This window comes from Phacochoerus africanus, chromosome 7, assembly GCF_016906955.1.
Source record: "Phacochoerus africanus isolate WHEZ1 chromosome 7, ROS_Pafr_v1, whole genome shotgun sequence".
Taxonomy (NCBI): Eukaryota; Metazoa; Chordata; class Mammalia; order Artiodactyla; family Suidae; genus Phacochoerus; species Phacochoerus africanus.
In genome coordinates, this window is record NC_062550.1 from 33,863,125 (window position 1) to 34,151,482 (window position 288,358).

The window sequence follows — 288,358 nt, forward strand, 5'->3', positions numbered from 1 at the left end:
GCAAGAGGCAGAAGAGATACCTCTCCCTCTGAAGAGCTAGCTTAAAAATTATCTGCAAATAATTCCATTTATGTCTCACTGGCCAAAGCTTCTGGGTGGGGGGAAGCTGGAAAATATAGTCTTAGCTAGGCACTTTGCTGCTCCAAGTAAAATCCAAGTTTTATTATAAAGGACGAAGGGAAAACCAAAATGGATAAGCAGCACACAGTCTCTGATACTCACATTGTTGCTAACTCATGTGTCTGTCCTATGTCTCCTCATTCGATATTTGTACCTAAGCAGAGGACCTTATAATTTATCATATTAGAAAAGGCTCATTTCTGCCTATGAAAAGGTTTTTACATCCAATATATTCATTATTCTTCAGAACTAAATCATCTATAAATGAAAGCTGAATGAGCCAGCTGCTGAAATGCACTTTCTGAGTTTTTACCAGTTGGTGAAATGATGAAGCGATGGTAATAATCTGTCTCTGAATATTTTTCTCTTATGCGTTCAGCTTCAAAGATTTCCATCTCTTATTCCATAACTTTGAGATCTTTTTGAACAATCTTTGCCTTTTCTTTTTGCAAAGACTTTTTTACTAGGGAGATGTAGTTTCTATTTCAAAGAAAACATTCTTAGTTCATCTCCCCCTCTTTCATTCTACCAAGTGGAAATGGCTATGTTATTAAAGTGTTACCAGCATCCACCTCAATACTCTTATGTTCTTAGGCCCCCTTTTCAGAAAATATTTAAACTAAAGCAAGAATTATGTTTGCAGCATGCACTTTGCTTTGTCAATTATCAAGTCTGCTCCATTTGGAGCGCTTTGGAGTAACCTTTCTAAATGAGTGTATCTTTTTTTTTTAATTGGAAATTTTAGCTCAGTATATAATCCTCTGAGTAGGAAGTTGTTTGTTCTATTTAATGGTTCATAATTATGTCATTGATTTTATTCCACAGTTTGAATATAGAAACAATTGAATATAGAAATAATGACATTGCAACAACAAAAAAAGAAAGGATTATTTTGAACCTTAAAAATAGTGCTAAATAGGGGGAGAGAGAGATTGCAATCCCTAATTCCAGACCCTTTCTCTTGAGTCCTTATTTACAAAATATTCTTTCAGCTCCTTTTCTCTCACAATAGGAATTGATGGCCCTTTTGCAACATTTTAAAATCTGTGTACTCTCTGTTGAGGGTAAAGGGGCCCAGCCTTCTCCCTGAGGGGAGGGGAAATTCTTTGCATTCCTTCCTGATGAATCAGACACACACACACACACACACACACACACACACACACACACACTCACACGCGGCTTGGTTTCTCAGTGGCTCTTTGGTGGGATAGCCTGTTACAGGCTGAGATCTCTAGCCGTGAGCTCTGCCTTTTATTCACTGTGGGCTTTTGGGCACACAGAAGAATATTCTGAGCCTCAGTCTCCTTGCTTGGTAAATGGGGATGGTGATACCTGCTGTGCAGAGTTTACAGGGTTAAGGCGATAACACAGGAAGCCTCTGAAATACAGGAGATCCTCATTATGGATGAGATAAGTAAGATGACCCAGTCATCTTTTTTTTACTTTCCATGTTCCACTGCCAATACACCAGGTTGACTGTCATAGTCTGCAACGTGCTGTTCTGTAATTATTATAACACAAGAAATACTGAGTTAACCTGGTGTACCCGCATGCAATGGTGTATGCATTAGGTTGCAGCAGCAGGGGCAGGAGAAAGCATTCGCTGAATGAATTGCATGTGCCAAACACTGCCCAGATGGTAGCACTTTTATTTCTCGCAACAATATCTGAGTAGTAGTGCCCTCATTTTGAGGAACAAGAGGCTCCAAGAAGTTAAGTCACAAAGCGAGTGACTTTGAGTCGACAGTGGATGTCCTCTTTGTGTGTCAGAGGCATATGCCCTGTGGTAGGCAGACTTCTGAGATGGCTCTCAAGATCTCCACTCCGCTGATGTCCACATTCTGTGTAATCTCCTCCTCGTGAATGTGAGTGGGACTGTGACTACGAGGAGATCGTCATGCCTGTGATTACATCATAGTGTTGAAGACTCCCTCTTGGCAGAAGTCAGAGAGATTCTCCTGCTGGCTTTGAAGGACTAAGCTACTATGTCATGAAGGGGCCACTTGGCTAGAGCCTGAGGTCAGTCTCTAGGGCACTCTCAGCTGGCCCCCCCAACGCCTGGCCAACACCTGCCATGAAAAGAGACCTCAGTCCTACAACCTCAAGTTACTGAGCTTTGCCAACAATCAGAATGAGCTTGGGAGAGGATCCAGATGAGAACCACAGCATGGCCAATATTCTGACTTCAGCCTTGTGAGACACTAAGCAGAGAATCCAGATTTGCCATGTCAAGACTTCTGACCTCCAGAAACTGAGATAACAAATGGGTATTGTTTTAAGCCATCAAGTTTGTGGGAATCTGTTATCCAACAACAGAGCATGAATGCACATTCTTTCTACTAGGCTCCGTTGGACCCAGAGTCAGGATATAGGACCTTCAGATTCTATCTGCACCTTCACTGGCCATTAGTCTAGAGAGCTAGGTCAATTCATTTTTTTAAGGAGGAGCCAATAACACTTGTCTGTCCTACTTGGTAGAGTGGCTGTGAAGCTTATCTGAAATGGGAGACTTTAATGTTCTTGTTGGGATATAAAAGGCTATCCAAAGTGATAGGTGAAACATTTAACAACCAGTCCAGTTCAGGGGGCAACCAGTCAGAAAGAAAGGCTGGCCATAAGCAATAGGCTCACACTGGTGCATGCTGGGAAACACACCTCCTAGGGCAGATGGAAAAGGTATATCCAAGTTCAAATATTGATGTATGGGCACCCTAGACAGTGTCAGGCAAGGGGGAGGTCGAGCTCACAAAGGAGGCACCTCCATTCAGCAACTCTCCATTTCTGTATGTCTCATAGTTTGGCTTTCACATTATTCTCTTTAAAGTTTCTCATATTTTCAACAACCATCATGTCAGCCTATTCCTTCTAAAATAGACTCCCCTTCTCTCTCCCCAGTTCGGAGAAACAATGGTGTCATTAGCTCTTCTCTGAGTCTGCTAGAGCAGGAAGAGGCTATTTAATGCTCAAATGTATACTGTTGAATAAGAAATGAGAGGTTGTTTCTTTTACAGTGTCATTCACATTTATTCAGTTTGACTGTGTAGATGCAAATTTTGACCTTCAGGTTCCACCTTTCCCTGTAGACATTTTGCTTTTTTCCTGCAGGTATTTTTGTCTTATTTCCTAGGTTCAAGCTTCCCAATGTATCTCAGTTCCTTTAGTGGCCTAATTGTGCAGTGGCATATTTAAAAGTCATTATTTTCACCGTCTATTAAATGCAGCCCAGAACAGTTTAAAAAATTGGGTGAGGCATTTTTGCAAAAGCATTTATGATGTGGGCTGCCAAGGAATGTGCAGCTGCAGGAGCTTCTTTCTCTAATCTCAGACTTTTACTTGAAAATGTATTAAGGGTGGATACCTGTGAAGAGGAACCAATTTGATCTCCCAAGAGCGAAAGGCATTGGAGAGAGAGACACACTTTGTTTGAACATGCTGAATCTACTGATCCTGGGAAATGTTAGCACTTACAAAGTAACCCTTTTATACTGAAATGAGCTGCCTTAACTTGGACTGCACCTGCTATCCTACTAGTTCTTAACAGCTTTAGAGAGTGTATCCTGAGCAGTGGGGTATTGGTAAATGTTTAACAACAAGGCGAAGGCACCTGATTTGTTACATTGGCCAATTCCCTTGGTGCAAATACTCTCACCAGAGCTGATTTTGAGCTAACAAAGTGAGATTGCTGAATGCAGCCTTGAGAAGAAATGTACAGTGGCACACCATAGTATAATATAGTACCATACAGATGCCATAGACAAAAAACTTCAAGAGCAGAGGTAATAGTAAAATAAAGTGAAATAATCAGGGAGTGATGATCTCTGAGTATTTGCGACCTTTTAAAAATATACAATTTATTTAATTGTAAGTTTATATCATTTGCATTTTAATAATGGCCGTGGTTAACAACCAGCTCCAGCATACCACTGAGTCAGAGTCAAGAGGATTGACTCTGCAGCTGGATGATAAAACTGAGGTCATTCTGCTCAATGTTGGTAGAAGTACCAAAGTCCAAGAATAAAACAATGGGTTCCAAGTACCCCCTGTTAACATATGAGATGCTCGACAACCTATTTGGGACTTGCAAAGAGGCTGATCCCAAGTTGGGTCTGCCAGCATCACCTCCTTCTGGTTGAGCTGGAAGAGATAAGGAGAGAATTTCTTCAGAAAAAGTTACTGTGTACATTAGCACAAATAACAAGGACTTCCTGAGGATGTCTTGGAGAACTTACAAGCACCCCTGGAGTTTGGAAACATAAGGACTGGTTCTGACAGCCACTAAGAATGGTAGGTGTAAAGACTGTGGTGGTGGATACACCACTGGGTTCTGGTTGCAGAGTAAGGAGGGCTGCAAGGGGACAAACTTCACTTCAAGTGATGGTAGCACAAGTTGAGTAATTCCTGGAGCTCAGATGTGGACCATGTGAAAAGGAGCCAGCCTGGCGCTGCCTTAGAAGGGGTCTGTCCAAAGAGCTTAGTGACTCCCTGGAGGGATGACATGACCCTAACAGAGGAGTAGGTGCCCAAATGCCCTCCAAGGGGCAGTGTTTGTCAGACCACGGAGTGTCAAGGTGGTGGTGGTTAGAGGTCCTGGCCGAGAATGGCTGTGGAGCCAGCAACAGCCTAGCCTGAGAGAAAGAATCAGCTTTGAGCACCTGTCTTGCCCAGGCCACCAATGCCATGTCTCAGCTCTTCCCTTCATTCACTCTATCCTCTGATCCAGCCCTATAAGGGTCAGAAATAGCAGCTAGAGGGAAGACAAGGGGAGAAAGTTGGAAGGAAGGGGGATAAAAACAGTGATGCCCCCGCTCAAATACATCTGCATGAAAAGCTTTAAACTGGATAGAAATGATTATGACAGTGGACTGGAATATAGGCATCTAATTATAGATGGGATTATTTTAAGGCCAGAATGAAGGCACTATTCATTATTGAAAAACAATGGAAAAAGCTAGACAATATTTCATCTAGTGGAGGGGGGAAGGGATCCAGAAGTCCAGTTTGAAGAATAGTAGAAGAACAAAGCTAGAAGTCTAGTTTCTCCTTTCAACCTACTCATGTGACACTAGTCTGTCAGCCAATTACTACGGTATCTTTCTGAAGATGTTTTGAATATGTTAAGGTGTTTGATAGCGTAACCAATTGCTACTTAAAAGGATGATAAGTTGAGTCACATGTGATGGTATGGAGTCTTTTTGAGGACAAATGAAAATAAAAGCTTAGAGTAACTTTTAGAATTAAATGAAGTACTCCTCAAAGACAGGTGCCAAACTTGTCATCCTCAATTCTGATTGGTAAACCATAGTCCCAAAAACATAATAGGAAAAGGTAAACCAAATTATAAACCTTAGAGTGACTATAACTCTCCATAGACTGTCTACATACTACAGAGCAAAGAGTTAAAAAGTGAGGATAAAAATACGTAATTATTTTCAGTGACAGAACACTACATAACTACTTCTTTCTGAATTGCCTAAATTGTAATTTGTTTGGAACTGTACAAAATACACAGCCATACAATTCTTGCTAAAAGGAATTTCAATGCTTAGGTACTCAATTTCATGAACGCAAATGTAATTTTAGGATGGAAGGGTTATTTGGGGGGAATGCCCAGGTTCCATGAAGCAGGCTTATGTCTATTCCACTCACTAGTAGAAATTACATTTGCAGCAATGATTAAACCCAGAAACTTCTATGAGGTTATTGGGCCCATTGGCCACACACGCTCTTCCCAGGAGAGGTATGCTACCAGGCGCAAGGCTTCACTCAGACCATGTTGTCTAAAGAAAGAGGCAGGTTAGTAGTAACAACTGTGTCAAAAGTGAACAGAAGTCAAAAGTGGAAGGAGAAACAATGATATAACAACAGGCAAGGTCCCTTTCAATTTGCAAATTGATGAGCAGGCAAACTGAAATGCCCACAGGTCCTAGGAGCATTAAGAGAAAAAAAAGCAGGCAATCCTGAGAAAAGACAACAGCACAAATGCTGCAAAAAAAAATATATTAGCAATTGACCCTCTGCTTCAGGCAGTAGGCAGGCGCAGGCGAGTAGGGAGTGGGGGGTAGTGTTGGAGAGTGGGGACACGTTGTTGACTGCGCTGGAGGAGGAAGTGGATCCAGCAGCCAAAACACCCAGGATTTGTAGTGCCTTGGGTTTTCCTTTTTTCCTTTTAATTTTTTATTGTAGTTGATTTACATTGTTCTGCTGATTTCTGCTGGACAGCAAAGTGACCCAGTCATACACCCGTACACACTCTCTTTCTCATATTATCTTTCATCATGTTCCATCACAAGTGATTGGACATAGTTCCCTGTGCTATACAGCAGGCTCTCACTGTCAACTAACTTTAAAGGTTGAAAACACTATGTTGACCAAATTAAAAAATGGATGTTCTACAACCCATGGTACGTGATCAAAATATTTTTTAGATAATAATAATTTGAAATTGTTCAGATTCTTTTATAGTGCTTACTGGTGCCTAGAACTAAGTGTTTCACCAACATCGATCATGAGAATTCAAATTAATGCCATAGCATCCACTAACAACGAAGGTGTAAATTTCAAGGCTTTCTGTTTTTTGTTTAAAAGCAAAAATAGTTGGCATGTAAATAATTCGAGGAGTTCCCATTGTGGCGCAGCGGAAATGAATCCTATTAGGAACCAAGAGACTGCAGGTTCAACCCCTGGCCTCCCTCAGTGGGTTAAGGATCTGGCATTGCCGTGAGCTGTAGTTCTGATTGGACCCCTAGCTTGGGAACCTCCATATGCCATGGGCGCGGCCCTAAAAAGCAAAAAAGTAAATAAAAATAAAAAAATAAATAATTCTAAATAACTGCCATCGATTCCTCGTAATTATATCCTTAACCATTTTAGGAGGCCCCTGTATTGGAGAATAGGTCAGTCAGAGGCTTGTCTATCCTGATAAGATGAACGTGGAGAACTGAGGAGTATTTATGGAAATACTTCGGAAATCAGACCTATTTATTGGCTGTCAGAGCCCTGTGCCTTTCATCGCCTTCTGCCAAACACTGCACTACTTGTAGGAAGTACATAGGATATAAAAACAACCTGCAATTTCTGAGAATCCTTTGAAATGCACTATTGCCATCTTGGTGTTTGAAGCAAAACCTCTAAGGTACCAAGTCAACTCTTGTAGAAAAGATCTACGGAGGTTACATCACTGAACTATCAAAAAAACTTCAGTCACCAAGTGGTGACTTAAATGTCCCGTTAGGTCATCTTTTCCCTAAATTTTGCCCACTTACAGCTCCTTTTAAATAATAACAATACCAAAGAGTAAATTCTCTTTGAAAAAGATATATCAAATGCTGCATATTAATAATATGATCTCATTTGTCTGGATTCTCTGACATATTCTTTAAAATAGTCACATAAAGTTACTGGAGGCACATTAGGCTGAGAAAAGAAAAGGTTGAGGAGGTGAAGAGGATAAAGAGAAGGACAAAGATTGAATGTATGTATTTTATTATTTTCTCTAAAATCACCCTTAGATTTCATATTTTAGGAACTGAGGTCATTATGGATCAGAAAATTAATAAAACCACTGTATCATCTACACACACACGCACACAATGAAAATAGGGGGTTTTTTTGGTTTTTTTTTTTTTCTTTTTGGCTGTGCCTATCATAGGTGGAAGTTCCCCAGCCAGAGAGTGAACCCATAGCAGTAACAACAGCAGATCCTTAACCTGCTGAGCTACCAGGGGACCTTCCAGGTTTCTTCTCTCTCTCTCTCTTTTTTTTTTTATTGTTGTAGTTGTTGTTCTTTTTTTTTTTTTTTTTCTTTTAAGGAAAAGTTTTGCTTCACAGCAAACAATTTTAGAACTCTTTTTATTTTCATTTTTTAAAGTATAAATGATTTACAGTGTTGTGCCAATTTCTGCTGTAAAGCAGTGACTCAGTCATAGATATAGTGTATATATGTATATACAATCTTTTTAAAAAATTAAATAGAACTCTTTAATTGAATGTGTTTTTCAAGAGTACCCAGAGAGATAGCGTACAGAGGCCAAATTCTGTTTTAAAAGCTTTTGTGGATTTTCCAAATCATTTCATCATGATGGAACTGGGTTATAATGGTTAGAGCGAAATCATCACTAGAAATAATTGTTCAGTTTGGAGCCTTGGAAAGAAACTGACGTCCAGTTCCTAAAGTGACCTCACTGGGAAGTGTATTGATCCCAGTAGGAAATATACAGAGAATTCAAACATCCTTGCCCTCCCTAACTTCTGCCATTTCCCCAGGATGCAATATTGCTTTCGATTTACTACTTGGGCTGGTGGAGGGGCAGTTTCGGAGACTTCTCCTTGGCCTTTCCCTGGACTTTTCAATAGCTCTGACCACATGGGCCAATGCAGAAGTCATCCAGATATCAAGTATATCTATTTCAGTTGCATTTTGGAACTGGGGCAATTACCACTAAATGGGTTCACGGTCCAGTGGGCCCACCAGTGGTCAGAAACGGGCCAGGACTCCACTCATTACCTGGCCCCCAGGTGGCTACCTGCTAACGGGGAGCTAAGGCAAAGCTTTGGGTCTCTGGGTAGCAGTCTTTCTTCTCCCTTGTATTTGGCTACAGATTTCTTTAGGGAATGAAGGACAGGGGTATCATGACTGTGTTCCCTTGCTGCAGTCATGTAGGCTTCTCTTTCTGGGAAGCTAGCCTCTTCTTTAACCACTGGGTTCCAGATTCAAAATCTAGCTCAGGTTTAGAAACATTTTTATTGAGATGATTAGCTTAGCTTCCCGATCATCCATCTTTTTCTTTTTTTCCCCTGCCACCGTGGCATATGGAAGTTCCCAGGCTAGGGGTCAAATCAGGGCAGTAGCTGCTGGCCTGTGCCACAGCCACAGCCACAGCAGATCTGTGAGCCCTGTCTGCACCCTACACCACAGCTCACGGCAATGCCGGATCCTTAACCCACTGAGCAAGGCCAGGGATCGGATCCCCATCCTCATGGATACTAGTCGGATTTGTTTCCACTGCGCCACAGAGAAAACTCCCTGATCATCCATCTTTGATTTCTTTTGACCTTGCGGACTGAGGAGAATCTTCCCCGGCTGCCCATCAATTTTGCCCTTAGAGATATTATATTTGAACAGTGTCCGTAATATGCTGTGATGGACCCCTCTGTCCACCTTTGTGACTTTGCCTCTCATTATGATAACTGTGTCTACCTGGGGGTCCTATCACCCCCACTGCTCCTGGGGATGGCCTCTCGAGTGTCAGGTCCTGTCTGCAGGGGACAGCTACCACTGAAATGAGGGATGCTGGTGCCCTTCTCAGCCTCATATCCCTGTCGCTTGGCAAATGATGCTCCATCCTCGTTCCTGCAGAAGAAAGGCCTCTGGTGGTTTCCTGGCTTTAGGCAGCATACCCACTGAACCATGCCCATTTCCCCTGAGCTTTGAAATGCCTTCCCCCCATCATGGCAGCTCTGGTACATCTCTCTCACTTAGTGTGCTTCATTGCTTTTTCTAGGAGGGATCTTAGTAGTGTGTTTGTACCATCTCCCGATGGCCTTGCCAGAGTGTTAATCCTATATCCTGAATAAACTCTCTTTTATCCAATTTTACATTCCACAACCCTTCCTCAAGCCTTCACAGAATCCAGACAGCTATACCTCCATCGGGCCCTGCCCAATCACCTGCTCTTTGGGGTCTAGTCCTTTTCCTCCCCTATTAGGCCCCATATGTCCTTGGCTGGGTTATATTTTGACTGAATCCTAGCTATTGACCTTGTAGCAAGAGGAAGGGCTACCCTTAAATAAGAAGAGTGGGCCCCGTGTGTAAGCTCAGAGGGTTCAGGGGAATCTGAGAATTCATGATTCTCATGCACATCAATCCAGATGTTCTGTCCATGTGCCAAGGTCACAGCCCTCCTTCCCCCTCTATCCAGGGCCTTAACCTTGGCATAACAGATCTGCGTTGTTTAGGAGCTTAACCTTCTTTTGAGCTCCACTACTGTCATGATTAAGTCCTCTGGTCCTCAGCTTTCTCTGCCCTCCCTCCAAAAGATGAGAGCCTCTTTATGCTGCCAAAGAGGCTGTCTCTGGTTTTCATTCTTAGCTTTTATATGTCAATCACTCAATCACTCTTGGCTCTTTTGTCCTGTTTTTTCCAGAGTGTCAGCTGAGTTCAGGTATAGCCAACCAATTCCACCAACCTCATAGTTACACTTTCTCACCCATTTCTTAAACTCCTACTATACCACACCAATTAGTGATTTCTATTCCACTGGCCACCAGGATAACATCTTAGTTCAATACTGGCAAACAATAGCACAGCTACCTTGTACCAGAGGATACCTGGGCACTACCTACCCCAGTGATGGAATTGCCAGCCAAGGGCTCTGCAATTCCATCCCAGCATCTGCTTTCTCAAAGATTCCCAGTCCTAGCTGTCACTGGTTGGGTTCCCCAGGAGGCAGCCTCTGAGATGGAGATGAGAGCCCAAGAGTTTTACTCTGAGGCCTCTTGAGATCATTTCCTACAGAAGAGGAGAGATGAAAGAAGGGTTGAGCAGAGAGAGAAGTCAAGCTGTGTTTGCAGTCTCAACCAAGTCAGCAGCTAACTCTAAACGTACCTCTAAAGCATGATCCTTCTATGTTGTCCTGAATTGGGGTGAGAAGCCAGCCTTTATAACCCAGCATTGACCTGTCATTGCATGCAGGCATCTGGGAAAAAGATCGTGACCTTGGGTGAGGCAGCTTTCTTCGGCTGATGCAATCCCCATAGAGAGCTGACTGCAGAGGGCTGTCTGCTGGAAGCACTCCCAGCATCTGAGAGAGTTAAGTCCTTCACCCCTGAAAAGGGTTCTTGGTGGCGCATCAAAGAGTCCATTGCACCCTATATTTGAGACTACCTTAGGCATTCCTGGCTCAAACAACCACTCTTTGGAAAGATGGACATGAATATTACACATTTGCAGGTAGGAGCTAAATAACACGGTGGTTTTGAATTTTACTTCCCAGGTAATTGCCATGAACTTTTCAGCTTTATCTCCCAGCCCTTTATCATCCGTGGTGCTCTCTATTCACACCAGGATTCTCTGAAACCACAATTCAGGGTCAAGACTCTGTGCCTTTGGGGACACTAGGTCCTGAGGCTGAAAATGCCTTTCTTCTTTCTCCATCTGACTAATTCCCAGTTACTCCTTAAGACCTAGCTCAAATGTCACATCCACAGTGACATCTTCCTCTAGTCCCCTAGGCCAGAGCTATTTGAAACTTTCTTTTCTACAATTATGTGGTAGTATAGTATTTGGCAAGTCAGAGTCATAATACTAAGAGCTAAACTTGGAAGCCAGACCCCTTCCGTTTGAATTCCCAGCTCTGACATTTAGTAGCTGTGTAACCTTGAGTAAGTTATTTAACCTCTCCCTGTCTCACTTTTCTCATCTGTAAAAACGGGATCTGCCTCATAAGGTTATTGTGAAGTTTAAAGAAGTATATGAACAAAGCACTTAGGACTGTGTGAGACACCTAATTTATGCTCTGTGTCTCTGCTATTGCCTCACTGTAACTATTCTAGATTATGCCTCATTTGTTGGTTTATCAGGGGTCAGGACATTTCTTATTTGCCCTTTAATAGCACACAAAAGATAGTGATAAACATTTGTGGATTAAAGTGGACTATTTATCTAAGGCTTACAAATCTGTATCTAGCACCAAGATGAAGATGAGTTGCCGTGACTAAAAGCTAACAATATCATACACTGGAACCTTGAAGAAATACCTACATTTTCCCTTGTGATGGCAGTGTTAAAACAGTGCTTCCCCCTGGACAGCTGCATGTAAATCAATGAAACTAGAACACACCCTCACACCATGCACGAAAATAAACTCAAAATGGATTAAAGACTTAAATATAAGACAAGACACCATCAAACTCCTAGAAGAAAACATAGGCAAAACACTCTCTGACATCAACCTTATGGATATTTTCTCAGGTCAGTCTCTCAAAGCAACAGAAATAAAAGCAAAAATAAACCAACGGGACCTAATCAAACTGAAAAGCTTTTGCACAGCAAAGGAAACCAAAAAGAAAACAAAAAGACAGCTTACAGAATGGGAGAAAATAATTTCAAGTGATGCAACTGACAAGGGCTTAATCTCTAGAATATACAACTTATACAACTCAACAGCAAAAAAAGCCAACAACCCAATGGAAAAATGGGCAAAAGACCTGAATGGACATTTTTCCAAGGAAAATGTACAGCTGGCCAATGAGCACATGAAAAAACGCTCAACATCACTGATTATTAGAGAAATGCAAATCAAAACTACCATGAGATACCACCTCACACCAGTCAGAATGGCCATCATTAATAAGTCCACAAATGACAAATGCTGGAGGGATGTGGAGAAAAAAGGAACCCCCCTGCACTGTTGGTGGGAATGTAAGCTGGTACAACCACTATGGAGAACAGTATGGAGGTACCTTAGAAATCTATACATAGAACCATCATATGACCCAGCAATCCCACTCTTGGGCATATATCTGGACAAAACTTTCCTTAAAAAAGACACATGCACCCGCATGTTCGTTGCAGCACTATTCACAATAGCCAAAACATGGAAACAACCTAAATGTCCATCGACAGATGATTGGATTAGGAAGAAGTGGCATATATACACAATGGAATACTACTCAGCCATAAAAAGGAATGAAATAATACCATTTGCAGCAACATGGATGGAACTAGAGTCTCTCATACTGAGTGAAGTAAGCCAGAAAGAGAAAGACAAATACCATATGATATCACTTATATCTGGAATCTAATATACAGCACAAAGGAACCTTTCCACAGAAAAGAAAATCATGGACTTGGAGAATAGACTTGTGGTTGCTAAGGCGGAGGGGGAGGGAGTGGGATGGTTGAGGAGCTTGGGGTTAATAGATTCAAACTATTGCTATTAGAATGGATTAGCAAGGAGATCCTGCTGTGTAGCACTGGGAACTATGTCTAGTCACTTATGATGGAGCATGATAATGTGAGAAGATAGAACGTGTACATGTATGTGTAACTGGGTCACCATGCTGTACAGTAGAAAAAAAATTGTATTGGGGAAATAACAATTAAAAAAACCCAAAAACCCCCAAACAGTGTTTTTCTATGTGTCTAATGGAACACCAGTTCTGCAAAATAATCCACTGAAATGAGTTAAGCTGGGGAAATGATCCATATACTATTAGAGTCACATGAAAGTATTAAAGGCTCTGAGAAGTTCTATACAGATGTGTAGTGTTTTAATATAAAGGCGCAGGTTCTTTGATATTTCTCCTTTTAAGAATTAGAGCTTAGTTCTCCTTCGTTTGCATAGAGGTTGAACTTAGTGACCAAATCCTGATGAAAAGATTATGGCAGAAGTGACAACGTGTCACTCCTTAGACTTAAGATTAGGTCATAAAAGGTTTTGCAGTCTCCTCATTTTCTCTCTTGGATCACTCACTCCTAGAGAAGCCAGTTGTTGTGTCAAGGAAAAGCCCAAGGTGCAAAGATGAATGCCACCCTACAATAGCTACATGTGCAAGCATTGTTGGAAGTGGATCCCCCAGCCCCGGTCAAGCCTTCAGATGACTGCAGCCCTGGACTGCATCTTGACTGCAACCTATGAGATACTAAGAGCCAGAAGCTCAGAGTATCCCAGTGAAGCTGCTAAATTTGGGGAAATTTTGTTATGTAACATTAGGTAACTAATACAGAATGACACATGTTTATATAACCCAGTGGTTGACCCTGGGCTCTATTCTATGCAGTACTCACTAACACTGCAGGCCACACTCTTGTTAGAATGCTTAAAAATCACTGTACAATTACACACTATCAAGTTTCTCTGAAGCTTGTTTTAAATCTTTTAGCAATAAACATTTTTTTTCTTCTAAAATTGTTCTACAATTGATACTTTAAAAAAACACCCACTGTCATACTCTTCTCTCTAGGTCTTTTAAAGATCAGATTTAACAGTTTTGATTTGCTAAAATGCCACCTTCTCCTTGTAAGAAGAGTTTATTTTACTTTCATTAGCCATATATTATTATGTGGCTTTAAAATACATTGCAGGTTTTATTGTTGAAGTGCATTTTAATGTGCCTTATTTATTTTCTATCAGATTCAAATTAAGCATTAGATATTTGACCTACAATAAAATAATTTGAGAATTTCCTAAAAGTGATTCTTTCTCAAAAAAAAACTTTCCAATTAATGTTATTACTCTATCAGCTCTTTTGACAATCACTTAAAGAGAAATTAATAACTCTAAATAAACAATAAAATTGATGGTGCAGGCTTTGTTTTAGTTGTTCAGATCTATGCCTCATAAATATTACAATTCCCTCCACTTACTTTGCATGAAGAGAAGCCCTTTGAAGCTCAAAAACGTAGTCACCTCCATACTTTATAAGGAAGTTTTAAGAGCACACAGATTTTCATCAGTTAAAGGAAAGCAGACACTTTCTGCCATTGCATTAATGGATAGAGAAGCTGAGCAGGGAGAGTGGGCATTTTTCTCTGTGCCTGAACCAGGCCTCCTCAATTTGTCTTCATTATTTTCTTTGAAGTGAATACCGAGACCACCAGACACACCCATTTTCAAATGTAAGAACCAAACACATTCCAAAGCCAAATGTAAAGAATTTTTCACTTTATTGCCTCATCTCTGATCTTCTGTTTTACATTAACTTAATCTCTGATCTTCTCAAATAGTTTGAATAATTGAGAAGATCTAAATGGCAGTTAAAGGGTACAATTTCTTCATAGTTGGTTAACCTTATTGAGCTACTTCTCTTCAGTTTCACAATGAAACTAATGCCAATCATTATAATATAAGATGCATTTCTATTATTTATGGTTGTGGGCTTTAGGATTGTACACATTCTTCTTGGCTGGGGATAAATTGGGAATTTGGGATTAACGAATACACAATACTATATATAAAAAGAGATAAACAACAAGGACCTACTGAATAGCACAGGGAATTATATTCAATATCTTGTAATGACCTATAATGAAAAAGAATCTGAAAAAGAATACATGTTTTTTATATATATATATGTATCTGCATACGTATATATATGTATATTTATGTATCTGAATCACTTTGCTGTATACCTGAAACATTGTAAAGCAACTATACTTCAATTAAAAAATAGATAAAATAGGTGTTCTCTTTGTGGCTCAGTAGGTTAAGAACCCAACTAGTATGCATGAGGGCTAGGCTTCAATCCTTGGCCTCGCTCGTTGGGTTAAGGATCCAGCACTGCAGCAAGCTGCAGTGCAGGACACAGATGCGGCTTGAATCTGGTATTGCCAGGACTGTGGCATGAGGCCGGCAGCTGCAGCTCTGACTAAACCACTAGCCCAAAAACTTCCATATGCCACAGGTGCAGCCCTAAAATAAATAAATAAATAAATAAATAAATAAATAAATAAATAAATAAATAAAAGGATTTAAAAATGAAAAAGGAACTGGAGTTCCTGTTGTGGCTCAGCAGGTTAAGAACCCAACTAGTATTTGTGAGGATGTGGTTCGATCCCTGGCTTCACTCAGTGGCTTAAGGATCTCATATCATCATGAGCTGTAGCATAGGGAGCAGATGTGGCTTGGATCTGGCATTGCTGTGGCTATGGCATAGGCCTACAGCTGCAGCTGCAGCTCCAATTTGACCCCTAGCCTGGGATCTTCCATATGCTGCAGGTGCAGCCCTAAAAAGAAAAACTAAATAAATAAATAAATAAGGAAAATTAAAGAAAAATAAAAAAGAATCATACAGATTCTAAGATAGCACGATTAATAGAGGGCAATGAATTAAGCCCTGTGTTAGACCATCTACATAGATCATCTGGATTTGTCCCCAGCACAGTCCTAGAAGACAAGAGATACTTCTAGCTCTATTTTACAGGAAGGGAATGGAGGCCCAGAGAAGTAGGTTGGATCAGAGCTTATAGTTGAAAATAGACTTGTCTTGACATCAAAATCACAAATGATTATAGGAATTATTGTTTTCACCTTGTTACAATAATTTTTGTTCCTTAAACTTAACAAAATCTGTTTATAGGATATCTTTTAATTCAATCGTTATATATAACCACAGACTCCAATACAAATACAGAAGGTGCAGTTCACATAAAAGATTGTATCTGCTTTCCTGTTATACCTTTAAGCACGTCAGGTATATCAGCTCTACAATCTACTGTGATAACTAGAGAAACAACAAATGCCCCAGGGGGAGCATTTTCTAGTGATTATATCATAGATACATAATAATATCTTTATAAGTTAAGCAGGAAAACATTCTCAGAAGCATATTGTTCAGGTCAGTGATTTTAAAAGAATTCCATAGGATGAATAGCCCTTCTGTCAGAATAAAAGTTGTGGAGCAAATTCCATTATAATTCTCTTTTCTCAGTCACTTGGAACTTGCTCAAAAAGACTCTTTCCAAGTGAAACTGTCCCTGGTGGCTGCCTCCCAAATGTGATTTTTTTTTTTTTTAAGTTAAAGGAAAATTTGTTCTTCCATCCAAGAAGGAAATAGTTATTCTACCACTTTTTTCAAAAGTTTTTAAGAATAAGTACCTCAAACCTCAAACTTTTAAATACTTAAGATTTTATGTAAGATTAGCTATCACTCAGTTATTCTCTTCATTATATCACACAAGAAATGAGAAACAAAACTCATCCAAAATTTTACAAAATTCCATCTATTGTTTGCTATATTCAAATGCGGAGTAAAAGCAGGACAGGCTTCACAGAGTTCTAGTTGGATTGAACTTGACTAAACATTTGACTAAAGTTTCATTCACAATGGGTTATCTAGGTAACCAGTCAGAGTCAAGATAAAGCTTCACAAAGCTTCAGCTCTGTTCAAATGCCACTCAGGCCTATGACAAAGCTGGCAACGCTATCCCTTAAGTATTTGCCTCTGTGCCTTTGGTGATTTGCCTCTATGAAGAGGGGTCTCTTTGAAGGTGAGCTTAGCAGCTGCCTAGAAACTCAGATGCCAAGGACTCCTTTGGCCTTCAAACTGACCAACTAAATATCCCCACCCTATCTACCTAATCTAAGAACACAGGACCCTAGGCCTCTGCATGTGAATTAATTCCCAGTTGTTTACATGAGTATCATTTCAGAAAACCTGGTAAGGCAAGTAGTCACATGTCATATTTCTAATAGCCTTTCACCTGCAAAATCTGTTGAACCGGACATGGTCAGATATTATCCAGAACAAGGGGGAAAAAAAATCACTTTGTAGCATGTAAGATATAAATGTAAACCAGCTAGCAAGTTCATAAACAGTCAAAACTAAGCAATGTACTGATTACCTGAGCTGTTTGTGCCTGCTGCCACAACTGTAAAACTTTTTTTTTTTTCCACTGTACAGCATGGGGACCAAGTTACACCTACATGTATACATTTTGTTCCCTCCCTTTGCACAACTGTAAAACTAAACTCTGCTGCCATTGCTGGGGCACTTTATAAGCAAGAAAGATCAAATGGGATCATAAATTCTATGTCGTTATAGGTAAATTGGTTTGGCTGCAAGTTACCCCTCCCCCCCCAAAAAAAAGTGGATTAAAGAAACTATAAGTATTTCTCTTGTATTTAAAAAGTCTGAAGATGGAGATCCCGTTGTGGTGCAGTGGCTAACGAATCCGACTAGGAACCATGAGGTTGCAGGTTCGATCCCTGGCCTTGCTCGCCACTGATCCGGTGTTGCTGTGAGCTGTGGTGTAGGTCGCAGACACCGCTAGGAGCTGGTGTTGCTGTGGCTGTAGCGTAGGCCGGCAGCTACAGCTCCGATTGGACCCCTAGCCTGGGAACCTCCATGTGCCATGGGTGCAGCCCTAGAAAAGACAGAAAGACCAGAAAAAAATAAATTAAAAAATAAAAATAAATAAAAAGTCTGAAGACAATTGATCTTGGTTGGAATGGCATTCTCCAGTGGCAAGGTTGCCTTGGCTGTGTGAAGCTTCCATTCCAAGATCACATCATGGTCAAAGACGGCGGCTGAGGACGTTATATCTCCGTTTCAGTCTGTGGGAAGATAACATGAAGGAGCAAGGCATTGGCTCCTTTCTCCCACTTATATCATTTAGGCTAAAACTTACTCATGGTCTCAAGCTTAAGAAACATAGCCTTTTTCTTTTTCTTCTTTTTTTCTTTTTAGGGCCGAACCTGTGGCATATGGAGGTTCTCAGACTAGGGGTCAAATCAGAGCTGCAGCTACCAGCCTACACTACAGCCACAGCAATGTGGGGTCCAAGCTGCATTTGCAACCTACACCACAGCTCAAGGCCCCGCTGGATCCTCAACCCACTGAGTGAGGCTGGGGATTGAACCCACATCCTCATGGATACTAGTTGGATTCGTTTCTGCTGTGCCACAACAGGAACTCCCAAACTTTATTCTTGAAAGCCACGTGTTCAGATAAGACTCAGGACTTCTCTTTTTTGAAAAAGGAAGAATGGATATTTGAGGTAGAACTCTGATGAATGAACACAATGAAATAGTAAAGTTAGAGCGATTACGAAAAATGAGGACGAGGATTAGATTAAGATAGCAAATTGAATTAAGCAAGAACATAAAAATCTATGATTGTAGCCCATTTCTTTTTATCCATAACTTTCACAAGGTTTTCTCAAGGTCTTGGAAGTCGAACATCTTGAGAATGAAGATCAAGCTTGAAGATCTGCACTTTCCGAAGCAGAGTGAATATTGGTCAATTAATGAGAAATTCCGATTGTGTGGTTACCTATCTCAAGGTGGAGAAAATTCCGCATTAAGTCAAGAATTGTCCTTGTTGCCACTCTATGGAATGTTTAGGCTTAAATATTTATGATCTCTCAGAAAGATCTTATTCCTAAGAAAATATGTGTAATGTCATCTTTGCTATTTAGTTGGCTTTAGTGTACATTGTTCACATATTTTAAAAACCTACAATTCTCACTTTCCCTTACATTTTTATGTTTAAATGAGAGAGAAGATTATTTTGTTCAATTAAATATTTTTAAAATAGAGTACATACTATTTAAGAATGCAAACGATTCCCTTAGGAAATACGCAATGGGTAATTTGAATCATCTAGAGGGCTGTGGTTGAGAGTACGGATTCTTCCATTTACCAAAGACATGATGTTGGGTGATCTAATTTCTCTGAGTTTCAGGGATGTTTGTTTGAAATCTGCAAGATAACCTATTTCAAAAGATTTTCATGAGGATTAGTGAGCTTATGTACGTATACTTGGCATACAACAATGTCAGTAAAATTTAAGGATATATTACATACCAGAGTTGTCTATTTCAATGCAGCCACTTCTAATTTTATGCTTATGCTCAATCATGCTCGTGCCCCTCATCTCCACATAATGCCAAATTGCTGCCAGTTTTTCCAGTCCAAAAAATCTAAACACTGCCTCCTCTTAAGAGTCACCTTTACATGATAATTAACATTACTCCACTTTCACCACTCCTATTCAACATAGTTTTGGAAGTCCTAGCAATGACAATCAGACAAGAAAAGGAAATAAAAGGAATTCAAATTGGAAAAGAAGTAAAACTATCACTGTTTGCAGATGACGTGATGCTGTATTTGGAAAACTCTAAAGACACTACCAGAAAACTGTTAGAGCTCATCAATGAATTTGCCAAAGTTGCAGGGTACACAATTAATTCACAGAAATAGATTGCATTTCTATATAATAACAATGAAAGATCAGAAAGAGAAATCAGAGACACCACCCCACTTAACCATCATATCAAAAGGAATAAAATACCTAGAAGTAAACCTACCTAAAGAGATAAAAGACCTATACTCTGAGAACTATAAGATGCTGATGAAAGAAATCAAAGATGACACAAAGAGATGGAACGATATGCCATACTCTTGGACTAGAAGAATCAATACCATCAAAATGACTACACTACCCAAGGCAGTCTACAGATTCAGTGCAATTCCTATCAAACTACCAAAGCCATTCTTTTCAGAACTAGATCAGAATATTTTAAAATTTGTATGGAAACACAAAAGACCCTGAATAGCTAAAACAATATTGAAGAAGAAACGCAGAAATGGAGGAATCAGGCTCCCTGACCTCAGACAATATTACAAAGCTCAGTCATTAAAATAATATGGTGTGGCACAAAAACAGAAACAGATCAATGGAACAGAATAGAAAGCCCCAAAATAAACCCTAGTACCTATGGTCAACTAATCTATGACAAAGGAGGCAAGAACATACAGTGGAAGAAAGATAGTGTTTTCAATAACTGGTGCTGGGAAAACTGGAAAGCTAGATATAAAATAATGAAATTAAAACACTCCAACACCATACACAAAAATAAATTCAAAATTGGTTAAAGACCTAAATATAAAACTCCTAGAGGAAAACATAGGCAGAATGCTCTTTGACCTAAATCACAGCAACATCTTGTTTGATCCACCTCCTAGAATAATGACAATAAAAAAAATAAATAAATAAACCCATGGGACCTAATTAAAGTCAAAAGCTTTTGCATAGAAAAGGAAACCATTTAAAAAAAGGAAAAGACAACCCAAAGAATATGAGAAAATCTTTGCAAACTATGCAACAAAGGCCTAATCTCCAAAATATATAAATAATTCATACAAGTCAACAACAATAAAAAACAAACAACCCAACTGAAAAATGGGCAGAAGACCTAAATAGACATTTCTCCAAAGAATACATATGAATGGCCAACAAGCATATGAAAAAATGCTTAACATCACTAATTATTAGAGAAATGCAAGCCAAAACCACTATGAGGTACCACCTCACAGCAGTTGGAATGGCCATCAACAAGTCAGCAAATAACAAAGGCTGGAGAGGGTGTAGAGAAAAGGGTACCTCCTTCACTGTTGGTGGGAATGTAAATTGGTATGACCACTATGGAAAACAGTATGGAGGTACCTTGGAAAACTAAATATAGAACTACCATATGATCCAGCAATCCCACTCCTGAGCATATATCCAGACAAAACACTCATTTGAAAAGATATATGTACACATGTTCATAGAAGCACTATTCACAATAGCCAAGACATGGAAAAACCTAAATGTCCATCGACAGATGAATGGATTAAGAAATTGTGGTACATACATACAATGGAATACTACTCAGCCATAAAAAGAACAAAGTAATGTCATTTATGGCAACATGATGGAAATAGAAATTCTTATACTAAGTGAAGTAAGTCAGAAAGAGAAAGACAAATACCATATGATATCACTTATATGTGGAATCTAAAATATAGCACAGACGATCCCATCTACAAAACAGAAACAGATCACTGACATGGAGAGCAGACTTGTAGTTGCTGGGGGAGGTGGTGAGGGGGGGAAGGAGTGGGATGGATGGGGAGTTTGGGGTTGGTGGATACAAACTGTACCATTTGGAATGGATGGGCAATGGGGTCCTGCTGTACAGCACTGGGAACTGTATGTGATTGGGAAACTTTGCTGTACAACAGAAATTGAAGAAACATTGTAAATCTCCTTTTTTTGGGGGGGGGCTGTACCCCAGACACAAGGAAGTTCCCAGGCTAGGGATGGAATCAGAACTACAGTTGTCGGCCTACACCACAGCCACAGCAGCACCAGATCCGAGGCACGTCTGGGACCCACACTGCAGCTCACGGTAACGCTGGATCCCTAACCCACGGAGCAAGGCCAGGGATTGAACCTGTGTCCTCATGGATACTAATCAGATTCATTTGCACTGCACCACAACCAGAACTCCCCACAAATCAACCACACTTTAATTAAAAAAAAAAAAAAGAATTAACATTACAAATGCCATTTCTGGTCATATATCCAGAGAAAATTATAATTTGAAAAAATACATTCACTCCAGTGTTTATAGTAGCAGTATTTACAATAGCCAAGACATAGAAGCAACCTAAATGTCCATCGACCGAGGAGTGGGTAAAGAAGATGTAGCATGTGTGTAATAGTAACCATAAAAAATAATGTAATATTAGGCATTAAAAAGAATGTAATATGCCATTTCCAACAACATGGATGGACATAGAGATTATCACACTAAGTGAAGTCAGACAAAGACAAATATCATATGGATCACTTATATGTGGAATCTGAAATATGATACAAATGAACTTATTTTACAGACTCACAGACATAGAAAACAAACTTACCAAAAGGGAAAAGGAGTGGAGGAGGAATAAATCGGGAATTTGGGATTAATAAATACACATTACTGTATATAAAATACACAACAAGGGCCTGCTCTCTAGCACAGGGTACATACTCAGTACTTTTTTTTTTTTTTTTTGTCGTTTTAGGGCTGCACCCGTGGCATATGGAAGTTCCCAAGCTAGGGGTCAAATCAGAGCTGTAGCTGCTGGCCTACACTACATCCACAGCAATGCCAGATCTGAGCTACATCTGCAACCTACACCACAGCTCATGGCCACGCCAGATCCTTAACCCACTGAGCGAGACCAGGGATTGAACCTGCATCCTCACGGATACTAGTCAGATTCATTTCCACTGAGCCACGTCGGGAACTCCCCATATTCAATATCTTGTAATAACCTATTGTTAAAAAGAATATGAAAAAGTAAATATGTATATATATTTACATGCATATATATGTAACTGAGTCACTTTGCTGTATGCCAGAAACTAACAACATTGTAAATCAACTAGACTTCAACAACAACAACAAAGAAATAGAATGAACATTACAAGCATCAATTTTAACCATTTTCTGGCTGACAGCTGCAGACTGAAATGCCCCCTGAGATAAATGCAGAGGTAAAGTGAGCTCTTGGTGACCCACACTATTAGAGGGACGCAGAGGCATGGGTCATCCCAAAGGACAGGCAGTGGGAAAACGACGTCGATGGCATGCACTGTTGTGGTCATATTTGAGTATCAACTCTAAGAATTAAATCCCAAGTTGAGGTTCTATTCATATGACTTGCCCAGGAACTTGCCGTCGTTAGCCAGCGTCTCCAAGTTTTTGGCTAAAGCACTCTCTCAATCATCTTCTTTAAGTATTTGCTTTTCAGAGGACTTCTCTGCATTCAGAGTTAAGAGTTGAGATGCTGAAAAATACATTAGGAAGTAGATGGAGGTTTTCACGTGAAAGGAGCAAATGTGCTCCACTGGGTGAGTGAATGGAAATGTCAACCAAACAGAAGAGTCTGCAAAGACAGAGTCATCCACAGTCATAAGAGTGTGCTGGCTGGTCTGTCCACAGAAAAGGCTAATCTATTAGAGCTACGCCCTCTGCTCCACACTCCCCCCACCAGAGGCATGGGTGTAGCATGACTATAATAGTTGAAGCATGAATAAGTTATGGTCTAGCAAAGGCTTTCTGGTGAGTAAATGAAACCTAGCAGTTCAGGATTAAAACAAGGAAGTTGACAGATTTCTTTTTTTCCAAACCGACCATTTGACTTTAGTGTATTAAAATTGCTAACTTGTTTTAATCAATGCAACTCTTGACTTTCCTCTGAGTGGTGTCTCGTGAGAGATCAAGCCTCAGCTAAGAGAGCATTGTTCTTAACCCCAAGATAATCTTTAGTGAAGCCACCCACATGGTTTTTCTCCTTGCAATCATTTTTTATTTTTTATTTTCTTTTTTTTTTTAGTAAAACTTTTGGAAGCAACACGGCAATGTTATTTTCTCATATTTGGTTTCTGAAATGACTGTGAAGATGACGTCAGTGTTTAAGGAGAGCACCCTTTACAAAACTCAACGAAAATCCTTCTAGACAAAAAGATTGTGGGCACTAGAAGTGCATTTTCTTTTTGGTTCAATAACAAGTCTCAGATTAATCCTGGAGTTAAAGTTCCTCTCCCACTGGCTTAAATATTGATTTGGTTTGCAGTCGCTTTAGAGATTTTCATCTTTGATAGTTTTTGTTTCAAGATAGCAGTATGGGAGTTCCCATAGTGACTCAGCGGGTTAGGAGCCCGACATAGCGTGAGTGAGGATTTTGGTTCAATCCCTGGCCTCGCTCCCGTGGGTTAAGGATCCAACGTTGCTGCAAGCTGTGGCATAGGTCACAGAGGCAGGTCTGATTCGACTCCTAGCCAAGGAACTTCCATGTGCTGCAGATGTGGCCCTAAAAAGAAAAAAAAAAAAAGGTAGCAGTGTGTAGTGGGTTGAATATCCCCTAAAAAGATATGTCTGAGTCCTAGCCCCTAATACCCGTAAATGTGACTTGCTCTGGAAATAGGTCATTGCCCACAGAATTAATTTAAGAATCTCAGGATCATCCTGGATTTGGGGTGGGCCCTAAATCCAGTGATCGCTGTCTTTATAAGAGAAAGGAGAGGGAGATGTGACACAGATCACAGAGGGGAGAGGGGAAAACCACGTGAAGTTGGAGGCAAAGATCGACAGGATGAGTCTACAAGCCAAGGATGGACTGTCGTCACCGGACACGAGGAGAGATTCTCCGAGAACCTCCAGAAGAAGCATTCTCTGCCAACAGCTTGATTTCAGACGTCTGGTCTCCCGCACTGTGAGATAACTAACTTCTGTTGTGTTAAGCCACCCAGTTTGTGACAATTTTTTACAGCAGCCCCAGGAGCCTAACACCCCCATGTGTGTCTATATGGCTCTTGGTACAGGTCTTTCCTCCTGGATGTTGTCTGAATGTGTTACAGTTACAGCCACAGAAGGCAGAACAACTGATGCTTCACTACCAGCTGCTTTCATCATGGAGGTGGGTACCCATAGGACCATTTGTTGGCCTCAGTTGGTAAAAACACATAGCCAGGAAAAAAGCCTATGGTTTGTTGGCAAATATTGCTGTTCAGGACAAATAGCATGATTCCTCCCATGCCTTCAAAGTACAGATCTCCTTGACCAAGAATGCCAATACGAACTACCAAGAGTTACAAAGCTGACTGAAGACAAACCCAAGTTTTCTGTGACAGTGTAAGTCAGATGACAACATTCACCATGTCCTAAAGGCAGCATGTTGTTTCCTGAGCATAGTATAATTCTTCCTCTAATTTCTCTTAACTTGAAGAATATGAACTGACTTACTACTGCCCTTTGAAAAGAAGAATAAGGTTGAAAGGAAGGAAAGACAGAAAGGAAGAAAGGGGAGTTCCTTTGTGGCTCAGCGGCAAAAAACCCAACTCGTATTTGTGAGGACATGGGTTCAATCCCTGGCCTCGCTCAGTGGGTTATGGATCCGGCATTGCCGTGAGCTGTGCTGTGGGTTGCAGATGTGGCTCGGATCCTGTGTTGCTGTGGCTGTGGTGTAGGCTGGTAACTGCAGCTCCAGTTAGACCTGGGTACTTCCATGTGCCCTGAAAAGCAAAAAAAAAAAAAAAAAAAAGGAGGGGGGGAGGAAGGGAGATGAGGGAGGGAGGAAGGGAAGAATGCATCAGGTGATGGAGGAAAAAGAAGAAAATCAGAGAGAGGGAAGAAGGGAGAAGAAGAGCCCTACATGGATACATGGAATGAGGAATAATATACCGCGTTAGGTATCTAAATCACATCACGTTGAATATGTTGTTACATGAAACTTTCGCTATTTTCTTAGTTGGCTATGGAAATGAAGAGCTATAGTTGGCCAACGCAAGATAACAGGAGCCCCAAAGACAGCAGAGGAGTGGAAGGCCAGCGGCCCAGCCTCTGAAGAGCAGCAGCAAGTCATCACAGGCTTTAACTCAGATCCAGCCCTGGGCAGCAAGGCAGGTGGGCTCCTGCCATCAGCACATAAGACTGAGATTCAGGGCCTTCCCAGAGCACTTCAACGTGCTGTTGCAATTCATGCAGTCTCTATTTCTCCTCCTAGAGAAGCGATCCAAGTGCCAGCTACCACACTGACAGCTTCTGGCTAATCAGAAATTGACTTTGAAGTAGTATTTACCCGAACATAGTTTTCTGTTATTTATGCATGAGATCTTTAGTAAAATAGAACTTCCTCTGCCTTTTTCCTCTTCTCCCTCCCTCTTCCCTCTTAATCGCATGGATGGGGGAGGGGAAACCACAGGACAGGATATCTGGCTTGATGCCACTATGTCCTGCCATTGAACAGTCAGCAGATGAGTAGAATGATGGTATTTAAGAACAAACAAAAGGAAAATATAAATCCTTTAGGCAGCAGATACGAGTAATTTACTCCAGTTTTCTGTTTCAACTTTTGAAAGAATGCAAGATCTTAGACAATGGCAAGTCAGAAATAGGCCAGTTTCAGCACTAAATCTCCCTCAATTAGGGTCATAACAAAAACACTATTTATAAACACATGGTGCAAAATGATAACTTTGCCATCTCCATCCCCAGTGTCCCAGGAGTGGTGAAAACCCTGGTCCCTGTAGAGAGAACCATCTGAAGCAGTTTCAGAAAATTATTTAGAATCCCTGAGTTCCACAGAGTGACGAAATTTGTGGCTATTAACTTGGGCTTCAGAAGGCTCCCTCTCTTCATTTTCTGTCAGCCCTCACGTTTATGCCAGCAAAAATGCCATTTAGCGTCACACCAACAGTGGTGAAAACCGTAGCTATCTAAGGAATATTAAATATCTGACCCAACATCATCAATTACAGCACCTCTGGAGCTCCCGTGGTGGTGCAGAGGAAACAAATCCAACTAGTATCTGTGAGGAAGCAGGTTTGATCCCTGGCCTCACTCAGTGGGTTAAGGATGCAGCATTGCTGTGAACTGTGGTGTAGGTTGCAAATGCGGCTCAGATCTAGCATTGCTGTGGCTCTGGCGTAGGCTGGTATCTGTAGCTCTAATTGGACCCCTAGCCTGGGAACCTCCATATGCCTCGGGTGCGACCCTAAAAAAGAAAAAAAAAACAACAAAACGATAGCGCCTCTGCTTTGTAAGCATGTTGATTCCATTCTGAACAAATCTGAAGGATTAAAACCCCTCACAAACTCAGATTTAATTCTTTGAGTCTTCATAAAAAAACCTTTGGCTTTTGTCAACTTTGAAATGTTTAGGTGTGGCCCCGCCTCGCTCTCAGCCCTCCTCTGCCACTGCTCCTTTTCATGCAGCCTTCTAGGGCGAAGACATCAAGTCACCCACAGGCACCACGACTTCCTACTTCTCTCTTTGATTAAGCAGTCCTTGTTTGGCCTGGGCTGCTTCTCTCTCCCTGCCCCCTATTTAGTCTCTTTCCATTATTTTTGAGAGTTATTTGTATGTTGGGTCTGCTCCTAATCAACTGTAAGCTCTTTAGGGGAAATGACTTACTTTTGTTCTCTCTTCTCCCCCTTATCAGCACCGAGCACACTGCTTTGCACAGAGTAGACCCTCAGCAGTTATTTTTTGACCGTGTGTGTGAGCAAACAAATCATGAGGATATGAAAAGTCAGAAGATGACCATCAAGTGATTTGAATAATGATTTGGGAAGACACAAGCAGGGAAAAATAAATTTGAATCCTAAGTAGTACTTCGTGAGAAAAATACTTGTCCTGTGAATCACTCTATATCTTTATCCTGCATGAAAATTTAAGCTGGAATGTTCCCACTTAAAACGTCTGTGTACATTACGTGTTCCAGGGGAAGTCAAATTCATAATCAGGACTGCATTGTATTCATAAAATGGTATTTTATCACATCAGTATTAATGCCATTTTTATGCTATCTCTTGGTAATGAGAGTTGGGAGAAATGTACATTTTAAGGCTAGGATTACACCATGAAAGAAATTCTTTCCTAAAGTTCTGATGCCCAGCCACTAAAACTTCAGTTGCCTATATTGTGAGGCCACTCAATGAATTTTTCTCTTGTACTACGTGATTGCTCATCTGAACAAAGAGGAGTACTCTCACATTATAAATATTTAATGGGAAGATTCATCTGGAAAGGCAAATGTAAAAGAATATAAAACAGTATAGCGTCCTTGGTAAATGAATGAATTAAAAGGAAAAGCCATCTGCCTTTCTCTTCGATGTCTATTCAGGGTGTTTGGGAACCCTCACATGCTTCCCCAGGCAGTATGGTGAAACATGACATTAACTTTTATTCTTCTGTGTTTATTGACAACAAAGGCTTTGGAGTCTCGTGACTCTAAGTTCCAAGAAAGAAGAGAGATAGATTAACTTGAATACAAGATAGAAAGAGATCTGGCCGAAAAGTCCTTGAAAGCATTCTTGTCACCTTCCAGAGTTTCTCTCCCTGATTCCAAACTCTGTATCTCTTCACCACTTCAAGTTTGGGGAAGAGAGAGAAGGTGAGAAAGATGAAATGATGCAGGAGAGCATCAGAAAATGGGAAGAAAGGGGGGTGAGGATGTAGTGGGGGTACTCAAGAGTGGTTAGAATCACACAGAAGGAGTTCCTGCTGTGGCTCAGCGGGTTAAGGACCTGGTGTTGTCTCCGTGAGGATGTGGGTTTGATTCCCTGGTCTCGTTCGGTGGGTTAAGGATCTGGTCATGCTGTGAGCTGCAGCATAGGTCGCAGATGTGGCCTGGCTCTGGCATTGCCATGGCTGTGGCGTAGGCCAGCAGCTGCAGCTCTTATTCATCCCCTAGCCCAAGAACTTCCATGTGCTGTAGGTTTGGCCGTAAAAAGAGGAAAGAAAAAAAAAAAAGAAAAAAAATCACATAGAAAATGGGGAATGGAATAAGAGCTGGCGTGAGCACCAGAGTCAAACAAGATAAACTGAAGATTTCAGTGTCCTGTATGACGGATGATGCCTAATACTTCTGCCACCATAATCTTGTGGATGCCACATAGAGGCATGACTCTAAGCATTTTGCATATATTAGGTCATTTAACCTCATAACAGACCTGCAGAGTAGAAACACAGAAAGCCTGACCTAAACCACCTCAAACAAAGCAGGAAATCTGTTGGGTTGTACAAAGGAACAATTCTTCAAGCAAGGCTTTATCCAGGTCTCCAAAAATGCATCCCTCTCTCCATTTCTTTGCTCTATTGCCACTCTATTGACTCCAGGCCCTAGCAGACTACCCCTTCCAAATCCCCAAAAGGCTGCCTACAGCTGGAATTTAGGAACCTATTTCTGGTTCAATCCAGGGTGGGGGAAATACAGTTCAAACAAAAGGCCCAGAATGTGTTGCCCTCATTTGCCAGATTTGGTCTTGTGATTATCCCATGAACCAAACCCAGTTCTGAGGAATGTGCTGATTGTTTTTGGCCAAATATAGATTATCCCTGAAGCTGCATGGGCCCAATTCCATTTCTCCATTTCTCTAGATTGATGAGAAATTCAAGGAACCACCAGAAAGGGGGGGTAAGAAGGGAATCTGTTTTTGTTTTTTGTGGGTTTTTTTTTTTTTTTGCTTTTTTTAGAGCCATACCCTTGGCATAGGGAAGTTCCCAGGGTAGGGGTCAGATTGGAGCTGTAGCTGCTGGCCTACACCACAGCCACAGCAACACAGGATCCAAGCCACGTCTCTGACCTACACCACAGCTCATGGCAATGCCAGATCCTTAACCCACTGAGCAAGGCCAGGGATCAAACCCGTGTCCTCATGGATATCAGTCGGGTTCATTACCACTGAGCCACAACAGGAACTCCCTGAATGGGGGAGTTTTTGAAAAGAGTTTTGACTGGTTCAGAATCTCCAGAAAGTTGGCTGTTTTAGGTCAGACTGTTGAGAAGCAGACTCCGGAAGATTTGTATGCTAGTGATTTATTAAATGATGCCAGGAGACACCTGTGAGGGAGAGCAGGAAGCAGGACAGGGAAGGGAAGAAAGCCTAGCAAAGGAGTCTCAAGCCAAAGTCCCCAGGTAGTTACAGCCTGATCCCACAAAAAAACACTTAAGCGGAAGTTACACCTCCGTGTGGCCCCAACCCAAGGGGCAGGGGCTGAGCGTTCCATCTCTGCACCTCTGAGTCACTGCAGAAAAGCTGTTGCAGGAAGGCAAATTCCCAGGGCTTCTGGCTTTCCCTGCATTCTGGCAAAAGCTGGCTCCAGAAGCTGTAGGACAGCCCTTAAGCAAAAGATGTAGATACTAGTTTGGGGAAGTAAAAAGCACAAGATGCTGGCTGGGAAAGGTGCACAACACAATAAAAAGGGATCCAGTGAGATCTGGGCCAAGTGCAAACAGAACACACTCTTTTGGGAGTACACAGCCAGGAACCATGCTGCAGACCACACCAGGGAGCTGCCCTGGGAAATCCTGGATGCTGCTGGTGCCCTGCCATCAACCCAATGCTGCTTCCAACTGCTGACGCTATGCAGCCACTGCCCCATCCTTGCCTGCATGGATTCCTTGTGGTTCTTGCTCTTGAGTCCTATCTTCTAAAGTCTAGAGGGCTAAGTGATGGAGGCTGTGTGTTTCTCCCTCTGCTGTAAGCGAGGCCAAGAAAGGGAATATCTGGCATTTTCACTACTAAAAATTTTCACTACTGAGGCAAGATGTGCCCCATTAAATATGTAGGAATTCCCAAAACATACAGAGAGGATGCTGATCCTATGTGGCCAAAAGAGTAAGAGGTATTCTCTATAGTAGATTCACAAATGCATAAAACATTTAGAATTAACAAGAAACAAACAGATATGACCTCTGGAGAGTGGAATTAGATTATTTTATATCTTTCCATAGTATATGAGAGTTTTATAAGGGGCTTTTTTTTATTTTAAATAACTGGTTTGCTTCTTTAAAAGATCTTTCCCTTATTAATAACTGCTTTTAGGTGGCCAGAATATTTAAATTATGTACTTTCTCCTTTCAGATTTGGTGGTGATCAGCTATTTTTTTGTTCCTTTATCAAAGATTTACTGACTCTTATGCAAGACCCACAGGGTGTAGAGGTAGAAGACACAACCTCTGTTCTCAATGAGGGAATAAATAGTTGTGATAAGGAGTGAAAATGAGATGTCTTTGAATGTCTGGGGTTTTATTTTGTCTTATTTTGTTAAATATTAGCCAGACTTTAGCTTCAGATAATAGGTGCCTCAACTAAGTAGCTTTAGCCAACTTTACTTATTTTTTTTTTCCTATAAGATGGAGTTGGGGACTGTACATTCATGATGATTTCCAAGCTAAATGATGCGTATTGGTATATTTGAACGGAGTAGCTTGGAAGTATTGTGTGCTCTTGAACTTCATTTTTTAAAGATTTCATTAGCGTTAGCTAACATTGCCTTATGTTTTGTGTTGGCTTGCAAAAGACTTATTGCTATCCAGATGTATTCCTGTAGCTGATAGTTATGTAAGCATTCTCAAAACTCATATTTCAAAGCCTGGAATTTAACATAGAACCATAGGTAATAAAGATGTGCAAAATCTAGCCTCTGAATTATTCTGTTTTCCTGACAGCTCGTTTTGATCTATGAAACATTTATGATATGGTCACACCAAGTGGTAGCTTGGAGGGAGATGCTTTATTCTGTCACTCACTCTCAGCTCTTCAAAGCCAGTGCAGGCAGGCAGCTTACTATGTCTTTGCAGTAGCAGAATCTAGCCCCTTCTTGCAATCAACTTATCTCCCTGAAGTCTCTTCTCTCTAGAAACTCTGAAATTCCACTTCTTTCAAAAGTCATCCTGATCGACAATGGTCCTGTTGGTGGACATAAAATAATACACCACAGGAGTTCCCGTCATGGCTCAGCAGTTAACGAACCTGACTGGCATCCATGAGAACGCAGGTTTGATCCCTTGCCTCCCTCAGTGGGTTAAGGATCCGGCGTTGTCAGGAGCTGTGGTGTAGGTCGCAGACACGGCTTGGATCCTTCGTTGCTGTGGCTCTGGCATGGGCTGGCGGCTACAGCTCTGACTGGACCCCTAGCCTGGGAACTTCCATGTGCCGCAGGAGGACCCTAAAAAAAAGACAGAAAGACAATAATAATAATAATAATACATTACAGTTCTAGGTAGCTAAAACTCTTTGATTTGGAATTAATTTGTTATAAAAAAAACCAAGTGTGAAATCCACCCTTATATTCTGAACTATTATATGTCAGCTCGGCTCATTACATCAATGGCTTCCAGTCTTAATCTATGGAATTCTAGGGTTCCATGAAGGTGCCTTGGGGCAGTGAAAGCCAGAGGCTGAGGGGTTAGCACTTCAGAGTTCTGCTTCCCTGCTCAAGATCAATGCATTCTCTCTTAACTTTCTATATATTGGGCTTCCATGTAAAGGTTTATTTGGAAAAAAAGTTTCTACTGATTTTTAAAAAGTGACTTTAAATTTAAGATGTGCATTCTCAACTCAGAATTGTAGCTTTAAAAAACTATCCTGCAGAAAAAATCACACACATGGTCAAAGATGTGTATATCAACAACACCTTTACCGATGTTTTGTAATAGCACTAAACGGGGAACAATCTGATCTTTTTCCATAGGGAATAGCTAATCAAGCTATGATGCAACCATACTCTGGAAAAGTACTATACAGGTGAAAAAAAAAAAAATGCATGGAGGAGTTCCCGTCATGGCGCAGTGGTTAACGAATCCAACTAGGAACCATGAGGTTGCGGGTTTGATCCCTGCCCCTTGCTCAGCGGGTTAAGGATCCGGCGTTGCCGTGAGCTGTAGTGTAGGTCACAGACGCGGCTCTGATCCCGCATTGCTGTGGCTCTGGCGTAGGCCGACAGCTACAGCTCCGATTTGACCCCTAGCCTGGGAACCTCCATATGCCTCAGGAGCCGCCCAAGAAATGGCAAAAAGACAAAAAAAAAAAAAAAAATGCATGGAAAGAGCTTCAAAACATGTTAAGTTTTTTAAAAAGCAAGTTTCGGTACAATGGGCTTAGTATAGTCCAATTTGCATAAAAGTAAGGCTGTGTACTTGCCTATATATTTATGCAAATTCTTAGAACAAAGGACTAGAAGGCAATAGTACATCAATTGTTTCCAGTGATTACCTCTAGGAGGAGAGTATATGGAGTCGGTAGGCTGGGGTAAAGAAGGATGACCATGCTTTCTGTATTTTCCTCCAAAAATTTCTGAATTGTTTGTTCTACAATTAGATTTTCTTCAAGAATACCTTGGGCACATTATTAAAGGAAATATTTTTTACAGGGTTTGAAACCTACTAGGTAAGGTCACATAGGGTGCTAAAGAAACCATTAATACCTGCCTTTTTCCTAGACAGGCAAGTTAGTGCCACGTGTGGAATATTTCCTTTTGTCTGGCAAAGACCCACCTACCCAGACCCACTTTTGCAACCACATATGCCGTTGTCAGACTCAGATCAGGTGAGAGTGACTGGTGTATGGCCCACAGCTCACAGCCTGTGTCTTATTGGCAGGTTTGCAGCTTTGTCCTTTGTTCTTTGTTTTAAACCGTACCACAGAACTCATCCACTTACAGTACACAGTTCACTGGTTTTTAGTGTATTCTCAGAGTTGTGAAACCATCACTACAACAGATTTTAGAATATTGCTATTACCCCAAAGACATCCCTTCCCCATTGGCAGTCATTTCTCATCCTTCTCCCCATACTCTGCAATCCACAGATCTCTTCTCTCTCTCTCAATTTACCTTTCCTGGAAGTTTCATATACATGAAATCATACAATTTGTGACTTTTGGGGTCTGGCTTCTTTCAATTAACGTAGTATTTTCAAGGGTCATCCATACATCATCCATACTGCAGCATGTGTCAGTATGCCACTCCTTTTTATTGCTGAGTAATACTCCTTTATATGAATGTACCACATTTTGTTTATCCATTCATCAGTTGACAGACACTTGTGCTGTCTCCACTTTTTGGCTATTGTGAATAATGCTACTCTTCACAGTCACCCATACATTTTTGTATGGATCTATGTTTTCTTTTCTCTTGGTGATATATCTAGGAGTGGAATTCTGGCTCATACGATATTTCTACTTTTGACATTTTGAGGAAGTCCCAGACCATTGTCCCAAGAGGCTGTACCTATTCACATTCCCACCAGCAATGTATGAGTGTCCATGTCCTTGCCAAAACTAGTTTTATCTATCTTTTTGATCATGGTCTTCCTAATAAGGGAGAAGTAGTTCTCATATATTCTTGAGTACTTGAGAATGACCACACATATTAATTAGGCTTCCACCGCACAGCACTGCATAATAAAAACAACCTCAAACTTTAGTGGCTTCAACCACAAGCATCTACTTCTCCTTCATGCGTTTGCACGTTGACTGTGGCTCTATGGGGCTTGGCTGCGCATTAGTTTTGACTTATCTCATGAGTCCCTATCCTAGGACCAGGGAGCTTAGACTCCCAAGCAGCCAACAGAAATACTCTGTGGCCTCAAACTGGCACATGTCACTTCTGCACTTAAACCACTGTCCAAAAGATTCATGTCACCAAACACAACTTCAGTGGAGCTGGTAAGAAAACGTGGCTTGCAAATGGCAAAGGGTATGAGGGTATCATTTTAATAAGTATAGAAGCAAGAAGTTGGGAACAATAATCCATTCTCCTTACCACTCGATTCTCTATTTCCAGTTTTATCCTCTTAGCCATTAGGAGTTATGTGTTGATGTCACTCAAAATTTAGTATGTCTCAAATCTCTGAAACCCTCTTCATTCCCCAAATAACTTCTCCCAAACCCTCCATCTAGGTAATAACACCCAAATTTGGAATTACGGGAAACTCAGATAATTAAGAATTAAGGTCCCCTTCTCCTATCAAACTTTTTTCTCCTTTTATATCAAATGCTGTTAGTTTCTACCCAGTATTTCATTTCCTCTTCTTTCTTTAAACAAAAAGCAAAAAACCTTTCTTATTCAGAGCAACAATGTGCTTTTTTCTCAGCCTCTTTCACTTTATAGCTGAGGTTGACTCTGATGAAAATCTGCTGTGGATTTCTGGCAGACTTCTCTTTGTCACTTCTTATTGCTATTGTCGAGGACATGGGCCTGAGACTAGAAGTGGAGTGGCTACCTTTTAATCCTGAGGTGACCAGAGATGAAATGCCCATGTTAAGAACTGGGGTAGAGAATGGAAGAAGTAACATGGAGCACTGGTAACGACACAGCGTTCTGCCTCACCTGGCCATGCCCTCTTCTGGAATTTTTGTTGTGTCACTCTCTTGATGGTCAGGCATCAGTGTCTCCACATTGACTATCAAAAAAATTAGAAACTTTCTAACGATTAATTAGAAATCTTAATGTAATTAAGATTTTCAAAGTTTCTCCCTAAACATCTAATCTTTCCTCCCATGGTTGTTCTTTGTTCCCTCCACCAACCACCCAAGATCCATTTTTTTGGTCCATCTCAGCTCTGTCTGTGCCCCCCCTACCTGGAGGCCGATGCTAGTGGCTTACATCAGCCAGGTTCCCTTGCTTGTTGGCTTCTTGTTGAGTTTGGCCATGGCATGCACTGGCATAAGAAAGCAGAGCAGAAGGAGAAAGAGGTCAGGGTATTTCTTCCCCTGTACTCCTTTCTTCGGTGCCTCTTCTCTGGTAGTTGTCACATGCCTCCCCAATTTCTCTCTCTCTCTCTCTCTCTTTTTTTAGGGCCACACCTGCGGCATATGGAAATTCCCAGGCTAGGGATCCAATCGGAGCTACAGCTACCGGCCTGAGCCACAGCCACAGCAATGTGGGATCCGAGCCACGTCTGTGACATACACCACAGCTCACGGCAATGCCGGATCCTTAACCCGCTGAGCAAGGCGAGGGACAGAATCCGCATCCTCATGGATGCTAGACAGATTCGGTTCCGCTGTGCCACCATGAGAACTCCTTTTTTTTTTTCTTCCTCCCAATCTCGGCTCCCACTAAATAGTTTCTCCTCCATGGCCCCAACCCTCAGTGGGATCCTCAATGCTAGTTCCTCTGTGTAACCCTTCAATCCTAGAGTGGTCATGGCTCCCTTGTATTGCTAGGGCCTCAACATTCCTTATTCGTTCCTGTAAATCTGCCCGGTTTCTATATGTGGTCCTTGCAGTCCAGGGCCTTCACAAGAACCATCTGTAGTGAATTGTTTCCAGCTGGCATCTAACCAATGCCCTAACACCTTTCTCTGTATACTCACTGCAGGTTTGCATCTCAGAAGTACTTCTCATAGTCCTCCCTTTCCTTGAAATCCCTTTCCTCCTATCTCTGTGTCCAGGAGTCCTTCGAGGCCCTCCCCTCTCACACACCATGGCTCCCAAGGAGCTTCCCTTAATTCCCCTACCATGGAAAGTTCCTCTTTCTTTGCACTCACTCAGCACATCCTTGAGACGATCTTTTCTGCTTTAAATTAAAATGGCTTATGAACATGTAATTCTGGCCAGCTTTGAAGTCCGAACCTACACCCAGGTCTGACTCGTTTTTCTCTCCATCTTTAGTGTTCCTCCTTGAATTCTGCCTCCTTCCCCAAAGCACCTGAAACAAAGCTTGGTACCAAATGGTGTTCTAGCATTCACTTGTATTACTATTTATTACTATAATTATAGCTGCCAGTTACTAATTTATTCCAATTAGACTTTGCAAAAAATTACACAAATGATGATACATACTAAAATTTCCCTTGGTGATAATGTAGTTGTTACATTTAAAACATGCAATAATTATTCAGCTATGATACACATACGATAGAGGACTTTACTTAAAAAAGTTTTCTGATGATAAATCTAGTTTTCTCCTGATACTTTCCTTGAGTATCCAAGACAAAGTCATGTTCATATGTTACTGAGGTTTTTTAACATTATGAGTTTGAATCAGAGTTACAAAGTTATCTTCTAATCCAGTCTTTTTAAGCTGTGTTCTGGGAAGCGCTAGAGAGTCTTTCCAGGAATAGGCATAGATTGAAAAGCCTTCAGTAGGCTTTCACTTGAAGAAGGGTTCTGGTCTTCAAAAGGAGTGAAAACTATTTTTCTTATCTCACCTCCTACTCCAAACATCCCCACAATGTCTCTCCATTTAGTTGCTAAGTCTCTGCCTAAACTGCTCCATAAATGGGAATTCACTCACTATGCAATAAGATTATACAGTGCATTTTCAAACAACCCTAAGTTTAGAAAGTTCTAGCTTATATTTTGGCTGAAATCTGATGACCCATCCTTCTTCTGCCTGAAGCAATAAAGAATATATCTAAAGTTACTTCCTCAAAACAGCTGTACTTTAAGATGGTGATCATATTGACACAAGCCTTACTTCAGGCTAAAAATCTCATTTCCTTCACATGGTCTTTGTACGGCATGTTTGGAAAACCCACTTGGGTCACATGCTATTTGTCAAAATCTCTCTTAAAACACAATGCCTGGAACTAAATATAATTTTCCTGATATATACTGACAAGGGCAAAATATAGTGATATCATTTCTTTCTCTGCTCTGAGTATTTAAAAGCCAGTTTTAGAAACTTTCAGTTTCTGATCCGGCATGTAAGGAGCTTATTAGATGCTATTCTGTCCTAACAAGTAAAAAGCTAAACAAACTAAAAAGAATTCTTCTTAGGTGTGTAAGAGAAGCAAATCACTACCTCACAAAATGGAGACAGAGGTGAAGATAGGGAATTACAAATTCCCAGAGCAGAAACCACTGCAGAACCAATGCTGTAAGAAAACCCAAACTGTAATTGATGAATTGGTAAAGCAATAAGACAAGAAAAGGAAATTAAAAGTATACAGATTGGAGGAGTTCCCGTCACGGCGCAGTGGTTAACGAATCCGACTAGGAACCATGAGGTTGCGGGTTCGATCCCTGCCCTTGCTCAGTGGGTTAACAATCCGGCATTGCTGTGGCTCTGGTGTAGGCCGGCAGCTACAGCTCTGATTCGACCCCTAGCCTGGGAACCTCCATATGCCGAGGGAGCAGCCCAAGAAACGGCAAAAAGACAAAAAAAAGTATACAGATTGGGAAGGAAAGAATAAAATTGCTTTTGTTCACAGATGATGTGATTATGCAGAAAATCCAAAACAAATGACAAAAAACAAAACAAAACAAAAAAACTCCAGGAACTAATAAGTGACTACAATAAGGTTAGAGAAATAAGCTTAATATAGAAAAGTGAATCACTTTCTTATATGCCAGTAGTGAACAAGTAGAATTTGAAATTAAAATCATCTTATCAATCATATTAGCACCCCCTAAGATGAAATACTTAGGTATAAATCTAACAAAATATGTACAAGATTTACATGAGAAAAGCCACAAAACTAATATCTGATGAAAGATATTAAAGAACTAAATAAATGGAGAGATTCTCCATGTTCATGAATAGGAAGACTCAATATAGTCAAGATGCCAGTTCTTTTTAAACTGATCTACAGATTCAACACAATCCCTATCAAAATTACAGAAAGTTATTTTATGTATTTCAAAAAGCTGATTTTGAAGTTTATATCAAGAGTCAAAAGATCTAGAGTGGCCAACTCAGTATTGAGGGAGGAGCCAAAGTCAAAGTACTGACACTACTTCAAGAATTACCGTGAAGTTGCAGTAATCAAAACAGTGCGGTATTCACAAAAGAACAGACCAATAGATCAACAGAACAGAACAGAGAGCACAGAAATAGATCCACACAAATATAATCAACTTATCTTTGACAAAGGGGTAAATGAAATACAGTGGATCTAAAACACAAAACAAATAAACAAAACAAAGCAAAAACAGACTTACAGAGAACAAACAGGTGGTTGACAGACAACAGGAGGTTGGGGGACAAAAAAGCCGAAGGGGATTAAGAGGTATGAATCTTCGCTTATAAAATAAATAAGCCATAAGGATATAATATACAGCATAAGGAATATGGTCAGTAATAGTATAATACCTTTATATGAGGATGGATAATTACTAGAGATATTGTGGTGATCATTTTATAATACATGTAAATTTCAAATGACTATGTAGTACACCTGAAACTAACATAATATTGTACATAAACTATATTTCATTTAAAAAAGAAACAAATTCCCTTCTAGCTTTAGGATATCTGAAAATTTAAAAATTATGCCAGGATGCTGATAGAAGAGACCACCTTTGAAACTGATGTCAGCACAGAGGAATGCATAGCATCTAAGTCATATTTCTTTATCTTTTCTCAAGGACATCATAGAAATTTTATCAAATGTCTGCTTAATTCCAGGTGTTCTGTTTTAATATATATACTGTAGAATATAATGGAGCCATTAGAAGTGGTCTTGTAGAAGAACATTCATTGACATGAAAAAAAATTCATGATATACGATTTACATAAAATAGTTCATGAAACAGAATGTGCAGCATGAACCTATAGTAGGGTGTTTGAAATCTAGAAAGATTAAAATGTTATAGGGTTATCAATGAGTGGTGGGTTAACTGGTGAATTTTTTTTTCTTTGCTTTTGTCACCTGCATTTTCTACAATGCATTTTCTAATAAAATAAATATAACTCATCTAAAAAAGAAGTAGATTTTTCTAGAAGCATTGTAAGAATGGATCTTTAAAATATTAAGACTGAGGATTAGGAGACCAGACAGAAAGACACTGGAGTCATCCAAATGAGAAATGGAGAGTTTTAAGGCAGCAACAGAGGAGGTGGAGGTAGACAGATTCAAGGGATATTTAGAAGGCAGAACCGGAGGGACTTGGTGATCATTTAATGTGGAAAGAGGACAAGATGGAGTGATTTCTAGCTATGAAAACCACCACTTTGAAGTTATTAGTTGGTAAATAGAAAATAAATCAGTTTTAGGGAAAAAAATGATGGGCCAGTTTCTATGGCTGCTGTAACAAACCACCTCAACATTTAGTGGCTTAAGAATAAAAACAACATTTATTTTACTCATGAATGTGTAGTTGCAGCAGTGCTTGGCAGGGGTCTTCTCTCTGATCTACTTTACATTAGCTTAGGGTGGTTTAAAGCAGAGGTTGGAGTGATCTGGAATTATCTGATTGTGTGACCTCTCCCCATGTCTCTCCAGTATGGTGGCTTCAGAAATTCCAAGGTACTGAGATAGAGATTGAGATGGTGGTAGAGATAGAGGAAGACACAGAGATGAACAAAAGAGAGAGAGAGAAGAAAAGAGGGAGAGAGAGGGAGAGTGGGAAAGAAGAAAAAATGGAAATCGACACAGATGATGTGTTTCCATGCCAGCCATTGCTTTACTACAACCCCAAAGAGATACAGCAGGTAGGTGGCTTGGCAGGTGTGGTACAACCACTTAGAACATATCCAGACAAACCATATGAGTAATTTATGTTTCTGAAGCAATCCATGGAATGGAGAAAGGAAGGGAAGTTTATGTGACCTGATTCTTCCTGCATCAGTTTTCTATGGCTGCACAATTAATTACTCTAAATGTAATGACTTAACATACCACTAAAATACCCACTCATTAGCTCACAGTTTTGTAGGGCAGAAGGCAGGTATGACCGGGTTATCTGGTGGGGGGTATCACAAAGATGAAATCAAGGTGTTGGCCTGGCTGACTTCTCTGGAGACTCTGGGGAAGATTTGCTTCTGAGTTCATTCTTGGCAGAATTCAATTCCTTGTGGTTTTACAAAGGAGGTCCCTGTTTCCTGATGGGCTGTTAGCCTGAGGCTGCCCTCAGCTCCCAGAAGCTGCCCATATTCCTTGCCGTGTGTCCTCTCCATCTTTGAACTGACAATGGACAGTCAAGCCTTTCTTGAGCTTCAAATCTCCAAGTTCCTCTCCTAAAATTAGTTCGCTGTGCTTTAAAAGCACACATATGATGAGAGCAGGTCAACAAGGATAATTTCCTTACCTTAAGGTCAACCATACCATCTAAAAGAATAATCTCAGGAATAAAATCTATCATATTACACTCCCAAGGATTATGCACAGTATATACAACAGGGGGGCAACCGTTCCTAGATATCATTTAAAAGCTGCTTGGTAGTATATTTAGACCAAGATTGTTTGGGGCTGACAGTATAATGTCAATAGGTGGGACATGAAAATGAAACAATGCCACGTCTGCTTTCATGACTTTTGTCAAAGAGAATGTTTTGTGAATCCTAGCACATACTGGCTACTCAATAAGTATTTTGTTGAATGCACTATGTATGGGATGGAAGAGAATAAATATTTATAAGGGTAAAGGAAAGGCTTAACGTAACAGGAAAATAGATTTTACATGAGCACCTAGCTGTTTCCAAAGAGATTCTCTGACGTTCTGAACAGATTATATTCCTGAGTCCAGAGAGAATAACAGGTGAGACTGATGCAAAACCAACTCAGCGTATGTTTGTTGAGTGAATGAGTGCACAAATTAACTTGGGTGGTGATCTTCTGCCTAGGGGTCTGGAAAGCCTTTCCAAAACCACCGCTCTGCCCTCCCCCACCATATACTCTTTTTTGATGATACTGTAGGGAAACTCTTAGAGGTTCTCGCTCCTACATTTCATGAAATACTAAACATAGTTAAAAAGACACAATCAGTAAAACTGCACACTTGAGCAGTGCGAATGAGTTCATGCAGATCACAGGAAATATTTTTCTTTTTTTAAAATTATTTTTTGGCATTTTTGTCTTTTTAGGGCTGCACCCACGGCATATGGAGGTCCCCAGGCTACGAGTCGAATCGGAGCCGCAGTGACTGGCCTATGCCACAGCCACAGTAACCCAGGATCCAAGCCACATCTGCGACCTACACCACAGCTCCCCACAGCTCCCATCAACGCCAGATCCTTAACCCACTGAGCAAGGCCAGGGATCAAACCTGCATGCTCATGGATACCAGGTTCATTAACCACTGAGTCAGGACGGGAACTCCTGGAAATATTTTTCAGAAATATGTGTTTATCTTGTGCTTTATTTAACTTCTATATACACATAAATAATATATGGATGTGTGTTATGCTATGTATTCTGCTCAATAAACGTCAGTTAAAAACAGTATCTGGTTTTAATTAATCTGTTTATGTATAAAATACATCTTACAACGTCTATCTTCATCACATTTTCTTTTAATCAAAATAATTTTGAAGATATTTTAATATATCTAATGCTTTTCTCACCCTGTGGCACATTTGTAAAATATTAACTTACTAAAAGTAACAGTCACAGCAGTAAATTAGTAAGTACCAAAAAAAGTCTATTGTGATATGAACACTACCCACAACTGGTGCAAAAAAGAGGTGTTAGAAATACTACCTGTCTCCATGGAATTTACGTATAAACAGGACACAATTAGAGAACAAGATATTATACATGTTTTAAAGTCTACTAGAACTGGAAGAACCCTTGGAGATTACAGTGAATTTGCAGTTGAAAAATGAGGACAGAAACATAGCAACTGGAAAAAATATAGCTTCCAGGATTGAAAATATATAAAACTGATTTACATAAAACCTGATGTAGTATTTGTTTCATATCCTTCAGGTTATAAACTGAAAAAATTCAAATAAAATTGGAATTGATAGCAAAGTGGCGGTGGTCTGAAAAAAAGTGGCAGGACATTCTCCCACCCCCTCTTTTTTCCACTGTGCTTTTCTCAGATGCAAGGGTTAATACAAAAGTAAGTTCTGGAATCCTTTCCTTGCTGGCTACTGTGCATATTTAAAAAAATAATAATAATCCAAGCATATAATGAACCTAGTTTAAAATGAGCTGGGTGAAATCTTAGGTGATTTCTCCTATATTCATCCTCACAATTTTATCTTTAGTCCATGCAAAACGCAGGCAAACAAAAACACACCCATTTTGTATGTGTGTGTAAAATGTGCACACCACTGTGCGAATGTGATCATATTAAAATATGTGCAAACTTGGCAGTTAGGAAGTATCACTGCAATCATTAGCACATGAAACTTCAGGCTCTTTGATGAAGATACCATCTTTCAGCCAAGCCCTAGCAGAAAACCTTGGGTTCCTGTTAGACCCCTCCCTCCCCAGTCAGCTGCTAGGCTCCATCCGGAGGGATGGGGGCTCTCCCTTTCCATCATAACTAAGCGTTCCCAGACCCATGAAAAACCCTGGGTTTCTGCAGGGCACTCAACGTGCAGCTAAATGTCCCAGCTCTGCAAAGGGCAGCTAGAAGTGGATTTAAAATGGCAACGCGGACCAATCAGCGCCACCGCGCCCGATGCAGGCATTTACACGCACCTCCTTCACAGGCACAGCGGAACCTGGCGGTGCCTAACTCCCTGCTCAGGGCTGTAAAGCAGGCGTTTTTTATTCCACGGTGGTCTGTATTTGGGGGAAAGAAAAAAAAATTCTTCCTTGGGTGAAAGTTTTTACTTTGGAAATGGTCCAAAATAATTTTGGGTGTGATGTGTGAAAATCTGAACCTAATTTTTTCAGAGTTTTTTGTTATTCAAGGATGAAAAGAGGTACATTTTAAAATGTACTCCACCTTTTTAAAACGGACTGTGGTCATTATGGTGTTCACATAACTCAGAAACAGTCCAGGCTATAAAATTAGGACTTGGCAGAAAGGGAGTTCCTAGGGAGAAGGTTAAATCGAGGTAAATTGAAGGGAGAGTGGGACATTTGGTGCAATTGTGGAGTTAGGAAGCTGCGAGATCCCCGCGTGGGGCAACCTCTCTACCCTGCGAGCGTTGGAGCCCGAGTGCACAGCGCCAGCCGAGGGAAGACTTCACGTCGCTTCTAGTCCTGCCGGGTGAAAAAAGCTCAGTAAAGAGGCTGGCGCGCGCCGTGTGCCCGTATGCACATTGTTTGCATGTGTGCACGTGTCTGCGAGTGTGCATGTGTATCTGCGTGCCTATGTGCTTGTAAGTGCGCGCCTGTTTGTTTACATGTGTTTATGTCTGCATGTGAGAGGGTGCACGTGTATCTGCATACACGTGTGCGTGTGGATCTGCGTGTGTCTGTGTGCTCGATCGCGCGCGCCGGGTCGTGCAATCTGCGAGGAGGGCATTGCGACCCAGAGCAGAGCTGCCGGGGGCCGCTGCTGCTCCTCTTCAGTGGCTCCCCACTCTCAGGGAACTAGAACTCTGCCGCCGTGCAGCTAGACGCTTCCTGCAGAGCATTGGCTACGCATCTTGGAGGTGCAGGTAAAGGCCAAGCCCCTAAACGCGGCTCCTGGGCAAGCCACATTCCCGCGCCTTCTTAGGACAGCTGCCCAGGAGCGACCTCGGGGTGGCGGGCGGGGCGAGGCCGGCGGCGAGCGGGCCCGGGATCCCCGGCCTGTCCCTTTAACCCCGCCGCCGGGCGGGAGCACGTGAGCGGGGCTCCGGGTGGCACCCGGGCGCCGCAGCCGCGGAGGCAGTTGTATTTAGAACGCTGCCTCTGGCTCGCGGCCAGGCGCCTTGGCTCGGCGGTCCGCCTGGCCTCCCTCCTCCTCATACTTTTCCTCCTGCGCAGCCCCCTCCCCTTTATCCGCCCACGACTAGAGGTGGGCACTCCCCCCCCCCAAACCAACCCGGCCGCCCCCTTCCCAAGCACACACGCACACTCATCCCGCTTGAATCCTGGGGCAGGGACTCAGAAAACTTCCAGCCCGGGCAGCGCGCGCTTGGTGCAGAACGCAGGAGCAACCGGTCCGTCCCCCTCCAACTCTCCGGTGCCGCTGCCGCCTGCTCCCGCCATCCGAGGAGGCGCGGTGCCACCCACCGCTCCGTCCCCTGCCTGCGCTCAGTGCGCGACCCGATCCCCGCAGAATCTCCCCATCCTCCCTTTGCTTTCTGACTGCCCAAGGCGCTATTTGTTTTCTCTCTTTCTCTTTCTTGCTCTGCGAGAGGGGAGGGGGGGGAAGAGGAGGAGGAATTCTTTCCCCGCCTAACGTTTCAAGGGACACAATCCACTCCAAGTTTCTTCCCTTTCCAAGCCGCTTCCGAAGTGCTCCCGGTGATCGCAACTTTTGATCCCAAACCGAGAGGGGAGTCTCCCAACTTCAAATCCTCTTTTCCTTCTCCTTCGCTTTCCTCCTCTCACTACCTCCACCGCCACCGCCACCTCCACCTCCGGCACCCACCCACCGCTGCCGCCGCCACCAGCAGCGCCTCCTTCTCTCCTCCTCCTCCTCCCCTCTTCTCTTTTTGGCAGCCGCTGGACGTCCGGTGTTGATGGTGGCAGCGGCGGCAGCCTAAGCAGCAGCAGCCCTCGCCGCACGCCAGCTCTAGCCCACCCTGCCTTATTCTCTAGTCCTACCTCCCAATCTCCCGAAAGGTGCTGGGCAGATTCGGGGCGGCTGAGGCGAAGCGGCAGCGGTAGGAGCGGCGGCGGCAGCGGTAGCGGCGGCGGCGGCGGCGGCGGCGGGAGGCAGGATGAGCGCACGCGGTGAAGGCGCCGGGCAGCCGTCCACTTCAGCCCAGGGACAACCTGCCGCCCCGGTGCCTCAGAAGAGAGGACGCGGCCGACCCAGGAAGCAGCAGCAAGTCAGTACGCAGGCGGGGTGGGGGCACAGCCCACCTCCGAGCCCTCTGCAAGGGCCCCGCGACGCGTGGCCATCCGAGCGCGGGAGCCCAGTCGCCGCGGCCGCCGCACGCTGTCGCGGGGGCGGGCTGCGGAGTCCCCCGCGCGAGTGCGCGGCTGAGCCCCAGGCGCCCGCGCCCTCCCGGCCGGGAGGTGGGGAGCCGTCTTCGGCGGCTGGGTGCGGGCGGGAGGTGGGGTCGGGCGAATTGCGTCCTCCGACTTTCGCTATTGTGCCGGCCCGAGTGGCGCGGTGTCTCCTGGTAACGGGAAGCGGCCGGGTCCGACAAACCGGGGCTCGCCAGGCACTTTCCGAGCCGGTTTACAGTGGCCGGGGAGCAGGAGTGTTCTGGCGGATCAGGGTTGGAGGAGCCGAAGTCCTGGGGGCCGGAGGCTCTTTCTCCCGCCAACCGGGGCTGCTCTCTAGTCGGGAACTGGCGCGCCGCAGCCGCCCCCTTGGCGCCCTCTCCAAGTTCTCGGTGGCCTGAGACTCGCGCCCTCCCGACAAAGAACTCGTGGGCCCGCCCGGATCTCTTAAGGTTCTTTAAATGTGGCGCGGCGGCTGGTCTGCGGGCCGCTGCTGCTGCTGCTGAAGTGTCCCGGGAAAGGGGCTGCGGGAGAGCCCGGGTCCCCAAGGGATGGGATTAACTGGTTTGGCCAAGGGCACGGTGTAAAGTAGTGTCCGAGAGGGTGCACGGTAGCTAGGGTCACTTCCTCGCCAGGCGCCCAGTCCCCCTTTTGCCCCTGTATCCCGGGCCTCAGAGCTGCAGACATTAAATGTGCTTCTCCCGGGCGAGTGGCTGGGGGCTGGGAGGGGACAATTGAGGGGCGCCCGGGACCCCGCGGAGTGGAGGGTTTTGTCTGCGGATGCAACCAATTAAGCGTGCAGCCGGCGCTTGCAGAGCTGCGCGCAGCGCCCAGGGCGGAGGGGTTTTGTTCGCGGCAATTTCCAAGCCTCCGCCGGCAGGGCTGGAGCGGGACTTGTCTATTGAGAACATTTAAACTCCGCTTCCGCGGGCTTTAAAACTTCTTCTTCGTTTTTTAGCCTGAAAGCGCTTCCCTCATGGCAAATAGGCCGATTAGCAAATAATCCTAGAGTCCCAAAGCTGCCCGAGAGCAAGGTGGGGAAAGCGAACAATGTTTGCTTGCCAGCGCGTTTTATTAAAACTGTTGTACCTTTTTGAAATCATCAAAGGAAACAAGCCCATCTAGAGGCCGCGGAGTTTTCCCGCTCAGCCCGAGCGACACTTTATACCGCATTAGGATCCTGTTTTACACCTCCCAGGAAGTCACTGCATTCCCCCCCCCCCCGTTTCCCACCCGCCACCCTGCTCTCTATAATTCTACTAATTGCCCCCCACCTCCAAAAAATAATCCAAAAGAAATTGCAGTGGGGTCTGGAGGTGATTGGAGGTTTTACCTTTGAGTTAAGGCGGAGTTCACAAAGAAAGAAAAATGTGTCCCCGATGTGTTTGCGCCGGATGTGCCCACTGGCGCTAGTGGTCCCACAGAAGCTTGCAGGAAACCTTCCCCATGTTCGCTAAATAAGATGCAAATTTTCAGCGAAGACTTTCATGCATTTTAAGCTAATTAGTCTCATTTAATCACCGAATCTGAATGAATTGTAAATTGATGATTCACTGGATAAATATTTAGGATCTGGAATATTAATCATTGCATTCTCTTAACCACTTGAGTATTTGCTGCTTGACATACAAGCCATTTAAAGTTTTGCTGAACCCGTTGATAGTTTTAATTTCTCCTTCCCAGACACTTTCATTCCTCCTCACTCCTCCCTACCCCATTTAATTTTCTTCAGCCCATCCCCATAAGAGTTTTCTCAAAAGAAATTTTTGGAGAAATGTTTGTTTTTATCAAAAGGTACTTAAATCTAGAGTGGAGACCATTCCTTCATCTCCAAAAGGAAGTGGAGAATTGAAGCAATTATCTAGATAATTCAAGCAAAACCTCCCTCAACAGATTTACCATAATTATTTGGAAATTTTAGGGGGGAATGGAGTTATTTTAAGTTGAAGAACTTGGATAATTGCTCCAATATTTCACTCAATGTGTTGATTGAGTCATAATTGACCTACAAGGCAGATACAGAATGATCAAAAACCACCTTTTCAATATGGAAGGTTGTTGAAATATTTATGATATAGCTTTATATTTCTGTCGTTTGAAATGCCTGTACAATGGAGAATAGCGTTTATATAAAATGCGTATTATTACCAAATGCATCACCTGTAAGTTTTACATCTTAAAAAATGTATAACTAGAATATGCAAAGTCGTCAGCCTTTGTTACCTTTTGAGGGTTGAAATAGAAATCTAGCTTTCACATTGAAAATAGAAAATCCTCTTTGAATCCTTGGATTCAGAGTAGAGTTATTGCCCCTTTCTGTAAACTCCGTACCATCCTCATCCATTTATGCTTGAACTGAATGTGTTCCAGCAGTTCTGTTGAGTAGTACAGCAGAAAATATAACTCCAGAGTCAGGGTCAATTTCTTTCAGACGCTCTTGCCACAACAGCATTTTTTTCCCCTGAAACTAGGAGCCAACTGGTGAGCCCTCTCCTAAGAGACCAAGGGGAAGACCCAAAGGCAGCAAAAACAAGAGTCCCTCCAAAGCAGCTCAAAAGGTGAGATTTCTTAAGTCTTCCCAACTTTCTCAGTGCCCACAGGAACCTTCCTGTAATTTTCCCATTCTAGTTCCACACCTAAAGATTTGTCCCAGGTGGGTAACCCAAGGCTGATTCCCTACCTTTAATATTGGTGAGATTTCCAACCGACGGTGAACCCACAAAGTTCACAAAGATGCTCACAATGTTGTTTTTAAAGGAACAATTCCAAATGTATGAAACAAAACAGAGACGGGAGGGGGAGGGGAGGGGGAGAATGAACAGTTCAGATTTGCACCAGTTGTGAAATAGTTAAAAACGAGTCAAAGCTATACATTTTGTCTGTGGTGAAGTTTTGTAATTTCCTTCAAAAATAATAAAGATTAATTTACTTTGTGCTTATTTACATGATTATTGGAAAACCAAATCCCGCTGTTAAAGTTAAGTACTTTGCCAAGTAGATGATAATTAGAAGAAAATCCAATTGTGGAATACTAGAAAAAATTTCATGAATTTTACAGCCTTAAATGTGCTCATAAAGTATACTGTCTACAATAAACCTGCAACATAATACATCACAGTCTCTCAAAAGCCTTTCCACCCTCAGATGATGTAGAAATGCTCTGAATAGGACAATGAGAAATTTTTTAAACAAACATTTGACTCATTTATTGTGTAGTTTGGGGCAGGATAGAACCCAACCAAGGGTAACTTCCAGTGTTTTTCTTTATGCATTTTAAATTGCAGTTTAAAAAAAATCTTCATGTTTGGTTGTACTTGAGCTAGCAAAGAGGAAATATCTCAGGATTAGGGCATGTGCAGAGAAGTGAAGGTGAAGATAAAAAAAGTCGCCTTTTTTTTTCGCTTTACACATAAATCAGAAAAAAATTTCTGTACGTTGTTTGTACATTTGTACACTAGCTAAAAACAAAGGCTCAAAATTCAGAAGTAAATTTTGATATATCTTTTCAGTAGCTTTGAGTACACCATGTACACTATTTATTAAAAATGACTCTATGCTCATCTTTTGGGGATTAATGTTTTGTGTGGTTTTCTCTGTGACTGTGGCCACTAACCAGATTATATTTGATAGTTTTCAGTGTTGTAAACTGCCATAGCAACCAGTGATACATATAAAGTGATTTAGGGAGCAGCTATGAGTTCTTGTCTGTTTTAACAGTCTTGAACAGAGTTGAAAGAGCAGATTTCTAGTATATTTATATTCAAAGATAGCTGCTTCTCAGAGTGAAGATTCAATTGTACTCAACATTTAATCAATAAACTTTGAAGTAGTTCCAAATTATCTTGTCATTTAAAACTGACAATACATAGTCTGATATTATTGATACAGATGCTTTCTACGTGTTACATTTTACCTGCTTTATTAAATTAAATAAAAAAGGGCTCATTTAACAAAGACGTTTTTGCTGTTGCGTAAGTTATCTTAATTTTACCTTAATAGCATGGCAAAGAAATATCTTGGTAGGTAAGCTGACATTTAAACTATGATGTAATTGCTCTGAAGAAAAAAAAAAAAAAGCATCATCTTAACACCTCCCAGGAAGAAAACCATAAATCTCATCATAGATAAGTAATTTAAAATTTAATGCAAAAAAAGGAAAATGAATTCTCTCTCAGATTTTACTGTATGACATTTTCTTGAATGAGTGAATAGATGCTTCCATCACCTTTCTCTTCATTTTGAAAAGTTTGCCAGACTAGCAAAATCTTTATTGACAAAAGGAAAGCTGAGATTTGTGCCTAATTTACCACCTAAAGCAAAATAACAAAAAGGTAATCTCTTCCCAAGTAAAGTTTTGACTCATTTTTAGTTACTTTAGGGATAGGCATTTATAAATGATCCTTAGGCTACTTATCTTTCTGATAATTCTTCATATGTATGCACACGTTATTACAACTTTCAAAACAGAAGTAGGTGTTCTTTTTCCCAGATGAGTTTTTCTCTGAAATCTTTGATTTTTCTAGACAAAATTATCTCACACAATTCTGTTCTAAAAGTCCCCTTTCTAATAAAAATGGATAAATACTTTTGCTCAGAACATGACTGTTATACTTCTTTAGTTTTATAAATTCCGCTTCATTTGGAGAAGATAATACTTTGCAAAATAATGAATGACATTGATGAATTGTTCATGGCATGTGTAAACTTAAGGTATTTTCACTTTCAAATCAGCATTTATGGGGTTTGCTACTACCCTATGTAAACATGATTATCAAACATATTTATTTATCAAATATATATTGTATTCTAACAAAACATATTTTTGTTAGGACTTGAAACACTAACCTTTCCTACAAGAATTGTATTGTTCATAACATACTAGATAAACATACCCTGCTAGATTGACCAGGGTAGCTATGAAAAGTGTTTTATGATTAATAAATTGGGAATTCTCCTGCAAACCGAGACGCATCAAAATGGAAACTATAGAAGAAAAACCGGTAAGTATATAAGAGAACAGAACTCTAAAATGAGAGGAAATGCCATGTACACTGGGATCCTGATGATGTGTGTTTAAAATTTTTTGCTGCTTGGAGTTTCTTTTCTTAACAAAGTTTGTGTTTGGACTTAGTAACTGGCCTTGGGGCATTTGAAAACAAAACTGCTTGTTGGAAAATTAGCAATGTGAAACTTGACAATGCAGCGGAATGTTGTAAAACCAAGTGGAAGACTACTAAATGAGCAATCACTTTAATTTCAGGCCATAGTCAATATAAAATTGATTTGTGTAATATATAAAACAAACATTTATGAAAACACAATTTGTGATGCTTGGAACTTTTGGAAGAGAAGGTAATTCTCCTTCACTTTGCTTCTATGCCATTATGACAAATTCCCATGGATAACCACTGTGTAGCAATTCCAGTGCTTCCTAAGAACACCAAGCTGATGCTCAGAATTCATCCCCGAATCAGTTCCATGTTGTTATCTTAATAAAGGAGATCAGAAGTTAATGTTTTCCTGAATAAATCATTCATTCATGTGAGTGTGTGTGTGTGTGTGTCTCTGTGTGTGTGTGTCTTGACCCTTTTATTTATGTTGTAGTTTGCCATATACCTGTGACCAGTTGCCTCTTAATGTCCTTTTCATTTTCTTTTGTTTTCCTCTTCTGTTTGTGCTGGATGGAAATACTTTGTATTTTCACATTTCTCATGTTTGGAAAGAAGAAAGATACAATCTCCCTCATGTTTCGTTGAGGGGTTTTGTTGTGGCTTTTTAATCACGAGAGAACACTGGAGGGTTTTCTTTCACTAATTCTCCAGTGTTTAAGGTCAAAAGTCAAATTCATCTATAAGTTTCAAGCCTGTTCGCTTTCAGGTACTTTTAGGGGAAAAAAAAAAGAATGTGTGCGATTGAATTAAATTTTCATAGAAAGAATTACGTGTAAAAAAGATCTCGGGTATGAGATAGACCCACTTCATGAAATCATAGATGTGCTTGAACTTCCTTCTGACTTAAAGTGTAATGAAGAGAACAAGAGAACACAGTACAAAATGAAAATATCCTCTAAGTAAAGTAGATATACTTCAAATAATGTGTTCCGGCAAATGATTTATAACCTCCATTTGCCTGTGCAAAGAAGGCCTGGCATGAGTTGGATATTCTAAAGGTAGATTGGTGTTCCTTCTCCTAGAAGGTGGTTGATTTTTCGCAAATGATTTTGGTACTAACACCAAGCACAAAGCGTTGGTGGGTTGGTTTGCTTGCTTGCTTTCTAGGGCCGCAGGTGCAGCATATGGAAGTTTCCAGGCTAGGGATTGAATCAGAGCTGCAGCTGCCAGCTTACATCACAGCCACAGCCACACAAGATCCCAGCCGCATCTGCGACCCACCCCACTGCTCCCAGCAAGGCCAGATCCTTAAGCCACTGAGCGAGGCCAGGGAGTGAACCTGTATCCCCATGGATACCCGTCAGGTTCGTTACTGTTGAGCTACAATGGGAACTCCGAGCACAGATACTTGAAGACAAGAGAAGGTGGGTTTTCCTCACCATTTCAGATAAAAGATAGAGCACAGATGCTGAGTGAGGCCAAGATTTTTTGCAGGACATAGTAGGCTCACCTGAAGAGAGGAACCAAAGGCCTCCTTATAGGTAAGTCAGAGAAAGATGGTACTAGAAGTTGTCATGCAATTCCAGCCCATGGCTTCTCTGTTACTAACATGATTTCGTTTGAATTCCTCTGTATTTGAATGGGCAGATCATTTCCCCTGGGACTTAGGGCTCTGCGTATGCAGATGAAGCCCATCAAGTGAAACTAAGTAAAGCCCAACTGTTGTGTCCATTATCTTGGTATTTTAGGCCGCCTTACCTAAACAGTTGACTCCTTTTTTTCACTTCCCTTTGCCAGAGAGCACGGAGCCAGAACGTAGGAGCAAGTCCTCTCTCACAATGCCTTCGAGTCCTTGTAGATGAGGCTCCACATACAGAGGACTCAAATACATCTGAGTTATTTTATGAAGTAACGTTACTTCAAGGGACCCAGAGATCTCATTCTCCGGCAGTTAACATTCTTCTGAACTTTTTCATCAAAAGCCCCTCATTACTTTGACTGACCTACAAGTCTGGCTCGTGTTTATCTCAGCGTCTCAACAGATCATTTTGCTCCAGAGACAGAACATACCAGATTGGTGTTCTCTTGCCTTTCAGTTCTGTTTTGAGATGAGATGGGTGCTGAAGAGAATTTTACGTCAGTTAAATCATCCAGACCTAGCTTATCTTGTTAGCTGACTTTGTGCAGTTTCCAGAACTCACTTTGGAACCATAGCACTTGGCACGAGGGTGGAACCATGGATTTTACTATCCTAGAGTCTGACAGTTTTAGCTCTGAGTTTTTGTTCCACTGACCAGGAGAAAAAGGTGACTAGAGACCTGATTTCATTTTAGGCTACATTGCTTTAATCCACTGAACAACACTGAGGGGCAGCTTCTACTTGATTTAGTGAGGAGGGATCCCTTCCGTTTTTATCTCCGAGGCAGCGTAGGGAGCAGTTTGCCCAGAGGTAACCCCTGTAAACTCTCATGTCATTGCTATTGATTTTTCTGATTACAAAAGAGGTAGTGGGATGGTTTAAAGAGAAGATCCCTCAACTTTGAGAAGAGCGTGTCCTGTCCTTGTGGCCTTGGCTGTAATTGAGTGTTCTTTATAGGTGAAGGCACGTATGTGTAAATAATGGCATGGGAGTTGACAGCAAGGCTTCCTTGGGAAACATGAGCATGTGCTACGCCAGGTGCCAGAACTTACTTTCCTTTGCTGTGGGGAAATGTGTAGAGATGGCAAACTTGTAACATCGTTTAAAGATTGAAAATGGTTGCGTGTACAATTTGGAAAACCGTGGGCCTAGATGAGCAAACAGGTGAAGTGAGAACTTCCTGATGGTTCACGTGGCTGACGAGTCCCGTGGATTCCGATGCCAGTACACACTGATGCACGCAGTGTGTGTTTGAAGAGAATAATGGAAAGCCCTAGAATGTGACTCTCTATCCTTTTTTACATGGCTCCATATGCTCTTAGTTCTGCAGGTCTTAGTCCTAAATGTATTCTGTGTGTATAGAGATACATAAAAACAGAGCAAAGTGCTACAAAGCCCAAATCCTTTTCTTTCTCTTTTGTGAGTGTGTGTGCCGATACAGTGATTGCTTTGGAGTGGGGGTGTTCTGGCTTTCACATGCTATTACACTCCATATAAAATATGATATGAGCATTGAGAATAGCAAAAAATTAATAGCTATCTAAATGTGACCCAGAGGTCAGAATGGGCTAATGCTCCCGGTGCCCAGTCTCAGTTCTTGTCTGTGTCTTTATAGGAAACTTGGAAATATCTTACTTTGGACTACTCAATTTTCACCCTAGGAGGTTTTGTTGTTGTTGTTGTTGTTGTTTTTAGTGTCCCCATGGCTACTATATTTTATATGGGTCTGTCTTGCAGAACAGACCCTTTATGGACTTGAAATCAGATGGGGTCTCAGTGCCACTACGTAAGAACATGGGCACATTATTTAATCGCCCATTTAAACAGGGGACGTCATCCATGCCCTGCTTAGTTAAGATAGTGCTCAGAAAATCACTTATTACTTTAACTGGAAACTTGCCGACTTGGGAGGTATTCTTTTTAAGGGTAACATTTAACAATAGGGAGGCAGTTAAAGAAATTACATTTGACTACCTCCTAAATGCCGTAGCTTCTGTCAGGCTTACCTTACCTACTTGTGAGCTCTTCTAATCCTCTGATGTAGGTACCTGGTCTTAATGTCACAGATATGACAATTGTGACGTCAACTATGACGTGTCTGATGTTCACTCCTATTCAATGGGGGCACCTGGATTTGAATTCAGATCTAATCTAGGGAGTTGCCATCATGGCTCAGTGGAAACGACTCTGACTACTGTCCTTGAGGATTCGGGTTAGATCCCTAGCCTTGCGGAGTAGGTCGGAGATCTGGCGTGGCCCTGAGCTGTGGTGTAGGTTGCAAACAGGGCTCGGATCCCGCGTTGCTGTGGCTGTGGTGCAGGCCAGCAGCTGCACCTCCAGTTCATCCCCTAGCCTGGGAACTTCCATATGCCACAGGTGTGGCCCTAGAAAATTTTAAAAAAAGCAAAAACCAACCAAAAAAACCCCAAATCTAATTTTAAAGTTTATGATCTTTCCTACTCTTACTGTGTGCTCTCAAATACCTTGTAAAATATTTGCTACCAGGTAGATTAGTTCTCTCCAACCTACAGAAATGTAGGCTGGAAGTTAGGTTTTAAGAAATCTTTGGAGTGTAGTGCTCTGCAAGCTTATAAAGGGATTGGAAATAGGTGTCTCTTGTAACCTGTGCCCACATACCCTGTGTATGCCTTTGGAGAACATAACGCATCCAGAATTTTTTTTGTTTGTTAAATGAAGGGGCTGAACAAAGTGGTGTCTAAAGCCCTACCAAGCTGTAAAATCCTGGTGGGGAGAGGGTTACAGGATATCCACGTGATGCAAACACCAGAGTTTCTTTGCTTCCTTCCTTCATGCAATGAATGTGTCGGGAGCACATGGTAGTCACCAAGACACTGATGCTAAGCACTGTTTCCAAGTTCAAGAGTCGTCGTTGCTAGATTGATTTCCTTCCCTCATTAATTTTTTCAGCGTGGAATACATGTAAGAGCCTGGAGTACCAGGACTTCTTCGAGAAAGAAATAATTGCACTTCCCATTTCCCATTCTTCCCCACTCTCATGAACTCACTTCTAAAACATATTGTAAAATTAAATATACGGCTCTGAATCGAAACTTTTTGTAAAAAGGCAAAACTGTGAATGAAGACAGGCCAAGGAGAGATCACACCTTTAACATGTGATAGTTGCGAATATTCGTATAACAGGGCTGGGGATGGTCTGAAATTTCAGTTCTTGCAAATGCAGAATTCCCACCCTCTCTCCCTACACCTATACTCCCCCCCTGAGATAAGCAGTTAAGTACTTACAATCAGTTATTGTCTCAATTATACATGGGTTTTATAGCATGGAACCAAATTCCACTCTGGCGAAGAAAAACCAAATATACACTTCCACAGTATTGCATATGCTGACATATTAAAAACAAAACAAGCCCCCCAAATGTTTTGTTTGTTTTCTATTGAAAACTAATATCCTGAAGAGCGTTAAACACAGGGGGAAAAAAAAAGTTAAACCCAGTGTTTTCCAATATGTAAAATTCCTGGATCTATGCTGGTTTACAAACTAAAATCCTAACTGGTTTTGCAGCCTTTGTGAAGTTTGATCACAATGATTAAATAATGTGGGTTTTAAGGAACAATGAAAACCTCCCAGATCGACGCCACACAGCACAGCTAATGTGTTTCTTCTAGACGTCGTCTCAGAAGAGGGTTTCGGTTTACATGTAATACTGGCCCCAAGACCAAGGGGCAAGTTTGCTTTTAACAAGTCCAAGTGATAATCGTGATATTTTGCCCTTTAGTTAATGGCGTGAATTTTATTTTTGAATAGACTTTTTGTAAGTGGGATGCTCGGTTTAAAGTCCTCTCCTTTGCAGGGCTTTCCTCTCTCTTTGCAAGATGTGCTTTCTCTAACTTCGAGATGCAGTGAAACCCTTTTAGAAAACAACCCCTCTCTTCAACAGATTTCAGATACACCCAGATCCCATCATGGCCTCTGGAACATACAAAAGAGCCTGGTGGGGCGGGTGTTGGCCTTCGAGATCAGTAGTCTCCTGCTCTCAACCCCACCTACCAACCCCAAGCCCATTAAAAAGAATCTCTCTCTTCCATGTTTGTGTAATTTACTACTGAGTCAACTGTACAATCTTAAAGTTGCTCCCCCAAATTAAATCAGACACTGCTACTGTATTAGGGAACTTGTACTCACATAACTCAAGATGTACTAGCCGTAGGGTTTCTTAAAAGCTTCATTCTCAAGGTGACAGGTGGGTGTAATGGAATATTTGCATTGACTGAAACTTCTATGAGGTTGGACTAACTTGAAGGAAGACTTGCCCTTCAAGAGTTCTGTCTCGTTAGGAGTGGAAGAACATTTATTGAGCACCTCATTTAAGATGAGGTCACCTCACTCCTTGGAGGAGGTGTTATCTCCATTTCATACCTGAAGCCGAATGAAGATTTTCAGGGACCTGCCCGAAGCCATAAAGCTAACACAGCAGAGCAGGGATTGGAAACTTGGCTTTCCAAATTAGAGTCTGTGTGTCTCTCTACATACCACCCTCTCTCCCTGAGACAACACTCAGAAAGAGTGTGATTCACAGGCACTCCTGGCTTTCACTTAATTCATGCCCTTATGACTGAACATAAGACAGGACCACCAACCTCTGACAATAAATGATTCCTTTGTGGAGCCATTCAAAGTAGTAAACAATGATTCAGAGTGCCTAAATCTGAGGCTTAGGTGGAGCTGAATCATTGACAATTTGAATTAAGTAAGTATTTAAGAGTAGCAAATGCATCTACGCTGAAGGGCCAAAACATTGGAGGGTAAGGAGCCCAGGCTTCAAAGTCCAACAGAACTGGGTTCAAATCCTGGGCCTTGCCCTTCACCAGTGACCAGGGTCCTTGGCCTCACCTAAGACTTAGTTGCTCATCTGCAAAATAAGAGAAGTAATACCTACCTTATGAGGCTGTTGTAAAGATTGAAATAACATGTACAAATGACTTCCTCCGGTGCCTAGGGTATTTTAAGTGCTCAGTAAATGTGAACTAACGCTGTAATCTTCCAAAGTTTGGGTTCGTTCACGGCACCTGTTAAATTGTAATGCCAGGTTGGGAAACTACTCTTTGGCAAGAAATCCTGTGGCTTATTTTGTCTGTCTAAGTATCTATGTATCTATGTATGTATGAATGTATGTATGTATTTATCTGTCTATCTGTCTGTCTATCTATCTATCATCTATCTATGTATCATTTCTTTCCATCTGTTTTTACCAGGTAGACTGAAGAGAGAAAGGAGTCATTTGGCAAAGTAGACAGTTATAACAGGTAATTTAAGTACCATTGTACCAGCTACTTACTGGCTGCTAACCCAGGTAATAAAACCGAAAATCTGGCAGAGGTTACCTATATTTTTGTGTTTATATGGCCTTGAGATGATGCTCATATACAGCAGACTGTGCACTAGGTTTTCTTTATCCTGAAAATTATTAATATGTATTTTTATAGAAAGTGTATATGATGTGTGTGTGTTAGTGTGTTTAGGAATTGGAGTAGGGGTGATAAACACAGGGAAATTGCTTTAAAATACGAAAATTTGACTCAAAAGCAAAAAAACAACTGCAATACCAGAAGAATCTTCTGTGAAGTGAAACAGTGAAACACACTTTCAAGCTAGTTGGAAATATATTCATGTCAGGTCTGTGTTGAGTGTGGAATTGTTGATAATATATATTTTTGTTATTATTTTTAGCTTCCCTAGTTTCCATCTCAGGGACAAACAGTGATGATTTCTGCCAGCTTTTTTTTTTTTTTTTTCTCTCTGCTTTGAGTGGACTGATTGACAGATGACTGTTTGGGGCAAGGAATAGGAAATTAACTATGTAGAAGTATGCAAATATTTGTTTTTTTGAGCTAGAAGCCTGTGTGTTCTTACTCACATTTAGATGTGCTTTTGACTAGCAATGTAGGTGTAAACTGCTTTGTAAATTGTGAAGCAATTTATCAGTGCTAATTTTTGTAATTTTAGTTGTGATATGGAAGGACAATTATCATTTAAGAAACATTACTTTTCTAAATACTGGGAGTTCTCCCTGTGGCGCATCGGGTTAAGGATCAGGTGTTGGCACAGCTGTGGCCTAAGTCACAGCCTCTGTTCAGATTCAGTCCCTGGCCTGGAAATGTCCATATGCCACGGGTGCAGGTGAAAAGAGGTGGGGGAGAAACATTAATTTTCGAAATACTACTTTATGTAATTATGGATATGTGGGAATAATTTCTTACTGTGGATGGAGATAAGGGCAAAATGGCTTTTTAGAAGCATTTTCATGCATTTCAAAGATCACTCCAGGGGAGTCTTTTAGGGTGCGTGTTGCATACATATCTGTTTACGTCATGCAATGAAAAATGGAGAAGATGGACCTTCAAGGAGAAGGAGATTGTTAAAGCAGTGTAATACCTCATCTGCAAACCAGAACTTTCTTCCCTGAAATCTGTCCCTTGGTGCAGCACTTCTAAATAATGTCAGGTAGGAAATGATACGACTTCCTCTTGCATTTTGCAGAAAGCAGAAGCCACTGGAGAAAAACGGCCAAGAGGCAGACCTAGGAAATGGGTGAGTAATAAGATAAAATTTTTGTTCTTTTTTTTTGGTAATGAAAACTTTGTCTCTCTTTTTCTTTTTTTTAAATGAAATGACTTCTATTTTATGAATTACATGAATTTCTTTAACTTCCGGTTTGATGAATCTTTGAAAGGGTTAATACAAGCTCCACATTATCACAGCTCCTTAGCCTCAGGCTCCAGGAGTTTACTCTTAAAACACTTTTCTTTCCTGGGAGTGTCTCCTTTTTCTGTCTCTTATCAACATGAAAAGAGTCTCCACTCTTCCTTCACGTGGGGGTAACAATGAGATGACTTGTTCCCTGGGTTGGGTAACTAAGGTTAAAGGGTATTATGAAACCTTGGAAGTTGATTACAAATGGTGATAAAATTCAGATGAAATGTGCATGAGATAACTTTTTAACTCTTTCTTTTCATTTCTTTGTGTTGTTTCCTGGGTGGCTTTGCTTTGGGTTCATCTCATTTTCTAGATGGTTTGTGTTTTCCTTTTCGCGTTGCCTTTGTTAAGAATCCAGGTTTTAATTTCCAGTTGTTCTTGCTCTGCCTTATAGTCACTCCTACATACGGATGTTGTCCAGACGGTGGCTTGCATTGCAGGTGCACTTGACCTCATAGGCACACAAATCCTGTATCTTTTTGTTTTTGGTTTTTTGTTTTGGCTGCACCCACAGCCTGTGAAAGTTCCCAGGCCAGGGATTGAACCCACAAGCGTAGCAGCGACCTGAGGCTCTGCAATGACAGCATCAGATCTTTAACCAGCTGCACCACAAGGAAACTCCGATCCTGTTTCTTTCTGAGGCCAGAAGTTCACTGATTGCTGAAGAGCTTTGCTAATTTTACCACATTAACTTTGTTCTCAATGCTGCTACAGCATCATGTTGTCCTTCTGATTTATCTTTCCCACTGACTTAGGAGAAAGGTCCTACAAATGAATAAAACTGATTCTCAGGAAAGATAAAGGCATCGTCTGTATCCAGGATTATCTTTGATGGGATCTTTGGCCTTCCTTCCAAAGGCCTTCATGCTTTGTCTTTCTCTAAAGTTCCTTTGCTGCAATGCTGGATTACAGTTTCCTATTAGTGTTCCATTCCTCTCTCCTCTAGAATTCTGCATCCCTTTCTATTTATACTTTCATTCAGTTTATTCATTTTGTATTTCCCCCCCCTCTGCTCAACTTGTATTGGGGTTAGATTTCTTAGCGTAAGAAAATGGGGATGATCTTTTGATTAAGAACATCTCAGGAGTTCCCATCGTGGCGCAGCGGAAATGAATCCGACTAGGAACCATGAGGTTGCCGGTTCGATCCCTGGCCTTGCTCAGTGGGTTAAGGATCTGGCGTTGCTGTGAGCTGTGGTGTAGGTTGCAGATGCGGCTAGGATCTGGCATTGCTGTGGCTGTGGCAGAGGCCAGCAGCAACAGCTCCCATTAGACCCCTAGCCTGGGAACCTCCATATGTGGTGGGTGTGGCCCTAAAAAGACAAAAAAACAAACAAACAAAAAGGACATCTCAGTGTTACAGTGTAACCCTAAAGTAAAAGCATTTCATTCCATCTTCTGGGCCTGTGTTCCCCCCGTGGTGCAGTGGGTTAAGAATCCGAATACAGTGGCACAGTGGTGAGGGTCTGATCCCCAGCCTGGCACAGTGGGTTAAAGATCTGCCATTGTCTCAGCTGCAGCTCAGATTCCACCCCTGGCCTAAGAACTTCCATATGCCACAGGTGCCGCCATAAAAAGCCAACCAAACAACAACAAAAAATCTCAAACAACCTTCTGTCAATAAATGAATTCTCTCCAAACCAACCCACTAGGTGGTGATCCTCCAGACCCTGCTTGATTACCTCCAATGTTGGGAAAATCATGACCTCTTAAGTCTGCTTCTTCTTTCCTGGAAAGCTCTGAACATTAGAAAATTCTTCCACCTGAATGCCTATTATTTCCAATCTCTGTCTCCACGCCTCCCTCCTGGGAGGATGCAGAGTAATTGTATTACTTTTACTTGTGATAGCTCTTTAAATATGTGAAGTTATCATACTCTTTGTTCTCTTATCTGGTTTGAATATCTCTAATCCTTTCAACTTTTTCCCATAAAGGAACATTCTTCTTATTCTCCTCTGAGTATGCTTGTCTTTTTGTCTTTTGAAATATGTTATCCAGAGCTAAGTATCATATTCCAGGTGTGGGCTCCATAACCAGTGGGTTTAATACCTCTCTTGTTGGACATATGGTTTCAGTTACCTGTTACTGCTCTTCAACCACCCCCAAACTTAATAATGTAAAAAAAAAAAAAAAAAGCTCATGGATTCTTGAGGTCAGGAATGCAACAGACATGGACAGGGTGCGAGAAAGGTTTGTTTCTGCTTCAAGATATCTGGGGCCTTAGCTGGGAGGACTCAAGGGACTGGGGGTACCTCTCGTGCTTGGCGTGGAATCTGGAGGCATCTTCATTCACAGGTCTGGTGTTTTTGCAGAATTAGCTTAAGGTCTGGGTGCATCTGGGCATTTCCTCTGGAGCACCCACCTCTGTGGCCTTTCCAACTTGGTGGTATCGGGTAGGCAGCCTTCTGACCTGCACTCAGAGCTCCCAAAGAGAGGTTGGGAGCTCTCACATGAAAAAGCTGCAAGCCAGGCCTTTTTTGACTTAATCTCAGAAGTCAGAAAGTGCCACTTCCATTACATGCCAGTGAGCACACTGTTGACTAAGTTGGCTCTGGCATATATATCAAATGTGAGTCTGCCGTTTTCTAAGTGTCAGACCTTTACAAGGACATCTTATCTCATTGACCTTATCAATTAAAAAAAAACAAACCTGTATAAACTTTCTTATGGACCACGAAATGAGCAAGAGTTTTCTTCGAAGTCATGAGATTAATGTTGCCGAAATGAAATGAAATAAGTGGTAAGCAAATACAATGAAAGTTAACCAGCATGACAGCTTCCATCAGGTGTGGCCTCCCTCCTCCCAACTTTTTTGAGATTTCATTGCCATATAACATTGTAAAAGTTTAAGGAATACAACCTGTTGATTTGATGCTTATCTATTACAAAACAATTACCACAGCAATATTAGTTACCACCTCCGCCATCTCACGTAATTACCGTTTATTTTTTTATGATGAGAATATCTAAGATCTACTCTCATAGCAACTTTCAAGTATATAATACAGTATTGTTAGCCACAATCACCATGCCAGATCCCCAGAACTTAGCACTAGAAGTTTGCACACTTTGACCAATGCTTCCTCACTGCCCTCCAGCCCCTGGCAACCACCATTCTACTGTCTGGTTTTATAAGTTTAGCAATTTTAGATTCCACAAATACATATCACATTTGTCTTCCTCTGTGTGACCTAGTTCTCTGAGCATGATGTTCTCAATGTCCATCCATGCAACTGGCAGGACTTCCTTTTTTCTCTGGCGAGTAATATTCCTTTGTATAGGTATACCACCTCTCCTTCATGAACTCACCATAGGTGGACCCTTAAGTTCCATGTCTTGCCTCTGAATTGGTCTTTCTACCTTTCATCTTTTCTACGTTTGGCTCCTATCTAATGTTTGCCAGTTAACCTGTGTAGGGTTTAGTCACGTCACTACTCTTGCTAGAAACTTTGTATGGATCCACGGCTGGCCGCTGACTCGATGACAGCATTCCCTAGCTCTTTGAGGTGCCTGTAGTTTAGACAAACTTCTTTTTATGCCTTTCTTTCCCACCACCCATCCTCACACAGCTGATGTTTCAGCCAAGCTGGAATAACATATGTAGTAATTAAAGGATCTCTCTCTATATATTTTTTCCTGAATGGATTCTTGCTTATTTGGGGAAGACCTTCATGCTGGATAAGCAGCCCATAGGTAGCACCCACAACAAAAACCCTTGCCTTTCTGGGTATAAGTGGGCCATCCTCATTGACTCTTTGGTGGTTTCTAATTTTTACTGGAGGTGAGAATGGAAACTAGTGTGTAGCAAACTGTTACAAGACCCTGATTTGTTCCCCAAAAAGAGTTGTGCTCCTTCGAAAAGGAAATAAAAGGAAATTGTGTATTTTTTTTCTAGACAGCGTGTTTCCTCTCTGCTTGTGTATATTCTGCTGGTGAAGTGCGCAGCCAGTCACAGCAAGGCACTCGGTTCAATGGCATGCTTTCCTGGAAAGCTTGTACTAAAGAAATAAATTATTGCATTTTCCATAGGAAATGAGCCTTATACTTTACAGCAAGTTCAATTCTTTCCAACGGTGTCATTCCCTGATTTCCTTGTATTAGAAATAGAGTTTGGCACTGACAGGATTTACTAGGTGCAGGGCCTAAAAGCCAAATGACTCCCCTTTTATTCTTCTGGGTTGTTTTGTTTTCAAGTTCTTTTGCTTCGGGAAAGACGTCTTGTACATTTCATAGTGTCAGGTAACAGTGACAGGCCTGGAAGAAGAAGATGCCGATGGGCTAAACCCGTCACCCGATGGGGTTGGGATCAGCCCTGGGTAAATTACTCCCAGGTTGATGAGTCAAAAGTATGTGGATGTAGGAGAGAAGTTTGTGCCCATCTTGCTCCTGCAGGGAATGGCATGTTGACCCGTCCAGGGAGGACCTGAACTAGATTTTGGTTAAGAGCTCTTCTGTAGTAACTAAAGGATCTCTCTCTCTCTATTTATTCCTGAGTTTGAATCCTATTGCAGAGCTATTCTGATGAGCTGCTTTGGCCTTCACTTTTTTTTTTTTTGGTATGGAGCAGGTGAGAGGTAAATGAAGGAGAGAGAAGTGAGACCTAACTTTTCTCCTGGTCTTAGAGTCAGGAGCTCAGGCTCTGGATTCAGGTGGCTTGGGTTCAAATTCTGCTCCATCACTTGACTAACTGGCATCTTGAACTGGCATTTTATTTTTTTTAATTTTTTTAATTTTTTTTTTTTTTGGTCTTTTTGCTATTTCTTGGGCCGCTTCTGCGGCATATGGAGATTCCCAGGCTAGGGGTCCAATCGGAGCTGTAGCCACCGGCCTACACCAGAGCCACAGCAACGCAGGATCCGAGCCACGTCTGCAACCTACACCACAGCTCACGGCAACGCCGGATCGTTAACCCACTGAGCAAGGGCAGGGACCGAACCCGCAATCTCATGGTTCCTAGTCGGATTTGTTAACCACTGCGCCACGACGGGAACTCCTTGAACTGACATTTTAAAACATAGTTTTAACATTGAGAGATATTTTTCACTGAGATAGAGTTGATGTACAATAGTATATGTTTCAGGTGTATAGCATAAGGGTTCACAATTTTTAAAGGTTACATTCCATTTATAGTTATTATAAAATCTTAGCTATATCCCCTATGTCACGTGTAGAGCTTATTTTATTCACAGTTGTTTTTACTTTAATCCTTGATCCCTGTCTTACCCCTCTCTCTTTACCTGTCCCTACTGGTAGCTATTCTTTTGTTCTATCAGTGAGACTTTGTGTGTGTGTGTCTTTCATCTTTTTAAGGCTGCACCTGCAGCATATGGAGGTTCCCAGGCTAGGGGTCTAATTGGAGCTGTAGCTGCCAGCCTACACCACAGCCACAGCAACGCAGGATCAAAGCCGCATCTGCAACCTACACCACCACTCACGGCAATGCTGGATCCTTAGCCCACTGAGTGAGGACAGGGATCGAACCCACAACCTCATGGTTCCTCATGGGATTCGTTTCCGCTGCACCATGATGGGAACTCCAGTGAGACTTTTTTTTTTTTTAATATTCATTAGTTAGTTTTATTTTTTAGATTCCACATATAAGTGATATCCTATAGTATTTATCTTTCTCTATTTCACTTAGCATAATACCCTCCAAAATTTCATTCTTTTTATGGCCATATAATAGTCCTGTGTGTGTGTGTGTGTGTACACAGTATCTTCTTTACCTGTTTGTCTGTCAATGGACTAGACATTTAGGTTGTTTCCATGTCTTGGCACTTGTAAATAGTTCTGCTATAAACATGGTAGTGCATGTATCTTTTTGAATTAATGTTTTCATTTTTTTGGATAAATACTCAGGAGTGAAATTGCTGGGTCATAGGATAGTTCTGCTTTCCATTTTAAAGGTCCAGTTTCCTTACTTTTAAAAAAGTGGGCTATTTCTCATATTGTTATATGAGGATTAAATAAGGTAATGATGCAAAGGGCTTAATAAAAGGCCTAGAACATAGTAAGTGCTCAATAAATGTTAAACATTGTTATCGATTACACTGTACACTTTCCTGTAGACATCAGCTACAGCCTAAACCCTGATTACCTATAACTACCTGTAGTTACACATGGAGAGGGGTGTCACTTATGCATCAAACCACCAAGTACCCTTGGTGGTACATACCATTATATCTTCAATGTATCTATCCTGAATATCATCAAATTTAAGAATCACTTATAAATAATACTAAAGAACATTTTAAATCTATTTGCAGGTAAGGAAAAAAACTTAAATTACAGCCTATAAGCCTTTCATCTCATGGTAGAGGTTTGATGTCGTGTTGTGTTCATCAGTTTGAAAAGTAGCATTTCTGCTGTTTGCCTCAATGAGGCACGTGAGAGGTGTTCTTGGTGTCTCAGAACCTGTGTAGAATTCCACCAGTCAGACCTTCCTCCAATTGAAACTAGGCACTTCATATTTATTTGCATATCTCGATTTTTTACCTTAGAAAGGAGCTCATCGCCTAACTGATTTGGTGATGGAAAATACTTGGAAAAAGTTTTAGAGGGAGGCTAAGACTTAAGAATGCAGTGAAATAATGAAGATGTTAACCTTGCCTGTGAAAAGCTCCATCCAGATGTTGTTTGGTGAAGCAGCTAGTGCTTCTGGAGGAAAAGAAGCAAGGACAAAACAATAAAGAATAAATCAGTGGGAACCAGAGATGTTTGTAGGTGTTTTGTTTTCAGAATATCTTTATGAGAACGGAAATTAACAACAGAAGGGAAATACTCCCCAATATGAATTAATGGTTTGTAAAGAAAGAAAATCATTCTGGAGATACTGAAATTGACCTAGAAATTGACCCAAGGACCAGATGCTGAAGCATAACTTCAACTGGTCACTAGAACGTTACTAACAAACCCCAGCTGTTTTCTCACGTTGCTGATTCTTTTTATTTGGTAACTGAGTGTATGCAGTGTGTTAATTTTAAAACATTCATTTCCATTCCATCTCTTTTGGGGGACAGTTGTCTTTCTTTTATTAAAGAGCTCCTGCTACACAGTGATGTAATTTCATTTGTTAGTTAAACAGTCTAGATAGGCAAAGAGAGATTTTTGTTTTGCTAAGTTTGTAGAAATCTAGAAACTTAAGTGATGATTTAAAGATCAAGTAGGAGGCACTAAATCAGAATGAAACCTATTACAACTAGACTGGTGGAAACTCTGGATTTCTTCTAAAAAAATCCCAAGCATTAATGTATTGAGGAACCTGGAAATCTAATGTTGAAGTTAAAACATTAGATTTCCATTACTTTTCCCCTCCAGATGTTTGTTACTTTTTTTTCTTTATTAGCTTTTAGCCATTTGTAATTTAACACTTGCTTTGTTTACACTGAAAATATTTCTTCAATGTTTAGAAAGGAATATCCAGTAATATGTATTGCAGATAATTGTAAATTTTTACTGGAGTCAGAGGGAAAGAAATGACTTTGATAGAACATCAAAAACTGTCTACTAATGGCGTGTGTAAAGACAAAACCATTTTCCCTCAGAAACTTGTAAAAACAACATGCTTTAAAAACTGGGAGATGCTTCCCCTAAAGCCCATATGAGTTTTTGACATGTGCTCAGTAATTAAAATATTGATTTTCTGATGCTTGCAGTGTGTTCAATATCAGTAAGCTGTATTTTCTGAAACTATCTCCTTTGCAACATTTTGCGGTAAAAATGGACTTTTATGCAAACCCTAGCAGAACTCTGTCAAGAAGAGTGACTTAAGTTAATTTTCTTTTTTAATAGCTTACTGCAAAATTCACTAAAATGATTGTTTAACATTGCAAGATTAGGAGCTTCCTTGTGGTACAGTGGGTTACGTGCCCTGTCACTGCAGCGGCTCAGGTCACTGCTGTGGTGCGTGTTCCATCCCTGGCCAGGGAGCTTCTGCATGCCAGGGGTGCAGCCAAAAAAAAAAAAAAAGCAACATTCAATATGAAAACAGTAATACATAAGTCATACTCAGAAGGCAAGAATTGGGTTTAGTATTTTGATCCAGTCTCTTTTTTGTGTCAGTATCGAAGTGCGTTCTTAATTATTGAATTCATGATCATGATATCTTTAACAAAGAGACTGATATCCAGCTCTCTTTGGTCATCCAGCTTGGCCTGACCAGCTTCTACCACATCCTGACTGTTCAAGATTATATAGACATTGGCCCTGGGGCCCACTACTCAAATGACGCTACCACATACCACAATGGCCATGGGGTCTTATTAAACTGTAATCAAGGAAGATTATGTTTTTCGCCCACTTGTGGTTGAGTGGCAGATTATAGACAAGAGGCCGTTCAAATAAATGTCCCGTTTCTCAGCCCAAAATAATCAGATCAGTAAAATCCTGGCCAAGACAGTTATCTTAATTTCACTCGAATTAAATGACATGTACTATGAAATTCAAGGACCATTTTTTATGTCAGGAAATATATTTGAGATGTTATCCATACTGCCATACACATATTTACCTATATTTCCCCAAACCTGGGTATCTATGGATGGCAGTAAATATTTCTAAAACGCCGGAAACCCTCACATCATATATAAATAAAACTAATATGCCATGTATTCTGTTTTAACTAGGTAAGATAGGTCAGACTATTCCTCCACATTTCAAGAAACACGTTTGTTTTGTTTTTAAGAGAGGAATCTGTTTTTATTTTAAGATTTTTTTTTTTTTTAAACCAAGGAATTCTTGATTCTAAACTCTTCTATGTTGGACACAAATAGTTCACTCTTTTTGGCAAAATTTCAATCCAGCGGGATTTAATCAAGCCTCCCATTTCTTCTCTGGACTGAGATGAGCTGGGTACTTTGGGCAGGTCGCTTTATGTACCTAGGCTGCTTCTCCCATTTAAAGGCTTGATAGGAACATGCTTTGCAGAACTAATGGCTGTCAAGCATTTGGAGCTGGAAAACACAAAAGCCTACAACCAGCTCTGTTTATGGCTGCAGACAGCTCTATTATCCAGAGACTGATTGTCGAGTTTGTAGAGGATCCTGTCTCCTGTCCCCTTTTTGCCTTTGTTTTCCCTGCTCCCCCCTGCTGCCTGCCCTTTGGCCATTTCACTGCTCATTAGCGCCTCCACCAGATGGGGGGCAGGGCCAGGAACAGGGGTCAAGTCTGGTAAAAAGCTTGGTGGGAAGGAGGCTGGGAGCCCATGACAGACATAAGGTTTTCAGATTATCTGTCAGTTTGATACAACCGAGCTACCCCCAAATCCTGTCCTCAGGGGTAAATTCAGTGTGGGCCATGATACTGGAATTTTTTTTTTCATTCATTATTTGTTCATTCTTACAATAAGTGTGATTTTTAGACGTAAAAGAACATTTTCAGGATGCTATAGGAAGCAAAGTCTCTTCTTTCTAGTTCCTTAGTATGGATGAGTGGCTGCAGATCAGGCTTGGTTTAGCAAGCTTTTGCCCCTGTTCGAAGCTGGAAGAATTGCACTGTCTCCTCTTCCATTAGACTCAGGTTGGGGAATAACATGACTTTAAATTCAGGCAAATGCAGATTGCCTTACGAAGCCAAAGTGTCCAGTCGGGGCATTAAAAGATGGTAGATAGCTCACCCTAGCTGTATGACCTTGTCATCACTCTGTGGTGTGGTTTCAGTGCATTAACCCAGAAAATGCGCTTCGAGTGTCTCTTCAAACATAGTATAGTGGAGAAGACTCAGCATGTAGGATGGACAACATGGATATAGAAGAAACTTATTTTTCATTTTTAGTTTTTGTCTTTTTAGGGCCGCACCCGCAGCACATGTAGGTTCCCAGGCTAGGGGTCTAATCGGAGCTACAGCTGCCGGCCTATACCACAGCTCAGGGCAATGCCAGATCCTTAACCCACTGAGCAAGGCCAGGGATCAAACCCACAACCTCATGGTTCCTAGTCAGATTTGTTTCTGCTGTACCACAACGGGAACTCCTAGAAGAAACTTAAACTCTTTGGTTCACATGTTTGTTTGCTTGTCTCTTGCTTGGCTGGACCCTTTAAACTCTAGGGGCTCCAATTCCGAGACCCTTTGATTTTGTGATTGTCCATTTGTCTAAACATTTCGCAAAAGTCCTCTGGCAATATTATGGATCCAGCCCTGTGCCAAGTCCCAGGAACGCAGAGGCCAGCAAAACAGGTGGGGGCTGCATTTGGGGTGCTTACCACCAAACAGGAAACCAGTGCCAGCCTGTTAGATCACTACTCTGTACTTGAGAGGTTGTGAGGGCGAATTCGATTCCAGGCTTGAAGTATTTTGAGCTCTTTAGAATTTTAGTCCTTCCCCAGAACTGATTATGTTGCTTTCCCCATCCTAATAACACTCTGTTATTGTTTGAATTTAGCTACATATATCATTTATGAGTCAGTTGCACTAGTGGGCCTAGGGTTATAGTCTGCTGTTATCACTACAGCAAATAATCAGGCCAATATCAGAATATATATGCACATCTGATATTGGCCTGGTTATGTATATTGGATTATATATAATATAATATATGATTATATATGCATAATATATATAATATACATTATAGACATATATAATTATATATATAATATAATATATGATTATATATGTCAAAGATATATGATTATATATTTATAATATATGTGATTATGTATTTTATTTTATATAGAGCATATATAAAATCTATGTGGTATAGATTATATATGATCTATATCATATAGCTTGTAGATTGTATAACCTATAATAGAGATTATTATAGATTGTGTACGATAAATCATGCGTATATATGCATATGAGTTATCAAAAGAGTTCAATTTTATCTTAAAAAGACTTAAAAAGATAGGGATTAAAGCATCAGATGCAAGCTCCAAAAAGGAGGGGAAAGGGAATCAGAAAGATGGGGATAATTCTCTCAAGCCACCGTATCAGTGTATGTCGATGTCGTTTTTTCTCTTGGTTCATACTGACTATAATGTATGTTCATCAAATAAGTTAAAAATCACTAGGCAATTAATTATATACTTTAATGTTTCTGAGTTGTGAGCCCATTTGTATCAAAAAACCAGCTCTTTGAGCATAGAGAGCAGATCACGCTTACCCTTAGCACGCAGGACATAGAAAGGAATTCAGCAAAACGCTTAAGAGCTCAGACTGCCTGGTGGGTTCTCTTATCGGCCTAGCAAGGCAAGTTGCTCAGTGTCACCAGCCTGGTCTCCCTGTGCATAAAACCAAGGGCAACAGGCCTTCTCATGGTGTAGGATGATTTGGGGAGAAATAAATGAGAAGCCATCAACAATTTTTATTCATCTGGAGGCAGGCACTCAAGATCATAGTCATTGATATTAGTACAGTTTCAGGCCCGTAGCAGGACTTCCTACATGCCTGGTGACCAGAATGACTGTATTTCATTAGCGTATGAAATACGTGGCCTTTCAGTCTTTATGTCTTGGGGTGAAGGTGGATTTGAATGGCACTCTCTGGCTTTTTTTTTTTTTTTTTTAATCGAAAGATTTGTATTTTCAAAGCGGCCACACAAGGGTTAAAAGTACAACCTGTAGGCATCAAAGCAGTGTTGATAATAATTTTGAATTCCAGCGTACGGCTTTCCACTTACAAAGTGCGCTGGGAGCCACTATCACCCAGGCCCGATGCAGACTTCGAATGCCTTGCCCTATATTAATGTTTCCATTCCCTCACTCCTGGAAATAGCATTCTGCTTTCCAAAATAGACTCCAGTGCTGTACGTTAAAAGAGGTTTTTTTGGTCACGGCTTCGGATCATCAGGAAAACAGAAGAAAGCTTTGTTGGCCAAAACATCACAAGACAATTTTCCAAGGTAGTTTTTAATTTTTGTGCTACCAAAAACTCACTTTAATTGCCCGTCTCCCATTTCCTCGGCTCCTAATTTTTAGTGTCAAGATGAAAATAACGAGAAGAGAAAAATCAGTGAAGAGCGATTTGCTTCCCTGACGTCTTTCAAGGATATTTTGAAGCACTGAAAGTGACACATAAAGCAGTGGGATTTGTAGCTAGGGATCCATTGGGGGAGAATCTAATACCCTAGGTTTACGTCACTGTAGGAATAAGGACTTCGCGGTTGGAATAACATAGGTAGCAATGGCACATAACTTAGACGGTTAAGCATTAACATTACCAATAAAGGAAGTGCGGGTCGGCCAACGTTCCAGACAATCCAAATATTTTCAGTCTTGAGGGAGCACCCTATTACAGGAAGCACCAAAGCCCAGGGAGGTGTGGAGGATCAGGTCCGCATGAGATTGTAGCTGATGACGTCTTACAAAATACCATTTGTTTTGCGGTCTTTGTATGCTTCCCGATTCCAAATGATCGTGATATCAGAGACGGTGTGTATCACCCAGTGTGTGTCAGAAACTAATCCCAGAGTCTAATTTTCCTTATTCCAGCATCTCAGTTCCTACATTTGCTTTCCTGCCCCTCTTCTCTCAGATGGCCCAACTTTAATGTTCTGTAAATTTCCTCATGGGTTTTGATGAAGCATTGGCAGGCCTGGGCCCACGCACAGGGGGTAGATCTGAGATGGAGCTGGAAGGTAGGAACGTGACCGCCTCTGTGGTCCCGCAGTCCCTTTAGAGGCTTGATGTTCAGCGCATGGTCCGTGCCACTGGGCTGTCCTTGCTACAATGTTTGCATTCTCCTGCGCTCTTAATTTTCCCTTTCCTTAGAGGGATGTTTAATTTTTATGTCTTCCATGCGCCTGTCTTATCTTTGGACCATATGTCTCCCACACATATTGGATGGAAATGAACGCATTCCCAATGCTAATTCTCCTCCTTGTAATTCCCTTCCGAGCAATGGTACAGAGTGTACTGATGCTCCATTTAGATTTGCCATTTAGAGGAGTTCCCGTCGTGGCACAGTGGTTAACGAATCTGACTAAGAACCATGAGGCTGTGGGTTCGATCCCTGGCCTTGCTCAGTGGGTTAAGGATCCGGCGTTGCCGTGAGCTGTGGTGTAGGTTGCAAACGAGGCTCGGATCCCACGTCGCTGTAGCTGTGGCGTAGGCCGGCGGCTACAGCTCCGATTGGACCCCTAGCCTGGGAACCTCCATATGCCATGGGAGCAGCCCAAGAAATGGCAAAAAGACAAAAAAAAAAAAAAAGATTTGCCATTTAGAGTGCTCATTTCCAGGCTATCAAACCAAAACCATGGTTTGCTAAACCCTACTCTTCTTCCAGGGGTAACCTACTTCTTTTGTGGACGTTAAAATCGATCAGTGAATCATCCGGGACTTAGGATTTCGTGCGTTGCTCTGCATGCTATGTAGACAGTTGATGAACTACACAAAATCACTCAAACTCCATAATTTCATAAAGAATAAAATGGTGGCTTTTGTCTAATAGACAGTTGTAATCTGCTTTGCTGTGAAATCACTGATCTCAGGTGGAGATCACTTGGGACCCTTTTTAGTAGTTATAGGCACACAGTTTCTCTATTATGTCACTTGCATGGTTGAAACCTCTTTGGGGTTCCTTTGTTTTCACAGGGAACTAGTTCAGGTCACACTCATCGGTACCACGTGGTTTTCTGCCGCGTTTATGTACGTCAGGGGATTAATGGGATGTTCCGTGTACATAAATTGTGTAGTGTGAAGGGCTTGCCCGTACATGGCCACAGTATGAAGAATTCCCTGAAAAAAAATTTCCAGAAAAAAGTTTTCTGCTCGAGATTCCTAAAACGTGGTATGTATTCAGCGCTACGATTTGCTCTTGTTTTAAGTACTGTGTTGCAGTCAGATTTTAGATCCCTGTCTGACAAGCCGACAGTTTCTATCCAGAAGGCAAACACAATGTTTCTGCATCTGTGTGAAAATGGAGGTGTCTTATTTTGTGGTTTGATCGGTATGCATTTTTTTGAGTCCGAGGAAAATGTCTAGATTGATTTACTTACAGTCTTGAAAGTATCTTCGGTGGAAAATTTTTATATACACGAACAAGCCGTCTAGAAAGGCGATTTCATGAGTACCCTGGTAATGGTGCGCCGGTTTAATCACCCCGCCTGTGACAGGAGGGTCTTAAGACATTCAACCTAAATTTCTCCTTATACGGTTTTCAGCTCATTTCCTCTTGTCTTGTTCTTAATGGTGACGGAGAACATCTGGTTTGTCCGTTTGCAAAATAAACCTTCCTACTTGGGGCAGCGGAGCGTATACACACATTGGGTCCTAACAGATCTGGGTTTGAGTCTGGGCCTTATCACTCACTACCCTTAGGCCATTGTTCCTTCTCGGGGCCTGCGTTTCTTCTTTGATAAAATGAGCCTGATAATTCTTCCCTTGTAGTTTTTGCCTCAGGTGTCCAGTTCCTGGTAAAGGCTCACAGTGTGGTGTATCATTCTTGTTAAAACGTGTGAGAATTTATTAAGTCAGGATTTCCTTTTTGCACAATGACATTCCCAGATCTTGCTAATGATGTCCTTTTGTTCCAACTCACTAATCATGGTTCTAAATGAGACTTCAGATGTTATGGCAGACGGAGCACTGGGTTTGCAATGAAAGGCCTCTGACTTGTGTTCTGACTTAATGAATTTCTAGTTAGATGACCTTGGAAAAGTCCCTTACCATCCTTGAGCCTGCTTTCTCATATATAAGATGGGGATGAGAACGATCATATTATCTGTACCTTCCTCTCTGAGTTAGAGTGAGAATAGCAGAGAAAAGTAATTGATAAGTCGCAAAGCATCACACAATCCTAAGATGATACCGGTAAATAGAATCCGCAGTTACTATTTATTAGTTTACAGTAGGGTGAATCAAATTGGTCTTGTGGCATTCCTGTTGTGGCTCAGTGGTAACAAACCGCCTAGTACCCATGAGGTTGCAGGTTCAATCCCTGCCCCTGCTCAGCGGGTTAAGGATCCAGCATTGCCATGAGCTGTGGGGTAGATCACAGACGCAGCTCGGAGCTGGTGTTACTGTGGCTGTGATGTAGGCCGGGAGCTGTAGCTTCGATTTGACCCCTAGCCTGGGAACTTCCATAGGCTGCAGGGGGTGGCCCTGAAAACAAAAGAAAAAAAAAAAAAAAAAGAAATTGGCCTGCTATATATATATAACTTTAAAAATACAGGTTCATCGTCCCCAGCCTCACCTATATCCTACTTAGCAGCTATGAGACATTTACTCTTTTTTCCATTTCCATGTTCATCAGCTCTTATGGCCGGAAGTTTAAAACTGACAACTTTCAGATGTATGACGGACACATATTAAAAACAGTTCCAGAGTTCCCGTCTTGGCTCAGCGGAAACGAATCCGACTAGGAACCATGAGGTTGCGGGTTCGATCCCTGACCTCGCTCAGTGGGTTAAGGTTCCAGCGTTGCTGTGGCTCTGGCGAAAGCCAGCAGCAATGGCTCTGATTTGACCCCTAGCCTGGGAATCTCCATGCCGCAGGTGTGGCCCTAAAAGACAAAAGAAAAAAAAGCAGTTCCAACATTGCAGGGATTGAATTTGAATCTATGTGCAGAGAGGCTAAATCGATAAGTAGTGTTAGGTGAGTGAAGGGAGGGCAAGGTGATCTAAGTGGGAATAAAGAAGGGGGTAAATAAGCAGCAGAGATCTCTCCAGTGTTGGACATTAAAGGATAGGATTGGTAGACTTAAGATAGACACTGCTAAGTTCCATAGAGAAGAATGGCATGGTCCAACGTCTGAATTCAAGAAGGAAACTTTGGGACTTTGGGGATTGCTTAGCATGGATGTGACCTTGGAGGTTACAGTGATCCTAGGCAGAAGGGGACATAGCAACGTGCAAATGAGTATGTGCCAGTTCCGTTGGTTTCATTTTTAAAATCTATTGAATATATAGTTAGTATTTGTAGGTGCAAGAAGCTTCTCCCTGCATTTGTATTGTATCACTCTGTTTGTTCCGTTGACATGATTCAGTCTGGTTTCAAGTTTTCACTATGGGGTTGACAGTACTTAAGTTTGGATAACAGAGAGTGGGCTTTGGTGACATATCCCTGTTGATTGCTTTACCCTATTCTGTATTCTAATAACAGTAGCCACAGGGATCGGCTGTCCATTTTAGCTTTGTCGATGCTGCTTTCCTGGAGCCCTTTCCTCTATGGCTGTCTGTGACCTTAGCCATTGAATCATGTAATCGTTTTTGGCCTCCCAAGCCAGTGACTCTGAGTAGGCAGAGTGGTGGTGTGATGTCATGTCTGGGGCATGAGCCTGTACCCTCACCACACATGGGTCCCACCCTTCCTGGTCTCGGCAGCTCAATACACAGTGCTTGGCACATAGTGAGCGCTCAATAAATTTAGTCACTTTTCCTGTCTCTCTCTGGATCTCAAATAGGAATATCCAAGTTGGAGAACACCCCATCACATTAGGCTCCCCAATTAAAATCCATGGTGAAAGCCGAGGCGGATGTGTGGGAACGTAGTTCCAGATGCTTTAGTTAGTCTAGGAAAGATGACTGCACTGCTTTACAGCGAGGCCTCCCCTGCTCATGCATCATAAAAAGATCTCTTATGGGATTACTGAGTTTTAACTTAATGCAAAATTGATAAACGGTGGATACTGTTGTGACATTTGAAAGTACTAGGTGTGAAAAATAGCTAATGGGGGTACATAGTTTCAGAGACTTTGTGTTCTACCAACACGGTTGAGAGTATATTGACCTCCTCTCTTCCCCCCAAAGAAAAGGTCCGAAGGAAGGCCCTCCCCGTTGTTTCCAAGTTTCTAAATAGGAAAAATAGCAAACTAGAAAGAAAGATTTGAGAGCCGTACGCATTTGTGTTTTTTTAAGGAAAAACTTTCTTTCCTGCCCTTTCTCTGGTAGAAAGATTAAACTCCCTTTCTTTCTCCTTTCACCCCAATTCCAGCAGATATATCCTTATTTTTCCTTTTAATTCAGACAATTGCAGATTCACGTGCAATTGTAAGAAAGTAAACAGAAAAATCCCCTCAGTGGTGGCATTTTGTGAACCATAGTACAAGTTACCTCAATCAGGATATTCTGTGAGTACAGTCCACCCATCATATTCAGATATCCACAATGTGTGTGTGTGTGTGTGTGTGTGTGTTTTAAGCTCTGAACAATTTTACCACCTGTAGAGATTCATGTATCCACCGCCAGAGGTATTCGTTCTTAAGATTGTAAGTTGCTTGGAAGTTTCCAGCACATCCCATGAGGACAGACATTAAGATGTGCCTTCTCTTCTAAAAACACAAGAACTTTGTGTGGGTGTAGGGAGGTGGAGAGTGGAAATCTGGCCCCTGGTTCCCGTCTGTGGCTGTGCAGTCACTCTTTCACATTCCGTCATTAGAAAGGGCTGGCTGGCCCTGGCAAAGTCAAAGGTGGGCTTGGCACACAACTAACTACTTGCCTGGAGTTAACTTAGGCTGTTGTACTGTGTTAAGAGGTCTGCCAATTTCAGAGGCCAGAAAGCAAAGACTTGGCCTAGGAGTGTAACACACCTGCTTTTCCTGAGGCCACATGCAACAGGCTGATTTGAGTACCTGTTTGCCCTCTTGGGATATATTGAAACATGTCTCCAGAGACTGAGGTTGTAGAGAAATGCTTTCTTTTCCTCCTAGAAATTTGTTTCACACAGATTTTAAAGGTCCATAAGGACAAATATCATTGGGGGAAATGTCCTGTTAATTGTACTTTGGCTAGCTGGCCCGTCTCTAGAATGAACTATGGTAGGATCCTGTTATTTTGAGACCTTTAGGAATATCCACATTTGATGCCCCGACAGCGTTACATTCCCTAATTAAAAACAAAAAAATGCAGTATCAGTCACACACACAGAGCAAAGCTGCACTGTGGTGCAGACCCTCCTCAAATGGCCGGGCTGCCTCACTGGCTGAGCATCTCTTTGAAAACACTGGATTTGCAAGTAGCTCAAATTGTGAATATTAAAATTTGAGAACGATAAAGGTCTGTTGTGTTCTACTAGTCACTTCTAGAATCTGAGTGTTTGAGTAGATGACCAAAATGTATGATTATGATGATGGTGATGATATTTGGGCTGGATACCCAATGAGCAAAAGCTATAAATTGGATCACTATGGCAACCACGTAGAGAATAAGTTTACTATACGTATTGCTCCGGTCCTATTGGACCCTAAGCTGCAATTATGCCATGGCGTATAAAGTGCTTCTTTTCCTCCTTGGATGAATACTTGTTGGCAAAATAAAATTTGAAAATCATGGTTTACAAGTGACATTCTTTATTTTTGATGCTAACCATGATCTTATCTAAACAAAAGCTTCCTTTTGAATCAGCTGGAAACATTTTAAAAATCTTGGAAAGGCAGAAAAAAGTATATATTAAAAGAAAGCATTCGTGGATGGACCTAGAGATTATCATACTAAGTGAAGTAAGCCAGACAGAGAAAGACAAACACCATATGCTGTCTCTTATAGGTGGAATCTAAAACTATTAATACAAAAGAACGTATATACAAAACAGAAATAGACCCACAGATATAGAAAACAAACTTCTGGTTACCAAAGAGGAAAGGAGGGAGGGAAGGATAAATTAGGAGTTTAGGATTAACACATATATGTTACTGTATATAAAATAGGTAACCAATAAGGACCTACTGTAGAACACAAGAGACTACATTCAATATCTTGTAATAATCTGTAAGAGAAAAGAATCTGAAAAGAAATAGATGTAGCTGTATAACTGAATCACTTTGCTGTACACCTGAAGCTAACACAACATCGTAAATGAACTATATGTCAACTTAAAAAAAAATCAAAAATAAAAATAATAAAAAAAATAGCAGGACAGACTGCTGTTACTTCCGTGACAAACTTCTTTGGTCCTAACGTGATCCACAGAAATGTGGTCAAAGCCACCAGTGTGACCACGGAAGTGGCAAATTGGAGCCTGTGGTTCTGCTTCCTGTATGCTGTTGTCTCTCACTAAAGCCTTGTGGAAGCAATGCCAGATGAGTGATTTTTATAAATATAAAAATGTGGGTCTCTTTGGTGCTTGACCTGCCTGATGGTAACCCTACACTCAGTTGAGAGATTAAGTAGTTGAATTCCCTCATATTCCTTAGGTGACACAATGAAAGCTGAGAACAAGTAAGTGTCCAACTCAAGGTCATACAACCTCCTGAGCTGGGATGAGAACCAGGTTTCCTGACTCCTAGTCCATTGCTCTTTCCCGGTAGGGAGCAGCTTCCTGTCAACCCACCAATCTTTTCTTGGTTTTCCATTTGTAATGTTGACAGTTCTTCCTCCTTCAGGTCCCATATTAGTTTCCTAGAGCTGCTGTAACAAAAGAGCTGCTGTAACAAGACACCATGAACTTGGGTGCCTTAACGTAGCACAAACTAACTCTCCTAACAGTTCTGGAAACTAGAAGCCTGAAATCAAGGTGTCAGCAGAGCCAGGCTCTCAATGAAGGCTCTAGGGCAGAATCTGTTCCATGCCTTTTCCTTGACTTCTGGTGTCGCTGGTAATCTTGACGTTCCTTGACTTTTAGATGCATTGTTCCAGTCTTTCCCTGTCTTGTCAGATGACATTCTTGCTGTGTGTCTCTTCTCCCCTTACAAGGACACCAGTCCTCTTTGATTAGGGCCTACTCTAATGACCTCCCTCAGCTTTACTTGATCACATTCGCAAAAACCCGATTTCTAAATAAGATCACATGCATAGATGAAACAAGGGGTTAGGACCTCAGCATCTTTGGCGGAACGCAGTTCAACCCATAAACAGTTCTCCTTAGCTTCAGAACCGTATTTAGAACCAGGCAGGCACATGTAACACACAGTGAGAACCTGCAGTGAGTTTCATTAAGTGTAAAGCATCATATCCAACATTTGTAGTTTGTTACAGTAACACGTGGAAAAGATTTATAGACTGTTTGGGGTGTGATTTTTGGATTAATTCCCTGCTTTGAAACCATTTGTGGGTCCTGTTTATTTAAAGGAAGGAATGAATAGACTTGAAAACACCTAATTTTCATTTTCCCTTTAGCTAGAAGCCAGTGAAAAATATTTTAGGCGATTGAAAACTATGTTGCAGAACATTAGCGCTGAATTTGCTTATTATTTTGCTCTTAGGTTTCAGTTACTAGATGCCTGTTTGCATGTGCTAAAACCTCTAGCTGAGATTTAAAAAAAACAAAATTTTGAGGAGTTCTGCCGTGGCTCAGCGGGTTAAAGATCTGGCATTATCACTCTTGTGACCTGGGTTCCATCCCTAGCCCAGGAGCTTCCGCATGCTGGGAGCATGGCCAAAAAACAAACAAAGAAAGAAAAAAACCAGTTTTTACAATTGTTCTGTGATCATAAGATCTAGAACAAAATATTTGCTGTGTCATATATGGTGGTGTGTGTACAGTTCTTAAGTAAAAATTAAAAAGAAAGAACTCCTACAGGCAGTCAGCACTCTCAACCAAATGCATTCTCCTCAACTCCCCTCACTGAATACAGTTGTCTGCGTTCATAAACATTCTTCCCGACCTCATTTTCTTTGGCATTATTTGATCAGTTTGGGAGGAAATGTCCATATAACCTTACTTTGTACCTTTTTTAAAAACATACATTTTTTTAAACCAAGTAGTGAGAATGGATGCCATATCTTTTATTAACTTTTATGTATGCGATTCCAAATCTCCCTTTAAATGAATGTCTTTTAGCTTCAAATGCACTTCTTCCCATAAGACTAGTCCCCATTTCCTATAATTGCGTCCTCTGTGCTCAGTGGTGGCCTATTAACTAACATGAATACCATGGGCTTGCAAAATAGCCTCAAATTTCCATATATTAGAACTGTGAGAATTTCCTATAATGGTGCTTTAGCAATAATGATGGCGGTGCAGGCATTTCCTGAGGATTAATGACCAGCTGGGAGGAACCAGTGGCCCTTGGCCCTGCCTCCCAGCCAGCCATTAAGTCCAAGGAAATGTCTTTTGCTGAGGTCGTTATTGCTATTACAAGCTTAAAATGGAAAAACATAATAGGCGTATGAGTTATTTTTATGGGTTGATGCAGTTTCCAATGGTATGTACTAATTCGAGAAAATGAATGTGTATACATGCAATAGTAAGTCAGATTGTTTGAGTCATCCCTCCGTATTCCATATGTTTTATAACTGACTTGACAGCTCTCTACCTTTCCCGCTCAGAAAAAAAAAAAAAATAGACTCAGTAGTTTCTACATTGATTCAAGGCTTAGAAGTATTGTCTTCACTGATATATTTGGAAAATCATGAGTTTCTGTTATCAACTTAATATTCAGGTTTCATGTATGGGCTGAAGGGAAAAGTTGTTTATTTTCCATTTCTGTGATAATACATTTTCTCTTAATGAAATGCTGCAAGAATTTTTTTTTAACCCTGTAATAATTTGCCATGCTTCTTTGATTTTTCTCTGTTGTTTGTAAAAGACGCAGCCTTGTATTTATAATTTTGCACAGTGACTCCACAGGAGAGCAATGGACACCTTAGTTTTGCAGCATTCCAGGGTTTTTTACGTATATTAAACATTATAGTTATGGAGAACCCTTTAACACACACACCAACTCCTAAAAAATGAAGCTAAAGTGTCAAAATGTTGCTCATCATGCTTCTTTCTGATTCTTTTAACAAGCTAGCATTTGGTGGAAGTTCTTGTGGTACAGCAGATTCAGGATCTGGTGTTGCCCCTGCAGCAGCTCGGATCACTGCTGTGGCACTGGTTCGATCCCTGGCCCAAGAACTTCCACATGCTGCTGGCACGGCCAAAAATAAAAATTAAAAAAAAGAGAGAAAGAATTATCTCTTTAAAAAAAAAAAAAAAAAGCTAGCATTTTTCTGTGTTTTTCTTAATCAACTAGCCAGGGGCATTCTTTTTATCTCAATTATTAACAAAACTCAAATAAAAACATTCTTACAAGTCCTGAAAGGGAAAACCTTAACAATTCTGGACTATGGCCATCCTTGCCCTGGTGGGGAAATGTGGACAGCATCACCCAGACATGGTACCTGTGGACCATTTATATCTGTCCCACCAGTTAGTGACTCTCCATGTTTATTGAGTTTCAGATATAGGCCAGGCTCGGTGGGGACCTTGAAAAATGGCAGCACACAGATCTGCCTGAAAAGCCATAGGCATCAAGCTCAGAAGTCTTGTCCCGTTTGGCCCTGCAGTTCCTGTCCCACCTCTTTTCTTCATCATCACATTTGCTTCCAGCTTCCGAGTGGTTGTTCATGTTGGTGAACTCAGGTGCAGTCACAGTTTCTTGAACCTGCTTTGTCAAAGGTCTTCAGGTGTCCCCACTTGCTTCTCCTCTCCATCTCCTCAGCTTTTGACGTCCACAAAAGCTTCGAGACCACTCTGCCTCTCAGGCCTACCCCTCTGCTCTCTTTCACAAAAGAGAAGGTGCTAGGATTCTCCCAGTTCTTTTGGAATAGCACTGGCCAATAGAACTTTCTGCAGTGAGGGAAATGGTCCCTAGCTGGGCCATCCAGGATGGTAGCCACTAGTCACATGTGGCTCCTGGAATACCTGAAATGTGGCTAGTGCATTTGATGGACTGAATGTTTGGTTTTATTTCATTTTAATTAATTCAAGTTTAAATAGCTTCACATGGCTAGTGGCTACTGTGAACGAGGTCACCTTGGATGCATTATGTCTTTGCCTTGCTTCCATATCTGTCCTTTTTACCCTCATAGTACCTTGTAGCAATTCTGTTCTGACTGCCTCTTGCCCCTGAAAGAGACTTTAATGCCCTTCGACTCAGATTTTGCCATATGCTTTCTTTAGTCTCTTGCCTAGCTCCATATGACAGAAATCAAGTAGCAATTATATGCAAGCCCCCGTGCTTGGACCTGGAAAAAGTACAGAGATCAAGAGAACATTCCAAGAGGTCTCTTGTGGCTCAAAGACCTTGTGGGTTAAGGATCGGGTGTTGTCACTGCAGCGGCTCAGGTTGCTGCTGGGGTGCAGATTTGATCCCTGGCCCGAGAATTTCAACATGCCACAGGCATGGCCAAAAAAAAAAAAACCCCAAAACACCCATCAAATATTTTCCAATATTGAATGGCTAAACAACAAGATCCTACTTCTAGCCCAGGGAGCTATATTCAACATCCTATAATAAAACTTCACGGAAAAGAAGAGAAAAAGAATGTGTGTGTATATGTACACGTACATTACATATATTTAATATGTGTGTGTATATATATAAAAAGGATGTACTTGTGTAACTGCACCACTTTACTGTACAGTTGAACTTAACATTGTAAATTCACTCTACTTCAGTAAAATAAATATTAAAAAAAAAGAAAGTACGTGCTCCATCCTCAAAGAACTCACAGAGAAGAAAGAACCAAGGTTTTCTGGGTGACACTGCACAGACAATTCATGATTCAGCATTAGTTCTAAGTAAGCCGTCTGTGGACTTGCCCTGTATGGCTTTGAGAGGGGAGGTACTGCAAAAAAAGTGTTATTATTTCTAAAAAGATTAACTTTCAAACCATTTTTAAATGAGGTGCTTTATAAAGTAAACAACTATTATTTCTTAAAATGCCACACTGGTGCCTCATTATTAAGATGATTCTATGTCATTTGTTTTTTTAGTGCAGTCCCAGTTTAGGCCTATTGTTAGTGTAACTACCAAGAGTACCCGAGGCCCATCCCCACCGTGTCCAGCCTGGGAGGGTCCATCCTCTCACCCCTCTCCTTGCAGTCTGCCTCAATTTTACGCAAACACACATACACTCCTTGTACCCCCCCAACCTTGTCACATCTTGGTATTCTTAGGTTACGTTCAGTTTATTCTTTCAGGTCATTCCTCTGTTTGGAAACTGCCAGTTGCTCCTAATAACAATTATAATCGAATCAATTACACATTTTTCGAGTCTCACCCATAGAACTTTTTAGCTCTCTGTTTACCATTTTTCTCACATACGTGTAGCCAAGTGAGGAAGTTTCCTATTCCATGCAAAAACAGTCACGTTCTCACCTTCACTTTGACTGGCATCTCTGTCTTCCACATCCAGCTGTTGAAAAGCTTCCCGAATCTTCCACCTCCAGTCTGGACACCACTCCTTAATGAACTAGCTCCTGACTTTCCTGGTCAGAGACGGGCCGTCTCCCCCCTGAAACGTGATCACACACCGTTAGTGCCTTGCTTGGAGCGTGGTCCTTTTCGAACAGGTCTCGTCTTTATTGACCTGTTTCTTAAACTCCTTGAGAAGAGGTACCACCTGCTTTGCATTTTCTTCAAGACCCAGGACAGTGGGTATACAGTAGTTGCTCAACACACATTTGTTGATGACATTTTAAGAAAAGCACATGGCTAGGCTACTTAGGTCATTCCCACAAGACGATTTCTTAAAACTGTGTAATTGGAGGGGTTTTTTTTGAAGAAAAAATATATTTTCATAGTATTATGTCATTAATTACTGTACCCTGAGGAGTGACTGCTGCTGTTAATCTTTTGGATTCAATACTTAGAGACATAAAATAAGTGACATTAACTCTACCACTGCGCTCAGTGAGGTTACAAAATAGAAAGTAGACGTAGAAGTAGATGCTAGAAAAATACCTGCAAAGAAAACAAAATGTAGAAAATCTTCCTAAGTTAAGATCAGGGACACGATCTAAGATAAAGCTGCCAAACTAGCATGGAAAACATGGTTGCAGACATTGCTGCACTATTGCAAAGAGTTGTGTCTATTTGAGGGAAGTTTCCTCCCCCCAAAAGTTGTCTATGATTGATTTTTTGAAAAGGTCATTTTTAAAGAAACAACACTTGTTGATTGGGATGGACACAACAGAATCCCAGGTGGCAAAACTTGTATGTGAGTGATTGCTTTAAATTATCTTTCTAAATATATGGTATGTATAGTGCATTCAGGAAATAAATTAGTTTCCTTTTTCTCTCTAAAATTGTTTTTAATCTTTAAGTATAGTTGATGTACACCATTATATTAGTTTCAGGTGTATGGCTAATGATGCAGTATCTCTATATATTGCAAAATGATCACCATAACATATCTAGTTAATATCTATCACCCAACTGTTAGAGAGTTTTTTTTCTTGTCAGGAGAACTTTTAAGGCTTACTTTCTTAAGGACTTTCAAGTATGCAATACAGTAGCATTCTATGCAGTACAGCCTCATGACTTATTTTTCTTATAACTGGAGGTCTGTGCCTTTTGACTCCCTTCTAGACACTCTCTATATTTAATTTAAGCACCTTATACGTCCTTGGTAAACAAAATGATAAAATTGTAAGAGTAAATTAAGAAACATTGCGATTATTTTCTGAATAGACTGTACTTAAAAAATTAACAAATCTATATAATATTTTTAAAGTCAATTTATGCATGAGCATATTCCTAATTCCATGGTGAGACTAGATTTTAAAGGGTGATAACAAAAGATAAGGATTGGATAGGTTTACTTTTCCTGAGACTTTTACAGCAAACCTAGCAAAACACACAGACAACACAGCTTCAAACAACAGAAAATGGCCCTCTCTCTCCTGTCCTCTCCCTGCTTCTCACAGTCAGTACCTCCATCACGACTACCACAAGCTTAAATACTTTAAATATTTTTACATTTTTATGTTACACAAGAATTGACGAAAAACTTGGAGTTCCTGTCGTGGCTCAGTGATTAACGAATCCGACTAGGAACCATGAGGTTGTGGGTTCGATCCCTGGCCTCTCTCAGTGGGTTAAGGATCCGGCGTTGCTGGGAGCTGTGGTGTGAGTCGCAGATGCGGCTCGGATCCTGTGTTGCTGTGGCTGTGGTGTAGGCCGGCGGCTATAGCTCTGAGGAGACCCTTAGCTTGGGAACCTCCATATGCCGCAGGAGCGGCCCTAGGAAAAGACAAAAAAAAAAAAAGAATTGAGGAAAAACTATCCCTCAAAATGCCTTAAAAAATACTGTTTGGGGACAGTTAATCTGCTTGGTAGTACGAAATGGAAGCCAGTCGTTAGAAATCTCCCTTCAAACACTTGTAAAGTGGTGTCAAGGACTAGAAGCGGGGGTCCCTTGGAGGACGGCTGTGCCCCCAACTAAGAAAAAAATCAGGAAGGAGACGAATGGGCTTAGAGTTCACAGTAGAGATGAAATATATCCTTTCCTTATGTGGGGGTGAAGTTTGGGAGAGGAAGCGGAGCTGCAGGGAAAGACACAAGAGCCATTCGTGGTAGTAGCTGAAGCCATGGCTGTGGCTAGAGATCTGCAGAAAATGTGGACAAAGGAAAGTGATGCAGAAAGTGGTGAAGAAAGGAAATATGGGACCATTGCACGCAAAGGAGATAAAAAAATGCCGTCAGCTACCAGTGATGGTGTGTGGACCGTGGTCCCTCCATTCGCAGAACCTGTGTGTGCTTCCCTGGCCCCTTCCTCACGCACGCTCAGCTCATTGACCTCTGCTGGCTCACCGGAGTCAGCACATGACAGACAGCAGTGAACCCCACACCTTGGAGATGCGATCAACACTCGAGGACGGGGGGCAGAGGGGTGAATAAAGAACCAGGGAGAATCCTTTTTGGAGCCAGATCGGTTCACTCCTATCTGCGATATCCCGTTTAACATCTGGAAAAGTTAAAATTTTCCTGTGCAATTAGCCTTGCCGAATGGAGTGTTTCTGTTGGTTTACTGAAACTGTCTAGCACAGTGGGCTGCAAGTATAAGTCCTGGTCCTAGCAGTTGTCTGCACCTTCCTTTTTGAAGTATGAAGTGAACATCTGTAAAGAAGAGTGAAATGTCCCAGGGGGGTTGATTAAACCGACAGTCATGGCTTTCAGAATCACTAGATTTCAAAAGATGATACGCTTCCCCTGGATCAGATGATGAGGAACTGAGCTGTAATTTGGGACTCACTCTCGAGAAAAGGTCTGAAAGATTTTCACATGAATAGAATCGTAAGGGTCAGAGACACCAGAGTCTGTGCCCACCACCAGTCTCTCTGACCTTCTAGGGGACTTTGTGTTCAGGTGACAGTAGTCACGACCCCCACACCGAGCAGACAATATGAGATTTTCAAAGCTCTCGAAAGGTGTATGGTGTTTCTAGGTAAGCTGGTGTTGCACAGGATTTGCGCTTGCACCCAGGTTTGGCTGAGCAGGTTCAGTAATCCAGCAAAAATGCTGTATTCTGTAAAGCTAATTGCAGAAGAAAATTTTAACTTCTCCAGATGGAAAATGGGATACACATATTCACTGAAGAAACAGAACTGTTTCCCGCACCGCGGCTCTGCAGTCTTAGTTCCATGAACCTTATGTATTCGCAGTAAACATTTATGACCATATTTAGGTCCAAGCAGCATGTGGGATTTTGTGCTAGTAGTTGCTGATGAATCTCTGGAATAGGAATCCTTTCTATCTGAGGTATCCATGGTAACTAAGTAGAGCCCATTTCCATTGTGCTTATTAGCTTCCAACCTGCTGGCCAGGCTTTGACTCTGTGGGCTCCAGGATTCCTAATTCATATAACACCCCAGAGAGGTGGGTAAGTGCTTTTCAGAAAAGCAAACTTAAGCAAGGGATTTGAAGAGATTTGAAGAATGCCACATGGCAGCCAAGATGATAATTTTTGACTCACGAGTTCATTTAATTGAGGAGTGCTCTAAAGTCAAAAACGCCATAGCTAGCAACAGAATTATGATTATTAGGAAAATAATAGCATTTTCTTGCACCTCTTTGAAATCTTCTGTGATGTTACAGACTCCATCATTGGCTATTTTGCAGGTAGTTCACTGTGCACTTTGCACTTGGCAGAGAGATTACTAGATTTGCTCTATTAAGAGCAGCATTCATTTTTTTTTAATAGTAGGGAAATATTTAACATACTAGAAAAAAATGCTTAAAATTAATGACATTACCATTAATGCGGTAATGTTCATGTATCTTCTTTTTTCCCTAGGACATCCTACTATGGTGTTTACACTTGCCACACAGTAGATTTCCTTTCATTTGCATGTTGCAATGTCTGCTTGAGCCCCAGCATAAAAGTGTCTGTGGCCCTTATGTCTTAGCTCATTTAATTGCAATTAGAAATAGTGGGATGTCTTTCATTCACTTTGGCTCTTTTAGACATTTGTGTATTTTTGTTTGATTTCATGAGGGTGAACTTTTTATACTAAACCTTTATAGGTAGAAATGGAAGCACTCTATATTAATGAAATGTAAATGCGCTGACAATATTATAGCTGTTTTAAAATAATTATGTTACATCTACATTAATCTTCAGACGTTCTGAAGTTTTCCGGTTTGCGTGGACATACAGCGTGCCATGTACCAGAGTGACGTTTTTCCATTATCAAGACGAGCAGATACTCGTTCTGAGCATCTGTGTCCACCTTTTCACTACCATTCAGACTGTTGTTACTGGCTAAAATGATGGAGAATCAAATGTGTGAAGTCTAGGGAGTCACATCAAATATATAATTCCTTGTGTCCAGGGAGGGTGTGCCTCTACGTCAGAGAGAAAAATAGTTCACACACATAGGAGAAAGAATAGAAACAAGAATGATCCCTAAGGTGATCGGCTCACTCACTTAGCTAACATTTATCACGTCAGTGCTAATCCTGGGCACTGGGCCAGATAGCAGAGAGACGTTGGTGAGCATTTCAGGGCCCCTGCTCTCATGGATCTTACATTCTAAAGACAGTGGTCTAATTACTCAAGAACAAAGATCATCTCCAGGAGTTCCCGTCATGGCGCAACAGAAATGAATCCGACTGGGAACACTGAGGTTGCGGGTTCGATCCCTGGCCTCGCTCAGTGGGTTAAGGATCCGGCGTTGCCAAGAGCTGTGGTGTAGGTCACAGATGGGGCTCGGATCGGCTGTGGTGTAGGCTGGCAGCTACAGCTCTGATTTGACCCCTAGCCTGGGAACCTCCATATGCCATGGGTGCAGACCTCAAAACACACACTCACACACACACACACACACACAAGAAAGAAAAGGAAAAAAAAAGATCATTTCCAACAGTAATAAGAGTTGTGGATAAAAGTGGCCCATCTTCAGGTAGTGGAGTGTACTGAAGTGGGGGAGGCTGCTTTAGATTGGGCTGTCTGGGTGGGCATCACCGAGGAAGTGCTATGTGAACTTGGAGCCCCGAATGCCAGGATGCCAGCCTGGAAGCTGGTAGATGTGCTGGCCGGCCTTAACCAAGATGGCAGGGGGGAATTAACAGGGGGCTAACCGAACATTCGACTTTATTTTTCGCATTCCCTGGGCTATGAAGAAGGTGCTAAGCAGAACACTCAAGGATCTGTTGGTACCATAAGAGGCAGGTAAAAGGTGAGAAGATTCATGTGTCTTCTTCTTGTGATACCTATGTGACTATTTGTAAATTTCAAGCAAGATAAATCTTACCTCTCCCACCTTCGCCCACCTTTCATTCTTCGGCACAGATTTAAGAAAGCAAGCAATCAAAGCCGTCATTAATAAAAATAGTTGTTCTTTTTAGCAGTGCTAACTCGGAAGAAAGAAAATCAAATTGCCGGCACTTAGCTGGGATGTAGCCGACGTGTATCAGCTCTGCTTGGCCTTGTGTCCCCTTAAACCATCTAAGTCAGGTTGTTCTTTTGCTGCTGCTTTCTCTGTGGACATGACAGACAGAGACAGAGAGAGCGTGTGTGTAGGCACAGGGGAGGAGAAATCAGTGCTGGTTTTCTGGTTTCCAAACACTGCAGAAGAACACAGTGGAGGAGGAAACAGAATTTGTGAGGAAAGAGGGAGAAAGAGGGGCAGGAGACTCCTCGCTGTGGGTTCAATGACTAGTTCCTATAACAACATAAAAAATGTTGACATCGGGAGTGGAGGACCTGCCGTTGTGCTCAGCTGGCGCTCCTGAATGTGGTTAATGGCACAGACCGTGTAGAAGTGGCCCCTTGTCCCGTTTGAACGATGAGCAGAGGTCTAGCCCACTGAGGCACTAACCCTCTTTTCTGACTTCTTCCTCTGCTGAGCACCTCATTACCTTTCTGTACAAAGGCAGCATGAAAACCTGGAGACCGTCCCTGGAAGGGGAACCTCTAGGAACTTAATCTGTTATGGGGAGAGCCAGGATCCAGCACACTCAGAGTGGTGTCTGAGCAGGAGGCGTCGGAATTGGCCGGCCAGTCCTCCCTGAGTGAGTGTTTATTATGTTTAAGCTACAGAACTAATTACTGTGAACGGACACAAAGGAAAGAGAAGACCAAAGCCCTATCCTCATGATACTGACAAATCAGTTGGGCTGAGCCCACAGGAATCAACCAGAGAACACGTCTGCCAAGTTCCAGTTGTGTAAACGGGGAGGATATGAGTCTTGTGGGGAACACAGAGTCGAGGCGAGAGCGATTAGTCAGAAGGCTGCCTGCAGGAGAAGAATTTGGGGTGGAGTTTTGAAGGATGTTTTGAATTGGGGAGGAAATGATGTGAATTAACATACGCAGAGCTAGTGGCCTGAGCAAGACTGGCATCACCTGGAGGGCAAGGACGTGGTGTCAGTTTATTACACGCTCCCCGAAGTCCCCAGTTACGCCCCAGCAGTGAATGAGGGACTTGGGCGCCATGTTGCTAAATGGATGAAAGGTTGGCCCTCCACTCTGCCACCGACCACGGCGCTGAATGGAAACAGATGTCACCGGCACCTGGAGACCTGTCCCTTTTGTCTGCCTATGTCCACTCCCTTTTGAGTTCTTTCTTCCTCCAACAAGGCTCACAAAAGAATCTCTGCGTCTGGGAAGGAACACATATCCAGTGACCTTCTGCTGCTGCCCTCACTGAAAGGGGAGAATCCTGTTGAATGCCCCTGGAAATGTAAGGATCTCTGTGACATAAAAGTCTCAGGAGAAAACTAGTAGTTAAATTGCTAAGTTCTTTGAGTCTGCAGCTTTTTTCACTTGCAGTGGAGATAAGTGCCTGATCTTACAGGATCACGTTTCTGACTTCTTTGTTCTGGCTTCAATTTTTTTTTTTTTTTTTTCCAAAATGCCATTTTCATTTGTTCTTAGAGTTTAGAGCATGTCAAAGAGCTTCTCTAGCAGTAGGAGGTTTTACAGAGCACATGAAGAATGAAAACTAAATTATCATCCTGGAAGCAGTCCACGAGGATCAGGGAGGTGTCTGATTACTTTCCAGGCTTGGCTGTTTCTGAACTCGAAGCAGGAAAGGGAGAACTGAGGCAATGTCACATCATTTGGGCCCCAAGCACTGATTACCCTGAATATGAAGAAAAATTGAAGCAAGAGTTTCTTTGTTGTTTTCTCCATGGTTCTTGTCTAATTCAGTACATCTTAAACAATGGTTTATGGACTGGTGAAATGGCTGAAAAACCCACGTAGTACCAGTCTTACATGTTCTCACCTAACTCTTTTACCTAAATCCTCATTAGAATATGGGAATGCTGGCAGCATTTTTTATTTTTTTATTTATTTTTTGCTTTTTAGGGCCACACCCGCGGCATATGGAGATTGCCAGGCTAGGGGTCTCACTGGAGCTCCAGCTGCCAGCCTACACCACAGCCACAGCAACCCCCGATCTGAGTTGCATCTGTGACCTACACCACAGCTTATGGCAACGCCAGATCCTTAACCCACTGAGCGAGGCCAGGGATCAAACCCACAACCTCAAGGTTCCTAGTTGGATTTGTTTCTGCTGCGCCACAATGATGACAACTCTGCTAGCAGCATTTTTAATGTTATCAGCTACATTGGCTTATATTGGTTTTTCTTGAAAGATTAATGGAATCATGGTACTTGAATATTAAAAAGTAGGAGTTCCCATTGTGGCGCAACAGAAACCAATCCAAATAGGAACTATGAGCGCAAAAAAAAAAAAAGTAAATCAACAATTTGCATCAAAACTCAAATTGTAGACAATGTTATATTTTAAAATGCTAATGCTGCCCCAAACCACCAACTCAGATGCACAGGTGAGTTTCATAGATTATCACTGACTTCCTGTACCACATACTTTAAGATATTGGCGTTAGCAAGCTGCTACACTTCCTTGATCAAAGAGGGAGAAACCTCTGCAAAACATTCAGCTGATGGAATGCTTCGCTGGAATGAATCTAGGAACTGTTTTCTAATGCTCCTATTCAACAGCAAATAGACTTTGATTCATTTTGGTGTAGGGTTCCCTGGGTCAATTTAGTTTGAATATACATCATTTGAAATAGGGTACTGCTGCTACCCTCCTCACTTATCTACATAAATTGAAGCAAGACTGGAGAAGAAGCATAGTGGATACAGAGCAACTTGGAAAGATGACAGCAGTGACTAAAAATGAAACACAATGGTTGTATTTCAGGGACCCTACCAAGCAGAAGGTAATTACCATATAGCTCTTAAAGTTCCACCCGATAGGTTGATGGAGCCTCAAGTCTAATCTGATATCATGTCCCATACCCCTGTCTTGCTATCGGCTAAAGTCATCAGGGAAGAGGCAAAGAATGTCCTGTCAATGAGGTAACTCCTCATGGATCACAGTAATCTACCCTCCATGGCACTGTTCCTCCCCACAAAATGGGCTAGAGATTGCTGCTCTATTTATGTATTTAAGAAAGAAAGGTCAAACTCAAGTTTGAAAAGATACGTGCACCCCCAATGTTCATTTACAATAGCCAAGACATGGAAGCAACCTAAGTATCCATCAACAGAGGAGTGATAAAGAATATGTGATATATATATAACATACATGATGGAGTATTACTCAGCCATAAAAAAGAATGAAATAATGACACTTGCAGCAACATGGATAGACCTAGAGATTATCATACTAAGTGAAGTAAGCCAGACAAAGACAGTTACCATATAATGTCACTTATATGTAGAAGCTAACATATGATACAAAGAACTTATTTACAAAACAGAAATAGACTCACAGACAAAGAAAACAAAGCTATGGTTCCCAGTGGGAAAAGGGGTGGGGAGGATAAATTAGGAGTTTGGGGTTAGCAGGTACATACTATTATTTATAAAATAAACAACAAGATCCTATTGTATAACACAGGGAACTATATTCAATATCTTGTGATCAATATGAAAAATAATATATATGTATATATAAAGAATATATGTAAGGAATATGTATAAATAAAGCACAACATTGTAAATACTTCAATTTTAAAAAAGAAAGAATGATCAGGAAATACAGTTCACATTTCATTCTGATATATATTGTTTTGAGCATCTTTTCTTAATATAGGTAATATAAATGTGGCATCTAAACATTGTCCTGCTTACTAGTTATAATCAGTATTTATTTATTTATTTATTACTTTTGTCTTTTGTCTTTTTAGGGCCTCACCTGTGGCATATGGAGATTCCTAGGCTAGGGGTCTTATCAGAGCTACAGCTTCTGGCCTATGCCACAGCCACAGCAATGCCAGATCCGAGCTGCACCTGTGACCAACCCAGAGCTCATGGCAACACCAGATCCTTAACCCACTGAGTGAGGCCAGGGATTGAACCTGCAACCTCGGTGTTCCCAGTCGGATTCGTTTCCACTGCGCCAAGACGGGACCTCCTATAATCAGTATTTATTAATGCCTACTAAATACCAGGCCTCAAAGTAAACCTTCAAAGGACATCTGATTGACATGTTATACATGAAGACACTGAGTTTCAGAAAATTTAAGTAATTTGCAGGGATACACAGTTAGGGAGTAATAAAACTTGAGTCTGGAACTCCAGTCTATCATACTCCCAAATTCATGATTTTTCTGGACCATGTGGCCAACCCAAATAGAAAGATACGGAAATCTTACAGTTTGCAGTCCTTCTCACATTTTAGCTTTGGGATTAAAAGCTTTGGTTATGCTTTGCAAAAATGTAGTGCTCAATATTCCAATTATATTTAATAAACATTTATTAAACACTTAATGGGTTGTGGGTAAGTTCTTAAAATATGGTTCTTAGCCTTAATAACTTACAGCCTAAGGGTAGATACACAGACACTTGAAACTTCTGTTTATTTTGAACTCCAACTTTGGGTCAGGAGCTACGCTTGGTGCTATAAACATTATCTTACTTTATTATTATATTTTTAAGAGCCTTATAAAGCAGACATTTTATAATTATTTTTGCCAAGATAGGAATCATAAAGATCTTTGAGGCCTTTATTCCAACTAGGTAAAATTAGGAAGATTTTATGAAGAAGATGAGTGACACTTCAGACTGAGCCTTAATAAATGGGAGGAGTGCCTGTTGTGGTGCAGCGGAAAGGAATCCAACTAGGAACCATGAGGTTGCGGGTTCCATCCCTGGCCTTGCTCCGTGGGTTAAGGATCCGGCATTGCCGTGAACTGTGGTGTAGGTTGCAGACATGGCTTGGATCCCAAGTTGCTGTGGCTGTGGCATAGGCCGGCAGCTGTAGCTCGGATTCGACCCCTAGCCTGGGAACCTCCATATGCTGTGGGTGTGGCCCTAAAAAGGCAAAAAAAAGGGGGGGGGGTGTGAATAAATGAGAGTTTATGAAGACAACTAGAAGATGAAGTTCCTGAAGAGAGTCTTCCATGCTGTGGGAACAGTAGGGACAAATCAGTGGAGGTGGGCAAGTGCAGGGCATGTTCAATGAGAGCAGAGAGTTTGGGTTGGACAGTGCATATTAGGGCCATTGCGCGGTCGGAGGTGGATGTGGACAGAAAGCCTAAACAGTAAGTGGTAATGTAGGCCATGAAGTTCATGCACAGCAGGCTCAGAGGGATCGGGCATCATAGGAAATGGGAAACTCTTAAAGACTTCTGAGCGAGACAGTGAGTGATCTGATCTGATTTGGTTCAGAAAAGAACTTAGCCTTAATCAGAAGCTAACATCATGAGCCATAGATACGTGACCTCCTATGACCAATATATTAGAATTATTTTCTGCAGTCACTTTCTTCTTTAAAACACTTTCTTCTTTTTAAATTTTATTAAAGTCCAGTTGATTTAAAATGTTGTGTTAGTTTCGGGTGTACAGCAAATTGATTCAATCATACATATATCCATTGTTTTTTTAGATTCTTTTCCCATAATAGGTTCTTACAGAATATTGAGTAGATTTCTCTGTGTATACAGTAGGTCCTTGTTGGTTATCTGTTTTATGTATAGTAGCGTGTATATGTTGATCCCAGACTTCTAATTTATCCCTACCCCTGTAAAATACTGCTTTTTTGAAGAGCAGTTTGTAATACAGGTAATTAGCATTTTATAAGATGGTTTTTATAGTTTCTGAATGCCAGAAGCTGGTAATCAAGCGCTTTGGTTAACTTGAAAGTGAAAAGATTTACCTCCTTCTAACAGTTTGGTCTCAGTATTAGCAATCTGAGAACTCTCCCTTTAATTCTGTGGACTTGCATTGAAATCATATCATTATCTCAGTGCATGACTCTGTCATCTCCACTAGCTGTAGACTTTGGCAGATTGGGAGCCCGTTTTTACTTTCCTTCATATCTCCCACTGCACTGGAGAAGCCATCATTACTCCGTGGACTTGTTGAATGAATGAAGAATTAAGTGGCTAGACATTTAATTGGCCAGTTAACCTAGAGGTTAACTGTCATTCGCGCTCTTACCATTGTAGTGAATGACTCACCCAGGGCCACAGTGAGAGAAACTTGGGGGCCTCTGAAGAACCAGATTTCTATAAATGGACAAATATATGAGTTCCATGGTCTCTACAAGTTCAGGTCTCTACCCAGACTTCTAATTCACTAAACCTAGGTTGATGGAAGGATTGACCTGGATGAGAGTTTTCTAGCATAGGAGTCAGCAAACTGTGGACCACAGTCCAAGTCCTGCCCATTGTCTGTTTTTACGTGACCTGCCATCCAAGAATTTTACATATTTTTTTAAGTGGTAGAAAAAATCCAAGCAATAGTAATATGTTGTGATACGTGAAAATCAGGTGAGATGCAAATTTCAATATCCAGAAATAAAGTCTTACTGGGGCACAGCCTCTCTTATTTGTTCATGCCCTGTCTGGGGCTGCCTTCCCACCGTAGTGACAGAGTTGAGTAGTTGCCACAGAGACCACATGGACCGCAAAGCCTAAAATATTTACTTTCTGGCCCTTCACAGAAAACATTTGCTGACCTCATGGCTCGATCATATCTTCCTGGCCCTCTTAATCCATTTATATGGGCTTCTTCCTTTTGTGGGCAAATGGAAAATGAGTTTACATTCATTAGTTGAAGCAAGAAACCTTTAGTTTTGCTTTCAGATCTTTTTTTCCTCTCTCTCTTGAGAATCTGGAATCTGTATATTTAGATTCTCAGAACTAAGGAATAATGAGGTAGAATGTGTTTTCTCCATTAGGAAATCCCTTTCCTATAGGGATCCTGAAAGCGTTTTTTTTCTTTTTTTTTTTTTCTTTAGGTTGGAGAGCTACATTCCTTTTCTAGTCATACCCCATTTTTAGTTCACACTCGGGCTGTCAGCCCCGCAGAACAATGCCAAGTGAGCTTCTTAGGATCTCTTAGAAATCTCTTGCAGTTTGGTTTTGGCCCGTGTCTTATCCAGGTAGTTTTCCTCAGAAAGATTCAGAAACAGTGGACCAACCTTGGATTATTAACAATCCATTTAACCTCCCCATTTGGTGTGTTCATGTCACAGGACCAGTTGCCGTCTGTGCATCTTTGTTTGTACTTCTCGGCATCACAGCTTTGTGGGGTCTCGGGCCCCTTGGGCATAGCGGAAGGAGGTGGGCCAGCCTGCCTTTCGAAGGTCAAGGCCATTCTGAAATGTCAGGGAGGCAGCAGGCTGCAAAGTGAAAACTATCGTCACCTCTTCCCGTCTGTCATTCACTCTCGAGGCAAACGGGGTCTGGCTTCCACCCCTGGCATCCCAGGGAAAGCACGTCAAGGTCACCAATACAGCCTCTTGGCTACCAGACCCGAGGGATGCTTCTCAGTCTTAATCCTGGAGTTTCTCCTGAAGGATCTGATCGGGACCACCTTTCCCTGTTTCACACGCCCCCTCCTTGGATCCCAGAGCAAAAACCTGGTCCTGACGTTTCTTCTCACCTCTGAAAGCTCCTCAGACGTGGTGGGCGCTTTCTTCCTCCCTGCCCTACCCCCGTCGTGCGCCTCCGGGATTACACGTAAAGCCCTCTCGGTTTCATTCCGTGTGTCCATTCTGAGTGCTCAGTGACATCTGTGTGTCGGTTGTTAGCTGCATGTCAGTGACTGTGTTCTTAGCTTGCGTGAGATCCGCTCACCCCGAACTCCCTTCTTTCTCCGTTTTCAGCACTCACAGAGTCCTGTCATTTATTTACTGCGCCATATGCTTCGAGTTTTTCTCTTCCTCCTTTCCCACTACTGCTTCCCTGGTGCGGGCCCTTGTCATCCTTCGCTTGCACCAATGGCACTGGTCTCCTGCTCGTTTCCCGCCTGTCTCTAGTCTTCTATCCCCCACCCGCCCCCGGTACTCTCACAAGCGCCATCTCCAAGGCAAAAACCTCGACCCTGTCCTACCAGAAGCCTTCCGTGGCTTCCATTCACCCAAGAGAGAAAGTTTAAATTTCTTATGTGGACTCTAGCATTAGACCTAGTTTCTAATCTTGCCTCTTCCATCACCTGCCCATTGGAGTTTTTACTCCATGAGTACAGGAAAGACTAGTTTGTCTGAAACCTCTGTTGGTTATTTCTTGCCTCTGCTCTGAGGGGTGTATTCTTTACCTTTATCTCCATCGGGACAAATCGCAGTACATCTCCCGAGCCCCATTTCAGATATGGTTCTCCCCCCCTCCCGAAATTAGCACTCCCTCCTCTTTGCCATCCAAGGCGTTTGTACACGCCCTGAGGAGAGCACAGGTCATGGTGTACTGTGAGTATTTGTTTACATTTTTTTTTCACACAGCAAACTCTGTCTCCTTCCTCTTTGCATTTTTGGTCCATAGTACACTGTCTTGTCTTATAAAGAGCATCCCAGAAATGAATGTGTCCCAGCTATCATCTGGACCTACACCAGGAGCCCTCGAGATGCTATTACCAGATGTTTTAGAAATGAATGGTGCTGTAAAAACCCAATAGAGTAATTATCAGCAGAAAAGGTTTATTTCCTTTTCTCAGTATTTTATTTGTGTTGAATCTAGGCTGAGTGTGTGAGGCTCTGTATACTCACTCAAGAAGTCAGGTGTGGGAAGAGTAGCGTTTATTTTAATAGAACAGAGTAGAAGAGAAGAGGAGAGACTTCCGATGTCATTATTAGTGAGTCATATACATTAGAGATCAAATTGAATTTTCCTACTAATATGGAGAGCTCTTGATAGAAAGCTAGTGCCGATCTAGTCATATAAAGCATGTAAATATGTGTAATGTGAAAGGCATATACTCGCACATGTATATATATTTAAAAGCCACCATTATAACATTACTAAATTATATCTTATTATCTTCATCCTCAGAAAAGTATCATTGTTGAGTCCAATAATAAAGACGAGGGGACTTTATGGAGTTAACATGGCGTTAAACATGTGGTCCCCGTCTTATGGAACTCAAAAATCGCAAAAATAAAAAGACGGGTAATAATATAAGGCAGATTGAGCTTTGCCAATTACTGGCAAATAGTAAGTGAGAGTCCATTTCGTATCTCTCTCTTACTACAGCTCTTTGCGCACAGTGGGCATTTAATAAGCATTTGCTGAATGAATGAAGCGACAATGGGACAGAGACACATTTGCAGTAATTTTCAATTGTTTTCTCTTCACTGTATGCATTTAACTGAAGTTGAGTCTTTTCTATTTTATTACACTAACCACTATGAATAAGAGCAAGAATTTATCCTTAATACTTTTCCTAGATCTCGGTGATTACCTGTGAAGATAAAATTTATTTTTATTTTGCAAACTGAAGAAAATTAATAAATGTATCCTGTAAATAATAAAGATAAATACCATATATAAGTAATAAATATATAAAAATGTATATAATTTAAAGCTATGTCGAGTTTGGTGCTTAGTGGAAAGCTTTGCCAGTCTTGTTTAGACACGTTGGGTCAAAGTGTAGTTAAGTCTTTAATGACGTGAGGCAAACATTCAGGAAATTTTAACTCTCTTCTTTTTAATGGGAGCAAATTGCTTTCAGACAACAAAGCCTAGTTTCCAGTAGGAAGGAAACCAACTGAAGGTGTGGTTCCTTCTAGAAGTTTGTACCATCTTTTCCAGAAGGTGGTGAAGGGTGATCCTGGTACTTCACCAGCTTCTTTGGATTGGAGTACAGGTGACCCGTGCACACCTGATCTTTGTTGATTGGAAGTATTCACCAGGCTTCCCAGATTCACCCACAGAAGCTCCTTAAGGCTTAGCCTGATGTTGTTTCTTTTACCAAAGAAGAGATGATTGTGTTCTTTTTTTTTTTTTTGTCTTTTTGCCTTTTTGCCTTTTCTAGGGCCACTCCCATAGCCGCCGGCCTACGCCAGAGCCACGGCAACGCGGGATCCCAGCCGCGTCTGCAACCTACACCACAGCTCACGGCAACGCCGGATCCTTAACCCACTGAGCGAGGCCAGAGCCTGCAACCTCATGGTTCCTAGTCGGATTCGTTAACCACTGCGCCACAACGGGAACTCCGATATGATTATGTTCTAACTCATCTTTTCTTCTGTATCTATAAACAGAGGTTAATATTTTCACAGGTATGCTTAAAAATATTAGAAGCTTTGGAGTTCCTGTCATGGCTCAGTGGTTAACAAACCCACCTAGTATCCATGAGGATGCGGGTTTGATCCCTGGCCTCGCTCAGGGGGTTAAGGATCCAGGGCTGCTGTAGCTGTGGTGTAGGCTGGCAGCTAGAGCTCTGATTGGACCTCCAGCATGGGAACCTCCATATGCTGCAGGTGTGGCCCTAAAAAAAAAGACCACCCCCCCCCAAAGACATTAGAAGCTTTCCAGTGGTCATCCCTGAGTCTCTCTTTGCCTTTTCTAGTTTGGAGATCCATCTGCAAGTTTTTCTAGTCCAAGAAAATGGGAAAAATGGGAATCTCACAGCTCTACACGTACTCATTCTGTCTTCTCTTCTCCCTTTGTTCAACTAGAAAAAGTTTTTTTTCTCCAACAGTACTCTTGTAGAAGTACCATGGAGCTTGATGCTAAATGCCATAGTGATTTTGTTTTGCTTTGTTTTTTCAAAATCACATGTGTAAAAGTCAAAAGAAATATTTGTATTTGAATAGAGTGAATGCAACAGGTAATTCTTCCAAAGTAGCCCCCAGTTGAATTTTCACTTCTCCATTCTCATTTTAGAAGACACAGTAACAGTGGCTCAGCCCATACTTTCTTTGGTTGCCTTGTTGGCAGTCATACCAGATGGATGTCTTTTAATTGAGTAGCTGCATTCTTGAATGCGTGACTGATATTGTTCCAAGTTGACCTATTCACATGCACTAGAAGAACATGTGATTTATAACAACCTCAGTTTATTATTTCAAAGATCATACTGTACTGCAGAAAATTCTTTACTTAAATTTTCATGTATTTGGGTTTTTTCTTAATATCAAAGCTTATATCAATCAGAAGTCAACTCTATGAGTGTATTACCAATGTGATGGAGGTTACTTTCTTAAAATTTGCTTTTCTTTTGAATTTTTTTTACTGTCATTTAGAAGATGAGGTTGGTCAGTAGAGAATGAGCTCATCCTTGCCATTCTGGTTAGTTTGAAACTCTTTGACTTTTAAAAAGTGGTTGGATGGAAGCAGTAGAACTACATTCAACTTGGCTTACCCTGGCCTCTGTTAGCATGGGCTTCGGTGGGTTTTATTCTCTTTTATTGTTCTTTCTTGTTTGTCATTAACACTGTTTCTTTGGACAGTTTTTCTTTTCCCCCTAAACTACTACTTATATAAGAATGCAGCAGCTACAGATTGGTCTACATTTTAATACATGTTTATAAGTGATTTCCTTTAGCTGATCTGGTCTGTTAGTTAAATATATATTTAAGACATTTTTTACAAAAATAGAAGTTCCGTATTATGCTTTTCTTAGAATGGATTCTAATTTCTGCAAAATTTGTATTTAAATATTTTCAGGGGAGTTTACACAGGGAGTTTACATCGTCCACTTACCCCCAAATCATGATGTCAAGTATAAAACAGTTTGAAATGTTAAAACAGTGATGGAAAAATCTTATGTGGTAATTCTGTATTTGCCAGTAAGTTACTTTGTATAAGGCGATGTTAAATAGTCTCATCTCGCTCCTAATTGTGGTATGTGCACAACTATTCAATCCAGTTTTTCTTTCAAGAAAGCCACATCCTAGGAACCCAGAAAGCGATGCTGAGTTGGTCATTCTCTATTCCTCTTTTGCATCATTTATAAAGCAGGCAAAACCATTTCTGGCATCCAGTTTTTGAAAACCAAAAAATCCTTTCACCACCGAAGCCCAAACTTTCTAAATCAAATTTGGACCAAAGAGCAAATACTTCTGCCGTTTTCAAACCTTTGAAATGAGGGTTTCTCGTAGAATTTTTCAGACAGCCTTCAACAAAGCCATGTCAACACGTGTCTCTACAGCACAATAAATGATACAGTGCTCCCCCATGTATGAGCAGTATTTGCCTCGGGAGGAAAGGCCCTTAGCCTTGAAGCAAGCCGGTTTGTTGGTGCAGGGTGACAGGTGTGCCCCAGAGAGGGCTCTGGGAGAGGCTGGGTGTGGGGTGCTTGTTGGAGGATGCAGGGAGCTGGCCCTTTGCACTCTGCTCACAAAGTTCATTCTTTGCCAGCTCTGGTTTGTGATTTATGGGAGCAGCAGCCCATGGGCCATACATCATCTTCCTGGTCGGCTTTGTTGACACCTTGTCACATTTTTGTGGGCTTGAGGAATTCATTGTTCTTGTTTGAACTGATAAGAACCAAAAAAAAAAAAAAAAAAAAAAAAAGGCAAAAGGAAAAAAATACGTTTTCTCAACTGAGACCTTGGGAAAGGCTGAGGGGGTGGAATGTTGTCATGGAGCCACCCCCGGGCTGCACTTTCCCAAGCAGGGCAACACACGGCCACAGGCTCCTGTCCCAGGGAAGCCTCTCCCTTAGGTGTGCAGCTCCATTTGCCCCTCGTCTTCTGGTTGTGAGGTGTTTCTTTTCACTGGGATGGGACTGGAGAGGGGCTTTGGGAGGGGTAAAGAAGGAGGGAGTTTTCCTTCAAGACCTGGGAGTTAGCTTGACTGAGAGGAGCTGCCAGTGGAAGGTAAAATGACCCTGGGCACTGGGGGAATGTAAAACACGCGGTGACTTTTGATGTGAGCCGGTCTCTTCCAAGTTCATCCTTTGTACAGGGCGCTTTGCAGGCAAGCTGCCATGCCGACCTCTCCCCTTTGATGGTAGCGCCCGTGCCTCACTCAGGATTTTGGCAGCCTGTGCACACAGACTGGCATCCCAGCCCAGCCCTTGAAGACAGCAAAACGTTTCAGAATAGAAACTCATGGGGCCACGGATGGATTCATAGTATTACCTCCTGCCTGTGCAGAGCAAACGAGTGCTCTGCCTATGGTTTTCATTTTTTTTTTTTACCGTCTTTTCAGAGTAACATCTCTGACATCTCTGCTTCCAAAAAATGTAACGGGTTAAACTTTTTTCCATCCCAGTAAAATAACAGGTCAGATCATCTGGACCAGCTAGCGGGATCGTTAATGCTCCTACTTCCTTTGTGAAAGTAGATGTTTTCTTTGCGAGCAGCTTAGGGCAAACATAGTCCATTCACTCATATCCTCTGTCATCAGCTTCTGCTGATTGGAAGGAGAAGAACCCATTCACACCCCAGCGAAGGGCTGGGTGTCCAGGGAGTTTTGCATTTTTGCGTTAGACTGTTAACAAGTTCACGTGTCATGTCATAAATCACTTCACCTGGAAGCATCATTCACACATCCCCACTAGGAACCTCATTTTGAACTGGAGCCACAGCTTCTTAAAATGGCTCTCAGCAATCACGTTTCCTGTAGAATGCATATGTACAAACTCCTCCTGGCCCTTGATTTACCAAGCAGTTAATGTCTCGCCTAGAGAATGGGATTCAAGAGTTGACCTTGTGATAATGCTGAAGGCAAATCAAAGTGACCTCATAAATGTACAATAGTAGAGTAATCGCACGTTTAAAGTAAGAGACTAGTTTGGGAGAGCATATGCTTTTTTTCTTTTGTGTCCTCTGTCTCGCTCTAAAGTGCTATTTTGACGAACACTTAATTGTCTAAATACAGGCAATGCTGTCAGCCTCGGCCTCAACCCTCTAACACACATCCAGCTTTGAAAATCTACAAGCCCAGTTTCCCCAGTTTCTCGCAACTGCCAGTTCTGCCTTTGCCTTTTTCTTAACTTGGAAGCGACCTTGGTTTCCAGAATTAAGTTTATTGACAGTGTTTCACTGCTCTCTGCTGGAGAAGCCCAAAGTTTAGGTCAGACTTCTAGGGCTCCAATCATTTGCAAGGAATGCAGGTGAGATGCTTAGCTGATAAACTCCCAGCCTCTGAAATTGAACTCAACCCCAGATTTATTCATGCTTGTCATAGATCGCCGTCGAAGCACCATGGCGTGCAGACTAGGAACGGGTTTCTCCGAGAGGAGGATGGGTAATATGAAAATGGACCACTGCCCACATTCCAATTTCTTACTTCCAGTATTGTCCTCTATAAAGATATCCCACGTACTGAGACACAGAAACTGCACTATTCTCAAGCCAACTCCCATCCTTCCGTTTTGACGCATAGATAGATACCTTATTCTGTTACATCCATCTGAGACGATTATCCCGCAGCCCCCAACGGAAAGAAAATAAAGCTCTTTTGGCCAAACTATATATGTCTTCTAAATACCTTCTTTAATATGTGCATGACAGGAGAAAAGGGATCAAGAGGGTTTAACCAAAAAGTTGAGCAGGTGTTAGGACATTTCTTTCTAAAACTTTTCTAGGCAGGAATAAATATTAATTTCCATCTTCGTTTGCATGAACACAAAACCTTACCTTGATTTAGATGTTGTATTTCTCAAACGTGAAACCAAAATACAGGTTAAAAAAACAAAGCCAGCGGACGCTTTAGGTGAATATTGTTTTTCCTGTACATATCAAATATGCATCTACACATCAGTTTATGCACATGTGCATGGGCGGTTATGCATATATTGTATGTGTGTGTGTGTATATATATATATACATATATATATATATATATGTCTGTGTGTGTGTATATATATATATATACACACACTTTTTTTTGAAGAGACCAGGAAAGAAGATATAAGACATCTCCAGAATGTTTTATGTTCTCTTCAGTCTGGCATCTTTTAACTTAAAAACAACTTGATGAATAGAAATCATAAAAAGCCAGCCTCACAACAGCATTAAAGTGCTATTCTGTTCTACAGCATTCCAAGTGAATTATTGCTGTGCTGTCAAAGAAAACAAAAACATTTGGGAAGGACTGTTTATTTTACAGTGGTTGACCAAAAGTATGCAAGTGGTTATAAAAAAATGTAGACAGCTAACGATGGGAGGTGCCCCTTGCACATTCTGAAATCCATTCACAAACCTTTGACACTAACTCCCGATCATGAGAGATGATATTAGAGGCAACACACATTTTCCATGGGGAAAATCCTAGCACTTCCAAAAGCATTGCTGTTCAAAGCAAATAAATAAAACCTCTATCCTCCATCCTCCATCACTGGTCTCTGCTCACTCACAGAGCCTGAGAGCATGATTTTTTTTTTTCCAAAGAGAGCAAGGACATTTGTGCAAAAATGTCTCAGAGGTTATGACCAGTGCGATCCTTTTTGCGCTATGCGGCATGCATCACCCTTTGTATTCAAAGATTAAAATAAAAACTGCTCTTGACAATGTTAATAGATTCTTTCATTGAACATATACTTCATTTTAGAACTAGCTGAGAAATTAGAACTCTTTAACGTAGTCTCTTTGTATTAAAGATAATAAAATGTGTATTCAGAGAAGATGAATGACTTGCTTTAAAGTTGCATAGTGAGGCACATGGAGGGAGGTGAGTTAGAAATAGAAGGTCACTGTTCGTGTGACAGTATGTTTTGCCTGAGGGTCAGACTGTGTAGCATCAAGACCTCCTTGGTATCTCCTGGTAAATGCTTCTTTTAATGTTTGAGGATTTCTTCTTAGGGACAAGATCCTTAGTCCAGGGGTCTAGGTCCCGGGGTTTACCTTTCTTTTAGTTTTTAAAAAAATTTAATTCATACATCGAGCTCCATTTAACCTTCTGGTAGATCGTCAGATACATCTTTGAGAAATGGGAATGATCATAACTCCTCATAATCGTCGTCATGGGGTGAAAGATAGGAGAAGCTCCTAGCATGATTCTTTTACATAAAGCCCCTCCATAGATACAGATTGAAAGAATTCCTTCCTGTCCAGGCCAGTGCAGCTTGTTTTCCAGGAGGTGAGTAGATGGTAGGAAGACACCCCCCAATAAGTGTACCCTTGTGGTCAACTGACAGCTAACCACATTCACATGTACTAGATGCTTTGAGCATCATGCTCTCATAAAGCTTGGCTCCCAGCTGGAGAGAGAGAGAGAGAGGGAGAGAGAGAGAAAGGAGGCAGAAGCAGAATGACTTGCATCTCTGTCCCTACCTCAGCAGCTCCTTCTTGTCTCTGAGGGTCTCCAGAGTCAGAGAGTTTGGTGTGGTGCTGGCCCAAGAGACGATTGTCCTTTTCACAGCTCAGCTGTGTGTGTCTCCTTAACAAAACAGCATCAGGTTTTGTTCAGATGTTGCATCTGACTTCGCTCTGTGCTATCCTTGGGTTAATCACGCGCTTGCTGGCCAGGATATGTAAATAAAACTTGGCTAAAAAAAAAAAAAAAAAAAAAAAAGGAAAGAGAAGAAAAGAAACCGCTTAAAGGATTATGAAACAATCTTGCTTAATAGTAGCAAAACAAAACAAAACACCACTCCAACAGATCCTCCTGTGTGCTACTAAGTAATGGAAAGATCCAGTTATGACTGGAACTGTCCTGGCCTCAGTGTTGTCCTAGACCCAGAGAGAGAGAGAGAGAGAGAGGGAGAGGGAGAGTGACAGGGAGAAACTGTGCTGCAGCAGAGAGCCTGACCCTCGCTCTCCCTGCGGAGCGTCTAGCGCTGCAGAGTGTCTAGCGCACTTCCCTGCAGGCAGTTGCTAACTGTGCTGGTGGTGAAGGAAGCCTGCTGCTCCAGGGAGCCCGCCTTTCCCGCAAGTCCAAGTGCCGGGCGGGTTGAGTCACTGCTGCTTATACAGCCTGGACCTGCACACCTTTCCCCCTCTGCTCAGGGGTGGCCTGAGCCCTGGGGAGGCCCCTCAGGAGGTTGCAGGCTGCAGAATAAGAGATTCCGATTTGGGGCAGGGGGTGGAGGGAGGGCTCCCGTGTGGCTCTGCAGCTGAACGTCTCTTGTCCCCGGCCAGGGCCAGTCCGTGGCCAGCGTGGGACTGTGGAGCGTCACCTCCCGGTTGTCTATCAGCAAAGCTGTCTGCTCTGACCAAAGGGAAATGAGCGTGGAAACCCCTGGTGCCTGTGCGTGCCAAAAGCAACCTTAGTCAATGAAAGAGCTCTGCAGATGGCGGGGTCCTGTGTGCCGACCTTTCTGCTGCTTGTAGGAGAATCATGCACTGCTATTTCTGTGGCTTCTGCCAGTTGGCCTCTGCCCACCTTTTTCTGTTCATACTGAAGCGGCCAGGAACTGAGCGAAAGAGGAAGCCTCCTCGGCTGTGCTCCGAGCTGCGCTGCCAGGAGTGCATCTGTAGTAGGTCCAGTAGCAAAAACAAAACAGGGCAGAGCCCGGGGACGCCCGGCCAGAGCAGCTGAGCCTGGAAACAAAGAAGCCTGCCTGCAGCAGAAGCAGCAGCAGCAAGTTGTGGAATGTCAGGCTGGAGGGGAACTTCGAGAGCGGCTGCATCCTCTCCAAGGTGGGGAAACTGAGGCTGAAGCTCACGTAGCCTGTCTGGACAGGGGCCAAACTAGGTCCCCTGAGGACGGGTCCACACTGGCTGTTTGACTTTCGTAGCTCTGGGGCTGATAAGGTAACCCTGGACAACTTGCATAAGTCTCAGTGGCCTCAGTGATCTCAGCTGTAAAATGGGGATGAGAATAATACCTCTAAGGGTGGTTGTGAAAATTAAATGAAAAGGTGTGAGCGAAAGCGCCTGGCACTGTGCCCCGCTCTTCAGAAACGCTCCGTACACATTGGCTAGTCTCTTCTGAAGGACAGCTTAAGAGGTGAGCAAAGCAGGGGAGGTAGAAGTTGTTCCCACAGATCTGATCTGTTAGGGAAATGTTTTTAAATTTAAATGCTGTCCCCGAGGAGAGTTAATAAGATCAGGGTGATTCTATGATTTTATTCAGTGTCGATGTTATTGGACTGTTTAATCAAATAGCAGACTCCCCCTACCCCTTCCAGGAAGAGCCCGACTAGAATAACGAGGAAGCAGTCATGTGAGCCAGAACTGCTGCCCAGCAGACTTCCTGAATCCATGATTATCCCCCTTGGGAGATCGAATTCTGAACCTTCCCGACTGAGAGCTCAGAATGTGCAACTTCAACGTCATATTCTGAACAATCAGATATTCACTTCCTGAAAGCTGAAGGATTGTTCCAGGGGTGAACGAAGAGAGACAGTGGTCAATAATAACTATCTTTGCAGAAAAGACTAATAAAAGATGATTATGCCCCACGAGGCCCAGGGATGCGGAAGGAATCAGGAACCAGTTTCACGTCCAATTCTGACACTAACTGGTCGTAAGTCTCTAACAACTGCAGTGCCCATTTATTGAGCTCTCATGGGGTATCAGGTATTATGCAAAGCATGCTATATTTGGTATCTCACTTAATTTCCACAACAACCCCATGGAATCGTTCCCTCTTTCTCGATGAGCGAAGTGAAGCTCAAGGAAGTTAAATAACATGTCGAAGATCCCTCAGCTCGTGAAGGCTCCTGAGCTCTTAGCCACTGTGGCCTGTCCTGCTTTCCCCTTAACAGTGACCTTAATTCTCACCGGAATCCTGATGGGTCACTGTTTGTGCCCCTGCAAATTAAGGGTTGCACTATATTCTTGCCAAGGCGACGTCTTTCAAAATTCTAAATGTTTCCAGAAGGAGGCACACTTTAAAATAAGGACACTTGCTTTCCAAAGAAATTCTACCCTATTAAAAGGCAAAAAGCAGTTGCTTTTTAAGTTTTTTGGTATGTATGTATCATTCAAATTAGAGGATTCGGGGAGGGGTTAAAAACTGAGAAAAATAATTTTATGTGCTATTTTGTGTATGCGAAAGCCTGGTGGTCCTCCGGAAAAATTCTCATTTTTACCACATGATGCCTGCGGAGTTGATAATGATGGGACAGTATTAATGCACAGGTGTATCTCCTTTTGCTGTCAGAGGCAAACTTTATTTGTGCTGGCTTTTATTCTATTTCTAAGAAAGAGGGTGTATTTACGCATATAATCAATATCCTCAAGGTAGGCCATCAGGGGAGCTCAGCATTGTTATTTTACTAAGTGAAATTTCACTATCGAAAGTTTTTATGTTCTCTGGGAATTGTGCTTCTAAGTTCTCGATATTTAGCCGGATCTTTGACATCTGGTTAGGTAGCCTCATCTAGATGAGTACGTGTTAAGTATGACTACCTGCGTGACCTTGGACAAATTGCTTACACTCTCGGAGCCTTCGTTGCCTCAGTCACAAAACGGGAAAAAGCAGGGCCTCAGCCCATTATGGCAGTGGGTTGTTGGGAGCATTAAATGAGTTCCTTTCACAGAGTGCTTCGAGTTGTGCCTGGCACACAGTGCTATATACGTGTTAACTAATTGTCAGTGACTAATGATTTCCAAACTGAGATAGTTGAAATAACTGCTAAGAGTTATATCCCTTGTTTTCAATCGCAAGAAGCCTTCCGACTTCATTCGATTTTCATTGACATCCCACATTACAAGGTGTGCTCTTCTCATTTCTCCTTGATGTCTACAAATGACATTTACATAGAAGATCTCTTGAGACATTTCCAGAGTCTTTTACTTCATCCTCCCTTTAGGAAGTGGTGACTTACAGGTTATTTTTTTCCTTAGACTTTTATCTAGAGCAGCTTTTAAGTCATGACGTGCAAGGCGTCAAATTACACTCATGGCATGGATTTATTCGGAACTGCCGATGATTTTAGGTAAATCTTGCCTTCAATATTTTGCTTGGTGTCCAAGCTTCACAGAAGCATGTTTTTCGCCCCGGTCACGGTAAAGAGTGGGGTTTGTTTGTTTTTTTTTGAATGACATCACGAGATACATATTTCTCAGATACAAAAGTTTGTTATTATGTTCTTTTGGCCAGAAAAGACTCCTCTTCCTGGGAAATGTAGCCACAGAATGCTGGGTTTGAGTTTTATTAATATTCTTGTAGATTGAAAACAAAATGTTTTCCCTCCCCGTTTTTGTTCTTTTCCATTTGGCAAACCCGGTGATTTGCCACATGAGCCAATGTGTGTCTCATTTGCTTATTTTCTTGTGCACTAGCAGCCCTGGTGATGTCATCTGGAATGTGTACAATCCCTGGGAATAAATAACATGCTGGGAAACCGTTTGCTTTGAGGCAGCAGGAGCATTCATGTACCTCCTAGTACCCTCTGCAGATCTCAACCCAATTTCCTGGTTCAAAAATAATGCCAAGGCAGACCCGTATTTCTTGGTTCAAATACTAAGCATCACAACAGTGATATGAAAAGATTTTTATAACTAATGGCTATAGTTTGAGAGCCACATTTCCAAAATTATCTTAAAATTTGATCTGATGATATCAAATGTCTATGCCCTGAAAGTATCTTTAAAAAAACAACAGAGGGGAGTTCCCGTCGTGGTGCAGTGGTTAACGAATCCGACTAGGAACCATGAGGTTGCGGGTTCGGTCCCTGCCCTTGCTCAGTAGGTTAATGATCCGGCGTTGCCGTGAGCTGTGGTGTAGGTTGCAGACTCGGCTCGGATTCCGCCTTGCTGTGGCTCTGGGGTAGGCCGGTGGCTACAGCTCCGATTCAACCCCTAGCCTGAGAACCTCCATATGCCGCGGGAGCGGCCCAAGAAATAGCAAAAAGACAAAAAAAAAAAAAAACAAACAGAGGAGTTTGTTTCATGGCTCAGGGGGTCAACAAACCCAACTAGCATCTATGAGGATGCAGGTTCGGTCCCTGGCCTCGCTCAGTGGGTTAAGGATCCGATGTTGCTGTGAGCTGTGGTGTAGGTTGCAGACTCGGTTTGGATCCCATGTTGCTGTGGCTGTGGTGTAGGCTGGTGCCCACAGCTCCAATTCGACCCTTAGCCTGGGAACCTCCACATGCTGCGGGTGCGGCCCTAAAAAGACAAAAACAACAACAGCAACAACAAAATTACAAGGGTCAAAGAGCAGACTACTTAAACTTGGCTTACATAAATATCTTTGTTGCCATACTGTTGTCATTCTTAAAAAGTATTAATTGACTAAAAAAAGTGCCGTTTTCAGAGTTACAGTGCTAAGTGGAATTTAAACTGGACCATTTTCAAACTGTCCTCAAACTGACAGTTCACTTAAGGCTGAAGAGTCCCTGAAACAGCAAGGTCCTACTGTATAGCACAGAGAACTGTACTAAGATAAACCATAACGGAAAAGAGTATTTTTTTTTTTCTTTTTACAGTTGAGCAGAGTATTCTTTTTTTGGGGGGGGGAGAGTATTTTAAAATAGTGTATATGTGGATAACTGAATCACTTTGCTGTGCAGCAGAAATTAACACAACATTGTAAATCAACTGTACCTAGATTAAAAAAAAAAACCAACCAGGTATCATCTTTCCCTACAGAAAAGCTGAAAATAAAAAAATAAAAACAGAACGCAAATTGCAGGGGGAAAAAAAAAGATTCTCTAGGATCCTTGGTCCCCGTTTCCTCCTCCTGATGAGGAGCTTCTTTTGACTCATCATTCTTGCATAAAATTACTGAGAAGTGCATTGGCTCAAAGACAGTACAGAGGTGTTTGCAGAAGAGGCAGACATCCAACCAGGGCATACCATTGACTTCAAGAGAAATTTCCAGACAAAGCTCTCAATTTGCCGACCAAGAGCCAACTGGCAGCAGTCACTTTCACTCCCTGCCTTATCTCGAACACACTCTTGCTTTTTGAAGGCACAGTCCATTGAATTCCTCATTTCCTGTTTTATTCATTGCCTTCCTCCTGCGCCCCTTAACAAGTAAGCAAGACTTGAGCTATCGGTTAGGTTATGAAATTCTTGTGATTTTTAATGACTTTGAGCTCATTTAGAAAGTAATGCGTGTTCCTCACGGTCTTGAATTACAGAAGGCCAATTACCTCACTCTATTTATTTGGCAATTTAAGTGATGCCTTTTCTATAAAGAGCTCATTACACAAATGGCCCCCTGTGCAATCAGTGTTATTTTAGTGGGGAGTTTCAAAGACGGAAGTTTGATAACTTGTTCTAAGGCCAGTTCCATGAAGGCAGTGAAAATCTTGACTATTCTTTTCAAGTTAGCATTCCAGGCAATCAACATATGGAAAAATATTGAGGAAAATATTTTATGCTTCTAGTCTGTGAAATTGTAAACTTAAAGAGCCATAATCAGATCTTAACTTATATCATTAAAATAAACAGTAAAGATCCTTGGAGTTTGATCACTGGGACTTCTTTAATATTTCGACTCAGTATTGCCTAATGTCGATAAGCTTTAAAAAAAACTTTTTTTTTGAATTTACTGTTCCAATTGTGCCTTCCTTGCATTTAACCCCAAGGAATTATGTGATCATGCATTATATTTCAGAGTTTCCTCTTGATCTCTCCCACTTACACACACACACACACACACACACACACACACACACACATCCCTACCCTGGCAAAGACTACAAGAAATTGCCTTTGTTTTTTCAGAGGTTATTGATGCCCTTTTCCTTAGCAGTTAAGGGCCATAGGATGTGGTTTGTGAGTTAGGAAAGCACAGATATTTTCGTAAAAAGAAACCCTTGAATAAAACTTCGTTTACATCTGTGAGTTCCCATTGTGGCGCAGCAGAAACAAGTCCAGCTAGTATCCATGAAGATTCGGGTTTTTGATCCCCAGCCTCACTCAGTGGGTTAAGGATCTGGTGTTACCTTGAGCGGTGGTGTAGGTTGCAGAAATGGCTCAGATCCAGTGTAGCTGTGGCTGTGGCGTAGGTTGGCAGCTGTAGTTCTGATTCGACTCTTAGCCTGGGAACCTCCATATGTGCCGCGGGTGCAGCCCTAAAAAGCAAAAAACAAAAACATAAAACCTTTGTTTACATCTTTCACCTATTGATTCCTTTACCAATCTGTATAGACTGCCTCAGTGCACTAGGCATTTTGATCAGATTATCTCACACAGCCCTTCCAACAAATATGACTCAGTGAGTGACCCAGGCACCATTATAACCCTTTAGAGATTCACTCTCCCCAGCTTATCTGACTTCAGAGCCATGCTCCTTCTTTTTACCAGCTGCCCTCCCCGTGCATCCTAGCTAAAAGGATCACACGCTTGGTATTTTATTATACTTCTGAATGCTACTCTCATCCTACTCCCATCTATACCAGAATACCCAAAGTATTAAACACTCCTTAAAAGAAATATTAAGCATGTCCATTTTAATCTCCGAAACTTTTTTTAAAAAATTATTCCTGTTATAATAACGCCAGTATCCCAGGTCGATATTTAGGCTTCTTTAATTTGGATTTGACGAGACCTGTAATTAATACAGTATCATCATTGGTTTTTTTCCCCCTGACGTTCCAAGAATAACAGCTTTTTTTTCTGCAAATCAAACAACCTTCAGTGTACCATGAGCCGCCAGTGTTATTTGGCATATGTTCCTTCTCTCTACGAACAAACTCATCTCAGATGCACTGGAGATGTCCAGACAGCCTGTTCTAGTAAATACAAGTAAACAATTATCTCTACACACAGACAGAAACAGGTGAATAGGGAGTTTCCATTCCAAGAATGCTACCTGATGGAGTTCCCGTCGTGGCGCAGTGGTTAACAAATCCGGCTAGGAACCATGAGGTTGCGGGTTCAATCACTGGCCTTGCTCAGTGGGTTAATGATCCGGCGTTGCCGTGAGCTGTGGTGTAGGTTGCAGACGCGGCTCGGATCCCGTGTTGCTGTGGCTCTGGCGTAGGCCGGTGGCTACAGCTCCGGTCAGACATCTAGCCTGGGAACCTCCATATGCTGCAGGAGCGGCCCAAGAAATAGCAAAAAAAAAAAAAAAGACACACACACACAAAAGAATGCTACCTGAAAACCCAATGCACGAGGCCCAGTACATGAGGTGTTGGATAGAATAGTCTAGCTCTGCAGAATGGGGAATGGATCAGAGTATGATTTTAAAGCGATCAGTGGATCATTGTTAACAAATCTTAGTTTGAAAGTGATTGAGGTCATGGGAAAATCCCTGTCAAGGTCATTGTAAGGATAACCTCTTTAGTTCAATGAGATGGTACTATTATCTTCCCCTTTTTACTAATGAAGGAATTAAGGCACGGATTGGTCAAGGAATCAGCTGGAGAATTCACTAGCTAATAAATAAGTGACAGAGAACAGGTTGGCTTCAGAGCCATCCTATTTGATTACCTCTTTCTTTGTAGCTCCAACTTATATGGCATATAGCCCTGAAAAAATTCTTCTGTCTTCTCCACTAAAGAAAATCTAGGCTCTCTTCCCACCAGTTCTTACCCACTTTTATTTCTTCTATAACTACTACAGAAGTAGATCCATATAACAACCTCCCACCAACACACAGAGTAGTTCAGTAGCAAAAAATCTTATACATTCCTCTGGGCTAATTTTGCCAGCAAAAACACTAAGCAAGGTGAGAGTTGCCCAGATCTTGAAAATCTTTATACTGAAAAGTTAGCAGTTACCCAGTACAGGCCACTGTTTAAGGATGGCCCTTAAAACATTGTATTATCCTGCTCTATTCAACTCCAGTAGGTCAGAGAGCATGTTTTACTTCTCTTTGCAGGTCCAGGCCCTAGTGCAGGGCCTGAGACATAGTAGCACAATTAAATAAATGATGGACTGATTTGATTTTGAGTCCTTTCAAAATCCTACTTAACCATTCATTAACAAATCCTTTGGGTTGGATCAAAGAAGAGTGAGATCATCTCCTAGTATTATTCTAAATATTATATTTCTTAAGACAAAAAAAATTGATAGCTATATCACACTACCTACGAAGGCTCGCACATGGGCTATGAAAATCCAGGAAATGCACATCCCTCCCCACACCCTCACCGGGCTTTCAGGTAGACCAGAACGCCATGAAGAGCTGTCCTTGGATTAGGATGAGGTTGAGAGGACCTCTTTACTGCTTCTTCTGTAGACTCTGGCATGTGAATAGGGACTTTTCACTCCTTCCTTTACCTCCTCTTCCACATCTTCCTCTTCCCATCCTTTGGGACAATTTGTCTTTTTTTTTAGGCCACAGGTGCGGCATATGGAAGTTCCCAGGCTAGGGGTCAAATCGCAGCCACAGCTGCCGGCCTACACCACAGCCACAGCAACACCAGATCCAAGCCTCATCTGTGATCTGCACCACAGCTCACAGCAATGCCAGATCCTTAACCCACTGAGCAGGGGCCAGGGATCCAACCTGCATCCTCATGGATACTAGTCGGGTTCATTTCCGCGGAGCCACAGTGGGAACTCCCCAATTTGTCTTTTTAATGTGAAGCATGGAAACTTCCTCCAGGCCTTGGATTCCAAACCCCTATACCTAACAGTCCGTTTAGACGATGGAACTAAACAAGCATTGTAACTCCAGGGAGCTTCCTGGTTTCACCATCCCTTTTTTGCCTCTTAGGGGCCAGACAATGCTAGGTTCATGGGAGACCTAGCCAGAAAACTGGCACGTCAATTAATCTGTAGTTAACCACAGCAGTAAATGAAGACAAAGGAAATGCAGATGTACGTCAGGGAGAAACTTTGAGTGGTTCCATCAGTAGTGACTCATGGTGTTGAGCTACAGGAATATTTTCCTCCACACAGTCTCCCCGTGCCCTCTGTGACCCTGGAGCAGAATGTGAGGATGACTGTCAGGCTCGGGGTGGGTTCTGTGGTCATGGCTGTGAAGATTGGCCCCATGGATGCTAATCCAGCTGACACATATTTTAAGAAACATGTATTGTGGAAAGTGGCACGATGTTCGTTTATGGCATGGTGGTAATTAAGAGAGTGAATTGCATATTAAAAAGCCTAAGACAGCAGAAGAGCAGTTTCTGGCTTCTCCACATTTGGGCTGCAGAATCAGAGGAGGCAGGGGAGACGGAGGGAAGAGACAGCGCTACGAGCTGGAGTTCTGGCCTGAGCTCTGCCTCCCTTGGCCCTGTGATGCAGGAAGCCCCTTCTCTAATCCCTGTGGGTCTCCCGTTCCCCGCCCACCATCTGGGTGATTACGTCTCAGGAGTATTCCTTGAGAGCGTGTCTCATCTTTTCTCTCCCGCTTCGCTTCGTTGCTTCGTCCTTCTGACTTTTGTCCCCTCCCACCCGCTCAGTCCATTCAGCAGTTCCGATTTCTACAAGAACGTGCCTCCTTGTGTCCTGGTTGCTGAATGTGGAGTGGCGTGCCCTGCCTCTCCACCGGCGCTTGCACTGATGGTCTTGGCTGGGCAGCAGAGGCTGCTGGCAGGAGCCTGAGAGGGAACGCACCGTGGTAGCAGCATGAAAGAATTTGGCAAGGAGGTGCTTGCCACATGATTGTGATTCATACTGTACTCTCAAAGTGTGGCAAGAGGGCTAGGAAAGGCTTTTAATGCCAGCACACAAAGAGCAAAGACACTCATTTTCAAACATCACATTCTTTTTATAGTACAGGCATGCCTCATAGGGAAAATATTGAACTTGGCCTGCCAGCACCACGAGAGTCGTCCCAACTGTGATTTTATTGCTTGAGTCACTCCCTGAATCAGATACTGGCTGCACGGAGGAAGTTTTCTATTAGGGATGCTTTGAAATGGTGTTTTTAATTAATTAACACCGACGCTGGGCTGGGTTTTCATTTACTTCTAGCTGATTGCTTTTTTCTTTCCTTGCCTGCACCTTTTTTTGGACGTTTCCTCAAGGTCTCCGCTGGATCATTTCTGAGTGTCTTGGTGAAAGAGTCATCTGTGTCGGCTGAACAATGCGAGGGAACTCTTCAAAGTAGAGTTCCCCATCTCTGAATGAATCTGATACATGGGAACAGTGGAGTCCGGGGACCGGGGCTCTGAAAAGTCTGGCATAATGCTTTTTGATCCCTTCAGCCGTCCTCAATTCATTCATCCTGTTGTTAAAACTTAAAACTAGAGCTGGCCAGCTGTTGGGAAAAGTCCTCAATTTTATTTCAACCAAATGCTGCTGCCTCCTGGGGCTGGGAGGGGGCTGACTCCAAGCACAATTATAAATGTGTAGCTCTTGCGGGCGGCGGAAACCTACAAAATGGCCTTGATTCACAGGGCGCCTTTGGCTCAAAGGCTCTCTGCTTCCCGTGTGCCATAAATCTGTATCTGCATCAAAAAGTGTAAAGGCTGCAGTGTATAGAAGTGCCTCTTCCTCTGAGTGTGTCTGTGACAGATTTATACTGATGGCTATCCCGCTCCACAGTCACCGATCCCTATTAGAGGCATGCTCCACTAACGCAGCCCCCATTTCCTGGAGACGGGGAGACAAGGTCCTGCGTGAAGGAAGAAGGGTTGAAATTACAGCGCCACTCTCTAATCGCTGTTAGTGCAGCGGACCTCGAAGGGCCGCAGCAAGACCCTCTCTGTTCCTGCCACATCCTCCCTCTTCCCGCTGCTGTGGTTGCAGCCTGAGACCCTGGGTGTTCGGCCTTAGTTCAGGATCTGCCAGGACAGGGCACCCCAGAATCCAGCGTTGTCTGAGTACAGGCCAAACATACCTGGACAAAGAAAGAAGTCACCTCTTGTTAGCGCTTTTGATGTCTTCCGTGTGAGGGCATTTTGTTCCGGAACACACAAGTGTAAGATGTGAGAGGAAAAAAAAAAAAAAAAAGGGCGTGGTGAGCACTGAGTCCACTTAGAGGTTTTGTGTGTTCGTCTTTGTAAACGGATGCAGAACAGGAGTTGTTTTGGCAGCCGCCTCCTTGTTGGAGATGCCCATCCTTAGCGAACACTGGGGCTTCTGGAACCACAGCTGGTTAAAACCCCCTTCTCGGCTACCTTCATGGTTTACAGAGGGCCGGACGGTCCTTGCTGACAAAGAGCTAAACCAGAGCTGTGATTCCAAGTGTTAAGCAACTAAGTGACAGACAGTTTAATTGGTCTAATTTGCAGGGGACCGGGGTCCACAGAGGAAGATAATGGAATGGTTTATTGGAATGGTTTGCGTCTTCTAAGCAAGAAAACTCCAAAGCAAGACTAATGGCTGATTTTCTGACTCCATTTAGAGTCTCGTCTGCACAGAATGGCTCTAACTTAGCTCGCATTATGTTTGTTTTTGCTCAGAGTACCCAAATATATCCCTAGCTGAAGGAGAGGGTTTCTAAAGGGTATTTTTTCATTCACTTTCTTAAAAACAACAACAACAAAAATTGTGGTGCTATAAAGAAATGATAGAGAAGAGGAAAAAGTTACATTGCTAACAATTTTGCTGTTTTGGAATTTCCAGTTCTTAGTTTTTTCTCTTCTGTTGGCCAACCTAACACGAGCATAGTTGTGTGCCCTGGTGTTTGTATCGTGCCCACTGCATTTTTTTTTTTAAACATACTAAAGATTCTGGTTTAAATAGAAAGTCTGATTGCAGTTTTAAAAAACTGAGTTTTAAAACTCTCCCATCTGCCAGATTTGTGAAAGAGGATCTGGTAAATGAAAATTGTGTCTGTATGTGTGTGGTTTATTTTATAGCACTGCATATTTCCTTGATGATCTATTTTCCAAGCTCATTCTTATCTTTTAGAAGATGTTTCCAGGATTTATGCACTTGGCAAGGTTTTAGAGAACTCTACAGTGGTGGAGAGGTACACTCCATTCAGAGGGAATCCTGAATCAGGGTCGTTGAGAGTGTTCATTTGGTTCTGTGCTGAAATTTATTTCTGCTCCGGATATTTCTTTCAAAAGGATTTTTTTTCTTTTTTCTTTTTTTTTTACATTGGCAAAACTAAGCATTTTATTCATAAGCGCTCTCATAATAAAGCTTTTTCAGTCCAGACAGAGGAGGAAATTTGCAAAATGCATCAGGAAAGTGTGCCAATTGTTTTTCAAGCCATCGTGTATGTGGAGCAAGTATTGTATTCATTAGTGCTTGCAAAACTATATATTTAATGATGCAAAAGTAAAACTGACCTCTCCCCTTTGGTACACAGATGTATAAACTTTATGGGAGTACACCCTAAGGTAGAGACTTATTGGAGTAACTCTTAGAACGGACAGGGTTGGTCATAAACAGTGATGCAATACCCCCGCAATTAGGTACACTCAATTATTTGGAAGGGAAGTCTGGGGAACGTGTTTTATATGGCTACATGGGCAAACAGAAGCAAATATGGACAAGCAGAATCCAAAGGTTTGGACTTGGTGTATACACCCCAAATAGCATCCTAATACCAGCTTTATAATGCAAATCCACTGGTACCAGTAAAATGGCATTTAAAACAAATAATAAAATGAACAACATTTGCAAAGCAATAAAGACACCACCTTTGCAACCACTTAACGACAGTTTTGAAAAATGTTAGTGAATGGCTCTCTAAAGATGCAAATAAATAATATTTTATTAGATTTCAGGCCAGGAGAAAGGGGAAGAAAACCTTCCACTGGAATTACATGATTAGTTCTTTGCTCCTCCCTCAACGCAGCAAACGTTAAAATGGAACATAAAATAAGTCCATAACAAGATTTACGAGGAAAGGTATTCCACTTAGGGGCACATTGTGCAGAAAAGTCATTAAAATTGTTTGGGCCCTAGGAAGGGGGAGGGGGACCTTTTTAGAAAAATGAGAAATTCACATGTACCAAATGCCTTCCTGACGTCGACCTCAGGTGAAAGGTTTAAAATACCGCCGCGCCTAAGGTTCAGATCCGTTTTCTGGTATGTCAGCTCCTTTGCACCCAACAGTACTGAAAGATTCTATTTTCTGCAGGAAAACATGCTAAAAAAAAAAAAAAAAGGTGTCATTGGCCTCGCCTTCCTTCTGCAGGGCCTGGTAGATGCAGGCCGTTGAAAGGCAGCGCCAACGTAGGGTGCAGTTCTTGCCATCCTTTAGTTCGTTAGGGGTTCTTCGGTAAAATTTTGCTGTGTGCACAGACTCAAGGGCAGCGACTAATGTCCTGGGTCTTTGTGCCTTCCCGTCCCTTCTTCATCCGATTTGGTCAGCCTGGCAGAGTTTCTTGCTGGCTGGCTGTCTGCGTGTTTTGATAACAGTGACAGCTCGGCCTATCTTTCTGTTTTGTTCTGGTCGGAGTTTGGTGAATACACTCGATTCACAGCCCGCAGTATTATCCGCTGTCCTGTTTCCTTGCCTGATGCTTTTATACGATGCTCGGTCTCCGTGGATCCTGTCAGTAAAGTTGAGGGGAGTGAATGAACGTGTGTGTTTTCTGATCGATAAAGCTTTTAACTCGGACTTGCTGGTTAACCAGGAAGCTCAGCAGGACAAAGGAGGTCTAAGGAAAACGCTATTCCTGTTGAGAATTTCCAAAGTTGGGCAATCCGATGAAATGCTGGTTTGGGTGGAAGTTCTGTCGTTCATCTTTATCAGAGTAATGGTTTAGGGGGGGCGGGGGGGGGGTTGAAAAGGAATGTTTCAAGGAGGTCTTTGAAAAACATTTTCTTCAAATGTTCATTGCATCTGAGATCCCATTTTTGTCCCTTTATTTGCTCCAGAATACCGCCAGACTGCCAACAAAGGAAGGCCTGTGCTCCCAGGAATTTTCTGCATTCCTCTCTGGAGTAGGGATTTTTCTCAGCTACAAAGGCCCTTTGGCGAATTCCCTCTAATCATTGGATTTACCCTGGGCTCTGATAGGTGCCATTCATGGACTGGGTCTGCTGTTTGATGGGGCTGAGGCATTAATGGGATCTTTTCATGATAAACAAAACTGGGTAACATTACCAGAGGGGTCACAAAGCCGCTGTTGTCGGAGGTGTACTGCTTTCTCTCTCTTTCTCCTTCTCCTTCTGTTTTTTTTTCCCTCCCTCCTCTTAGTCTTTCCCTCTCCCTTTCTTTTTCCGAGCGTGCCTTTCTGTCTGTGTACAGCATGGCCATTTCTAGAAGGCAGATCTGACCTTCGAAGCTGCTTGTCCGTCGATGGCCAACGGCAGGTCTTTGTTGGACATAAGGCGACTCTCTAAACTCATCTACGGCAGCCCCGCAGCCTGCGGGGAGATCTGTGTCTTCCTAATCGATTAAACCTTAGAGGAGCACTGCATGAAGAATCTGATTTAAAGATCATTCCTACCTGCTGGTGTTTGATGACTGAAAATAGCTGGGACTTGTGATGAATGAGTCTGTGGGAATCAACCCTTAATGTAAGACTCTGACTCCGCTTGGCTGTTCTGCCCGGTCGTCTCTGGCTGCCTTGTCAGGTTCACGCTTTACGGGGCAGCTTCCATCACTGTTATGGTTGTTTTCTGTTTGCTTCTAAGAAGAATGCGGTATTGGTTCCTTGAAACCGGATCCCTGCAACAGGGAAGAAGTGAAAAGTACGGTTCAGAATTGTTGTAGGTGACGGAACGCTGGTTTTGGATGCAAAGAACCTGACATCATGAGCTTGAAGGATGCACACACCTTATCAGTTTAGAAACTTCCAGGAAAAGTAACGCAGAAAAGTCTTACTTTCGATGGAAATCTTTGTGACATAACTTGGGAATAAGTAGAGTTTTAGGCATCATTTTCAATGCATTGTCTTAATATTGTCTTTCCTGTTCTTGTGTTAATACTGGGGCCCAGGAAAAAGGACCAAAAAATAAATAAATAAATAGCGACCAGGGAACCCACAGAGTGAAGAAATGTACAGAACAGTGTTTTAAAACTCCAAAGGGATGTTAGCATGAGGGAGGGTGGGGGAGGCGCAGTGCTTACACGTCTCCTGGAGACATAAGCACCTGATTCTTCTGTAGAAAAGGACAGCACGGTGGTTTCCTGTTTCCACAAGTCACTGATGCTAATTCTTTATCTTAATTCTGATGTGACCTGGTTAAGTGTGGGAGTTCTATTATGAGCCTCAGTCCCTGCTAGGTAACATGATACTAGGCTGCTTTCTAAGAGTCATGCTGTTTAAGAAGCTCCAAAGATCTCTCTCTCAGTAAGTTTTTAATATTCACGTGCTACAGCTCAGGTGGGGAAAAATGTTTGCCAGCCAGCACAACAGAGTAGAAAATCATTATCTGCAATAGAACAGTGTTTTTTCTTCTTCTTCTTCTTCTTCTTCTTCTTTTTTTTTTTTCCTTTTGTCTTTATAGGGCCACACCTGCAGCATATGGAGCTTCCCAGGCTAGGGGGCTAATTGGAGCTGTTGCTACCAACCTACACCACAGCCGCAGCAACACAGGATCCAGAACTCATCTGCGACCTACACCACAGCTCACGGCAATGCTGGATCCTTAACCCACCGAGTGAGGCCAGGAATCGAACCCGAAACCTTGCAGTTCCTAGTTGGATGTGTTTCCACTGGGCCACAATGGGAACTCCGTTTTCTTCACTTACTTTCAGGTTTTGTTTTTTTGACCAGTGCTGTTTGCTGTTATTTTTCTGTATAATCTATTGAAAGCATACACCAGTGTTCAGATCTCTTTTCAGTGTCTTTTGCCATCCTCCCAAAGTGGAATTTCCTCGTTTCTCAGAAACCTCCAGTGGCTGATGTTTCCAGCAGCACCCAGTGACACCAGTCCCCAAAAATATGCTAATGAGGCATTGCTTCTTTTCGATACGAAAGCTTCATGAACTATTCTTAAATATCTATTATTGGAGTTCCCATTGTGGCTTAGTGGGTTAAGAACCTGACGTAGTGTTTGTGAGGTTGCAGGTTTGATCCTTGGCTTCACTCAGTGAGTTAAGGATCCGGCATTGCCACAAATGGTGGCGTAGATCAAAGATGTGGCTTGGAGCTGGTGTTGCTGTGGCTGCCGTGTAGGCCTGCAGCTGCAGCTCCGATTTGACCTCTAGCCCGGGGAACTTCCATATGCCGCAGGTACAACCATAAAAAGAAAAAAAAAATCTGTGTGAGTTCATATCCTGTTGTTTTATACATATAGCTTTTGCATCTATTTGATGTGCTTTCAGAGCTTAATGTTCATTTGTATCTACTAGGATCCTGGCCATAGCAGCCATATATTGAGCATCAACTGTGTCAGGCACTTGACTCGCATTGTCCTTAATCCTCTTAGCAACCTGGCAAAATGACATCATGATTACTCCCATTTTACAGGTGAGGACCCTGAGGCTCAGGGGGTGATGGTGTGGGAGGGTAAGGGAGCCAGATTGCAACGACATCTGGCGAACTGCAGTGGCTGGGTTCCTCCTCTTCTGCTCTCTTGTCCAGTTACAACTCATGCTTCCATACAGATGAAAACCTAACAGTCTGGCCAAATATCCAGATGCTTCCAAATATCCTTATATTTCAGAGCTTGTAGTCTGTGACATTTGGGGGAAGCAAGTCTCTTTCAATATTTATTTGTTCTCTACCGTACCTCCCTTGAAACCCCCCTGCCCCCTCCGACACCCCCAGTGGTTCACATGCTATTTTCCCTGCTTCAGAATTCACCCCATTACTTCGTTGGCCTCCTTCCTTATCATCACAGGACATGCACGCTTGGGAAAATCTGCCTTGTGATGTGATAATTGCAAGATATTTTCTGAATTGCAAAAGGTTTAAGTAGAGGGGGATGAGGGTTTGAATCAAGTTTATCTTCTGGATGAGAAGAATTCTGATCTCGGGAATTAAAGGGAAGCGTTCTGGCCAAGTTTCTGAATGCTTATTGAGGAAAGGCCCAATTCACTATCTAGAGCGAATTCTCTACATTCTAGACATTTTACCACGGTCTGTACCCTTTAGGATTCTGTAATTCTGGGGAAGAAAGTGGGTATTTCCTAGATGGTGTTATTTTTATGATGAGAACTGAAGACTTTATCTCTGGAGAGTTTCCATTGTATTTACAAATATCCCACTGCATTTTAGGAACGCTGGCATTTCTGGTCCCATCATGAGCGTCACAATCCCATTTCTTTCTTTTTTTCTTTCTTTCTTTCTTTTTAGGGCCGCACTTGTAGCATATGGACGTTCCTGGGCTAGGGGTCGGATCAGAGCTGCAGCTCCTTAAGCTGCAGCCTTACGCCACAGCCATAGCAACACCGGATCTGAGCTGTGTCTGCAGCCTACAGGGCAGCAACACCGGATCCTCAACCCCCTGAGCAGGGCCAGGGATTGAACCTTCATCCTCCTGGATACTAGTTGGGTTCTTAACCCACTGAGCCACTGTGGGAACTCCCAAAGACCCCATTTCACCTTTAACATTTTTGCCATTGAGGTAACTGGTTTTCTGACACTCGGGTTTTTCTGCTTCTCACAAAGTGGGACATTGAGGCGGCTACGTGGGGAATTCAATAAAATGATCAACAGTACAATCCAGCCAGAGGGGGAAAGCCTTTTGTCTCAGTCATCAGGCTACTTTGCGTTTCCAAAACCCTGACTTAACAGGATAGTTACACCTACTGTAGATTGTTTTTTTATTTGTGGTTTAGATTATTTTGCTAATTCCTAGTAGCACCCTAGGTCATCTGTGCTGTGTTGACAATGAAAATGATGTGTTTGAGTTGAGATCCCCTTGGGTTACTTCGGTCATTGCTACCTCTGAATAAGAGTGAAAGAACGGCAAATATCAGTCTCTACATTCCCCCATAGGGCTTGACTGCACTCCAGGTTTTATAGGTGATTTTTTGCTGCAAAGGTTCTAGGTTTTCAGTTGCAAAATGGCTTGGCATTCCCACAGTGCAATTCCAAGGGCTCATTCTTGTGCCCAGGGTAGAGTCAGGCTCTTCTTCTCAAGATTCCTTCCCAGGGTGTTACCAAACTGGGTAGAATCTAGGAGTTCCCACTGGGACGCAGTGTGACCAGCAGCATCCCTGGAGCTCTGGGACACAAGTTCAATCCCCAGCCCGATGCAGGAGATTTAAGGATCCTGCGTGGCCACAGCTGTGGCATAGGTGGCAACCGCAGCTCAGATCTGATCCCTGCCCAGGAACTCCATATGCCATGGGGTGGCCAAAAAAGAAAAATAAATAAATAAATAGTAGAATCTATTGCTTGTTCAAAGCCTAACTGAGTGCCAGGAGTCAGAGCTTATCAGATGGGCATCCTGCACCCCATTCTGGTAGAAACCAGACGAGTGGCATTAACATTTCCACAGCAAGTCACATTAGCGGCTGGTCAGGGACCAAGTGGGTCAAAGGAGACTGATCAGCTCTGTGAACTGTAATGAATGCACAGAGCAGAGCACAGAGACCAGGGTCACTATTTTATGGCTTCCTGTTCTCAGAAAAGACTATGAAGAACAAAATTTACCCCGTTTTTGTTATAGAAGCTCTCGTCCCTTCTGGAGACTCACTACATTCAACCTGTTTGCAGATAACAGTGAGAGAGCCAAACTAGCCAGCGTTATTGAGGGAGATTTGGGAGGGTGCCCACTTGGAGCAGATTATTCAGTTTTCAGGAATTTTGTGAGCTGGTGGTTAAATAGAACGATTATTCAAAAATTAAAGTAGGTGGGAGTTCCCATCATGGCACAGCGGAAACGAATCCAACTAGAAACCATGAGGTTTCGGGTTCGATCCCTGGCCTCACTCACTGGGTTAAGGATCCGGCGTTGCCGTGAGCTGTGGCATAGGCCAGCAGCTACAGCTCCACTTAGACCCCTAGCCTGGGAACCTCCATATACCTTGGGTGCAGCCCTAAAAAGGCAAAAAAAAAAAAGACAAAACATTGAAAAAAATTAAAGTAGGTAAACATATAATTAAATTATGTTAAAAAGAAAAGAAAAAGCTCCTCACTTCCAAAATGATTTTACTAGATTTTACTATTATGTGTGCCCTTGAAGATATTTATGTTGTTTGTATTTGTGTGGAGAAAATAGGGTATAATGCGTGCCTCTCTTCCCAGCTCTCTGATCGGTGATGACACATTGGTAGCTTGAAACACACCAAAGTGGGAACGTTTACGCTACAGAAATTGGAAAGTGCTGCAAATGAGGCTTGACATATTGTTTTGATAATTGTCCAGACTTAAGATTCGGTTATTGAAAACATTTTAACAGTTCAGGTTAAATTGAAGAGTGCTGTGTCTATAGACTTTCCTGTGACTGGCACAGAAACTTGTAAGGAAATGTTCTTTAACTTTTCAAAAACTATTATCTCATTCCGCAAAGAAATGACTCACATTATTGATGACTGAGTCAATTCTGATGTCATTGGTTCACTTCTGTCTTTAACTGGGTAATGTAAATGAAAATATCACCTTATATTTGTGTTGGAACTGCACGCATTTGCTAAGGGCATGGCTGTTTCTTTGCTAAATGGAATGGGAATCGAGCGAGCATTTCTTGTAGCCTGAGTTGGTGACGCTGTATTTGGTGCTAGAATTGTAAAACGTGATTATGAATTGTGCAAGAAACAGCAAGTCAGACTGAATTAATAAATAGGGTGTTGCCTGTCTTATTATTTGAGATTGTTTGCTATGCATTTTTTATATTACAAAATTTATAGTCAGCTTGTGTAAGTATGTACACACGGTTTTTTCTGTGTTAATCATTTACTAGATAATGGAATACAATGGAAGCCTTATGACCTAGATTCATAAATCCGCCACACATTTCTGTTGAGACCTATTTTTGGCCCTAAAAGGACGAAAAGACAAAAAAAGAAGCTGATCTCAGTGACTTAAGGAGAATTGGCATGACCTTGTGAAGGCCGGTGATCACCTGCAGTTGCTTTCCATAGACTGGTGATAGTAAAGCAATGCTATTGACCATCTGTTATGTGCTTCATTCTGCACCAGCCTCATTCCTCAAAACTCATCTTTTAATGAACTCTGCGGTCTAGGTTCTAATATCTCCATTTGATGCAAAAGTGAGATATTGTACACCAGCCTTGATGAAGATGGGATTTGAAAACAGGGCTCTCTGACCCTCAAATTCTCTATCTTTTCTGAAAACGTTTTGACCCCGAGTCCCTGAAAAAAAATAACATGAAAGAAACAAAAAATATATTCTATCCTGTATCATTACTGAACACCCCCTGGGCCTGGGGAAATGCTTTTCAGCAAGTTCAGGGATAAAACTAAGTGACTTCTGGATGACCAGATCTGCTTTCTGCAGTAGATAGCGTGGTATCAGAACACAACTGCCTGGAATGAGGGACTGGAACAGGCGACAGAGTCTTGTGATATCTTTTAGATGGAGAGGAAAGCAGGGAACCTCATTCTGAATTCATCGTTCATCCCTGGTAACAACCAAGGCTTGGACCCACTGATGCCGCAGGATATAATCATTAAACTCACAGCGTGGCTTACTGAAAGTCCTACTTCTTCCCTCTCCTTCCTGTCCCATGTAAAATGGCAGCATGTCACCAGTATTAACCCCAGGTTTTATATGTTTAGAGTAAAATGGTGAGATAAACCAGGTAGTATGATTAGCAAGAAAATAAAGCAAGCTGAGGTGTGCTATAAAAGAAGAGCGAATATGTTATTTATAGCTATACAGACCCAAGATATACGTGTATATATATCTTTATATATCTATAAAGAAACACACACACATATATATATATAAAGAAGCAAATGTCAGGACATGAGATGTCACTGGAAATACCATCACCCTTGAGTTACTTTCCATTTCGTTGTATATTGATCTGGGATTTATTTATTTATATCTTTGACACAAAACACACAATTTGGAACCAGTGGCTTTGCTGATGAAAAAGACTGGGACACTTCACTAAAGAAATGCTGGAGTTGGGGTGTGGTTAGATGCCAACTATGACCTTTAGAATATGGATAAGCAAGGAGGTTCTACTGCGCAGCACAGGGAGCTATATATCCAATCTTTTGGGCTAGAACTTGATGGAAGATAGTATTAGAAAGAGAACGTGTATCCATCTATGTCTGCCTGGGTCACTATGCTGTGGAGCAGAAATTGACACAACACTGTAAATCAACAACTCTCCTTCAATAAAAATAAAAAAAGACATGTCTGGAAAATCATGCCGTAGTGTTAGATGTATAAATAGCCGGCAGACACTAGAGAATGAAGGGAAATGTCACATTGTTGGTTTTTTTCATTCTGATTATCAGTTGGTTCAAGTTATCTGTCTATTAGGAAATGTTGCAGAAATGCTGAAGCACACAGTAAAGTGAACTGAGCTGAGCGGGGAGTACCTTCTGGGGAAAGCTGCAAAGACTGTGGTCACAAGAGCAGACTGAGACATGGTGGGGCGGTCGGGGCAGAGCAAGGGTCCCTGGTTAACGGGAGCCCTTGTAAAAAGGAGCGAATATAACAGGTTCAACGTGTCACGGTGAATATTTATTTAGGTCAAATGTTAGCAAAATGTTTCTGACAGCCCTGTCAAACACTGCATCCGTGGGCCTGGGGAGGCTGTTGGTGTTCCTTCATCAACAGGGCGCCTTCCTCTTGCAAATGACTCGGGATTAAATCACAGAATATCGGAACCCAGAGTTATGCTGCGTCCTCTGGCTTCTGCCTTGGTGAGGTTCCGGCTGCTGTGGATAATCAGCAGAAAACAGACAACGTTCATTTCTGAGGCTCGAATAAAACAAGACTCACCCTGACAAATTTACATCCTTGACAACTGCCTGGAGCAGCTGGATTTCCTAGTGGAAATCAAAAGGGAATGTTAACATTTTGAGGGAGGTGGTGTGAGATCTGCCAGGAATAGTAAATAACAAAACCAAACCTATCCCATTGTGAGGATCGTGAATCGTAATTACAGTTATCTCGAAAGTACAAGGCCATTTGCAGAGCACCGCTTAAGCCAACAGATAAATCATTAGCTTCATTTTGCAGGGGACCCTGGGCTGGGGAACCTCTGGAGACTTGTCCACGGTCATAGTCTAGGGCTAGAATCTGGGTTTACTGCTTCCGCCCATTCCTGTCCTTCGGCTGAGTGGTCTAAGTATTGCAGTCACTATATCTGCTTCTAGATTATACACTCATCCAACAATGGCAAGTTGCAGAGCCATTCATTTTGAAATTACTTCTAATATCAAGCACAGTTCAATCATCAGGCAATTTCTTTCAAATAATTGTGAAAAAAATAAAATCCTATTTGTCCACAGTAGAAAGCATTTCAGATTAAGATAACACTAGCCACCTCTGACCAGCAATTCCTTAGCAATTGTTCTTTAGCCAGTTTTTGTTGCAGTCTTGCAGGTAAAGTGTGCTGTTTTTTATAAAAGAATAAAGCAAGGGGCACAGAGAATGCCCAGTTGGTTGGTCTGATAATTCTGAGTGATACTGTTTATTAATTGATCCAAACAAGTATTTGGATGTTTAGGGAATTAAATTGCCTGCTAATTTGACTGGTTATTTTAAAACTCTGAAGGATCTTGCAGTTGTAGGGCGCTATAGCCAAGTTAGCTTTTGATTAGCTGAATTGTGGCACGAAATAACATTTTTTTAAAAATTGAAACTTGCAAGGAGTTCCCATTGTGGCTCAGCAGTACTGAATGGTACTAGTATCCATGAGGATGCAGGTTCGATCCCTGGCCTTGCTCAGTGGGTAAATGATCCTGAATTACTACGGCTGTGATGCAGGCTGGCAGCTACAGCTCTGATTCAAACCCTGGCCTGGGAATTTCCATGTATCACAGGGGCAGCTGTATAAAGAAAAAAAAATTAAAACTTGCAGATAAATAGAAAACCATTTATATCAGATTCTGAAGAGCCTATCTTAATTTTTTTTTCTTATAAGTTTGGCTTTCTGATTATTTTGGGTAGTTCTAACAAATTGACTTTATCGCTTAAGCACATGTATGTACCTATATGACAGGAATAAGGACAAATACTAAAAAGATTATTATTACATATAATTAGTGATAATCGATATATTTGGTGAAACCAAAAATGATTGGTTGTTTTCTAGTTCTTATGCTTCAGTGTACTGATTTTGTTTAACTCTTTATCAAGCTTCTTCCATGTCATTTCACTAACTTTGGAAATTTGATTCCTTTTCCAGAGGAGAAAAAAAAGAACGATCTTACCACCATGCTAGTACTTTGCTTGTTCATTATTATTGTTTTCTAGGTTGAGGAATAGAAAGAAAAATTAACAAAAAGGTAAATAAAATATTTTATGTTGGAACCTGTCCTGTGCATGGACACTGCCTTTGGTGTCCATGACAACACTTGCTCTGAGAATAGCCACACAAAGCCAGTCATGTATATGTAAATGCTTGTCTCTGTATACACCCACTATTTTTTTTTGCATGTTTCTTCTTACGTGAGGAATATTTTTCTTTAAAAATGTATTTCTAACCACATATATCTTCTTCTGGATTAATACTGTAATACATTTTCTTTAGATAGCTTGGATAATTCGTAAAAGTCCAAAAGAATCACATAAAATTGTTCCCTCAATTTTACTATCCATAGGGAGTCAGCATTAATGTTTTAGTATAATCCTCACAGACGAAGGAAAGAATTTTTTAAAAAACTAAATATAATATGGAACCTGTAAAAACTGAGACAATTTGACCTATACTTTACACATAACTTATATTTGGCTTTTTACACTTCGCAATATATTGTGAGCATGTCCCATGTCGTGAAATAGTCTTCTCAGTAACCAGAGTAGATCAGCAATAGTTCACTTAAAACAGTGAACAAGCTGCATTAAAACCCCGCCAGAGCCTTACCAAAGAGCTGATGCTATGAATACCAATCATAGCTTAGTTGCTGTTCCATATGTTAATTTAATTTGACAGAGTAAGAGTCTTTGAAGTCCTAATTCTCTTTTGCATCCAGTAAACCAGTTTTTATAGTGCCTGAACTTTTAGACATCAGCCTGCAGCTAAACTCATGTCGGGAAGTTGCCATGAGGTCACATGTAACAATGGCCGGAGGGGGAGTCCCTCTGGAAGTCTTGTGGGAGAGGTGAGGGGGACCAGGAGGGGTCACTTGGCAAGGGGGGTGGGAGGGGGTGGAGTATCAGGGCCTCTGGCAATAGCATCTTATAGGCATACAGACTTGTTGCCATTTTAATGCTCCCTTGGAGGGTGATTCCTACAGAAGTGGGTCCTCGGTAGCCCATCAACATTCATTAGTAAGTGTTTATGTGCATCTTTGTGTTTATTTGTGGCCTCCGTGGCTTTAGAAGGGAAAGCTAAGCCGAATTCTCAATGGTGTACAGGTTTTTGCTTCCCATGCTTGAGCAAGAGGGAAATTCTATAACGTTCCCCATTTAGAATTCGAATGGTGAGTTGGTTCAGTTCACAAAATGTTTGAGGGGGTGTATTTCTGTTTGAACTCTGGTGGAGGTGGTGCTGCTGGTCAGAAAGGTGGAGGAGAAAAGGGCATTAAAGAAGAGAATCAAAATGAAAGACATTAAGAGTAAATGATACTGAGCATTAAGTCCTATGGGGGAAGGATTTCGAGTTTTCTCTTCTTATTCTTTGTTAACATTGTAAGTTCTTTGAGGGCAGAAAATCATGCTTGTAAGGTTTTATATGCATAAGAGCTGACTGTTAGAGTCTTAATAGTCATCGCAGGGGCTCATCATCAAATAGAGTGTTGCAGTTACTGCAAACATTCAAGATCAATACCTTTTTAAATTGAGGTTCTCCGCCTTTACAGCTCACGTACAATGTGTCAGACCCATGCAAGCTTAGGACCTTGTTCCAGTGGTAAAAGGGCAGTTGCTAAGGCTGAGACAGTGGAAACCAAGCATATGAACCATTCACTTCAATCAGAAGGGGTCAGCCCTCTGATGGAGTCTTGCGCTGCATTTTCTGGGCCTCCTAGTGTTTGTCTCAAGTTAGATCACCAGCGATCAACGAGCAAGGGGGGAAAATGATGGAGAGATTCTTGCCCCTCTTTGGAAGCTCTTGGAAAGTCCAGTCTTTGGGGAGTTCTCCGTCAGTGACAGCAATTTGGGACTAGGCAGCAGGAAGATAGAGTGGCCACCAAGGAGACACACACGCCAACATTTAGGGAAATTGGTCATTAACGGGAAATGATTGGACAAGCGCTTAATTTTTCCAGTAAGGATGTTTCTAGGTAACAATCCTGTTGTGGCTGAGTGGTTCTGGGATGTGGTAGACGTGGGATTAGGCAGCTGCACTGGATAGTCATGATGTCATTGGGTTTCCGACATAATTTCCAGCCCTCCTCTTGCTCCTGGGTGGCATTGACTCCCACCGTGACCTAAGTTCCACTTTGGCAGTCCCTTTCAGCGTCTGCCACTGCTTCTTGGTCTCTGCACATGTAGCTTGACTGCCTCTTTACCCTAAATGAGTCTGTCTGTCCTCAGAGTTCCCGTCGTGGCGCAGTGGTTAACACATCTGACTAGGAACCATGAGGTTGCGGGTTCAATCCCTAGCCTTGCTCAGTGTGTTAAGGATCCAGCGTTGCCGTGAGCTGTGGTGCAGGTTGCAGACGTGGCTCAGATCCCGCATTGCTGTGGCTGTGGTGTAGGCCGGCAGTTACAGCTCTGATTCGACCCCTAGCCTGGGAACCTCCATATGCCACGGGAGTGGCCCTCGAAAAGGCAAAGAGACAAAAAAAAAAAAAAATGAGTCCGTCTTCGCCCTACCTGTCTTAACCCCATTTGTGTTGATATAACACAGTCTCGGTCACTTATAAACATCAGAAATGTAGCTCTCACAGTTCCAGAAGCTGTGGCGGGGCACCACCATGGTCAGGGGGAGACCCTCTTTCAACCTCTCCCAGGTTGTAGATTTCTCATTGTTGGAATTCCCGTTGTGGCTCAGTGGGTTAAGAGCCCAACTATTATCCATGAGGATGCAGGTTCAATCCCTGGCCTCACTCAGTGGGTTAAGGATCTGGCATTGCTGCAAGCTGTGTGCCAAAGATGTGGCTGTGGTGTAGGCTGGCAGCTGCAGCTCCCATCCCTAGCCTGTTGCAGCCCTTGAAAGAAAGAAGAAAAGAAAGAAAGAAAGAAAGAAAGAAAGAAAGAAAGAAAGAAAGAAAGAAAGAAAGAAAGAAAGAAAGAAAGAAAGAAAGAAAGAAAGAAAGAAAGAAAGAAAGAAAAAGGAGAAAGAAAGAAAGAAACATTCTCGCTATATCTTCACGTGATGGAAGAGGCAAGCCAACTCTGGGGCCTCTTTTATAATAAGAGCACTAATCCCATTCATGAGGGCCCTGCCTCATGACCTAATCATCTCACAAAGGCCTCCCTCCTAACACCATTATTTTGGGAGTTAGGATTTCAATGTAGCTATTGGAGACATGGGGCACATTCAGACCATCGCAGTATCTATGGAATCGTCCCATGAAGCATTTAGAAGAAACTCCATGCTCTCCTTGTGGAGGAAAAAGGTCACATGAGACAATCAAAAGGACTAAGAATTTGGCAAGATTTGGTATACTTACGTTTGTGGGCACGCACCTGCTTTTTAGGGTGCGTTATGGAGTGGTATGAAAGGCTCTCTGGATGACCCATGCCTGACTCGGAAGGAGCCAGTACCTACACACATGGCAGCCTGTGTACAACCCAGACTTCCTCTTGCTCCTCAAGAACAGGCCCAGGAAACAGTCGGCCTGAGCCACAAGCTGTCCCTTCCAACATGGGTTCTCACACACCCGTGGAGGTCTAGCCTTCGGTCTCTCCATTCTTGGTTCTGTGCGATCGCTTATGTATATTCCTCTTGTTAAGCTCCTGTTCTCTGGGCGTCTCCATTTTTCGCCTTGCCCCATCTCTTGTCTTTCCTGCCCATTGGCTTTCTCTTTCTTCTTCCCCTCTTTCCGATCTCAGCACGGATGACTCTCATCTCCGCTGTTGCCGGAGGTAGTCTTAGACTTTCCTCTCTTGGTTCATCCGAAGCACCTCCTACGGCTCAAGGTCACCGCCTTGCAGCTGCTTGACGGTGCATCTGTCTGTTCCTCAAGGGGACGTTCATCTTCAGCCACGTACCTGGCAGCAAACACGAACTTAATAAATGCTTCTGTTTTTAACTGTCATAACTTCAATAAGAAAGCGGATTCTGCTTTCCAGTCAGTCTACCAACAGACTTTTGGAAGCCAGCTCCTGTGTAGGTTGAGGACTTCCTGCAACGTGGTCAAACTACAGCAAAAGGCTTTTTGTTACAAAACTGTAATCTTGATGTACTTTGGCCCCACCTGAATTCCACTGTAATTGCCTTTACAACATATATCCTGCCATCATCTTAAAAAGGTTTAGTTCTGAACACATCCGCTGGCAGAAGATTTGTTTTGCTTTCTTTTCTAGGAAACTGTAGCTTAGCAAACTCTTAGACTGTCTGAGTTTAATTTTTCTTACTTTTTAACTGTTGAATAATTCTTTAAAAAACAGTAAGTAAATAGATTAGTTTTGTTTGGGTATTACACTCAGTAATTACATGTTAGCAATTTAATAATTTTAATAGCAGAGAGGACATTTACCTCTTCTACTATTTGTTTGCATGTAAACCCTGAACCTAGAAGGTACAATACTTTCAAAAGAGCACATCAAAGTAATTGTTTTGCCTGGCGCCTGTACAGATTTCTGCTGGGACCTGTCCCATTTAGTATAAATTATATTACCTGTGGAATTTAAGAGGATGTAAGGTGTAGCCTGCCCTGCAGGAAGGAAATTTAAACTATGGGTTGCTTTTTGTTTTAAACTTCGGTTTGTTCCTGTAATATGGGATACTTAGCATCCCTAATTTCTGTTTAATCTCTTGACAGGCATATTTTGAATTTTGCATTGGTATGTAAGACAAGTTCAAAAGTCCTGTGTTGTCTCCGGTTAACTTGAAAATGAAAACTGTCTCAAGCCACGGAGTTCCTGTCGTGGCTCAGCAGTTAACGAACCTGACTAGTGTCCGTGAGGACGCAGGTTCGATCCCTGGCCTTGCTTAGTGGGTTAAGGATCTGGCGTTGCCGTGAGCTGTGGTGTAGGTCGCAGATGAGACTCGGATCCCAAGTGACTGTAGCTGTGGTGTAGGCTGGCGGCTCTAGCTCCTATTCAACCCCTAGCCTGGGAACTTCCATATGCCGTGGATATGACCCTAAAAAGACAAAAGACCAAAAAAACCAAAACAAATAAAACTATCTAAAGCCAGGTGGTACTGAGGTGGTACCTGACTATGGTGATGTGGGAAAGACATGCCATCATCTGAATAAGTCAATTTAGAAACACCCCCCTCCCCCACCAAAAAAAGAATGATAACCAAGATAAGATGTCATGACTCTGTTGTGCTTACATAGACGTGAATTTAGGAGTAGGACATCCTTGGGCAGGGATATGGGAACATAAACTCCGTGTTTGTGAATCTGTTGCACAAAATTTTATACCCTCCTTAAAGGACCAAGATGTTAGACTTGAGCCACGTGGTGGGAACAGACGCCCACCCAAGTACTCAGATGGAGAGCTGCGGCCTTCCAAATGCATTCACACCTTCAGTGATGCCCGGATGGGCCTCCCTGAAGCTCCGTGGTCAGCCCCCTGGACCCCCGTGGTTCTGGGATGTGAGATCCCTGCCAATATGTTGTCTGGCATGCTGAATGTGTAGGAGAAACACTTTCACTGGGACCAAAAAGAGACAGTACGAAGTACAAAAAGATACTACAAAAGAGAATGTATCGACGAGATTTAGAGACCCAGAAAGGAGAGAGACAGAAGGAGGGGGGGAGGGACGACTAGAGAAGCTATAAAAGTAGGCTCCTGTCCCTTTCTCCCCTTTGTTCCCCAGATGGGTCTTACATTGTCACACTCAGGCCACAGTCTGTCCATGGGACAACACAGATGAAAGGATGCTCCTTTTCTGCTCCCAGGGGGAGGAAGGGGCCTCTCCTTCACCTTTGAATTCAGTCATTGTCTTACCATCCTCATAGGCCAGGCCACCATCACCAGGAACAGACACTCTCTCCGAATCCTTTTTTGTCCAGTAATCCAAATATCCTCTCTAGAAGTCAGATATTACCATTATGACCAAGAGTGACCACTTACTGAAGTACCGTGTTAAACCTCTTACCTCTTACTTAAAAATCTGGACATCTTACTCAGGTTTCACTGCTGTAAAAGAGAAACGATTGTCCCAACTTTACAGATTATTGAATAAGATGTTTTATATAACTTTAGCCACACATATAAACACATACAGTTAATAATTCTACAAAAGAATTGCAGTTTTCCCTTTGCTCCTCTATGCATTTCTGTCTGACTCTCTTCTGTGGTCTCTGATTTTCCATGGATAACTTCAGATAGGAACTTTGGGGACCAGATCCTGGGCCATTTTTAGTTTCTTCCTTTTTCCCTTTTTACAGTTACTCCTATGAGCACTTTCCAACTCAAATTGAAATACACACCTCCGTTTCTTTTCGTTTCTTACATGCTTCCTTAAAAATGGCTGAGTACCGTTTGTTCCATGGTTTGACTGAATTCAAAGGGCCCAAATTCAGCTCTTAAGTTTTTCAACTGCATAGACTCAGAAGTAGCAATTAGTAGTCACTGAATGTCAGTGGCTGAGAGACCTGATTTTCAGCCTTTCATAAAGCTCCAAACCCCACTTAAGTGCATTCCTGGCAGCATCGGAGCCCCCACCAGATTCTATAACAATGACCAGGACACTCATGAGTTAATAGCATTAAGAGATAAGGCTTCAGGGAGTTCCCTTCATGGCTCAATGGTTAACGAACCTGACTAGGATCCACGAGGATGCAGGTTTGATCCCTGGGCCCTGCTCAGTGGGTTAGGGATCCAGCATTTCTGTGAGCTGTGGTGTGGGTTGCAGACGCAGCTTGGATCCCATGTTGCTGTGGCTGTGGTGTAGGCCGGCAGCTATAGCTCAGATTGGACCCCTAGCCTGGGAACCTCCATATGCCGTGAGTGCAGCCCTAAAAAGACAAAAGACAAAAAAAAATTTTTAAATAATAATTAAAAAAAAGAGAGAGAGATGAGGCTTCAGGAGTTTCTGCTGTGGCTCAGCAGGTTAAGAACCCAGCATGGGGATTCGAATTTGATCCCTGGCCTCACTCATTTGGTTAAGGATCTAGCATTGCCACAAGCTGCAGTGTAGGTCACAGATGTGGCTTAGATCCGGCATTGCTGTGGCTGTGGCATAGACCAGTAGCTGCAGCTCCGATTCAACCTTTAGCCCGAGAATTTTCATATGCCACGGGAGTAGCCGTAACAAATTTTTAAAAAGAGACAGAGAGATAAGACTTCAGAAGAATGACGTATATTTTCTAGGCTTAAAAAGGGATGTGTATCAAATAGAAACTCAAGTCTTTATTTCCAAACAAGACTCTGTATGTCCAAATCGCTTGGAATGCTATGAAGACTTATATTAACAAGCTTAAGCCACAAGCAGGTTTAGAAGATGCTTCCATGCTTAAATGTTTAGGTCCGTCTGGGAAAGAGCTGGTTTCTGTTGTTGGAAAAACAGATATTCAAAGGTTGGGATAGCAGATAGGCTATGTCTATCACTTGACTTTAAAGTTGGTTTTAGATAAAAGGATAGCTTAATAATGGGGCTGCTTGTGGGGAGGATCAGACTTCTAAAAACCTTAATATGCTCTCACCCTTTCCCCGGAAGCAGGTGATGGGGTAGGTACCGTCCACATCCGCTGCTCCACAGAGCAGCGCCTCTGTTGGCTCCTTGCTTGGCAGAGCTCCAGGGAAAGCCGTGCCATGACAGCAAGATTAGGATGCAGGAAGCAGGGCTGGGTCAGAGGCTCTAAACTGTCTGCTTCGCTTGTTCCCTTCTCAGGGTCGGTTCCACTAACAGGGTCCCTCCCTAAAGCCAGGTCTCCTCGTGAGCACTTGCTTGTTCGCATTCCGATCATATCAGACAATGTCATTGGAGACCCCTTACCATCCTCATCCTACCTGTAGCCATGGGCTCTCCCTTACCCTGTAGCTTCCTTGCTTCCCTTGAAGATCAGGGCATCAGGGTAGAAATAACACCACACCGCGGTGAAGGCTCCATCTTATTAAATATCCAAGCTGTGGGATTCACCATATTAAGCTCAATGTTTATCAACCATTTCATGCTTGAAATTATTTTACAAGCATGGCCCAACAGGAATGAGGCCATTATGGTGGAGTCTCTATGCTGAATTCCAATCTTTATGGATCTGGAATAGCTACATGTGGAGATACTACATTACATGGAGTCTCTAGTATAAATCAGGGCTTCAGACTGGTTCTTTCTAACTTAGACACCATAGTGCCCTTAAAATTTATTATCCGTAACTAGACTTTCTTCCCATGGGTTTTTCTATTTGTGTTCTTTTTGTAATCCCAAACCCTCCTCTAAGTGCAATGCTTACCACATTTCCCAGAATGATCCTTAAGGTAAATAATAAATGTTCCAAAATGTCTTTAAATTTCTACATATTATTTTGGTAAACTAAACACAGAAAACTTTTTAAAATGTTAAAAGTGAACTCGAGAAGTTTTGTGTGTGTGTATTTTGTCATTTATTTCTCCAGAGACTACATCACTTTCAAAATTTTCAGAGCAGCACAAAAAGAGATAAAAAATTATGACCTCATCTGTTTCAAATGTGAATGAACGAATGAATAAACAAATGGAGGAAAGAATGTTTCCTGGGTTCAGCCTTCACAGCGGGCCTCTAAAGCCTAAAGCACAAAAGCTTTTAGATACCGCTTCCCACTCTAGAACCGTCAGCAAGAGCTGGTCTCATCACTGTGTCTGGAGCAGGACGTGGGTGTCCTAGGCACGTGGCTCCTTTTTATCGCTCCCTTACTCTGCATGCTCGGTTTTCTTTAACAGTCCTTCTGCCATCCTCACAAGCAGTCCCTAGAGTTGACAAGTGATTCACCTCGAAGTGAAGGGAACACGCTGAGGTGGTAGGGTTGACTGCCAACCCCCAGAATGTGTTTGAAAACGCAGGTTTAGATTCTGGAAAGAATCCTGGATGGGGGATTCCTTTAAGAGCTTCATGTCAAGTCGTAGTTCTGTCAGGTTTTTGGTTTGTGGGTTTTGTGGGTTTTTGTTTTTTTTTTGCTATTTTAGGGCCGCACCCTCAAGGCATATGGAGGTTCCCAGACTAGGGGTCAAATTGGACCTATAGCTGCCAGCCTACGCCACAGCCACAGCCACAACCACGCGGGATCTGAGCCGCGTCTGCAACCTACATACCGCTCACGGCAATGCTGGATCCCTAACCCACTGAGCAAGGCCCAGGGATCGAACCTGCATCCTCATGGATCCTAGTCAGGTTCGTTAACTTCTGAGCCACGAAGGGAACTCCTCTGTCAGTTATTAACTAGATAAGTCCTTCAGACTCTCTGGGCCACTGTTTATGTAAGTCTAACAACATAAATTGTCATAGGATGATGTAGCCTAATTTATAGGGGAAAATGAAAGGGCATTTGATTTTTAAAACGAGATTACCAGTAAATGCGTATAAATGTAAAGTAAAAATAGGAGTTCCCATTGCAGCTCAGTGGTTAATGAATCTGACTAGGAACCATGAGGTTGTGGGTTCGATCCCTGGCCTGGCTCAGTGGGTTAACGATCCGGCGTTGCTGTGAGCTGTGGTGTAGGTCGCAGACGCGGCTCGGATCCTGTGTGGCTGTGGCTCTGGTGTAGGCCGGCTCTGGGAACCTCCTTATGCTGTGAGAGCAGCCCAAGGAATGGCAAAAAAAGAAAAGACAAATAAACAAACAAACAAACAAATAAATAAATGTAAAGTAAAAATATAAACTGCTCTGACAATTACCAAAACCTCTATGGTGATCATTCAGCACTTATAGATTCCTGCTCTAAGGTAGGAAGGACCACACTTAAATTCTTCCGTTCAGATTAAAATCTATATTGCTTGCAAATACCTTCAGAGAAGGGGAGGCTGTAGGACTTAGATCTACAAAGATAGTTAGACCAGACATTATTAAACCAAGTGTTTTCATTATTTATAATCATGCTTCTCTTCATTTTTGTTTTTTCCCCCATTCAGCATTTCTTCTCTTCCTCCATTCCTTCTGCTATTTTGTGTGTTTTGCGTGGCAGTTTTATGTGTTTTGCATGGCAGTTTTGCTTCTCTTCCTTCTCCCCAGTGACCTCCTGCAGTGGTTGCCTCTGTGTTAAACAAGCCCCACTTTGCATCTTCTCCCCAGGGTTGGTCATCTTGACCTCTGCACAGGAAGAAGATTCCACAGTGTTCCTCAGCCACTAACGCCAGGACGGGCGACCCTTCTGAGAAGGAAGCTTTTTTTGCATGTTGCTGTTGAAGCCCATTTTCTGTTCTGATTCCTTTAGAATAAGTTTCAAGATAGCTGGCTGCCATCCTTCAGGTCCGCCCTTTCTAGATGTGACTTCGGATACGTGATATCACTTTTCAGTCTTTTTGGTCTAGAACGTCCTTTGTAACTTCATCTCATCAGGCACACAGTTCAGCCTCTTAATAAGCAGCATGGGGTCACTGAAAGAATTGGGCTTTGTAGTTAGACCTGGGCTTGCATCTGGGCCATGGGACTCAGAGTGCCTAACTTCTCTGAACTGCAGTTTCCCCATCTGTCAGGTGGGGTTCATGGGACCTACCGCCCATAGACCTTGTCAGAACTGATGATGCATGTAACATTTCTAATGTGTAATCAATGCTCTGATACATATTAATTCCCTCTCCCTCTCTTTGCGACTCTCTTCTCATCAAGTCCCCATTTCCTACTAGTTGCGGAGCCTAGGATTGACCACAGTGTTAAGAATGTGAAATAGTTGGAATTCCCGTTAGGACTCAACAGGGTAAGAATCTGACACAGTATCCGTGAGGATGCGGGTTCGATCCCTGGCCGCGATCAGTGGGTTAAGGATCTGGTGTTGTCCGCACAGTACAGCATAGGTCACAGAGGCAGCTCAGATCCAGTGTGGCTGTGGTTCTGGAGTAGGCCTAGAACTGCAGCTCCAACTTTACTCCTAGCCTGGGAACTTTCATATGCCGCAGGTACAGCCCTTAAGGAAGAACAAAAAAAAAAGAATTTGAAACAGTTCTGCTTACCCATCCCCCTAAAACACCCCCCCCCCATTTACTGTTTTATCACTAGCTCTCCTCTGAGGTATTCATACCATTTTCATATGCCCATGTGCCCTCTGATGCTATATCCACATGGACAGGCTAATTCCAAGAACCAGTTCTGAAAAGAGAACATCCTAAGGAAACAGTAGCCAAAAAGAGTTACTTACTTGGCCTTGGAGGAGTCCAGGGTAGCTCCTGACCTCATTTTCACCTTGAAGAACTTCCCAGGTTACCTTTCTGTGGCTTCTTTGTGGCTGTCTCTGACATATGACCTGTCAGCCATTTGTCACATCATTTCAGAACATGCAGTTAGTTACTCATCCCTAGGTTTCCACCTCAGGTCTAGACGAACCCCGGATGCAGTTTCACTGCTTCCCCATGGGGCTTCCTTGAGCAAATTATGAAAAGGTACCCACTCTCAGCAGGTGCAACACCCAGCCTGGGAGGACAGCTTGAGGGGTGGAGGGTGGGCTGAACTTTGGGCACGGTTGTATGGGATTACCCTTTTTTAGAAACCAGAGTGTTGGCTCTGGGGTAATTTAATTTCAGAAAACAGATGCTTTGGTGTCAACTAGCATTTAACTTTCTCATTCCATTGGCCTTCCCCTTTTCCTGTATCTGTGTAAGCACACAGACACACACACACACAGACACACACACACACACACAATGGAATACTATTCAGCCATAAAAAAGAATGAGCCAGTCCCATTGAAATGTGACCTGGTTATTCCCTAATTGGAGTTTACATAGTCACTCTCTTTAGGAGATTAGACAGTTGTTTCAGTTTCATTGTGAAAATGCCATCAAGTGAGAGATGACTCCTGGGTAAATCTGGAGAGGGAATTAATCTCTCCCACAGGAAAGCCTTGCCGCTAGATAGTAGTACAGCTTTAAGAGAAATCTCCAAACCTGAGCAAAGTATTTCCTGGTTTCCCAGATTTAGAGACTGAATTTGGCGGATTGCCAAATCCTCAGAAACATCAAGGGTCTACTAAAATATAGTAAGAAATGATCGAGGGGGAAAAAAAATGAGGAAAATGCAGTTTTTCAAAATGTGTATTTTAGATCCAGTTCTCCTTCTGACCGTGTGGCCTTGGGAAAGGTCTGACTGCTTCTTTGGTTCTCCAGTTGGAAGTGAGAGGAAACTGCTCGTCCTCAGTCATTGGTGTGTCCTGAAAATAATGGGTGGCTTGCACCACTGGCTGAGTTCCATTGTCAATTTGGCTTCAGTAAAAGAGGAGCCAAAATTTCCCTACGGCCATATTTAGAAGAAGGCTCCGCAAGGAATGAGAGGACAAGATCCTGGTCCCTTCTTACCAACCAGCGTGCCTCTGTCCTTATCGTTTATGCCAATGGATGGTCTGAGGGGGAAGGGGAAGTGGGAGGGTTCTCGGAGGGAGGAGCCCTGGGCACCCACGATGGGCTTCCCTGTATTACACACAGGTCCCTGTCAGGTCCCTGGCTTTCAGGGAATAAGCTGGTCCTGTCCTGGGCTCTAGCCCTGAACTAGTCAAACAAAATAGGTCATGATGCTGAAGAGCCTGCTGAATACCTTAAGCTCCTGCATGTTCCAAGGGGAATCAGGACTAAGTGTGTTAGGACACCAATAGAAGGGCCATTTTATGGCCTCGAATGGGAGCTCCAGAGAAGCCAAGAGTTTCACATGCCTAAGAAAGCTCTTCCCAGAGGCAACCCCAGTCTACCTTGGGAAGGTACTGCTTAATAGTAACTACCATTTCTCCTGCTGTAATTAAGGTGCCTTTTGTCTTGGTTTATTCGGGGCAGTGGAAGCTTTGCCCGCGTCTTACGCCCCTGCATGTTAGTGAAGCTCGTTTTTACGTTCTTCGCTTCCAATTTAATTTTAAACTTTTAATGTGAAACTTTAAGTATAAAATTATGTTCCTATAGCTCCAGTCTGACTTGCTCCTCATCCCATTGTTCTTTTTCCTACATTTGAAAATCCTCTCCAGTTTCTCCAATATGTTAATTCCTGGGCGGGTACCCAACTACATACATGTCCTGTGGTTGCAAGCCACAGTTGTTCTCTGTCTTGGCTCAGCCTCCCACAACACACACACACACACACACACACACTCACACACCCTCAGAGGCCCCTCTAAATAAAGTATCTATTCAGTCTCTAGCAGAGGGTACTTTGCTGTGGACTGTGACCGAGTCTCGGTAGCTCAGAGATTCTTTCTGCCTTTTTCTGGCTCAGGAGACGCTCCTCACATGTATTTTCATTCATACAGGTGCCTGATTTACTTTCCTTTTCCCTCTCTTCCAACTCTTTCAACTTCTTTCAAAACATTCCCATTTTCTTCCACGCCCCGTCTACCATTTTGTCATATTGCTGGAGTGGCCCGGGCAATATACGTATCAGAGAAGAAAGAAACCATATGTTTTGAGGTAAAATTTAATGGAATAAAGAAAGAATGCCATTAATCTCCAACCCTTGAAAATGCCTGGAAGCTCCCCTTCAGACCCTCCTCAAAAGTTTCCATTCACTGCCTTTTATTAAAATCTGGTATTCCTCAAATGTCAAGTTTCAAGATGAACTTCAAAATTATTTCTTGTAAATGTTAACTCTTTTCATTAATTATAAATGGCTCCAGAGTGGTTTTTTTTTTTTCTATCATTTCGATTATAAATGTACTAGGTTTCAGTTAGAGTCTTTTGTTGCCTACCCTGAGACTCTTTGATACCTTTTTGCACTCAAGGGAAAACATCTTCCAAATTTGACAAATTCAACACCTACCTCAACTTTTGGATTGCTTCTCTTCTGAGACGGATTTGGTTGGCCCTGAGCAGGAGGAAACAGTCTTGTGGCTTGTGAAATACAGCTAAGGAAAACATCGCAGGGAGAGCAAGGAGATTTCATTTCCGACACCTTGGCAAGTAATCTGCCTTGTAATTTAGGTGGGTGATGAGGATGGATAATCAGCAGTGTGGGCGCCAGAGTTCAGATTCTGCTCCTGAACTTCAGGGACATGTACCGCTTGCCCTCTCGTCCTATTTCAGGAACCCTTACTTGTCTTCGAGTCGAATACAAGACTTCATAGAAGGGTACTTAGTAATTGCTCCTTGAACTGAATTTCACCCGAAGCCAATTCATGGTTCTTCACCATCAGATGTGGAGGGCAAATGAAATTACATGCAAAACATTGTAAACTACTCGGGTTCAACTGCATCCCATAAATGACTTCAATTTTCAATGAGTGGGAAGACGCAGATCTCGGGGGCGTTTTCAGTTGTGTGTGCAGGAGATGTGAATGTGTGTGTCCACACATGCATTCTGACGTTGTAGAAGGGAGGAAGTTGTGAAAGGGAAGAAAATAGAGCTATTGACTGAAGAGCCATAAAGCTGTTTTTAGAATGACTGCTTCTGTTGTCTTGGAGAACGCTTCCTTTGAGAAGCGGTAGATTATGCATCCTCTTCCCATTAAGTCTATTTTGGGAAGAAATTACAGAGGATAATATATTACCCACTCCTAGGGTTCTCTTATCAACACAGCCTCTATTCTCATTACACACCTGCTTAGAGATGAATGAAAGCTTCTGCTCTCAGGGACATCCCCCCCGCCCCAAGACAATCAAAATCTCCACTAAATCACCGTATTTATTTGGGAAGCCAGTGATTTTTGAAAAGTGTTAACCCTGCCCCTGAAAGCCTTGTGTGAGAGCGGCCATCGTGCCCTTGGCGGCGTGAGCCTGCAATCAGTGTCAACAGTGGCCAAGTCTCAGAATTGTTTTCTAAACAGTGTGGGGCTTCCTACCCCGGGAAAGATTTATCTGCATTTGGCACCTACTCCCAGTTACGGTGGAACCAGAAGTTTACTTCTCAATCGTTTTACAAATTATGCGTTTAACTTTGTCTCCATAGAATTAATGCATGGGAGGCAGGGGGAGATGGGGGAACAGAGGCTTTCGAGGCTGATTTGCAAAGTCAAGTTTTCAAAGTAATAGAAGCAATTCTCCCCCTGAGCATGATGGCGCGATGAAGTTCTGTTCTGGCCTGAATGCACGTTTGCATCTTCATGTCCATTGATTTAAACCTGAAAATAAAACAACTTCAATGTTCAGCAATTTCAGGGGGGAAAAAAGTCATTTAATCATGAGACAACCACCGTTTTCTTTTGCCCTTTAAACCTGCATTCAATCAGCTCAGATGCTGGTTTACAGTCTCGTTAACTGCTAAGATCACAAAGGAGGGGTTAGCGGGAGCACCAGCAGCAGCAGGAAACTCTGAAACGCTCTCATTGTCACATGAAACATTCAGCAAGACATTCCTTCAGCTGTTTCCCAACACACACTCGGCTCAAAGGGAGGTATCTGGCAAGAAAAATGCAACCTCCAATTCCAGAAGCACCCCTGTGTCCATTCAAGGAAAGGGGGCAAAAAAATGTTTTGCACGGAATCTCCTGCATGGCTATGTTGATCCTTGTTAACTGTGAAATACACCGGCTTCTTCTTGCTACTCAAATGTAATGTAAGAAGGATATGCAGGCTCCTAGGCAAAAGGCTTAGATGTTGCTTTTTTTTTTTTTTTTTTTTGAAGGAGGAGGAGTTGCAGTGTTTAATGGCCTTCTTTCAACACACGGGAGGTTTATCACTCCTTTTTTTCTGTTTGTTTTTGTTTTGTTTTGTTTCTGTCTTTTGAGGGCCGCACCCACGGCCTATGGAGGTTCCCAGGCTAGGGGTCCAGTTGGAGCTGTTGCTGCCGGCCTACACCACAGCCACAGCCACGCCAGATCCAAGCCGAGTCTGCGACCTACACACCACAGCTCACGGCAACGCCGGATCCTCAACCCACTGAGCAAGGCCAGGGATCGAACCCGCAACCTCATGGTTCCTAGTCGGATTCGTTTCCACTGGGCCACGACGGGAACTCCTGTCACGCATTTTAAAAGTACAACTTAACACCCTTTTCAAAACAGCCTGAGTTCCAGCCCGGGAATGTTTGCACAAAATGGCCCCTTTCTTCCTCAGAGCTGGATCCTCACAGGTGCCTATTAATCGCTATACTTGTAGGAACTGAGTTTATTCCGTCCATGGCGGGCAAACCAAAAGTGTTTTCGGCAGTGCAATTCTCAGAGCTCTAACTCGTGATCACACCAGGCTCAAGGAAGGGATCCCAGCTTTCTGAAAAGAGGACTTACTGCTCCACCCCAGACTGTTTGCCTTGGAGCTCTCATTCTGCCTCTGTTGGGGGTTCATTTTTGCTGCCAGATGCATGGGCCACGCTGGAAAAGAGGTCGCTTCACTTCTAAGTGGCCAAGTTGTAGACCGAACTGGTAATTTGTTCAGTGTTGAAGAAGACGAAGACCGAACTTCTCAATTTGAGATGGAGATCCTGGAAAAATCTTGAACTCTCTAGATTTCCACTGGCCCAAGATCTCATAGCCAGTTAGAAGCAGAAAATGAGTTAGAAGCCAGAGTCTTGATGGATAGGTCGTCATGCTTTCAGCTAGCCAGATGCCTTTCCGAATGCAAATATCTCCTGATTGGCACTCATGGAAGAGAAAGGCTTATTAGTCTCTCTCCTATATACGTATCCCCAAAATAGCTCTTTTAAGTCCCCACCATCCATCCTGGTCTTCTTCAAACGAAACAATGGATTCTTTTTCATTTCCTTTAAGATTTCTATTTTACAATCATTTCACCGTTTTCATTCGGTCTTTGTGCAGCAGACTTACAGATTCTGAACTAAAATATCCAGGGAATCGGCCAACATTTTGGATAGGTATTTGGATAGTGTGTCTGCATTCTGCATTTTTTTGCTCTCGAAACCTCTTCTTAGATAAAGGTATTGTTTCAGCCAGTTTGTGGAACCATTTCTCTCATTAGCAAAACTACCTCTGCCTTCTGTTCTCACATTGTAGTGTTGTGTCTTTAACACGTGTCATTTTTTTACACTATGTGTAGCATGACTACAAAATTTAAGTAATTTTCATCTTTGAAGATGACAGAAAGCTAATTTTAAAGACGTCTATAAACTTACTTTTGTTTTAAACATTTTTAAAAAACTTATCCACTTGATCTTTTCTCTATATACATATTCAAGTAGCTAATTTGCACAGAAAGATAACTCCAGGTACCTTACATCAAGGACTTCAAAGAATGCCCATTTCTACTCAGTTTTAAACTAAATTCAACTGCAAATAACTCTATATTTTATTTTATTTTATTTGACCAAGCCTGTGGCATGTAGAAGTTCCCAAGCCACAGCATGTGAACCTGTGCCACAGCAGTGACAACACCAGATCCTTATTCACTGAGCCACCAGGGAACTCCAACTCTGCACTTTAAAGAGGGTAACAGTCAACTCGGTGGAGAAAAACAATTGATTAAACTACTTGTTTGCCTTTACCCAGATAAAATCACAAATCCATTGAATGAATTTTTCTTTTTTTCTTTCTTTTTTTCTTTTTTTTCGGTCTTTTGTCCTTTTTTTGGGCCGCACTTGGAGGTTTGAAGGCTAGGGGTCTAATCGGAGCTGTAGCTACTGGCCTACGCCAGAGCCACAGCAAGGCAGGATCCGAGCCACATCTGTGACCTATACCACAGCTCCTTAACCCACTGATTGAGGCCAGGGATTGAACCCACAACCACATGGTTCCTAGTCGGATTCATTTCTGCTGCGCCACGACGGGAACTCCTGTATGACTTTTTCTAATGTGTCAAGATATAGGTTGCTTTAAATACTACCTATGAAAGCATGGGATATATAGCAGGAAAGAGCAGGTTTTCTTAAATGGTATTAAGAACTGGGGAGGGAGGAGGAGCATGAAAGATGGAAAAGGATGAGAGGAAAGAAGAGAGAAATGACACACTCAAGAAAAGCGGATAAAACATGGACTATTTTCAGAATAAAATATATCAGACACCTCAATAGAGTTGAATGCTTACAAGATGAGATGCTGTCCGCAGCGCCTTTGTTCCTTGATGTATATCCTATACCTGAGCGAAATGCTTCTTCCCTGTGAGCTGGATGGCAGGAAGTAATCTATCTTCAACCTGTTTGGTTTGTAAATAGCACCATAGAAAAGGTCTATTGCACTTTGGAAAGGCCTTCTCCGTGTGCTCTCACTCAGTCTTGGAGGCCAGTTAAAGGGCACAGCCCCAATCACCACCTTATTCCTTCAGAGACTGTTTACAAAGGATTAAAACATGTGTCTGGGGCCCATCCCCACCCCCGTGCAGAGCTAGCCTCACCCAGGCGGCTTGGCAAGCAAACCTGGCTTTCACTGCAGCAGGAGAGAGACTTTGGGTGAACCTGGCCGTGAACCTGGTGTCTTTCAACATATGCTCTTTGCGTCCTCCTCCTGGATTTTTAATTTCTAGGACCTAGCAGTGGGACAATGGACACTGGCCTTCTCTCTTTGTCGGCCGATTAGCTGTGATTGGGATAGCGTGCTTTGGGAGAATGAAGTAGGTGGTCATTTCCTCCCCAACATAATACGGTACAAAGTAGAAATGCAAATTTCTTAGGGATGCTCTATGTAGCAGATGGTATTTCCTTACTATATTGTTGCTGACCTTCGGGGAAATTGGTATTATGAGTTGACTTTGGCAAATTAAAATAGCATCAATATAAAACAATTAATATCTTAGTTTGAGAAAAATTAGACTGGAACACACCAGAAAAGACCAAACTTCTATCGCTTTTATGTGTTACCTTTAGGAATGTGTAGAGGACCTGGAAAGGAAGGTGGCAGAACTGAATTTACTCATTCATTAAAAGATTTTTTAAAAGAGGGGATAATTGGAGTTCCCTTTGTGGCTCAACTGGTTAAGAACCTGACTAGTATCCATAAGGATGCAAGTTCAGTCCCTGGCCTTGATCAGTGGGTTATGGATCCCGCAAGCTGCAGCATAGGTTGCAGATGTGGCTTGGATCCCACGTTGCTGTGGCAGTGGCATAGGCCAGCAGCTGCAGCTCCAAATAGACCTCAGAACTTCCAAATGCTGAAAGTGCAGGCTTTAAAAAAAAAAAAAAAGAAGAAGAAGAAGGAAAAATGGGAGTTCCTGCTGCTGTGGCACAACCGGATCTGTGGCATCTCAGCAGTGCTGAGACCTAGGTTCGATCCCTGGCCCGACGCAGTGGGTTAAGCATCCGGTATAGCTCCCCAGGAATTCCATATGTCACAAGGCAGCCAGAAAAGAAAAGAAAAAAAAAGAAGAAGAAAGAAAAATATGTACTTTTAAGTTTTACTTTAAACCTTTGCTTTTAGCTAATGCTCTGATGCATTTAGTTGGCCGCACAAAGCGTTAGGCGTGGGTCTGTTCAGATGGCAAAGCTGAGTTGAGGCGAAGGTAAAGACATCTGTATTTTTCATTCATTTGCTCAGCAGCACTAAATTTCAAGCTTGTTTTTTGTTCAGCATCAAAGTTGTTTTATGGTTATTGGATTTTTTTTTAAACTCACATTTTTCATGAAAGGGACTCCAGTCACTAGATCTTTATGTTCCTTTTAGTTACTTTTCTGCCCAACAGCCCTTCTGCGTGCCATCTTGTTAAATAGGGAAAACATAATTTTGTTCTTTTTCTTTGCCTTTGAAGAAAAAAAATTTAAGAGGTTTAAATACCATTCACATTTTGGAATTTCCTTCTTTACTCCCTCCCAAAACCATCATCTCACAACCACGTAAAGTGATCCAATGTTGAAAGACTTAAGAGATGCTCTCTCCTATAAATATCCTTTATATGGTTATAACTTCTTTGTTTATCAAGGGCAACAAGAATGAAATCCAGGAGCTACCAGAGTCTGTAGACAGATGTTTGTGTGTGCACACGTGTCTGTATATATATATATATATCCAAAACTTTGTACGTCCAAATATGCACAGCGTTTTCAGCATACAAATTGCTGACCTGTATTCTTTTCCCTCCAAAAAGTCTGAGTTTTCGGACCTCTTAGTTGCTAGGGGCCAAATCCCCACAACCAGTGGAAGACTAAAATATTCATCAAGTCCACAAACTGTTACATTTAGAATGGATAAGCAATGAGGTCCTACTGCACAGCACAAGGAACTATATCCAGTCTCTTGGGATAGACCTCACGAAGAAAGATAATATAAGAAAAGAAATGCATATATATATATGTATGACTGGGTCACTTTCTGTACAGCAGAAATTGGCACATTATAAATCAACTATACTTTAATTAAAACACTTTTTTTAAAAAATCTAAAAATTTTTTTTTTATCAAATCCAAGGAATTGGAGTTGTTTTGAATAGTTTAAACTTAAATCATTTAAACTAATGAATTTGTCTAGTTTAAATAGTTATCTTCCATTGTTTATTTTTTGTTTTTGGTCTTTGTCTTTGTAGGGCAACACCTGCACATATGGAGGTTCCCAGACTAGGGGTCCAATCAGAGCTGTAGCTGCCGGCCTACACCAGAGCCACAGCCACGCAGGATCTGAGCCACATATGCGACCTGCACCACAGTTCACGGGCAACGCCAGAGCCTTAACCCACTGAGCGAGGCCAGGTACCGAACCTGCAACCTCATGGCTCGTAATCAGATTCATTTCTGCTGCGCCACAACGGGAACTCCCGTTCTTTCACTGTTTTGTAGCACAATTCGGCTTCAAAGTCCAGGTTTTTAAATGCAGGAAATTTACATTTAATCCTAAGAAATATAAAGCAAGATGCCTGGATTCCCCTGATGGTTCACATTCATTGTCATTGCACCTCTTTCTCAGAAGAAAGGGGATGAGAGAGCTGGGGTCAAAACCAGGTACAGTCAAAGTTCACCTCGTCTTTGGACCCTCAGAAAATACAAATTTTCCAGAGAATTGCATATTAACATCTTTACATTTTTAACATGAAGTTTTGATAATGTTATATATGAAAATCTGGCAAATGGATACGGTACGAGTGTCTCCGACTACATGTATAAATGCAGTGCATGCAATCGTGTATGTTTCTTAATTACATTTGGTCCTTATCGGGAGCATGGCTAGACTTGTCAAGTAGAAAGATCCTATCCTTTCATCCTTTCTTCCTTTGTCATTTCTTGAGTGCCTGCTGTACAAGACGAACTATGTGCTACCCTGGTCCTAAAAGGCCCTTAGTGAATGAATAAGCAAGCTCAGTGGGTGATTATAAAGCCTCGTTTTGGGTTTAGGACCAAATACAGTGCTAGCTGAAAGGGTTATATCATCATAAATAGTGTGATTCTATCGGGGGAGAATGTGTTCCCCACCAGACCCGGGGTTCCGTGTTTGAAAAGTACTCCAAACACAAGAGGGGCCACTTTCTCATGAAATGGGAAGAAATATATGCATCTGCCGCCTCCCTGGGCATTGTGATAAGACTACTGTCTGCAAAATCCTAAAGCAGCCATGTCCTCCAAGGGTTTCTTCACTTTCTAAAAAAAAAAAAAATTATTGTAATAGTGAACTGTGCCTTGCCCCTGCCGTGGGGACCATCCGTGACGTGGCCACTCTCAGCGCACATCACAGACACCAGCTTGCCAGTGTTCCCCGTGCCTCTGTCCCACAGAGGTCGAGTTTGTTCTTGGGCTGTGACAGAGGAACAGTCCTCGGCTCTTTGAGCACTGGGGCTGGGATATTTGGGGAGATGAATCATATTCATACAAATACTCGAACCTCATTACCTTCCTCTGCTGCAGAATGGAGGGCAGATGCGTCCTTCGGAATAGACTGGTGTCTGTTTCTCCATTCTTAGCCGCTTGGGTGACCTGGGGATCCACGGTCCACTGGTCTGTCCTCATAAATGTGGTGATGTATAGGAAGGACCTTTGCAGAGATCCCGAAGAGTTTGTTCTTTTATGATTGTTACCTTTCTTTTTTTTTTTTTTTTGGCCTTCTCTAGGGCCGCTCCCGTGGCATATGGAGGTTCCCAGGCTAGGGGTCTAATTGGAGCTGTAGCCACCGGCCTACACCACAGCCACAGCAACGCCAGATCTGAGCCACATCTGTGACCTTAACCCACTGAGCAAGGCCAGGGATTGAACCCGCAATCTCATGGTTCCTAGTCGGATTTGTTAACCACTGAGCCATGACGGGAACTCCAGTGATTGTCGCCTTTATCAGAAGATTATATACACCTGGCCAGACACAACAGGGAGCTGGATGTCTTTTAAACTGTCCTTACTGTTTGTCGCTTAAGCCTCCGCAGTACTGCAGAGGTCTTTCATGTACCCCATCTGAACAAGCTCTACAGAATTTGTGAGAGAACTGATGGTCTCATGAACATTTCGCATATTCATTTGTTCATTTCATACAGTGAACCAGATGTCATTAATGCAAAGAGATGAAAAGACCACAAAAAATACTCACAAAACTGTATACCCTTCTTCCTCAGGTAGCCATCCATATGTTAAGTCCATTGTACAGAAATAACTGTTTACAGAAAGAATAATTACGAAGGACAGTGGGAACTGGCCACCAAAAGTGTCCTTATTCCTTTTAACATTAGCTTGTACTCTGTAAGCAGTCAGCAAAAGTGAGGATCTTTTCTAATCCCTAAATTTTTACCTTGACTATCTTTAAGAAGAGTCGACCTGTCCTTAATCTGCTTAAACTCTTGGGGACATGATTCACTTACATCAGGATAGAATACAGGAGTTCCTGTCGCGGCTCAGTGGAAACAAATCTGACTAGCATCCATGAGGTCACGGGTTCAATCCCTGGCCTTGCTCAGTGGGTTAAGGATCCAGCGTTGCCGTGAGCTCTGGTGTAGGTCGCAGACTCGGCTCGGATCTGGTGTGGCTGTGGCTGCAGTGTAGCCACACCACAGCCTACAGCTCTGATTGGACACCTAGCCTGAGAACCTCCATATGCTGTGGGTGTAGCCCTAAAAATACAAAAAAAAAAAAAAAGAAAAGAATAGAATACAGAAGGTGATGCCAGCAGAGACCCCTTGTAACATGTGTACAGAAATGAGTTCTCAGAAGCAGTAGCAGAAATCTGTTGAAAACTCCGGTATCCACAATGTCTTACCTCATTTTCTTTCTTAGTTTGCAACAGCAGTGTCTCTTTTGAAAGACACCTAAGCCTCAGCTAGCTGTTTGAATTCCTAGGAAAGGGTTACTTTCACTGGACGGTAGTTCTCAGAGATGGGGGAATTCTTACCTCTGCTTCAGAAGAGCCACTTTGTTGCTCTCAGGGCTCTAAGGCACAAATAAATGGCTACACGGTAAGGTAGCACCTTTTTATGCTTTGACCTTTTTTTGCTTTTTGTTAGAATACTAGAATTCATGATGTGTGAAATGGTTCCATTTGTTTGTTTGTTTGTTTACCTTAAGGCTGCAGCATATGGAAATTCCCAGGCTAGGGGTTGAATCAGAGCTGCAGCTGCCAGCCACAGCCATAGTCATGCCCAATCCAAGCCACGTCTGCAACCTACACCACAGCTCACAACAACGCCGGATCCCTAACCCACTGAGAGAGGCCAGGGACTGAACCCTCATCCTCATGGATACCAGTCTGGTTCATTTCCATTGAGCCACAGTGGGAACACTGGAATGGCTCCTTTTAAACCCTCACCCACTCGCACACTCAGACTACTTATGATGTCTTGGCTGTAACTGGAGGATGGCAAAATGTGCCTTCACGAGAGACTCAGCCTTGATGTTCTCTGCCAAATCAGGGTTCATCGTGCCTCCAGTTTCTCTGTAGAAACCACTGGAAGCCCCCACAGAAGCCATCTCTGAGAGATGAGCAGACCTTTGGTCTCATGCTTACCTTCATGTGTGTTAATGAAAGTTCAGAAGCTAGTGATCAGAAGAACTGGGCATGTAAACACTGCACTTGGAGGCCAGCGTTCTTCACGCTTTTGTCTCTTGGTTTCCTTGTCTTCTCCCTGAAGACCCTGACTGTCGGTGAGCATCCAAAAAGGCATTAGGAGGCTTGGTCTTGGCCACATCTCTGGCAGCCAAGCAGGTCTTCCCTTGCCAGACTGGGAGGAAATTGAGAGCAAGAGAAGGAAGGAAGAGTCCTCTCGCCAGGGGTCAGAGCAGTGATGGAAGAGGGGCTTCTTTGCTTGGTTCTTCTGCCCCTGTCCCCACAGCTAGAAGTAGCGGCTTTATCACCTCCCAGGAGCAGGGAACTTACACAGAGTGGGCACGGCTTGCATCCTGAAGATGCTGCAGTTGTTGAGTCTTTAGGGGGAAACATCAGGGAAATTAGATCGTCACATATCTACGCTTTCACATCAGTTCTGCACTCTATAGATGTCACCCTATAGGTTGAAAAATCAGCTTAATTTTAAGATTCTATTTATATGGGGCATATTATCAATTATTAGAAACATTTAGAAGCCTTGCTGAGCAGTACACGTAGAGTCGAATGTCATCGTTTTAGACGCCTGCTTATTAGCAGTTGTTCGAGAATGGTCTGGTAGTCATCTTAAGCACAAAGTAGCTCCCTGAAAATTTGTTAAATAAATGAAATCTCTTTGACAGCAAAATCTGCGTCATCGCAGTGTGTTATACATGCTTGTTTTTTGCCTAAGGGCATCTGTTTGGTTTCTTTTTATTTTTTCCTGTTTGTGTAACACGCATGCAGACATAACATAAATACTTAAGGGCCGTTGTCTTCAGGAAAAGTGTCTCTCTCCACTTTTAACAGCCTAAGCATTCTAGAGGTAGTTTGCAAGCAAACTTTAAAAAGGAGAATTAAATTTGCTTCCCATTGAAATGCTGACTTTGCAGTTTGCTGAAAATTATTTTTGGAGAGAGGTGATTTTTGATGAAAATAAAGAGTTGGTGATTTTTTTTTTTAATCCTGCTGTCAAACTGGTAGTCATTAATTGCATTTAATAAAATATAAATTCCCCTCAAAAGAAATCCCTAACAATAGTACTTTTACAGCCTGGCTCTCTTTCCCAGTAGCCCAGGGCGTTTTGAAGACAGAACAAGGGAAGTTCTTTAAGCTGTGAAGTTTTGCAGGGTTGCAGTTAAGTGCTTTAGGCACTGCATTCTTGATGCCGCATCATATTACAGCAACATTAGGAAAAAAAGCTACGGGACTTCTCCTTCATGCCTAACACATATAGCTTAAATGTTCACGTGGCTGGATCCACACACCAAACGGATCTGTGGGGTCAGATGCTGTTTGCAAGCACAATTATGAAGCCGGTTTACCATGAAGTAATGGTTCCTTGTTAATATTGTGAATGTGTGTGTTCCTTGCTCTCTGTAAATCTTTTGTTCCTTTTTTTTTTTTTTTTGGCCTTTTAAGAATGTGGGGGGAGGACATCCCTATCCACAAATCAAGTGCTTTAAATAGCCAGGAGAGAGCTGAATGAAGGAAATCAGGCTAGATAACATCTTTGTAAAACGTATGCCAATGAACTCTGCATCACACAATACAAAGGAAATTGCCATTGTCCTGTGCAAGTTAGGTGAACAAAGCACATAAAAAATCCCGTTCTGGTTGCCATGCATGTTCCTGTGCAGCCGAGACCGGAATCTTGAAGGCCACAGAAAGGCAAGGCTTAAGTGACACTCTGGCAAATCAGAGACAGGGGGAGGGTTAAATTTATATTGCAGAGAATCCGGTCATCATTCACCAGAGTGAAACCCAGGTCTTTGATATAGAACAAAGCAAATCACAATGCAGAATGCTGCCCTTGTGGCTGCTGCTGTTACTATTACTTCGACACCACCCCCGCCCTGCCTGGTGCTAGGAAACAGTGTTGATTAAGTTTTCACAGCCAACAGTCGTGCGTGCCATGTATTTTCGGGACCTTGATCGCTTTCCGTCAAAAACAACTACCCGTGAGGGACCCACATTACGCCCATGAAGAAGTTGAACCAAGTTATGGGGCTTGTGCATCGCTGATCTAGACCTGATTTCCGAGGCCTTTCTGGGTTCAAGAGCTCTGTCCCCCACCACTGTTTATACTTGCTTTGCGTGTATGCGTGTGAAGCGGCTAGGATAATGCAGGATCCAAGACATCCCATCCAAACCTTGACAAAGTAAATGGAGTTCCTCGGGGGAGAATTTCCTCAAGGCCAAAGAGCTGTCTCTGGAGTCCTCCAAAGCAGCTTCCACATCCTGGAAACAGCAGCTACAATCAAAGATAGCACCTTACAAACATCCTTCCTTTATTCAAAAAAAAAAAAAAAAATGCTACCACCACCAACTGTCCCTCTTTAGATCAGAGATACACACACGCGGATCTGGCACTAAGCCCAGACATACCAAAACATGTATTATCTAGAGCCAAGACTTGGATCCCACTGTACTCCAGAGAGACAAGCTTCTCATTTTAATCGACGAGTCCTTCCCAGGGCAGGGACACTCCCCTGCTGACGTGGCAGGGAGTCGGAAGAGCAAGCCTAAGACAAAGAGTGGTTATAAACGGGCAGCCTCAGGCCCCAAGCAGGCTCACAGGACTCCTAGCCCAGGTCTTCTGTCCTTCAGTTTGGCCAAGCAGAACTCCAGTTGACTCCCGTTAAGTCAGTCGACAATTTCATCAACTTACAGAATATGGGCAGAAGCTCGTGTTAGCTATGTCCTCCCCCCCATCTCTGGAATCCCTTTTGAACGAGACCAGTGAGTTACAGCTGGGTTCGAAGCAGCATGGCATCCTCATTCATTAGCTGTCGGGAACAGCTACACCCTTTGGTCCACAGTGAAAAAAAAAAACCTCAGATCTGGATTCAGCAGAGGAGAATTCCAAACAGACTGGGAAAGCCAGAACCCTCTACACCCGTCTCCATATCCATCATAAAACTGAAATGCATACCTTCTACAAAGAAGCCTGTTCTACCTCCCAGGAAGTGGCTTGACAAAGACAAAAAGCTTTAGGCACTAGAGCAGGACAAACAGTGCAAAGAAGAATCTTGTGCAGCTGATTTCAGAGTCAAGAGGGCACTTCTTGCCAGCTCTCAAAGAAAGACCAGCACAGGGAGTAGTAAAATGCTCAGAGCCCGTGATTGCTCTTCTAGATCCATTCCCTGTTTTTCTTTGTTCACAGTAAGTGACCCTTTTTCCCTGGCCCAGGGCTAGGTCTGATTTGTCTGAGCCAGTCATGGGGACCCTGTTCTGTCTGCAGAGCGAGGAGAGCTGAGCAGTCTGCTTGGGACCATGGGAAGAGACGCTTCCAACTGGATGCGGACTTTCCTGGAAGTGCCACCAGGAACAGCCATACCCATCTTGTGACTCTGAGGGCCACAGACTGAGAACAGGTGTGAGATGGTAGAGCAGAAAGATAGAAAGAATCTGAAGCCCCAAAGATTTAACCAACTGAATTTAACCTGCTAAATTAACCAATTCTAGAGGGACATCATCTCCAGGCTTTTTGTGACATTAATAATAATAATAATATCCTGAAGTTCCCATTGTGGTCAGCAGTTAATGAGCCCCACTAGTATCCATGAGGATGTGGGTTTGATCCCTGGGGCCTCACTTAGTGGGTTAAGGATCAGGCATTGCCATGAGCTGTGGTGTAGGTTAAAGACGCGGTTCGGATCCCGAGTTGCTATGGCTGCGGTGTAGGCAGATGGCTACAGCTACGATTCGACCCCTAGCCTGGGAACCTCCATATGCCATGGGTGTGGCCCTAAAAAAAAAAAAAGACAAATAATAATATCCTGGAGTTCCCTGATGGCTCAGAGGGCTAAGGATCCAGCATTGTCACTGGCAGATCCTTAACCTGTTGGCATGGATTTGATCTGTGTCCCAAACTTCCACATGCTGTAGGCGCAGCCTATAGTGATGATAATGATAATGATATGCTTATGAAGATGGTTTGAGTTGGGGCTCTCTGTTGTACCCAAAAGCATACAAGAGGAATTTTCTTTGAGGGGCTGCTTGAGATTCATCAGAATTCATTACCTACATTGTTATAAATTGGGTAAATTTCTATTACCCTTCCCCACATACACTGATCTATAGGGGAAATGCAGGGAGATAAAGCCATATTTGATATGTCTTTTCATGTTTTTAAAATGTAAAAATTTAAATCCTGTCGCCACTCTTGGATTTCTGGGGGGAAAAAAAAAGCTTTCTCATGTCAACTATGGCCTCGTCAGAGGGAAGAGCTGTAGTTGTTTTCCAGTGACAGTGTTTCTCAGAGTACCATCCATAGGACCAGCTGCTCATTTTGACAGCAGGTCGCTGATCCCTCGTGGCTCAGTGGTTAACGAATCCGACTAGGAACCATGAGGTTGCGGGTTCGATCCCTGCTCTTGCTCAGTGGGTTAAGGATGTGGCAGTACCATGAGCTGTGGTGTAGGTAGCAGATGCCGCTCGGATCCCGCCTTGCTGTGGCTCTGGCATAGGCTGGCAGGTACAGCTCCGATTCAGCCCCTAGCCTGGGAATCTCCATATGCCACAGGAGTGGCACAAGAAATGGCAAAGAGACAAAAAAAAAAAAAGAAAGAAAGAATCTGCATTTCTCCAGCATCCTTTTCAGAGGTCACTGAAAGGGTATCCCTACCACCTGAGGAAGAGGAGCTAGAAGAGGAGGAGGGGTTCCTCCAGGCAATGAGAGAGTGCAGAAATCAGTCAAAAACTTTGTCTGAATATTTACTCCACGCAGAAGGCAGGAAGTGTGCTAGCAGCTGAAGCAGGTGGGTGGGCCATTTCCCTGTTTGGGAAGAATCTCCCTGGGAATTTTCCATTGGTGGCGAGGTCTGCACAGGATTTGCAGGCATAGCTTCTCAGAGGTTGGACCATGAAGCAGTCAGCGTCCATAGCTGTGACTTGTAATTGTGCCTTAATGTAAATATATATAAACATTATACATATATATGCAGGTTTTAAATGGAGTGTTTTAAACGACTCCCTCTGTATGGCAAATGTGTATTTATATATATATCATGGGTAAAAAATAAGTGTCATGGGCGGTCACATTCCAAAGAAATGAACACATGCACGAAAGCACCAGCCAGTGAATGCAGAGACCATTACAGACAAGGGATTAAAGGCAAGAGACCCATAGTTTTCTTGAGTAGAAAGTCACAGAGAATGAGGAGAGATGCCTGATGAGGTAGATGAAAAATTGGATGGGAAGAACCCATTATGGCATCTTTTTTTTTTTTTTTTTTTGGTCTTTTGCCTCCATAGGGCTGCACCTGAAGCACATGGAGGCTTCCAGGCTAGGGGTCTAATCAGAGCTGTTGCGGCTGGCCTCTGCCACAGCCACAGCAACGTGGCATCCAGAACTCATCTGTGACCTACACCACAGCTCACAGCAATGCCGGATCCTTAACCCACTGAGCGAGGCCAGGGATCAAACCCACAACCTCATGGTTCCTAGTTAGATTCGTTTCCGCTGCGCCAGGACAGGAGCTTCCATATGGCATCTTTATTTTTCCTCACAGCTAATACTATATAGTAATGAAACTATAAACACCATAGATACGGGAACTGCGTCTGTTATTTTCTATGTCATAGACACCATGGAATATGTAGCTGACATTTTTAACACCACTACATTTTAAAGCAGGTGATAAACAAGAGGGGAAAAAAAACCCGAAATAATTTATTGGCATTTATCACAGAAATCTTAGCCTTCAGAGTCTTGCCTGAATTTTTTTCAACAAACTTCTCAAAGGAAATAAAGGGAGAAAGGAAAGCAGACATACATATATATGTAAATAGCAGGATGGGCTTTCTACTTTTAATAGAAATCTAGTGAGAAACAAGATAATAGTTATATTTCTAAAACATCCGGAGACTTTTGACAAGAAAACTTTTTTCAGAACAAATCTGTTACTATGGAGATAGTTTTCTAATATGGATTTATCCTTTAACTGTATCAGAAGCTTCATTTGAACTACGATCTTTACAAGTTGTTACATAAAAATGCAGGGTTTTTTGGAGTTCCCATCGTGGCTCAGTGGTTAACAAATCCGACTAGGAACCATGAGGTTGCGGGTTCGATCCCTGGCCTCGCTCAGTGGGTTAAGGATCCGGCATTGCTGTGAGCTGTGGTGTAGGTCACAGATGAGTTCTGGATCCCATGTTGCTGTGGCTGTGGCAGAGGCCAGCCGCAACAGCTCTGATTAGACCCCTAGCCTGGAAGCCTCCATGTGCTTCAGGTGCAGCCCTATGGAGGCAAAAGACAAAAAAAAAAAAAAAAAAAAGATACCATAATGGGTTCTTCCCATCCAATTTCTCATCTACCTCATCAGGCATCTCTCCTCATTCCCTGTGACTTTCTACTCAAGAAAACTATGGGTCTCTTGTCTTTAATCCCTTGTCTGTGTGGTCTCTGCTTTCACTGGCTGGTGCTTTCATGCATGTGTTCATTTCTAGGGTGCAGGCCTAGAAAAGACACACACACACACACAAAATGCAGGGTTTTTTTTTTCTTATTTGGTAATTTTTATTCTTAGCAAGGGCGTAGTCCTAGAAAGCTCAATTTTTAGTATGTTTTTATTTTATTTTTATTATATTTTTAAACAGACGTTCTTTTATGGATGAGGCAAGGTGGTTGCACATAGCTCCTATTTTTTAATGAGAAAATAAGCACAGAATAAGCTGATTGCTGGAGCAGTGTGGGACAGTGGGAAGAGCAAAAGATGCGGAACCATGTGACCTGGGTTGCAGTCCTGGCTTCGTTATCCATTGGCCTTGTAATCCCTTGCAAGTCATTTGCTGTCTTTAGGGCTCCACTTCCTTGTGTGTAAATCTGAACGGCAATGCTTCACCACAGACGGCTGTTGTGACACAAATCCAAATCACTTTGGAAACTGTACACTGTTGTGTTATTCACATAAAATCAATATAAATATAAAATGAAGAGTCAGAGTTCCTGTTGTGGCTCAGTAGTAACAACCCCGACTAGTATCCATGAGGACACAGGTTCGATCCCTGGCCTCGCTCAGTGGGTTAAGGATCTGGCGTTGCTGCGAGCTGTGGTGTGGGCTGGCAGCTGTAGCTACTATTCGACCCCTAAACTAGGAACCTCCACGTGCTGCCAATGCGGCCCTCAAAAGACCAAAAAATAAATAAAATAAATAAAATAAAAGGAAGAGTCATATTGCCTTACTCTGAATTTCAACTAGAGAATGTTTGACTCAGTGGGTGTGATCATGAAACAGGGTTCAGAGAGACCTTTCTGGCAAGGTCTAAACAAAGACGTATAGATTTTAAGATGACCGTGTACAGTTGCTAGAATCACCGACTTCAGAGCAGTTGGGCTGAGTTAGGCAGTGCTGCGGGGGAAGAAGGGTGGTGGCCTGAAGCTCCTCAGAGTTTGAAATAGAGACTTTGGAGACAAGCCGAATGAAATGTGAGGTTTTCTTCAGAAGGGAGGGAGACGTTTTAATTTACAGATTCTGAAGAAAGGGACATTAATCCAGAGGAAACCTCCAGGGAAGGTCCGGGGTATTCTCTGGAAAGAAGGGCATGCTGGGTACACGCTGGAAGTGTGAGAACGTGAGCCAAAGAGCGCTCACTTCGACAACTGTTTAAAACGTTAAGGATGGAAGCTAATGTTCGGGAATAGTTAACATTTCTCGGATTGAATATTAAACTTCCTCCAAGGAAAACAACTCAACTGCTAAAGTCAGCCCCAGGCTCGTGCCAAGAACATACTGCTAAATTAGGGTTCTAGGAGAGATATGATTCAGTTAAGTATCATGGAGCTCGCAACCCATAAACTATCCCTTTGTAGTCCTTGAGCACATAGGAGATTACAAATAAATTTACTGACTTTTTCCTTAAGGAAAGGAAATGCCTAAAATCATGATTCAGCTTTTTAAATTCACTTTCCATGTGGAACTAGTATGGCTGCTGGGAAACACTGGCTCCTCAAATCGTTTCGTAAAACCGTTTTGAAGTGTTTTAGTCTGCCGACACATGTTCTCAGCGTCCAAGAAATCGTCTAAGTATTGATTCTCAATCTCTTTCGTCAAAATAAAAGTAATTAGAACCCCTTAAAAGATCACACCATTTCCATCCTTTGCCCATGGGCAAGTGCATGAGAACAGATATCACACGTGATGTGAAAAATGGTGTCACTAGTTCAAGTCCAAATCTGATTGCATGTAACCACTCACCGCATAATCGGTCACATGTTAAGAAGACCTCATGTCTTAAATGGACTTTCGAATATGTCCCCAACACATTTGGAGTATCAATTATTGCTCGTCTCCTGTAGTATTCACTTTAATTTCCATTATCTCATAGATATCTGTTTTCATCTATTATTGAACATTAGTCTTTCTGTCTGGCTAAAGTTGACATTAGCTAAAGTTTGAATGTAGTCCCACAGCATCTATGCACATGTGTTTGATTTGTCAAAACCCAGCAGCATAAGTGTTTCACATATTTATTCATTTTACTTTGGTGCTGTTAACCATGTGTGCATTTGCAAAGTGAACTAGCTTTGTGAATGGTTGTACACAGAAAAAAAAAAACCAGAATAAATAAATAAGTTAAGTCTTAAAAAACTATGTAGTGTTTCTGTTTAAAGACTTGTAGGATAAGGAAATAGGACCGAAACAAGATTAACTCTTTTTCTGTGAAGTCATGTTAATCTCGCAATTTTCACTCAGCTTCTTTGCCCAAGGGTGAATTCCATCCCACCCCCCAAATCTTAGAGAATCATAAAAATTGAGATGAAAAGTCGACTCAAGAGACAATGTATTCTTTTACCCCACCTGTGTGTGACTGTTCATTTCAGAATGCTTTATATCCCCAAAGTGCAGCCATCTTCCATAAAATAAAAATGCCTATTAAAGGCTGTAATTCAGGAGGACACCAAACTATCATTTTAAAATTAATGATGATTTTGGCAACACTACCACCGAAGCTGCATTTTGTTTTCTTTTGTTTTCTAATTTTTTTTAGCTTAATTCTAATCTTTAACTTTCCAACGTGAAAATGAAGAAAATTTCCTTCTGCTTGTGCTTTTTTGTGTTGAGGATGAATGATACTTTCCTTCTACATCAGTCTTTGAATTTCTTGTATGTTTTTTCTTCAATGAACTTATCTCTCCTTTCTCGTGTACCCCATGAGAGGGAACATAGCTCTTCTTTCTTATGATTATCCTTTTTTTATATTTGATGAGCATGCCTCTCTATACTTAAGAGGACAGTAATCATAGGAAAAAATTAATCTAAAATTGCACATTATACTCTTAATATCTCCTTCCTCATTTGTCCCCCCCGCCCCATTAGACATCAGGATCCTTAAAACCAGGAAGCATTTCTTATTCATTTTGTACACCCAGTCCCTGTCTGACGTAGAGTTTATCAATGAATAACTTCATCAGGTCAGATTATAGAAGGTTGGCTTTTGAAAGAAAGGCACCAGGAAGAAGGCAAAAACTCCAAAGTATTGGCCCCCAAATCTGTTTTCATGAGAATTGCTGTGGCTCGTTGCCATACACACACAGGCTGATGTTAATAAACATTAACTAGAGCAGATTGTGACTATTCTCATCCTTGCACAGATTAATAAGCAAGGCCAGCTGCAGCAAGGGCACTTTGCTATAATAATCCAATAAATACTTTTGAAATGATGCTTACTTTTGTCTTTTGCGTTAAGTCCAAGAGTAAAGCCAAGTGGAGTAGAAAATGAAGAACACCTCCCCTTCCCCCCAATACCAAGCAAAAATTCCAGAGATTTTGCCAAAACTCTCCATTGATTTATCACTTGTTAGGAGATTTTGTACAGAGAACTACAAAATCTCCTTTGCGGCTATATGGGCCAGATGTTACTGTCAAATTGTAGCCATTCGGGGCTGCATGTATACATACACTGGACAGTCATCTCTAAGTGCACACAGGAGGCGCAAGACATAGACGTTATGACCAACCCAGCCTTTTTCTCAGCTGGAGAAAAATTGCCACCAGCTACTTACTTAGGGTGGATGGTTTCACCTCTTTACTAAGGCCTCCCACCACCAGGGGGCAGGATCATTCTCAGCTGAGGAAGCTGTTTAAACCAGAAGACTTTCAGCCCAATAAGAGCAGTATATGCAATAGGCATGGGATTTGTATAGCTACAGCGGAGTCTCATCCTCAGTCGTGGAACCAACATTTGATCTGAAATTCTTCACACTTCAGACACACTTTTCTATCTCATTACCAAAAACATTCCATGGGTAAATCAAATAATCTTTTGACCACTTGGTGTTAGAGAATACCCTGAATGCAACCTTCCCTATATAGATGTCCCCAACTGAGAGTTGACCATTCATTTTAAATTGAACCAGAAGTCTCAGTTTTCATAGAAAGCTTCCTTGAATAACCACCAAGAATTGTCAGATGCCAGTTATTCCAGCCATCCCATTTCAATGAAGAAGCCAAGATCACAAAGGCTTGATGTCGCTATGAGAAGTTAGTGAGATGGTCACAAAGACAGCCATGGTGCCCTGGAAGGAAGGCTGGGGAATGAATGAAAACACGGAGACATCACACCCGGTAAAGACAAATCCCTCCTCTCACCACAGTCTGGCAACCTCTGGCCAAATAAGGGTCAGGACACAGGTGTAGAGTAGTAAGCAGCGAGATTTGCGTGCAGGATGTAGGGGCACAGAAAGTGCAAACATCCGTTGACAAATCACAAAAATTATCTAGCTGGATAAGCAAGAACAGTAATCTTACCTTGATTCTGTTAGGTTAAACCATATGCAATTGTTGCTCCTGACTGACAAAAACTCTAGTTCGCATGGTTCAGCATAACAGTATGAGTCAGAATGAATGAATGCCAAGAGGATGCTCTGATTTCTACTATCCTGGTGATACAGGTCTGTTGGAGGATTTGCATCTAGAGGTCAGAGACCCTCACTTGACATTCCCTGGAGTTCTCAGTGTTCCATTGAGGGACTTCAGGGACATCCTGGGAAGACAGGGAGCGGGTTGGAGTGGAGGCCACCATGCACATGAGGTGTCCGCCCTCCCATCAGAAGTACCATTGTGGCTGCCTCCTATGGTGGGATTCCACATGGGATCTGATATGTTGAAGAGGGAGAGATCCCTACACTTAAAAATGGTTTAAAACCTGTAGGGCATAAGGTTCACTTTTTAAAGGGACCAGATATAAATCTTGAATTCTGGAATACTGAAGTTTTAAAACTGAAAATCCAGAATGCCATGAACAAGTGTGTCAATTACATCATTTCATGAAATGCAAAAAAGAATTTTCATTCTTGATGATGGTAGTCTCCCTCCAGTTGGGTTAATGTCATTATATATAGATTCTGAGTATATATACATCCTGAATATGTACATATATACATATTCTGAGTGTGTGTGTATATATATATGTGTGTGTATATGTATATGTATGAGTATGTGTATATATATTCTGAGTATATATAATCGGAACTGTTCTGTGAAATTTAAGAGACTGAAAAGCATGTTTTTCAGCACATAAAGGAAGGTGAATCTTGGTGAATGTTATATACAGAGAAAAAGGTTATCTTCTGAGCCTTTAAACTGCTTGGGACAGAGGGTCAAAGGGTATTGTTCAAACCACACGTTGAAAAGAATTCCTGTCACTATGTACATACACCACACGACATGAAGCTGGTGCTGCTAATCTTCATGGCTCATAGCCGTATTTGGAATGTTTATGTAAAGACCAGACAGTTACTTGTCTAGAATCTGAGCTGTGCCTCCTTATTCAGTTTGATACTTTTTACTGTAAATAACTAATCAAGGAGTTCCCGTCGTGGCGCAGTGGTTAACGAATCCGACTAGGAACCATGAAGTTGCGGGTTTGGTCCCTGCCCTTGCTCGGTGGGTTGACGATCCGGCGTTGCCGTGAGCTGTGGTGTAGGTTGCAGACGTGGCTCGGATCCCGTGTTGCTGTGGCTCTGGCGTAGGCCGGTGGCTACAGCTCCGATTCAACCCCTAGCCTGGGAACCTCCATATGCCGTGAGAGTGGCCCGAAGAAATAGCGAAAAGACAAAAAATGAAATAAAGTAAAATAACTAATCAATTTGGTGCAGAAAGCAGTTGAGGTCATTGAGGAGCAGGTTGATTTATTTATTGAAATTTTCTGCAAATGGTGGGGGAAAATTCATCAGTCAATTCAGGCAGAAGATGAATGTGGTTGTACTTGTGTGGATACAAACATAATCATAAGCTCCCCTCTTTCAATGAGCTGACTTAGGCCATAAAGGACTCTTTGGGAAGCTTAAAAACAAATGGCTTTTTTTTTTTTTTATCAGGATACCGTATTTAATTTAAAATTTTAAATAACTGATCTTACCCTGTGAGCTATTATTCTGGGAGATGTGAAAGGCCCCTAAAATGTGGCTTTCATTTAGGATTGAGAAATGAGAGTTAACATTTTAGGGGCCTTTCATGTCTCACAAGAGAAATGAGAGTTTTTTGTTATTGTTGTTGTTGTTGTTGTTGTTGTTTGTTGTTTTTGTTGTTGCTATTTCTTGGGCCGCTCCCGAGGCATATGGAGGTTCCCAGGCTAGGGGTCGAATCGGAGCTGTAGCCACTGGCCTACGCCAGAGCCACAGCAACACGGGATCCGAGCCGCGTCTGCGACCTACACCACAGCTCACAGCAGTGCCGGATCGTTAACCCACTGAGCAAGGGCAGGGACTGAACCCGCAACCTCATGGTTCCTAGTCGGATTCGTTAACCACTGCGCCACAATGGGAACTCCGGGAGTTTCAATTTTTTTTTTTTTTTAAGTAAACAGCTAGGGGATGCTGTCTTGCCCTATACTGCTATGAAAATGAAAACCGGAGTTCCCTTCGTGGCACAGTGGAAACGAATCCGAGTAGGAACCATGAGGTTTTGGGTTCGATCCCTGGCCTCGCTCAGTGGGTTAAGGATCCAGCATTGCCATGAGCTGTGGTGTAGGTCAAAGATACAGCTCGGATCTGGCGTTGCTGTGGCTGTGGTGTAGGCCTGCAGCTATAGCTCTGACTGGACCCTAGCCTGGGAACCTCCATGTGCCGTGGGTGCAGCCCTTTAAAGACAAAAGACAAAAAGAAAGAAAATGAAAACCAATCTACATGAAAAAGTTTGTGCTAGGGAATGGAAGTAACTCTTGTGGTCTTTTTTTTTTTTTTTTTTTTTTTTCTTTTTAGGGCTGCGCTCACGGCATATGGAGGTTCCCAGGCTAGGGGTCCAGTCGGAGCTGTAGCCCCCGGCCTCCGTCAGGGCCACAGCAATGCAGGATCCAGGCTGTGTCTGCAACCTACATCACAGCTCACAGCAACACCAGATCCTTAACCTACTGAGCGAGGCCAGGGATCAAACCCGAAACCTCATGGTTCCTGGTCGGATTCGTTTCCGCTGTGCCACGACAGGAATTCCTATCTCTTGTGATTTTTCAAACCAAGTAGGGAAAACCTCCTACTACTGGCAGGCAAAAAACAGAATATAATTAGATTAAAAGTCTACTGCTTACATAAAACCAAAAGACCCATCTGCACAGAGATCCAGATGAAGGGCTGTTTTTTTCCCAAGGTCAGCTTAAGACCATTTGCACAAAAGTCATCCTCACTTCACTTTACATTATACCTTGTCTTTTACAAAATTAAATTAAGCCCATTTCAAGCCTCTTTTCATTTAAAGTTTCGATTAGTATTAAAGTGAACTACTAATGTTCAGGTCCTTTGTTACGAAGGATTTTCTTTCAATATCTACTAGAAGGGGTGGCTTAGCTGTCCAGGTATCAGCTTTAACATACGCAGACTCCCTGGAACCATTGGCTGGACTCTCGGGAGGGCTGGGGAACCCCTTAATTATACTGAAATACATTTCCTGCACAAGTGTCTTTCTACAAAATCTTGAAAACCAAAATACTCTGTGGACATTCAGAATTCAACAACAGTTTCCCTTTCATTTGGAGAAATACTGGTTTGCTGTATGATCTCAGAAATCCCCAAATAGGTTCTTTCCTTTTAATATCCTTTGCACTTTCTTAGCATCCTGTATCCTAAGCTCTTTACAGACAATATTATTTATTTGCTCACAGACTGTGCTTTCAGTTTGGCTGAGCTAGTCCAATACAAGGGTTAACCTGTGGAAACACTGTACATTGAAGTTCCCGAGATTGGAAAGGGCCCTGCTTCGTCTTTACAGAAGTTCAGCTTATAGAGTTTTTTCATTCGCTTCACAGTTTTACCTTAACATTACATTCATTCAAAGCATTTCTTCAGAATCTTTTGTTGTTGCTGTTCTTTTGTTCTGGGAGGAAGCTGTCTTTCACCCATTCATTGTACTCTAGAAGTTTCAGTGCAACCGTGGAATGTGAGATGTTCATTACAAGCTGTTTGAAAGATGTAACAATCTTATAACCCAAGGAAGGGCCTCAACCTCTTGGTGCAAGGAAAGGTTGGCGGGCCAGGCCGACAAAGTGCCTGAACTGTGTACACTGCCCACGTGCACAGACTTGATAGAAAGGGAACCGTCAGAAGTGTCTGAATAAGCAACTTGGAGGGCTTTGCTCTCTGTTCAGTAGAACAGTCATTATGAAATCCATGCCTTTAAAAGGGATGTCTTGTTATTTATTTAGTTATTTTAGTTATTTATTTTGTTTGGGCCCACACCTTCAGCAGATGGAAGTTCCTGGGCTAGGGGTCTAATCAGAGCTGTAGCCACCAGCCTCCACCACAGCCCCGCAGCTCAGGATCTGAGCTGCATCTGTGACCTACACCATAGCTCATGGCAACGCTGGATCCTTAACCCACTGAGCAAGGCCAGGGATGGAACCTGTAAACTCATGTCCATCAGCAGCCTAGGAGAGTCAGAGCTGGCCTGCCAAGGAAACCACAGGCCTTCCCCAGCTGTGGCAGTGGGGAATCCTGAGAGATCCCAAAGAAAAGAATGACTCTGGAGGCAGACACCAAGGCCATGAAGTATAGCTTCTCTTCCTAAGTTGAACTGGATTTTATTTATTTATTTTTTTAAGGTTGAGAACGGGGTTCCTCAGAGCATGCTACAGGGGACCGAGAGAATTAGGCAACCCGGGTTGTTTTAGCTTTGGAAAATGATCTCAGGGTGGTTATTTAAATTCCCTCTGCCTTAGTTTCCCTGTGAACACATGAAAGTAAGGCCTGGGTCCTTCCAGTCACGAAGGGACAGATGCTAAAAATAGAAAGGATTTTCACTTCTGTAGGGGAAGTGCATGTGCAAAACATTAGTCATTTACTAAGGTTCAGGGAACTATACTGCTAACCACACTCAAGATTAATATGCACGGTTGCTGTTATGCAGTTTTTCTTCTAAAAATATAGTGGTTGACCATGTTTTTCATGACAAGAACCCTAAGGGGCAACGGGTTTCTGGCTCTCTAAGCTAGCAGATGCCCCAAGGAAGATAAGAGATTTGCAGTTGGTTTAGCATCCCCAAAGATTTCCAGACAGCGGTTTATTTCCTTTCCCTTTTTTATGAATGGCCGTCGTATGGTGCTTCCGTCGGCATTTTCGAGCAAAGCCATTCATAAAAATAAAAACAAAACAAAATAACAACAACAACAACAAAAAACCGTTTCTCGGCACCGTCTGGAGCCCCTGGGCGCCAGAGGCTGAGAAAACACCCTGGCAGCCCTAACCCCAACCAGCATTGAAAGTGCTCAAGGGTCTGTTTGTTTGGTGGTCTGAGAAGTATGAAGTGCTCTGTGGAAGGGCAGCTGGTAGACGTTCTGTGACACGGACTAGGCCGGGAGCCAGGGCTGGCAGGGTTTCAGACATTGTCTTTCCCCTCATTGAAGTGTCAGGACCTAATTCATGGAAAATTGGGTGAGCTGGCAGCCCTTTCAGAGGATTTCATTGAGCCCCACAGTGTGCAAGAGTCATATGAATGCGAGCTCCTCGGCCAAAAAGGGAGGGGGACCTCTGAGCAGTAGGAAGCAGTCAGCCTGCAAGAATGTGTGGGGATTTGCAACGGTTTGGGAGTAAACATGTGTACAGGTGTAATCGGCAGGGAAAAAAAAAAAAGAGAGAGAGAAGGAAGAAAAGCGGTCTATTCTTCCACCGGGCTCTTTTGAAATGAATCCTTTCTGAGCGCAGACTCTTGAATTCTAAGAGGCAGGAAGTCCTAATCGTCCTGAGGTGGATTCCGCCTGGAGAAAACATCACCTCACAACCTGGGCTTTTAGGATGTCATCTCTGCTGTGATTTAAACTCAAAGGAAAGAACTTTTTTTTTTTTTTTTTTGTCTTTCAGTAAACCAAAGTATTTTGCCCTTTCTTTTATTTTTTTCGTGCTCATCGGTTTGTTTTCCAAAGCGGATTTTTCTAAAACGTGTTTACTGCAGCAGCAGTAAGACTCACAGCAGCACTAAAATTCTGAGAGGGAGGAAAATGAAGAGGTGCTCTATCCTGTCACGATAGAGTGAATTTACCCTAATATCTGGGAGGATGGCAGCAATTAATTCAGGCTAGGGAGGAAAAAGTTGCCTCTGTTGTTTCACTCAAAAGAGAGTTCTCCTCTACCTACAGAGTAAAACAGATGTGGATGGTATAGATACACAGATATAGATATAACACGATATTCTGCAAAGGGTACCATCAAAAAAGTGAACAAACGCACAGAATGGGAAAAAGTATTTGCAAATCATCTTCCGATAAGGCACTTGCATCCAGAACATAAAAAGAACTCTTATAACTCAGTAATTAAAAGACATTTTTAATGGGCAAAAGATTTGAATAGACCTTTCTCTAAGGAAGATATACAGATGGCCCATAAAAAATGCTCCCTGTCCTTAGCCATTAGGAATATTCAAATCAGAACCACAATGACATTCACCTTCACACCGAGTAGGATGTCTGTCATTAAAAAGACAGACAATAACAAGTGTTGACCTGTATGGGGAGAAATTGGAACCCTCAGGCATTGCTGGTGGGAATGTAAAACGGTGAGCCTCCTTTGAAAAACTGTCTGGCAGCTCCTCAAAAAGTTGAACATAGAGTTACCTCTGCGACCTAGAAGTGCCACTCCTAGCTATATGCCTAAGAGATATGAAAACATGTACACACTAAAACTTATACAGGAATGTCCATAGCAGCATTATTCATGACAGCCAAAAGTTGGAAACAACCCAGATGTCCATGAAGTGATGGATGGAGATACAAAATATAGCATATCCGTACAGTGGAATATTATTTGGCAATGAAAAGGAATGCATTACGGATGCATGCTATATCGTGGATGATCCTAGAAAACATTTCACTGGCTGAGTTAAGCAAAACTGTATATTGTATGATTACAAAAGATACAAAGGACCATATATTATATGATTCCATTTACATGACATGTTCAGAATAGGCAAATTTATAGAGACCGAAGGTAGATTGTGATTGGTTAGGGATTGGGAGGTTGATTAGGGAGGCAGGAGGGAACAGGGAGTGGGTGATCATGGATATGGGGTTTCTTTCACAAGAGATGAAAATGTTTTAAAATTAGATGGTGATGGTAATTGTACTACTCTGAATATACTAAAAATCTTTGCTGCATACACTCCACAGGAGTAAATTTTATGGTTTATAAATTATTATCTCTGGGGTTTTTCTTAATTAACAAATTAGGTCCTTCTCGTCCTTATATCTTGTGATATGCTGGCTAAAACAAGTAAATAGAACAGCAAATTTATTTTGATGTAGCTGGTATGTATTGCAAAACTTAATTGGGAATCGCCTTAATCAAGATAACCTGCACTGGATTTCTTCAACGTGTGGAGATTGTGAATAAACACCCTCTAACCTCAGAAAAACCATTTGAACCTTGAAATTTTCACCTCTGCAGACAAGTGTCTATATTTAAAACATGCATACTTAATTAATTTCATTATGTGTGTTTCATATTAAAATATGTCTTTTTCTTTTTTCCTTTCTTTCTTAGCCACAGCAAGTCGTTCAGAAGAAGCCTGCTCAGGTAAGAGAGGTCATTTTGACTTTTTTCTCCCAAGTAATATAAAAAGTAAAGTGAAAAAACACGACCCCAAATTAAACCTTTAGGTAGTATTTTTCTAGTTTTGATTATGTCAGCATTTCCGTGTTCTTGAAAATTGGTTGTATCCTTCAGACTGAGATTGTGTCATTAAAAACTCTGAAAGATCAAGGGACTTCCTACTATGACACAGTGGGCTAAGAATCTGACTGTAGTAGCTCAGGTCACTACAGAGGCTCAGTAGTGGGCCCAGCACATTGGGTTAAAGGATCTGGCATTGCCACAGCTGCAGTGTAGGTCACAGCTGTGTTTCGGAATCCATCCTGGCCCAGGAACTTCCATATGCTGTGGGTGCAGCCATTAAAAGAAAAAAGGAAAAAAAAAAAAAAGTAAAAGATCAAGGTGTGAGGTATACAGAATAAATAGAAATACTTTAGAAAATAAAAACTTTTTTATATAAAAACTAATACTTAATATTGTCATGTGATTTGCCAGCTCTTAAGCATCTAATGTCCTTTCCACCTAACTATCCGTAGTCCATTGACCTGATACAGGACTTATTAGCCGCAAAGTATAGCATGATCCGTAACTGGAAACATATCTGTTCATTGAATTATTCCGTTATCATTTGGCGATCCCAAAATATGCCAAAGAAGGCTGGGAAATTATTGTACTAATTTGCTATTGATGAGCTCTCAGATCATCAGTACTTCCATGGCTGACTCTCAGCCTTTGGTAACATCAAAATTAGGAACCAGCTTTACTTCTCTTGTTCCATATGCCTGGAGTTCCTTGTGCCAACTATAATCTATACGTAGAAGCATAAGAATCCTACTTATTGAGGAAGTATATCTTAAAAAAAAAACCTAAAGAATAAATTAACCATGATCGCCAAGTATGCAAGCTTTGTTAAAGCGTAAAAATGCCTACTTCTTGGAGTTCCCCTCGTGGTGCAGTCGTTAACGAATCTGACTAGGAACCATGAGGTTGCAGCTTCGATCCCTGCCCTTGCTCAGTGGGTTAAGGATCTGGCATTGCTGTGAGCCGTGGTGTAGGTCACAGACGCAGCTCGGATCCCGCATTGCTGTGGCTCTGGCGTAGGCCAGCAGCTACAGCTCCGATTAGACCCCTAGCATGGGAACCTCCGTATGCCAGGGGAAGCGGCCCAAGAAATGGCAACAAGACAAAAAAAAAAAAAAGCCTACTTGTCTCCCTTTCTGGTTTGAAAGAGATGCCCAGGAGATCTAAATGCGTCATTTAGAACCTGCTGAAGTTATTAAGCAGTGTCATAGTTTACCAATTTCTTTGTAGATCTTCCATATAATTTAAGTTATGCATGCGATCTTTTCCTTAGAGGGCTCTAAAACTGAATCTCGGGAGTTCCCGTTGTGGCCCAGCAGTAACAAACTCGACCAGTATCCTTGAGGACACGGGATCAATCCCCAGCCTTGATCAGTGGGTTAGGGATCTGGCTTTGCTGTGTCTGTGGTGTAGGCTGGTGACTACAGCTCTGATTCGACCCCTATCCTGGGAACTTACATATGCCACAAGGTGCAGCCCTAAAAAGACAAAAAATGTAAAAATTAAAAAATAGATAAACTTGAACCTCGCACCCTGTACTCTTGAGACAATGTCACCTGGCCTGGGAAAGGCCATCCAGACAGTTTTATGTGTCCACTCTTCTTTACAAATGTTGCTCGAAAGAGAATTGAAGCTTCTAAACAGATAAAAGCATGCAGGGGAAATGGATCTGAGTAATTACACATGTGCTTTAAGTAGAATAAAGACAAAATGTCCACACACACAAAAAATCGCCATCATAGCTGTTCCCTTTCCTAAAAGCCATGAGTGGTAGAGGGCACCAAAAAATAAGTATGCAGTGTTTGAGTGTTTCTAAGCAATATAAAACAAAACAAAATATAAACAAAAGTTTGACCATTTGAAGTAGGAGAACTCAAATATAGTTCGCCTCTCCTCCTTCATCCGTAAGGGAATGAAGAGAAAATGAATGTATAAATCCTGTACCTTTAGATCAAAGGATACTGCAGTGTTCTCAGTTGCATCCGTGGACTGTACACAATAGATTAATAATTTTATGTGGTCTGTTAACTTTGGTTCAGTCTCCAGCCTTGGTGTTGTAGGCGAGATAAGGCAAACAGAAACACAGTCACTGCATTTGAGAGATGTGTAATCTAGTTCAGAGATTCTTAGTCTTTGCTGCATATTAAAATCACCTAGAGATTACAGAAATGTAATTATATCTATAGTTGACCCTTAAACAACATGGACTTGAACTGTGATGGTTAGCTTATTTATTTTTTAATAAATACTGCACTGAGTTCCCTCTGTCGCAGTGGGCTAAAGAATCTGGTGTTGCCACAGCTGCTGCTTAAATTCAGTCCCTAGCCCAGGGAACTTTCATATGCTGCAGGTGCAGCCATAAATAAGAAGAAGAAGAAGAAGAATGATAATACAGTACTTCAGTCCACAATTGTTGGAATTGATGGTTGCAGAATCATGGATACAGGGTGAGGGCCCACTATGGGACTTGAAGGTTTTGAAGATTTTGGTGTCTGAGGCAGGCCTTGGAACCAATCCCCTCAGATACTGAAGGACAGACAACTGTGTACAGGAGAGTGTGTGTGTGTGTGTGTGTGTGTGTGTGTGTGTGTGTGCCAGATCCAGCCCTTTTGAGCCAATCGTGACCATCTCTTCCAAATTCTATGTTGAGTGATGACAAGTAGGTAATTTGAAATCCACTACAGTGGGCGTATTTACAACATAGACATCGACAAATACTACAAAGCAGGACTTTTTTTTTTTTTTTTTTTTTAATGGAGAGCAAGTTGTGGAACATTTACCTGCACATCCCTGTCCCTACCTCTATGTGATTCTGCAACCTTATTAGTATCTTTTATGAACTCCCCAAGGGATGCTAATGCTGAGCTGGGATGAAGATGCTCAGTGAACATCCATGAGAAGACATTTGAACATTCATTGAGCAAATGACCACAGAAGGTCAATCTATATGAGGCCCATAGGGGACACAGGTGAATGAGTGGAATGCCATGTGTTAAGGGGATGATCCCCAGAAGCATTTTGATTTTGTTATTGTTCTTTAGTTGCAGAAGGGGAAGTGAAGACATTGATTAGGGAAAGAAAGGAAAACGTTATAGACGAGATGAATGGCACATCAAAAGTAAAGAGGCAGAGATAGATCATAAGTGGAGAGATCACTGTGGCTGAAACTGATGGCACACTGGGCAGTAGTACATCAGGAAATGTTGTAAGGGACATCATAAATTTTCTTCCCCAAGAGAATCAGGACTATCAAAGAAACCGCAGATAGATTGGATGAGTCCTCACTGATCAGTCTAGCTGTCTTAAAGACACTGCTCCAGCTTTGCCCTTGAAAGGAGAGTTCAGACTCAGGAACTAAAAAAAAGAGCTCATCGGGCTTCCTAATCTATACTAAGGACACAGTGATGAATTATATAAACATGAGGACTACAGAAGTTCATGGAGGATAATGTAAATTTTACACCACATTCAGGAGAATCTCTTCCTTTTCCTTTTCTTTCCAAATACCCTCCCGATGGCTTTTCCATGTGGCAGTCTGGACTAACTCAGACTCATGTCCTTTCTTCATCAGCACTACTCTGAGGGGTCACCTCCAGATCCTGTTTTGAGGTGGCAAAAATGTTTTGTTTTGTTTTGTTTTTGTCTTTTTCTAGGGCCGCACCTGTGGCACATGGAAATTCCCAGGCTAGGGGTCTAATCAGAGCTGTTGCCACCAGCCTACACCAGGGCCACAGCAGTGTGGGATCTGAGCCGTGTCTGCGACCTACACCACAGCTCACAGCAGTGCCGGATCCTTAACCCACTGAGCAAGGCCAGGGATCGAACCCACAACCTCATGGTTCCTAGTCAGATTCGTTAACCACTGAGCCACGATGGGAACCCCAAGGTGGCAAAAATGTTAGCACAATTAACTGTTTTACATCTAAAGAAAAGAGCTCAGCAGTGTGTAAGGAGCCCAAGGTTTTGCTTTCTGGTCCCATCAATGGGCGAATTCATCTCTCTGTTCCCTGTGTATCAATCTGTGAACTGGGGTAATAACAGTGCATCTTCCCTTAACCTCAAGAACAGTTTGAGAGACTTATATAAATTCCAGGGAGTATTATTACATTCTGACTTATGTTGGGATGCTGGCTTTTTCATTTCCTGAGATTAATATTCAAAAAAAATGTTAGAATTCTAATTAGTTGAAAACTAGTATCTTTTTGACCTCCAGTGTTTTTGTTGCATCTTTTTAAAATAAGTATCTTATTTTTAAGTAAGGGGAAATTTTACATCCTGTTATCAGGATGAAAGCAGTCAGAATCACTTGACATATGTGTATATTACATGTGTATGGAATTACAAAGACTCTGTTCTAAAGTATCTTAATGCCATCAGATTCTAAAATTTCCTCAGAGCTTCAAGAATGCCACTTCTTGGGAGTTCCCATAGTGGCGCAGTGGTTAACGAATCCGACTAGGAACCATGAGGTGGCGGGTTCAATCCCTGGCTGCACTCAGTGGGTCAAGGATCTGGCATTGCTGTGGCTGTGGCGTAGGCCGGCGTCTATAGCTCCGATTAGACCCCTAGCCTGGGTACCTCCATATGCTGCAGGAGCGGCCCTTGAAAAGGCAAAAAGACCAAAAAAAAAAAATTTGCATTTGTGTTTGTATATATGAGCACGTGCATCTAGAGAAGGAATGAAAATTTAAGGGAAATTTAAGGATAAGGATTTATATCACTTAAGTCCACCAGGTATCATCAACCACAAACCTCGAGTGTGTCCCATAATCCTAACAGGGGAAAGTTAATAGTCTCTTAAAAATCCAAAGAGGAGGAGTTCCCATTGTGGCTCAGCAGTAGTGAACCCAACTAGTCCCCATGAGGATGTGGGTTCGATCCCTGGCCTCGCTAAGTGGGTTAAGGATCTGGCGTTGCCGTGAGCTGGGGTGTAGGTCAAAGACGCAGCTCAGATCCCTTGTTGCTGCAGCCATGGTGTAGGCTGGAAGCTACAGCTACAATTTGACCCCTAGCCTGGGAACTTCCACATGCTGTGGGTATGGGGGGAAAAAAATCCAAAGGGGAAAATCTGCAATATTCACATTAACTTTTTTTTTTTTAATTCCAAAAACCAGTGAAAACAAAACTTACTAGAGAACTCTACTAGATTTTCATTTAAGGTAATAAAATAAGACATTAGCTAATTTTCTAGTTTTTTAGCAATTTAAAGCAGGTGACTTCTCAGCCGTATGGATTACAGCCTCAACTTGAGCAGGAAACAGTGGTAGATGTTGCTGCTGTTGTTCTTATTATTGATAGAGGGAGGTTTTTTTCCTCAAGTTTTTATTTTGATAAGAAATCTCACTCCATCTCAGACTTCTAAGAAAGTTTTGCTGGTTTTTTAGTAGCTTATTGTTTTTTGATTTTTTTCCCCTTTTAAGGCTTTAAACTGAGTTTAGAAGTGAGTCCTTATATTTAATTCAAACCTTTTTTTTTTCTCAACTGAGCCCTACCCAAAGGGTAAAGACAATTTTTAAACATCCTAAGTTCTCCTTCCTCTCAGCCCAATTTCCTCATTGTTGTAACAGCCCTGGCAAGCTACCCCTCGAGCAATTAAGACAGGTAGAAACCTGCTCCTTTTCAACTTCCCAATGAGAGAATTGGAAAGTTTTCCGTTTCTAAAAGACTGGAAACAAAGCTTTCTGTTTCGAAATAGAGCTTTTACCTGCAAGTAACGTCTTCTGTGGGTGGGGTATGTATTGGGGTGAAGAAATCTCAGTAAGCCTTGGTTATCATGGGATTTTCCCCCCTTAAATAAAACAAACAACAAAAAAAAGTTGAATGTTTTTACAGAGACTTCAAGGGCAGTTTTGAGGATGTTTATATTTCAGACAACCTAAACATTGTTTGGAGCAAAATGAGAGATTTCATTTTGGGACAAGCAGGTTGATGAATTGCAGTCAGCATCTTGTTCTCAAAGAAGGCATTTTTACTGGGGGCTTTTAGTCTAGACATACAAAGGGGGAAGGAGGAAGGAGGAAGAAGGGAGAGTTATCACTCTAACACTCATCTTTTACATGGTCTCTTGGCCAATGCAGTAAAGAGTGCATCGTAAATCAGACTTGCAAAAAAGAGTTACTCTCCACTCACTCAGGGAGCATAGTGATTTATATCACTTAAGGCATAAAGAGTACTGATTTATTTCTTTTCCAACTTATGCTCTCTCAAGCTGGTAAAATATTTTGTGGGCCAGTAAATGTTTGGTACCAACTGGCAAAACATGGAGAATTCTATCAAAGCCCGCCCTGAGTGGGACTGTTTTGTTGCATAGGCAATCCTTTGGGATTTAACCCCTGACCTCTGACATGGCAGAGGTCAAAGGGGAGAGAGCCAAGTAGAAAAAGCAGCATTTAACCCTTATCATAAAGTAGTTGAAGGATCTAATAGCACAGGGGTAGGGCGGAGGAAGCATATCAAAATGATTATTAACTGTAAACATATGAAGTCATTAGCTTAGTTGTAATAAAGGCATATTGGCAAGATGAAGTCAGCTGTTTCTTGGCAGGCAACGTCTTATAGAGATGACATAAACTTCTAACAGAAGTGAAAGAACATCACTCAATTTGGGGCAATTTAGAAAACTCCAAAAGGAAAAATGTAGTGTTTCTGGACAGATTTCCCATAGGAGTTTTTTTCAAGTACGATTGCCTTTAACCGTGTGGTACCGTCTGTGGACTAAAAATAAAATGGCCATGTCTGCCTGCTTTTCTATGCATACTGCAGAATGCTTTCCCTCTGCATTTTGATGTAAGTTGGATTAAAAACCAATTATGTATTCAATATGTAAGCTTTCCTATTATCCAAACTTGCTCACCCAGGTTAATTTCAATAAATAGTAACTGCCTTAAAACACGGCCTTGGAGCTCCCTTCATGGCTCAGCAGTTAACGAACTAGGATCCGTGACGATGCAGGTTTGATCCCTGGCCTCACTCTGTGGGGTAAGGATCCGGCGTTGCCATAAGCTGTGGTGTAGGTTGCAGATGTGGCTCAGATCCAGCGTTGCTATGGCTGTGGTGTAGGCCAGCAGGTGCAGCTTCGATTCAACCCCTAGCCTGGGAGCTTCCATATGCCTCAGGTACAGCCCTAAAAAGCAAAAACAAACCAAAAAAAATGGCCTTGCTAAGAAAATCCTTAATGTTCGAATGGAAATATGTTGCTTTGTCCAAGAAGCTTTCTTTACATTCAGGGAGTGTTTGCTGGACACTGAATATCTATTAAAGAATTATTTGTTAACTTACTATTATAATTGATAGTCTCATAATCTTGTTCTAAAGTCCTATCTCAGGTTATCGAGAAATGTTTGGTGCAATAATGATTAAAATCCAGAGATGTTCCCTGTCAATAAATACAAGTTATGAAAAACTTTACACACGTAGAAAATGAAGAGGTTTCTCCTGGTCTGCACCATCAATGAACACATCTGGAATATTACCATTAAATAGCCTTTAACCTATCCACTTGTTAAAACTACTCTGCATAAAAATAAGAACATCCCTCAACAGTTTTGGAAATGTTGAAATCAGCTTCCTTCTTCTGAGTGCTTCCTTCCTGCAAAAATCCTTTTACTGCATCTTTCGCTATTTTTTAAACATAAGGTTCCCTCGATACAAATTAGAGCTGGCATGGAAAACTGATCAGGCCGGTGATCCTCAGAAATGGTGACTTACGGGATCCTGAAACTTGCAGTTAGTTTATACATAAAATAAAGTCCCTATCTGAGAAATGTGACTCCCTTCTCAACCTACTTTTAAAGAGCTTTTCATCCCAGGAAAGAAAACTCCTAGTATCCCAGGATGAGTGTTACCTGTGTCTGCAGTATTGTCAGAACTCTGCTCATAGGCATGAACAAGGCAAATAGGAATGTGTTTTACAAATGCAAGATGTCTTATTTTGTTTTCTTTAGGAGGCAATGTTTAAGAATAGGATTTTTTTTCCTCCTTTCTTTCTCAACAATCTATCATTGAATCACGGGTAAAGAAATAAACACAGAAGGAGGGGCTATAATTCATCATCATAGCTCCACCCTGTAGTCTGATAGGACTTTTACTCTTTTTCCAAAGTTTGGTTGTCACCTTTTTTCTCACAGCCTGCTGGGCAGCTAGATAAGTATTATCATTACCAGTCCAACACAGTGGGTGGTGAAAGGCACATACCCATTAATGCCTGAGTTGGTCCCTCTGGTGAGTGCCATCTAAGGTCAACCTTCTTTAAACATCCTCCAATAAGACTTTAAAACTGGCTTTATTAAGCTGATGGTAACTCATGCATGGTAGATGCTTGTGTATTTTTATATACATAAAACTAAAATTTAAAAAAAAGAGACCGGGTACAAATCCTGGATAAATACCCCAACTTCTAAAGTCTCCTGTTGAAAAAGGTATTTCCCTCCTCACATTTCCATCAGAATCCCTTGCACTTGCCAGATCATAGAAATTGTATATGTAACGTTGAACATTTATTTTATTTTGCTTTTTAGGACTGCACCTGCAGCATATGGAAGTTCCCAGGCTAGGGGTCAAATCGGAGCTGCAGCTGACAGCTTACACCACAGCCACAAAGCAAGATCCAAGCCACGTCTTCTGACCTACACCCCAGCTCATAACGATGCTGGATCCTTAACCCACTGGCCTAGGCCAAGGATAGAACCTACATACTCATGGATCCTCGTCGGGTTTCTAACCTACTGAGCCACAGCAGGAACTCCTGAACATGTCTTTTTTTTAATGTGATATAAAGTGTTCCTAGTTGGAGGAAATAATTGCTTTCCATTAAGATAAAAAGCCCCAATCCATTATAAATTACCTGACTGAGAAATAGAAAAACAGCGTTGTGGTCTTACGGGTCGCTGAGCTACAGATGGAACTTGAAAATTTGGTTTTTGGTCATTGCTGCTGAGGGGGAGGGCCCATTATTTCTGCTCTGGCGGGACTGGCTCAAGATACTCACGAAGATGAAGAACTCTTGAGTTTGTCATTCCAAGTCTTTAAGGAATTGAACATTCTAAGATGACAAAAAGAATGTCATTAAGCCATAGCTACTCTTTCTGGATTACCAGCTATTTATAGGTTTACTGGCAAGATAGCTTAAATTACAGATATCTTTGTAGCCTGCAGCATTTTATAATAAAAGAGTTGCAGAGGGAGTTCCCTTGGTGGCCCAGCAGTTAAAGATCCAGCATTGTCACTTCTTTGGTTGGGGTCGCTACTATGGCACAGGTTTGATCCCTGCCCTGGGAACTTCCACATGCCACAGGCATGGCCAAAAATATAAATTAAAAATAAAATGAGGAAGTTCCTGTCGTGGCGCAGTGGTTAACAAATCCGACTAGGAACCATGAGGTTGCAGGTTCGATCCCTGGCTTTGCTCAGTGGGTTAAGGGTCCGGCATTGCTGTGAGATATGGTGTAGGTCAAAGACGAGGCTCGGATCCCGAATTGCTATGGCTGTGGCGTAGGCTGGTGGCTACAGCTCCGATTAGACCCCTAGCCTGGGAACCTCCATATTGCCATGTGAGTGGCCCTAGAAAAGGCAAAAAGACAAAAAGGAAAATAAAATAAAATAAAAATAAAATGAGGAGTTCCTGTCATAGCTCAGTGATAACGAACCTAACTAGTATCCACGAGGACTTAAGTTCAATCCCTGGCCTTGCTCAGTAGGTTAAGGATCCTGCGTTGCCATGAGCTGTGGTGTAGGTTGCAAACGTGGCTCAGATCCCCGCGTTGCTGTGGCTGTGGCATAGGCCAGCTGTAGCTCCAGTTCGACCCCTAGCCTGGGAACTTCCATATGCCACGGGTGCAGCCTTAAAAAAGCAAGTTCAATAAAATGAGCTGCAGAATTCTTTGCAACCAAGGGGGGAAAAAATAAGCATGTATTAGAGCCAACATGGACTGTTGTGACTTTGCATCCCTTTACTCCATACAAAGAGGGCCATTATGGTGACAGCACTCCTCAAGTTCACAGGGAGAGTATTTTCACTTCTAGGTTCCATTTAGAATTCGCTGGCCCCCCTTCCATTGCAGACCTGCTGTTTAGTCTGCATCTGAAAATTAAACCCAGAGCTTCAGCTTTTGCATTAAATACTGAACTTTCCTCCAGCACACAGACTCAATCGTGCCTGTGTGGTAAGATTATAATTAAACTCCTAAGACATTGAAAATTTCCATCTAGCATTAGGGGATCCGGGTGGATACTGGCATGTCCTCCTTTTGAATCAGCTAGCAGAAGTGCACCCAATGGTACAGCCACATGCGTTGTGCTGCACCAAATTAAAAGAATGGGGATGTGTGCAAACCACATTTCTAGGTTTTAGTAGGGCTTTTCCCCAAGTGTAACGAAAGCAATGAAAGAGTTATACTTATTACATTCTGGGGGTGGGGTGGGGGCAAAAGAAAAACTAAGGGAAAATGAGTGCAATTTTCCAATAGTCATAATAAAAATAGAGTTCTCCAACTCTGCCCACTTTCTTTTCCCTTGCTTCAGTTTTCTGCCAAAAAATTGGCGTGTTTTGCCCCAGTGTGGCGCGGCCTCCGTTGTCTTTGTAAAGCAACTGAGTGAATGGCTGGGGGCTGTTCAGTGTTTAGAGGCTTTAGTGGCTGGTGCTCATAAAAATGTCACTGCACTTTCACTTTGAAAAGTCCTTTTATCCTACATTCCTGAAGCCCATCCCCAACCATACGCCTCCTTGAGCAGACTGCCACTGCTTGGCCTGCCCACCTCGTCAACCAGCCCCTAATGAGATGTGTAGAATGCTTGGCTGCAGTTTTCAACCCCCTTATTTCCTCAAAGCCGCTCTTGGGGAGCTACCCAAGCTCAAAGATCCTTTGGCCATATGTTGCAAACATGAAGCAATTTAAATAAATATCCCAAGTTGCAAGCTATTGACTACAGTAAATGCCAGTGTCCTCTAAGTTGCTAAATAGGATTGACTTTCAGGAGTCCCTAACAACTACTTTGCTGTGGAAATAAGCTTCCTGGGGGACATCAGAACCAGCTGCTCATTTCCTCCATCACCAGTTCCTGTCCACTCTTTGCACCACAGAAGGGCTCTGTGTGAAGTCTGGTCAACCGTGACACTTAGGGCGGCTGAACGTGGATTTTCCAATTCCATCTTCGTGCATCCATGACCCAATTGGCTCCTGGGAGGGAAAGCCAAATTCTTCTCTCCCAGCCTTCTCTTGCCATCTGTTGTTAAATTACCTACCCCAATCCAGTAAATGAATGGTGGAACACAAGAATATGAAGAGAATTTTTCCTCTCTTAGTTACACGCGCTCTTTTGTCACGGCAGCCACACGGGTAGCAAAAGGCCAAGTCACCGGAAAGGTGAGAACTGGGGTTGGCAGAGGTGAGAGGTATCACGGGCCCAGCAGTATCACCCAGTTAGCAGCAGTGCCGTCTTCTGGAGGGTGGCCAGTGAGGGCTATGCCAAGAAGAGAGAGCTCTCCATGAACCAGACATTTGAGGAAACGATCGTTCTGAGCACGTGAGAGCCACATGGCCTCCAAAAGTTGGACAGAGTGAGGCTCCCACCCTCTGACATCCTAATCTTGTACCCAGTACTAACTGACAGCTACTAAGAAGAAGCATTGCAAGGTCAGGGGAAAGACACCTTAATAAAACAACTCTCCGTGTTGTGTTAAGAACCGTGAAGTCAAGGAAACAGGATGAAGATGGGGAAACCATGATTTTTAGCTGAGTTGTGTCTAAGGGAATTGAAGAAGCCACTTACATATCAGGAGCTCCAAGAGCTCCAATCAAGCAAAGTTGCTGGGAAATTTTTAAAAGCTAGTCACACACACACACACACACACATACACACACACACACACACACACACGAGTTCAGTGGGTTAAGAACCCAACTATGGTAGCTCCAGTCACTGCAGCAGCATGGGTTTGATCTCCTGCCCTGCGCAGTGGGTTAAATTGTTGCAGCTGTGGTGTGGGTCACAACTGCAGCTCAGATTCAATCCCTGGCCCAGGAACTTCCATATGCCTTGGGTGGGGCCATAAAAAAATAAATTAAAGATAAAAAGCTGATCACATTCCATCTACTACAAGGTCTTTATAAGTTCATGGCCCGATAATGTGATCTCCTTCTGGATTTGGAAGCACCTTGGTTTCCAGATAGTCTAGAAAAAGCAAGCAGAAATGGAATAATGACAGCTCAGTCGGGGGTGGGGGTGGGGGGTGTTCCAGCTTGACTGCCTTCTATAAATTGGTTAACCAGGAGAAGAAAGAAGCAAATGTATCTGCCAGCATTTGCACTGTGGTCTGTTTTGGGATAGTCACCTAAGTCCACACCTCCTGTCACAATGAGAAGGGAGTCATTTGGGGATGGATGAAGAGCGTATCTGCCAAACGGTATAGTGACTTTCTGAAATTTAAACATTAAGGGAAAAGGCCAGGTCACGGGGCAGCTGAACCTTGGCTTGTCTCTCTCTCTCATCCTCGGTGGCTTTGATCCTGCCACCTTCTCCTTTGTGGTCAGTCTTCCATAGAGAATCTCAGGGTCATGGCCTGTGTGCCGATCAAGAGGTATAAACCTATGAAGCCCGCAGCTCGGGGGTTGGGAGCAGAGGGGAGGTAGCTTCAAACGTTCCACATTTCCCACATAACCCAAAGCAGACTAAACAAAACCGGTGTGAAATCTCATGACTTGATGCTGCGGCGGTTATATTTTTTAAGCTGTAATCCATTCATTTGTATGTGTGTTTATTCCCAGGATTTACAGCTGCCTCAGTCTTAGGGGGGAAAAGAGTTTGAAACCTGTTGCAGAGGGTTTGCAGTAAGCAGTGGCCTGTGATTAAAGCCCAGGATAGTGTGTGTGTGTGTGTGTGTGTGTGTGTGTGTGCACGCGCACGCTCACGCTCGCATGCATGTGAACATGTGAACGTGCGAGTGCCTGTTCATATGGGCTTTTTTCCTCGCGTTTGCTGCTTTTACGCAAAAGCGTCACACATGGTAGCATTTAGGAGTTCCTTCACAGCTGAAGTGTTTCAAACACTAATGAATGGAAGTTTGGTCATATAATGCAGACAAGCTTTAAGGCATGCGTTACTGAATGGTGTACTGTAGTGACCTGGGAAAGGAAGAGAGTATAAATTGTGTCAGTTAGCCACCCAGACAAAATGAAGCCATGTGGAAAATCAAATCTATTAAAGTATGAAGACTGTTATAAGCTGTTTTAAGCTGGCCATTCTTAAAGTTTGCTGCAGGAGTAAATGTTTACTCTTCTCCCAGATCTTTTTCACATGCCGTCGTATGAGACGATGTACAGCATTTGATAAAAATCATCCTCTCACTAAGGACGCTTTTATCAGAAATGTTTATTGTCTCCGCTTTACCACCCATGTCCTGAAAGGTACTGCACATTTGTTAAATAAGCAAAAGGAAAGAGAACTTTGCAGTTCAAGCCGGCTTGCAGAAACTCCAACAAATTCCAGAGCCATAAGGAATCAGAAAGAGGAAAAGAGAGGGAGGAATTAGATTTATAGGAAGAGGAGGCCCTGCAAAAACATATATATTAGATTTTCTCTGCTTGGCTAGCCCACCATTAAATGTTTGGTCGATGTGGATTTAGTATTGAGATTGAGCAGTTAATGCCAAACTTTGGTTATTGTCTTAAACTGCGCTTTAATAAATACAAGAAGGAGGAAATCCATTTGGAAAGGAAGTGAGTAGTCAGCTCTTGCAGCCCTTTCTCAGGCTCGCTGCTGCCCACATGCTGCCCCTGCAAGGTGCTGGTGGCGTCCTGGTCACGCAGGGGGTTCCAGCGCCCTTCTGACCCTGCCCAAAGCTTGGCTCTCCTTGCCCCGCAGCTTTGGGTCTATGACCTGTGGTGCCTTGATGTTCTCACCTGTAAAATGGGGCTCATGACAGCCAGTCCCTAAAAGCATCGAGCAAGCACCCTACCAGTGTCAGCTATGATTTAGGCCAATATCTGCGTTTTCTTTGTGCCTTAAGAATAGACCCCCCCCCCCTCACTTGACTTGCCAGTTTCTAAAATTGATGACTGGCATGCTGTCGGGAAAAATGTATCCCTTTCTTTTTCCCTCTCATTGGGGAGTAAGCTCACAAGGGCCTGACATTCCCTGGACGGCAGACAATTGAATTTGCTGACCAGCCGCCATGATGTCAAGCCTTAAGTCAACAGAGGCTAATGACTGCGCTGGGAAAAAACAACACCTTGAGTCCTCAATGACGGTTTAAGAAGCCCTGGGAACTTGGGGCTTGCCACTCACCCGCATCCTCTTTTGAAGCCCGCGTGATGTGCTGTGGCAACAGGTCACCTCTGAACCATTTGTCAGAAGAGGCCACACGATGTAAGCTCTAATGTTGTGCCCTTTGTATGTTCCAGGAGGAGACTGAAGAGACATCCTCACAGGAGTCTGCGGAAGAGGATTAGGGGGCGCCAACATTCAATTTCTACCTCAGCAGCAGTTGAATCTTTTGAAGGGAGAAGACACTGCAGTGACCACTTTTACTCTCTATCGCCATGGTCTTTCCACTTTCATCTGGGGGGTGGGGGAGCGGGGTGGGGGAGGGGCGGGGGGTGGGGGGGGAGAAGTCACATAACCTTGAAAAGGACTATATTAATCACCTTCTTTGTAATCCCTTCACAGTCCCAGGTTTAGTGAAAAACTGCTGTAAACACAGGGGACACAGTTTAACAATGCAACTTTTAATTACTGTTTTCTTTTCCCTTAACCTACTAATAGTTTGTGGATCTGATAAGCAGGAGTGGGTGGGTGAGAAAGACTCCGAATCGGGTTTAGTCAATCACTGCACTGCATCCAGACCAGAAACTTGTCACCCGCAAAAGCGTGACATCGGGCATTCCTCTCGGCAAGGCGCGCGGTGGGAAAACGCCGCCCGCCTCAGACACCACCCAGCCCGCTCACAGTAGTGAAGCTTCTGTGTAGAACACCAAAGATAGGACTAGATACTACTCTCTTTCTCATATAACCTTGTAGACACTTACTTGATGATGTTTTTATTTTTACCTTTATTTCTAAGTGAGACGAAATGCTGATGTATCCTTTCATCCAGCTAACAAACCAGAAAAGGTGATGTTCACTTTTCAAAAAGGGAAGTAAGCAAACTCAGATTGCCAACTCCTTTATTTATGGATGCCACACATATCAGCAGGAGTAATAAATTTACTCACAGCCCTCGGGTTGTTTTTTTTTTTTTTTTTTTTTCTTCAGGAACACTCATCTGGGTAAAATCTACTTCCTACAGAGCCACATGCCTTTTAGCAATAAATCACACTTGTCAGCCTCCAAGCATTTTAAGGAACCTAGACAAGTAAACGTATCCTCTTTGTGATGTAATGAAAAGGTACAACAGAATAATGCATTGATGAATTTACCTGGATTATGAGGTGGGAGGAGCGAAATCTAAATTTCTTTTGCTGTTGTTATACTACAATTTCAAGAACAACAACAACAATGACAAAAAAAGCAGGCTCTCTCTGTCTCTCTCTCTCTCTTTCTTTCTTTCTCTCTGTCTCTCTCTCTCCATTGTGTATCAGTTTCCGTGAAAGACCTAAATACCACTTACCTCAAATGAAGCTTATGTGTTACTTCAGGTAATACGTTTTGACATAGGATGGTTGGCTGAGGTGCTTTACTTTGACTTCAGGGCACCATCTCTTCATTCAAACTGCACTTTTAGCCAGAGATGCAATACATCCCCACTGCTCAATACTACCTCTGAATGTTACAATGAATTTACAGTTTAGTACTTATTACATGCTGCTATACACAAGCAATGCAAGAAAAAACCCTAACGGGTAGGTGATAACTTATCATCTACGGTTCTTTTTGTACACTTAGTTACAGTTAAAGAAGCAGTCTCCTTACTGTGTTTCAGCATGGCTATGTATTTTTTTTCTATGATTTTTTTTAATTAAAATTTTACAAATACTTGTTTCAGCTTCTCTGCTAGATTTTCTCCATTAACTTGAATTTTTTTTTTTTTAACCAAGTCGCTCCTAGGTTCTTAAGGATAATTTTCCTCCATCACACTACACATCACACAAAATTTGACGGTAATGTTTAAATATTACCCTCCAAGTTTGTACCTCACATGAATGGTTTAAGGAAATGGACTAATTGACTTGCAAAGACCTACCTCCAGACTTCAAAAGGAATGAACTTGTTACTTGCAGCATTCATTTTTGTCAATGTTTGAAATAGTTCAGACTGCAGCTAACCTTCATCAAAACTATTTTTGTAAAAGGCTTTTGATAGAAAGGAACACGTTTTTACATACTTTTTGCAAAGAAATCAAATAAAGCCAACCTTCAAAGAAACTTGAAGCTTTGTAGGTGAGATGCAGCAAGCTCAGCTTTTGCATGATGCAATCAAAATATGTGTTTTGAAGATTAGTTGACTATGAGAAAATGCTTGACAAATATTTTCATGTATTTTACACAAATGTGATTTTTGTACTATGTCTCAACCAGATTTATTTTAAGCCTTCTTATGTAGAGTTTTTATTCCTTTCTCTTCTAGTGAGTGTGCTGACTTTTTAACATGGTATTATCAACTGGGCCAAGAGGTAGCTTCTCATGACGGCTTGTGTCAGTCTGGCTTTTAGTACTGATGCCAAATGAAACTTAAAACCATCTCTCTTTCCAGCCGCTTCAGGGAGGTAGTTTCAAAGGCCACATACCTCTCTGAGACCGGCAGATTGATCACTGCTGTGAATCACCAAAGGAGCTGTGGAGAGAATGAAAACTCAACATTACTCTTAACTGTGTATTAAATAAGCAAAGAAACAGTGGCTCATAAAAATAAAAGCCCCATTCCGTGTCTTGGGGTGGGCCTTTTGAAACCTCGTTGGCCAGCTCATAAAACTGCAACGGTTGCTCGGGTTGGCCAAACTCAGAGCACCCAGTGATTTCCATCTCTGATGAAGTTACTCTTTTATTTTCTATACGTTGAACAATCAAAACACACTACTACCTCTTAAGCCCCAGTATACCTCATTTTTCATACTGAAAAAAAAAAAAAAGCTTGTGGCCAATGGAACAGTAAGAACATCATAAAATTTTTATATATATAGTTTATTTTTGTGGGAGATAAATTTTATAGGACTGTTCTTTGCTGTTGTTGGTCTCGGGCTAAGTAAGACTGGACATTTAACTTTTCTACCATTTCTGCAAGTGAGGTGTGTTTGCAGGAGAAAAGTATCAAGACGTCGAACTGCAGTTGACTTTCTCCCTGTTTCTTTGCGTGTCTTCTAACTTTGTTCTTCATGTAGAGGTGCTGTCTATGATTGTACTTTGAATCGCTTGCTTGTTGAAAATATTCCTCTAGTGGATTATCACTGTCTGTTCTGCACAATAAACATAACAGCCTCTGTGATCCCCATGTGTTTTGATTCCTACTCTTTGTCATGACTCCATTAAATGAGTAATAAAGTTTGGTCAAAACAGGTCAAGGAGAGAGACATTCACAAGTCATTTTGTTGCCTCCTCTCTGCAGATCGTGCACCCACACCTCTACACACACTGCCATAAAGTTTTAAAGTCCAGTCCATCCTCTGCAGGTTCCAAATCCACAGATTCAACCAGCCACCGATTCCCAAGAGCTGAATATGTTAAGTCATTTCATATAAGGGACTTGAGCATCCTCGGATTTCAGTATTGGCAGGGGGTCCTGGAGCTGATACCCTGCAGATACAGAGGGAATACTGTATTATACTTCTTTTTTTTTTTTTTTTTTTCTTTTTAGGGCTGCATCCGAGGCATATGGAAGTTCCCAGGGTAAGGGTGGAACTAGAGCTACAGCAGCAGGCCTACACCACAGCCACAGCAACGCCAGATCCGAACCACATCTAAAACCTACACACAGTTCACGGCAATGCCAGATCCTTAACCCACTGAGCAAGGCCGGGGATTGAACCCGAATCCTCATGGATACTAGTTGGGCTTGTTACCGCTGAGCCACGACAGGAACTTCCTATACTGTTCTTAGGTCAACTGTCCTAAGTTCCCTTTTTCACAGTCTGGCATTTAACTCTACAATGACGACCTTAAATGATATGTAAAGGAGAAATAGGCTATAGTTTAAAACCAGAGAGCTTCCACTGAAGGCCCGCACCTGTAATGTTTGTAAGGGGAGTAACAGCTATATCAGTTATCTTTGAATTAACCTCTGTAGAGGTCCAACAGTGTGGTGAAAAGAATAAGGAATGAAAGCTACAAAGTGTCTACTGAATAGGAAACTTTTCATTCTGTAAAACCCATTAGCAGAGTCAGAATTATTCCACCACGGTCAAGATCTTCTTTACACCTCTGTTGCTGATTATGAATAAACCCCGGATTTTTAAAAGCTAAATCCTCTGGGTTGTGCTGCCACCATTGTCACTAAAACTCTCTTTGGTTAGCTTCTTAGGGAGAACTTGCTTGTTTTAAGAAACATCCTGTCAGGAAATTTATTGTCAAATTTACTACTTCATTGCTTCGTTTATTTTCACAGCCTATATTTTGTAGGTGTCCACTTTGTGCTTAAATCCCAGAACAAGAGGCCTTTCAAAATATCATCTCCTAGGGGGTGGAGGGGAATGATGCAGGTGCAGAAATACAGGCAGCATGCAAAAGAACCAAGTAGGAGTTCCCCTTATGGCTCAGTGGTTAAGGAACCCGACTAGTATCCATGAGGACACGGGTTCGATCCCTGGCCTCGATCAGTGGGTTAAGGATCCAGTGTTGCCGTGAGCTGTGGTATAGGTCACAGATGCAGCTTGGATCTGGCGTTGCTGTGGCTGTGGTGTAGGCTGGCGGCTACAGCTCCAATTCCACCTCTAGCCTGGGAACCTCCATATGCTGCAGGTACAACCCTAAAAAAAAGGACAAAAAGACAAAAAAAGAAAAAACCAAGTAAATTGTTCAGGCAACAAGTTGGACGAATTCAGGGGAGGAATAGCCATCTCCTCTGAGATGGCTCGTCAGTTCAGCCTAATAATAGACAGCCCAAATGTATTTAACATAACCCATATTAAGTCTCTTCATTATTATTAATATAGAAAGCACATAAGAAATTACTTCTTGAAAATGAAAATAAAAAAACCCCAGAGAATCTTTGGCTTGAATAAGAAAGGACATAGTATATCCAGCATAGGATAAGTAGATAAATAGGGTTAAATTTTCACCATATTTTAGAGCTGATGTTCACTAAATGATCTCTGAATTAGGTTTTCTTTCCTTTTTAGAAAAGTAAAGTATTGGTTGCACACAAGTAGTACACTTGTGAAAGTTCTCATGTGAAGAAATCTCTTAAGTTCAAGGAGGTGTCCCCCAAAAATCAGCCAATGCATTCAAATGTGAGAGGAGCCTCTAATATGTACTGGATGTCATTTGGGGCAGTAAAGGTCAATCAGACTTCATCCTTGCCTCCCGAGAGCCAAGACTTCTCATGAGGGAGCTGGACTCAAGGGAGAGCTGTGAAAATAGAACCTTACTGGGTGCCCCCAAAAGTGGCCGGAGGCACCATGAACTCTCTGCCAATACCAGAGACAAACTACAGGTCCCCTCACAAAAGGACTCAGAGAGGGATCCTGGAGCTGCAGAGACAGTGAGTCCCAGCCAAGGTAGCCTTTGTAAGGGTGGGGGTGGGGACATTCTAACAGGGCTGGGGGTGCTCAACTCTGGTGAATTCAGGAATTTTAAGTGGTGTAGGTGTCTGGGCAGTACCAGAAGGAATGACATTCCCGTCAGTGGGACATGTTGCAAACCAAGACTGTAGATTAGTGAATGGAACTTCAGAAAAGGGAAACAAGCAGAAGCCCAAGAGAGGGGATGAGGGCAGAATGGATGCACTTCTTATCAAGCTTTATTTACATAAGATGACTGTTTATTGAATAAGAGTAATTCTAAAAGTTAGGCAAGGCCATCCTGGAACAATCACTCTTCAAATCTAAGAAATCTGTCCTGAAAGGGGAAGAGAAGTTGAAAAAAAATCAAAATTACTTGTGAATTATGGAATGCAGATAGATGAGGACCAGAGTCAAAAGACAATGGTGGAATACACCAATGGAATATTACTCAGCCATTAAAAGGAACAAAATGCCAGCATTTTTAGCAACATGGATGGACCTAGAAATTATCATGCTAAGTCAAGTCAGCCATACAATGAGACACCAACATCAAATGCTTTCACTGACATGTGGAATTTGAAAAAAGGACAGGCTGAACTTTGCAGAACAGATGCTGACTCACAGACACTGAAAAACTATGGTCTCTGGAGGAAACATTTTGGGGGTTGGGGGGATGTACTTGGGTTGTGGGATGGAAATCCTGTGAAATTGGATTGTGATGATCATTATACAACTACAGATGTGATAAATTCATTTGAGTAATAAAAAAAATAAATAGAGAAAAAAAAAAAGGCAATGATGGAAGTCTGCCCCTGGAGTCTGAGTTAAGCCATCTGTAAACCTGGCAATCTGTTCTCTTCCTTGAGGAGGTGGGATATGGCTGCCGGATGACCCTCTGCCTGGCTCTCTGCTCCTCCCTCCTCATCCTCTGCATTCAAGGCTCTGTCCATGCTACACCAGCCCTGTTCCATCCTACTCTCACACCAAGTCCCAGGAAGAGCCTATGGGAAAACACCCCTTTGTCAATGAGCAGAACTCCACTTTGCTTCCAGTTTACAAGAGTTGGGTTCTTGTCTTCCGCCTCAGGCCTGACTCCCAATCTTAATAACCACCTCCACCCCATTCCTCCAGGGGTAGTCCCTGCCTTACTCCTGCCAACCTCCCTGGACACTGATCATCCCCCCTGTACTTCAGCCAACCCCATGTGATCTGTTAGTCGCATCTTCTCTCATCTGATTAGCTATTCCTTCATGTCCAGATTCCACCTGTTTTGTGGCCGCCCTGATCCTAGATTAAGCATATGTTCCTGGAACAACATTTGAAAATGCTTCAATGCCAGAACCTGGATGGGAAGTGTGTGTGTAGGGGTACCAACCTAGGGGATAACTTCCTTCCTCATGGGAAGGAAAATAGTGGATGCAGATCTAGCCCTAGTGGTCTGCTTCCTCTGAGAAGCCAGAGAGGTGGGAGGAGAGCAGATTCCTGTAAAGCAGCGCTACTACTTTCTCCCAAGCTCTTGAGATCTCAGAAGCTCCAGTGTCCTTCCAAGCCATGTCCCTGACTTGAGTGTCAGCCATGTCACAGAGGACTCTAAGGAAAAGAGTCGCCATTTAAGCAGCAGCATCACTCCAAGAGAGCAGGTAGTTCGACCCCCTCACAAAGGTAGTGATGACCAGGGGACACAGGACAAGATGTCCTGTTGCCTCTTATGATGCAAAAGGTGTAGACTCCGGAACTGGACCACCTGGATTTGAATCCTAGCTCTGCCACTAACTAGCAAGTCACACAACATTTCCAGGATCAATTTTTTCATTTTTATATAGAATAATAATGGCTTCCACCAAAAACATTGTCATGAGGATTAACTATGTCAATATATGTGAAATGCTGAAAATCACTTGTCACATGGAAGGTGCTATACAAGACTGGCTGTTGTTTTTGTTATCTGGCCTCTGGCTGCAGAATGCGCTTAAAGCCAGCATGTTTTCCTCTAGTTTCTACCATTATTTAATCTTTGCACACTGAGATATCCGCAGACCGTGGTCAAAAAGGTATCAAGGTTTTCACACTCCATTTTGGTTGTACATTCCATGCATGGAAATCATTAATACAGATACAGACTCCTCTCTCCCATTGTGGTTTGCATTGTGTGTGAGCTTGCTGAATTTGGTTACTAAAAGGAATCGCCCCTGAAAAATCAGCAAAATGCAAATCGCCTCCACTACAGTGACAATCTTTGCGGTCCATGATGCTCTGCGGCTTCATCTGCTTGTGGGGACTGTCACATTGTGCCATTTAGTCCAGCCCTCAGTCCTCAGCCCCGGCTGCTCTGGGCTCCTGACTTTGTTCTTGATTGGAAGTATCGCAGTGTTGGAGGAGGGTGCTTCTCTGTGTCTTTCTCCTCCTGGATTATAGCACCCAACTCTGGTTCTTCCTTCAGATTCCAGCCTCCAGCTGTAGCTCCCCTGCTTAAAGAGGCTAAATGAAAGGCATTTCTGCACCTCACCTTCCCATTAGCATCCTTCAGGCCATCTAACTGTGCTCTTTGGCCTAATCCTCTTCCACTCAACTATGTATCCCCTTAGATCTCCCTTTGGTCACCTAAGGATACTACTCTCCTCCTACCAGTCAGGGATAACTGACTACTTAGTGGAATAGAAGAGAAAAAGAGAGTAAGCAAGATTTCTCCTGTTTGCAATTTTCCCTGATGACTCAACTGGTGGTGTGGGGAAGAGCCAGCCACGTGGAAACATGAAATGGGTAATGGTCCAAAGAAAAATCCAAATGCACATCCAGAAAAGAAAAGGGACACAGGAGACAGGAAGAGCAACAGATGCCTATTCCGGTGGTACCGCCAGTAGGGCTCACTGAATTACCAGAAAGGGAGGTGAGAGCATTGTGAGCAAGGGCCCCTCAAGTCACGTGTATTTTATCATCAACATGAATGGAAGTGATACCCTAAGAGCTGCCAATTGGGCAGGGGACTTCACAAGAAGCAGCAAGAAAAAAAATCTCATCTTAAGGTGCCAAGATATTGCTGTTTCCTACCATTGCACAATTTTAGCCTATCTTGACTGGAACAAATAATGACAGTTCTTTTGGCATCTTCATTTTTCACTTCCAAAGGACTTTCACAATTTTTTTAAGTGAAGTACATAACTGATTTACAATGATTCAGGTATACAGCAAAGTGATTCAGAGACATAGATATATAAATTACATATATTATACATTTTGTATATAATATAAAGCATATATATATTACATATATATAAATAAATGTTCAGATTCTTTTCCCTTATAGCTTATTACAAAATATTGAGTATACTATACAGTAGGTCCTTGTTGTTTATCTGTTTTATGTACAGTAGTGTATATCTGTTAATCCCAAATTCCCATTTCATCCCTCCCCTCTTTCCCCTTTGGTAACTGTAAATTTGTTTTCCATCTGTGAGTCTATTTCTGCTTTGTAGGTAAGTTCATTTGTATCATTTTCTTAGATTCCACATATAGGCGATATCATATGATATTTGTCTCTCTCTGCCTGATTTACTTCCCTTAGTATGACAATCTCTAGGTCCATCCATGCTGCTGCAAATGGCATTCATTATTTCATACTTTCTATAGCTGAGTAGTATTCCACTGTATACAGGTACCATATCTTCCATAGCTGTTCATCTGTTGGTGGACATTTAGGTTGCTTCCATGTCTTGGCTATTGTAAACAGTACTGTAATGAACATTGGGGTACATATATCTTTTCCAGATATATGCCTAGAAGTAGGATTGCTGGATCATATGGTAACTCTATTGCTAATTTTTTAAGGAGCTTCCATACTGTTCTCCATAGTAGCTGCACCAATCTACATTCCCACCAATAGTGTAAGAGGGTTCCCTTTCCAGCATTTATTATTTGTAGACTTTTTGATGATGGACATTCTGGCCTGTGTAAGGTGGTACCTCACGGCAGTTTTGACTTGCATTTCTCTAATAATTAGCAATGTTGAGCATATTTTCATGCCTGTTGGTCATTTGTATGTCTTCTTTGGAGAAATGTCTATTTAGGTTTTCTGCCCATTTTTTTTTAATTGGGTTGTTTGTTTTTTTTTTCACTCACAAGTTTTATTTCTTTTCATCTTCAGCACCATACTGGGTGACATAGCAAGTATTATTATTATATTTTCTTTACAAGTAGGCTAACTGAGGCTCAGAGGACAAAGGAGACCGGCTTGAGAGACAGAACTAGTACATGGCAGGGCCATAAGTCCCCAACTCTAGTTCCACATTGTCTTTTCTAGACTACTGTACATCTGTAGACTGTCCTACAAACGGCTGCTTGGTATAAACCTTCTCTTGCGTGTGCGTCCCTAACATATTAGTTCTAGCTTCCCAGACCCAAATTCAGCTTTGCAAAAATGGTTTTCCAATAGACCATCATTACAGCACCCTCATTCCATTTATCAGTCCAAGAATAGAGTTCCGGAGTCTACACACAGGAACACTAACAGATTTAAGGGATTAACTGAACTGTAGCAAGCAAGCTGGTTGTGGGACCCAGGACCTTCTGTGAGGCCATCAGTTTGAAGTCCCATTCTTTTTTTTTTTTTTCCTTAAAGGCCGCACTAATGCCATATGGAAGTTCCCAGGCTAGGGGTCAAATTCGAGCAGTAGCCGCCGGCCTACACCACAGCCACAGCGATGTCAGATCCGAGCAGCATCTGCGACCTACACCACAGCTCACGGCAACACCAAATCCTTAACCCACTGAGCAAGACCAGGGATCGAACCCTTAAACTCATGGATACTAGTCAGGTTCGTTACCACTGAACCACCGCGGGAACTCCTACTAAAGTCCTATTCTTTTATCTTTATTATTAGCATTATTATCATTTTTGTCTTTTCAGGGCTGCACCCATAGCATATGGAGGTTCCCAGGCTAGGGGCTGAATTGGAGCTGTAGCTGCCGGCCTACATCACAGCCACAGCAACACAGGATCCGAGCCACATCTGCAACCTACACCACAGCTCACCGCAATGCCGGATCCTTAACACTGAGCAAGGCCAGGGATCGAACCTGTGTCTTCATGGATGCTAGTCAGATTTGTTTCCACTGAGCCATGGTGGGAACGCCTATTCTTTTATCTTTAGTTTAATCACCAAATCTGTAGGCTCAGAAAAGCTTCCAGTGGCCTTGTACTCCTAACTAAGACACTTGGCAGGCTGATATATGGTCATTATTTATTATAATGGGATACATTTGGCCATAAAACAATTATATGCAGCCTAATCCCCAGCCACTTTAATACTGTCATGAAAAATAAAGCCTGCAATTCAACCAGCTAATGAAAATGTGAAACTTTCACAAATCCACAGGTAGATTGCACTGCCCGTCCATCGACTGCCAACGCCCTGTTTCCAAAACTAAGAAATTCAAATACCTCTTGAACATGGCTGCTTTCTCTCCATCTCTGTTGCCACTTCTGCAGGCCAAGCCACTATCACCTCTTTACGCTCTGGCTGGGTGGTCTCACCCCACCTCAATTCTTTGTCTACCCTCAGCATGTATGATCTTTCTAAAAACACAGCGCTGATCACAACTCTAACGCTCTCAGATAAAATTCAGAATCTCTCCAATGGCCTCAATCGAATGGCATGGTCTGGCTCCTGCTTTCTCTTCCAGCCTGAGCTCTTATCAGCCTTCCGCATTTGGTGCCACCCCCTTCTCCCACCTCACTGGCTTTTCTAGGAGGGCTTCGAATGCGCCATTCTGGGCTCTATAATTTTGAGCCCCTTCTCCCAGGCTCTAGTACCCTCTGCCTGGAATTCTTTCTCTTCTCCTAGCTCCTCTTCTGCAAACCTCCTCCTCTTCCTTCAAGTCTCAGTTTAACTATTACTCTAGGGGACCTTCTCTGCCTTTCATCCCACCTGCATCCTCCACACAGTCAGATCCTCTATATTCTCCTGGAGCACCCTGGATTTCCCCCTGGTAGCAATTCCTGCAATCATCAAGAATCTTTGTGCAATGCGCCCCAGAGGATGCTGAGGCAAGATCTGCCTTACCACATTTTTTGTTAAGGGTCTCACCCATGGCATATGGATGTTCCCAGGCTAGGGGTTGAATTGGAGCTGTAGTTGCCAGCCTACACCACAGCCACAGCAATGGGACATGAACTGCATCTGCGACCTACACAATAGCTCATGGCAATGCCCGATCCCCAACCCACTAAGCAAGGCCAGGGATCGAACACACATCCTCATGGATCCTAGTTGGATTCGTTTCCACTACACCACAACAGGAACTCCCTCTCTTGCCACCTTTGCCTCCCTCATACCTAGCGCAGTGGCTTGCCCTAGTGGCCCCTCCAAAAATGGGTGAATGAATTATTGAGTCAGGCATGAGGAGTCTCCACTGCCCCATCTGCTCAGGGAGCAGAGCTGAGGCTGAGCAGATAGCCCAGTGGAGAGTGACAGCTCTCATATAGCCTTTTCCCTGACCTCTCCTGCCCTCTGGGCCCCCACGGACCTTTGTTCAGGCCTCATTTTCCTCCCCTATGCAGAGTCCTGCACCCCAAACCTCTCTCCCGGTTGCCTCCTGATCACTCCCTTAACACATCCTAGATAGTCTCTCCTCGGCTCCATTTCTGTTGATCCAGCTTTTGCCAGTGTGTTCATTTTGAAAACAAACAAACAACAACAACTGGTAAACAAATGAATTATCAACAGATGTTACCCAAGCAAACCCCTAGCACAGCATCTCAGACATGGTATGCACTTGAAGTGGACAGTGGTTGCTTCAAACTCAGTTTCTATCTACTTCCCTCCAGAAACAGTGCTCCATTTTACATTTCTTTTTCAAAATTTTTGAAGAAATCCCTCCCCTCACTCTTAGCCTATGAGATTCTCCTGGGGACAGTGGGGAGCATGTGACTTAGGCTAAGCCAGTTGATGCATTTTGACCGTTTGATTGGTTCAGGCACAGGCACGTGGCCCAAGGCAAAGCCATGAGGTTTAAGGTCTGGGACTAATGAGGAAAAGGAGCCTTTCTCACTCTGGTAGAAATAAAGCTCCTCGGCTGTGTGCCTGTAACTTCTGAGGGGAGGCTGGTGACGAGCAAGGCGTGTTGCCATAGCATGGGATGAGCTCGCCTGAGGATGAAGCCAGTGCAGAGGACACCGGAGACAAGATTTGGAGACAGTTCAAGCATGAAAGACATTATTGGAGACTACTGTGCCTAAAGGCTAATGAAGTTTCCTTCTTTTCCTGAAATATGTCAGATTTAGATTTTTTTTTCACTTTCACCCAGAAAACTCCTGACTCTGCCATAAATTACAGACTGAAGAAATGAATGAACACAATGAACATCGGCAGAAGTGTCTTTCAGAAGGCCTTGATTCTAGTGGTTCTACAACCCTCAGAGTGAGAAACCTCGGAGGAAGTTCCGAGTTTCAGTTTCCATAGCTACAGACTGAGGATGGTGGTCGGATCAGATCTTTAAGATTCCTTCTAGGTTTAAAATTCTAGGGTCCTGTGATACTAAGATGTCCACAAAGCCTAAACACAAAGGAATGAGTTCCAAGTGATGAGCATTTGGAATAAGAGCCTGTAAAGGAAACAGTACTGGATGGGGGAACTCTTCCTGCCTCTCGCATATCTCACGTGTGCACGACTTCCTATTATATTTCTAGGTTAGAGAAACGAGGAACTTCCTGGAATGATAATAGAAACTACAGGAGTTTGAAACCAAAAAATAGCAAAATAGCAACCTCATAGTCAGCAGTGGATTTTCATGTGAGAGCTTGTCTATTTCACAGTCCACTGCAGATGTGTGTGTGTGTGTGTGTGTTGACAGTGGTTGCTTCAAACTCAGTTTCTATCTACTTTTCTTCAGAAACAAAAAAATATATATATATTTATATAACTTAAATATATGTGGGAGATATGTCCTTCCTTAAAATTAAGATAATATAAAAATGCAGGTGTTCCCGTCATGGCACAGCAGAAACAAATCCAACTAGGAATCATGAGGATGCAGGTTTGATCCCTGGCCTCACTCAGTGGGTTAAGGATCTGGTGCTGCTGTGAGCTGTGGTGTAGGTTGCATATGAGGCTTGGATCTGGCGTTTCCATGGCTGTGGTGTAGGCTGTCAGCTGTAGCTCGGATTCAACCCCTAGCCTGGGAACTTTCATGTGCAGCGGGTGTGGCCCTAAAAAGACAAAAGCAAACAAACAAACAAACAAAATGTCATTCATAATTAAGGATTAATAATAATAACAATCGCAATATACAATTATAACTAAGGTCTAGTAAACAATGCAGAGCTAGTGAAGAAAGTAAATGAAACATCACACATAGGGATAAATGAAAGATAATGTGGCTATTATTCTGGTAATAGATTTGAGACCAACGCTGTTGCCACCTGTAACTAAATATGTCTCCAGGAACACCATTCAACTCAAAGACACACTCTGTTTAACAGAAGTACTTTCCTTACAAAAGAAACAACCGCCACATGAAAATAGACACCCAGCCAGAGTCTAATCTTATATAAATCAATGAAAATTCTCCCACAATTATTATTAATAGCATCCTGACTTACCCATTTTCCCTTGGAGTTACATAAACTGAAAATCTAGCTCACACATAAAACACGTAAGCCATTAAAGTAGAATAATTTTTTCTTCTCTTTGATTTGTTATTCCTTCGCCTGTCATATAACTTGAACTAAAAAAAAAAATGAAATCTTTCCCAGTTTCCCAATAATCACAGAACGACCTTAAGCAATCGTCTTTCAAGCAACCTTAGACTAAAATTGTAGGAGTTCCCATTGTGGCTCAGCAGTAACGAACCCAACCATTATCCATGAAAACACGGGTTCGATCCCTGGCCTCACTCAGTGGGTCGAGGATCTGGCATTGCTGTAAGCTGTGGTGTAGGTCACAGACGCAGCTCAAGTCTGGTGTCACCATGGCTGTGGGGTAGGCTGGCAGCTGCAGCTCTGAGTCAACCCCTAGCCTGGGAACTTCTACATGTCACGGGTACAGCCCTAAAAAAGAAAAAAAAATTAAAGCCACCTTTAAAGTTCTCTTTCAACTTTTTCACATCATTTGTAAGGGCATTCAGTGCCTATATGAGTAACTAGGATGCTTCCAGAGTGTCTCACGCCCCAGCTGAGGGGATGGGGGGATAGGTGTGGGAGGGACTGTATTGAAAACATTTTCTTTTTCTTCCTCTTTTTTTTTTTTGCATTCAGAACAAATCTTTAATGCATTACAAGATCTATCAGAGATTCTTGCATGGGAAAATGCTGGACACATTCTACCTGTTCCATTAATGAGGACACAAAAAGGACATGCACACATGTCAGATGTGGTCATCACTGTCACATGCAGAAATGCAAATGTAGGGCTAGCCTGCCTCAAGTTCCCAAAAAAGACACCTCACCAGAAGACAAGGTTTTCATCCAATGTCAAATTTTTAGTTATGATATTTAAATTAACTTACTCATGCACATTTAAGATCACACATACATGTGAATGTGTAGCTTTTTAATATATCCGTTAAATAATATATTCATGTAGTGCTTCACGTAATTCAGAAGCTGATCTCATGAGTGATAAGGTAAGTTTGATTTTCAATGTGGTCTTTGTTAACTATTATTCAAAGGCTCTGAAGAAAAATATAACAACCTTCCCTCACCTATTTGGCAAGCCATAAATAAGAGGCTAGGTTATAGCGTGTGGCACAAACCATTTTGAAAGCATTTTACTTTCTTCTTTCATGGGGCTATAAAATTATATCGTGCATTCTCAGTTTCGGAAATTGCTGGAGGAAAAGAGCTTAGGAACTCTTCATTTCCTACGGAACACAGGAAATATGCACAGCCTTCTCGCTATCTCTTTTTCCCTTAACTTCTGGATTTAGGCCAGTATTATTTAACACATCAGCCTTTGACTCGGTCATTGGGAAGCACAGGTGTGCAGTTGTTTGGGTGGTTATTTTTCACACATACTCAGTATGTGCAAACTAAAGTGGAAACTGCACTCCAGGACAGTGGCTTGCATGCATTCACTCAATCACCAAATGGTTACTGAGCACCTACTATGCACTAGGGCACTATACCCTGTGCAGGAGCTGGCAAGACACAGAGGTCAGTCTCTGTCTCAGAGAGCATAAGGCCCAGCATAGGAGACTGAAATGAAATGGCAGCAACAATGCAGGCTATGAAGTCAAGGTCAGAGGGATCCTGCAGGAGCTGCAGGAGCTACAGGACCCCCACTCAGGGGTGTCACAGTCGAGAAAGGCTTCCCCAGGGACACATCTAAACTGAAGCCTGAGAGAAGGGAAGGAGTTCAGCTGAGCAAAAAGGAAAAGGGAAGGAGGGGCTGCTCCCAACAGATCCAGAGCACAGTCTAAACACCAGAAGTGTCCAAACAAAAGAATTCTGCCAAAAGGGTGGTTTTTGTTTTTGTTTTTGTTTTTAACATCTATCAATGTTTCAATTTCACCTCTGGGATGATGGGAGAAGGATTTGCAGCAGTGACGGCTCCATGTGTTCCTGAACAAGTGATGGATGGTGTCGCAGCAGAATATCCGGGCACAGGCAGGAGGAAGCAGATCCAAGCTGAGGCCCAAAAATGACTCTGTCAGAAGCCATTTCATGTTGTGAAAATCTCATAAATTTCCTGAAACAAAGGTCACTTGGACTTCAGATGAGCAGACTGCACGAGAAATGTGGAGTGGAAAGAAGGGTGGCGGGAAAGCAAGCAGATGACATTGACAGATGTCTCCAAAAGAGCTTATGCACGAGTTTCCCCTGACTTTCTCCAGTTCCTGTTGACAAGAGTTTTTGCAGTTCTATGAGGATTCCTAGTAAACAAAAACTCTAAAAGATCATTGCATGATGCTTTTTTTTCTTGTATTTTAAGGACAAAGATATGTATCAAGTACATATCTTTGTTATGAGAACTGAGAAGCAGAATTTATTCAACTGAGTTTAGGTTACTAAATATTTGTATTTGGGGATCTAGGGTTGTGGGTTTTTTTTCCATTTTTAGGTTAAACCCAGATGTTTTCCTTCCATGTAAAATGACAGCAGATATGCAATACATTCTTCAAATAATCTGTAGAAAGCTTAGCACAATGCCTAGTATGTAGTAAGTGCTCAGTGTTAGCTATTATTATCATTGATATGATATACTCACAGTAAATAAATACAAAGTGTTTACTAGGACATATACGGTCTTTAACAAATAAACAGGACAGGCATATGGTGAAAAACAAATAGTTTGCAAAAACTTATAATAAAAAACAATAGTATACACACTACAGTATAAAATAATTAACCAGAATCTACTTGTATAGCACAGGGAACTCTACTTAATCATCTCTAATAACCAAGATGGGAAAAAAGAATGGATGTATGCATATGTACTAACGATTCACTTTGCTGTACACCTGAAACTGATACAATATTGTAAGTCAACTATCCTCTAATAAAATTTAAAAGTCAATTTAAAGGAGTTCCCATTGGGGCTCAGCGGATTAAGAACCCAAGTAGTACCCATGAGGATGCGGGTTTGATCTCTGGCCTTGCTCAGTGGGCTAAGGATCTGGTGTCACCACAAGCTGCAGGGTAGGTTGCAGATGCGGCTCAGATCTAGTGTTGCAGTGGCTGTGGTGTAGGCTGGCAGCTGCAGCTTCAATTTGACCCCTAGTCCAGGAACTTCCAGGTGCCACATATGCAACCCTAAAAAGAAAATAAATAAATAAATAATAAATTTTAAAAAATCTATAGTAACCTGCCTCTTCCCCATCCTATTCTTCAGATGCAGTTAAGTATATTTAACTCTTTTTGTTTTTTTGTTGTTGTTGTTGTTTTTGTCTTTTTGCTATTTCTTGGGCCGCTCCCACGGCATATGGAGGTTCCCAGGCTAGGGGTCGAATCGGAGCTGTAGCCACCAGCCTACGCCAGAGCCACAGCAACGCGGGATCCGAGCCATGTCTGTGACCTACACCTCAGCTCACGGCAACGCCAGATCCTTAACCCACTGAGCAAGGGCAGGGATCGAACCTGCAACCTCATGGTTCCTAGTCGGATTCGTTAACCACTGCGCCACGACGGGAACTCCTTCACTCTTTTTGTTGTTGCTTCAGGTGGTTGTCTCATAGTTCTAAATTTATAGGCTTACATATCACTTTGTTGAGAAACCAATTTGAGGCATTATCCACTGACTTCTTTCCATGCAGATGAGGATTGAGATCTCGTGAATCATTCATTTACTCAATCACTCAACAAATGATGTCAGAACAACGAGCACCAAGTACACTGAGCGCCGAGTTGGCTACCATGAACAAAGCTGACAAAACTCCTTGCCCGCAGGGAGCTTACATTCTAATGGGAAGAGAGATGTTAAACAGACAAGTAACATTGTATGTCAGGTGGTTATAAGTTCCAGAGAGAACACTTAAGTCAAGAATGGCTGGAGGGGCTACAGTTTAGATGGGTTGGTTGGGGAACGCTTCCTTGAGAAGTTGAAACTTGGACTCTAATCTTGGGAAATTTTCTTATACTGTTTCTTTAATAATTCTTCACCTTTGTTTTCTCTTTTCTATCTTTTTGGATGCCCTGTTGATCAGATGTTGATCTTGCTGGTTTAATCCTCTACACGTTGCTTGGATATTTTAAGTGTATTTTTTCTTTTTCTTTCTTTTTTTTTTTGGGCCGCACCTGCGGCACATGGAGGTTCCCAGACTAGGGGTCAAATCGGAGCCACAGCTGCCGGCCTACATCACAGCCACAGCAACGCCAGATCCGAGCCGTGTCTTCAACCTACACCACAGCTCATGGCAATGCTAGATCCTTAACCCAATGAGTGAGGCCAGGGATCGAACCTGCGTTCTCATGGATGTCAGTCAGATTCGTCTCCACTGAGCCACAGTGGCAGCTTCCTAAACATATATATTTTTTTAATTTATCTTTTCATTTTCTTCTCTGGGAGATCTTCTTCTTTTTAACTCTTCATACTACAGGTGTGTGGAAGTCTTTTTTCTGAGACTCTTGAGGTCTCTTGGGAAGTCACCTCTGACTTTAGACTCAGGATAAAAACCAACCCACTGACATGTTATGCCCAAAGAAACGGATGGCAGTCCACCAACCCATATAATTACCCTATTTTCAACCCTAAGCCTGAACACCACCCATACTCTACTCGGCATTCCAGAATCCTAAGTCTTTCTGGGATTCCTCTGGGTAAATTTCTCTTGTCTATCTCCCTCTGCGTGCAGTGAAAGAGGCAGCTTCTTCTGCTCTGCTCAGTTGGCTGAATCTGTATTCCATAAATATGTGGAAGTCTCTTGTTTTCTATTGACTGTAATCACACATTTTCATCCTTGTGGACCTATAGCTTTTACATGCCTTTACTATGATTCTGATGGGATCTAGAGAAGAAGGGGAAATTCATACGTTGGCTAATCTGCTATCTATAATTGGATATCTATGTACAATTTTTAAAAGTGTTTATTTTTGGAGTTCCCGTCGTGGCTTAGTGGTTGACGAACTGGATTAGCATCCATGAGGATGCGGGTTCGATCCCTGGGCTCACTCCATGGGTTAAGGATTCAGTGTTGCCATGAGCCGTGGTGTAGGTCACAGATGCGGCTTGGATCCCATGTTGCTGTGGCTGTGGTGTAGGCTCCAATTCAACCCTTAGCCTGGGAACCTCCCTATGCCGCAAGTACAGCCCTAAAAAGACAAAAGACAAAAAAAAGTATTTATTGTTATAATTTCCTTCATATAGAGACATATAGTTATGTATATTTCCCATATATATTTATCCCAAATATATATTATATATGTGTGTGTACATATAAACAAAGTATGTGTATGTGTATATATACCTGTATGTTTGTGTGTGTGTGTGCGTGTGTGTATACAACCTTTCTTCCATCATTCCATTCTTGTGGGGTTAAGATATGTAAATGCAAGAAATATCATAAATCTTAAAGGTGTAAAGTCCTGTATATTATGTTTCAAGGAGAAAGAGCATAGCCATATTTTAGGGCCTGCAAAAATGGCCAGAGTGTAGATTTGTTTCAGGAAGAGGGGAAATGATTGCAGAAGACGCTGGACAGACATTTTAAAAAGCAAAGCCAGATCCTATATGGTCATGTAAACAAAGTTAAGAAGTTTGAAGTTTATTCTATGATCTAAAGAGAAGCACTGAATGAGCTGAGCAGAGAATGATGTAATCAGATTTCTTTTTTTTATAGTTGTTATTTCCCCCAACACACTTTATTTTTTTTCCACTGTACAGCATAGGGACCCAGTTACACATACACGTATACACAATTTTTTCTCCCACTGTAGTGCTGCGTCATAAGTATCTAGACATAGTTCTCAGTTCAGATTTCTCTTTTAGAAAAATCACTGGCTACTGCGGAAAGAATTGAGTAGGGGACAAACCAGAGAGGAGGATCAGCTCACAGGTAATTGCAGAGATGCAAGCAAGGGATAAAGGTGGCCTGAAAAGAGGCAGTGACAGCAGCGATGGAAAGAACTGGACCAACTTGAGAGCTATTTGGGATGCAGAGCTGATGGCTCTTGGTTTTTATTAGAAATAGGAGTGGAAATGGGACCTTGCCAGTTCTGACCCAGTGGCCTGGGGTCACTCGGCACAGAATTCTGTCTCTACCTTGTATGATCTGGGTGACTGTGGTAAATCTATGTAACCTCTGAAAACTTCAATTTCCTTTTCTGTAGCTTACAGCTGCTGTGCACTGGTACCTGCCAGAAATGATGGTTAAAAGGTACTGCATACACAGGGCTGCTACTGTCAGGGGAGGGAGGGGTGTTTGTTTTTGTTTTTCTTTTACTGTTCTAATAGGTGCTAAACAACATTATGTTTTACCAAGAGACTGCTATGGACCAAAGGTTTGTGTCTTTCAAAACTTGTATGTTGAAAATACTACCTCCCAATGCGATGATCTTTAGAGCCGGGGTCCTTGGGGGTGATTAGGTCCCATAGATGTAGCCCTTGTGAATGGATTAGTGCTGTTGTAAAAAGTCCTTAGAGAGGTCCTTTACCTGTCACTCAGAGAGGTCCTTTACCTGTCACTTCCCGTGAGTGAGTGCACAGCGGGATGGCCATCCGTGAACCAGGAAGCCAGTCTTCACCAGACACTGCGAGTCTGCTGGTGCCTTGGCCTTGGAACTCCCAGCCGCCATAACTGTGAGAAACACATTTCTGTTACTTATAAGCTATACTTGGTCTACGGCATTTTGTTAGAGCAGCCAGAATGGACTAAGAGACATTCATTATTATAACAACCCAAGGATCCCTGTTCAAACGAATAGCTAGCTGTTCGAGGCGACAAGAGACGTATAAACAAGACCCTAATCAATAACTTCACTAGCGGGATTTCCTTTTTATCCAACAGGGTGTATTGTTTCAATATAGGGTTGGACGCACAGATGCACATGGACACATAAGCAAATCTCACCACTTTTGTCAAGGGCCCACTTTTGGACTGTCACAGAAGACTTTCTTCCAGGACTCGAGGAGTAGTATGTACTCTTTTACACTTTCCTAAAAGGACTAACCAAGACGTGTTAGGTTTGGGAGGTAAAATAAATACTCCCAAAGATGCCCATGTTCTAATCTACTGAACCTGTGACATAGCCACAGTATGTTAAGTTCCATGGCAAGGGGACTTGATGTCGCAGATGGGATTAAGGTTGGACAGTACCCCCAATTATCCAAGTGAGTCTAGGGGGTCTTTAGAAATAAAAGAGGAAAAGAGAAGACTCAGTTTCAGAGTGACGCAGCATGAGAAAAACTCCACCTGTCGTTTGCTTGCTTTGAAGATGGAAGCAGGTCACACACAAAGGATTGTGGGCAGCTTCTAAAAGCCAGAAAAATGCAAAGAAACAGATTCTCCCCTCAACCTTCAGAAGGAACACAGTCATGCCCATGCCTTAATTTTAGCTCAATGAGACCAATTTTGGACTTCTGACCTCTAGAAACTCAACAGAATAGATGTGTATTGTTTTAAGCCACTGAGTTTGAGATCATTTGTTACAGCAGGAGTAGGAAACTACTACATAAGACTTCCTTACAAGAAAAGAAAGACTAGGTTGTCACTAGCTTTCTTTCTTCTTCTTCCTTTTTTTTTTCCTTTAAGGGCCACATATGTGGCATAAGGAAGTTCCCCGGGTAGGGGTAGAATCGGAGCTGTGGCTGCCGGCCTACACCACAGCCACAGCAATGCAAGATCTGAGCCATGTATGCAGTCTACACCACAGCTCATGGCAATGCCAGATTGTTAGCCCACTGAGCGAGGCCAGGGATTGAACTCACATCCTCATGGATACTAGCTGGGTTCGTTACTACTGAGTCAACAACGGGAACTCCTGGATACATTTCTGAAAGGACTTTCTTCCCACTAATCCACAAAATCCTGACTATTGAATGTTTGTGACTCCTGCCTTGTTCTCAGGATATAGTCCTGGGACATCTTTTCTTCTGTCTGTGGTCTCCCTAACTCTGTAACTTCATCCACATTTCTGGCATTGGATGCTATTTTTATACCAGGCAGATTCCCAAGTTTGTGTCTCTCACTTTAGCCCTCCTTTCACAGCTCCATTCCAGTCTCTGCTTGGGGGGATCTCAAACAGTGTAATGGCCCAGCATGGAATTATTCATTTTCTACTCACAACCCCCACCGGCCTTTCTCTAAACTCCCTTAATTGCCCATGATAGAAACTAGTCAAAAATAACTTTTGGATGCCTTTTCTCAACCTTGGATTTCCTAACTCTGGTCAAGTCTGTCCTCAAATCCATCTCTAATGTATCCAATTCTCTTCACCTTTTGTCACCACCCCAGTTCAAGCTATCATCAACCCTTGGCTGAATTACTCTAACAGCCTCCTGATACCCCTACTCTCTGTAGCGCCGCTCCAGTTCATTCTCCACACTGCAGCCCCAGCCATCTTTTAAAACATGAGGGAGAAGATTCAGGTCTCTGCTTAAGACCCTTTAATGGTTTCCTGTTGCTTGTACAAGAATATCTAAACCCACTTTTTTCTGGCCAAAATCATAGAGGGTACAGAAGAGAAGAAAAAGAAAGTTCCTGCTGTACCAGAAACTCTTAAGAAAAAGTGAAGGAATTTCACAGAGCTGAAGATTTGGAGTATAGGCAGATATACAAAAGTGAGATTTGAATGCCTAGGATAGCAAGACAAGCTAGCAACTCTCAAGTGCCTATGGAACCCAAACTGGCATCTGTCATCAGGATCAGATGTACCAGTGGTGTGAGTCTGAGGATCCAGAAGGTGTTGCAGCTTCTTCGTGTCCTCCAGATCTTCTCTGGCACCTTCGTGAAGCTCAACGAGGCTTCAGTTAACATGCTGGGGATGTAGAACCACATATTGCATGGGGGTCCCCAAACCCGAAGTCAGTAAATGAAGGGATCTCCGAGTGTGGCTACTGCAAAATCAACAAGACACGATGGCAGATAGCACATGGTTTGCTTGATCGCTTGGTAAATATGCATGGAGGTATCATCTGTAGGGAGGATCTAATGCATGAGATCTACTCTGTTGGAAAATGTTTCAGAGAATCAAATGACTTCCTGTCACCCTTCAAGTGGTCTCCCCCACAGGGCAGAATGGAGAAAAAGACTATCTACTCATTTTGTACAAGGTGAAGATGCTGGCACTAGACCAACAGGCTTATCAGAAGGATGAACTAAGGTATCTACCTTGATTATTTTTGTAAACTGGTCAGTTAATAGTGACTGCTTTCAAGTTGAAAGAAAAAAAGAAAAGGAAAATCCAAACCCTTGAGTACGGCTTAAAATGTCCCACATGATCCTGACTCTCTCTCCAAATCTATCCCATGTCACCACGGCTCTCATGGTTTCTGGAAAACTGTGCAACCACACTAACCTTCTTTTAATTCCTTGAACACTCCAACACCCTTCCAACCTCAGGGCCTTCATCCAGACAATCCCGTCTGCCTGGAACACGTCTCTCCCAACTTTCCACATGACTCTTCACCCTTCAGGTTTCATCTCACCAGCGCGCTCTCCTATGACTTAAAGTACTTCTCATAACATCCTGTTATTTTCTTCCAGAGCTCTTATCAAAATCTTTAATTATACATGCACCTAATTGTTTAACTCCTGTAATTTTTACGAGTCTGTATGTTCCCCAGACCATGTCTCCTGTTCATCTTTGCATTGCTCATTCCCAGGCACAGTGCCTGACACATAGGAAGTGCTCGATAATGTTTTATAAAGGAATACATTAATAAATGAATGATGAATTTGGATAAAGCAAACGAGATTTTAAAAATCTCCTGTCTGGATTTCCCTTGCTGCACAGTGGGTTGAGGACCTGGTGTTGTCTCTGCAGTGGCTTAGGTTGCTGCTGTGGCACGGGTTCTTCCTGGGCCGTGGAATATCAACATGCCACAGGTGCAGCCAAAAATAAATAAATAATTAATTAAAAATTAAAATCTCCTGTTCTATCACCTACTTGAAATTATTTCTTCCTCTGTCCCCCACCGGACTCTCTTTGCCACTCGCCCCTCCCTTCCCTAGTCAGGGCTTGAAAACCTTTCTGTGATAGCAAAATACATCCAGACTGTCACATTCCCACAGGGACTCTGCCCTCTTCTGGCCAACATGAGAATTGATTTCATTTTAATGGAGCCTGAGGACTTTTCCTTCTCAGATATTTTTATCTGAATCAGCAACTTCTGGAAAACCAAGAGTTTGGCCCCAAATAAAGATTCCGAAGCCATTTCTGTTTAGTGATGTATATAAATCAAATCTGTTAGCAAACTCGTGAGTGATGAATACTAAATATAACCATGGCAGATGTCACTGGTTAATTCAACACCTATTTATTAACTATCTACCAAAGCTGCGAAACTTGGAACTTTTCAAGGAGCCCCAGATCCAAGAGGGGATAAAGATATTGTAATTAAAGAATGAAACTGTCCCCTCCGTAGACAATGCCGCCTCTCGCTTCCCCCAGACCAGGACACTGGGGAGGAGGATGATTCCCTGGGCTAACCATTTAATCAGTTCCAATACTTTATGGCACACAGAAGACCTTCTCATATTTCCATTATGCCTGAGAGAGTTTCATTTCTAATAAAAGTTGGAGGTAGGATCAAAAAAGAGCTGACACTACTCTGCAAGACTCCAGGGGGATGGTTGGAAGAGCATTTCTTTCTTATAGGAGCAGACTTGAGAAATGGTAGTGCTTTAAGTGCGTGATCCAACCAACAGTCAATTGTGGGGCAGGAGGAAACACTTGCAGGACAGGGTGTCTGTTACTCACCTAGTAGGGAGACCTGAAAAGTAGTCTGGACTTGGAACACTCGTGTCCCCGGGGGATGCTCTGGGGTAGGATGCCAGAAGCCACCTCGGATTGGCCTGCTGGTACCCATTCTGCTCTCCCTCATTCCACCCCCACCCGTGGCTGTTACTACAGGCTGGATAACTCTGACCCCGGGAAATGTAAGGCTAGGGAAGAGGGCTGGACCCAGGAAAAAACCAAATCCTGGGTATAAGCATAGGATTTCCCAAAAGGAGGGGGGTGTTTCTCCCAAGAGAATTTAGAAAGTTTTAAAGAGAGGCACATATCTGAGGACAGAGATGGGAGGCTGAGTATGGAACATTCATGAGAGAATACCCTGTGAATTGTTCAACCTCTAGGGTTGTTTTCTCTTAGACTGTGGGCAATGTATTCAGTGTACATTTCAGATTATTCAATATTGTTATTATTAAATTTTATAGTTTGTATGTTATCTTAACATAATATTAATATACTGTGTCATATTATGACTACAGCCTAGTTTGTTTCAGCTAGATATACCAAATCTTCAGTAAAATCGGATTTACCCATAAATCATTGTATGAGAATGTTGAGGTAAGTACAGATGTAATGTGGTGTAATTATATTCATCAGAATCTTTTGGTGGCTGAAGATCAAATTGGCCTAAGTGAAAAAATGAATCCATTAGATTCTTTAATTGAAAAGCCAAGTGCTCAAACTAAATATTCAAAAACCTCTTTCTGGAATTCCTGTTGTGGCGCAGTGGAAATGAACCTGACTAGGAACCATGAGGTTGCGTGTTTGATCCCTGGCCTCACTCAGTGGGTTAAGGATCCCGTGTTACCATGAGCTGTGGTGTAGTTTGCAGATGTGGCTCGGATCCTGCGTTGCCGTGGCTATGATGTAGGCTGGCAGCTGTAGCTTCAATTCAACCCCTAGCGTGGGAAACTCCATGTGCCGTGGGTGCAGCCCTAACAAACGCCAAAAAAAAAAAAAAAAAAAAACACCAAAAACAAAATAACCCCTCTCTATCCTTCTTGTGCAATTTCCTCTGTGTTTTCTTTATTTTCAAGCAGTCTCCCACAGACGGGTGGAATGGCTACCAGTAGCTCCAATTTAGCAACTCCAAGAAAATTAGAGCTTCTGTTTCCAAAACGTTTCAGAAGTACTTGGAAGATACCCATGTGCTCCACTTGTCAATCTCAAAGCAATCACTGTAGACAAGAATGGCGAAACCTGGGTAAAATGTCCATCTCCAGAGCCAGGGGGTTATGTCAGGCCCTGGAATCACACAGACCAGATCTAAAATGACAAATCTGGATGACAGACCCATAGCACCTAATAATAGATATGTACAGAGTTGCCTGGCGGCATGGCAGTTAAGGATCCAGCGTTACCACTGCAGCAGCTGGGGTCACTGCTGTGGAGTGGGTTCCATCCCTGGCCCGGGAACTTCCACATGCTGTGGGTGTGGTCTAAAAATAATAAAATAAAATAAAAATAGATGTGTAATGTTATATCAGGTATTGATAATTCTTCTAAATAAAAAATTAATATATTTATCTAATAAAGAAAAATACAGCAAAGTAAAAGAATAAGAAAGGACAAAGTTTCATTTTTAGAATGAAGCAGCAGGGAATGAGGTCAAGACTAGTGGTTGACTCTCTGGTGTAGAGGGTTCCAGGTGTGGGTGATGGGGGTGGCAAAACTCCAAGGGCCACATGTGCTGGGAGTAACCAGCAGACACTGGAAGGCATGTGGCTGGAATACAGCGAGCAAGGAGTAAATGGCAGGTGATGAAGAAAGAGGAGAGGAGAGGAGGTAAATGAGGGCCAGCCTTGTAGACCACAGCAAAGACCGTAGCTTCTATTCTATATGGAGCAGGAAGGCACCGGAGTAACTTGAGCACAGGATTGACATGCTGTAATGTATATTTTAAGAGGATGGCTGCTTACTGTTACAGACTTGAGGAGGCATCAGGGCAGAGGAGAGAGGAACCAGATGAGTGAGGAGGCACAGAGCACCAACAAAAGATGAAAGATAACAGTGGCTTGGCTTACGGTGGCGGTGGTAGAGTTGGATGCGTGGTCAGATTCAAGAATATCTTTGAAGTTAATGCCAGTAGGATTAGGAGATGGATTTGATAGAGGATGTGAGAGAAAGAAAAGAGTCCAGGGTGATTTCAAGGTTTTGTACTGGAGGAAGCAAGGGTTCCATGGAGGTAACTTTATGGAAAGAATACCAGCAGTGTCCACAAACACATAAAGACACACACACACACACACGCGCGCGCGCGCGCACGTGTGCACAGATGTTTTATTGAAGAGCCCATGAACTCTCACTTAGGATCTGGCCCTCACTGCTTATACATGTCTGGCAATCATAAACACTGTTCCCAAGACTAACATCCTTCAGGTCCACGGGGAAACACCTCTTCATGTCTCCTGCCTCAGAGCATATCTCTTGCCTTACCAGCAGCCGATGACTGTCCTGAAGGTATATAGTTTGTGCCATTGCCAGTGCTGGAGATGAAACGCTGCTTTGAGTGAGAAGAGGATTGGAGCAGTGGAAGTTCCCAGGTAGGACAGAAAGACAAATGACCTTGTTACATCTCTCCTCTTACATAAATAGCATCATTTCCCAGCAGTACCTACCATTGCTTTTTTTGCTTCTCTTGATGCTCCAATTTGTGTCCTGGGAGATATCCACCAACCATCTCATTATTCAAAACTGTTATATACGGTTTCTGGAAAAAAAAAAAAACTAATTTGAAACATTTAAAAAATTGAATCACTCTTCAATTTATCTATGTAGACCTGGATCTAACTCATGTATGAACTATGATACTGATTATTTACCTTAGTAATTAGATGAACTCTAAACACTAGATTTGCAAATGGTTTTACTTTTATAAGAAAATAATAATAAGATTTAATAAGATTAAATTAATGTTTAAGTTAATAGGATTTAATTAACTTTTCCAAAAAATAAGATTTAAATATATGCAAATGAGATACAGGGCCCTGCAGAGGTAGGCCTTGACTTTAGCTCTGTAAAGTGATCAGCTCCATTTCTTTTTTTCCAGTCAACTTGCTATGGGTATCACAGCACCAACCCACTGGTATGAATGTTTTTTGGAGATCAACCAGTTTTAGTTTAATAATTTTGATTTGAAGTGTTGATATGCATTAATTATCACATATATTTTACCTTTAAATTTTGTAGACAATTTTAACTAGAAAAAATAACTTTCTTGAAAACACAAAAATAATCTTAATTTCTTGACTTTACACTTACTCTAATATGCACTCACGAATATACCCAATTTTGTATCCACTGAAGACAACTACATTTTATTGCTTAATCCATTAGAGCCTAACTGCCAGTATAACGCAAATTAAACAAAAACCTTTATTACCACAAGATAAATGATTTTGCTGAAGTCAAGAAAAATCTGTTTAATGGAATAGCAATATAAAAATGTACACAATAATATTTATTAATGTGTGAAATATGAATATCTTTTTTACTACTCATCTAAATATTTCCAGCCTACAGATTAAATGGTATTTAGCAATGATCATCTTCAATATTTTGCCAAATTTCAGTCTCATAAAAGTAGTGTCATCTCGCATTTTTTTTTTTTTTTTTTTTAGGGCTGCACCTGCAGCATATGGAAGTTCCTGGGCTTCGAATTGGAGCTGTAGCTGCTGGCCTACGCCACAACCACAGAAACACCAGATCCGAGCCGCATCTTCAACACACCACAGCTCATGGCAATGCCGGATCCTTAACCCACTGAGTGAGGCCAGGGATTGAACCCACATTTGCATGGATCCTAGTCAGGTTCTTAACCTGCTGTGCCACAACAGGAACTCTGTCTCAGATTTGTTATTGGTTGTTACCATAGTACATTTGACAAGGGAAGAAGAGAGAACATATGTTATTCAACCATTGATTGGTTCGATTTAATCTTAAACTGTTAGACATACGGTATGTAGGCATCCATTTGCGCTCTTGCTCAGGCCCTGTAAATGATAAGGGCAGCCTGTTCAAAACACAAAGAAAGCACCAAGAAGAGTGTGATTATCTATGGAAGGTCAAGGAAGGATCCACTGGGGAGCTGGTGCTTGACTGGGTCATCGAGGATGGTTAAGGAGCTCCTCAGGCAGGGGTAGGAATGGCATTCAGAGAGCCAGAACAGTACATGCCAAGCTGTATGATCATGAGCTGCGAAATGCAGTGCACTTGACACATTTGGGCATGAGGTTTTTCAGGGATAAGGAAATGGCTGGGCATGGAGCTAGAGATAAGACATCTAGAACTGATATATACATCTTTTGTTAGCACTCATCATCTATTGCTTTTATGCATTCAGAAATATCTATTTGATCATGGTCCCATGTGCCAGTCAGGTCCCAAGTGCCAGGCTAGATTCTAGACATACAACCACAAACCAGGCACCAATTTTGCTCTCCAGCAGTTTATGTGGAGAGTCTAGTAGAGGAAGATATTTTGCAATGGACACTGTGCATGTCTTAGGAAGCACCTGGAGTAAGCCATCCTGGTACAAATATCTTTGCTATTCTACCCAGCCCAGGATCTTTTTTTTTTTTTTTTCCTGTCAATGGGCTTAAGTTTTTTTGTTTTTTTTTTTTTAATTTTTTTTATTTTCCCACTGTACAGCAAGGGGGTCAGGTTATTCTTACATGTATACATTACAATTACATTTTTCCCCCACCCTTTGTTCTGTTGCAACATGAGTATCTAAACAAAGTTCTCAATGCTATTCAGCAGGATCTCCTTGCATATCTATTCTAAGTTGTGTCTGATAAGTCCAAGCTCCCGATCCCTCCCACTCCCTCCTTCTCCCATCAGGCAGCCACAAGTCTTTTCTCCAAGTCCATGATTTTCTTTTCTGAGGAGATGTTCATTTGTGCTGGATATTAGATTCCAGTTATAAGTGATATCATATGGTATTTGTCTTTGTCTTTCTGGCTCATTTCACTCAGTATGAGAGTCTCTAGTTCCATCCATGTTGCTGCAAATGGCATTATGTCATTCTTTTTTATGGCGGAGTAGTATTCCATTGTGTATATATACCACATCTTCCGAATCCAATCATCTGTCGATCAGCCCAGGATCTTAAATCAAGTAAGTATACCATGAATAACTGCAGGATTGAAGTGAAAATAATTACTGCTGGCATATTTGAATTGATTCTTAAGGCTACATTGCAGGAAGCATAATTGTGAACTATTCCTGAAGGTCTCAGGTCTGAGGGATGCAGGGAATCCATTAGCTCAATGTTAGAGATGCTTTGAAGGAGCTGAAGACTCGCAAACAATAAAATATTAATAAAAATTAAATTATTACCAATCATTTAGTATGTGCTGATCTCACTATGTTAAGTGCTCTGAATGAATGGTCTCTACAATCTCTTGATTCTCACACCAACCCCATGACATAGATGAACAGCCAAATGAAATAACCTGCCCTGATACAGCTAAAAAGCACAGATCAGAAGTTCAAATCCAGGTCTGCCTGGATCTAGATAGACCTGGAAGGCGTCCTACACACACATACACACACACTCACACACACGGAACAAGCAGAGCTTTTAAAATAGTCCAAAGAACTGCGATCACCCTCAAAATGCACCGCCTTGTGGGTTTTTTCTCTCCTGGCAATTTTACAAGATTTGGACAATGGCCACATCTATATAATAAACAGATGGAACTTGGACCTTTTCCATTTGGCCCATCTCTACAACATGCTCATCTCAATGGATTGGTGCTGGGGTTTCTGTGGTGGGCTAAGGAACTCTCCAGCTAATAAGGAAACACAGTTACTCAACTGACAGCAGCAAAGAGATAAGGGTTTCCTTTTGCAGAGTTCTTAAGTCCTGTTAGAGTGAGTCTACTTGCCCCAACAAGAAATCGGTTAATAGGCACATTATTTTTTTTTTCAAATTAAGAGCATTTGCTTCTATTAGAAATGTTTAGAAGAATGTAAATATTCTTCTAAACATAAATATTCAGAGAAGGGAAAGGATTACTCTTCAGGGTACAAAAGCTTGATGAAGAGATTTCCCTACAGATGAATTTTAGTCACTAAGAGCCAAAAGATGATGGGAGAGTTTGCTGAAGAAAGCTGAAGGAGCTAGGTTGCCATGTATGGCTGTGCAGGTTGTTCACTGCACAAGGGTACCAGGCTGAGGCGGCAAATGAGACTAAATTCTAGCAAGCACTCCGCTTTGCCAAATTATGCACACTGGTATGGGATTGTGTCTGCCCAGAAGAAGCGGAACCTCATTTGAATCTGTATATATTCACCAAATGTACTAGTGGCAGCTCTACCCTAGTCCCCCTCCACTTTAATGGTGCCAATGGTGACCCTGGCTGTTTGTTTCCTATCCTCCCATCTCTCCCATCATTTGGAGCATTGAAGAGGCTATATGGAATAGTGGACTCCAGCCCTGCTCTATCCAGGTCATTAGTCACTAGTCACATGGGGTCTTGAGCACTTGAAACGTGGCTGATATAAATTGAGATGTCCTGTAAATGCCAAATCACATCAGATTTTGAAGACTTAGTAGGAGGAGGAATGTAAAATATTCATTAATAAATTTTATATTGATTTTATATGAAAATGATCATTTTTCCTATATTGAGTTAGAGAAAATACATGAGTCAAATGAATTTCACCTGTGCCTTTTTACTTTTTGAATGTGGCTATAAGAAACTTTATTTTATTTTATTGTTTTGGCTGCACCTCAGCATGCAGAAGTTCCTGGGCCAGGGATCAGACCCAAGCCACAGCGGTGACAATGCTGAATCTTTGAATCTTTAACTGCGAGGCCACCAGGGAGCTCCTTTTTTCTACCTGATCTGTTTAGATTTTTTTTTTTTTTTTGAGGAAATTTCAAAATGACCTATGTGGCCTATGTTCTCTCTTGGACTGCTCTGCTCTCCAGTCAGACAGAGAGGGTTTAAACACCCTCTCCTTCACCTACAAGCTCTGCTTCTTTGGGCACTTCCTTCATTGCTTCTTTCCTATAAACAGGAGTTTATAACCTCACAGCCTTGTTGAGGAGATTAAATGAGGTGACGCATCCTGATACTATGTGTATCTGACACATGTCTATTCATGATTACTGTGGTTACCTGGTCCCATGGTCACAGAGGGAGGGTGGGAGAGGCAGGGGGGTACCCCAGTATTTCAAGGCACAGGTAGAAGTTGGTGCCACATCCAGTCATAGCCTCTCGCTGGAGAAAGAGAGCTGGCAAAGGATCGTGACTTTGAGCATCATCTTCATCTTCCTTTTTGAGAAATCCTGTCGGTTTCCAAGAAGTCTGCTGGCACTAAGGAACCTTTCTTGCTGGAGATGGCTGGTGCCACCTGCCTGTACCACACTCCAGTGAGGGTGCCGGGATGACAAGGTCCTCAGACCAAGACGCAGATCAGTGCCCTTCCCCAGGGTCTCCTTTGGTGCTCGCTTGGAGGGTATGTGTTTCCATCAGCATGATCCTCCGTACGAGAGGCATGCTGCTCGTTTCCTCTTTTACGAGAATAAAACCAAAACAACACAAACCAACTCTTTTGCAACCACAGCAGTCACTGCTATGCCCGCATCCAGCTTTTTCTCAAGCAGGTGAAAGGAGGAAGGAACATTCATAGTTTCCATTTTTGAAAAGGCCTCCAAGCTCTTTCCGTCTTGGTCCAGACATGTTTTCGTGTGGGTATATTTACAATGTTTTTATTCATAAATTAGAAAGCTAGGATAGATGTGTTTGTAGGAATGCACGATTTGGAACAAGACCGAATGTTCGTCCGTCTACTTATTCCACGGTTCCAAGGGGCTGACACCCAATACCAGGAGCCAGCAAGTGGAAACCTGAGTCCATCGCCTGGGCTGCAAACATCATTTTTCTCTCAACCACAACCTCAGGTGCTTCACGGTGACTTGTTTTGTTTACTTTCCCACTAAGGCTTGTCCCTAGAAGGCCACAACTGCAGAGTTTCCCACTATAAAGAAGTCTGACGAATTGTTAAACTCAAAACCAACCGATAAAGTAGACAGCAATTTTTAAAAATAAAGTCAATGCCTGCTGCTTGGATCTGTACACAGAGAGCCGTGTGGCTTTCTAAGTTGTTAAACTTTCTAGCCCAAATCAGAGAAATTGTGTTAAACTATGTGCTTGGGGTGGGGTGGGGGAGGTGGATTCAAATAAAAGGCAGGTAACAAATATAATTTATTCTGAAAAATCAGGACTCAGGTGATCACCCCCCGAACTGTGGGAGTTCTCTAAAATCCCTAACTCAGGGCCTAGCATACTTAGTCAAAAGGCTTCTGCCTTGTTCCTCCTTCTCTCTCTCTCTTCATTCTCCCAATCTGTTTCCAGTAGGCTCCTGGCTAAAAAATATTTTATTTTTGAGTGGCATGGCCTTAAGCCATAGGTTGTTTTTCCCCAAGAAAATATTTAATGAACATTTAATAGGTCCGAGACATCGTCCAGAAATCAAAGCAAATACAAAGATAGATGAGCCCTCTATCTCTGAGTGTGCCGTCAAGGAGTTTCAGTCGAGAGGAAGACCTAGATGGGTCTTCAGTCACTGAACAGACATTTATTAATTGCTCGCTACAAGCCAAGCATGTTCTACCCACTGGGGAAATCACAGGAAACAAAGACACTGCCATCATGCTCATTTCTGGAGAAAGGAGATTTACAAGAAAGAACTATTTAATATGTCTGCTATTGGATTCTCGTTGTGGCTGAGTGGTTAACAAATGCGACTAGGAACCATGCGGTTGTGGGTTCGATCCCTGGCCTGATTCAGTGGGTTAAGGATCCGGCGTTGCTGTGAGCTGTGGTGTAGGTTGAAGATGTGGCTCCGATCCCGCTTGCTGTGTCTCTGGTACAGACTGGGGGCTACAGCTCCGATTAGACCCCTAGCCTGGGAACCTCCATACGCTGCAGGTGCAGCCCTAGAAAAGGCAAAAAGACCAAAGGAAAAAAGAATCTGCTATTATAGTACCAAATAGGGCTCTTTCAAAAATACTACTGGTTGTCTGCTTGCTGTGCACAGGGTAACAGCACTCTTTCCCTTCCCTTTTGGATTTAGCTGTGATCATATGACTTGTTACTGACAGTGACACAGGAGCAGAAATTACTTGTGTCACTTGCCAGCAGAAGGTTCAACAGCCAGGGCACAGACCAACACCTTCCTGACTACTGCTGCGGTCATTGCGGACCCACCGGGAGTTAAACGAGGCCTGATCCCGCTGAGCTCCTGTGTGGTTACCACAAGTGGAGCCCCCTCCTGGTCTGCAGTGATAATACCGCATGAGTCAGACACATTTTCGCTGCGTTTAGCCACTAACGCTTGGGGATGATCGTTACCACAGAATAAGCACAACTTTTCTGAAAAGAGCAAGTGGCTAAGTATTCTGTGGAAAAAAAAAGTGAAGCAGAACTAAAAGTATTTTTAAATGATATGGGAGGAAGCTGTTTCTATTTCAGATAGAGCAATTACAGGCGTCCTCCCTGATCACTTGATATTTGGTCGGAAACTAGAAAGAAATCAGAGTGCCAGCCATGAGGTCATCTGGATGAAGAGCATTTCAGGCAGGTGGAAAGGTAAGTGCAAAGTCCTCAGACAGGAACGGGCTTGGAGGGTCTGAAGTGACTGGTGGGGCCAGAGCACAAAGAAAAAGGGGAGAATGATAGGATGTGGAATTTGGAGAGGTGACTGGGGTTGCAGATGAGGAGGGCTTTGTGGGTTATATGTAAAGGTCAAAAGCCAAGGAAAGCCAGAGGTGTGGGAAATGATAGCAGATGGGTGAATGGCACTTGAGCTGCTCAGCTTGAACTCTTGCTTCTACCTCACCTCTTACATCTCACTCATCATCAAGACTTAATTATATCTTGGATCTGTTGTCCATGACCTGCCCCAATCCCACTGCCACTCCTTTGGTTCCAGCCTTCTTGCCTTTTTATTTTATTTTATTGATAACACATCAAAGATGTGTCATCTTTTTTTTGGGGGGGGGGGATTGTGCCCCTTGGCATGTAGAAGTTCTTGGGCCAGGGACCAAACCTGTGCCACAGCAGTGACCCAAGCCACAGCAGTGATACTACCAGATCCTTTACCCACTAGGCCACTGGGGAACCCTGAGCCTTCTTAGTCTTGACATGAACCACTGCGGTAGCTTTCTAACTGGCCAAGTCCTTCCAAAATGAATGTTCTGTGCTACTGACCTTCACTCTAGGAATTTATCCTTCAAAAACTCAACAATGATGAAGTCCCACAGCCCGGTTATGACACATTGGTAGCAACTCCTTGAGCATGGTGTTCAAGGCCTTCCATCATTAGGCCGGCACGTAGGTCCTCCTTCGTGGTCTTGACTCTCCCCCTCCCTACCTCCCCTCCAGAATGGCCTCATTCCTCATGGCTCCTTAGGTGCCATGTTGTTTCGTACTTCTGCATCTCCGGGTGGCCATTCTCCTGCCTTTTGTAATCCTTACCTACCACCATCCCTCTAAACTCTGCTTAATCATGATCTCCTCTGCAAAACTTTCCATGACACTGCCCCCATAATGGACACAGTGAGGTTCCTCTCTCTCTTTTACCTTAGCACTTTGGACATTATGTCCACAGTGGCACCTAGGATGTAGCGTAGGTTTACCTCTTTATGTGACTGTTGCCTCTTCTGATGTGACTCATTCATGAGGATGAACCCCGTGATTCACTTCTCTGATCTGAGCGAGCTGTGTACATCTCTCTCGGCACCACGGGGTCATCGTGATGTCTCCTTCCTGGGGTTTCTCCAGATCTTGCCTGCTACTCCTGGGCCCAGTTGTTCACTTGTCTTCTAAATCTTGGTTTCATTCATTGTGATCTGCTTTGGGCTTAATAGTTTATTGTAGTTCATGTTTCCAGCCCCAGACTTTGCTTTTAACACCCGAAACTTACAATCTCAGGCCAGCTTGGATCAATCCTGGTATCTCGACAAACACTAAAGCCAGCGTCCTGTCCCCTGGTTCAGCCAGTAGGTGGGCATTGCTCACCTCTGTGCACAACAGCTATTCCACGCAGGGTGGCAGAATGAGTTGACCTCCCCTTCCTTCTTTACTGTGCACCCCTCGCCCTTGCCAACCTCTGCCTCAATAGGCAGGAAAGTTTCAAAGGTTTGTGAGCTGAGTGGCAGCAGCTTCCCTCAGTAGTTTGGGTGCCTCCACAGGAGCCCACCAGGCTTATCTAACCCACTCCCCCTCTCCCCCTCCCTGTCTGTCTCCTTTCTCCCTCGAGTTGCTGGAAATGCCTCTGGAGCCATCACTTAGCAATAGAATTAGTAGAATTTGTCCAAGCCTGTCTGAAATAGGGGTACAAAAACCACAAGAATGAAGTTGTGTGCTTTTTTTTATTTAATACTTGGCAATTCTTCCCAAACATGCATCCTGATATGGGTGAGGGGTCGGAATGAGCTGTACTCCTTGTCAGATTTTGTTATGTTAGCATGAATGTCCTCCTGGGGCCATTTTGCCTCAAAGAGTATGTTTTGAATCTTCTCTGTCTTGGAAAAACCCACAGGAGCTGTGAGTAAGGAGGGTGGCATGCAGGAGCCTGGGCGTGGGCTGGCACGGCTCTTGCCTGCCAGCTCCAGAGTTTCTGGGAAAGCATAATTGTGGTAGGAAGAATTTCTAGGCAATACTGATTTCAGGGAACAAAGGTGGGAGTGAGGAGGCAAATAAACCTCAGAAATGGAAATGAAGGATCAAGGTACCTTCTTTTCAATGGCTTATTAAGGCCATTACATCCCACTTGATGCACAGTAGATTCAGGGTTGGGATTTTGAGCTTGTGCTGTCCATGGTGGCTTCATATCTAGATGGTAACAGGAATTCTTAGGTTCCCCAGTTGGAAGAAAGGGCACCCAAGCAGATCAGAGATGGTATGGTGAGGTCCAGATCTCACAAAAGGAAGGGGAAGCCTGGCCTTGTCCATGCAGGCCTCTTCTGTTAGAAGCCTTGTGGTGGTCTAAAAACAGCTATAACGAGCCTTCGAATGGTAAATGACTGAGCACTTGACATCCTCTCCACTTTCTTTCTCTTTTCTTTCTTTCTTTCTTTCTTTTTTTTTTTTTTTTTTGGTCTTTTTGCCATTTCTTGGGCTGCTCCCGCGGCATATGGAGATTCCCAGGCCAGGGGTCGAATTGGAGCTGTAATCACTGGCCTACACCAGAGCCACAGCAACACGGGATCCGAGCCGCATCTGCAACCCACACTGCAGCACACAGCCACGCCGAATCCTTAACCCACTGAGCCAGGCCAGGGATCGAACCCGCAACCTCATGGTTCCTAGTCGGATTCGTTAACCACTGAGCCACGAAGGGAACTCCCACGTTCTTATTTTGGCTTGAACTAATGGCTCATGATATTGTTTGACAGTGCTTTATTAAAACCAGACCTAACTCCCCTTGAATTTTTGCTTAGGTTTATTCAGAGACCATTGAGAATGGGAAGATTCAACTGGAAAGGTGCACAGGCTTGTTTTCACATAGAACCGTGTGGCTCTCAATGTTGGAAATAAGGTGCTAACCCCACAGCATGGTGATTTCCGGGCCACCCCAGTGAGCACTGGAGAGACAGAGAAACAAAGGAGGCAGTTCCTCTGAGAACTGGTCGGAAGGCCAGGCCTGTGTTTCTCAGCACATGGAGATGACTCAGAAGTTTTTAAGTTGCCAGGAAAGGAAGATAAGCGCAAGAGGTTCCTAAATGGAAAGAAAGCTAGAGCAACTACCCGAGTAGCTGTAATACGGCTGCTGCCTCCACTGTGAGGTAAAAAGGACAGATTAAATATCAAACTTTAATTTTGACTCATTGAACATAAGAAATGTGGCAAATTAAAAATGTATATATTACGATATTATTCTTACATTGATTTAATCACAATACCAAATCACATTGGTTTACAGTCATAAACTATATCAATGTAACTGTTCGCATGAATACATATTAATTTCATAACTAAGAACATTACATTTATGACATAGGTTTCATCTAACACCTATATAAAAGGTATTGGATTAGATAGACCAAAGCATCACAGACCATATAAGAACAGTTCTACAGGCTAAAAAAAAGGAAGAAGGTCCCCAATTTTTCATAAAAATAGCAAAATTTTGATATTAAAATTCCACATGGTGGGAGTTCCCTTGTGGTGCAGCGGGTTAAGGGTCCAGCATTGTCACTGCGGTGGCTCCAGTCGCTGCTCTGGCATGGGTTTGATTCCTGGCCCAGGAACTTCTGCATGCTGCAGGCATGCCTCCCCCCCAAAAAAAATACCCCACATGGACAGTATAGCATGAGAAAAATTATATGTGAAGCATAGCTATGAACATAGCTGCACAAGCTTTCAGTAAAATTTAATGTTTATTCATTAAATTTTACAGAAGAAAGTAATGAAGAGAAAAAGATGGGAGGAAAGAAGAGAGAAAGAAAAAAGAGAAGGGAGGGAAGGAAAAAAGGAAGAAAGAAACATTGTAAATTTGGGATAAAAAGAAATGTTCTTCGAAAAAATGCCATTTGCAGCCACATGGATGGACTTAGAAATTATCATACTAAGTGAATTAAGTCAGACAGAGAAAGAAAAATATCATATGAGATCACTAATATATGGCATCTAATAAAAATAATACAAAATAACTTATTCACAAAATAGAAACAGACTCAAAGATTTCAAAACCAAATTTATAGTTACCAAAGGGGAAATGTTGGGGGGAGGAATAAATTAGGAGGTTGGAATTAACATACACACACTACTATATATAAAACAGATAAGTAACAAGGACCTATTGCATAGCACAGAGAAATCTACTCAATGCTGTGTAATAACCGATATGGGGAAAGAACCTGAAAAGGAATGGACATGCATATATATATTCTTTTTTTTAATTATTTATTATTTTTTTTCCCACTGTACAGCAAGGGGGGTCAGGTTATCCTTACATGTATACATTACAATTACATTTTTCCCCCCGCCTTTCTTCTGTTGCAACATGATGCATATATATATTCTGATTCACTCTGCTATACACCTGAAACTAACACAACATTGTAAGTCACCTATATAATAAAATTATACTAAAGCAAATATACTAAATGTGAAACACTAGAGGCATGAAGCAAATATACTAAATGTGAAACATTAGAGGCATGATCTTTTCAAAAACTGAGATCTAACTGACATATAAGATTGCATTAGTTTCAGCCACACAACACTGCAGGAGCATTACCTTTAAAGTCAGGGACAGAGGAAGGATGCTCACTATAACTACTTCTATTCAGCACAGAAATCCACAACAGGAAAGAGAGAGAGAGAGCAATAAGAACAGGAAAGGTTAAACGGGATGGCCAATATTAGCCAATGACTGGTTACTTACATATAAAATTGAAGATAATTCACAACTGGTTTAATAGAATGAATGATAGCTCATCAAAGTTGCTGAATAGAGAAGCAATATATAAAAATAGTTTCATTATACCTGATAAACAACTGTTTAGAAAAATGTAACGAAAGATTCCATTCACAGTGGCAGCAAAAAGATATAAAGCATATAATAAATTTAACAAAAAATGTACAATAGCTTAATGGAAAATATAAAAATGTATTTAAGGACATAAACCAATAAATGTATAGAATGCTAACAGAAAGACTCAATATTGTAAGAATGTTAATTTTTCCCAAATTAATTTATAAATTTATTGCCATGCTAATCCCAATTTTAATGGAGTTTTTGACTAGATTTGACAAGCTAATCCTAAAATTTATATGGAAGAATAAAGGACCAAGAATAATCAAGAAAATCTGAAAAATAAAAATAAGGAAGACAGCCTTCCAAATATCAAGATTTACTTATTTGTCTTTTTAGGGCTGCGCCCATGGTATATGGAAGTTCCCAGGCTAGGGGTTGAATCAGACCTGCAGCTGCCGGCCTATACCACAGCTCACAGCAATGCTGGATCCTTAATCCACTGAGCAAGGCCAGGGATTGAACCCACATCCTCATGGATACTAGTCAGGTTCCTAACCGCTGAGCTACGACAACTCCCATAAGATTTATTATAAAGCTTTGGTCCTTATAATTATATGATATTAGCTAGAGGACAAATAGATGCACTAATGAAACAGGATCGAAAACCCCAAAACAGACATTCACATATTGGGACCTTGGTATATAGGTACTTCTGGTGCTAGGATGTCCCTGAAAGTGGCTTTATAAATAGTGGGGAAAGAATGAGCTATCTGATAAATGAGGATGAGAAAACAGACTATCCTTATGTTTATAAACGAATTCCACATGTAAAATGAAAACCAGGTTATTTCAAAATCTAGCAATGAAATGCAAAACTTTAAAATTGTGAGAAGATATGTGGAAAGTATGAATATCAATATCAATATAGGAATCTCTGAATGACCTTGTAATACAAGAGAATTTCTTAAGTAAAACACAGATTTATCTCATGAAAGCAATTAAAATTTTCTATATGTCAAACATTCTCTAACTAAAATGCAAAGAGACATTACTGGAAGAAGACAATATAATCAAGAAAATATTAGTGTACAGAATGTATAGTTAAAAATGCATAAATGAATAAGAAAAAGACCATCAAATAGAAAGATGGGTAAGTGATCTGAATAAGAAACTCACAACGAAAGGAAACCAAATGGCAAACAACCACATAGATTTTCAACTTCCCTGGTAATTAGCAAAGTGCAAATTAAACAAAAGTGGGATGGCACTTTATGCTGAGTAATTTGGCAAAAATGAAGTCTGACTCCGTGTGTTATATAAGCTCTGATGAAGCATGAGTGGAAATTCTGTCGCTGTGTATTCAATGTCAGGGAGTAAACAATATACATTAAAGAAGATGTCTTTAAATAGAAACACATAAAACAGGTTATACAGTGATCGGTTGATGAAAATGTTGTGACTAGAGGCTCACAAGAACTTAAACCTGTATATTTCTCCTAGAAGTTCCATACTCAGTAACACATTGTTCCTGGGAAGTTCATAATGCATAACTATGGTGAACAATGATAAATGACCTGTATTTTTATTTTTTTTATTTTTTTGTCTTTTGTCTTTGTTGTTGTTGTTGTTGTTGCTATTTCTTGGGCCTCTCCCGCGGAATATGGAGGTTCCCAGGCTAGGGGTTGAATCGGAGCTGTAGCCACCGGCCTACGCCAGAGCCACAGCAACACGGGATCCGAGCCATGTCTGCAACCTACACCACAGCTCACGGCAACGCCGGATCGTTAACCCACTAAGCAAGGGCAGGGACCGAACCCGCAACCTCATGGTTCCTAGTCGGATTCGTTAACCACTGCGCCACGACGGGAACTCCTGACTTGTATTTTTAAATTTGAGTTATGGATATGTGCACACATGTTTAAAATGGTTTGTAAAATGCATGAGAATTTTTTGTACATAAGAATAGACTTGTGGTTGCCAAGGGGGAGGGAGTGGGGTGGTTGGGGAGCTTGGGGTTAATAGATGTAGACTATTGCCTTCGGAATGGATTAGCAATGAGATCCTGCTGTGTAGCACTGGGAGCTATGTCTGGTCACTTATGATGGAGCATGATAATGTGCAAAAATAGAATGTGCTCATGTATGTGTAACTGGGTCACCATGCTATATGGTAGAAAAAAATTGTATTGGGGAAATAACAATTAAAAAAAGAAAAAAAAGAAAAAAGAAATATTTCATAATATTCATAATATTTTGTGTAGAGCATTTTAAAAAATAAAAGGTCAATGGGGGAAAAGCCCAGTAGGGCTGAAACTTAGTGAATGACTGGGAACCTGAGGAGGCAGATGGGAATGTTGTCATGAAGGAGCCGTAGGCAAAAGTAACGTCTGAATTTTACTGAGACCTAGAATAAGTAACTAATACTAGCAAAAGATTTTGCAAGACTATTTGTTCTTTTCTTCTCTATCTCCTCTTCATGCCGCTTCCTGACACTTTCCCACCCAGCTCTCAAGAGGTCCAAACAGAATGTCATCTTCATTAGGACTTCTCAAAGATATCTTACTTTAATAAGGATTCTGACTTCAATTTTTGGCTGAACTGCTAACAGTTTGTAAGCCTCACCTCTCTCTCGTTCCCTTTGCCCCACATGCCGGCAAGCTGATCAAATCTGGGCACTCCCTCCTTTGGCACTGGTGGCAGTTCAAACCTCACAAGTCTCCACTCATGTGCAGGGACTCTCAGCCTGGATTATCCCTAAACACCATAAAAACCCCAAGCTGGTCTCCTTTCCTTGTTCTCTCAAACCAGTTTCAGACCTGCTTTTTGCCCTGCTCTCCCCAGAAGAGCCTCAATCAGGTAAGTAATAAACCTTTTCATACCGTTTTGGTGTGTCTCCATACTGGAATCAAATTGAGGGGAGGGGGTCCATCTTATTTTTACAGCTTTCAATTTAGAAAAGTTGTTCCAGGATTAAGAAGGAGTATGACTGAGGGTCTTGAGGAAATAAACATGTTGAGAGACTAGTAAGACTAAGTATACATTTTAGAATAACTAAAGCAAAACAGCTTCTTTGGCGAGTGATACGCAAAAAGAAGAAGAAGAAGGAGAAGAAGAAGAAACAATTATTTGGTTTGGGTCCTATTTTAAATGCATTATGCATTAACCTGAAAAGTGTCCTATTCTTTTTGTTTGGTTGGTTTTTTCTTGTTTATGGTGCACCTGCAGCATATGAAAGTTCCCAGGCCAGAGGTTGAATCAGAGCTGCAGCCGAGGCCTACCCCATAGCCACGGCCACACTAGATCCAAGACGCATCTGCAACCAATGCCAGTTCCTTAACCCAGTGAGCGAGGCCAGGGATCGAACCCGTATTCTCACAGAGACAACACTGGGTGCTTAACCTGCTGAGTCGCAATGGGAACTCCAATAGTGTCTTATTCTTATGTTATAGTCAAAGATAAATAGGTGTTCAAACTATTTCTTGTTTGGTGCATTGCAGAGGATAGAAAGAAACACATGATTCCCTGAAGAGCTCTCTTACTTCCCCTGCCCCCCTTTGGCCCTCTGTACTCCATAGCTATTGCTCACCTGAATCAGAAAGGAATAGAGGACCCTCCTCTCCAATGGGAAAGCCTTAAATTGCCATTCCTGCCATGTGACCCTTTCTTTTCACATAAGAGGTGATCAGCTAAAAGCCTGTCATTCTCTATTTGAGCAAGAAAACTCTTCCCTAACGTCCCTCAAAATGGAAAGCGCAACTGTAATAAAGCCATTAGCTAAATGTATTATAACAATTTATTTTGGGGATAACAATGGCTATCCTATTCTGAGCACCTACCAAGCCCCAAATCACCTGCTCTATCTTGCTCAGGTGGCATTCTCTATAATAGTAAAATGAATGCTGAGGGATATGATTTAACAAGGGCTACAATAATAAAATGAATGCCGAGGAATATGATTTAACAAGGGAGAGAGATAAACAGCAAAAATTTAATATGTGCAAAATATTATCTTCTTTGTACTTTCCACAGTTCAAAGGGCCAGGATCTGACTGCAAAGCTTGTCCTCTTTATGCCTTATGGACTCTACCAGGTACCAAGAGTCACTCACTTAACAGCCATTCCTTACATCTTTGTTTGCCAATAATAGAATCCTGATTTTGCTCAACTATCAAGTGGCCATCTGTTTCAGAGGAATTTGTTCCCTTCCTAGGCCAGAGGTGAATCTTGATGTTAAATCAAGCATAGTCCTATTCTAGCAGCTAATCGAGCAATGGGCATGTGATCCAATTTTGTTAAATAAGACGAGTAGGAAGTCTGATGGGAAGCTTCTTGGGACGTTTTTCTTTTTCTGAATAAATAATAATACAAAAGGCCATTAATTTTATTTATATTTTTGTGTATTTTTTTCTTCTTTGGTAACTTTGGTAGTTATTTTGGGACACTGAAGGAAATTACCCTAAAAGGATACAACAATACCCTGAGAGTACAGAGTGGAAAAAAGAAAGAACCTAAAAGCCTAATACAATTGCTGACCTGATTTAACTAAACCTTTTGCCTCTATTTTTGTCTTCAAATGAGATAATAACTAACTTTTGGTTTTGAGATTTAAAGTTGGATTTTCTGTTAACTGATGTTCAAAATGACCCATAGAGGGGTTGAAGACCTAGAAATGAATTTTCTTATAAATCAGTAAATAGGGTTTCTGGCTTCACTATAGGATGCAGGAAACAAGAAAAAAAATCACCTCCCACACTCACAACCAAAAAACAAACAAAAAAAGCTTGATAATTTACAAAATTACAACTTTTCTTTTCTTTTTTTTTTAAATTACAACTTTTCTTACATCTATCACAGAGCTTTGGTCACAGGTCAAACAATTATCTCAAGAATGACAAGGAGATGCCTCCAAAGAGAGGACTTGCTGAGTTGCAGCAACACCAGATGCTATGCAAACTTGTAAGACAAATTTGTCTAAAATATTTAATAAACCCTTAAAGGGCAAGTATGAGAGTATAGGGTATAGAGTTTAGAGTGAGAGTATAGAATTACTGAGAGTCACGGACCTAAGAGGAAGTCACGACCATTCCCAGGCTCTTCTTCACAGACCTCACTAAGTGTGCAGAAGAAAACTGGAGATGGGATGAGGGCCTAAGGTATCCCTATGGTGGAGACCTGGGGAAAGGAAGAGCAGCCACTGAGGTGAAGGCATGGAGCTCTGCCCATTCCTTCTCTCCTGCATTTCCTACAAAATAAAAGCCTTATCCCACTGCAGAAGGAACATTAAACCCTGTCACCCTCAGGGCATAAATAAAGACATATTGCAATTGGGAAGAGGAACAGAAATACCCTCTGAAAAGGGTCGTGAATGCTTCCAAGGCTTACAACATTAGAGATCCCCAAGAGCCAAAGGGTCACTGAGAAGGCACCACTTGTAAGACCCTAAGTCTGAGACTGAAGCAGAACAACAGAAAACTTCTCCATTCCCTCCCCAACACCAGCTATCAAATTCAAAAGGCAAGTAACAGCAGTCTTCAAAAGTAAGGGGAGAGAACTTTCTGAAGTATAGGCATAAAGGGAAGACCTAAATGTGAGAGTGAAGTGGCACTGAGAAACACCTTCTGGCAAACCACTCCTCACCCTAAATACAAGGTAATGCTAGTCGTTGAAGCTTGTGGTACAATGAGGGCAACCATAGCAAGAAAATAATCCAAACTTGGTCTTACTGTTGACCATCCCACACTCTAGCAAAAATAGGAGGCATGCTCATTATAAGGAATAAATATTGTTTACTTCAGGCTATACCGCTGTACATAAGATGTCCAGTTTTCAAGCAAAAATTTCAAGACACAGAAAGCAGCAAATAAAAGGAGTACACTTGTAAGAGATAAAGAAATCAACAGAATTACATTCACATAATAGAGAAACGTTGGAACTTTGAGCTCTCAAAAAGCTTCCTCAAGGAAAAAATAGGTAACATGACTAATCCAGTATCTTTTAAAGAAACTTAATTTCTAACTAAAAACCTTCCAAAAAAAGAAAATTCCAGGCTCATATGACTTCATGGCAAGTTCTACCAAGTGTTTAAGAAAGAAAAAATAATAGCTTTGTACAAACTCTTCCAAAATATAGAAAAATTCCCTACTCATTCAACGAGGCAGGCATTTTTCTGATACCAAAGCCAGACAAAGATGTTGTACAAAAAGTATAGACCAGTATCCCTCTTGAACAAGGATGAAAAAATTGTCAACAAAAACTGAGAAAACTAGGAATTAACAGGAAACATCTACAACCCTGACACAGGGCATCTACCAAAAACTTAGAACTTTATATCATAATTAATGGTAAGAAACAGGATATTTTCCCCCGAAGTTTGGAAACAAGGCAAGGATATCCCCTTCTACCACTCCTATTCATCATCATATTAGAAATCCTAGCCAACACAATAAGGAAAAAAATAAAATAAGATGCATATGTATTGGGAAGGAAGAAATAAATTGGCCAAGAACCATATAAATGGTCTGAAATTTTACCCTACTTTCAAACAAACAAGTTAGGCTGCCCCAGTTTATGGATGCTGGCAAAGGGTACAAGATTCCTGGGTCAGAGAAATGGACTTTATTACAGCAATAGCATTCACCAATATACAAGCATTTTCTTATGCTAGTAACTCTAACCCTGGTTCCCACAGGGCAGCCTGAAGAGGGCCAGATAATATCTGTAAATGGTTAGGGAAACCAAACATTTTTTACTGGTTGTCACTGATTTCCAGAAACTAAGGTTGAAGGAAGAATTTGACTATAAAGAGGCACCAAAATTTTTCTGGTGCGATCAAACTGTTCTATTTTTAATATGGTGGTAATTATATGGCTATCATTTGTCATAACTCATAGAACTTTATACTAAAAATGGTAAATTTTGTTGTATCTAAATGATGCTTTTTAGGGCGGAACCTGCAGCATACGGAAGTTTCCAGGATAGGGGTCTAATTGGAGCTGCAGCCACCGGCCTATGCTGCAGCCTCAGCAATGCCAGATCTGAGCTGAGACGGTGACTTACAGCGCAGCTCATGGCAACGCCGGATCCTTAACCCACTAAGTGGGGCCAGGGATCAAACCCGCATCTTCGTGGATACTAGTCAGGTTTGTTACTGCTGAGCCACAATGGGAACTCCCTAAATTACACTAATTTTTTTAATTAAAAAATTATGGGGGTGTTCCCATTGTGGCTCAGGGGAAATGAACCTGACTAGTATCCATGAGGATGTGGGTTTGATCCCTGGCCCCACTCAGTGGGTTAAGGATCCGGCGTTGCCATGAGCTGTGGTCTAGGTCCCAGATGCAGCTTGGATCTGGCATTGCCATGGCTATGGCATAGACCAGCAGCTGTATCTCTGATTTGAGCCTTAGCCTGGGAACTTCCATATGCCACACCTGCAGCTCTAAAAAAAAGAAAGAAAAAAAAAAGAGAGAGAGAGAGGGATACAGAAAAGGTGTTATCTAAAAAATATGGATCCCACTTCCTGAAGTCGTTCAATTATTTTACCTTAATGGTCATCATTTATTACATTTGCTCCCACTTCAATTCTCCATTCTGGGTTTCATAATTATTTAATTTTTTATGTGAAGATTGTTTTTGCGGTATACCTTTGTAATTATCTTTAAATATAAATGCAAAAATTTAGTTAAAATAGTATTACTATACTACCTTGAACTCATAAGCATTTTCCTAGTAACGACTTTATAAGCACCATTACGGCTGTCCCCGCAGTGCTATGAAGGGAGAAAAATGTCATCATGAGACACAGAAGTTAAATAATCTTCCCAGCCTCATGCTAAATTGACCACTTCAGATCAGTTCAACTGTAAGTCAAGAGCCTTGAGTTCTGTGTGCAGCACTTCCTATGGTTGGATTAACTGGTTCTGGCTACTATTCAAGGTCAAAAATATGCAATCCCAAACTGCCAGGCAAGAGGGGAAATCGGGAATTGGAGTAAAATGATCAGAGTAGAGCTAGACATACAAAGATGAAAACCTGAGACAAGGCAGACACAGCGAATAGGAAGCAAGGAAAGCCAAAAGCTTTGAGAGTTTGACTGGGCTTTCCAGCCACGGTGGGACAAACCAGAGAAAATTCAACCCTTTAGACTTTCTACCTGAAAAAGGATGGGACTGGGGACACCAATTGCTGGGTGAGAGGAGAGCCTGAGGCTGAAAATCCAGTTCAACTTGGGGTATCTCATACCCCTTCTGATCCAGGTTCACAGAAGAACACTTGCATGCTCACTTCACCCATCCTGCACCCCCTGCAAGATCCAGAACTGATCAGTCAACTCAGCCAACAGCTGATTTTGTGGAATAAGAAAGCCAAGCCAGCTCATTGAACTGATAATGCCAGCAACTGGTCAGGTGTTTTGGTGCCTTTTGGACAGAGTCTATACACCAGTGACATTGTTGGTGTTTCAGATCAATCTTGTGCTGCCGGAGTCACAGACCCAAATGGCAATTGAGGCTAATGAGTAAATGAGACAAGCAGCCCAGTGTCATGGAGAAAGAGTGGGGAAAATTATAAAAGTTGAAACTGTCTCTGTGAAATGTGCAGCTACTACTATTTCCAGTTGGTGTTGCTGGAGAAAATGCCAGTGTGGTCAGATCTGATTTTTCAAAAGAAGCTGAAGTCTGAATTTTTACATGAAATTAAGCAATTTTTCAGATACATTTCCTCAATGGTACCAATTCTGCCCAGGAGACATCAATTTGCAACTCCTGTAGAGCTTTAGAAAGCTCCATTTTCTTAAAAGCAGTAGTAGAAACTATCTTTAATCCTTTTTCACTTTCTACACTGAAGATATTTAGAGAATTGCAACATGCCAAATGGTACAGCTTTCTTATTTATTTATTTATTTATTTTTCTGAAACGACAATTGTTACCCTACATGTAGGCATGTAGAGTCCAGCTGGTAGATCCCATAATTCATAGAGAAGCTACATAAGGCTGGAGAAAGGATGGCTCAGAAGGAAAAGGGTGCCCTCGCCCCCATGGCTTCTGGCCTCTCTCACCGGAGCCCTAACACACACACACACACACACACACACACACACACACACACACACACACGCAGGGACTTCTTTGTAGATGCAGATTTTGTGTTCTCTCTTGAAGTAGCGGCTGCAGTAAGAAGGCACATCTGTGAAGTGTTTGCCAGCATGTCAAGAGTAACAGGACTCTTGAAGCCATTTCAAATGTCATGCCAATCCTTGTGCATAACATCTTTAAAAAGATTGTTGCTTTAGAGATCTTAATATTTTTTTAAAAAAGGAAATGCAATACTTTTAGCCACTTAAAAGTGTTCTTTTTCACGAAGCAAAGTTGAACTTTTTAAACTTCTTTTTACCAAACAAGCCTTTTTTTTCCCCCTAGGGAGCAAATAAGTTAGCATGAGGGTCCTAAGTGCTCTTAAAATCATTTTGCTATAGATCTGTGCACTGTTTATAATTCTTGAATAAAGCTAAAGTAAAGAAAGCCTTTCTCTGAAGGTTTATGAGCATTTTTCCATGAAGCAGAAGTCAAACACATCAAAGAGATCTAACAAAATGCTTCAGACTTGGAAGAGGGCAGGCTGAAGGCCGATGAATAGAAACCAACGTCTCCAGATAGTTGGGGAGATATCTGTTGTTATTTCAAAATAAAAACAAAACTAAAACATGATAGTCTCAGTGTATCAAACTCACATTTCTGAACAATGTTAAAAGCATCAGTCTTTAATATCTTACCCACAGCATCAAAGACATTTTAAAAAGAGGTTAGACAGCTGTTCTACCAAGTGGCAAACAGGAAAAAAAATCAGGTGAATCTCCTGACTCCCTATTCCTAATAACCATTTTTCTTTGGCCTTCTCCGAGTCTTGCTACAAAAAGCAGACTTTCCCAGGTTTACCCAAAATTAAGGTACAGCTGTGAATTGTCTCAAGCAGTAAAATGTATTCCGTATATTTTGAATACTAATTAGTTGAAGTTTTAGCTTTTGATACGCTACCAATGTAAATGTCTGCTAATCATTTACTTTAAAAGAGAAAAGTAAAACAAAAGGAATAAAATGAATATATTTGCTGGAAGGGCGTGAATCTGTCCAGCCATGATTAAACCCTCAATAAATCTGCTTCTAATCATCCACTGGTATTTAAATATATAGTAACTACTCTATTAAATTTAATTCTCTCTATTTACTGACAGTTATTCTAAATTTAATGACAGTTACTTGAAATACACACCCACAGATTATTAACAACATTTTAACAAGATTTTTAAACCAAGGAACGTGAGTATGAATCCATGAAATGTCAATAAATCAATTACTATTTAATGCAGAATGCCTGAGTGGTTAAATCGAAGCATACCCAAGTGAGAATGCTTTGAAAACATTTCAATGAAAAATAATCTGCCAGGGAGGGGGGTGGTGGGATCCATCTGTGAACTGCTAGTACTATTTCGGCATAAAATTAAGGATATATAACTTTCAAATATATTTATTTTGTATGAAAATATGCATTTGGTGAAGCGCATTAAATTTTCTTGATTGGGAGTTGATTTTAACCAGAGTACCATTTTAACATTATAAGTCAAGTGGTTTTCATTTTTCTGTTGCCAATTAAATATGTGCTAAAAATATTACATACTATTTTATTCTGGGGATTCACAACCAGGTTTTGACAAAACATTCCTTTATATTGAATATAAGAAAACCCTTTTTCAAGTTATGGTGCCCACCAGGTCACCATCCCTTAAACAAAACAAAGTCCTTAATCCAAATAATTCTGTTTCTGCCTGCTGGCAGGGCGTGCTTCCCGTCAGGACTCTGGCTGCCATACCTTTCTGGTGAGTATGAATGGTCCGCGCCATTCTTGCATGGCCTTGCCTTCCCAGCCATCCTCTTCCACATCACTGGGGCATTTACTGGGATCAGAAACACAGACTGGCAAGTTTGTGTGACGTAAGAATCCCAACCTATAAAGCACATCAGTAGACACTTTGTAGCATGTGCCGTTTATTAGGGTTTCCATTAAAAGTATTATGTTTCCATACTTTACAACCATAAAAGAGTAAATAATTTCAAAGGATTGCTTGATAGGAGACTTCTGTTTTAAATGGAACTTGGAAATATCTGGGAAATCACTGGAATAAATGTACTTAATAGACCCAATGCTGTGAAGTTCTTTTTAACTGTTTTCTTAAGCACATAAAAAGATATACCATTTCCTCCAACATTTTTTGAAACAGGTTTCGGTTTGGGGGTTTTCTCTGTAACATTTGACTTATAAATATTTCTTACAATGCATCCATTGTTCTAGTTCTTTCCTCCTCTTTCTTCTCCTGCTGAAGCTGACTTCTTAACACCAACAGATTCTGTCCCCTTCACTGCTCTAACCTACAGGATGAGTTAGAACTTAAAACCAGAAAGTAACATTACATGCCACTCAAGAAAACCTGCCGCACCACTTGGTAGGTTGGAAAATGTATAACAAATGCCTCTATTGAGATATTTCCTTTTTTAGAGGAAACAAATTCCATCCATGGGACTAAGCAAATATTTCATCAATCTGGGCTGTGTGGGAAACCAACACACCATTCATTGCACGGAAAAGATTAGATCAGGTCAGTTTCAGAATAAAATCCTTTTTAAAAAATATTGCTAATATCAAACATGTGAAGAAAAGTTAATATAATCTATAAAATATTAACACGTTATAATCCAATTGGAACCATTCAGCTTGTTGGTCTCTACAATCCTCTTCTTCAGGAAATTACATGAACTTCTGCTTGATTTTGTCTGTGTAGACATGGCATTAGATCAAACCCTTTCTTTTTTTCAGGGCTGTCATTTAAGGGGTGAAGCGAAACATTCGGAGCACCAGCAACACTAGCCATCAGAGGTGAGCTAAGGAGTAGATAATGCTGTGGGTGAAAATCCTTTGATTATCTGACTGCACAAAAGAGAGGTCTCAAAAAGGTAGAGACCAACCTTTTTAAACTCCAAATGTAAACCCTCAGTAACAACCCCCCGGGAACTAGGAAAAAGAGGAAGCACAAGGTTCTCACAGGGGTTCCCTAGACGTGGCGAGGAGGGCACCAGTCACTGACAACGCAGCCCGAAGACTTGCCTGCCAGGCTCTACACGGAATTTTTGGCCCATATAGTATCTTTTAATTCTTACCATCCCTCCTCATCTTCATTTAACAGGTGAGAAAACCAAGGCTCAGAGAGGTTGAGTGACTTGCCCAAGCTCACAGAGTTCGTACTGTGACTGTGATTTTAACTCAAGTCTGGCTGAGTCCAAAAGCTTATGCCCTTTACTGCCAGGCCCAATATCTCTCCTGCTTCTGAGTTAGGTAGGCCCAGAGGGCAGAAAGCAGAGCCATACTTAGAAGAAACTTGAGTCTTAGGAGGTATGAATGTCCTGAAGTTAAGAAGGAAATCACTCAATGGCTCTTCACAGGGCCAAGGCCTTCTTCTGCAGAACAGGTCCGGTTGGCAGACAAGAATAAGTGGGTGATGGATGCATGGACAGCCTCTTGAACTGGGCACAAGACTTAATTGCTGCACTCTATCACATGGAAGAGGAGTCAGAGCTACAAGTCTCCCTCTGGCACTGAGCTTGGGGGTGGGCGGACAGCTACTGGATTATCCAGCTGGGGGAGGCAAGTAAAGAGGAATGAAGTCTGGGAATGACAACCCAAGGCAGTCTTGAGATGACCAAGGCCTTGCCCTTCCCATCAAAGCCATGCAGCCTCACCCAATGAAGACCCTACTTGGGAGAGGCTTGGGCAAGGGAGCAGCAGCGAAGGAATCCAGAGCAATTAATCACCTTGCCCGCCGAGGAGGTACAACTCAGAAACCAAAGGGAAAAATAGGGCTCGTTTCCACAAAGCACTCAATCTCCTGAAAGAAACAGCATAAATAGAGTCATATTTGCCAATGAAGGTTTCTAAATGTTTAAACTAGCCGGTAACGCCACACAGATGGAGAAACTAATGCTTGCGGAAGTTCATGATTTGTACTGTAGTCACTCAGCGAGTTGGAGATAGAGCAGATGTGAACCCCCAATCTCTTGACTCCCAGATCTGCACATAAACCATCAAAAATACAAACCTTCTAGCCCTGAAATCTGCCCAGCCCTTTGTCTGCTGTGTGGTCCCCTGTCAACCTCCAACATTGCACTATGCAGAAGGGATTTCTTTCCCCTTACACAGTTTGTAAGTCTTGGTGAGCTATATAACTGGGTCTTCACATTTTTCTTTTATCCCTCCCTTCATTTGACAAATATTTATTGAGTGCTTACTACACGTTCAGCGATGTTCTAGATGTGGGGATACATTGGTGAGCAAGACAAAGAGCTTGTTTCCTGGAGTGCAGACCTTGGGACAGGGAGGCCAGGCAGACAGTGAACAACAAATAAATAAGAAAATATCAGCGAGTGAAAGTGCCATACAGAAAATAAAGCCGGGTAATGGGATGGAAAGTGACAGCAGGAAATACCTTAGGTTGAGTGGTCAGCGAAGGCTCCTTAGAGAGGAAGACTCTTGAGCTGAGACATGAATGATAAGAAAAAGCCAGCTAAGTGAAGACCAAAAGAAGCAGATTTTTTCAACTAAAAATACACTCCTATAGATGTCCCCGGTTACACTTTTTTTTTTTAAACCCCGTTTGTTTCTTCCACCCAAGATAACTTATTAAATTGCAAGTGAGTGACAGTGTCAGCCTACTAAGAATAAAGCAAATTATTTTACTCTGAATTTTAAAGTTTCATTAGTAAACTTTGATATTTTGAGAATTTTTAGTATTCATTCGGATTAAAATGAAATTCCCTACATGTTTCACAACAGATTAAAACACAATGTCTTCTATCAGAGGTTTGATGCACAAAAGAATACTTGCATCTTTAGGATGAAGAAAACTCAGTTTCTTATGTGATAGGATAGCACAATGCTACCATGAAATGCAGTTCATGGAGTTCTCCTTGTGGCTCGGTGGAAATGAATCCAACTAGCATCCATGAGGACGTAGGTTCAATCCCTGGCCTCGTTCAGTGGGTTAAGGATCTGGCATTGCCAGGAGCTGTTGTGTGGGTTGCAGACACGGTTCGGATCTGGCATTGCTGTGGCTATGGTGTAGGCTGGTGGCTACAGCTCCGATTCGATCCCTAGCCTGGGAACCTCCATATGCCACAGGGATGGGGTGGGGCTAAAAAAATTAAATTAAATTAAAAAGTCGAACAAAATGCTGTTCACAATATCCAGTACACAAGTTGTATAAGATACACAAAGTGCATCTACCAAACTTTTGTTCTACTACCTAACTTTTTAAGTGAAATTTTTTTAAGATTTTATTTTTTGCTTTTCTTTTTTTCTAGTTTTACTGAATGAACTATTTTTTAATGCAATAGAAACTGTTGCTGAGTTCAACAACAATAACAAAGAACAAAAAGATTGGGAGGAACCTTGGATAAAACAAAATCTCTATCTGCAAATAACCATCCCTTAATCCTTAGGACCGGGGAAGATTTCTTTGTTGACATATTTTGCTGTTGTTGTTTAATGTAAGTGATTTTTAAAATTGAGATACACATATAACATTGTATACATTTTAGGCATACAATGTAATGATTTGACATATGTATATATTACAAAATGATCAGTACAATAAGTTTAGTTAACAGCCATCACCATACATAGTTCAAATTTGCATGTGTGTATGTGTGCGTGTGTGTGTCTGGTGAGAACTTTTGAGATCTCCTCTCTTAGGAACTTTCAAATATAAAATACAGTATTGTTACCTGAAACTAATACATTATTATAAATCAACTACACTTCAATTAAAAAAAAAAACTACCATGAGAAAGAGGAAAAAATAAAAATCAGCTTAGGAGTTTCCATCGCGGCACAGCGGAAACGAATCCTACTAGGAACCATGAGGTTGCAGGTTCAATCCCTGGCCTCGCTTAGTGGGTTAAGGATCCGGTGTTGCCGTGAGCTCAGATCTGCCATTGCTGTGGCTGTGGCTTAGGCTGGTGGCTACAGCTTTGATTAGACCCCTAGCCTGGGAACCTCTGTATGCCTCGGGTATGGCCCTAAAAATACAAAAAGAGAAAAAAAATCAGCTTAATGTAAAATAATAATAACATAATAAAATACAGCATTGTTAACTATAGTCATCAAGCTGTATATCAAATCCCCAAGACTTGTTTATCTGTTTTTTTGTTTGTTTTTGCCATTCCCATTCAGAAGTTCCTGGGCCAGGGAACAAACCCACACAATGGCAGCAACCCAAGCTACTGCACTGACACCAGATCATTAATCTGCTGAGCCACAAAAGAACTCTAAAACTTATTTTTCTTATAACTGGAAGTTTGTACCTTTGACAGCCTTCATCTATTTTGCCCAGCCCCTAACCTTCACCTCTGACAACCACCAATCTGTTCTCTACATCGAGGAGTTCAGTTCGGTTTTTTAGACCCCACATATAATTGTTTTTACATTACACATAGTACTTGTCTTTTTATGTCTGAGTTATTTCATTAAGTGTAAGACATTTCATTAAGCCCTCATGTTGTCACAAAATGTCAGGATGTCTTTCTTAATGGTTGAGTAATATTTCATATTTCATTGTGTGTGTGTGTGTGTGTGTGTGTGTGTGTGTGTGTGTACAAACCACATCTTCCTTATCCACTGATCCTCTGATGGACAGTTAGGTGGTTTCCTATGTCTTGGTTTTTGTACATAATGCTGCAATGAACATGCAAGTGCAGATATCCTTTTGAGTTAGGAATTCTTTTTCCTTCAAAGAAATACGCAGAAGTAGAGTTGCTGGACCATACATTAGTGCTATTTGGAGTTTTTTGAGAAAGCTCCATACTAGTTTCCACAGTGGCTGCACCAGTTTACATTCCCAACAGTGTACAAGCGTTTCCTTTTCTCCACATCTTACCTACACTTGTTAGCTCTTGTCTCTTTGATAATGCCCACTCTAACATGTATGAAAATGGTATCTCAAGTGATTTTTCATAGAGTAGTAAGTTTAACATTGGCGTTGGCTTTGTTGAATACATCACAGTTTTCAGATAATTGCCTGTCTGCTGGTTTAGGGCTTTTATTCTCTCCACATTTACCTGCAAACCCCACCCACTGCCAGCCTCTGCATATGCTCCTGAGCATTTCCTCCAGACAGCAATGCAACCAGTGAACCCAAGTCCAGGTGAGTAAAAAGTATCAGGGTTAGCAGTCAAGACCGCGGACCAGAAATGCTATGCTCTGATATTTCTCTAACCTATTGAGCTGGATAATTGAGTCATATTGTTGTACACATCTCTGCAGAGGGTAGAGTGGTTTCTCAGCAAATTTAGTAGAATTGTATTATTAAATCTTCAATATGAAGAATATAATAATTTTATACTTTTTACTTTGAGAGACTGCAGTTTTAGATACTAATGTGTTTCCTGTTCTGTTCCTTGGTTAAATAAAACCAATAAACTGATTTATGGATTTAGTACTTGTTGGAATTTTTATTTGCCCCAGAAACATTTATTCAGTAGTGTGTTAGTATTAAAACAGTAGAAAAACCAGAAAAAAAATATATAAATACTCATCCTTGAGACAATTTCAAGTAACAGAAAAAGCCAACTTATTCTATACCAAAAAGCAGAGGAATAAAGAAGTAACAGAAAAGTGAGTGTGGGCTGAGATCCCTTGAGGTACCTATACATTTTATCCTAGAGAAGTGGTGGGTATTATCAAAGTCGGCCTGTATTTGAAGACCAGGAAACAGTATGCATAGAGGATGCACCATTTATATCTGTTGGAGTTCATTTTGGAATTTTTTTTTACATCCTTCTGATAACATTTTAGAAAGAGATCAAAGTTGAAACTGCTAAGTAAATAGTCTAACTAAGCCATATCGAATATCACATCCAAAGTATTAAAAATTGAAATACAGAGTTAAAAAAGAGACACAATATACAATGGGATTTTATGAATCTCCAGAACCTCATGTCTGCAAATAGCTCTGCAAATATTCATGAATCTATGTAGTTTCCTAGCAGGGCATCTCTCAAACAAAGTGTGACTGAAAACAGAAAGCTGACATACATAAAAAAAAAAAAAGGCTTTGGGTATTTGCTTTGTCTGGAATGTATTAAGAAGCAGAAATGCCACCAAAATGGAAATTGCACACAGGGAAAAAATATCCCAGCATGCTTTTATCCAGATAGGTTGGAAGTGATGTAATAAAGGCACCACAACTTCTGTACATAAATGTGTGGGCAACTCGTTCAGGGAGTAACAAATGCAGAATTCCAGTAGAAAAAAAATGGTGGACATCAAAGAAACTTGACCGGCTGCCAAAAACCAAAAATCTCTTTATGACCTTTTTAATATAGAGATGCTAAATAGAGCTTGCCATTTTATTCCATCCTTGAAGCAATACATTCTTATTTATGAAGTTATGAAAGAGCATAACGTTATACTTCATTGGACACATCCACAAAGTATATGGCATCCTTGAGAAGGCTTCATTCTTAAAAATGAGGACATTCATAAATCAACAGCCAAACACCTCAAGGATAATGGTTTAAGTCTGACCATAGTCCTTGACTTAATGTGACTGTGATCATCATTCATCTTGCCATAGCCAGCAAACCACATCACAGAAACCACTGTATGTGATACGTCACCAACAGCCAGCTTACTAACCAGGAGAGACTTCAAATAAAGATAGCATTGAATTGTTTCAGATGTAGAGGCATGAGAAAAACCTTTAGAATTATGACAGAATATGTTAAATATCACACTAAAAGAAAACATTTGTGTAGTCGTCCAGAAAACCTAGGAGCTGTTGGCTGCAGCTACCACAGAAGCATAGCTGTCCGTGTGCTAACATCGTTAAGTGATAAACCTTTCCAATGATGTGGCTTTACCAGAAGCCACTTACCACTCTTCAAATTCATAGCTGATAGGTTTCCATGGAGTGCTTCCCTTAAAGTCATTTCCTTCTTTGGAATTCTCTAATTCTCTATCCTACACACTTTAGCAATAAAGCACAATGTGTTACTTATTTCTTCTTCTGAAATGAGTAACCAATATTCTCCACCTTGAAACATTACTTCAACAAAACCTAGACCAAGTTATTTCTGCTTCTCTGGACGTGAATGGAAGAGGCCTCGCAAACAATTTAAAATTCACTCAAATAATGGTATGGCTATATTATTGTTCTTCCCACTGCCACCTCAATAAAAATGTAGAAGTGTGAATGGGTATGTGTGTGTGAGAGAAAACAGAGAGAGACAGAGGCAGTAAATCATTAGGTTTTGCTCACTAAGGGAAGTTTTAATGTGTTCTTTGATAAAGTTCCCTAGATGTTGACTTATAAATACTAATAAAATAAGACACAATCAAACTTCTGGAAGAGAACATAGGCAAAACATTCTCTGACATCAACCTTATGAATATTTCCTCAGGTCAGTCTCCCAAAGCAACAGAAATAAAAGCAAAAAAAAAAAAAAAAACCAACGGGACCTAATCAAACTGACAAGCTTTTTCACAGCAAAGGAAACCAAAAAGAAACCAAAAAGACAACTTACAGAATGGGAGAAAATAGTTTCAAATGATGCAACTGACAAGGGCTTAATCTCTAGAATATACAAGCAACTTACACACCTCAACAGCAAAAAAGACAACAACCCAATGGAAAAATGGGCAAAAGACCTGAATAGACATTTTTCCAAGGAAGATGTACAGATGGCCAACAAGCACATGAAAAAAATGCTCAACATCACTGATTATTAGAGAAATGCAAATCAAAACGACCATGAAATACCACCTCACACCAGTTAGGATGGCCATCATTAATAAGTCCACAAATAACAAATACTGGAGGGAGTTTGGAGAAAAGGGAACCCTCCTGCACTGTTGGTGGGAATGTAAGCTGGTACAACCACTATGGACAACAGTATGGAGGTACCTTAGAAAACTATACATAGAACTAACATATGACCCAGCAACCCCATTCTTGGGCATATATCCAGACAAAACTTTCCTTAAAAAAGACACATGCAGGAGTTCCTGTTGTGGCGCAGTGGTTAACGAATCCGACTAGGAACCATGAGGTTTCGGGTTCAGTCCCTGCCCTTGCTCAGTGGGTTAAGGATTTGGCATTGCCGTGAGCTATGATGTAGGTTGAAGACGTGGCTCAGATTCCGCGTTGCTGTGGCTCTCGCATAGGTCGGCAGCTACAGCTCTGATTAGAATCTCCACATGCCGTGAGAGTGGCCCAAGAAATGGCAAAAAAAAAAAAAAAAGACACATGCACCCGCATGGTCATTGCAGCACTATTCACGATAGCCAAGACATGGAAACAACCCAAATGTCCATCAACAGATGACTGGATTAGGAAGATGTGGTATTATACACCTTGGAATACTACTCAGCCATAAAAAACAATGAAATAATGCCATCTGCAGCAACATGGATGGAACTAGAGACTCTCATCCTGAGTGAAGTAAGTCAGAAAGAGAAAGACACATACCACATGATATCACATATCTGGAATCTAATATACAGCACAAAGGAACCTTTCCACAGAAAAGAAAATCATGGACTTGGAGAACAGACTTGTGGTTGCCCTGGGCGGTGGGGGGGTAGGGAGTGGGAGGGATTAGGAGCTTGGGGTTAATGGATGCAAACTATTGCTCTTGGAATGGATTTACAATGAGACCCTGCTGTGTAGCACTGGGAACTATGTCTAGTCACTTATGATGGAGCATGATAATGTGAGAAAACAGAATGTGTACATGTATGTGTAACTGGGTCACCATGCTGTACAGTAGAAAAAAAAAATTGTATGGGGAAATAATTTTTTTAAATGGAGGGCAATAAGAAAAGCAAGTGTCAGGAAAAGATCATTAATTTTTTTGCTAAAAAATAAATACTAATAAAATAAAATAATAAAAACAATTCTTAAAAGTTCACAATACAACGAAAATACACTACTCTTAGCACCTAGCAGAGGGCCTTTCACATGAAGTAAAGCCTCAAAATCAACTTTATGAGCTAATTGGCAAATGTTACCATAACCATCTTCTTCTTCTTTTTTTTTTTTTTTGGTCTTTTTGCCTTTTCTAGGGCCACTTCTGCGTCATATGGAGATTCCTAGGCTAGAGGTCCAATTGGAGCTGTAGCCACTGGCCTATGCCAGAGCCACAGCAACGTGGGATCTGAGCCACGTCTTCAACCTACACCACGGCTAACAGCAACGCCAGATCCTTAACCCACTGAGCAAGGGCAAGGATCGAACCCGTAACTTCATTGTTCCTAGACGGATTTGCCAACCACTGCGCCACGGCAGGAACTCCATAACCATCTTCTTAATCTAACATCTTCCCTCAACTACTATCCTTAGATTATAGAAAAGATTTTTATCATCTGCACACATCATGGGTCAGGCCGAGCAGAGTCTTACATGCTAACATGAGCCTGCTCATAGCAACTAGCCCTGCTGGCCTTGAAAAATGAATTTCCCTATTTTCTCCAAAGTGATCCCCAAACGATGTTACTTAATACCTTGTAAGTTAGGAAGACAAATAATGAGCCCTATTCTCCCTTTGTGTTCCCCCTTGGAGAACAGACCAGAGTCAGAGTACAGAATCTGATTCCAAGCCCCCTGAAACACTCTAATATTGGGTCTACGGGGAACAGACAAGGTGTCAGAATTCACAGTCATCCTTCTAGGTTCAACCATGCTGGAACGTCAACCCATTCTCAGTGGTCACTTTTAGGTCTGTATTTTCCAGGAGGCAAGAAGAAGACAGAGCCAACAAAAACCAGCATTGCCTACCAAATACTCAGGACTAGTCCTTGCTCTTAGTCTTTCTCTTAGTTAGTGGCTATTTCTGACAGTTCTTAAAACCACAACAGCCAAGGTCATCGCTACGGAAGGATGGCATTCAAAGGGCAAACCAAGCTGGGGGCTATTTATTAGCAAGCACAAGGAACAGAAGACAGAGACCCAGAATAAGCCAAAGGTGCCAAATCATGCCCTGGGCCAAAAGTGGATCTAACCAAGGGATGGAGAGAATGACAGCCTTCTCCTGGAAGCATCCTCTCTCGGAAAACAGAGCCCCTCAGATTTATGTATGTGTTTTGACAAAACCGGGTGGTTCATGCCATCCAGGGCACTGGAATGGTCCCCTATGGGAGGCAAACAATTTAAATAGAGCACATTTTCAGAGGTTTCAGCAAGCTGGGGTGTCCAAAGTACAGAGTCAACAGTCACATTCCAAGCCTTAGTGCATCTAGACCCACAAAGACCCCCATCTAAGCGCTGACATTCTGTCCCTGCTTCTAACTCAGCCTTAGGAGAACCAGCTCTTCTCATGGACCACAACAGGCCAGTTGGTGTCAATTTGTTGTCACTCAGTGGATTTTAGTTCCATTTTTAAACTACATATTGATGTGAGCTCTCTTCATGCTCGCCACCCAAAATTTACTTACTCGGTAATTTCTTAAGATCCCAGACTGAGAGACCATTGAATTCGCATGGTTCCATTACTGAGTAATTCTTAAAATCTCATTAGTAGAGTGTGACATTTATCTAAAATTAAATCTACAAAGGAAAAAAAAGAGAGATGTGATGGTAATAAACTACTATTGAAACAGAATCGTAAAGTTGAATGTCAAACAATAGGGTATTGTAAATGATACCCTCCCAAAAAGGTTCTCTCCAATAGCCACGGCTAAGGAAAACATATGATAACAATAAATATGATTTCCACAACGCCACAGTCCTTTCACCACTTGGTCCATGTGGGGATGATAAGCAATAGTTCTGCTCTGCATTTTTTGTTAAAAAAGAAATTCTTCCTTGCAAATAATAAATTTATAGCAAGAGAATGTCTTTGTGACTCAAGCTTCCATTTCTTTAACTTACTGCTTTTATGGACATAAATCCTATTAGCCTACGTGTGGAAAGTTCGTTAGGGTAACTTGGGATCAGTGGGAATCGGTAAATGTCTTAGCGTTTAAGAGGAAAAGTTCACCTCTACAGCTCACCTTAGAATCTTTTCAGCTCTCTGCAATATTCCTGGCCACTTCAACCCAATATTTGAATTCATACCACTTCAGTCAACACTGGATTGGTCCCCACATTAATTCATTATATTTGGTTAAAGAAAGATCAATTGAAAAAAAAAAAAAAGATGGCACGCATGAATGTGTAAGATCATGTCAGCTCTACATGTGTTTCAGAATACCATGCCCTTATTTACATTTTAGAAACTGTTTCATTCTTAAAATGATTTCAGTGCTAAAATAAATTCATTCTTCCAGGGTTTGAGTACAAACAGGACCCATGTGATACCAGAAATACTCCATGTATATCGTTTATTTTACTTAAGCAAACACTTCAGTGATTTTTAGAAATCAGTCGTGCTCAGGCAATTAAATATTTTCTTTCCAAAGAAAAGAATACACAATTATACAATGAGACCAAATTATTTGAAAAATACCAGAATTGATCTCCCTGTCTGTATTTCAAGAGTATGTTGATGACTCTGAACTTAATCTAAATTATGATCCTTTTTCTTTTGTACCTCAGCACAAGAGACCATTTAAAGTAGTGCTACCCAAGGCACAGTGCTGGCCCCTGAGCTGACTGTCTCAACTCTACCACGAGTTAGGTACAGAAACTGAGAGTCAGCATTTAGACACTTTCAGAGTAATCTGACAGGTAATTTTTTGCCTATTAAATCTAACGTTAAACATCAGCGGCTTGCATTTTGCATGATTTCGGATGTTTTTAAATTTAATTTTTCTTCTAGTTCATTTTTGCTACATTTTTTAAAAATATCAGTCATGATTGGGTGGAAATTTTCAAACTGGATCTTTGCCACAGGTAATTTGAAAAGCATTGTTTTAAACTACAAAGTGATCTGGATAGTCAGGGAACTGCCCTGTGAATTAAAGGTACAGCTTTCATATATATATGTTTCATACATACACACACAGGACTTACGTATATGACAGAACAATCAACTCAGCAAAAACAAAGCTTGAAACTCTGTGAACTCACTTCCTCAGTCTTTCCAGATGTGCCACAGCTGAGATTGTTCAGAAATAGGATGGTTTGATTAGATGATTGAAACAACTTGATGTGTTCTGCCTTGATTCTCTTCCCTCCTTCCTTCCTCCTTCCTTCCTTCCTCCCTTCCTCCCTTCTTCCTTCCCTCCCTTCTTTCTTTGCTATGCAGAGACAGTAGTATCTTCTCTCTTTAAAGAAGGAAACCAAGAGCCCATATTCACACACATAAATAAAAGGCATCAATAAAATTCCCTGAGGTGGAAGAAGGAGAAAATCACAGGGACATACAGAGAAACAAAACTGTGGAAGGGAAATGCAGGTACCTTAGGATCTAGAGAAAAGAAACCACAACAAACAAAAGAAGCATTCCTCCATGAATCCCAAGGAGACTTTTTTTTTTTTTTTTTCCAAACGAAGTCACCTTTTACTAAAATGTTTTAATTGTCTAGAAAGGGGATTTTTCCATCTGAATTTCTGAAAGGCTCTTCTTGATTGTTCACCCATGAAAATCCAAACACATTTCTTCTAAGTCATTAATAGACATTCTTTTAGACCCTTCTGGGAAGAGAACTGGTGAAGCCATTCCCCCTGCTGCTCCCCCTCACCCCAGCTGATCTGCTGCAGACCACGGAGCTTTCATCGGACCCAAGTCATTCCTCCGAGTCTCTGAAATATTGAAGGTTACAAATAGGATGCCAAAACAACCCTATTTCCTCCCACCATGCTGCCCTTTTATACATACTCGAGACAATGCAGATTTGTTCTGCCTCACCTGTGTCTAATGTCAGACACATGCCCAGGAATCTCTGACAACTTTTGTGTTTCATTTCACAATCAAGGAAATGTACTACCCAGGCTCAGGAGAAAACACAGAGAAATGAATCTGGATCCCTTAAGCTTTGCAATTCATTTTTCTTCTTTGTCTGTTCTGAAAACTGAATTCCCTGGGTTGGAGTTTTATGCTACAATTGTGTCTTCTGCCCTTTTCTCTACTTTTCCCCCCCATGGGGTTGTTGGCTCCAAGTCAAGACAGCTTTCAAGTGGCCAGGACCAAGTTCCAAAGCTCCTACGTTTCCTAGAGATTTTCCTTCTTTCCCAGATTTTCCTAAGCCCCAATCTTTGTAGGAGGGCATAACTCCAGGTGGGGCTCTGACTGTAAGTATTATGCCTGGGCCCCCACCCTGACTGCAGAAGTTTATTTGAAGTATGTTACTCTTTGCCTGCTTCTTAACTTGAGGCCCGATAGTCTTACAATGTCATTTTTTTCCCCCTACTGTAATTCAAGAGACAGCTGTCTTTGGAATAAATTCCAAATAGTTGGTCTGGAAATGAACTTCGCAGTGGGTCCCTCCTCCATTCTGGCTGACATTTCCCCATTAATTTCTTTTTCCCTTTCATCCATTCATTGGCTGATGAGTCTATAAATACACCTCATCTGCTTTTACTTTGCTTTTTAAGAATAAACTGATACCAAACACACTGTCTTAATTACATCCACAGGCACAAGCATAACAAGTTTAAATGTTGTCACAATACAGTTTAAAAACTTGACATTGTTAATTATGCCAGCTGTGATAAAATTGGCAGACGAAAATCTTAACTTCAATGTGTAAATGAGTAATTCATCTGAAAAGGCGTTTTTAACGTTAATAAATGAAAATACCCAGGAACCTACGACGCAAAAGGAGAGAATTAGACAGGAAACTGGTAAGGATGCAGGGAAATATGGCCCCCCTGTCTCCAGGTCACCACACTTCTGAAATTAGGCAAATGAGTCCTCCCAAATTCAAATCAGATCAGGGAAAACATGGTCCCTGTTCCCTTGACTGTCCACCTTAAGAGGTGGTTCCTCACACATGAGGATCTGAATCCTGGGACACAGCAGGAAGGAAGTTCCCAGGACAGCTTCTGATTCATTCCTAGAAGACAGTAAGTTTTGAGATGCAGACAAAATTAAAGAAACAGATAAGGTGATAATCTTGGGAAAGTATTCCCAAAGGATCTGTCCTATACCCAAGCCATCTTCTTTCTCTGGTGTATTTCTTTTCTATTCTTTTTAGTTTGTTCAAATGCCTTCTATAAATTCACCTGTAAAATAATTCTCTTTTCCTCTTCTCTCTACCAAATGCAGAAAGGAGAGAAGATCTCACTATCAGTCCAGGAAAAAAAGCTACTAATCTTCGATCTAGTTAAATAATGGCAGTTTATTGTAAGACCTAATAATTTTTCACTCAGGTCAAATACCTTTCAAGTGACCGAATTCATAAGAATTTACTTCTTTTAAAAATGTTTTGAGGAGTTCCCGTTGTGGCGCAGTGGTTAACGAATCCGACTAGGAACCATGAGGTTGTGAGTTCGATCCCTGCCCTTGCTCAGTGGGTTAACGATCCGGCGTTGCCGTGAGCTGTGGTGTAGTTTGCAGACGCGGCTCAGATCCTGCGTTGCTGTGGCTCTGGCGTAGGCTGGCGGCCACAGCTCCGATTAGACCCCTAGCCTGGGAACCTCCATATGCCACGAGAGCGGCCCAAGAAATGGCAAAAAGACAAAAACAAAAAAAAAGTTTTGATAGAAATAATGACCATAATAGCAAATATCACTTTTTTTTTTTTTTTGCCTTTTTAGGGCCGCACTTGCAGCATGTGGGAGTTCCCAGGCTAGGGGTTCAATCAGAGCTGCACCTGCTGGCCTACGCTGCAGCCACAGCAACGCAAGATCCAAACCACATCTGTGACCGACACCACAGCTCAAGGCAATGCCCGATCCTTAACCCACTGAGCAAGGCCAGGGATGGAACCAGCGTCCTTGCGAATACCAGTTGGGAGCGTTACCACTGAGCCTCAATGGGAACTCCCATTCATATGTTCTTGATAGAAAATACTGGTTATGATGATATGGCCGATAAATTAACATCTTGAATTTTCTAAAGAAGTGTTTGTTTTCCTGATATATTCTCACATAGAACACAGTCTTATTTGATAAAGAGCTTTGAAGAAATCCACATCTATTTTTGAATGGGAAATAAAAGCCAATGGAAACTTTCTCAGGTATGAAATTATTGTCATGCTCCCTTTTTCACACACAAAAAGCCACAAGAAAATAGCAGTTCATATACTTTGAGTCATGTGTGAAAACTGGTAGACATATCATAAAAGTTTTAAGTGATCCTAAAGAAGAAAGACTAACAGATGGTCGAATGGTCTTGACATTGATGAAGAAGTACAGGAAAGAATGATGATCAGATGTTTCACTCTTTCTCTGAGGACAATTCAAAATGAATATGATGAAACTGTAGAAAAATCAAGTTTGGCAACCTATAAGAAATTTCCAGAGTAGCTGGAACACATTCATCATTAGAAAAGTTACTAAAGGAGACTGAAAGAACCTATTTTCTTTGAAAAGAATATTTCCCCTCCAAAAGAGAAAGAAAGAGAGAGAGAAAGAGGGGAGACGGAGGAAGCAAAACCAATGTCTGTGCTGGTGGTTCTCAAACTTCATTGCATCAGAATCACCTGGAAGCATTTGTTAAAACACAGATCTTTTTTCCTACCCCCTGAGTTTCTGATTCAATATATCTGTGGTGAAACCCAATAATTTATTTCTTCCAAGTGCCAAGGTGATGCCAATGATGTGATCTGATGGCTGCACTGTGACAGTACACTGTGTCAGTGCTGACTCAATGCTGGGCATTGTCACCTAACTATGTCCCTGGCTCTGTGCAACAACTCAGAAGTAGATGTAAATTTGAGAGGTGGACATACTCCAACCTCTTTCATACATTCAGTTCTTATATATCACATGTAGATGGCTATAAACCACCTCCTATACCTCCAAACCACCCTTTGTACATCAATTGAGGGACAAATTTTTTGAGAGACCTCCTGGTGGCTGCCTGCCAGCTACAATTCAGCTTGATCAGCCATGCCATCAGGGAGACACACTGTGATAGGTTCACCAAACCATTTTGTATCTCTCCTGGGCAAAGAGGAAAACATCTCTCACCCATCTTGCGTCTAGATGGGGCCTGTGAGAGTTTATAGCCAATGGAATATGAACAGATGTGATGTATACACTTACAGGCCTGGTCCTTAAAAAAGACCAAGAGATTCTTCTCATTTCTTTTCTTTGTGCATCAGTTGAATAGAAAAGATCTAGCAGAGGACCTCCAAGGAGGCCACAGTGGGTGAAGGAGCCGCCCAGGAAAGATGTCAGGACCCCTGAGTCTAATCTTGGAGAAGAACTCTTCAAGTAAGATCAGTTTCATTGGACTCTCTCACAATCAACTTGCAGCCCTGTTTTAAGGATCAAAAGTACAAAAGCACCTATTTCCTCATTTTTGAATATGAGAAAATTAAAAATCAGAGAGCTTGAACAATTCCCTCAAAGACATGTTAATAAATAATAGGACTAAAATTCATTCCAAAATTTGGATCAGCATACAGCCTTACTTTTTTCCATTATACCTCACTGCCTCTCATCTCTGTAAAAATTTGGATGTCTGCCTATCTCTGAAGAAAATACATAAAATGATCTCACAGCACCTCCTTTGAGCACTTTGATTTTGGTAAAGATGTTCCCATAACTTCCTAATTCTGCGAATGCAAGAATCTTCTGAGAAAAATGTCCCTTTGCTACCCAGGTGGATAAGTACCCAGAGACTCTGGTTGGTTATTTCATGCTGTCTCTATAAAACCACATTATTTCTATGAAGTGTTTGTGCTCATTTAATGTGGAAAACAAAGTTACAACAACATCAGTGAGTATCCTACAGTTTCAAGCTCCACACTCTTGGCAGAAAACTTGGCCTCTGTCCCAGCATTTAGCCTCAACCATGTCTCAGGAGGAAAGAATTCCTTCCATCACTCCACAGCAGCCCTTCTGCTTAACTCAGACCCCTACAGATGGCTGGTGATGAAGACAAAAGGCTTCCAAAGACATAACTGGCAAACAAAAAACTTGGAGACACTCTAGCTCTTGAAAAGAAGAAAATTATTTATTAACATCATAATGGTGCTTAGAAGAATGTTATAAACAGCATCCTTTGTCACCAGTGACATATCAAAGCAAATGTGTATGAAATTCTTTAATTGGGAAAACCATTTTTCATTGACCATTCAACAACTTTGATCTCGTGGTATTTTGAGAGCCTACTTTTACAATAAACCAGTACTATATTCTTTTGGACCCAATGAAATGTGTATATAGTGGTTAGACTTTTGCTTTTGAGTGATACTGATATAAAAATAAGCATTAATAAAGTTACTAGCATCCATGTACTTTTGTATCCATATCCACCCCCATGCCTCCAGTTCTGCCAAGATTCTTCATTGAGGGGTATTCCCTGTGAAGGGTCCCCGGCACAGGGATAGAAGCAGCCACTGGGAGAAATTATTAGTCAAATGGCCCTCCAGAGTCTATCAGAAGTTAGGGCCATATATTGTTTAAGGGATCAGTGCCACAAGCAAGCCAGTGGCCCGCCTTCTTCTCTGCAAACCTCCCAGCCCTCCCAGGTCACATCTTTGAGCTGGGTCCAAAAGTGGAAAATGACACATGATAATGGATGGGAGGAAAGAGATCTTGCGGTGAATAGTCATATCAACACAATGGAATTCTACAAGCAAAATTCTTGCTGCTTGAATCCCTCCTGAAGAGAAAGTTGGGCACACCAGGAAACGTGCTGGCACTTCCAGCCACAAAGATCATGGACTCTATTTTTGTACCCAACAACCCAACTACCCAACAAAAATAGAGTGGTGTCATGTAGACCGGTGTTTCTCAAAACTTAATGTGCATGTGAGTCACCTGGGATCATACTAAAATGTGGATTCTGACTCGGAAGTTCTAGAGTAAGATCTGAGCTGCTACCTTACTAACAGACATGAAGGTGATGATGCTTTGATGAGCAAGGGTATAGAAAATAAGAACAAAATCCAATTTCAGAACATATGAGCTGTGAAAGTTTGGGTTTCAGACTCCTTATCTGTGAAGTGGTGATTATTATGAGGATTCAATGACATAATATCATCTACCTGGCACATAATAAGGGCTCATTGGTGGTAGTGCACTGACTACCATCAGTATATTATTTTTACTGCTCTGAGTGTTGGGGCAGTTTCCCAAAGAAAGAATGCTCATGGTCAACTTGCTTTTTTAATGGTGAAAGCAAGGTGTGCAGGATGAGGTGAGATGTATATGTGTAGAGAGGCTGGAGGGTGCCTGCAGGTGGAGAAGGTGGGATAAAAAGAAAGCCTGGGGAGGCATAAAATGAGAGATTCTCACACATACCTCCATCCATACTTAGAAACTAGCCCAGTAAAAATGCATTTCTGTGAAATTACGTTAGGAGAGGTATTTCCTGGAGTAGGTGAAAGATAAGCTTTGTGGTTTCTGTTTTTTATTCCAAAAATAAAGGCAGTGAAGTAAGATTGCAGCTACCAAAATGCCACATTGCTTTAATCCTCATTTCTGTGGTTCTCACAGAACATTTCCACCACATGGATAGCATAGATTTATCAACTGAATTAAAAAAAAAGTAAACCAAATTATTTTGATGTGTTCTCAGAGTAGTCCACCAAAATTTTAGTCAAGTGCTTAGCTCCTCTTAAGCCTTTTCCCAATTCTGAGATGCAGATAATGAGAAATGAGCTCACTTGTGAAAATAATACATCAAAATGACCTCCAATTTAATAAGAATTTGTGAAGTGCTTCCTATGCCAGTATATGTAGCAATCACTTGGAATGTGGAAATAAATAAAACATGGCTCTTTCTCATAAACAGTTTTAATCTAGTTGGGAAGACGTATACTGTCAACAAAACATTCTAATACATTTTAGTCAGTGTAACAGAGATACCCACTGAGTACTATGAAAACACAAATGAAGGATATCTAAAATAGTAGCTGTATCCTGGTGGCCCAAAGGCCAAATATAGCCCATGGGTATAATACAGAGAGAGCTTTTGGTTTTGGCTGAGTTTGATTAGTTGACTACATTAAAATAAAGGAAGAGTTATGCTCAATTTCCTCCCAAAAAAATCAGCCAAAGCTGAGTAACAGATGATCCTTTTAGATGAGACATACATTCTTGAGTTTATCACTGTCTCCACCATTTCCTATAATCCTACTCAGCCTCCCTCATCTACCTAATCAATCTGGCTCATGTAGAGTGTTGAGTTTGACCTAATGAGAATTGGTAAAGAAGTATAGGATTTCTCCCTAGAAGAATGGATAAGTGTGAAAGAGATGAAAATGAGAAAGAAAAACAAAAACATGTCTTTTTATATTTACCCACATATTTATCATTTGGATTGCTTTTTGCCTCTTTCCGTAGATTCAAATTCCCATCTGGTATCATTTCCTTCTGTTGAAAGGACTTATTTTAACATTTCTTACAGTTAAATCCTCTTATCTTTTATTGAACTGAAAAGGTTTTTATTTTCCCTTAATTAAAAAAAATCTTTGCTAGGTATAGAATTCCAGGTTGGCAATTTTTTCATTTAGCACTTAAAAGATAACATTCTCTTGCCTTTAGGCCTCCATGGCTTATGATAAGAAGTCTGCTATGATTTTCATCTTTGTCCCTCTGTATATGATGTCTTTTTATTCCCCTCTAGTTGCTGTTTAGATTTTCTCTTTGGCAATGGTTTCAAAAATTTAATTATGATGTGCCTTGGTGTGGCTTTCTTTGCGTTCCTTCTGTTTGGAGTTTATTGAGATTCTTGGACCTGTGGGTATATATAAAATTTGGACAATTTTTAGCCATCACGTCTTCAAATGATGTTTCCATTTCCCCAACACCACATTTCTAAGACTCCAATCACACATGTATTGCATGACTTAATATGGTCCCAGAGTTCAGTGAGGCTCTGTTTGTGTGTATGCTTGGTTTGGTTTTGTTTTTAGTCTTTTTAAAACGTGTGCTGCATTTGGATAATTTCTGTCACTATGTCTTCAGGTTGGATGACCTATTCTTCTGCATCATATAATATGCTGCCAAACTTAATCAGCCTTCTTAATTTCATATATTTTCATCTCTACAGGTTACATTTGAGTCTTTTTCATATCTTTCATTCTCCTGTCATCAAGTTTATGTTTTCTTTTACATCCTTAAGTGTAAGAATAAGCTTTGTACAGTATTCTTAAGGTCTTTATCTACTACTTTCTTTATCTCTGTCCTTCCTCAACCTGTTTCTATTGGCTAATTTTTCTCCTGTCATAAATAATATTTTCACACTTCTTATGTGAAAATATGTTATGTCTAATAATTTCCTTCTGAATTTTACATTGTTAGATGCTAGATTTTACTGTCCTCCTTTAAAGAATGTTGGCTTTTATAGCAGATCAGTTTGATCCATGAGAGGCTTGCTTTCAAGCTTCTTATGGTTGGCTTTTATTCTAGGACTAATGTAACCCCATTACTAAGGCCTAACACTTCCAAGGATTCCACCTGATGCCTATGGATTTTGAAGTTTCTTCACACAGGCTGCTGGAGACATAAACTCTTCCCAATTCTGTGTGAGCTCCAGGTATTGTTCAGCTCAGTGGATTCTTTTCCCCACCTTGGTAGTTTCCTCACACATGTGTACAGATGATATTGAGCCAAACAGTTCAGATAAACTTTGCAGATCTCTGAAGTCCCCTTTCCACCTAGCACCCTCTTTTCTGGTAATACTCCTTGCAAATTCTAGCTTCCTTGGTCTTCCCAGGCTTTGATCTGTGCCTCCTCAACTTAATGAGACCACTGGGCTCTGTTTTGGTTCCCCCACCCTGGGAAGTGGCTCGGAAACAGCCTCCAAGCAGTAAATTGTGGCGATCATAGGGCTCACCTTATTTGCTTTCTTATTTACAAAGATAAAATCTTGTTGTCCAATAGCTGACATTCTGATTTCTAACTGTTTATAGCAGTATGGAAATTGCTATAATAGCTAATCTGTAGCAGAAGCAGAGTTAGGGTAATTGGTAGAAAATAAAGACAAGGAGATCATTGCAGGCAGGAATGGTCACATAAGCCAAGGAAAATAGGTGAGAAACAACAATCATGAGTTTCAGGAAGTAACAATTTAGCATTGGCACACCATAAAGCTAAAACCCAGGAAGGGACTGGCAAAATGTGAAGCTGAAGCTGGAGTCTAGGGCAAGAATTTGGGGCCTCAGAGATTATGTGATTGAGAACTGTGGAATAGGAAGAAAAACCATGGACAAAGAAGTAGGATACTTGGTGTGTATTATTAGATGTGTAACCTGGAGCAATTTTTTGTGTCTCAGTTTTTGCATTTGTAAAGTAAGAGGTTTGCACCAGTTATTATCCATTTTCAAGACAAAATTTTATGATTGAGCTTAGTGGGGGTCAAGGACATTTCAAGCAGTTGAGATCTTTAGAAAAAAATAGGTTATTAACAAATAGTATTTTTTGATCACCTATCACATGCCAAGATTTATGCTCAGAGTTTTCAATACATTATCTTTAATCCTTACAACAACCCCATCTCACTGATGAGAAAAGAAAGAGGTTAATAGCTTCTCTAATGTTCTATATCTAAAAATGGTGGAGACAGGATCTGATTCCAAGTCTGGATGACTACATTTCGCTGGGACCAATGTCTTTAAAGCTTTGTCTTTAAAGCTTCATAGGTGATTCTAATGTGCATCCAGGGTCAAGGCCAACCTATTCAAGGTCAGTCTCCCAAGGCAATAGAAATAAAAGCAAAAATAAACAAATGGGATCTAATCAAACTTATAAGATTTTACACAGCAAAGGAAACCATAAATAAAACAATCTATGGAATAGAAGAAAATATTTGTAAATGATGTAACCAACAAGAGCTTAACTCCAAAATATACAAATAGCTCATACAACTCAACAACAACAAAAAACCCAACTGAAAAATGGGAAGAAGACCTAAATAGACATTTCTCCAAAGAAGACATACAGCAGGTCAACATGGCACAAGAAAAGATACTCAACATCACTAATAGAGAAATGCAAATCAAAATGACAATGAGGTACCACTTCACACAGGTCAGAATGGCCATCATTAAAAAGTCTACAAATAACAAATGCTATTGAGTGTGTGCAGAAAAGGGAACCCTCCTAAACTGTTGGTCGGCCTGTACTTTGGTGAAGCCACTATGGCAAACAGTATGGAGGTTCCTCAAAGAGCTAAAAATAGTATTGCCATAGGATCCAGTAATTCCACTCCTGGGCATATATCCCACAAAACTATAATTTAAAAAGATACATGCACCCCTATGGTCATAGCAGCACTATTCATGAGAGCCAAGACATGGTTGAAACAACCTAAATGTCCATTAACAGATGAATGGATAAAGATGTGATACATGAATACAATGGAATACCACACAGACAAAAAAGAGAATGAAATAATGTCATTTGCAGCAATACGGATGGACCTAGAGATTATCATACTAAGTGAAGTAATTAAGTCAGAAAGAGAAAGCCAAATACCATATAAAATCACTTCTAAGCAGAATCTAAAATATGACACAAATGAACTTCTCTCTGAAATAGAAATAGACTCAGAGACATGGAAAGACAGGCTTATGGTTGCCAAAGGGGTGGGGTAGAAGAGGAGGCATGGATTAGGAGTTTGGGGTTAGCAGATGCAAACCATTACATAGAGAATGGAAAACAACAAGGTTCTACTGTATAGCACAGAGAATTACATTCAACATCCTGTGATAAACCATAATAGAAAGGAATATTAAGAATTCATACTTTTTTAAATAAATTAAAAAATAAATCTAAAGTTAAAAAAACATATTGCTCATTTAGAAAAAATTACTGTCTCTTTCCGGCTCCAGCCCCTGCAATGAGAGGAGCTGCCGTCATGTTCGCGCATCTGCAGTGGATGGTGGTGCAGATCTGCTCTAGCTTCCTAATCAAGAGGAACAAACAGACCTACAACATGGAACCCAACAACCTGAAGGCCCGAAACTCCTTCTGCTACAATGGGCTGATTCACCACACGACTGTGGGCGTGGAGCCAGCGGATGACAAAAGGGATCGTGGGATGATGAAGCAGGGATCCGGCCAGCGAAAGCCAGCCACTTCCTACGTGAGCCATCAACAAAAACGTCCAAGCCACTCTTAGCAGCATCCGGCGCAAGATCCTAAAGAACAAGTACCGCCTGGATTTGCACATGGCCGCCATCCGCAGAGCCATCGCGATCCTGGCAGCCAGAAGCCCGTGAAGGGGAAGCCAACCACCCCACCAAGAGCTCCTGAGCCATCCCCTTCCCCAAAGCAATAAAGACGTCAGTCTCCTCTCCTTCCAAAAAAAAGAAGACTGGATCCTGAAAATGTTGGATGAAAGGAACAAAACATTTGTGTAAATAAAATAATGCATGTGTATATAAAAAAAGAGCCAACTATTAGGTTAAAATCAGGTTTGAGATATCCACCTTACCACCTTAAAAACAAGTAAGGCATTCCATAATGTTTCCCCTCCGGTTATACCAATCCAAACACACTGTGCTTAAACCTATACTACAACCCAACCCTATAAGAGGCTGGGAGGTGGGTGGATGGGTAAACTTTAATTTTCTAAAAGAGGATATATTCAAGAGGCAACCTCTTCAGGGACCTTCTTATTTGAGTGAATGTTCAGTTGTACTATCTAGTTTTCTTGGTACTTTTTGCAACAGCACATATCAGCTGATAATATATTATTTAGTAATGCTGGAGTAAACCAACCCCATATTTTATGCAATATAATTTTGGAAGCATGTTAACAGAATCAAGGTAAGATTTCACGGCACTCATAGCACACAACTGAATCCTTCCTAGGGTCTAAGTACTGTGCTGAGCACTCATATTATCTTGGTTAATTCTCATGACAATCTTATGAGGTAGGTACAGTGATGATTCCTGTTTTACAGGAAACTGAGGCCCAAAATTAAAGGGCAGATCATCCAGAAAGGAGGCAAGCAGGGTGGTTCCAGAGCCATGGATCTTAGCCCTGCATCATGCTGCTCCACTCCTCAAAACAGTGACTTTTGGGAGGGAGATGCTCTTTATTTCTTCTTCTTTCTTTACGTCTTTTTTTTTTTTTTTTTTAAGAGCTGCACTCGCAGCATATGGAGGTTCCTGGGCTAGCGGTCAAATCAGAGCTGTAGCAGCTAGCCTACACCACAGCTCAAGGCAATACTCAATCGTTAACCCACTGAGTGAGGCCAGGGATTGAACCTGCATCCTCATGGATGTTAGTCAGATTCATTTCCGCTGTGCTGTGAGGGGAAATCCTTTTTTTGGCCACACCTGCAGCATGTAGAAATTCCTGGGCCAGGGATGGAAATCACGCCCCAGCTGCTGCAGTGACAACACCAGGTCCTTAACCCACTGTGCCACAAGGGAACTCCTCTTTCTTTTTTGGTTGTATATAGTGCTACTAGGACAATCAAAATGGTAAAAAATGTTGTCCCACTCTCCTTTTCAAAGACAGACTAGAACAGAAAAAGAAATTCTTGGTGCCCTGAGCTCAAACCCTTAAATTCTTGTCTATCATAGGTGAAACCTCATTTCTGGCACACGGGTGACTGCTCAAAAGCAATGTGTGCCTTTATCTCTTTGATCTGTGTGTGGTCTCAGTAATGTATGCGTGTTATGGGCCGTGCCACAAATCTGGCTCTCCCTTCCCTGGCAAGGATTTTAGTACACAGACCACGTTAACGTAGAAAACCTGGAACAAAGAAGAACTTTGACTCGTAGCATTGTGTTCACGGCTAAATGGGTGACATGATGTATCACCCATTGATAAGAAAAACAATTTCAAAGCATTTTCTTTCAGTATGGGAATCAGCAACATGTACTCAGGAGATGAGTGCTTAAAAGATCTAGGGAGGTGGGAAGCTGATGAGCACAAGTGTGTGTCTGTATGCAGGTCTCTAACGCAAAGCAAAACGTTTTCTAGAAAGCAGTTTTACCTGAGACAAGTCTTGATTATCCAGCAGGGGACAGGCTTCTGTGAAATTCTCCCACGGACAAATAGGCATTTTTCCACCAGCATATGAAGTGACTTTTCATACTTTTAGAAGAAAAAAGGTAGAAGAAGGAAGCTGCTTCCCCAGTACCTGCCAATCCTAGCTTTCCCCTCCTGGCCAGATTGGCTGTACAAGCTTTAAGCATAAGAAAAATACATAGGTGATGCTCTTGCTTAATTTGGGTATTAGTTTCAACGTCCCCCAAACAAACAAAACTTTTTGTTCAAGCTTTTCACAAAATAGGAAAATTAACATGTGATTCCACATATACCCCAGGTCCACCTGGGGGAGCTAACAAACCCAGCAGAAAGGGAAGCCAGATCCAACATAATTACCTGTCAGATATTAGTCCAGAATAACGAACAGCTGGTCAAGCTTACATTTCTATCATTTTTTATTTGTGAAGCCTTTGACCCAATGTAAAGATTATTTATTCCATCAAACCCTAGAGGTAGTGCCTGCTCTGTGCCAGGATATATTCAGTGTCAGGACTGTAGAAGGGATTTCCCCATTGGGCAGGAGTTTGGATTTAATGGTTCTGGATATTGAATAGCACATGCTGAATTTGCTGATGATATGTCCAAGGACAGAGGAAAGCCTGCACCCGAGCAAGAGCTGCTGAAACATTTTTGACATGGTTTCCTTGTGGCCACTGGAGATAGGCTTGTTCCTTCTGAAGTGAAAACACCATGCAGCCCCCCTGGGTATGTTCCAGTGAATATTTGCTACATGGGGGGCAAGGGAGTAATGGGGTTTGAACACTCCCAGAGACTGCGGTGCCGCTTCTTTTAGTGCTCTCTGGTCCACTGGCAGAGGCCAAGTTCCTGGACTCCATTCAGGCATCAATCCCTTCAGTAACTCAAACCTTTAAGTCCTGGTTTCCCACCCAAGAAGTAGGAGGTCTTTTCTGGATGTCTACCCTATGGTGTCGGAGGCAAAGCAGTGTCTTCCTAAAGCAGAACACTGTGATGCTATAGGCTCCAGAAAATATGTCCCCATGACTGCTAGGCAGGGCCCCACCTGCTTGCACCATTTTAACAGCTAGAACTTCCATGGTGCTGCTTCCCACCTCCTATTGGAGATCTGAGAAGCCTGCTAGCAGGACCAAATCAATTCAGATTTCCCAGATTAAAACTTGAACCCTCCCTGAATACAGTCAGCTGAATATTTTCTTTTGGTCCTAAGTTTTTTAAAACTTAAACTCATTATTAAAATTAAAAAAAAAAGATGCCATATGCCAGCAACCCCACTCCTGGCCATGTCTCTGGACAAAACTATAATTCAAAAAGATTTATAATAGCACTGTTCACAATGGCCAAGACATGGAGACAACCTAAATCCATTGAAAGGTGAATGGATAAAGAAGATGTGGTACATATATACAATGGAATACTACTCAGCCATAAAAAAGAATGAAATAACATCATTTGCAGCAACATGCATACAACTAATTATTATATTAAGTGAAGTCAGAAAGAAAAAGACCAATACCATATGATATCACTTATATGTGGAATCTAAAATATGAGACAAAGGAGTTTATCTATGAAACAGAAACAGACTCATACATACAGAGAACAGACTTGTGTTGCCAAGGGGGTTAGGGGAGGGATGGTTTGGGAGTTTGGGATTGACAGATGCAAACCATTATATATAGAATGAATAACAACAAGGTCCTGCTGTATAGCACAGGGAAATGTATTTAATATCCTGTGATAAACCATAATGCAAAATATGAAAAAGAATGCATATACATATATAATATATGCACACACATATATATGTAAAACTGAATCACTTTGCTGTAAGCAGAAATTAACACAACATCGTAAATCAACTATACTTCAATAAAATATTTTTTTAAAACAAAAAATCTAATAACTGCTCTATTTCTCTATACTGGTAGCTTGAGTCTTTTAATTCACCCTTCCAGAGGCAGGCTCACCAAATTCTACTCGAAATCTAACTACAACCTACGGAGAGCTTAGGACTTTGCTGCCACCAGAGCACAGCTGGCAGCTGCAAACATAAGAGGACACGATTGATCCTCCTTTCCCTGTGCAGACAACATGCAGGGCTGTGAGGGAAGCAGTATGTGTCCAAGCTGATGATGAGAGCTTTCCTGTGTGTTTCATCAAAACTGAAGCCAAGTCCAAAGGGTTATGTCAAGGAAATCACATTAGACAGTGCCCTTTCAACATCCAAATGCCTGCGCCTTTAAAACCCTGAATAGAATTGATGATTTTCCCCCCTGAAGCTATTTGTTCTAAGTTCATAAGGAACACTAGAAAAACCATCTCTCTTTCCTCTTGTTTGCGAGAAGCACTGGATGCAAAGGAAAGGCAAGAATCAGTAGGGGGAATGCACTGCAAGCAGACAACACTAAGACAGCACAAAAGCAAATATGCAGTGCAGCTCTTATTTTTAGCTGTCGGTGGTAGCAATTGGAAATAATAAAAATAAAATAAATACCGTTAGTGGTGGTGAGAGCAGGTGGGGGCAGAGTATGGAAGGATTTCTCTTCCTGATGCTTTGCTATTGCTAAACAGCTAGAAACTACTCTAGAACATTGCTTTTGCCTGTCCTGGTCACATCCTCTCTTCTTATACAAGCAGTAGAGCGAGATGGTTAAGGGGGAAGTCACTTCAGACTTCAGAGAAACCTGAGTTCTAGGCTTGGCTCTGCCACCACACTGTTTATGGCTGTGCTTATAACCTAGGGCAGTAATAAATATAAATAACAAATAGAGTACCCACGGTGTCCTGAGTACTCTTCTCAGTGCTTTGTGTCTATTAATGTAGTTAATCATTATAATGGTAGTGAGCACTATCTCACACCTTTTTTTTTTTTTTTTTTTTTTTTTTTGCTTTCTAGGGCTGTACCCGTGGCACATGGAGGTTCCCAGGCTAGGGGTCAAATCAGAGCTGTAGCTGCTGGCCTACACCACAGCCACAGCAAGGCAGGATCCAAGCCTCGTCTGCCAACTATACCACAGCTCACGGCAACACCAGAGCTTTAACCCACTGAGCAAGGCCACGGATTGAACCCGCAACCTCATGATTTCCAGTTGGATTCCACTGCACCACGATGGGATCTTTCACACTAATTTATAGATGAGGAGCAATTAAGTTGTTTGCCCAGTGGCAGACAGCTCCAAGTCGGGGACCACAAGCTCTTAATGACTACTTTGTCTCATCTATTTAAGCCCATGTTTTCTTCTCTTAAAAATGCAGATCAGGAGTTCCTGTCGTTGTGCGGTGGTTAACGAATCTGACTAGGAACGATGAGGTTGCGGGTTCGATCCCTGGCCTTGCTCAGTGGGTTAACGATCCGGCGTTGCTGTGAGCTGTGATGTAGGTTGCAGACGCGGCTCGGATCTGGCATTGCTGTGGCTGTGGTGTAGGCCGGAGGCTACAGCTCCGATTGGACCCCTAGCCTGGGAACCTCCATATGCCGCAGGAGCGGCCCTAGAAATGGCAAAAAGACAAAAAAAAATGCAGGTCATAAACATCAGAGATGTTAGTTAAATGAGATACTGCATATACTCATGACGGAGCCTGGGATATAATAGGTGATAAAAAATGTCAGCTATTATTTTCTGTTTTTCTTTCCTTCCCCTTTCTGCTCAGACCCAAAGAGGTAGAACCAGCAGGGAGGACTTGAAGAAATCATGCCAGTTTCTTGAAAAGAAACTCCCAATCTAGGGAGTCCTGTGCCCAAATACTATTGCGGTACATCACTAATACTCACAGGAGTATTCTTGAGGTCACAGGCATTACACAAAACCCATCATTCTACGAAACCTGCTTGCTTCCCACACCCGCCCCCTCTCTGCTGAACAGGTTTAAGATTACCAGCAATATATCCATTGCAAACACTTTTAGTCAAGAGGGTCGGCTGCTTTGTCTTTAAGGTTTTGTCTCTGCAAGATTATAAGACTCCTATTTCAGCTGCAAGGGTGTTTGGGTAGCAGCCAGTCTGTAACATGCGGGGTCCTTAAGCCTTTATGCATCTGTTGTTTGGCCATCACAACAGACTGCGCTGACTTGGTTGGAATTACAACTCAATTTACACCCTATATTTTCCCTTTACTTATTCTGCATCATACAGGTCTCGAGATTTAACAGCATTTCTTGGCCTTTCTGGCCTCCTCTCAAGACTTTATTTGATTCCTGCAAGCCATATAACACTGTTCTCAGCAGCCAATAATAAGTCTTCAGATGGACACTCCAACCAGGCTTTTTTCCTTGGCAAGAAGCTCTAGCAGCCTCCGCTTCTGTCCTGCAGGCAGAGACAACTCCATTTTTAGAGCGAGGCAAAAGCTAGCTCAACAGGTGAAAGAAAGTCGACTTTCACCCAAGCAGGAAGGGTGGTTCCTCCAAGAGAAACCTCTACCCCTGTAGGTACTTAGGAAGCAGTAAGGCCAAAATATCTGTTTGTGGAGTTCCTGTTGTGGCTCAGTGGTTGACGAATCTGACTAGGAACCGTGAGGCTATGGGTTCGATCCCTGGCCTTGCTCAGTGGGTTAAGGATCTGGCGTTGCCGTGAGCTGTGGTGTAGGTCGCAGACATGGCTCAGATCCCGTGTTGCTGTGAGCTGTGGTGTAGGCCGGTGGCTACAGCTCCAATTGGACCCCTTAGCCTGGGAAGCTCCATATGCTGTGGGAGCAGCCCTAGAAAAGGCAAAAAGACAACAACAACAACAAAAAAATCTGGTTGTAATTCAGGGCATGGAGTAGAGTTCCTGATGCTCCTGTCACATGAGTTGAGGCAAGCCTGTTTGCTTCTCTGTGACTCAGTTTTCACGTCTGTAGGATAATATTCTCTGGCATCCTTACCACAGAGCTTAAAGCATTTCGCCATATGTTACCTCTTTACTTCACGCAAACCTATAGGCAGGCACAGATTTCGGACCTGAGAGCAAACAGCGGAACAAAGAAATGTGGGGACTTGCCCACAGTTGCAATGTAGCTCAGATGAGAACTCGCTGTTTGTCTTAATGCTAAGTGCTATTGTTTCTAGAAATGTCTTTGCCACAAAATGGAATTCTTAACATAGAAATAAATCATCTTGCTTGCGAGTCACTTGACTTGGGTATTTAAAGGAACTGAGGGGATTTGAAAACCCAAACTAATAGAAAACATTAATGCTCAGCCAGGAAAAATAGGTCCAACAGAGTTTTAGATTATAGAAATATTTCAATACTTGGAGTCTACCACCTTGAAACACTGACTGCTTAATCCTCACAGTTACCTTGTGAAATCCATTATTAGTCATTATTAGTTCCATTTTACAGCTGGAGGAACTAAGGAAGAGGGTTCAAATGGCTTCTCTGGGGCCTCAGAGGAAGTGAGTCCTGCACGGGAGAAATTCTTGTATTTGCTCTCTCTCTCTCTTCCTCACGCAAATAGAGAAAACAGGTTGTCTGGAGAAGTTCTCACAGCTGAAATCATTCCTGCAACTAGAGGCTCATTCACATCATGCCAGCTCTGGGGTACAGTAGCAGCTATAGGATTTCTCAAAGACAAAATACAAACAAATGACAGCTCCATACTGGGAAAACACCCTTGAGGTTGTGTTTCTTTCACTGGAGTTACTGGGCTGCCAGGTCCTTGGAAGGACCCTCGATCATTCATGGATTGAGGCATTTATAGTCTTATTCATGAATTAACCGTGTATTTGTTAATTCCATAAAAAGATTCTATCTTAGTATGCATTTCTTAACCAAAAATAGTGCCAGGTTTCCCACTGGTTTTCAAGATGTGGGGTATTTCTGTGTGGTGGTGAAGTGTGTGTGTGTGTGTGTGTGTGTGTGTGTGTGTGTGATGTCAATTAAGCATTTACTGAGCATTAAACTACATGTCAAGCACAGTGCCTACTTGTTAGGAAGTAGAAATAAAAATATTCTCTCTCCCTGGGGAATTTAAAATTTAGGTAAGGAAACAAAACACAATAAACTGGGCCCTGGTAAAACCTGCAGTTTAAATATATGTTATTTTTAATTTTGCCGAACCCCATATTTCTTTAACTTTTTGAATGCCAAGAAATTTTTTTCTTTCAACAAGCACTTAATAATGCCACTCAAATTCATTCCTTTACATTTGAAAATTAATTTTTCAATCTCCTAGTCAACATCCAGGTTCAGAATTTCCTTCAGGGTTATTCATTGTACTTAAGCTCTCCTATAAGACATTATATAAAATGTGAATAGAAACTGCTTAATTTACATTTATATTCCATTATTTTAGATTACACTGGGGCCTTCTATCTGCCAGGTACTATTCTGGGTGTTGAAGCTATAAGAATCCACTACCAGCCCCACTGGAGACTACAGTAGAGGCAGGTAAGGTCCCCATCACAGCACGGCGAGGTGGATGCTGGTTGACAATACACAACATACGACCAGCGACCAGCGCCTGGAGATCAGCCACGCCACCACGTGGGGTGCACTGGGGTGTGCCGAGGGAAGGGAGGCTTTATGGAGGAAGTGACGTTTGAGCAGCTCTGAAAGAACAAAAGGTCCCCAGGAGGAAGATGAGGACTTTTCCAGACAAAAGGAGAAGCATGTGCAAAGGCAAAATGGCATGATTTGGGAGTCTCCTGGGGGTTTACTGATCAAAAGAAAAACTCCTGAGAAGGCTGAGAAATGGGGCAGTTTCCCTAGGGGGCCTTGCACAGCGAGCTGAGTCAGACACCAGACCGCTTCAGCTAATGACACCCCCGGCCTGCAGTCTCCCAGACACCCCTAACTTCTCTCCCATCTCCCCATCTTCTTCTGTCAAATAATGGTAGTGTCTGCTTCCAAATTCTCAAGCATGTGCTAAAAGGCCTGAGCAACACCAGTGGGAAGATTGGATAAAGAGCAGTAATTCTTAGGTGTTGGAGTCCTCATTTTCATCAGCCTCGTGGAAGAACTTCCTTAATTATTTGTTGTTCAAATTTCAGAGCATCGTTGTTTAAAATGTATATTAGCCCTGCTTTCATTACCTCTGCCTTCTGTTGTTTACCAGTTGGCTATTTTCACTGTCTGTTGACATTTATGCCAATTAGTTGTGTGATCCCACTCTTTCAGCTACTGTTACTTCTTGGGGTGATAAAAGTTAAAACTTGGGGTGCAATAAAATTGGAGAATAATCTGCAGACTTTCTGTTTTCAATTTGATTTCTTTCACAGAAAATCAAGATCCTTATTTTATGAAAAGTTAATGTTACCGTCAAAATGCTTTTATACAGTTTCTTGGTTAAAAGTATTTTAAGCTAGGCTCCAAAGTTGTTGGACTGTCATAATTCTGCTGAATTTTTGGAGAACTAAGAGAAGTCCTCATAGGAAGTGTGGGGTTTTGACATTATTAGCAAGCACTTTATAAAGATAATTATGTTGTGACTAAAGACCTATCTTAGGCTAAAGTCCTTGGACAAAGAACAGTTCTAAGTATCTTTGACATTTTGTGATAAAAAAATCACTGTAAATTTATATAGCTATGCCTTGATTGATACCATTATTATAAAAAATACTTTTAAAAGACTAAGCATTTGCTAGATTATGCAAAGTATGTCTTTAAAACTCCATACTGGAGTTCCCATGTGGCTCAGTGGGTTAAGGATCCGGCATTGTCACTAGAGTGGCCCGGGTTTTATCCCTGGCCCAGGAACTTCCACATGCCAAGGGCATAGCCACAAAAAACCAAAAACAAACAAACCAAAAAAATCTCCATATTGGTTAAGGTTTTATATATATTCAATGTTTACTGAGTTGCTTCATTTGTACAGATACTGTCAGCTATAAATACTCGATGTCATTTTTTTTTTTTTTTTTGGTCTTTTTGCCTTTTCTAGGGCCGCTCCTGTGGCGTATGGAGATTCCCAGACTAGAGGTCGAATTGGAGCTGGAGCCGCCAGTCTATGCCAGAGCCACAGCAACTCGGGATCCGAGCCACATCTGCAACCTACACCACAGCTCGTGGCAATGCCGGATCGTTAACCCACTGAGCAAGGCCAGGGATCGAACCCGCAACCTCATGGTTCCTAGTCGGATTTGTTAACCACTGCGCCAGGACAGGAACTCCTAGATGTCATTTTTTAAAAGCAATGATTATAATTACTCAAGGAGAACTACAGTGGCTACTGTTGGCAAAGACAAAGTCATAATATTACATTACTATGTACTGAGCAATTGTTAAGTGCCAGGCACTATACTAAGATCTCAATGTAAATATTATCTTATTTAATCCTCTTGGTAACCCCTTGGGGTAAGTTTATTATCTCCTTTTTCATAGATGAGATATCTAAGAGTCAGAGGGATCAAGAAAATTTGTCAAAGTTTATCAGCACTAACACCACACAGAGCCATGTTTTGAACTCAGGAAAGGCTAATTCCAAAGATGTCTTTTAACCACTATCTCCCCGTTGTTTTAAGTAATAAACACGCTAATAGTGAAACCAAGCAGGGCCCTGTGGGATTCCTGGGTACAAAAGCCTTCGTGTCCCCCATTTCTTGTTTTTAGGGAGTAAGCTTCAGCCTCCATGACCTTCCCAAAAGCCAAAGGGTAGGTTCAAACAGTTGCTAATCAGGGAAGGGAGTGGATGCTGCAATGAGAGAGGAGCAGTCAAGAAACAATTGTGCAGGGACCTGGTTCCCCCCTCAATGGATACACATAAGAGGATTTTTGAGCTCTTGTGCAGAACTAAAACCCCAACAAATGGAAGATGTTAACTACTAGATGAGGCATTCTTCGTTCCAGAAAGGAGGATCACCAGAACTGGTCAATGAGCAAGGCAAGCTGGCACCTACCCTGACCCTTATCTGTGGCTCTATTTTCCAATTCCAAACTGTAAGACCATCTCCTGTTCTCTCCCAAAACAGGGCACAGTCTTGAAGGCATTAGCCTGCTGTGGCCTTCTTCGCCTGGCAAAGCAATAAAAGCTATCTTTTTCTCCTTCACCCCAAATTCTGTCTCCACGTTTCTATTCAGCACAGGCGGACTGAGGGTCGAGTTTTGGCAACAATAGGAGAGCTACTCATAGCAGATACTTATCCCTGATTGGTAACATATCACTTTACAGTTTACAACATGTCTTTACATATGTTAGAACTTGTAATCTCTAAAAACAACCCTTGAAGTTGGTGTTACTAATTCCTCCTTTTTAGAGCTGAGTATATTGAGGCACAAAGAAATTAAGCAACTTACCAAAAGTCATCCAACCAGTATGAGGCAGAAGAAAGACTGGAAACCAGGTCTTTCTTCTGGCTTCAAATCATCTGCTGTTATTGCTGTGCATTTTCACTCCAAATATATAGAAAGAGAACACTTGATAGATAGAAGATTTGCTCTACCCCAATGTATATACACATACGCTCAACAAATACAGAGGCATCACTGTATTTCTTTGTGCTGCTAAAATGATCATTTGAACTAAGATGCATCAATTTTTTTAATTTGTTAGTAATTGAAATTGTTAACAAACCTAATAATAAAGGCCAAAAGAATCAAATATGTATCAATTCTCATGAAATGTAAAGATTTTACTGATTACAAGGTGTGTTTTTTCTTAGTTTGTCTATCTCATATCCTTTCAAAGACTGGAGACTTCTTTACATTATCATTAATGATTTAAAATCTCTTTCATTGTAGGCAAAAACACAAAACCAAAAAGAAAGGAGTAACTCATTATCTATCTGTTTTAATCTGAAAAGGGGGAAATTTTTCTAAAATAATTGTTAATGAAAACCTAAAAAAGATAATGAACCAGGAGACCCTTGGATCTTGTTAGTTCTTGCAATTGAAATATTTACATTTAAAGTGGAGAGGAAAGAGTAAAAATTTGGCCCTCCGAAGGATGCTTAGAGGATAATATCATTCAAAAAGTTGGTGCCAACAACAATTTATACACAGCATGAAGAGCAACAAATTCCGCTTCTGTGGTTTGTTTCTGGAGAGGAAAACAAGTCAAAAGGAAAAATTCCAAAGAAGGTTCAAATTTATTCTCCAACCTCAGAGCCTAGTTCAGGTTTGCCTGTGTGGTTTTATTACTTAGTTCACACACACAAATTAGCACTGGAGATCCTAAAAGCCTGTTTAAAAAAAAAGAAAAGAAAAAAGAAAGAAAGGAAAGAAAAATCTTTTGCTTCTGGTGTTGAAGAAAGAAAACACTCTTTCTCAAAAATGCGATTATTTGGTTCCTCACAAGTTCAAGATGTGTGAAAAGAGAGAGGGGAGTTTCTTTAAAAGAACTTCCTTCCACCACATTTTAAAATGTTGCTCCTTAGTCAATGATGGGCAATCAGGGGCTTCTAAAAGCAAAGAAACATAATGGTATCTTTCAAATTAGTCAATAGGGAACCTAGTGTCAAATTAGGTATATAACCAGAATACCTTGGAGTTGCTTTCCTTTACAGGGAAAAAAACCCCAATAATTTATATTTTAAATCGGAATTTAACAGTGACCTTTAGTAAAGTCTCATTGGAAAAAAAATCTCACTGCAACATTCCCTCAAGAATAACTTTTTATAGTTATAGCCAGATAAAATGTGATTTTCTTGTAAGACGAAAGCTACTATTATGCCCTACCATCTGCATTACATATTACTGTGAGCTTATATTGAAGTTATATTGAAATAAGTATTAGAATAAGACCAATTGTCTAACCAAAGAAAACATTCACAAATCTAACAGTTTAAAAAAGGATATGAGAAGTGTAAGTTACAAAATGTGTATTTTGCTAAAGTCATATAACACACTGATCAGGGAAGGGTGTGCAAACTGCTTAGCAGTCCGGGAGTTCAACGTCTTGTGTTAAGCTCCGAGATGGGTAGAGTCTCTTGTCCTGGCATAAGCATGTGAGTAACTAGTGAACACACCATGTGCATAAGCACTTGAACTTTATCTCATACCTTTCAACACTTCAGAGGCCACTGCCAATCAAACTAGTTTTTAAAAATACTTACTGGCTCTTTTATTCTCGGCCAACCTAGTAAAGTTGTTTGGTTTTTGTTGTTTTGTTTGTTGTTTTGTGTGTGGGGGGGGGTTGTTTGCTTGTTTTTGGGAACCTTGCACTTGGTAACATCCACAGTGTTGCATGGGTTACAGATTAAAAAAAAAAAACACAAAAAACTTTAGAACTCATTTGTTTACTCCTTAAAAGACTGGTTCATTTCCTACTATCTTAGCCTCTTTTCTACATTTTGTTGGTGAAAATTTTCTTCTTGATTTAACATGGTCAAAAGATAGAGCTTCTGGTATATACGAGGATTTTGAAGCTGCCTCCTAAATTGAAATGTATGATTTACATCCCTAAGACGTGCATTCTGAATGTATCCTAAAAATTAAAAAGCTCAACCCCCACCCCAAGATATACCAATATGCCCACTTTAAGTATTTTGAATAAATCTAACTTATACATGATTAAAATACCAAACCAAGTCCCTCTGGCTGAACCTCATATGACCACCTACTCTGGGCAGATGTAATGAAGTGGAGGTATTGGGGTACGACATCTGGCAAGGACTTGTGAATTACAATTTTCTTTTACAACTGAAAACCATATCCTGGTCAGGTCTCAGTGGGGTTTAATGCTGTCAGAGCACACAAGGTTTGTTTTGATCTGTTATGGAGTAACACACACAGCTTTCAGTTCACACTAATAACATCCCTGTGTCTGGTATACACCAATCCAGAGGCTACTAATTAAAGGTTGGAATTAACCAAACAGAGTTTCACTACAAAACATGTGAAACTTATTAAAACTTAAAAGTAACTGCTGATTCTCAATACAAGCAGAACTGAAGGATGTGGGAGTCTTGGGAGGTTACTTAAGCAAAAATCTGAAAGCACATTCAAGATGCTTTGGGTCTGCCTATTCAGTACACAATGTGTTAACACAATAGAAAAATGTGCTAAACTTTTAAGATTACTGAAACCAACACATGAAAAGGATTCAGCAGGGAAATAAGACCATTCCCCTCACCAGGGTTAACTCCTACTCTGAGGCTTTGGTCTAAAAAATAATTCTACAAGCAGTTGTTGGAATAATTACCTTACCATTTTCTCGCCAGAGAACTGTTTGTTGATTTGCGAATGTAAGCAGGAGTGGAGACCAGAGGAAGATGGCAGAGAGGAGGTGAGTTTCAGCAGCTAAATTACGTAATTCAGCATAAGACTATAGCTTTCTTTTTGTAACTATGCGTAATGTACACACAGAAAAGTGCATATTTCAGGAGTATACAGTTTGCTGAATTTTCACAAACTAGATTTATCCAGGTAGCAAGTACCCAGATTGAGAAACGGAATATTTTCAGCACTCTTACAGTTTTTTTTTCTTTTGGGCCACACCCATGGCATATGGAAGTTCTGGGCCAGGGATCTAATCTGAGCTGCAGCTGCAAGCTACGCCACTGCTGTGGCAACGCCAGATCCTTAACCCACTGTGCCAGGCTGGGTGCTGAAACTGGCACCGCCACAAAGACAATGCTGGATATTTAACCCACTGAGTCACAGTGGGAACTCCCAGATTTTTTAAGAACACGTAGCAATGTATCTTCACCCACAGTGGGCACTTAGATCTTTCTCTATACCATGATTTGAAAGAACAGCGAATCCCTGAAGTTGGAAAGCAATAGGGAAGGACAACAGCCATCATCAAGTTCCCTCTGCTTGTGGTTATAACAGGGCTCCTAGGTCCCACTATGGGGCGTGTGACACCAGCTGTCAAGCTGGATCTCAGGAAGGCATGGAAGAGGAGAAAAACACTTCAATTAAAGCTCTTTGCCTGTGAGGTGCCCTCAAAACTGAGGTTTAGAAAAGTTGCGAAAGCACCAGAGTTTGGGGTCTATGATCCCAGATTCTGAAATCAAAGATACCATCTCCTCCGCTTACTAGAAGGACGACCCAATCCAAGTTATTTAAACTCTCTGCATCTCAGGGACATCAGTAAAATACAATAAAGAAGGACCTATCTCACTGAGTTCTTGAGAGGATCAAACGAGATCCCCTACAGTTGCATGTGGAAAGTGCTGAACACAAAGTAATCAAAAGATGGCATTTATCATTATCATCAGTATTTAATGCCAAAAAGACCTGATTCATCCATTGGAGAAGAGAACTCCTGGTTTTCTCCTCTGTTGAATATCAGTTCACCCTCTGCATGTGGGTTTTGTTATCTCTCAGCCTGTTAGAACCAGATTCAAGACTAAAGAGTGAGTGACCCCTATTGGTGAAATAACCAGTGTATGCCATCCCGTCCCTTCTGAACTTGCCTAAATCTGTAAGAAATACTTCCTAATATTTACCCTACACCAGGTCTTCAAACTCAGGAATGCATGAACGTCACTCGGAGGTTGGAGGCCCCACACCTAAATATTCTCTTTCAGTAGCTCTAGAGTGGGACCCAGGGATCTGCATGGTAATCAGTGCCCAGGTTATTCTGACATTGGTGGTCTCTGGGCCTCCCTTTCAGAAACACAGACCCTCTGAATCTTAGGAACTGAAAGATTATAAAGAGCATCTGTTGAAGCAAAGGAACATTCACTGATTCTATTTTCTATGCTGAGTAGACAGTATCCACAGTTGACACTTTCCAAACATTAAAGGAATTTTCCAAGGAATAAAAAAAAAAACAAAAAAAAACCCTCCAAATATGTGGGTTTCTGGCCTTCATTTCAGAAAGATCATTTGCATATCCTTAAAAGGTCTAAGCAGAAATGAGATGTTAATGAAATTTGTGGAGTCAAATCAATGCAACTTTAAAATTCATGGAAGCAAAAATAAGATTCCTGCTAGTGTAAAATGTAACATTTTTCTCATTATGGTTTTTTATTTCTTGAGCATATTTCTTGGCATCTGACATTCTCTATTTTTTGGCATTCTCAGTTCCTCTTCTTTTTTTCTAAAAATAAGTCCATCAGCACCACAGCCCAAGACATTTTTATAAAAAATTTCATTTGTATATATATATACATTATATATATAGGCGTTATTAATATTATGTATATTATATCTTTTCATTGGGATAAGCATAATGCTTTGTTAAATGAATAATACTTCCTGGCTTTTTTTTTCCTCCTTTTCCATTGCCATCGTCATCATCGTCACCTTAAGCCAGTGCATATGAAATCATGTCCACATTCTCTTAAAAGATATATCCCTGAAATAAGTCCAATTATTGTTCTTTCATGAAAATAACTTGATATTCTTAAGTGAGACTGCAGTCTGGATTATAAATTTGGTTTTCTTTAGTTCTACTCAATAAGCACTTACGTAGGACCTACCATGCACCCAATTCTATGAGGTGGGGTTGGTTATTTTCACAAGTTGATAGGGGAATGAAAACCACATTGTGTTGGAACACAAGTTGGAGTAAAGACAAGGTACCACTTCTCTCCACCAAAGAAGCCCTGGAGCAAATCTGAGCTGCAGACAGATCATTCAGCCCCCAGTACATTTAAATTTGCTTTTATGGAACAGATCATTTTCATTTCCCTTCCGAGACACCCCACCCACAAATTCCTACGCAGCACAGTTTGTGGAAACTCTTCCCTTACACAGCTCTTGTCTACGCAACCCTGGCCCAGGCTGTCTAACACTGTCAAATGTGCCTGCCTTTCTAACAGGACCTGAGCCAACCTGTTTCTAAGAAAGCACCTGCTGACGTGAGAAAGAAAAGATTTAGGACTAGATGAAAATGTACCAACATCAGTGCTTGTCTTCAGGAGAAGTAGGGATCATTAAGAGTGATTTCTCTCTTTTTTTTTTATGTTCTCCAAAGTTTCCACAAGTACAGTGTTACTTTCATAATTGGAAAAAGAATAAGGAAAGTGTACCTTAAACTGGGATGCCGTACCATTAGAAAATAGGATATAGAGCCATTGTTATTGGTGCTATGATCAAATATTCTCATTTGTATTTTGTGTGTGTGTGTGTCTTCTTAAAGACCCACCCGCAGCATATGGAGATTCCCAGGTTAGGGGTCAAATCAGAGCTGCCACTGCCGGCCTACCCCACAGCCACAGCAACACGGGATCTGAGCCACGTCTGTGACCTACACCACAGCTCACGGCAATGCCAGATCCTTAACCCACTGAGCAAGCCCAGGGATCGAACCCACGTCCTTATGGACACCAGTAGGGTTCATTACTGCTGAACCACAGGGGGAATTCCTCTTATTTGTATTTTAAATTCAAGTGCATATTCAGTTCAAACTGTAGTTGCTTTGGAAAAGGGACTCTCAACAGAATACACAATTGCTTTTTTCTTGGATGTCAAGATTTCAGGCGTGAGTAAGATCGAAGATGGTTTTATTTTCTTCCTTTTCCCCTCATGTTTTCTACAATAAGCATGAATAACTTTTATAATTAGAAGCATACTGATAAATGCTATTATTGGGAGGAGTTCCCTTCGTGGCTCAGTGGTAACGAACCTGACTAGTATCTATGAGGACGCAGGTTCGATCCCTAAACTTGCTCAGTGGGTTAAGGATCTGGCATTGCCGTGACCTGTAGTGTAGGTCGCAGACGCGGCTCAGATCCCTAGTTGCTGTGGCTGTGGTGTAGGCTGGAGCTACAGCTCCGATTTGACCCCTAGCCTGGGAACATCCATATGCTGCCGGTGTGGCACTAAAAAGCAAAAAAAAAAAAAAAAAGTTATTATTTGGAAAGAAGATTTTAGATGGGCAGAAGCCCATAGATACTTAGCCTTGCCCAAATTTATTTCTACACTGCAGGAATTTGCCTAATTGCTTCCACTGTGGTGGACAATTTCCTAAGATAACATTCAATGAATTCAGCTGCTTTAATGATTTTATAATTAGCTGTATTGTAAATATTCTTAATTTTTCAGTCTATCTGGTGTGAGTATGAATCAAATCCAGGAAACTGTACAATTAACAAAATTCAATCTCCTTTCAATCTGGCCTTTTAAATCAGCAAGCATCAGATTTACAATGTGGGACTTGTGAAAATGTCTCATTACCTGGGATTATCATAATCCTGGAAATGACAAATTTTAAAATTTGTAGATTCACTTTAAGACCACAGAGAAGGCCGAAAGAAGGAGCCTGTATTTATTGTGACCAGGTGTTCCTGGCCCACTATCTTTAATAGCCGAGACCACATTGCTCTATCCCCAGAGCTCTGTGCAGGAAGGCATAAAAGATATGAACGTTTAAGAGGGCCTGGTAAACTCTTCACCCTAACTGCTCAAAGTGTACCTCATTCTTGAGATAGAACTTAGCAGCTTCCAACTGAAGGTGAGAAGTGTTGAGATTGCTGAAAACAGATGTTGCGGTCAGTACACTTGGTCTATGTCTAACATATCATCCTCCTGGACCAAAAAGGAGCATAAGAAATTGAATTCATTCAAACAAACAAACATGAGAAGGTAGACAGACATGAAAAGACAAATGAGAGAATTGCCTGATTCTAGCTTCAGCTTGAGTGGACTCACCATCGAAATCATTTTAATTCTTATGTTTCCTCTCAGAGGCACATATTTAACACTGAAAATGAAATTTAAGACATCCAATACTTTAAAATAATGCCAATAACAAAATGGAGAAAGAGGCACACATCTGTCTGGCTTCATTTACAGGGTCCACATTTGAAAGCCGGAAAAGAGATTACATGTGTTGAATACCACTAAGGATGATCCTTTTCAATGGAACCATCATGGGAAAGAAAGCTTTCTTACTATTTTATCCTGGTAACATTGGTTGCCTTGCAAGGTTCTCCAGTAACTTGTACAGTCCTTGGTTGAGCTCTACAGGCTCTCTCTGTGGTTCACTTTGCATAGACTAGGACTTGAATGGCAGGGGAGTATAGCAGTTAAGGGCTGGCCCTACACTGGAGCCACACTTCTTGGCTTCAGATCCCAGGTCCCCTAATCAGTTGCATATGGCCTTGGGTGACCTAGTTTAGTTCTTTCTGCCTGTTTCCTTGCCTGTAGATAAGGATAATACAACTACTCTAGCATAGGGTTGTTGTAAGGTGTCCTTAAAGTTAGTATGTGTAAAGTTCTTAGAGCAATGCCTGGAACACAGTAAATAAGAAGTATTAACTGTATTCATAAAAATAGTCAGTGTGAAGATACAAATAAGAGAGAAGTCGGGAAGGAAGAACAATTACCAAATAGTATTGTGAATGCTGTTTTTGAAAAGTTAGAAATTATATGCACATGCTTTCATGGTTCTGATTCAGTCTGGGAGTTTTCTCTTATATCTGGGGGAAAGTCTTCAGGAAATATGAGGGGAGACTTCTACATTACCGTCCAAATTTTGCCATAAACAAAAACCAATCCCCCACAAGGCTGAGACTGCATTTTTAAAGAATCAGCAGTCACTTGTGAAACATTTTCACCTGAAAAGTAATGGCCAAAACTTGTTCTCAATTTCACTTAGAACCATTGTGTTAAGAAGTGAATCTCTTGGGGAACAAACACCGATTGTGTGCCTGTGGAAAAAGTATTTTTTAATCGCACACGGCCAATGGAAAACCGTACAAGAGAATGAGGAGGTTATCTAACGAACGGGAAGCACAATGACGAATCCAATTCAACAGATTTCTCAAAGGCCTTTCCAATAGCAATTACAGCAGCCAAACGAAGGGGAAGGTAACAGCGGATTATTACCTTTCACTCAACACGTCTCCCTCTGCCAAGAATTTTTTAAATGTTACAGGAATATAATTCACGTGCTTCACAGATTGTGAACAATTTTCTCTAAACCTTCCACCATGTATGTATTTATCCAGCAGCACCCAAGCTCCACTTAATCTGAGCATGACAGCAAATGGCCAACACACCAAGTGCCCTGCCACTGGAATTCCCCAAGGTATGGAGGAGAGGAGGAAAAACCAGTGTGGCTGGGGGTGATGCAGGGTGAGCCCACGGCAGCTCTGCCAAAACATGTGCCAAGCTGGGAGCCAACGCACAGAGTGAGGGCAATGAGAAACTCCTGCTGATGGTCATCTTAGCAGCATGGCTGGTTATAGGTAGGGAAAGGTACTCTCACGCATGGATGTGCCAATCATTTGCAAGCCACGTAATTGTGTGCGAGAGAACCACCTCTTTTTAAGAGGTCAGCCAGAGCTGACGTGGTTCCCGACACATCAGAATAAAGATAATCACATAATATGGCTAAAGACTTACTGTAGGCCAGGCACTGGGCTAAAAGCTTTACTCCAAATATTCCCTCATTTAATCCTTAGAACCTCACTTTACATCTAAGGAAACAGGCACACATAGGTTAAGTGTTTTATCCAATATCATCTATTGGCAATTGTGAGTTATGTGATCAATACTGAATACATATTTAAATGAGTAAGTGACGTGAATGCATTTCAAGGCAAGAGTCTAGTTTCTCAACACACAAATTGAGATATGTGCATATTATTCAAACTGAAGGAAAAGGATATCAATAAAAAGGATGAGGAACTTTGAAAATTACTAGGGTTTCTTAATGTGATTGGGAAGAAGCATTAGTGCATCCTGCAGAGAAATACAGTGACCATCACATGCCCTCCTCCTGGTGATCTTTTTTCTTTTTTAATTGAATGTCCCACGAATATGCTTCCACTGACTTTTACCTGTTCTGAATAACCATGACCAATATTGCTATTTTGTTTGGAGCTAATAGTTTACTGATCTTTAATATGTGGTAGCAACTCATCTAGTGGTCATCCAAGCACTCCTTTGTTCATTCACTCATTCTATATATATTCATGAAGCATTTATTGTATGTCAGGTTCTGGGGATACGGTGGTGAACAGGACACAGTCCAGCTCTCAGGATCTTGCAGCCCAGGGGGTCATCTCAGCGGTAAACAAATAACTGCCCTAACAGTTAACATTTCAATAAAGATGCATGCTCTCAGAGTTCCCATCAGGGCTCAGCAGAAACGACTCTGACTAGCATCCATGAGGACTCAGGTTCCATCCCTGGCCTAGCTCAGTGGGTTAAGGATCCGGCATTACCTGAGCTGTGGTGTAGGTGGAAGATGCAGCTCGGATCCTGTGTTACTGTGGCCGTGGCCTAGGTCAGTGGCTACAGCTCCAATTTGACCCCTAGCCTGGGAACCTCCATGTGCTGCAGGTGCATCCTTAAAAAGATTTTTTTAAAAAGAGAGAGATGCATGCTCTCAAGGAGAAATAGGTCATACCTGAGGGGTGTTGTGGTGGTACCTGCCCAATCTGGAAGAGTCAAGGAAGCCTTCACTGATATGAGGTTTAAGCTGAAACTTTTGGAAAAATGAATAGAAGTTTGCTGGAGGATAATAGGTAAAAAAAGTTCCACGCAGAGGGAACAGCATGTATAAAAGCTGTCAGGTAGGAAGGAACTGGAAGCTGTATGAGTATTTTTTAAACTGTTAAATAATTAACACTACATGGATTGGCAATAGAGGAGTATCTTTCTAGAAACTGCCATGTAAACTGAGCACTAGAAAATAGGATACTGCAAGACAGACCAAGAAAAGTATTCACACCCTTGGCCATGGTGTAGGCAATTCTTTGGAACTATTTGTTCTGGGAGCAACCTCCGCAGTGTTTTCGAGTCTACCAAGAAGATCCTATTGCCTCTCTCAGGCCCTGCCTGCCCTGTCCCCCAAAAGGCAGAAAGAGAGTCCTACAGAGGAACCTCTTCCAAAACCTTCATCTGATGCTTATTCAGGTCTTCCAGCAAAGCAAAGCAGGGTGGCAGCTGGCCCCACCACATTTTCATTTTCTTCCCCCACACACTTCCTTCCCTGAATGCCTCCACCCACCTTTCACTTAGACGTATGCATCTGCCAAAGCAAACAGAGATGCCTTAGAAAGAAAAAAAAGAAAGAAAGAAAAAATAAGGAATAAGAAGAGGGAAAAAAAAGAGGGAGGAGGAGGAAAATAAATCCCTTCAGGACTTTTTTTTTTTTTTTTAACATATTGGGATTCACACAGCAAAACTATCTTAATGCCAACCTGACTCCTGTACACAGCAACCTGGTCACCCAGCTTAAGTGGCATAAAAAGCAGACCCACCAACTGATTGCATTCACGGTGTGTGGTCCAGAAAGTCAATCCATTTGGAGGACAAAGCCCACACCTCTTCTTTGCAAGTTCATTCAGTTTCCTCACTTATTGTTTTCTCTAGGTAATGCCTGCAACCTAAGTAGGATAGGTAAAGTAAGTAGCCCTTGATAAAGTACAGGAAACATGGGCGGGAGGGAGAGGATGGAGGGAGGTGCTGAGGGGGAACAGGAGAGCCTCCATTATCCTGGGACCCAAGGGAAAATCTGATCAGCGCCTTCAGATGCCTGAGTGTTCTCTCAAGTTATGCGGAGTCCAGGATAGAGCTGAAAGTTACAAAATTTTTACTTATAAGTTAATAGAAAGCTCAATCACAGGTTACTCAGCGTTCTCCTAGTTTTGAATCCATTGAGACCTCTCTGACTAAAACAATCCCAACTTGGCACAGAAATGGGCTAAGTGCCTCCCAGCACATGTGGGTTTTCCAACAATCTCAAACCTTTTTCAAGAGGTCGAGTGGGGATTTCATCTTGCCCACCTCTCTGCACAGAATCACTCACCATTTATGACTGGCTTTCAAAGGGGAATTCTGCTCCAGTTTTGCACTGTTGAACTCATACTTAGCTCTATTTTGAGTTTTAAAGCAATCTCATGGTTCTAACCAAACAAAAAAGTTTTGACTTGAGCAAAATAAATAAACAACGGTTACCTGAAAGGAAAAAGAGACACAAGATATAGATCAAAGTCTTTCTTCTTTAGAAGATGTCCTCTCTGTCCAGAGTTCTTAAACAGGAAAAGGCACAGCCTGTCGGATAAAGGGCTCCTTTTCATTTTGTCCTCCCCTTGGTTTCCACAGGCGATAGAGCCAAGCTGCTAGGTTGCTCAACTTCAGAGCACCCAGTTTTTGTAAGCCATAGTGTGGATGGTGCAACATGGAAGAACTGTCCCAAGGGTCTACCAAGGTTAGGGGCTGCAGAATATTGTAGAACATTAGCCAGATGTGCATCTGTTTCTACATTTACCCAGGGCTTCTCCAAACCACTCTCAAAATGATTCTTCTTTTGGTCACAAATGTCCTGTGCTGGGGACGAGAAAAGGGGACTAGGGGAAGTAGGGCCAAGTGAGAAAAAGGCTTTTTGTTTGTTTGTTTGTTTGTTTGTTTTGTTTGCTTTTTAGGGCCAGACCCCAGCATATGGAAGTTCCCAGGCTAGGGGTCGAATCAGAGCTACAGCTGCTGCCAGCCTACACCACAGCCACGGCAATACAGGACCCCAGCCACGTCTGCGACCAACACCAGAGTTCACAGCAACACCGGATCCTTAACCCACTGAGGGAGGCCAGGGATTGAACCCACATCCTCATGGATACTAATTGGGTTTGTTACCGCTAAGCCACGACAGGAACTCTGAGAAACAGGTTTATTAGAAACACACATTTAGTCATCCAACTGATGGCTCTGAAGAAGTCTAAAATCCATCCTTTGCCTCTTCTTCAAATGAAGTAGCTCCCAGTAAGTGCCATTTCAGTCACCCTCCGTGTGAACATTCCACAAAGGTTCACACAGCTCTGAGGGTGTGTGGCTGTAGTTCGTTTCACAGCTGAGACCTTGAGTTCCTGGCATCACTTAGTTTTCTATTTTCCCTAAGCTTTGGCTCTTCAAAGAGGGACAACCCTGGGCAGCAGCACAACTCTTACTGATAGAGTTAAATTGACCCTAGCGATAGAGGGCAATCTGAACTTAACAAAGAATTCAAACTAAGCAGGATAAGAAGGTGCTTGGAAACTTAATGGCTTGGTTTTGAATGCTCAGTTCCCAGGCTGTACTCCTGGGAGTATCAAACTTCCAGGACACTTAATATGCTAGTGAAGGTCCACTGCCTCAGTGATGGGCTGTTTACTGTACAGGGAACCAGAGAAAAACAATTTTCCCCGGAAGCATCGGGGAATGCAAGGATCCATTTAATAATCATATTTGATGGGGGTGCAGAAAGAGCTTTTTTTTCCCCCCCGGGAGAACTTTCTTCAGCACCACAAAATTAAAGGATTTTCTAACCCTGTCTTCTTTTCGTCTTTCCCAGAGGAGGAAATTGTAAAGGCCGGCCCTTGAAAAATAATATAGTAAAATCTAACTTTATTCCCCTAATCTCTTAATAATGCTGCAGCTGGCCATGATCTATTTAGCATAACACAAAAATAATGCATTTGTACCAAGCAGATTTGAAATGCTTTAAAATAGTGAAAGCTATTTACTTGATTGATTAAGTTAAAGTGTTTACATAAAAGTGTCGTATTTTGACATCAGTCATACAACACCACATCTGGTACTTCTAATTAAATTGTGTGAAAAAGACGACATTTTTTATTCGGCCACAACAATATGGCTCACAGAAAGTACAACCGTATTCGTCATGCCCAGAGCCTGCGATCTGCAGTATGGCATGTGGCTGCGAAAATCCTCCGATTTGGATTTTGCAAAGCTTTCATAGCCTCCAACACATGTTTTGCCTGAACAAAGACTAAGAAACTGGGCCCCACCTCTGTGAGTCAACGTTATTATTTTTCCTATTTTGATTTAAACCTCTCCAAGCGCCATCAGTGAACTATAGCGTAATGAGAATTAGAATAAAGTTATCTTAAGGAATTGGTGCTCAGAGCCCAGGTAAGGCGCTTTGTTTTGTTAAGCTTTATTCCTGCCGATTAGGAAATAAGCTTAATGGGGGATGGGGGGGAGTGCACCCCTATCATTCATTCACAGCAGGAGTTCATTCGTATCTTTGTTGAAGTGTTGCACTCATACCTACCTTAAAAATGGCCTGCTCCTTACTGAGGCACTTGATTTAAACTGCTGATATTTTTTTTCCCTCCAAAATTAAGATGAAATATGTTAAATATAACAAATAAAGGACAAAATGGCTTGGCTTGTTAAAGCATGCTTACTTTCCTTTTAATATACAAATAATACTTCAAAATCCTCTTTTTATTTTTTTAAGTTAAATTATGTCCACCCCATGTGCAGATTCAATTTACTGACTAAGTACACAACCAAATCTAGCCTCCCTGGGAACCATCCATTTGCTTAAGAAGGTGGAGGAGACACTGCTGTATTTTCTTAAAGAGATTCCTGGCATTTTTTTCCTCCTTCGTTTCGCCTTAAAGACTACCTTGAGAAACGTTGCCCAGCAGTAAAAGGAAAATGCGTTCAAGCTTCAAAATCAGGAAATTTGGGTAGTAAAAATGTAAGTTAATGTTGATCAGAAAATAAATCGAGCTCTTTTAACTGGGTTGGTTAAGTGTCAGTCCTGCGAAACAGAGCCCATCCGATTTCCTATAGAATTATTCATCCTTCCTCAGGCAAACGCCGCCTCCAAAAGGCTCTTAAGCTGCAAAAGGATACGTTAGGCCAAGATGGTAAAGTATTTGAACACGCATATGGGGGATGCACTTATTTACCGTGTACTATGTTCAATTTAGAGAAAATAAACGTAAAGGCAAGAACTATGAACAAATAGAAGGCCCGGTTTCCTATAATTGCAAGGAGGCTTAGGTAATGCTCTATGTGGTGTTTGATTTAAAATGTTAAAATATTAACAGAAGTTTTCTATAGCAGAGTGTTCCTATCACAGTGAAATGACTCATAAGAATGCTAAATTCAAACCAGATGGGCACAAACATTAACTTAAAAAAAAAAAAATCAGATTTTTTTAGGGGTCAGCATGGGTCTTCATAAAAATGAAGACCTTGTCTGAGTTAGTGAAAAATGAACTTTCAGTGATAAAAAAGAAAACAAGAGAAAATATTAGTGACTTTATTTTAATTATACAAGCCACCGTCAATTAGAAGAACTAACATTTACAAAACTTTACATTGCCATTTTAATTTGAAAAAGATGCCTATGGTAATCTTGAGACTGCAGATAAACAGGGACTTTTTATGTCTCCTGTACAGCCCGAATCGGAGACACATGAGTTCAGCTGTGTGCCATGCTAATATGGTACAAGAATCTCTTTGCTTCCCACCAAGAAGTCACCCTCATTGAAGATTTGTGTGGTATAGAAACCTCCAACCGTATGCCGATGGCATGATGCCAGCCTCTGCTCTTCTTTCAACAGACCACAGAGGAAAATTCTCATTGCCGGGTCAGACACCCCACCAAATCTCCTCTGCTCTCTTGTTTAAAAATACGTTCCCTTGCATTTCTTCCTTTTTGTTTTTTTGCCTCCAGAGTTTTTTTTTTTTTTTTTTTTTTTACCATTTGCAGATTGTCTGCAACATGTGCTGTGTTTAAATGTGTACATACCCTACAAGAAGAAAAATATGTGGGCTCAGAATTAATATTGTTTTTGACTTATAGGGAAATTCCAGTTCTGTTTAACTTGGACTGTGGGATCCAGGAACTTTACTGAGAGGAGAAACGAATGTGTTTTGAGCAAAAAAAAAAAAAAAAGTATATGGGGAGTTCCCTACTGTTTTGTTGCTGGAATCTTGGACAACACAGGGAAAAATGACAAGCACATAATTTAGTCTGGCAGCCATACCACTCTGTGCTGGGAGCCTGTCAGTTCTTACTAGCTAAGGAAGGGCTGGTCTGCTTTGGTGCGAGGAGGATGAGAGACCTCCCAGGAACAAGTAGGTACTTCAGGAAATGGTGTTTCTCATTCAGTAGGTGGCCTCTCCTCTCCGGGTCTGTGTGAATCGATGCCCTGCGTGGTGTTGGGGGCACTGTGCTACACTGAGCTGTTTACCTTTTGGATGAAACCTAAAACCACAGACCTAACCATTTGTGGTCACCAGAGATCTTATGGCAGACTTTCTAAGAGCAGTTGTGTTAACTCCGGAATCCTGGCCCCTGTCCAACTAAAGTAATTACATTCTGCCTCCCTAAAATTCCCCCTGCAGTTTCAATTGAATATGATAGTCTCAACCCTCCACCTCACAGCCTTGCTGGGCATGGTGGTTAGCATTCCAGGCAGGCGCAGCCTGTAATTCCGTGCTGGAAGAAGTGATTCCCAAGGCCTCACCAAGGTGCAGTGATGCTTAATTAATTAGTGCTCAGAGAAGCATGTGGAGAACCTCAATTTAAAAGAGTTCCCCATATGCAAAGGGGCAGAAGTGTTCACATGTTTGTTTATCAGTAAGAGCTAGCAGTGGACGTGCTCTTAGACTGTTCTAACGGAAGTACAAATTCAGGACAGGAGAGGTAGAGTCCCCTTGCCCTCTGACCTGGAAATATCATATGTGGGGCAGTGTATTCAATTCTGGAGATGCAGGTAAGAGAGGTACTTTAACTAAGGGCAGCATGTCTTCAGAGGCCACCAGAAGGACGAAGGGTCTAGAAATGATGTTGTGACAATCCTAAAGGAATGGGGGATGTTTAACCAGAAAGGAAGGGAGGGAGGGAGGCAGGAAGGAAGGACATTTGAAGAGCAAACATACTTTGTAGCCCTGCAGAACAGAACCGGGACCAGTGGGTGGAAGCCACAGAGAGGCAGAGAAAGCCCTTCCTCCCAAACCTAGCCTAGAATATCTTTTCCCATGGCCTCTGGGCATCAATTCTACTCTTACCAAGACTAAGTTCAGGTCTATCACTGGATGAAATTCTTTCCACCAAAAACTCATTTAACCCCAAATTCACTCAGTACTTACTGTCTGGAGCACGACTTTGGCCCTTATTATGGGCTTTCAATGAATATCTCATTAATTCTAAATATCTTTTCTCATCAACATCTCTCTAAGATTTATCAGAGCAAGAACCATGCATTATATTTCTCCATATCTGCAGCAGTGGTAAGCAAAGTACATTCAATCTAGTTCTTCACACCGGCTATTTATAACAAGACTATGACCTGTGTGCTGGGTATATAAAGATGAATAAGACAAACTTACTATCAAGGGTGAACTCCTACTATATATGGCATAAATCATTTTTTTAAATAAATAAAGAAAGGGAAAAAAAGATCAAATTAGAAGGTTCAGGAAAGATTTTCAGGAAGAGGTGGTCTTTGAGGTGGCCCTTGATAGAAGAATGCCTTTTTAATAGGCCAAGGGGAGACATTTTACAGGGAAGGAACCCTCAAAGCAAAGACCTGGAAATGAGAAAACATGGATTAAGTTCATGGCACTTAGTAAAGATGTTTCCTGAAATGGGATATGAGTTAGGGGAGATGCAGAAGACAAAAAGAAAGGTTGGTTGGAAATACATTTTAGAAGACCCTAGGATAGTAATCAACTCAGTAAATAACAGCAGGTTATTGAAGACTTTATTTTCAATGGACAAAATATTAAGGTGAGACTTATGCTTTAAGATGTTGACATGATAGGGCTGTGTTAGGTGGATTCCAGGGCTGAAGCCTGGAGTCTAGGTCAAGGTAATTACAACCCTACCAGGGAATGGGCTATGGTGCTAAAGAGGTCAGGGAGGGGAGGATCAAAGGAAACGGAGAAGGCTGATTTCACAGAACTTTAAAAAGTTTGCCATGGGGATGAGATCTCTAGGTTAGAAACTAGATTGAAAAACAAAACCAAACCAAACCAAACAAAAAAAAAGAAATAAAGAAATCAGAAGGACTGGGTTTCCATGGGGAAATGATTAATTTAGTTTTTCACATATTAAGTTTGAGAACTTACGATGAAACCAGGTGAAGATTCTCAGCATGTGGTTGGAAACACGGTACTAGGCCCAAGAGGACAGAGTGATATATATACACATATCTATGAATGTATATATAGCCTCTATCCACATGGGGGAAGAGCTAAGGCACAGAGTATACAGAAAAGAAGAATTCTCAAAAAGGAGAGGTGGTCAGCCAGGCCATCACAGAGGCCAGACATGAAAAAATGACATATAATTAGAAGGTGACTTTCAAGAGTAGATTTCAGTAGACAATTGAAGGTGCAATGTCTCAGGAGAAAGTAGAAATGGGAAATTAATATAAATATAGGGTTCTAGGAGGTTTAGAAAAGCTGCTGTAAAGCATATGATAAATCAAAACAGAGAACAGAAGATGGATTTCAAATGTCGAGCAATAGTCAATGATCATTGCACATATCCTAAAGATGTCGTGCACACCAAAAACAAAACAAAACACAAATGTAAAACACTGGCTAATGGTTTTTCTTAGTAGTGTACTGCATCCTGTTAGTTCATTGAGAAGAAAAAAGTAAGGGTTGACCTGGATGGGTATCTGGTTATTAAGGAACTATGAAGTACAGGTTGATAGTAGGTGCAATATGAAATTGTCTCTCTAGGATGGAATCTAATGAGGCCAATGGTGAGCCCAGTCACATGATCAGGTTGAGCGGAAATAGAACGAGGAAGTGGCAGACACAACCTGGGAAGTGCTGGGAGCATAGAGATGGAGATGTGTGTATTTCTGTGGGAGAGTTCAAAGCGAAAGAGCAGGAAACACTTGCACTGATGATGATGTACTAGAATGGCAATCAAACCCAGACTCCACCACTTACTAGCAATGTCATCCTAAGCAAGTAACTTAACCTCTAAGCCTCAGTTTGCTAGTCTGCAAAATGGGGGTGGCAACCTACCTCACAGGGTTGTTAGGAGAATTAAATAAAATAATCCATGTTCTTGGCTCGAAGTAAGCACCAAATGAATGGATTTCACCAACTTGCCATGTTCTTTAACTGTTCCCTTTCCCCCTGTTTTTGGTGACTCCATGTGGAGTCACCAGCCTCACCCTCTGTGAAATCCACCCATCTTCCCGACAAGCTAACCATGTGGTACCGCCCGGGGAATAAGTTAAGAGTAATGAGCCTCCACCCTACCAAGTCTTGGTGAATTTTCCAGCCCTTTATCTCAGTCCCTCTAACCCACAGCAGAAGCTCAGATTAACAGCTGAGGGACTGTATATAAGTTAGGATAGGGGAAGTGGATTCTCTATTTAGTTGCTGGGCTTGGCTCCAAGATTTCTCTTTCCTCAGTGGAACACCTTAGCTATGAGTCATTGCTTAGGAGCATTTCCTCAGGGAATTTGGTGAGGAAAGAACATGAGTAGTAAGCCCCCTAGAGCTAGCTACAGCCTCAGAATAGAGGAGGAGGAAGAAATCTGTGCATGGTGGGGGATCCCATCCCCCCACTTTGTGCTTCTCTTGGGCCCAGGGACTTTTCCTTTGCAAACAGTGCCATCTACACAACGAGCAGGTGAGAATTTACCTCTGAAGTGTATTTCGCCTTCCCCATTTCACCATCCTTACAATCTTTCCATTCAACTTTCCACACTAGGGTGAAAAATGAAAAAGTATTTTTTTAATTGAATAAAATCAAGTTTTTCTTTTTTGGGATAAATCATGACTTGTTCCAATGACTTGGCAAATTACTGTCTCTAAATTCGAGGAAGGTGTTTTTGCAGGTCCCCTGTTTTGTTTTGTTTCTGGAGATTAGACATAGTCCAAAGATGCAATCTGACTAGATGTTTTATCAAGAGAGGAAAGGGTGGATGTGGTAAAATTAAGAGTTCTAATTGGTTCAAGACCAGGAAGAAAAAGTAACCCAAAGTTGTCATCTGTCTTGTACCAGCACTCAAACAAGACCTGCTATAAACTTCCTCCTGAAAAGCCACTGGCAGGCTGGAAGGTCCCCTTATGCCAACCCCTTCATTTAACATTAAAACTGAAAGACATTTTTCTTAAGCCTCATCATAAAAAATAGATTTGTAGGGAGAGATCAGATATAAGACAACTTGTATAATTCTAAGAAGATAGTTCATTGAAACTATGTTTTGTTGACCTACTAACAAGTACAAATGTAAGAGGGGCCAGGACATTCAGAGTCCTTGAATATGCAAAAGTATTTAATGATAATGAAAGGAGAACAGTTCGAGATTTATCTCTTGCA

The 288,358-nt window shown here is 41.8% G+C and overlaps 1 protein-coding gene and 2 pseudogenes across 1 annotated transcript; all 3 read left to right on the top strand.

Moving 5' to 3' along the window:
* Positions 1-44,370: 44,370 nt before the first annotated feature.
* HMGA2 (high mobility group AT-hook 2) lies at positions 44,371-184,427 on the top strand. The gene is made up of 5 exons (XM_047787137.1): positions 44,371-45,283; positions 47,876-47,962; positions 58,675-58,725; positions 169,758-169,790; positions 184,283-184,427. Exons 1-5 carry the CDS (start codon positions 45,173-45,175, stop codon positions 184,328-184,330), a joined length of 330 nt encoding a protein of 109 aa, XP_047643093.1. The 5' UTR covers positions 44,371-45,172; the 3' UTR covers positions 184,331-184,427.
* Positions 184,428-205,243: 20,816 nt separating this feature from the next.
* LOC125130393 (60S ribosomal protein L7-like) lies at positions 205,244-207,279 on the top strand (annotated as a pseudogene).
* A 50,094-nt stretch (positions 207,280-257,373) lies between these two features.
* On the top strand, positions 257,374-261,085 carry LOC125130394 (60S ribosomal protein L28-like; annotated as a pseudogene).
* The last annotated feature ends 27,273 nt before the right edge of the window (positions 261,086-288,358 follow it).

Coding starts and splice junctions, on each gene's coding strand:
- HMGA2 (XM_047787137.1), top strand. CDS start 45,173: ATGAGCGCACGCGGTGAAGGCGCCGGGCAGCCGTCCACTTCAGCCCAG. Junction 47,963..58,674: donor CCTCCAAAGCAGCTCAAAAG/GTGAGATTTCTT, acceptor TGCATTTTGCAG/AAAGCAGAAGCCACTGGAGA. Junction 58,726..169,757: donor GAGGCAGACCTAGGAAATGG/GTGAGTAATAAG, acceptor TTTCTTTCTTAG/CCACAGCAAGTCGTTCAGAA.